This window comes from Salarias fasciatus, chromosome 19, assembly GCF_902148845.1.
Source record: "Salarias fasciatus chromosome 19, fSalaFa1.1, whole genome shotgun sequence".
NCBI lineage: Eukaryota > Metazoa > Chordata > Actinopteri > Blenniiformes > Blenniidae > Salarias > Salarias fasciatus.
Window position 1 is genome coordinate 12,480,147 of NC_043763.1, and position 241,820 is coordinate 12,721,966.

The window sequence follows — 241,820 nt, forward strand, 5'->3', positions numbered from 1 at the left end:
ATGTTCCTTTAAATTGAAAACAACAATAAAATCATCCGTGGTACTTAATTGCCAATGAAGACAACATATGCCATTCTAAAGAGCTAACCACATTAAAGTGACATTAAAGTATGTGCATAACTGCCTTGAAGTTATTGGATGTGTTGTTGAAGACGCAGCGCGTTTCTACTTTACCTTGCTTTTATTTTCAGTGTGCACAGCGCTGTCCCGAGTTCTACTTCTAACTTTCAGCTATTTGAAAATGTTCACATGCATAATGAGTGAACTGAGTAATATAATCCTTTGATTTCAGGTCACCAGAATTAGCCTGAGACGTAAAATTACATAAAGTCAAGTTGTACACTTGATTGCTAATCCTTTGGAATTATGCTTCTTAAACCTGTGACGCACAAACATCTCCCTCTGACAGGCCTGGACCGGAGCCATTTTCACCTTCTGTCTTCGTAAGAGGCTTTTTGCATTTAACTTGCATTGAGCTTCAAACTCAATATCAAAACAAGCTTATTTGGACTGATGTCTGTTGACTGTTCCAACAACGCCCAGTGTTAAAGCCTCTGCGACGTTTGTATGCTGACGCTGACTGCAGCCATTCAGAAACTGATTTATTGGGACCACGGCATAAAGGAAATATAGATTTAACACTTTTATGTGAGGACTTATGATTTATGAGCGAAAACTTTCAAATATTAACAGAAAAATATATTATTCCTTCACACCAAATGCCAGTGTTGCATGCTCCAACAATATTGATCCATCCATTTTATGTGAATACTTTGTCCAAGCAGAGGCATGCCACAGCTAATATTAAGTAAACAGCACTTAAAGGCCATCAGCCCCTCACCTCCAACAAGCTGGCAAAGGAAAGAAATACTAGGGCCCAGTTCACAGCATTTAACTCAGTTCTTCTTGCAGTGATGTTGGTGAGCTATCCACTACACCGCGGTGCCGCCAGTCACAATATTCTCTAGGTGATGTCCAATAATTCTGTTGTAGTTTGCAAACAAACAAGAGGAACTGCCTTTGATTTTTGGAGAAACCACAAAAACATCTAGAAAAAAATTATTGGACATGTCCGTAAAGTTTACTATCAACTAGAAGGTTACGATTTAAATGTATTCTGTAGAGTCACATGCAGAGGGGTGGATGTAGCAAATAACTGGACGGGAGATGACTATTAAGTCTACATGTGTTTTCCAAACTCGGCAGAAGGTTGGAGGTGGACTGTGCAAAGCAGTTGGGATGCAGATCGGCTTCTCCAGGTCTAGGTCCAAAGTTCTCTCATGGATAAGGACAGTACCTTCCCCAGATTAATGAGTTCAAGCACCTTGGGGTCTTATTCACGATAGTGGCTGCAGATCTCTGTGCTGGACCGCTGTGATGAACAGGGAGCTCAGCTGTGAAGCAAACCTCTGTTTCCTGGTCAATCTGCGTCCACCTCTTCACAAAAGAATGAGCTTCTGGGTTCAAGCGGTGGAAATGAGTCTTCTCCATGGGGTGGTGGGCCTGGTTCTTTGTGACAGAGTGAGGAGCCACTAATCCTCGATATTGACAGGAACCAGCTGAGGTGGTTTGGACATCCGATTAGGATGCCCTCCGGTTGCCTCCCATTAGAGGCATATCCCAGTGGTCCCACGGTCTGCCCAGCACCCAGTGGAGAGATTATATAACTCGGCAAGGAGCGAGGGTCCCTCCATAAGTGTTGGATGAATTTACAGAGATGTCTGGGCCTCCTCCTTTTTGAATGGATGGATGGATGGATGGATGGATGGATGGTGTAGGACTACAACAATGCATCTTAAATAGCTTAAATAGAAGACTTTTTTTCTCTGGTTCCGCAGTCCCAAAGCATGTAGACGGTTGGTCATATTTACACATTCAAGAAAACATTCACACAACAACTGCCGCACAAGGAGCTCAGTCACCTTGTTAGATTACATTTATTTAGTCTGTTTACATTTACAGGACATTTTTTTAATTTTTGTAACTGTAAAAAACACATAAATGCAAAACAATATCACAATTGAATAACATAGAAATTGGGATATTCTTGTTTCACAGCATTTAAAAAGCTGATAGTTCTGTGGTTAGCATCCTAACTGCATCACCTGTTGAAGAGAAAAATGCAAGCACTGTAACCTGTACAACTGAATATAAATATTGATTATAGAAAGCAAAGAAGCAATTTTCACCCTCTTTACAAAGGCAAAAAATTATTTGCACTATACATAAAATCAAATATTTTGTGATTTAATTCATTTATACTCAAAGTGGAGTATGTGGTAAACAAGTTCCCTCTAGTGGTATGTGTAGAAAAGCTTTTTTTTCTTTCTTTCTCTCTTTTTTTCTTTTTTTTTACTAATACTCAACAGTATTTTTTTCACTGAAAGGTTAAAGCATCAATTCATATTTGAAAGAAGTGCGATCTATCTCAGCTGTTCTCAGTTCTGGCTTAATGTTTCTATGAGAGATAAAGAGTTACTGCACCTTGTTATGATTTATGATGACTTTAAGCTCCTATGCTTCTCATACGAACCGTGTTAAACTCATATTAGGAACAGACCATGGCTCATAATAAGCGTTATGATGGTTAGTGGATAGCTGAACATTTTCTGGTGGAATAGTTTAATAGTTTAGTCTAATTATTATTTATTTTTATTTTTTATTTATTATTTTTTTTGTTGATTTTGAATGCCCTATAAACACATCCAAGTATATCTCCTGATACCCCCAGTGTACCCCTGCACTAAAAAGTGTCTGCATCCGCCAGTGTCTCTGAAATGGTTAAATTTGAGCGCCCATAAAAATTAAGACAACAATTAATTCTCTCAACACGTTGTTTCTAATAATGGAAACAGTAACAGAATAATCGATGATAGATTGAAAATGCGTCACGAATGAAATTAATTTTTTCTTATCCTCTCAAATGACGGAGCTGATCGAGATGTCTCAGCAGACGCTGCCGGAGTCGTCCCGCCCTGGAAATACCTGTGAGGAAACACGCGCAGCCGTTCGCCGCCGTCTCCTCGCGGAGCTCACGGAGCGCTACGTCACCGAGCCGCTGAGCGATCTGATTGGCTGAGAACGCTGATCCGCTGCACAACGAGGTCCGCAGGCGCACGAGCTGTGGCGATTCACTACCGGCACTTTTATAACTACAAGACCGCTCAATTTGGCCTCCTTCAAGAAGAATCAACTTCAACCCGACAAAGGACTATCGTCTTAGAGGCCAATTCACGAAAATAAAGCACATTTCCGCATCTATTAGGAAAAGGTTGGTGGATTTCCGTGTACGCTTTTAATCATTCATTCCTTCTTCTGCGTATCTCGTGGCCATTAATACCCCAAGACGCTTTGTCACTGAACTAATCTGCACAGTTTAATTCATTTGGGTGGCTCAAAAGACCTGATTTGACTTCTTCTTTCAGCAAGAGATGGCTTGAGTGAAACGTGACGTGTAGAGGAAATACCTCCACAGTGTCATTTTCCACGCTGGCATGAGTCGAGTTAAACATTTTGCTTCTCATCCCCAGACATGTCTGTGAATATCCGCATCAACAGCCCTAATGTGAAATACACAGATGCGCACATTGAGGCTAAATACTCCTACCAGACCACATCCGTGCACAGGGATGGGAATCAAGTCACGGTAGGTTGGTTTTGCCTGTGTTGCCTTCATCTGTGCGCACAGGAAGTAGATCTTTTAAACTAACCCTGCACTGTGCCGGATACAGGTGACCCCCTGCACCACTGAGATGACCTTTCGCACTGTGAGGCATGTGCCCAGGCTGGGTGTGATGCTGGTGGGCTGGGGGGGCAACAATGGGACCACGGTCACAGCTGCTGTCCTGGCCAACCAGCAGGGTCTGACCTGGAAGACAAAGACTGGAGAGAAGGTAAGTGATCTGGACAAGCATGTTTGTATTTATGTCATCAGAAAGCAAACAACCTTTTAAAAGATCTGTGAAATGTGTGCAAGAATGCTGATGGAAGCCAACATAAATTGGAATAAGCCAATATGTTTCGTGGGAAAGCTTATTTTTAAAATGTTGTATTAAAAAAAAGTCCAGATCTGGATTAGCTAATTAAACACAGACTACCTTAGGGTACCACATCAAAGTTAATATAGCTTCTTGTCCTGGATTTTATATATATAACCTGGACTACTGTATGTCCCTGGACACAGAGGCACACAGGATCTTTATAAGCTGGTTATGCTGACATGTTCAGTGGAGTGTTATGAGCACAGCCTGCTCATTTCTTGGCGATTTCTCCCTTTTATGGGCATACATTTTTTCCAGTTCCTTTGGTTTCCATTTCGGTGAGTTCACTTTGGCTGATGTAACTTAAAAAAGTTGTAATAAGCCCTAAAAAAACAGTCAAATAAATTCTTCACAAAAGGGTGTATTCACACATTTATTTTCTGTCTCCTTTGTTGATCTCATTCTTTAGAAAGCAAACTACTACGGCTCCTTCCTGCAGGCATCTACCGTTTGTCTGGGACCAGGACTCGAGGGAGACGTCAACGTGCCCTTTCGTGACCTTCTGCCCATGGTGCACCCTAACGATATTATCTTTGACGGTACGAACAGTTCCAGACAGTCAGCCCAAGGTTTCCGAGACAGAAGCTTATGTTCTGGCTTCTGATCTTGTTCATTTATACTTCTGGGGACGTGAACTTTGCGGCACAGTGTCCCACTGAGACTCATGGAGTCCAAATCGAAGGTCCTTAGAAGGAATGCATGTTGACTTTAGCTTCCAGTATGTGTCGATGAAGTTAACTATGAATAAGACGGAAGAACAAGCAAACTCCACACCTAAAAGAATCCTGAGTACAACTTGGAGACATGTTTGCTCTGATGTGCTGCACGTAAAGAGAAGTAAAAATGATGAACGGATTTCACACTTTTTCACCACTGTAACCCTATTAATGGCATTCACCCATCAGTGGAGGCAGCTGCCATTCAAGGCACTCGGGAGTTCAGTCAGAAAATTCCTCAGTATTTTAGGTGAATACATGTTTTTTAGTTAGATTATGGTTTGTGCAGAGTCAGTCTGCAGCGAATGAATGTAAGTCGATGAACTTCCCCCACAAGGTATGGAAACATTGCGTGAGTGATGTGCACACTGAAGCCTTACGTAAGAGGAAGATGGCCAGAGCTGTGTTTTAGTGCTGTTTCTGTTAAGCTCTGCTGTCTGCTCCTTCATAAGGGGAGAGATTAACCAGGTGGTCTATTTATAGCACTGCTATTATCCATATAGCCTAAGGGGAAGCTTTGTGCACCAAATTTCAGCCCACTTTGCCCTGAAAAACGAGACATTGTTCGAATCAGCCACGTTTTGTCCAACCCGGGAGTGTTTTTGTGTTTTCAGGTTGGGACATTTCTTCAATGGATCTGGGCAGTGCGATGGAGCGAGCTCAGGTGCTGGACTGGTCTTTACAAGAGCAGCTGCGACCGTTCATGAGCCGCCTGAAGCCCAGGCCGTCCATTTATATCCCAGACTTCATTGCCGCAAACCAAGAGAGTCGGGCTGACAATGTCATAGCCGGTACCATGGCGGAGAAGGTCTCCTCTCTTTCCCTTTTCATTTATAATACTTTACTTTCTCCCGTTGGAATTTTAACCAAGTGAATGGTCTCTCATCTAGGTGGAGCAGATCAGATCTGACATCAAAGACTTCAAACAGTCCAGCGGTGTGGATAAAGTCATTGTTTTGTGGACAGCCAACACTGAGCGCTTCTGTGATATTATACCAGGAGTCAATGACACAGCCAAAAACCTGCTCGCTGCAATCCAGGTGAGAGTGCCAACTTTAAAGATGAATAAGCTCTGTGAAAAATTACGGCCTCAGAAGTTAGTTTTACTAGAAGTCTCGAGAGTGGAAAAGAGTTGCCGGCTTTGTCTGCCCTTGAACCACCCTAAACTGTGTCATGAATTACCCATTCCTCTTTAATTTCCTCCCAGTGCTGAGGACCAAACAGTAATCCTTCATTACATTTAGTGATTAATAAAGCTTAGAGGATGAAAAGATTAGCTCCTCTCACACACACTGTGGATTTGTAAATGAAATGCCTTAATGAGTCTGAAACAGTCAGCAATTCCTTTTATATCAGATCGGGAGAAGAAAATTATGATTTGTCCCTCTTGGGTAGGTTTTTATTTTATCTCCTGTCTTGAGCATGCTTGTACTGCTGTCAGCAATGATAATAGACCATTTCACAGTCCTGTGAATCTCGGCAAATAGCTCAATTTGGGGCAAGCATGAAGCCGACAATAGAGTTGTGTGCTGCCAAGCTGATGTAAAGAGAGTCTCGGTGGAGGGGCGGGGGGGGGGGGATGTAGCCTTGTGAGTCGAGCTTAATCTTCAGCACAATGCGACGATACACTCGGTGACAGCCGTGATCTCTCTGTTTATCCTTCCTCCCTCAGACTGGAGCGGAGGTTTCTCCCTCCACGCTGTTCGCGGTGGCCAGCATACTGGAGGGCTGCGCCTACATCAACGGCTCCCCGCAGAACAGCTTCGTACCGGGCGCCGTGGAGCTGGCCACGCAGAGGGGCGTCTTCATCGGCGGGGATGACTTCAAGTCCGGTCAGACGAAGATCAAGTCGGTGCTGGTCGACTTTCTCGTCAGCGCAGGTATCAAGGTACGAGAAAAGGTCCACATGCACAGCACTGAATTTTATTAACGATACCTGAGCGCTGAGTGAAAATGTGGTGTTTTAATGAAGTTAATTTACAATCGCCACACACACTACCGAGCATCACTGTCCTGTACATCAATAGGCTGCACTCACTGGGAGTAAAAGACGTTAATCTGAGGTGCAGAACAAAGTATGTTTTCGGACAGTTGTAAAGGAGAAGTGGTGTGCTTCCTCATGATCCCCGCAAATCATGGAAATCTCACAAGAAGCACTTAATTGTAAATGGCAACAATTCAATTATTTATTGTTTGACTGATGTGCGCTTTGCTAGTTTGAAAGAAATACGGACGTTAACAAATATAACCTCCTGCCTCACAAAGGGTTAAGTATTGGAATTTATTTTGCTTTTTACTTCTTTGATATAAAAACTGCACAATTGTTTGCAGTTATAACAGAAATTGAGAAATTATTGTTAGAATTGGTGGAAAAAGTACAATTTTGAAAATTGCTTCTTAACAGTGAGTTAATTAGTCACTTATTTTGGAGACAGGCATCATGTTTATTACAAAAACAGCCAATGATGGTTCGGGTCTTCTCTTCAGACTTATCTTCAGTCGTCATGATGCATTTAATGCAGAAAACCGTGGTGATTTTCACAATTAAAAGGGAAGCCCATTTCAAAATTGTATAGTTTAATTGAATATGTTGATTAATGCAAACATTAGATTGTGATTTTTTGGGACAGACTGAGAGTCAATATTACTTCTTACCCAGAATTGGTACTTTACTATACTTTTTGCCAATACGAATTAACAGACACCCCTCGCCAACACTGTCTTACAGTAAAGGTCAATGGCTAAAGGACTTTGCTTATATTGCACATTTTCTTGAATCTGCTAGTTACTTACAGCCTTTTACACACACACACACACTTCAAAGGCGGCAGCCGCCGTGGAAGAAGTTTGATCTCCATCATGATCAAATAGTGATTCTGTGTATCAGTGGATTTAAAGTTCTATAACCTTGCCGCGGTCGCCCGTTTGTGTGACACTAATAAGTTTCCATCCCCCCTGCTCAGCCGACCTCCATCGTGAGCTACAATCACCTGGGGAACAACGACGGGAAGAACCTGTCGGCGCCGCAGCAGTTCCGCTCCAAAGAGATCTCCAAGAGCAACGTGGTGGACGACATGGTCCAGTCCAACCCGGTCCTGTATCGGCCCGGAGAGAAGCCTGACCACTGTGTGAGTCTGGCGCTCCCACGTCCTCCACCAGAGTCTTCACAGTGAATGTAGAATTTATTGTATTTCCTGTTATTCCAGGTGGTGATTAAGTACGTGCCCTACGTGGGAGACAGCAAGCGAGCCATGGATGAGTACACTTCTGAAATCATGATGGGCGGGACCAACACCGTCGCGCTGCACAACACCTGCGAGGTCGGCCGTCACGCCGTCCCTTAAACTCCATCCGAGCCGCTAATTGTTTGAACGATGTCAAGGCCAGACACTCAGAGCGTTTTCCCCTCATCCCTCCATGTAGAGGGGAGAGAAGCCGAGGCGTGTCGGCCTGCTGTTAATCCTTCTTAGCGAGACTTAATTTAAAGAGACACATGCGGGTCACTGATATGCTGCAGTTTACTTTTTATTGTCGGGTTGTCGGCTCTCGCTTCACATTATCCACATTTAGTTTATGTTTACACACCAGCTGATTCACTGATAAATGAATGGATTCATTCACAGAAGAAATTATGGTAATATCCTTATTAAGAGTGATTATATTTAATTGACCTGAAGCCACTTTGTTATTCGAGTGTGTCTAATGGTTTTGTCACAAGTCAGTTTAAAACAGGGAATAAAACTAAACTTCACTGTTACTTCTACAAGGAAACCTTCAGTCATTAAAAATTCTTTATCAGTCCCACAAAAACATTAGAAAATATTTTTATGTAGAAATAAAGTTTTTTCAGGGTTATTTTTGCAAAGGTTTGACATGCTGGGAAATCTGTTGTATGATTGGACAGCTGTACGATGTGGGCATTAACTTTATTTTTCTCCTTTTTGTCTCGATATTATAAACTGTTTGGAAGTTTTGGTTATGAGCAGTTTGTGTGCCAAATGCATGCAAGCCCACGCACGCATGGAGAGAACATGCAAACTCCAGAAAGGCTGGGCCGATACTTGAACCCAGGACTCATGAACATTTGACCATAGTTGCATGGCTGGCATTAAAATAACATTCACCCAAAAAAACCCCAAATTGAAACGTCAGTCCTTGTGGTCGTATTAAAAAGAAGCCACTCTAAATTAAGACGTTCCTGCATGATGAAGGATAATACCATAATGCCCTGCCAGAATCTGTCTCTTGGGTTATTTTCCTTTTTTACGCTCACGCTCTCTTCCTGCCGTTGCTACAGGACTCGCTTCTCGCCAGCCCCATCATCCTGGACCTGGTAATCCTCACAGAGCTCTGTCAGCGTGTGACCGTCCAGCCTCAGGGGGAGGACGACTTCCAGTCCTTCCACAGTGTCTTAGCGCTGCTCTCCTTCCTCTGCAAAGCCCCGCTGGTCCCATCAGGGACTCCAGTCGTCAATGCCTTTTTCCGCCAGAGGGCCTGCATAGAAAACATCATGAGGTGTGAATCAGGACTTGGATTTCTTTCCTTACCGATTCCCAGAGGGTTGTGTCTTTCTGTCTGTAGAGAAATACTACTTTTTTGGAAGCTGGTGTATACATGCATGTGGGAAAGTCTCCGGTTTGGTGCAGTCTTCATCTTTGTCTTTTCTTTTTTTTCTTTCAGAGCCTGCCTTGGTCTCCCTCCTCAGAACCACATGCTTCTGGAGCACAAGCTGCAGAGAAACTTCCTGCCTACACACACACTGCACAAACAACGCGAGGAAGTCGGCCACACCAAATGGAATTGTGTCCCTCTGACTAACGGCGTGCACGCACACGCGGATGATGCAGCATATGCTTTATGACAGCATAGAAATCATCAGAAAATGTAAACCTAATAACTTGTATGAAAGAAACTTCAGTCCTCATTGTTCATCCTTAAAAAAACACTCAGCTTGATGTTTCGGTGGGGTTATGTAGAAATATTGTTATTCAACAAATAATACTTCTTTGTTAATTTTGATCTGGACCTGTGTGGGGTCAACTTATTACAAAGACTTCATTTTCAATATTCTTTGTAACTATTAATAACATTTGATGTAGTTGTATATTTACTAAAGGACACTCTTTGTGTCATGTCTGTTGTGTTCAAATTGTCAATGCAAATGTACTTCGTAGTATACTCCACTATGCTATATAGATCTGTATGCTAAGAGATCCGTGCACTGGATGACAGAGTTTGACGCAGGCTGCATTTTTTTATTTAAATGGACATCAGATCTGTGAAACAGAGATATCTTGCGATGTTTTGAAGTGTCTGATTTTTTTTTAATTAATAAAATCAGATGTTTTTCTGTGACTGGAACTATTTATGAATCGTGCTGTTTGATTTTAATTCTCATTGTGGGAGTAATGGTTTATTTCTGCACAGAGGCGGTTCTTTTCATCCACTCCTGCACACGTGGAGCTGCAGCGTCCGGTCCAGACCAGCAGAGGGAGGTGTTGAGTCCAAAAGGACAGCTTAGTCAGCATCCCAGTGTGTAAGTGTTAATTTATAGGGGAGATGCAGTGTTTCACCTGCTCCCATCCCGCATATTTGAAGAGAATTTGTGTTTTAATCTGTGTTCATGCTCAATGAGCCTGATGATCTGATCCAGAGTCTGCAGCGAGAAATCAGGTCTTTATTGTGAGGACTACCGCAGCAGGTCCTTTTCTTTTCCTCTTCCCCAGCCGGTTCCTCCATCACTTCCGCTCTCCGTTGCTGCGACACGGGACGTCAACAGCGATGGCGGACAAGGAGAAGCGCCGGTCCGGTGTGATCGCTCCGGGGATGCAGGTGGACAAAGCCGCCAGATCGGACCTGGACCGGGAGTTCCTGACGCAGGCGGGCGTGGGAGAGCTGCTCCGCGGCGCCGTCCTGAAGATGGTCGAGGCCAGATCGGACGACCCGATCGGGTTCCTGGCCGATCACTTCTGCAACCTCGCCTCCGTGGCTGACTCCAGCAGCGCCGGCGGATGCGGGGACGAGGAGCCGCCGAGTAGCGGCGGCCAGCTGAGCGCAGGCGCGCAGGAGCAGCAGCATCTGAACCGGGCGCTGTGGCACCTGCGGCTGGCGCACCACTCCCAGAGGTCAGGGCAGGGCGGACGCGGGGCAGATTTCAACCATCAACCATTTTATTTTATAAACACTTGCTGTTGTAATAATGAAGAGGTTTATAAAACTACATTTTTTTTTAACAGACCATGTTTGTTTAAAAGCATATTCACTGCTGGATGTATCCATCCATCCTCTTGATAGATATCTTTATTTATCTACCATGCAGAAAAACCACTCAAACCTCTCTAAAATCCATTATAAACGCTATGAAATTCACTAAAAGGACTATAAAATCCACTAAAGGCACTAAGCAAAAGTAGGAAAACACAAGCAGACACCCATCACTGATAGTCGAATATGAATTCACTCATCCCATAAATATATTGCACTTCAAATGTGTCTTCCTGTGTTGCCATTGGATAAAAACTGTTACTGAATTCCCTTGAACTCCTGTGGAGCTGTTGTACCATGCACCACTATTCTGCTGCAGAGTCATTAGATGGATCGATCACTATAGTTCACATGCACGTTTTGTAATGTAGGAGGAAACCCACGCGTGCATAAGGAGAACATGCAAACTCCACGCAGAAGACGAAGCCGGTGTTTGAACCTGGACCTTCTCGCTTTTCATTTCATTCATTGTTTTATTCAGTTAAAGAGCTTCATCTGAGAATAACACTTTGTGCGGAATGTGATTCACCGAATCCGAATGACAACAAGCAAAGGCAGAGTACTTCAAGATGATGTGAACTATTGAAATGTTTTTTAACTGCATTCTGTTCACACTAATGTTCATATCAGTGCCTGGTGTACAGTGAAAGAAAATAATTTCCGTTCATATAGCAAGTAACTGTTGACTTCTTTTTTTTTTTTATGTTTAGATCTGCATTCAGCAACAATGTCCGTGTGGCCTACGACCTCCTGAACCTCACCGAGCCTTGCAAAAGTACAAGTGAAGCCTCTGAAGTTCCTGACAGCTCCTGCGCTGACAGCCCCACCGGAGGAGGAGGAGCAGGAGGAGGAGTGAGAGGAGGCCTCTACACCCAGACTCTGCAGTGCCTGTGCAGTGAAGGCGGGGTCCCGGCCTCCACCTCCGCCCCCCTGCTCAGACGTCTCCACTGCCAGGACCACGAGGCCGTCCCGTATGACGTCTTCCGCCACGGCGTGCTGACTTGCGCCGTTTTCTCGGACTACATCCGGCAGGCCCAGAGGCTCTACGCCGAGGTGTGCTGCCCAGACGAGGGGCCCGCCTCCCGGGGGCTGTGCCTGGCCGCGCTGGGGACCCTGAAGGACGCTCTGGAGACCTCCAAGGGCTGTGACACGAACTGCTCTGTCAACGCTAATACTAAAGCTAATTCCTGCCTGGAGAGTAACGTGAAGGCCATCCGCTACCTGGAGGCCAGTGCCAAAATCTCCCCCTACAGGCTCGCTCAGGCCATGTCCGGGGCCCGCACGCGAGGCCCCGGTGGCAACATGGATGCCAAGGAGTTTGAAAATGCTGCAGCAGAGCTGTTCATCACTCGAGTGAAAGTTTTGTCCTAAGTTTTAGAATACTAATCAATGAATGTACAGCAATATAGAATATATCCTAGAATGAATTATGAGCTGTTCTTCACCTTCCATACATTTTAACATTCTGCTTCCTGACCTCTAACACGACATGTAATCATCCACTGTAAGTTTTTCCTTTGAGGATTGTTCCTGATCTGATTTACATGCTCTCAATGAATACTTTTACTGACTGTAACTGAGCAAGCACCACCATGTTTTTTTGTTTTGTGTGTATTCCCCGAATGTTAAACCCAAATATGGACATTGTTTTACACTTTTATTACCTTGGCATTTTTATGTTTTATTGAGACTTTCTGAAGAATGTTGAGTGTCTTTAAGGACATTTGCCAAAAAAAAAAAATAGCGGAATAAAGATGCCATATGTACGAATTGTTGTACCTGTGTTTACCTTTCAGTTGTGACGTACAAGAGATCTCCACACACTTGACAACCACAAAAGCTAATGAGAGTCACAATGAGTCAAACTAGGAAAGATCATAAGTGCCTTTTATCATTGTGTTTATTTGATTGATATTCAAGAAACATTGATTAGAATGGTTAGACTACAGAGTTTGAATTTTTAACAGTTTCGGTTGTGGTGTGCCTTGGATTTTTTTAATGAAAAAAAAAAGTTCCCTGGCTTAAAAAAAAGACGGAAAAACATTACAACAGGGGTCTCCAACTCTATCCAGCATGTTTTATTTCTCTCCCTGCTTCAACATATCTGAGTCTAATGATTCTGTCCTCACCAAGCACAGAGCAAAGTAATGAGCCGGTTGATGCCAGCAGGTGTGTTGAAGCAGGGAGAGAACAAAAACATGCTGGACAGGGGCTCCACAGGAACAGGGTTGGAGACCCCTGCATTACATTATTGCGTGTGTTTATCATATCTGCCAAGCAGTGAATTTTTCTTCTTAAAAGCACTGGCACCTTTACCACTAGATGACGGTGTTCAACTCTTTACTCAGCTCTCTTCTTTCTGCCATCCCTACCAAGGGTGGCTTCCAACAGAGAAGAAACGGACAAGTTACACCAAGTGGAGCTTTGAACTAAAATAATGACTATTAATAATATGTGTTACATTCTTGTTATCATTATTCAAAGTTACATTAGTTGAAAAAAGCACAAGCACGGTGTGAATCAAGAAATCAAGAAACGAAACAGTAAGGTTGCCTGTAAAGACCAGTACAGCGTTATAATAAATTCAGTTGTAGAAACAAAAAAACTGCAGATCACATTGATACCCAAGTGGAAACAATGAAGGTAGAAAGTATATTTGTCCCTAGAGAAGCAGTGTGTAAATTACAATACAGATTTCTCCATTCTATACGTGAAGCATGTGTATGTATAAAGCAGGTGTGTATGTTAAAGATTTGCAAGTAGCAGGTGTGTCTGATAAAGGTGTGTTTAAGCAGGTGTGTAAGTTAAAGGTGTGTATAAAGCATGTGTGCTTTTAAAGGTGTGTATGAAGCAGATGTGTCTGTTAAAGGTGTGTATAAAGCATGTGTGTCTTTTGAAGGTGCATATAAAGCAGTTGTGTCTATCGAAGTACGATGTACGCTGTACATATAGAAGGAGTGTCTGTGAAAGATGTGCATGTAACAGCTGTGTGCTAAAGGTGTGTATACAGCAGGTGTGTCTGATAAAGGTGAGTGTAAAGCAAATCTGTCTGTTAAAGGTGTACAGTTAGCAGGGTTGTCTGTGAAAGGTGTGCATATAGCAGATGTGTGTATTAAAGGCTTGCAGATGGCAAGTGTGTCTGTTAAAGGTGTGTTTAAAGCAGGTGTGTCTATTAACGGTGAACATGTAACAGGTGTGTCTGTTTAAGGTGTGTATGCAGCAGGTGGGTCAGTTAAAGGTGTGTATAAAGCAGATGTGTCTGTTAAAGGTGAACATGTAGCAGGTGTGTCTGATAAAGGTGTTTGAAGCAAATCTGTCTGTTGAAGGTGTACATGTATCAGGTGTGTCTGTTAAAGGTGTACTTACAGCAGGTCTTTGTTATAAAGCTCTGTGTAAAGCAGGTGTGTCTGTGAAAGGTGTGTTTAAGTCAGGTGTGTCTGTTAAAGGTGTGTGTTAGGAAAATCTGTCGATTAAACGTGTACAGTTAGCAGGGTTGTCTGTGAAATGTGTGCAGGTAGCAGATGTGTGTGTTAAAGGCTTGTAGACGGCAGGTGTGTCTGTTAAAGGTGTGTATGAAGTAGGTGTGTCTGATAAAGGTGTGTATAAAGCATGTGTGTCCTTTAAAGGTCTGTATAAAGCAGCTCTGTCTGTTAAAGGTGTGTATACAACAGGTGTGTCTGTTAAAAGTGTACATATAGCAGGTCTGTGTGATAAAGGTGTGTGTAAAGCAGGTCTGTGTGTTAAAGATTTACAAGTACCAGGTGTGTCTAATAAAGGTGTGTTTAAAGCAGGTGTGTTTGTTAAAGGCGTGTAAAAAGCATGTGTGTCTTTTAAAGGTGTATACAAAGCAGATGTGTCTGTTAAAGGTGTGCATGAAGTAGGTGTGTATATTAAAGCTTTACAAGTAACAGGTGTGTCTGATAAAGGTGTGCATGTATCAGATGTGTGTGTTAAAGGTGTGAAGACGGCAGGTGTGTCTGTTAAAGGTGTACTTATAGCAGGTATTTGTTATAAAGCTGTGTGTAAAGCAGGTGTGTCTGTGAAACGTGTGTATGCAGCAGGTGTGTCTGATAAAGGTGTGTTTAAATCAGGTGTGTCTATCGACGGTGTACATATAGAAGGGGTGTCTGTGAAAGATATGCATGTAGCAGCTGTGTTAAAGGTGTGTATAAAGCAGATGTGTCAGTTAAAACTGTACATATAGCAGGTCTGTGTGCTAAAGGTGTGTGTAAAGCAGGTGTGTATGTCTGATAAAGGTGTGAATAAAGCAGGTGTGTGTGTTAAAGGTTTACAAGTAGCAGGTGTGTCTGATAAAGGTGTGTACAAAGCAGATGTGTCTAACATGTGTATACAACAGGTGTGTCTGATAAAGGTGTACTTATAGCAGGTCTTTGTTATAAAGCTGTGTGTAAAGCAGGTGTGCCTGTGAAAGGTGTGTGTAAAGCAGGTGTGTCTGGTAAAGGTGTGTGTAAAGAAAATCTGTTTCTTAAAGGTGTACAGTTAGCAGGGTTGTCTGTGAAATGTGTGCTTGTAGCAGATGTGTGTGTTAAAGGCGTGGAGACGGCAGGTGTGTCTGTTAAAGGTGTGTATAAAGCAGGTGTGTCTGTTTAAGGTGTGTATAATGCAGGTGTGTTTGTTAAATGAATGTATAAAGCCGTTGTGTCTATTGATGGTGTACATATAGAAGGGGTGTCTGTGAAAGATATGCATGTAGAAGCTGTGTTAAAGGTGTGTATAAAGCAGATGTGTCAGTTAAAAGTGTACATATAGCAGGTCTGTGTGCTAAAGGTGTGTGTAAAGCAGGTGTGTCTGTTAAAGATATATATAAAGCAGGTGTGTTTGTCTGATAAAGGTGTGTATAAAGCATGTGTGTCCTTTAACGGTCTGTATAAAAGCAGGTGTGTCTTTTGAAGGTCTGTATAAAGCAGCTCTGTCTGATAAAGGTGTGTACACAACAGGTGTGTCTGTTAAAGGTGTACATATAGCAGGTCTGTGTGTTAAAGGTGTGTGTAAAGCAGGTGTGTCTGTTAACGATATGTGTACAGCAGGTGTGTATGTCTGATAAAGGTGTGTTTAAAGCAGGTGTGTTTGTTAAAGGCGTGTAAAAAGCATGTGTGTCTTTTAAAGGTGTATACAAAGCAGATGTGTCTGTTAAAGGTGTGAAGATGGCAGGTGTGTCTGTTAAAAGGTGTGTGAAGCATGTGGGTGTTTTAAAGGTGTATATACAACAGGTGTGCCTGTTAAAGGTGAACATGTAGCAGGTGTGTCTGATAAAGGTATGTATAAACCAGGTGTGTCTCTTAACGATATGTATAAAGCATGAGTGTATGTCTGATAAAGGTGTGTTTAAAGCAGGTGTGTCAGTTAAAGGTGAACATGTAACAGGTGTCTGATAAATGTGTCTATAAAGCAGGTGTGTCTTTTTAAGGTGTATATGCAGCAGGTGTGTCAGTTAAAAGTGTGTATAAAGAATTTGTGTCTTTTAAAGGTGTGTACAAAGTTCATGTGTCTGTTAAAGATGTGTATACAATAGGTGTCTCTGTTAAAGGTGAACATGTAGCAGGTGTGTCTGATAAAGGTGTGTGTACAGCAGGTGTATCTGAAAAAGGTGTGCATGTATCAGATGTGTGTGTTAAAAGTGTGAAGACGGCTTGTGTGTCCTTTAAAGGTCTGTATAAAAGCAGGTGTGTCTTTTGAAGGTCTGTATAAAGCAGCTCTGTCTGATAAAGGTGTGTATACAACAAGTGTGTCTGTTAAAGGTGTACATATAGCAGGTCTGTGTGATAAAGGTGTGTGTAAAGCAGGTGTGTCTGTGAACGATATGTGTAAAGCAGGTGTGTATGTCTGATAAAGGTGTGTATAAAGCAGGTGTGTGTGTGTGTTAAAGGTTTACAAGTAGCAGGTGTGTCTGATAAAGGTGTGTTTAAAGCAGGTGTGTTTGTTAAAGGCGTGTAAAAAGCATGTGTGTCTTTTAAAGGTGTGTATACAACGGGTGTGTCTGTTGAAGGTGTGTATGAAGCAGGTGTGTATGTTCAAGCTTTACAAGTAGCAGGTGTGTCAGTCAAAAGTGTGTATAAAGCATTTGTGTCTTTAAAGGTGTGTACAAAGTAGATGTGTCTGTTAAAGATGTGTATACAACAGGTGTGTCTGATAAAGGTGTGCATGTATCAGATGTGTGTGTTAAAGGTGTGAAGACGGCAGGTGTGTCTGTTAGAGGTGTACTTATAGCAGGTCTTTGTTATAAAGCTGTGTGTAAAGCAGGTGTGTCTGTTAAAGGTCTGTATGAAACAGGTGTGTTTGTTAAATGAATGTATAAAGCAGTTGTGTCTATCGACGGTGTACATATAGAAGGGGTGTCTGTGAAAGATATGCATGTAGCAGCTGTCTTACAGGTGTGTGTAAAGCAGGTGTGTCTGTTAAAGATATATATAAAGGAGGTGCGTGTGTCTGATAAAGGTGTGTATAAAGCATGTGTGTCCTTTAACGTTCTGTATAAAAGCAGGTGTGTCTTTTGAAGGTCTGTATAAATCAGCTCTTTCTGTTAAAAGTGTGTATTAAACAGGTGTGTCAGTTAAAGGTGTGTAAAGCATATGGGTCTTTTAAAGGTATGTATAAAGCAGGTGTGTCTGTCTGATGAAGGTGTCTTTAAAGCAGGTGCGTCTGTTTAAGGTGTGTATAAAGCATTTGTGTCTTTAAAGGTGTGTACAAAGCAGATGTGTCTAACATGTGTATACCACAGGTGTGTCTGATAAAGGTGTACTTATAGCAGGTCTTTGTTATAAAGCTGTGTGTAAAGCAGGTGTGCCTGTGAAAGGTGTGTATGCAGCAGGTGTGTCTGATAAAGGTGTGTGTAAAGCAGGTGTGTCTGTTAAAGGTGTGTATAAAGCAGGTGTGTTTGTTAAATGTGTGTATAAAGCAGTTGTGTTTATCGACGGTGTACATATAGAGGGGGTGTGTGTGAAAGATATGCATGTAGCAGCTGTGTTTAAGGTGTGTATAAAGCAGATGTGTCAGTTAAAAGTGTACTTATAGCAGGTCTGTGTGCTCAAGGTGTGTGTAAAGCAGGTGTGTCTGTTAACGATATGTGTAAAGCAGGTGTGTATGTCTAATAAAGGTGTGTATAAAGCAGGTGTGTGCGTTAAAGATTTACAAGTAGCAGGTGTGTCTGATAAAGGTGTCTTTAAAGCAGGTGCGTCTGTTGAAGATATGTGTACAGCAGGTGTGTATGTCCAATAAAGGTGTGTATAAAGCAGGTGTGTATGTTAAAGCTTTACAAGTGGCAGGTGTGTCAGTTAAAAGTGTGCATAAAGCATTTGTGTCTTTAAAGGTGTGTACAAAGTAGATCTGTCTGTTAAAGATGTGTATACAACAGGTGTGTCTGATAAAGGTGTGCATGTATCAGATGTGTGTGTTAAAGGTGTGAAGATGGCAGGTGTGTCTGTTAAAGGTGTACTTACAGCAGGTCTTTATTATAAAGCTATGTGTAAAGCAGGTGTGTCTGTTAAAGGTGTGTATGAAACAGGTGTGTATGTTAAAGATTTACAAGTAGCAGGTGTGTCAGTTAAAGGTGAACATGTAACAGGTGTGTCTGATAAAGGTGCCTTTAAAGCAGATGTGTCTGTTTAAGGTGTGTATAAAGCAGGTGTGTTTGTTAAATGAATGTATAAAGCAGTTGTGTCTATCGACGGTGTACATATAGAAGGGGTGTCTGTGAAAGATATGCATGTAGCAGCTGTGTTAAAGGTGTGTATAAAGCAGATGTGTCAGTTAAAAGTGTACATATAGCAGGTCTGTGTGCTAAAGGTGTGTGTAAAGCAGGTGTGTCTGTTAAAGCTATATGTAAAGCAGGTGTGTATGTCTGATAAAGGTGTGTGTATAAAGCATGTGTGTTCTTTAAAGGTCTGTATAAAAGCAGGCGTGTCTTTTGAAGGTCTGTATAAAGCAGCTCTGTCTGATAAAGGTGTGTAAAGCAGGTGTGTCTGTGAACGATATGTGTAAAGCAGGTGTGTATGTCTGATAAAGGTGTGTATAAAGCAGGTGTGTGTGTTAAAGATTTACAAGTAGCAGGTGTGTCTGATAAAGGTGTGTTTAAAGCAGGTGTGTTTGTTAAAGGCGTGTATAAAGCATGTGTGTCTTTTCAAGGTGTGTATACAACGGGTGTGTCTGTTGAAGGTGTGTATGAAGCAGGTGTGTATGTTAAAGCTTTACAAGTAGCAGGTGTGTTACTTAAAAGTGTGTATAAAGCATTTGTGTCTTTAAAGGTGTGTACAATGTAGATGTGTCTGTTAAAGATGTGTATACAACAGGTGTGTCTGATAAAGGTGTGCATGTATCAGATGTGTGTGTTAAAGGTGTGAAGACAGCAGGTGTGTCTGTTAAAGGTGTACTTATAGCAGGTCTTTGTTATAAAGGTGTGTGTAAAGCAGGTGAGTCTGTGAAAGGTGTGTATGCAGCAGGTGTGTCTGATAAAGGTGTGTATAAAGCAGGTGTGTTTGTTAAATGAATGTATAAAGCCGTTGTGTCTATCGACGGTGTACATATAGAAGGGGTGTCTGTGAAAGATATGCATGTAGAAGCTGTGTTAAAGGTGTGTATAAAGCAGATGTGGCAGTTAAAAGTGTATATTTCGCAGGTCTGTGTGATAAAGGTGTGTATAAAGCATATGTGTCCTTTAAAGGTCTGTATAAAAGCAGGTGTGTCTTTTGAAGGTCTGTATAAAGCAGCTCTGTCTGATAAAGGTGTGTATACAACAGGTGTGTCTGTTAAAGGTGTACATATAGCAGGTCTGTGTGATAAAGGTGTGTGTAAAGCAGGTGTGTCTGTGAACGATATGTGTAAAGCAGGTGTGTATGTCTGATAAAGGTGTGTATAAAGCAGGTGTGTGTGTTAAGGATTTACAAGTAGCAGGTGTGTCTGATAAAGGTGTGTATAAAGCACGTGTGTTTGTTAAAGGCGTGTAAAAAGCATGTGTGTCTTTTAAAGGTGTGTATACAACGGGTGTGTCTGTTGAAGGTGTGTATGAAGCAGGTGTGTATGTTAAAGCTTTACAAGTAGCAGGTGTGTCAGTTAAAAGTGTGTATAAAGCATTTGTGTCTTTAAAGGTGTGTACAAAGTAGATGTGTCTGTTAAAGATGTGTATACAACAGGTGTGTCTGATAAAGGTGTGCATGTATCAGATGTGTGTGTTGAAGGTGTGAAGACGGCAGGTGTGTCTGTTAAAGGTGTACTTATAGCAGGTCTTTGTTTTAAAGGTGTGTGTAAAGCAGGTGAGTCTGTGAAAGGTGTGTATGAAACAGGTGTGTATGATACAGATTTACAAATAGTAGGTGTGTCTGCGAAAGGTGTGTATAAAGCAGGTGTGTCAGTTAAAGGTGTGTGAAGCATGTGGGTGTTTTAAAGGTGTATATACAACAGGTGTGCCTTGTAAAGGTGAACATGTAGCAGGTGTGTCTGATAAAGGTGTGTATGAAGCAGGTGTGTATGTTAAAGATTTACAAGTAGCAGGTGTATCTGAAAAAGGTGTGCATGTATCAGATGTGTGTGTTAAAGGTGTGAAGACGGCAGGTTTGTCTGTTAAATGTGTACTTATAGCAGGTCTTTGTTTTAAAGGTGTGTGTAAAGCAGGTGAGTCTGTGAAAGGTGTGTATAAAGCAGGTGTGTTTGTTAAATGAATGTATAAAGCAGTTGTGTCTGTCGACGGTGTACATATAGAAGGGGTGTCTGTGAAAGATATGTGTCAGTTAAAGGTGTACATATAGCAGGTCTGTGTGCTAAAGGTGTGTGTAAAGCAGGTGTGTCTGTTCCACGATATGTGTAAAGCAGGTGTGTATGTCTGATAAAGGTGTGTATAAAGCATGTGTGTCCTTTAACGGTCTGTATAAAAGCAGGTGTGTCTTTTGAAGGTCTGTATAAAGCAGCTCTGTCTGATAAAGGTGTGTATACAACAGGTGTGTCTGTTAAAGTTGTACATATAGCAGGTCTGTGTCATGAAGGTGTGTGTAAAGCAGGTGTGTCTGTTAACGATATGTGTAAAGCAGGTGTGTATATCTAATAAAGGTGTGTATAAGCAGGTGTGTGTGTTAAAGATTTACAAGTAGCAGGTGTGTCTGATAAAGGTGTGTTTATAGCAGGTCATTGTTATGAAGCTGTGTGTAAAGCAGGTGTGTCTGTGAACGGTGTGTATGCAGCAGGTGTGTCTGATAAAGGTGTGTGTAAAGAAAATCTGCTTCTTAAACGTGTACAGTTAGCAGGGTTGTCTGTGAAATGTGTGCTTGTGGCAGATGTGTGTGTTAAAGGCGGTAGACGGCAGGTGTGTCTGTTAAAGGTGTGTATGAAGCAGGTGTGTCTGATAAAGGTGTGTGTAAAGCAGGTGTGTTTGTTAAATGTGTGTATAAAGCAGTTGTGTCTGTCAACGGTGTACATATAGAAGGGGTCTCTGTGAAAGATATGCATGTAGAAGCTGTGTTAAAAGTGTGTATAAAGCAGATGTGCCAGTTAAAAGTGTACATTTCGTAGGTCTGTGTGATAAAGGTGTGTGTAAAGCAGGTGTGTCTGTTAAAGCTATATATAAAGCAGGTGTGTATGTCTGATAAAGGTGTGTATAAAGCATGTGCGTCCTTTAAAGGTCTGTATAAAAGCAGGCGTGTCTTTTGAAGGTCTGTATAAAGCAGGTCTGTGTGATAAAGGTGTGTAAAGCAGGTGTGTCTGTGAACGATATGTGTAAAGCAGGTGTGTATGTCTGATAAAGGTGTGTATAAAGCAGGTGTGTGTGTTAAAGATTTACAAGTAGCAGGTGTGTCTGATAAAGGTGTGTTTAAAGCAGGTGTGTTTGTTAAAGGTGTGTATAAAGCATGTGTGTCTTTTAAAGGTGTGTATACAACGGGTGTGTCTGTTGAAGGTGTGTATGAAGCAGGTGTGTATGTTAAAGCTTTACAAGTAGCAGGTGTGTTACTTAAAAGTGTGTATAAAGCATTTGTGTCTTTAAAGGTGTGTACAATGTAGATGTGTCTGTTAAAGATGTGTATACAACAGGTGTGTCTGATAAAGGTGTGCATGTATCAGATGTGTGTGTTAAAGGTGTGAAGATGGCAGGTGTGTTTGTTAAAGGTGTACTTATCGCAGGTCTTTGTTATAAAGCTGTGTATAAAGCAGGTGTGTCAGTTAAAAGTCTGTGAAGCATGTGGGTGTTTTAAAGGTGTATATACAACAGGTGCGTATTTTAAAGGTGTGTATGAAGCAGGTGAGTCTGATAAAGGTGTGTGTAAAGCAGGTGTGTCATTTACATGTGTGTATAAAGCAGGTGTGTCTTATAAAGGGGTATGTATAGCAGGTTTGTCTGTGAAAGGTGAGCATATAGCAGATGTGTGTGTTAAAGGTGTGTATAAAGCAGGTGTGTCTCTAAAAGGTGTCCATGTAGCAAGTATGCCTGTTAAAGGTATTTGTTTTAAGCAGGTGTGTCTATTAAAGATATGTACAGAGCAGCTATGTCTGTTCAAGGTGTAGTTTCAGCATGTGTGTTTGTTAAAGTTGTCTGTAAAGCTGGTGTGACTGTTAAATGTGTGCATAAAGCAAGTTTGTCTGTCAAAGGTGTAAATGTAGAAGGAGTGTCTGTGAAAGGTGTAGATTTAGCATGTGTGTCTGTTAAAGGTGTACATGTAGCAGGTGTGTTTGTGTTGTAAAGCTCACCTTACTTTTCTATCCTACTATTTAGCCGGCGTGCATTGATGTTCAGTGATACAGGAAGATCTCTGCTCTGCACGAAGCTGTTCACCTGGCTGCTGCTGTCTGAATGAGGCTGCATTCAAACTGGCTGCTGTCTGGGTTGCTTTGATTCAATCGGGATCCTGGTGATGTCATCAACCACTGTTGTCATGACAACATCCTCAGCTGTTTCGGTGTGCTTGTGTGTGAAATTACTCTATTGTGGAAAAAATGGACACCACAAGTGGCTCCAAAACATGAAGCCTTCCTAGAAGTGTCAAAAACTTGCAATATCACAGTGTCCACCAGGGGCTGGCTCCAAGAAGGCTGTGAGTCCATAGACTTCAATTCAAAATGAAACATCAATTAAACTGGATCAGCTGAGTTTCTACAGTTCAAAGTTTGTTTGTTTTTTTTCATTGCATTTCTTCGTCTGGAAGAGAGATCAGGTGGTCCATTTGAAAATATATTAATATTGAATTTTATATAGAGCATTGAAGTTGTCATATAATGAGGGAGCGTGGTACACTTGATTGACAGGTCTGCTCTGGAATGATTGACAGATTCTTCCAGCAGCTTTCAGAAGGTTTACATTAAGGAGCTGACATTAAGATTAAGTTCTCTTATCACTGTTATTTTCCACAGTTACTCAGTTAGTTGACTTGTTTTAATTAGTTGTTGATTCATTTGTAACCATAACTAGTTCCTGGATTAACTACCCAAAAAGACACTCATTTTTTTCTGACATTTCTGCATTTATATACAATATTATCAGTAAATATGATGTTTTGTGTTCCTCCAAAATAAATATTTTTTTTCTTTAAGCTATCACCGGGTTTTGTTTTCCTGGCTCTCGTCGGGTGCTGCTTCGTTTTGGATCCAGGTTACTTTGTCCCTCTTTATACAGCCTCAGGTTCAGGGTTTCGCTCGCTAACCACAGCCGAGCCGCAGTGTCACGGCTCGGTTCGGAAATCCACAGGCTTGGGGGGTCGCGGAGAGAAACCCAGATGGAAGGAAGCTCCGCCGCTGACCGTGCCTGGCGGCTGGGAGGATGGGAGCGCTGCCGGCGACCGGGGGGAAACACCACGAACGGCCGGGTAGAAAGCGCCACTCCTGGGGATAAAACAGCGCGAGCGGCCGGGGGAAGCACCATAAGCGCTGGCTGGCCGCAACATTATCTGTCTGCAGGCTGCAAGAGAGAGGTGTGTCGCAAAGTGGGCGTGTCGGGAAACTTTGTGACACGCCTACTTTGAACTGCCTGGTCTAGCTATACAAACGACGCCAACAAAAACAGAGAAATAATAACATCAAACATCTTAACCACAACTTAGCTAGCACACAAAACCAACATACAACACCAAATAACGTATAAACCCATTCACTCCAACTCTGCTTACCTGCAAAGGTAAAATATACAATATAAATTTAGCGTTCACTACAGCAACAAGCAACAGCTGACTTCGTGATCCCATCACTTTACTGTGTAGCGAACGTGCACTCTGCTGGTCAGAGTTAGCCACTGAAGCTAGATAATACAATAATACACACACAATCTCTAAATTTAATATAAAATATCCATAAAAATCCAATCATACCCAATACAAAAGTATCCTAAATGAAGTGTAAATTAAACATGTAAATTATGTACCATGTAATGCCACACTTAATATATATGTGCAATGATTTCCACATGGACATCTAGAAAAATGTTACTGCCCTAAAGAAAGCTTCATTAATAATGTCTGTATTACTCCCCAGTCAGACATCAGTGAACTAGCATCTCTTGAATAAAAAATAATCCCAAATATAGATCTCTTTCTTCAAAGTACAAAGTGTTGAGATATGAGTGTGTGTGGAATGAAAAATCTGAAGTCCCTGGAGGAATGCCTCAGAGAGGTCAGCTTCTGTATCTTGGGTTCTATTTCAGTTATTACTACATTGTCTTGATGGGGTCATTTTTCTGTAAATGTAAATAAAAAAATTTATATCACAAAGTCTAACATTTTGTGTCAGACTTTATTTGGTTGGATGATGTGGACAGTCAACAACATACGCAAGACTGCTTTTGAATGTCATAGTCAGGTAGCTGCATTCATTTGATAGCCAGAGCTTTAAAAGCATGACAATTAAAGTGAATTATATTTATCACCTTTTTAATGTGTTGCTCTGCTGAGAAACAAAGTTGGTTAGGAGCTCATTGCATCCACTGGCACATGCTCCTGTCAATACTCTGATTTGAAAAATGAAATCCAGTAGTGATGTACAAAAAAGACAAAAGAAAAAACTCTATCACAAATTAACATAAGCCTTTAATTTTCACTGGAAGACTAACAAAAGGAAAATATATGTAATATTCTATTAACTTCAATCTGAAAAAAAAAATCTAAAAATTTCTCTTAAAATTTCCAAGTTTAAGATGCAGTGTTTCCCCTATAGTTCAATTGGATTAAACACATAAATGTGTTTAATACACACATGTCATTCACTTTCATTCAAGAGCTTGTTTAAAATAAAACATATGTATTCACTAAATCTCATTTTAACAACACAAACCCTTCAACTCTTGAACATTAATTTGCTGTTTACGCTTCAACGGTTACATAATGCCTCTTCTCTTCTGTATTAGCATATCAACTTATAACAAAATAATAGCTTTCTTTTCAAGTCTTACTTTACAAATATGTCAATACTTAATATGAAATAATGTGAAAAACATTTATAAAACACCGAAACATACGGACTGAGCACAGCAAAGAATTTACACAAATTTAATGAAACACCCTTGGGCGCTTCAGACAGTTAAAAGAGGACATTTGGTCACCCTATTACAACACACATTGTGACGTTTTCATTCATTCTTTCTGTGACGTTTACAAAGCAACAGGCTGGTGTACGTCTGTTTCTTCAATGAAATAATATTACATACTATAATATCGCCATAGCTATGAAACAACAACATGCAGCAAGTCGTTTGCATTTATTACATGAAATCTGCTAAAACTTACAGTGTGGACACGACCCACCGTGGTTGAAAATTCAAATCTCAGATCTCGCGTGTTTCTCCGTGACTGCTGGTGAGAGGCATATCACAAAGTAGGGGTGTGGTGAAGCTTTGCGACACGCCTGTTGTTGTTTCCAACCCAAGGCCACCTCTGCGGTGTTGGACCTGCCCTACTATGTCCCGGTGCCTGAGGGCAGCCTTTGCTGCTGCAGATGGCTTCCATTTCCTCCCCGTAGCTGGGGTTGGAGCAGCTCCTCAAACGAATGAATCCTGGGACTTGGCGAGAGTCATCTCCAGCATTGCTTTGGCACATTTGTACTTTTCAACCAGGCTTGAGATTGGTAGTGTTATGGCAATTTTATTTAATAAAGGGCATCAGCCGGTGAGTTCGTTTTGGTATCTTTTATTATGCTGTACAGCAGGAGAAGTCACGCAGTCAACAGAGTAACAGAGTGAGTTCTGCCCTTGCAGGGGCGTGCAAGCTTCTAATAACTATCTGCTACGTTCACTCCCAGGGGCCTTGACTGCCCCAGCCTGTGGCTGGATACAGGAAGACTCCCAGGAGTGCCCGCAGCTGCTACGCTAAGATTATCAGGAAAAGTAAATTCTAGACAAAGCATTCGCGGTTCCCCACACATCTGAGTGTGTGAGCTATGGTTGTTTACAAAAATACCTCTGCGAGCACTACAAGTGAGGAAAAGCATGCATACATGAGAAATTTCCATTACAGTAGGGAGAGGGCTCCGTTGCCATACAAGCCTACACTGCTAAGGCATCTCGGCAGCCCCAGCCACTTCCTCACTTGTGCGTTCACCAGCCTCTCAAGCCGATTGGCATGGGATATAGTGACCTCATAGGCGGAGATTGGCCACATGAGGCGGGGCAGCAGCCCAAACTGAAAACACCACAGTTTCAGCTTTCCAGGCAGTGCTGTACTGTTGATCCGCTTGAGGCCATTGACGGTATCTTGCTGGAGTTGCTCTAACTGCTTTGAGTCTTTTAGCTCAGCGCTTTACCAGCGACCAAGGCTTTTGACAGGCTTCTCCAGGATGGTTGGTATTGTCTCGTTGTTGGCATGGAACCTCTCATTGGTGATCTGGCCTTTGACAATGGAGATACTGTGGGATTTGCTGGGTTTTATCTCCATTCGTGCCCATTCGATGTTGCTCTGGAGTTTATCCAGCAGGCACCGGTCCTTCTTCTCCTTCTTAGCTGTCTGCACCTGATGCCAGATGACATTTGTGTGTTCAAGACATCCTGAAAATCCACCAATCCCTGCCTTCTGAACTGAGGTGTCGACAAAGTTGTTTCTTTGCAAGAATGTTGAAAGCCTCTGGGCCATAACCCTGAAGAATATCTTTCCTTCCACATTCAGAAGACAGATTTGTCGGGTTGAGGAATTCTTCTCTTTGGTAATCAGGATCCCTCCCGCCCGTCGCCATGCCTTTGGTATAAATCCTTTTTCCCATGCCACTTTCATCAACCTCCAAAGGTATATAAGGACGCCCGGCGTGTTCTTATAGAACCCATATGGAATGCCGTTGGGCCCAGGGGGTGAGGCAGTTCTTGCCCGCTTTACTGTTTACTGAGAGAGTCAATGAGTGTTAAAAAGTCCTTAACCAGAGGTTTATCAGGGCAGCATACATGGATGTTGAAGTCCCCAAGAATAAGGACACGATCATATCTGGGCATGATCCCCACCAGAAAGTCAGTGAATTCACTGATGAAGTCCTTATTGTATTTGGGCCATCAGCGACCAGCACCAGGTTGGAGCAACCCACCTCAAATTAAGTCAGCTCGAAGGTGGAGAAGCAGGACGAAGGAGCGCACTGTTTATGGTTAAAGGTGCTGTAGGCAGGATTTTGCTAGTCAATGCTAATTTTTCTGTGTTTTCTTTGGATTAAATGTTAGACTATCCATTGATAATCCTTTAGGAGTGTAGCATAATTGCTCTACCGCGAGGGCGCAGCGTTTCCATCTGTCTCTGTTCTGAGCTGAAAAGGAAACTCGACAGCTCCAGGTATCTTTGACCAATCAGAAAAGCCCATGAGGCTCTAACCGTGATTGGTCGAGGGATGTTCGTCGCACGTTCTTGTGGGAGGGCCTTAACTTGCGTAAGGGCGTGATGTCAGAGAAAACAGGACAAGATTGGCTGTGCTGGGTTTCAAATCGCCATCTTAGATGGGTCAAATCGCCATCTTGCTTAGGTAACCCTAAGCAAGATGGCGGAGATGCGGAATCCTGCCTACAGCACCTTTAACGTCGTTCTTAAAAACAGTCGCCGTCCCACCTCCACGGCCCAATGTCCTGGGGGAGCTGAAGAAGGCGCAGCCACCTCGTTAAACGCACCGCACTCACCCACACCGATCCAGGTCTCCGTACGGCAGAGGAAATCCAGAGCATGGGCGCTAAAGAAATCCCTTAGGATGAAGGTTAAGTTGTTCAGGGATCTGGCGTTCACCAGGCCAATCCTGGCAGGAGCCGGTGCCTGTGGTCCGGCGGGAGCCCGGTGCAGCGTCCTCAGGTGTCGGAGATTCACTCCGCGCCAGTGGAGCCAGGGAGAGGAGGGGCGGCGGGGCCGCTGTCCGTCATCCAGGCCGGCAACGGGGACCAAGCAGGCATCGATGGGGTCCAGGAAGCGCCGGGGCACGACGAAGGAGCGGGGTAATCCATGTCCTGTCCGAGAGATGGAAAAACGCCGTGCCAGACAGACCTTCTGCTTCACCAGCCGACCGCCACGTTTACCGCGACAGCAGGGACGCTTTCGCTGGGGAGGAATAGTCGAGGCCTGGTACAGGTGAGCCGGGATTCCCGACAGGTACGGAGGTAAACTTTTATGCCCACCGTAGTAGCATGCAGCGAGATCTCCCACTTTATACTGGGGATCTAGGAGAAACTGGCGATCATACACCAGCAGAGACTCGCTCTGTAAAGTGCCAAGCAATAATAACACTAAAAACAAAAAACAAAATTGAGAGCGGCAGACGGCAAGCCACATACATCGGCGCCATCTTGGTTGCCAGATCCAGCATCCAGCATTACACACACATTGTAATTCCTCCAGGTACGCAGGACATAAGTGGCTTCCAAAACTGATGAGTTTATTGAGTCCATCTTGTTACAGACTGTAAACACACCATGAAAACTAAAAGGGCAAAGAAAATAATTAACTTCAACAACTACATAAACAATGGACAAATATAACTGCTTTTATGAAATAAATAGACAAAACAATACCTCATTGGCTGAGTACAGAGAAGAATTAGCTTGTGGTTTCTTCTGTTCTTCTTAAATGATCCTTTTTTGTCTTAAACATTCAATTCTTTCCCCTCTAATCATGCTTCTTCTCATCTGAGACGGCTTAGGCTTCTTCTGTGCCCAAGATAATGTGCTCTACAAAGCCTAATTATTCACCACAGTGCCCCCTGGTGAAACCTTCTTGCAACAGCAACAAACAGAGTAATCGTGAATTAATATATTTCTGTTGAATTTAATTGACTGATGGGCTGTGTCAAGACAGAAGGGATCGAATTTGGAGATAGTCATGAGATAAGGTCATATTCTGGATTATAAATCTGCAAGAAAGTATCAAAATCCATAATATGATTCCGATATATAGGTGACCATATGTGGCAGGGAAGGTATGCACTTTTTGTCTTTCTTTTTTGTAAAGTGTGGTTTAACAAACCTCAGTTCCATAAAACCATACCTCATGTTTAATGAAAAATACATTGTCGTGATTTTTTTTTGACTGAAAAGTTATATTTTCTGGAAATATGTCAGGAATTCAAAGTTAAGACATTTTATCCTTTGAAATATACCTGAAGACGACAGGAAATTTAGAGAGAAAGGTATTCATAAAAAATATAATCATTGTAAACTATAGTAATATGAGAACATGTCAGTAACGCTGGTGCATATAAAGCGTGTTGAACCGTTACTGGGCTGCAGCCGCTAGATGGCAGCACCACCAGGGACAGAGCGGAAGTGGAACAGTTTGCTCTGGATGCGCGAGGAAGCGCTCAGCAGGTCGCAGTGTCTCTCTGCTGGCTCTAACTTCACGCCCAGCCTCTGGTGTTCGCCTTGCAGCTGAATCTGTCGGGATGGAGGAGGGCGAGCAGCTGCGATCCCTGATGCTCCTGGTGACCTACCTGCTGCTGAAGCGCAGGAGAGACGTGAACGACGCGAGCGCGCAGAGACGCGCTGAGATCCAGAGACGCGTCCGACACCGACAGTACTTCTTCCAGAGGCAGAGGAGGATGCTCATGGTGGGTTTCTGCTTCTGTGTCAGTCAGCTGCTGTGCCAGATGTTCTTATATCCACCCTTTTTTGCACAATATTGTGATTTTCCTTTCATCCCTCCCCCAACAAACAATCCTGAACAGCAGTAACATCATCCCTTCCCAAGTTTGGATGTATATGTAAAGTCAAAGCGCTAAAGATCCGTCGATCGCGCTGCGCATTTTGTCACTACATAGCATGCAATGATCGCACTGTGTTGATTGCACAAGTTTATGCTTGCAGAATGTATTGATCGAAAAAAAAATCCAAAATAAATTTAGGACCTTTTTCCAAAAATGTAGGACTATATCACATTCTCATAAGATATTCTCTACTTTGCACATTTATCCAGGGTGTCAGTAGATATATGATGGTATTTACCAGAAGTTATGTGCATTTTCATCAACATTTGTATTGTTGTAGTTCTATTAATCGTTCTGCTGCTGCATCCCTCTAGAACTGATCAAAACCTGCCACCATTAAAGAAAAAAACATGACAAATAATACATATTCCAAAGTGTCATTCAGCCTCTTTCAACATATCTTTACTGGTTTTTTTCCCCCAGATGATGATCGCAAGTGGTATCCACTCCAACGTCCGCATCCGCACGCGACCTTGGACCACCACTCGGAGCACTGACTGGTGGGAGCGGGTGGTGATGACAGAATTCCAGCCCTCCGACTGGCTGGATAAGTTCCGTATGAGCCGGGACACGTTCTTCTACCTCTGTGACAAGCTGAGGCCCCGCCTGGCCCGTCAGGACACCAGCTTCCGCCTGGCGCTGCCGGTGGAGAAGCGCGTGGCCGTGGCCCTGTGGCGGCTGGCCTCCAACGTGGAGTACCGCACCATCAGCAGCCTGTTCGGCGTCGGGAAGTCCACGGTGTGCCGGTGCGTTCGGGACATGTGCCACGCCATTGTGGCTCTGCTCAGCTCCATCTACCTGCGGCTTCCCGGCGAGCAGGAGCTGGAGGACTCGGCCCAGCTCTTCCTGTCTCACTGGGGCTTCCCTCACTGTGTGGCTGCGATAGGGAGTCTGCACACGGCCATCATCACCCCGTCCAACAACGCGTCCGACTACGCCAACCCCGCCGGCTGGCTCTCTGTGATTTCCCAGGTAGAGCACGATCATTCACGCTGCAGAACTCGCTCTGTTGCAGACTCGCTCTCTTGCTCTGTCAGTTTTTGACTGCCCGTCCCTTTCTGTCTTTGCTCTTTGAGGTGGCCGTCAGCGGCCGGGGACACTTCTGGGACGTGTGTGCCAGCTTCCCGGGTGGGACAGATCCAGCAGACATACTACAGAACTCGTCACTTTGGGCCACAGCAGCAGAGGGGGGACTGTCTCCTTCTCCTCCACCCACCTTCATGGGAAAATCCCTCAGGTAGCATAAACACATCAGTTACATCAACAGTATTAGTTACTTTTCAATCAATTATTCACTATTTAGAAATACAACATGGAAAATATACAGGTGAATTTCATAAAATTAGATGATAATACAAAAACTCTTTATTCCAGTAATGTAATGCTTTCTTATATTTGACATTTCTTCCATATAGACTAAATTATTTCAGGCTTTCAGATTTCATCCTCACGGATTTTAAACTAAAAATCTCAAAATATTTGAGTATTTCTTAAGAGCATATTTTATTCAACCAAAAGAATAATTATATCAATCAACAATAATACTTAATCTTTTTACTCGTCAAGAAGAAAACAAAATAACTTCAAGTGATTTTGTAATTTTCAACTAAATAAGTAGAACTGACATTAGCAATAAGCAGCCTGTGAGCCACATCCGGTCACCGTCAGGCTTCTTTACAAGATAATCTCCAGAAATGATGATTACTTACTTACTTAGTGCTCCAGCGAGGGTCAGGGTATCCCGTCCCGGTGCGTTGAGCCGACCAGGTGAACCAGGTCTTTCCAGTGCTGGCGGTCTTGTGCCAGCTGCTCTGCATCCTCCACAGCAACTCCGTGTTGTTGGAGGTCGCCCGCGACGACGTCGAGCCATCGGGTCCGGGGCTTCACTCGTGGTCGTCTCCAGCCTGCGGCCTTTGGGTCAAACTGGAGAATGGCTCGTGCCGGATGTTCTGGGGGTAGACGAAGGACATGGCCGAGTCAGCGGGTGCGGCGCTGCGCGACCAAGGAAGATGCTCGGGGCTGGCCTGTGCGGGCTCTGAGCACTTCATTGGAAACTCGCTGGGGCCACCTGATGTTCTCGATGGTTTGATGAGCCCTGGTATCGAAGCCATCGATTCTTGCCACCAGAGTGTCATTCAGGGGCCACGTCTCTGAGCCGTAAAGCAGGATGGAGAGTACGGCTAAGTTGTAAATGCGGAGCTTTGTCTTGCGTGAGATGATCGGGTGCCGCCAGAGTGGTTTCCAGAGGGACTGCAGAGCAGATGCTGCCAGGGCTCGTCTGCGATCAATCTCTGGTTTTAGGTCCCCGTTGTCTGTCACCATGGACCCCACTCAGTTACACAAAGTTCTTGACAGGCTCTACAAAGGTGGTGCAAGGAGGAATTATATTGACTCCATGTCAAGACAATATCAAGTTTATTTATTCCTGAAATATTGTGGAATTAAATGCACTTTAAGGGGAATGTTATCCAATACTTTAATTTTGACACAAGATTTAAGTTACAGCATTACTGTTAGATCCAGTTCCAAAACATTGTTAAATAATCATTCCAGTTTGGTAGAGACAATGAAAATGTTTCTCACATCTTTTTAATTATCAACAGAAAATTACCTCTTTTTCCAGAGTTCACAGCTTGTAATTATGTGAGTATTTTCAGTGTTACTTTGTAAACATGCCTTCAAGCAATAACTGAAATATTTATTATTTTCAGGTATGTGTTGCTGGGGGAGGCCTGCTACCCGCTCCAGAGCTGGCTGATGAAGGCCTATCCCGAGGAGAAGGGCCGCAGGGCCAGTCACGCCACACTGACGGAGCCGCAGCGGACGTTCAACCGACAGCTCGGCCGGGCGCTGCGCGTGTCCGAGGAGGCGCTGCTGAGGCTGAGGGCGCGCTGGCAGTGTCTGAGCAAGAGGAACGACTGCGGGCTGGACGTGGTGCCCACCATGATCCTGGCCTGCTGCATTTTGCACAACGTGTGCGAGTCCCACGGGGACACCTTCAGACCGGAGTGGAAGGAGGAGGTGTCGGAGGCCGAGAGCCCCCAGCCCAGCCACAAGCAGCTCCTCTCCACCGGCATGGACCAGAGCAATGCAGAGGAGATCAGACACCTCTTCTGTGACTATTTCCAGCACAACAGCTGATCAAGTTCGAAATTCACTCTATTTCGTGCCTTTTATTCTCCACCACATACATGGAAGACGTCTAGAACGGACTTAAAATGTTCATTTTTATTGGTTATAATGTGTCTGAATAAAGCATAGGAGTCCTTCAATTATCAACACAAATTCCAAAGATCCAACATGAGCAGCAGCTTTTTTTCAAGTGTTTTCAGAAGAAGAAATTGGGGAAATTAGACACCGAATAGGGTAACTTCATTCAATTAGGACAATGTTAAGCACTATGGAGTTACATTGAAATGATTTTTTTGGTTTGTTTTTTTTTTGTTTTTTGTTTTTTTTTTTTTTGTTTCCTGTGAATACTTTTTGTAAAGTAAGTTTTGGGGTTTTTTTTAATAAAATAAAATCACCCTGTTGGGTCTCCTCTCAATGAGATTGAATCTGTCCTGGAAGGTGGATTGTCTGGAACAATGAGAAAACACATTATACATGTGACCTTGTTCCTTCTGTCATGACCCAAAGTTTGATGTGTTGAAGTTTCTTATTTGTCATTCATTGAAAAAAGGTGCAACTTGAGTCTTTTTTTTTTTTTTACATACACTGTTAAGCAATTAGGAATATATTTAAATGCATTTTAATATTTCACAGGCACTCAAAGTCCAACAGTAATATTGCACAAAGCTAAACAGTCTTTGGGATTAAACCATGAAAACCGGCTTGAAGTAATTCATCATTTGCCTGTAAAGGTTTTTCCAATAACAGAAAAAAATATCAATATAATTTGTGAAAATGGAAGAGAGCAGCTCAAAAAATGGATTCCTACTTGTAATTTCGTTTATTTGCCATTGACAGGTAACATTAAATTCTTCATCAAAAGAAAGGCGTCGGAGTGAGCGAAGAACATTTTCTGTCAAAGTCCCTGAGCAGGTAATTGGTGGCCCACACAATGGAATACAATAGATAAAGGAGAATGTCTAAAGGCAGCTCTAACTGGTGGTGCAAACTGAGGTGAAAGCAATGTTTCAATGATTATTACAAAACAGAATTAAGAGATTTTTGGGTTCCTGCATATCAAGTCTAAACAAAATGACCCAGAGGAGATTTAAAGCTGCACATAAATAAAAATGTAAACGTTGGATAATCAGGTCTCTTTCTCTGAGGCGGATCTGGTAGAAAAGCGCACACGAGACAAGACTAAGACCCAAAAACCAAATAAGCATGAGCTTAAGCCTTCATGGTGCAGTAGTGGTTTGCACATGACTGTTACAGCAGGAACTGTCTCTGGTTTGAGTCCAGGTGCATTTTTTCTGTTTGCATGTACTATTTTTTCTCCAACAGTCCAAAAATTTTTGAAGATCATTGTTGACTGTAAAATTGTCCATCAATGTCAATGCATGTGGATGTGTACATCTCTGCGATTGTCTAACATGTTTTCATACTGTGGTTGTAGTTAGGGTTTATGGAGTCCATACTCGCTTTGGACCATTTTGCAAAGCAGTATGTGATCATGAGAGAAGATTAGTACATGCACAGAATAACTGGTTGCTTCCGATGGTAGGGATAACGTCATGTATCAGGGGACCTTCTCTTCAAATACCTTTTGAAAGATGTGAATCTAGTCAGCTCATCAAAGTATTATATAAGCGAGGTATGCAACCATTCGTGAGAGATCAGGGTGGTGGTGGTGGTGCTTTAACAGTTTCTGCTCAGGCCACACACGCAAAATATTTATGAATGCAAGGCCTCCTCATTTGCAACATGGATTTACTGAATGAAACTGTGCACAGATGTTACGTGCAATTCTCCTAAGCTGCCGCAAGGTGTCACTGCAACCCCAGCAGAGTGCCTCCAACCACAGAGGCGGCGAGTCTTGCGTTGCCCGCTTGCATTAAACGGCAGGACATTGATAAAATGACGGGAGGGGAGGGGGGTGTATGCCTACTGAAATGCCTTTTGTCTTTCTTTATGATTCATTAATCCTGGACTGTCATTTAACGAGAGATTGTGCAGCATGCATGCATGCAGCAGGTGCTGCACTTGCACAAACTGCGCCTCCATATACACATATATATATATATATATATATATATATATATATATATATATATATATATATATATATATATATATATATATATATATATATATATATATATATATATATATGAAACATATTGTACCAGTTCGTACACATTTCGTTATGCGTCTCATCGACCTAACTTGGAGTCAGAGCCCACCCAGAGACCCGCCTCGGCCATTCAATTGGTCTGTCAGGAGCCTGTTTCATGCAATCCGCCGTCTGTCAGTCAGCACCACGGCATCCTCCTCCTCCTCCTCCTCTTCCCCGCTTCCTCCTCCTCCTCCTTCCTTGGCATCATCCCGGTGTGTGCCCACCTTGTTCCAGCGACGAGCGACCCGAAAAAGCCGTCTCTGTTTGAAGCGATCTCGCAGCCACGGGCGCCGGTCCGGCTCGCATCTTCCTCCTCCGTGCCCAGGCTGCCGTTAGAAGCCTCAAATCTCACCGTCCAAATGAGTCAGGATGTGATGGGCTGTTGTGCTACTATCGCTAGCTAGGCGGACAAATTCCTTCAACCAGCCTGCCGTTTCAATCACTGCGGGTCGACACAACATTAGCCGAGGCGCTGTTCGGGGGGCTAGCGGGCTAGCGGGGCAGCTTTCGAGGCTGTTAGGTCGTATTTAGCCGACGTTAGCCAATGTAGTTACCCAGCGGAGGCGCGCATAGCTGCGGCGTGAATATTCCAATATTATATATAACGGGGAATCTCTCTTAAATCGTCTTCAGTCGGCAGCGGGTGTTACTTTTTTCCTAGCCTGTACTAGCTAGCTAATGTAAGAGGGGCTGCACAGATATCAGCTGTTACGGGTTTGGATGTCGCGACACAGCAGTTTTGAGCCACTTCTGTCGGACTGAGAAGCTCGAATTGGACCGCAGTGTCGGACGGGAAAGGAGAATTGGAGCGTTCGATTGGCACAAAAGGTTAATAGCCTGACAGGCTCCGTGCGGCTAATCCGTGGTAATAATTTTAAGACTGAAGGCGTGCATCACGGGGAGGCCGTCTCCTTGCTCCCGCCCTCGTCTGAATCTCCCGTGATCTGCCTGAGAACGCCCGGGCGGAGTGGCAGTTGTTCTCGGCTGGGGGGACAACTTGACAGCGAGGCCCCTGGCTAGTCTCTCCCCTCCCCCCTCCTCCTCCGCCACCACCACCACCACCACCCCAGTCCAGTCCATCCATCCATCCATCCATCTCTCCGCCCGTCCAGCCCGACGGCAGAGCTCCTCCTCGCCCGAGATCGACAACGAGGAGCCGGGGATCCGGGATAAAGCTGAAACCGTGGGCAAGTGTTTGTCGGGTCCCGTTTAAACCGGGCTGCCAAAACCAGAGGGGATGACTCTGGAGTCCATGATGGCTTGCTGCCTGAGCGAAGAGGCGAAGGAGTCGAAACGAATCAATGCAGAAATTGACAAACAACTCCGCCGAGACAAACGAGACTCCAGGAGAGAGCTGAAATTACTACTTCTCGGTATGTAGCATGCTATTCCATACACACACACACCCAATCTCGTGTTTTCTGCCGCTAAATGAACAAGCAGCCTTCTTGGGCCTTCTTGGGAGTGCTAGCAAATATGCTACTAGTTAAGGCAGCTAGCTGAACGTTATGACATGTTTTCTGCGAAATGCGTGGCTTGTCTCGCGTCCAGCTGTGTTAAAATACACGATCCGGAGATTCCGGGCGCGTACGTGCATGTACAATATAAGCTGATATCCTGTCCTTTTATTATTCCGTGTATTGGCATTAGTGTGCAGGCGGCAGCTCACTGGCATCGAAGTTAAGATGTCACCGTTTACAGGCGACCACATGCTAGTTAGTGGGGACGATTTTGACTAGCCGTCAAGCTAGTCAGTAGTCAGCCCTTCAGAACCGGCTACCGCGGTTGGTTAGCCGATCCTGGTCAAGGGGCAAATACGTGCTAATAGCAGCAGAGGCAGCGTTGCATTGCTGTACAGTGTAGCTTTTCAGCAGGTTGCATAACATTTGCTCAACTGGAAGATCCTCCAGGTGCTCCAGCCACATCCTGCTTGCTCGCGTCCATTCATTCATTATGGCTTTTTTTCTCCCATGTTTTGCACCCATTTTCACAAATCAGCCCCCCTGCGGGGCAAAAGATACTGAGGGATTTACCCCCTCATCCTGGAGTCTAGCTGAGTAGGTTAGCTATTTTTACAGCTGGTGTGTGGGCAGGTGGGAGCTGCTGTTGAATAAGTTGCTCTGCACTGCATTGATTCATAGTTCTGTGGACACACAAAAGGAACAGTAGGCCATGCTTTATCTCAAATGTACTCACACTCCTTTCAGTCAAATGTACGTTTGAGTTGTGAATATTTCGAACTGCTTGGGCTCAACGTTACACTAGCAGCTACTCGAAACATGGGAAAGATTTTTTTTCTTTCGCAGATATGACAGCAAGTGTCCTTTTTATTTGGACAATCAGAATTATCTAGGTTGCATCCTCAGTTTCAAAACGTTTGCTCCCATTTCTCATCCACTAAATAGCAGCCCTGGTTATTTGACATGTGTGTCTCCTTTTATTTCCCCGCTGAATACCTCAGCCCGGTAAAGTAGGCCACACCAGAGCCATACCATTGATGGGACATTTTCTATTCTATGCCATGCGATTTAATCGCAGTCACACTCTCTGGCACATCATTGTCAAGGTGATTAGTTTTAAAACAGTGTTTTGTTTTGTGCCACGATTTCCAAATGGTTTGCTGTTTTGCAGCAATCATATTTCTGATGCCGGATGATGCTGGGTTGACTGAGTGGCTGCAAGATATTTCGAGATTCAGATGATCATTTGCACTCCCTCTCAGCACTAGCTGCTTCATTTCATTTGGGCTCTCCGTGTTCCTCAGTCACCTTTAGTGCAATCCTTTTTTTCTTTTCCTTTTTTTTTTTTTTTTTACAGTGGACATTAAAAACATGTATCAAACTGTCGGTGCGAAAGACAGAGAGCGTGCAAGAACTGCAATCAGTCATGCTATAAGTGGACTTTCCTGTGTGAGTTAAGACTGTCAGTGGATGCCGGGATAAGGACGTGTAAGGCAGGATTAGTCCAGGTCTTAATAGGCTTGGTTAAACACATCTGCTGCTCAGACTCTGAGATGTCACTGACTCCTATTATCCTCTGTGGCCCAGAGCACTCGGTGAGCTCTGTGCCTCTCCACACCTCAGAGCAGGAAGAAGACCATTTCTGCCTCTGATAATTCACCCTCTTGTCTCAAAAGCAGCAGAATTTGTACATGTTGCTCAACAAGTTGCCCATCATAACCCCATGACGGGAGCAGCCTACCATGCAAAGGTATTTTCCTCACCATGGGGAAACGCTTTGAGGTTTGGTGTCATGATTGAGGACATGAGGAAGACCTCTGACTGCTCCGGTTAGCAGAATCAACGCTCCACTGAGCCACAGCCACCCCTCAACATCCTGTCAAGTGGATTTTACTGTCTTAGTAAATGATAATAAGCTTCATCTCATTTGAATGTAGTGTGAGTTTTCTGTCAATACCAGCCCGGCGGTTCTGTGCGTGTTCGAGATGATGCATGGTACGGCTTGGCTTTCTTGGCAGCTATGCAGTCTGACCACATACACTTTTTGTTTTAACACATAGTGTTTATGCAGACTATTGTTGCACTGACACAGATGTGTATTGCATATTAGAAAATACATTTATTTGGCAACAACTCAGATGGAAATGGCAACAGAAGTATTAGTCAGTTTTTTATCTGCCACTAGTCGGGCCGACTGAGCATTACACCTGTATAAACTGTGCAGTGTCATCCCGCCTAACCAGCGTGGTTTGTCAGAATGTTAATTTCGAGAGTGAAAACAACACGGCATGCGTGGTGCGGCGTGTTGAAATCCACAATGGCATTCGGCTGAAGCGTTTGCAATAAAACCTGCAGCGAGTGAATGCAGCTGCTGTTAGCAGTGCCAGATAACCGCGCTCAGGGTAGCTTGACATCACTGTGGCTTCGTCCCGCATGATCTGAGATGATAGTGCAGGTCAGTGACCTTGCAAAATCTGCTTCCACATAACTCAGTAGCAGTTTCAGGAAGTTGAGACGTAAAATGAAAACCTCTAAAGTACTGCATTTAAAGTGTAATATTCCTGTTTAACACCATGGCTAAAGGCTTCAAATGGTTCCCAAAACACAATCTATATTCTTGGAACAATGCTTAAAGCACTCAATTCTAAATTGTGCAAAATTTTGACTGTTTTCTTGGAATTTCCCATTTTATTTTTTGTACAAGTCATCTAGTCTCAGTCAAAATGAATGTTTAGTCAGCAGGAACATGTGTAATTTATATACATCGAGCTGCAGGACCACTCGGAGTCACAAAGGCAGTGTTGAAATCGGAAGCAAAAAACAAAAATGGCAGAAGTTCTTGGTGGAACGGCCGTGTGACGGGCCTCAAGGTGTTTAACCACCTTCAGACTGCAGCTTGCTGCGATGTCTCTGACTGCGCCTCTTGCTCAACTCTGGTGCAGTTTAGGTCTGAATACAGCAGGTATCAAAGAGCTCCCAACACAACATATAGGTTATCATGGGCTTCAGAAGCTCCGCAGATGCACGATGCATTTTAGAAACTGAGTTATTAGCTGGAAGAAATACTACATGATGTTGACAATGCCAGACCAGACTGAAGAATCGTCTTTTGGATCTGGGCACTGCTTGACTGCTTAAAGGCTGTCTGTGTTTTGCCTCTCAGATTGTCATGGAATAAGGCCACCTTTATATCTGGCCCAGTGTTTACAAAACGGATATTTCCCTCTCTTTTAGAAAAAAAAAAAGATAATTTACACAAACTCGCATAAAGACCTTGTTAAGAACTACTATGAGCATGCCAAACCTATAGGCGGCAGTGTAACGAAACGCATAAAGCCATGCTAGTTGAAATGCTGGAAAATAATCATTTTCAGTTTCTTGTAGCTTCATTTATGTGTAAACAAAAGGCATTGAATTATCAGTTTTCACTCGTTTTTGTTGTCCTGTGAACCTGGCCTTGGAGAGACAATTGAAATGGTCATGTGACCACAGACCGCTTGAAATCATTTTCTGACAGTATCAGAAATTTCACAATTGTCATTCATGATCCTGAAGCAACATTTAATAGCCTTAGACTTCTGCTACATTGACCAGCAGCCTTAGAAAATGTAGTAGGAAGTGAAATGATGATCAAATGACTTTTTGCAGATTCTCAAGAAGGTAAAGTGCTGGATCACATCCACACATGACAAAAACTAGCTGTTTCCATACTTTTATCAACTAATAAGCAGATGATCAACACATTGAAACAATGTGGAAATTTAGACCAATTGTAATTTGTCCAGCTGGTTAGTTATTTCAGTTTCGTGTCAGTGTAACACACAGCTGCTTTATACATTCTGTCACCAGCCATTCTGTCTCTGCCTGACTCGGGTCCACCCTCCTTCCTGTCTCTCCCCCTTTCCATCAGAATTTACTAAATGACCGGCGAGAGTTGGCAAAACAACCAAGTTTTAACACAACAGTTAATACGTTTAGCTCCAACATTTTTTACCAGGCACAGGTAAAATAGTTCCAGACTAAGAATACCTTGAAAGAGTGATACTAGGGTCGGTTGTGTCGGTAAATGTTGTAACTACGGTAAGCTTCCGCTACCGCCTCAGAAAATAACAGTGCTGCCAGGGCTGCAGCAGTGCCCACAGTCTGGCTGCCTGTCACTGAGCGCCATATCAGGCCATACCTCCAGCCTCCTGCTCCACAGCCCAGTGGTTTGCCTCTACTTGGTCAAAACACAGCGGGCCAGGAGCTCTGGCCTTTGCTGCATCGGGTAACTGAACTGCTGGAGCGAGCGAATGGTCAGTAAAGTGAGATGGTCAGACGATGCTGAAGGGATCCTGCAAGTGCTGACCAAGGTGGACTTTAAGCTCCTTGTCAAGTGGCCATTCACTTTATTTAAAGATGTTATTGTCTGATGAAACATTAGAACGTCTTCTTCAGTATATCGGCATGGACAACGTGAACGTGATCATCAGAAGATTTAAGAGCTCTGCGTTGACTGCATGCTATCCTTGACATCGGTTTAATGTTCAGGTGCTTGCTTGGTTGTCACTGAATTATTCTTCCTGATCCTGCCTGTGTGAGCAGCACTCCTTGTTACCAGGTTAAAACATCCTTTAGAGGAACAGTCTGGTTGAACCAGGAAGAGGATCAAAGGTTAGGCTCAGATGTTTATTGCTGACCTTACTTCTCTTGCCAAGCCGTCTTATTTTGATCATATATGGCAATAGGGATGTTCTAGCTCTACTCCTCGGTGGTGGTTGTGTGTGTGTGTGTGTCTGTGTGCGAGAGTGCAGTGCTTATAATGCCAGTGAATGAGGAGCTATGCCGATGGTCAGTTATTCCTGAAATCCTCTTTATCGTTGTCACGTCTATTGCTTTTAAATATGGAAATCATTATGAAACATTTCCTCCTTCTCTGCTCGACAGGATGTAAAATGAATGAACAAGTGTAAAAGAAAAGGCTTGTCCATCTTCCTGGATGTCAGAGAAGTAATCTATCCCTTTTTTGCAAAACCACGTCATTTCACATGTGCACTCAAATGGTTTCACTTTTACTGAAAACTAAAATGAAAATGGATTGTCTGTTCTCTTGAAACATCTTTATGAGTAACTACACTTATGAGACCTCCAGGGAGTTTCAGTACGCCACTCTCTTTTTATCTTTTTTTTTTTTTTTTTTTTTTTTAGCTACGGATTTTTTTGAGAGCGTCAATGTCTTTCAGTTCAATACTTAAGAAGTATACGAATGCAAAGACAAGACGGTAAAGGTCCCAAGCCAGACTTTAGCCATCAAGCGCTGCTTTGAGTTTGCCATTTTTCATTTTGGGGGAAAGTAAAAAAAAAAAAAAAGAGTGTAATTAATGCCGATTTGTGGATTACCAAGGGTCAAAGAAACGGTTCTCTTTGGGTTGCATGCTGAAGAGTAGCTTGAGGTTCATTAGACAGAAGGCGGTGAGACCTTGGATGAAGTGCAGTGAGTTTGCCGACATTTTCAGTTTGTTTAGCGATGTTTGTTGACATTTAAACTAGGGGTGGGCGGTATAAACGGTATAAACCGTATGCGATATAAATTTGGCCACGATAGGGATTTTGGTCATACCGCCCAACCGCGATAGCACATTACGTCCTCTAGGTGGCAGTAATGCAGCTTTATAGATGCCCATTCCCTGAAGAAGCACACAACAGCAGCGATGGCAGTGAGCAGTGAACAGATAGAGGAAGCGCTTGTGAAAAAAAGATTGGTGCAACATCTATAACAGTGATCTGTAACTGGCGGCCCGCTGGCCGAACAATAATATGTGGCCCACCAGATGATTTTTGTGAATCTGAAGCAGCTGCTTCACGGAGACAGTAACACCGTCCATTAACCTGTGAGTATCCAGCTCCTCCTAAACCGCCTTCATTACCTGTGAAACACCTGGAAATCCTCTGCGTTAGTGAACAACCTGAGCTGTGTAGCTCCTGCTGCCTTCAGGGACGCTTTGTAAAAGTAGCTGCTGATAGACGCTACCGGTGCCTCAGTCAGCTGTTAGCTTAGCTGTTAGCCACCGACGAATGGGATCAGTCAAAAAATAAATAAATTGGCTCAACGCCAAATCAAGTTGCCGACCCCTTATCTGTAATCTGGACATGATTTGGATTCAAAGTAACTTGACTTCTGTTATTTAATAGTTTAAAAACTATTTCTTGCTTCCATGCTTTCACCATGTGCTATGGTAACCATTAAAAGACTGTTATGCTGAAATTTGTATATCAAATAAAATTATACCGTGATATAAATTTTAGGCCACATCGCCCACCCCTAATTTAAACTTATACCGAGGTGTGATGAGGTATTGCATCCCGGGTTATATTTTGGTGTCGGACATGGTGTGTGTGTGTGTGTGTGTGTGTGTGTGTGTGTGTGTGTGTGTGTGTGTGTGTGTGTGTGTGTGTGTGTGTGTGTGTGTGTGTGTGTGTGTGTGTGTGTGTGTGTGTGTGTGTGTGTGTGTGTGTGTGTGTGTGTGTGTGTGTGTGTGTGTGGACTAACATGTGGCTTCTCGGGACATCTAGGTAATTAGTCTTGATTTATTTTTACATCCGTTCGTCAAAGAATGCCACCATTATAGTGGAAGCCACAGTGAAGTACCCTCACACAGTTTGTTCTCCCTCACAGAACACAGTGTCTCCATCCAAACTGCTCTTTCATCTCGGCCTGTTTGCAGTAAAGATCAGGCAGTCACCCTGCTGTCAGCGTCTTCCACACACACTTTTTGTCTCTGTCTACAACACAGTGTCTTTAAACAGTTGTTCATTTTTGCCACTGGTACGTACACACACACACACACACACACACACACGCTCGCAGAGGCTCTTAAAAGGGGTCATTGCAGGTTCTCTGGAGATATGAGGGTGATCGAGGCTGGATGGTGACTGTCCCACATACTGCCACTACCCCAGGTCCCCAGACAGGACGAGGACGTAACGCAGCCAGTATCTCCAGCCCCCTCTGTGCTGACAGGATAGCATGTTCATCCCTGTTTACTCCCACCAGCTGCTGTGCACTGTAAAGCCCACACTTCTCACTCATCTCACCGTTTTCACTTCTGCTGCTTCATTTTTCTTTTTTCAATTGATGCAGATTTTTCCTTGAAAAAAAAAAACAAAGTTTACTGAAGTTAAATGTAGCAGTGTGGCTAGGTTCCATCTCATGCATTTTCTGCCCATGTGTGGACACATTGATGCTATCTCTCTGAATCTCCATGATGAGCTTTCCTAAAATAAGTATAAGAAATAATGTCAACATCAAGGCTTTGACTGTGTTTGGTTTGAACAGATGAGCCCAGTATGTGTATTGTAGACAAAAATACTGCTGCTCTCTCTGATTCTTTTGTAAATCAAGTTTTTTTGTGTGTGTGTTTGTGTTTTTCTTCTCTCATATATTTTGCTCACCCACTCCCACTCAACCAGATCGACACTCATCACATCACATACTCGCTGGTAAACAGAGAAGGCCGTCCTGAGCAGGTCCAGCGAAGTTGTGTGAGTTTGCGGGTGTGGTGTATGTGCTGTGAATGTTGGAGCATGTACGTTCGATTTATGGCTCAGACGCCCACGCTTGCTGAACACTCTGCAGATGCAGAGACGGCAGCACAAAGGAAGAAACACAATAGACACCCGACAACAAGCCGCAATAGAACTTAATCAGAAAATAATTTCCATTAATTTTCAGTGCATACTTGTGAGTATGCTTTGCTGTTTTCTCAGTCTGCATACTCCAGATCAGGGCAGAATGTGAAGAAATAGGCTATTGCGGCAGAGGTAATATCCGTGCCTTGAGGTTTACCACAGGATGTGTGTGTCCGCATTTGGTTAGGCAGGTGGTGTGTGTCTTGTGCAGCTCCGGGCTGCGTTGGCTCAGCTCATTTTCTTTGTGTGCCTGAAAGAGACCAGTTTCTCAGATGACGCTAGTAAATGATGGTGACCCGTGTTTGTCTTATCCGTACACAAGTCTTACTGGGTGATAGCAAAAAGGTAAACACCTGTACAAGGCCTCATTTGGGGTTTTTAATAATTGTTTATAGTATGCAGTGTCCATGCAAATGTTTTGTCACCGCTGAGACTGGATTGTACTGGTGATCTGTCCAGGGTTTACCCTGTCTTCAATCAAAGTCCACCGAGATTGGCTACAGTACCCTGTGATCCTAGGTTGGGTGAAGCAGTGTAGAAGATGGGTGGAGATCAGATTGTTCTACACTGCCTGGGAAACAACACTGAAAACACCCATGAATCACTGCATTTTCTTGTTTTTGCATGACACATTTTTACCATGATGCTTTTAATCCCCTGTGCATCCAAAGCAGTGACGGGTGTCGAGTGGAGATGGTTGTGAGCGAGGCCTTCAGGAGCACGGTTTAAGACTCGTAGGACAAGACAGTGTGAACTTAAAGAGGCATGTCCAGTCAGTGTGGTGGTGGTGGTGACCAGCACTCCACCGAAACTCCCGCAACAAGATGACAATCTGTCAAGTCTCTCAGGTGTTGTGTCACAAGCTGACATCAGGCACGTTATGTAAAGGCTTATGAAAGCTAGCCTGGCAACAGAGGATACAGGTGAAGTGTTTAGCGCCTTTATGTGATGGGTTGTTTCCATATGTTCGTCGTTTTGCTTGGTTCTCTTTGATTTTGGGCGGTCAGAGCAAGTTTGGTTTGCGTGCTTCTTGTCATCGGGTGACTCTTGACAGAGACTTGTAGTTCTGCTCCAGGAAGCACATCAGCTTCGCTAAAGACGAGTGTCGGTGTGTGTGGGTTGAGTAGTGTACCTTGCACTGTTGCAATGGGACATAATCTCAGCTCCCTTCTTCTTCTTTTTTTTTTTTTTTTGCTGCTCTCTAACACATGTAGCTACTTAGAACAGAAAGCGTTATCAAACTGAAGTCGTGTGTGTGAGCTATTAAAAGGTGACCTCCTTTTTCTAGGTCATTACCAAAAAAGAATGGATGGATTCTAGTTATGAATATCCAAAATTCTTGACAGAGAGGGATGAGAATGGAGAGGCATATTTCCAGCCTAAGGGAAGTTAGGAGGGGTTGTGATGAAAGGGAGGACAGGGGAGGGGAAGGGAGAACATTTGTGGGGGGAGAGTCGGTCAGGGCATGGAAACGGTTGTGGCTGGCGCTCGTACAATCAAGGCAGGAAAAAAGGGAAGACAGAGACTTGTAGTGTGTCTGGTGAAAGAGGGACATGATAGTTAAGAGAACACAGTGGAGGGAAATCTTGTGACGGGGGTCACGAGAAATAAATCAGACATAAGTTGAAGAGTGATCTTCTTGCTCCTTTGCTGCAGCAGTGTGAGTCCCGAGCACCGCAACCCCTTTCAAAGAGTACACGCTCTGGATTTGACTCCTTTTGTCAGCTTGGCCATCTGTGTTTATTAGGCAGCCACCTTTAAGGCACCAGTGAGTAGCATTCGCTGCAGTACATGGGTTCATACTGGAGATAATACCTTTTGTACTGAACAGTGGAGTCGGTCTCATCTCCTTTGTCCAAAATTGGACATTTTGTCAGAAGAGGGGCTGGAGGAGGGTTATTTCCCCTGTATGGACAGAGATGGAAACCCCAATTTTGCATTTGAGATTTGGTGTTATTTTCTGCATCAAAAGAAGCCCCGGTCCGGCCCAACCTTTTCACAGATCTTAGGCGCTAAAGCCCCCTGCCTCTGACCCCTGACCAGCTTTCTGCCCCTCTCAAACTCTCAGTGGAGCCGAGGCCCTTCTTCTCTGTGGTATACCAAAAAGATGAAGAGCACAGAGCGAGCCTGAGGGGCTCGCAGTTATATTTACTGTCTGCTACGAAAGAGAGCAGAGAGAAGGGGCGGATGGGAGGGGTTAAAAAAAAAAAAAGAAGGGAAAAAAAACACACAGGAACGAAAAAGGGAGAGAGAGAGAGGGAGACAGAGGAGGGGTTGCTATGGTAACGGAAATATGGCTGCTCTTCAAAAACCTTGAATGTAGGTGGTGGTGAGATGAGTGTATGTGTGTTTTTTTCCACCTCGTCTTTCCCTTTCAGTTTTGCAGATATTATGGATGTGCTGGATCCTTTTCGATGCCACAGAGCTCTGAAATGCCATCAGCTTACAAAAAAAAAAAAAGAAACGTTGCCCTGGGGGTTGTGTTTCTAGGCAGTATGTAGAGCATAGAGGGCTTGTGTGAAATGTGGGTTAGGCCCACCAAAAGATCCCCCCAGCTAGATGTGGTATATTTTCCAATTACTGTAGATCTTGAGAAGCTTAAAATCAGTTGTTTTCCTGAATGCAGGAATCATATTTACTCTGCATTTAAAAGGTGCTGAATTATGTTATATAGAAGTCTTTTCTTGGTGTTTAACATCAGCTAAATCTAGAAAGTTGACACCTCTTGAGATATATTGCAGAGATCTTACATCCTGATATGGACTCAGGAGGGCAGAGGAGGAGCGTTGAAGGAAACAGCCCTTTGCAAACGACCCCTGCTGTCACGTTTTGGCAGTTCACTGTCAGAATCTGAATATGGGGCAAGTAGTCTTAATCATCTTTTATAAGTTACATCACACACTCCCACTCGCATCTCCCCTTATTCCTAGAAATATTTCTCATGTGCTGACTGACAAATTATGGAACATTTTTGCGACATTAAGGGAATTTGATTTGCCTGATAATGAAGTGAAATTATTGTGTAATAACTGAATCAATAACAAATAGGACTTGCTTGGTTCACCTGAACTGGCATCAATGTTTTCATTTATTTTTTTATTTTTTTTTAGTTCTAGTTTTTAAAACTAGTTACAATTAAGATTTGGTGAAATTTGACAAGCATAAATACATGAACAACCTTTTCATCCCTACAGATACATGATTAAAACGAAAAAACATTTCATTCAATGTCAACATTGAATCAGAATTTTTTATTCTTCCATATACAAAGAAGACACTTTTACGCTGCATCTCTCTGGGGTCTTTTTGTCTGAGCGAACCGTAATCAAACATCCACTCCTCTGAATGGCAGTTATTGACTTCCACTTCATGTACACCTTGCTAGTATCAAGTTGAACCCTCCTCTGCCCCCAGAAACTCCTTCATTCCTGTGCTTGTAGGAATTCCTTCAGATATTCCCAGACATTTTTGCTCACGGTAGCTTGATAGCATCATGTAGCTGCTGCAGTTTGTCTCTCATTTCACACCACATTGCGACGATCATCGATTGGATTGAGATCTGGTGACTTCAGAGGCTGTTTTTGGATGTGATGATTGACCACACAATTGGCTGTGTTTGGTTGCCACACAATTGCCCCAGAGGTTATAATATCGCCATCAACATTACACCAGCAGCAGCAGCCTAAACCATTGATTCAGGTTTCTGGTTGATTTCTGGGAGGTTTCTGCTCCTATGCCTGATGTTTGATTATTTTAGCTGTTTGAGGAGAATGTCAATGAGAAATTCAGATCTCACATCTGATCGTTTAAATAAGCACATGGCGGTATTGTCCTTAGAGATGCTTTTATATAAGACTTCATTAATGCTGCTTATGTACTTTAGGTTGCAGTAGTGAGTCACTGTTGTTGAGTTTGTTGAATTTTGTGTTAGCTCTCAGAACCTTGTGGACTGAACGCAAGTGAAAAGTTGTAGTGACTCACTGCATCATCTTGTGGTATGAACCAATACTACAAGATGGCTTAGGCTACCTCGTAAGGTTATTAACCTAGGTATATTTATTATTTTTAGGTTTTGACTAAAACTATGACCTTGAAATGATTGGTTTTCTAAAATCGATCGCCATCGGTTGTAAACTATATCAATTTACGGTTTTGACATGTTCATATTTATTTTGCAGTTCGGTTCATGCTTTCCTCCTGTTAACGCCAAATTCTGACCCTACCATTGGAACGTTGCAGTCGAAATTGTGACTCATCCCATCATGCAACAGTTTCCTGCTTTCCTGTTGTACACTTTTAATGAGCCTGTGTGAATTGTAGCGTCGGTGTCTCATTATTAGCTGATAAGATCTTCAGCCGATGTGATCTTGTGCTTCTGTAGCCCATCTGAGGTGTGAGGAGTTGTGTGTTGGTTGTAATGAGCGGCTATTTGAATCGCTGCTGGGTGTCTGTCATCTTGAGCCAGCCTGTCCACTCTCCTCCGTGTTTTAGCATCAACAAGGCTTCCTCGCCCAAAAAAGTGACACTCACTGGATAGTTTTTCTTTTAAATTTTGGAGAAAGTGTTGTGAAAAACTCAAGCCCACCCACAGATATCCTTACCGGCTTGCTTTATCATTTTGATGTTCAGTTTGAAATCAAGCTGATTTTGTTGCTAGCTCTTCAATGTTGTTTTTGGTCACTTGAGTTGAAGGTTAATATAGTTTATGGCTGTGTCTGTGCAGCTGCTTCTTTATACAGGTCTACCACAGCAGGTGATTTGCAACGTGCACTGCAGACCTTTCTAGTTTTCACACTGACTGCAACCTGGATTCAAACCCAGGTTTCCCAGATTTTGAGTGAACATGCATTTTTTTCACCTGGTGCAAAGGAAGCTGATAATAGACGCATAGTCCAGTGTCACAGCTGTGATCTCAGCTTTTTAATCTTTTTTTTTTTTTTTTGTGTGTTCAGTTTGTGACCTCTTTATAACAGACTCACTCCTGGCCACAGTGTAACTTTGCTTACGTCTCTGTCTTTTTTCTCAGGTACGGGAGAAAGTGGCAAAAGCACGTTTATCAAGCAGATGAGGATCATCCATGGGGCCGGCTACTCCGACGAAGACAAGAGAGGCTTCATTCGGCTCGTTTACCAGAACATCTTCACCTCCATGCAGTCCATGATCCGTGCCACCGAGACCCTTAAGATCCCCTACAAATTTGAACAGAACCGGGTAAGAGACGACACATGTAAAAAGAAAAGAAAAAAAAAAAGAGCCAATCAAATTTGATTTACCTGATTTACCTCAGAAGTCTGATAATTTACAGAAGTCTGTATTCATGTATGTTTTATTGAATTTCTTTTAAAAGTCTTGGCTATGTGGGGGCCGTCTTAAAGTATGAGCGATGGTACTGTGTCTGGTCAAAGCCTTTACTGTAATCCATACATTCAAGAATTGCATGTCAGAAACAATTCTGGAATGAAACAGACTTCTGCATTCTTTGGAATGAGCAGTCGGTTTTGATTGGCTATTCTTGCGAAACACGCAGCACACGAGCTCTATTTACAGATAAAGCCATGTTTGCTCGACAGAAATGAGTAACATAATCCCGTAACTCTTTTATCTTCCTGCTGCTTCGTCTCATTCTCTCCCTCACATGTGTCTTTGCAGTCTAATGCCATGCTCGTGAAGGAGGTGGACATTGAGAAGATCAGCGCGTTTGACCAACCGTACATCGTAGCTATTAAAAGCTTGTGGGCCGACCCGGGGATCCAGGAGGCCTACGATCGCCGCCGAGAGTATCAGCTCTCTGACTCCACTAAATAGTACGTCTGTCCGTCTCTCCACGTGTCTGCGTCTTTCCACGGTCTCTATCTAAGGTTTAAAAATGGTATTTACACCTACGGCAGTATGTGGGGTTGTTTAACTTGTTTTCTTTAAGGATTTTACATCATGTTGAAAATCTTAGTGGATATTTCATCATTAGTATCAGCTGCTTGTGATCAGTTGAGAAATGTTATTTTATGCATTTCGGGGGACTGAACCTTTAATATTGTGCGCAGCAGAGGCACGGAGTTGCCTCCAGGGATCAATATTGTGTTTGGGTGTGTGATTGCTGTCAGGCTGTGTGCATACTCTTTGTATTGTGTACTGGGCAGGGCATCGCGTCAGGGTTTTGTCCACATGCGGCGCACAGTTCAACAAACACGGACAGAAAATCAGCAGCACACACAACACACAAGCAGTGTTTGAAATTATCTTCAGTTTTGCATTAGTTAGTTTGCCCATTTTGAGTTATTTAAAGTTTAAGGTGTTTGTTTTTGTTACAGAAAAGATAATGATTTTTAAAGTCTCTTATTACAATGAACATCATATATAGTTTACACAAGATCCATTCTAATAATATAGGCAAGATTTAGAGGTCTAGACTTCACAATGTTTTTTCAAAAATAAATCATTTATTTTTTAGCTTTAGTACTTTGAGTGTTTAATATTCATATTTAAATCCCAGTGAACAGGCGGGCTCTTATTGTGTTCATACTATTGTTAGCAGTTTGTCAGCATCCTGTTCTTCCTGTTAGACAAATTTCGCCTCCTGACAATATGTAACTCCAGGCTACAGAGCCAAAGGCAAGTGACTCACTGTATAGTGCCCCCTGGTTGTGCCTTTGCTGTACTGCAAGCCCATTTCCTCTGGAAGCCTGCATACGTGCACTGCGGCCTTGAAATATGTGAGGTTTTGCATTTATCACTGAGTGTGCATGAAAAGATGATACATAATTGAATATGCTTTAATTTCAGTGTAATCCACACTGTTCATGTATATCTCCAGTTACCTTAGCGATATAGACCGTGTGACTGCAGAGGGATATGTTCCCACCCAGCAGGATGTGCTGAGGGTCCGTGTTCCCACCACGGGTATAATAGAGTACCCATTTGACCTGGAGAACGTCATCTTCAGGTACCTCCAAGGCTCCAGGACTGCAGCGTCACCGTCGCTAGAGGTCATAAACCATTGATGACTGTCAGTGCAGAGGTACACTATACCTCAGAGAAGCGGCAGAGTTATTGTAGTCATTTAAAAAAAAAAAGGCCTTTTCAGAGGGAGCAATCAGACATATAATATGGGGGGGATATACAAGTTAATTTTTTTTCTTTAAAAAAGTTTGAACTTGATCAGGCATCAGTGGTTTGTGTTTTAGATCATGTTGAAGTTCTGACCCCTGGACAAACCCAATGGCCAGACGTGCTGCACTGAAGTGTTGTGAGGAACAGCTACGAAGTACCAGATGAAGAAGGATCAGGCAGCGACATCAAAGATTTTTGGGAAAATTGTCAAAAATGATGCAATTTCCATCAGTTACTTTTCAGCATATGCAAAATTTCAACTTAACAGAATGAAGAATGAAGTGGCGTTTTATTCATTCATGTCTCGATAATGAAAGCAGGGAGTTTCCTGTAGTCTCTGATGTCGAGTGTGTTCGCTCCAGCTTCGTCTGATGCGATTGCCGCTGTTCCTGCTGCTGAAGTCACTGCTGTTTTCACTGATGCCACCTCACTGTCTGCATTGTCGACCACCAACTATTTGAACTGCACATGGTCTCCGGCCGATTATTGAATCAAACAAAGCTTAAAGTCGGGAGCTGTTGTCAAATTTCACCACAGAAAGAGTGTTGGTGACACAAACTAACACCCTTTTGTTTCTGTAATGTGGTCTTTTCTGTGAATTTCCCTCAACAGGACTGCTCCACACTTTCTGGAATGACAGGGGGGTTGCGGTAATTGTCTGTCACCCTTTATATAACTGTGTCCCTGTCTCTTTCCCCCCCTTTCTTTATGTCTCTCTCTCTCTTTCTCCCACCCCTCCGACCTGTCTGCTTTTAGTTATCTTACGGATTTGGATCGTATTGCAGATTCCAACTATCTTCCCACTCAGCAGGATGTACTCAGGGTGCGCATCCCCACCACAGGAATCATAGAGTACCCCTTCGACTTGCAGAGCATCATTTTCAGGTAGAAAAATACCTGGCTCCGTCCCTCCATGTTCTCTCATGCCTCCATTAACTCATTCGATGTGCTTTTAACCCCCCCAACATAATCAAGTCATCTTTTTGTCCTCATCAATGAAAACAACTTATTCAAACTTTTCTTGGGCTTCTTGTCTGCAGCCCGTTCCTGCTTTTCTCTAAACTTGCTCGAGATCATAAAAAAAAAAAAAAAAAAAAAGTCATCAACATGCTCGGGTCACATCAGTGTCATACACTTTACCTGCTGCCACCGAGAACGCTGGTACCACACATAACAGCCCCCCAGTGAACACAAAGTCCTACATTCCGGTGCCCGGTCCCTGTAAATGGGTCACCTCCTCTTTTCCTCCGCCTCTCCTCCCTTCCTCTCCGGCTGGCAGAAGAAACGAGGTCGTCCTCTCCGCGGTGGAGGAATGTTATTTTGGGCAGCAGGTCCTGCAGGGCCCATATTGGCCCCGGGTCTCTGTGGATCGCAGTGGACTGGGCCACCACCAGAGGGCGACGTTGCTCCTGGATTTCGGCTGATTCGTGCAGCTTTCATGTGGACTTTGCTGCACCGGTGTGAAGGCGAGCACCTGTCCGTCCGCAGGTCTCAAACTACACGAGAAGTGAGGAGTCGGATTTTTCCATAGCTTTGCTTTGATACGGATAAAATCTAAAAGATTTTCTGGAGTCAGTTTTCTGAAACTGAAGGCCTAATGAAACTGGGACCCGTAGTCCCTAAAGAATGAAGGATGACCTTGTCAAGGAGAAACTTGGAATCCTTAGAAACCTTAAATCTGATGAGGATTTCTGTCATCACTCGCTATTTAATTAAAGAGTGGTAGCCATTAAAGGCTTAAGCAATTTGTTGGCATTTTACCAGCATATGATGAAATTCATGTTTCTTTTTCTGTCAATTTTAACACCTTAACTGCCTCCTGTCCTCTTTAAGTTCTCCATCCTGTGTTCATAACCCCCTCAACTGCTCTCCTGTTGTCCTTCATTTTGAGTTTCTTCCATTTGTTTTCCTATTTTTGTTACGAGGGGAAAAAACTGTTATGACATTGTGACTGTCCGTTAGCAGAAGAAGCCGATCCCACATCAGATACGATGGTAACTCATGATAACACCGTGAAGCAGTTAAAGATGAATGCCTCTCAGGCCGACTCTTCTGTTTTGAAGTTTCTGTCAGCTCTGTATACAGCTACAAAGTGGTCTGTAGTGCTTGTAGCTGTAAACCAAAGAAATCTAAAGAATGAGGACTGTTTCAATGCAAATAAATTTTGATCAGAGATGTAAGACTCAGAGAAAAAAAAGTAATTTAAAATTGTAGATTGGTTTATTCTGTTTATTTGAAGGAAGTTAATTATTTGTTTGGAAACGTTGATTTCCTAAATCCGGGTGGCATTCCTTTTGAGACTGCTCCTTAGAAAGCTTTGATGGTTGCATGCATGACTCACTCATTCACAAGGACTTTAGCATCTTCACTCTTGCCGAGTAGAGCAGTCCGCGCACATTTGAAATAAGGTGCTGAATCCATCAACTCCTGCTTACCAGAAAGTTATAAAAGAATGGAGCAGCAAAAAAAGTTGGACCCCAAAATAAGTAATTATTTTAAGTGTCCTCTGACATGTAATTTTATTTGTAATGTAGGAAACATAAAAATCACAATTGGCTTGATGCGTCTTGATCAATTTGATGGATTTGAAACCTGTCAAAATTTGTGGAAATGCCGTTGTCTTTAATTCTACGGTGCGCAGCAGAACCACACAGGCGGCCGACATCTGCCACTTTCTCACTTTCTCCTCTTCACCTTCATGTGGCTGTCAGGATGGTTGATGTAGGAGGTCAGAGGTCAGAGAGGAGGAAGTGGATCCACTGCTTTGAGAACGTCACCTCCATTATGTTCCTGGTGGCGCTGAGTGAGTATGACCAGGTCCTGGTGGAGTCCGACAATGAGGTGAGTGGACTTAAAGGAGCACTGCTCGTTTTTACTGCGCCCACATTCAAATGAATTCTTTTAAGTTGGAAGTTGGATTCATGAATGTTTTTTTTTTTTGTTATTAACGCCCTCTGTCCTCCCTGTGACGCCCCTCAGAACCGCATGGAGGAGAGCAAGGCGCTGTTCAGGACTATCATTACCTACCCGTGGTTTCAAAACTCCTCCGTCATCCTTTTCCTCAACAAGAAGGACCTGCTGGAGGAGAAGATTTCCTACTCGCATTTGGTGGACTACTTTCCTGAGTTTGACGGTGAGGCCGATGTTCAGATCTGCGTTTGCGCTCGGTATTAAAGTCATCACTTGTGATTCCACTGAGGCTCTCTCTCGCTTCCAGGTCCCCAGAGAGATGCACAGGCGGCGCGGGAATTCATCCTCAAGATGTTTGTGGACTTAAACCCAGACAGCGACAAGATCATCTACTCTCACTTCACTTGTGCCACGGACACTGAGAACATCCGCTTCGTGTTTGCAGCTGTCAAAGACACCATCCTCCAGCTCAATCTCAAAGAGTACAACCTGGTGTGAGGGCTCAGTGCACGACGCACACCACCTCCTCCTCCTCCTCCCCATTGCACAAAATGCACACCTCTCTGGGAGTGTGCCGTCAACTCCACACGCATCACACAGCACACCGCCGCTCCAGCTCTCTCTCACACACACATAAACACACACACGCACACGCACCGACACCAACAGAGCCGTTGCTTTTTTTCTTTGTAGTGCCGTTTTCACAGATCCTCCCACCTGAAAACATGCCCTTCCTCCTTCACCAAAGCCTCTTCCTCCTCCTCTCGGCAGCTTGCTGTGTCAGAGTCTTCGGTCCTCCCAAAAGCTGCTCTGTGTGTCAGATTTGGCTCCGGCCGCCGGCTCTGGCACGTTTCATCTGGCACACAAACCTTTCACTCGGGCTGTACAGTGACTGGAGGGGATTTTTGGTATTTGTGCGTGCGGGTGTGTGCGCGTGTGTGTGTGTGTGTATTTGGGGCAGCGTTGATTAGCGAGGAGCTGTGTTTTGGTGAATAGCGACATCCAATCCCTCGGCCGTGTGAGATCAGGTCCTCCCTCATCTCCCCTCCGTGCAGAAGGAAGCGGGCGCCGACCTCCTGACCCCCTCCAGAACCCTTCAGGGTGGCGGGAGATGGGGCCGAGGATTCTGTCTCCACCTCACGCCTTTGAATGTACCCCACCAGTGTGAGCGTCGCAAAAAAAACCGACTCGTGAACAATGAAGGAACTGCATCTGTAAACACTAAAGACAAACGAAGCATGAGGGGAGTTACACATAGCTAATCAAATATGCTCAATGCAGAGAATTTTTAAAACGTTTTTAATGACAGCAGTTTGTGGCTACGTGGAACTCACAAAAACTTTTTTGCGAAACGTAAAAATCTTGAATAGAAGAAACCAGAAATTTTACTTGACGAAAGTATCCTAAAAAGACTTTTTCTTCTTCTTCTTCGTCAATTTTTTTTTTTTTTTTTGTTAAGTTTCGTTGTTAATCACACGCTTCCCTCTTCCCGATGCTTTCTGTACGGATTCACAGGGACAATCTTTAGCGCGACCGTCGAGCTCCGCCGACACACACCGACACCCTCGCCACCGACCGCCGGTTCGCGGGTGCGAGGCGACGAGGCTCCGCCCCCTCCGATCGGTAGATGCGGTGCCTTGTCGGCCCCGGCATCCAAATCGCACCACGTCCGCGCAGTAACGCCTCAGAAAACGTCACGCCTGCATCGCTCAGCCGTCCAATCAGATTTTTTTTTTTTTTTTTTTTTTTAACTGTATAGTCACTTTGTTTATATATACATATATATAAAAAGTTGCTTGCTGTTGAGTGATGAGAGGAGGAAGGGGGAGGGCAGGGAGGGGGGGGGGCTTCGATCCTTTCACAGCAAACCGCACTCTTGAAGTCCGCAAATCTTTGTGTATATCTGTTTGTAAATACATATACACAAAAACACTCCTGTACAAAAACGCTCTGTGGTACACCATCTTTGGCAAAAAACAAAACGACGACAAAAAAAAAAGAATCGACCTCTTTCATTAGCATACAGTTTTTTTTTCTTATGAATTTATGGTAGTATTAATACTGTGATTCAGATTTTTTGCCTTTTTTTTTTTTTTATAATTATTTCCACTTGATGAATAGGACTATGCGGAGCTGGGTGGTGTTGAGGAAACAATCAGAAAAGGGGCGATAGTGTCAGAAAACGAGGCTCCTGCCAACCGGCCTCAGAGCGCCACGCCGCCCCAGCAGCTCTGTCTGCAGACTAACACTAACTAGGGCTGGTAATCTTCACAGTATGACGACAAGATGATTTTAAGAGTAATTAAAGATTTTTTTTTTTTTTTATTTATATAATTTATGGACCAGGTTTGAAGGTGTTGATAATTTGACTGCTTTTTTTGATTCTGTCATGTTGAAGTGCTCCTTTTCTCATGGCGGAGCCTACTTGAGTCTGAACTGCTGTAAAAAAAAAAAAAAGAAGAAAAAAAAAGGAAAAAAAAAACAAAAACAAAAAAACCCCCACACAAAACAAAAAAAAAATGAATGTCTGGTATAGTAAGGACTTTTATCTCTGCTTTCTCTTTCTTATTGAAACATTTCCACTTGTATTTGCCATCACATCTTCATCCATGCTAATCCTGTTTGGTTTCTTTAGGAGCCCTCACGTTATTTTATAAAGAAAGTCGTATTTCCTCTTGGTTTATAGATGCAGCGCTGTAATGCATACATAGAAAAATGTACAGTACAAAAAATAGATGGACTTTTTTTTTTTTTTTAACCAGTGATTGAAGACCTATTGGTCCATGCTCGGTCTTTGTAATTTAACATTTTCTTTTTTTTTTTTTGTTCTTTTTTTTTTTTGTTTCAGTTCCTTTTTTGTTTTTTGCATCTTTTTTTTTTTCCCAGTTTTTTGAGGCTTGCTTTGAATAGTGCCAGTGAAGTGCAGATATACTTTTTCGGTCTTTGACCTTTTCTACAGGTGACTTACCCTTCATCCTCATTAAGGGCTATCACAGTGCATCAGACAGCGGGGAGTGGAGTACAGGACCACAGTGAACCAAGTCACCCACTACTAATACTCGTTTGTAAATGGAGATTACTTGCAGTATGTGCTATAAGGAGTTATAGGGCGTTAATGCAAACGTAAGGTGTGTGTGTATGTGTCCGTGAGCGTGTGTAAAGAGTTTACCAACACTAAACCGTTTTCTTGATATACTCTTTCGGTAACTGACCTTGTGGCTCCTCTCTGATCTTCACTACTTTTTTTTTTTTTTCTTTTTCTTTTTTTTTTTGAGTGGCATGAGTATCACAGTGTTTGCTGTAATACTTAGTGCTAGTATAGAAACCCTTATCAGTAAAGACACTTCTGCCATGGCGAGTATTGCATGCCCCCCCCCCCAAGTATTTAAGTTGAGAACTGGTTAAAGACCATGCTGGTGTGTTGGCATATTTAAGCCTATGCATATGTATCGTAGAAATTCATGAGATTTTTTTATTCTATTGTGATCTAAAAATTAATTTGGTGGAAGAGATTGAGCAGGTTTTATTAGGTTCTGCGTTAAGATTCAACAAACCTCTCTTTTTTTTTTTTTTTTTTGTTTTGTTTTTTTTTTTTACATTGAGTCATAATGGGACCCTCAGATTTAATCAAATTTTTATCAACTGCTGATTTTTTTTTTTTTTTTTTTTTTGTAGACATGATTTTTAATGTTTTTTCTTAAACCTTAAATGTGTAAATTTTCAAACACCAGTCTGGTCCTTAACTTCCATTTAGTCTGCTGTAAGTGACACTAACCTCGCGGTGAGGAAGCAGCCAAGTGTTGGAGAGCGCTGTCAGGAAGTGGATGAGGAGGAAGCCCAGTATTAAAGCAGAGCGGCAAACCAGTACGCATACCCAAGTATTTATCAGTAGTTGTGTTACTATTTACTGTGTGTCGAGTGCAGCTCACTTTATAATGGTGTACGAACCATGTATTTTATTTTGAAAAACTTGACTCTGGCGCATGGTGGAGGGCCGAGCAGCTGTCCGTGTGGGTTTGGCGGCGTGTTTTTTGTCGCGCGGTGTGTTTTCGGCACATCTTATCGAGCTGGAAAGAAGGAAGGCAGTCTGTATCAAACTCTAATCTCCTTTCATCGTGGTCCGGGATGGTCGGTCACTACAAGTATTTATTGCCTTTCATTGCCTTGAAGATGGTGTCGCTGGGCCTTGGCGGTTTGGCGTGGGAGGCCGCGGCTGTGTCACGTCCCTTCATGCGGGCTGGAGGTTGAGCGAAGTGGAATCAGACTTATCTTTTTGGACATCAGTATGGAGTTGGTGCATATTCAACTTGAAGCTTGTTCCCTTTTTTTTTTTTTTTTTCGTGATTTTATTTCCCCCCCTCTGTATGATAAGAAAACATTACCAGAACACTAATATTTAGGACCACTTGATTTTTATTTTATTTTTTTCTGTCACTCCAATGAAACCTGAAGGTCAATTGTGTAGTGGTGTGTATAAAATGTTTTTTTTTTCTTCTTTATTTTGTATGTAAACCAAATGTAAATTATGTATTATACTGAGTGTGCCAACCCCACTCTCTCTAGAGCCAGGCTCTCTCCAAGTGCCAACGCTGTGGTCATCATCAGAAGGACCACCTGAGATGGTCCCCCTTTTTAAATAAAATGCACCAGAGACTAAAAGGATAGATGATTAAGTTCACACAAAGACTTTATTCTGTATTTAAGATTGAAGATTTAAAAGATAATCTGCTGTTTTTTAAGAAACTGTAATTATAACTGCATGTGCTGTTTATTTTGTGTTGGAAGTGAGGGCTTGGATGTTTTCACTGAAGCAGAGCCCTCGATGAAGGGGTTCAATCAGTTGGTTATTATCGATTATTGATTTACATAACTCTTGCCATATTTTTTTATGTGTTTCATGTATTTGTTTCAACCACTGTTGCCTGATCCTCATTCAAACATGACTTATGATCATTGCCGCCTTCTAAGAGAGAAACATAATGACAAGGTATCTGTTTTAAATTGAAATAAATTTGTTCCTATACTTGCTGATTGTGTGTGTTGAGTTGGTTTCATGGTTTTCTGGGAAGGTCTGTGGTCACTTAAATCTACCGGTTCTCATCCTGGAGTCCAAGTGATCGGTGGAGGGAGGAACACCGGAGAATTTTTCATTTCTGAAGTTGTGAAAATTAGATTTCTCCATAGAAGAGATTTGAAATGCATATTCAACAAAAAAAAAAGAACAAAAGCCCTGAGATACATTTCAACATCAGACCTTGGAAAGTGCACAGTGCTTCTATCTACAATGCTCTTGATTTTAGTTATGAGATTTAATTTTGTGTAATGGTTGCAGAATGATAATGGCTAATGTGAAGTTGCTTTCTATCCCCGGACAAGAAAACCCTTTTTAGATCTTCTGGATATTATATAGCAGTAAGCTACAGCAATGCACATGTGCTCTGATGGAAACATATTTCTGTAGAACACAGTTGTGAGTCAAAAAGTGTAACATGTTGGTCCAGAAATCAATATGTCCTGGGACGTGAGAGGAAGGAGAGTGTTCAGGTTTTGTTGGTAAGTCTCCAAAGTCTCTCACTCATACTCTTGTTTCAAGTTAGTATGATTCAAAGAGCATATTAACCTTCTAATTCATAGACATAAAAAAAAAAAACCTTAGTAAAAGACTGTTTGCCCATCTGGTCTTCACCTAATAAGTTACTTTTTTAAACCAATAAAGGGACAGTACTGCTTGAAAAAGTAGGTGGACCTTAATATGCCAACGAATCAGAGATAATGGAGGCATAAAAGGCACAAAATGACTATCGGAATACAGAAACGGGCTGAAATATTTTATTCTCAAATGCATTTTTATTTCAAACTAAAACTCCTCATGCTTCTGTACAAATATTAAATAAAATTGATCTCTGTTGTGATATGCTTTTGCTCCTCCGTTGTCCTCAATGAAGAAAATACATAACATTTTCTACTTTGGGGCCTTTTTCTACAACATGGAATTTCAATTGTCAACTCCCATTGCAATGCATTGTCGCCATCTAGTGTTGAGGAGTGTGAGCTGTGAATAGACGCCACTGCAATTAATCTTTCTGGGGCTTTTTTGTTTATTTTTTCATATTTCTTTGGGCCTTGGCAACTGAAAGAAACAGGCACACAAACTGAGAGTTGTATGGCTCAAAGTGTTTAAATATCCAGAGGTGGTAAAACTCTCTGCTAATGGAGGCTGGAATACAGATTATTATTTTTTTACCTGCAAAAAGCTTCATGTCAGAAAAAAACAGTGACATTGTGTTTTATGTGTTGACAAGCTTGTCCGTCTCTTTTCTGCATTCTGATCGTGGCAATAAAGTCACTGCTAGATGTTGTGAAGTGGGAAATGAGGCTTCTCCAACTGGTAACTATCCCACCTGCATGAATACAAATTATTTTAAAACAGTTTTTTTTTTTCCAAACGTGATTATGTGCTTTTGTACTAGTCAGTGCATCTGATGCGCCTTTGAGGCGTCCTCATTTAGGAAAAAGAATAATGCAGATAGACAAAAATATCTTTGCAGACATATGTAATTCATGATTTTTGGATTTTATTTTAAGTTAACCTCAGACAAGGTGATGGTTATGTCGGGCCCTGGCTCGGTGGAGGTGGTGCGGTGGTGGGGTCTTCCCGGCGGCCCCCGCCCCGCTCTGTCCGGCCCTGGCTCGGTCAGTTCAGCGGTGTGTCACACGGGGCGCCCGCTCCTCCGCGGCTCGGTTTGTTTTCCGGGTGATGCTGCTCTTCTCTTCAAAGCAGAGGAAAGTCAGGGGCTCATGTGTCAACATCCAGGGTTTCCCCGGGGAGGCGCAGCGTTAACGATATCCCAAAAAAGCCCCGTGCTCCTTTGAAGAGGCTTTTTAAACCCTCGCCTCGCGCGTCCATCCTCGGAGGCGGCTGTTTTTCGGACCGCACGCGCCACAACACGATCTCGAGCTCCCGCAGCTTTGACGTTAGCTAACGTTATTTTAAAGGATGACAGAGTACAAAGTGCGAACAGCGTCTCCGATCATTTAATAATATCTGGGGACCTGTTAGCTTAGCCTGCTAGCGCGGCAGCTCGAGCAGACCGAGGGAACACGGCGGAGCACACTGCTGACATGATGTTTCCTCAATCCAGGCACTCGGTAAGTTGTCTGGGTGAACTTGTCCCGGGTGGAAGCCGAGCTAACGGCTAGCTTTAGCACCGCCAGCAGCTGATACACGGCGCCGCTGCTGGGCTGCAGGTAGCTGTCAGCTCGGCTCAGGAGCACCGCACCACTCCAGCATCTGCTCGCCGTGTTTGTGCCGTTATGCACCGAAAACCACATCGCCTCGGAACTTTTAAACGGCGTTAAATGCAAGCTAACGCCTGCATCTGCCCTCAAACTCAATGTGTTGCTAGCTAGCGTCACCAGAAAACAGCGAATTTAAGTTGATAGCAGCGAGCGCAAGTTTAGCTGTTTAGCTTCATGTGGCCCCCCCCTTCCACCTGCCTACAGACAAATCTGTACAAATACTAATATACGTGGAGGGTTGAGGGAATGATTTGGGTGAGATCAACGGTAAAGTTACTGCTAAAAATGTTAGTGTGAGCCTCGTGTCCTCATTGTTATCACGTGTTTCTGTTAAATCAAGCTGTTGACTTTATAAAGGGCTAATATTATAATCCACGTTATGCATGATTGTTTCTAATGGTCAATAATCTGTTTTTTCGCAGTTAAGTTAGCTCAGACAGAAATTGATTTTTTTTTTAACCAAAATGGAACAATTGATTCTTTTCAAATCATTTACATTGGATATTGTTTCGAACAAAAGCCTGCTCATTGTGACATAAAGAAGACAAATACTTTATTTTTTACTGGTATTTCACAACCTTTTAAATCCATTTTTGATTATACTGTCATTGTCATATCTATTCTTTTGTTTAGCTAATTACAAAGTCATCATTTTACTGCATTGAAATACACACACGCTATTGCATCTACTGACACATACAGATGTAAATTACAGTAAGACACAAGGTTTTTTTTTTCTTTTAGCGTTAGGTGTTATGTCTCACCATTTTCATGCAAGAGTGAAATGCACACCATAATGTGAATTTCTGTAGACTTTTTCAAAAGGCAATTATTCTCCAAACCATGCTGATGTCAGTGTTTTATAAGTTTCTGTGTTTTTGTGACTCACCTCGCCACTCCACAGATCAGAGGTGGTCCTGAATAGTTTCTACATGTGTCTGCTTCAAAACCTTTGATTGTTTGGAGTCACCCCTCATCAGGTGTTTTTACATAGCTTCAGGATGACACATCCACACGACACGCAGGAGTGCGATATAATATCTATAATGTTTAGTGACACATCTGCCCACTGAAGATGATACATTTAACCTTTTTTCTAAAGTGTTTGCAGGATATGATTTTAAGTGGGGTGCTTCCACAAACACTTCTCCAAATGTGGCTGATTCATTTCAATATCAGACTCGGTGAAGGACATGCTTGAACCATTTGTATGCCTGTAAATCCAAGCCTTTGAGATTAATTGGTTAGTTAAAGTAAGTTGTGATTTGTTTATTCTCTGTAAAGTGATTGGAAGCAGAAGTCCAGATTACAAGATAATCTACTCCAAATTATAATGATTTCCAATCCTGATACCGAATCCAGACATTATTCTGTTTTCTTAGTCTTCAAAGGCATTGTGTCCGAAGAATGCCAGAGTCGGTGATGAATTATCTTTGCTGCAACCAACTAAATATGACATAAGATATTATTCTTCCCAGATTAAATGTCTACAAAGTAAAGAAAAAATGTAAAACCTTTGCATCTTGGTTTGTTGGCCTTCAGTCGAGGATTGATTCCCGCTTTCAGATTTTAAAATGAGTGTTTTCACCTCTACATTTTCTCCCTGAATGCATTTCTTTCTCTTTTTTTTTTTTAAATGCTGATTCTCACCCTTCTGTGTGACCGGGTGACTGCATCTTCTGCTGAATCCCATAATCCAACTGGAAACCTCTCGCCCTTGTGCCACTTACTTAGAGAGTAATGAGGTTTAGGGAACCAGATAAACCCTGGATTACAGCTTTGGACTGATGGTTTAAGTATAGTCTAGCTATACATAACCCAACTTCTAATGCAGTCTCTAAATACCTCTCACATATGGTCAACATGGGCACACTTAACCTTCTGTAAACACATTTCCTCAATCGGCACACTTTGAGGCCTGGAGAGACTCTGAGCATGTGGTTCTGTGCCGGCAGATGTTTCATATCCGTTTAAGGACAGCTGTGGATGTCTGTTGAGCTCCGGCTGATAACGGGTCGGTATTAATCACCTCGCCGCCGCCGTCGTGATGTCACTTTTTGCCGTCCGCTCTCACTCAGACGTGAGGCCCAGTTTAGGCTGACCTTCATTTGGGCTATCCTCTCAAAGGGTTAATCTCAGGGGTCAAACCGCTGTTTCAAAACAAACCCAAACACACTTTCATTAAAAGCCCGGCAGAATGAGCTGCAATCTCTTTCTTACCCTGATGAATTGGATGTGAATGAGGACAGTGATCAATCCAGGCTGGCATTTCAAACTTTCCAGTTTGGACCTAGACCAGCGCAGGATGGGAGAATTACGTGTTTTTTTTTTTGTTTTGTTTTTTTAAGAGAACAACTCTTCTCATGAAGAAAATAATACGTTCTGTTTCTCAGGCATCCTCTCAATCCAGTCAGCCTCTCAAGTTCACCACTTCTGATTCCTGTGATCGCATCAAGGATGAGTTCCAGTTCCTCCAAGCACAGTACCACAGGTATGCATCGACACACACATTTATGAGCTTTCCCCAGGCACAAGGAGCCATCAGAGGAGCGGTGGGTATTTCAGCCACTTGTCTCAAGGTTTCAGTCCTGGAGTTGTTGTGTTTTACCAACAAAAAATTCCCTGTTTGGGAACTTCGTACTTCTAAAAGGTGCAGAAACTTTTTGTATGGAGGCTGCAGCGCTGAACGTATTTGATTGGATGTTTTTGACCCGCTGCATTTATGTTTAGAAATTACGCTTTTGATCGAATGGAAGACTGAAGCAGTTCTGCCGTTAGACACTGCCATGCGATTAGGTGTCGTCTTAATAAACTGGTTGAAGCATCAAAGCCCCATTGAAAACTGGCACAAGTCGATCGTTCTCTGTGTTCACAGTCCATCAACCACAGTTATTGTTGCAACAACATCATTAGATCTTTTATCGATCGCCTCGTCTGGATTGGAGGTGTGGTGCATTTATATTCCATGACTTCAGGCAGTGATGGACACATTTGGTGCAGGAACCTTTTTAGTTCCTTGAAAAGAGTTACCTGGAACAAAAAGTCAAAAAATTAAAAGGTCAAAGTGCCTTTTTACATTTATAATCACAAAAACACAGAAGTGTGGATAAAAAGACTTAGAATAAATACAAATAATATCGTCAGGTAAGATCAAGGATAAAATATGTCAAAGAAATCATCATTAAAAGTGAACAAAACAAAAGTTTGAGGTGTGTATATTTGCGTGACTGCAGAAGTCATAAACCCGAGGTGTATCGATACAGAGCTGGCTAATAGTTCAGACTATAGCTTAAAGATTTATGATTGCATTAAAGTTCAAGACCTGGACACAGAACATTTGAATGAAGTCCCATATTAAAAGTTGACTTAATCTTGGTGATAGAAGTAGGTGGTAGTCGTGTAATAAAAATAAATCTAATCAGTCTACTTGTAAAACAATAAAACAGCAGCATGTTAATCATTTATTTCCCACAAGTTTGACAAATTATTAAGAATTTAGTCATAAACATTTGATAAACATTTATGAAAAGGAGTTGAAAAAAGTATAAAAATCCATACTCCTCTGATAATCCTTAATAATCAGTATCTCCTTCATGAGTGAACTGTAACGCCTTAAATGATCGACATTTCTACCAGGTTTCTGTTCAAAGTGATAACTGGTCTATTGTTCTGTTTCCCCCCAGTTTGAAGCTGGAGTGCGATAAACTGGCTTCTGAAAAGTCAGAGATGCAGCGTCACTATATCATGGTGAGTGTGATCGTTCCTTTATCTCTTGATTTTAATTTCACTCTGAGAAAAGCTTTTGGCGTCGCGATATCTGCTTGGAAAGCAAACATCAGGGACATGTAGATCATCTCCCTTTCTGTGCTTCAGTTGTGTTTGATCACATATTGATCATTCACCTGCTGATGTAGATAAAGATAAAGCCTCTTTAATCTAGATTTCTCAATGCTTTGTGGACGTCGAGGTTGGATCCTTGTGCACAAAGACTGTTTCAAATTTGTGAATGTTCTGTTTGTTTTTTTGCAGTATTACGAAATGTCCTATGGTTTGAACATAGAAATGCACAAACAGGTAATCACTCTCTCCTGTTATGGATCATCATGTAATGGAATTTATTATCATTTTTTTTAATGCTTATTTCTTTTCTTTCACAGGCTGAAATAGTGAAGAGACTTAATGGGATCTGTGCTCAGGTGCTGCCTTACCTGTCACAGGAGGTAGTAACAGTCACACTTTCGCTGCAGTGTTCTTGTGTCTGGTTGAATTGTTGTTCTTTTTAGTCTTAGAACATTGTATTATTGGGTAACTATGTTCTGATGCTGAATGTGATTGTTGTGTAATGTTTCAGCATCAACAGCAAGTCATGGGCGCCATCGAGAGAGCCAAGCAGGTCACACCTCCTGAGATGAACTCCATCATACGGGTAAGCCATGGGAATTCCTCAGTTTGGCATTGGGGACGATTTCAGCTCATATTCGAGGAAAAGAAATACAAACTCCTGTAACCCCTGTCCTTTTGAGCGTATTCGTGTAGCATAGTTTGTTGAAGAAAAGCTGATCTTTGTTCACGTCTTAAACCGTTAAACCCTTAAACAGCAGATGTAAATGCGGTGAGTCATCTCTGCAAGTTTGGCAAGGTGCTTTTATTTGGATAGCACCTTTCACATACAAGACAAATCAAGGTGCTTGAGAAAGGCACGGAACAAGGTCCAAGAACGCCGTGATAAGTAAACCAGACACTCCGAAGCCTTTAGGGCACTGCCGTCATCCGTGTGTTCACTGCCGTTCGTGCTGCAGTGCTGTTGCGTTTGTTTCTTTGGAGGAGAAGTCCAGTCTGAGCTCACTCTGCATTGTTTTTTTTTTGCAGCAACAGCTCCAGGTGCAACACCTGTCCCAGCTGCAGGGCCTGGCCCTGCCCGTGACCCCGCTCCCCCTCGGCCTCACCCCTCCCACACTGCCCGCCGTGTCCTCCAGCTCCGGCCTGCTCTCCCTCTCCTCCATCCTGGCCAACTACTCCCACGGCCAGCCCAGGTGGTGAAGGAGGACAAGGCCAGGGACGCCGCCGAGAGGGCGCCGAGGGCGGAGGACGGGGACAAGTCCGACTAGTGCCGGCGAGGCGTGGAGGTCAGAGGGTGGGGGTGGGACGGGGTGGGCTGGGTGGGGGCTATGGAGTCGTTAGTGTCAAGAAACAGAAAGCTTAAACTGTAACTGTAGATGGAGATTGATGTAAGTCTGGCTGCCTGTCTGCTGTGTGTCGGTGTCGGAGAGTAACTGCAGGGATGATGATGAAGAGGAAAGAGCTGAAACTTTGGGATGTTCAGAAGATGAAACGTCCTGAACGGCTGAGCGTTATTTGTTCTTATTATTTAGTGGTAATAGACTCGGTTCAGGCTTCTAGACTTAAATAGATGCTTTTTGTTTGGTTTGGTTTTTGTGTGAGCCGTTCTGAGGCTTAACCAAGATAAATGATTTCCGCTGAGGACAAACCCTAACAGCCTTCTCCCGGATCTGCCTGTATTTTTTTTTCTTTTTTTTTTTTTTTTTTTTTTTTTTTCAGCAGGCCTGTCTGCTGCGTCTGTATCCATGTCCTCTCCAAACCCCTTGATTGTTTCTGCTGCTGTCTGCGAGCCACAATAAGCCGTTTTATCAACATCTCCTGTAAATTTTCTGCTCAAGTAATCACGTGCGAAACCACCGCCGCCTTTTTCTTTTTCTCTCTCTTTTTTTTTTTTTAATTGAAAAATTGTAGACTGAAGCTGTTAGGTTAGCAACACCATTGAACAATGCTCTCGAGCCAAACTTAAAGCTTGATCTGATGTTAAGTGTGATGTTTTTAAAGGGAAGTTTCACTTAACGGGTGCGTTCAAGGCTTTCAAACATCAACCACCTTATCTATCACTGTTTTTCGTGTTTTTTTTTTTTGTTTTTTTTTTTTTGTAAGACCAACCAATGGATGCGTTACCCAAGCTGCGTACCTCAGTCCCACAAACATGGGAGTTTATTCCATTAAAAAAAAAAAAAAAATCTAGTATGTACAGACGCTAAGATGCCCAGTTTAGAGGTCGTTAGTGTTTCGTAGGCCTAGCTCCTGCTGCTGTGCGCGCTGCATGGGACGGACCATGACAAGAAGTAAAGCTCTGAAAAAAAAAAAAAGAAAAAAAAAAGTATTTTATTTTTGACATGTTGTTTTTGTGAAGTGAAACAGGCTATAATTAGACTTTTAAAAAGGTGTCTGTGTGTTTGAGTGAATGTGACTGGAAAGAAGAAAATACTTGTTTTAATTTAACTTTTGTTTTTTTCCTTAAAGCACCTTTTTTGAATCCTCCTCATCCACCAGCTCCTGTTCCCCCCACCCCCCCCACCCCCCCACCGGGCCCGCTCTTTAGCATGACTTGAACAGGATCTCATTTTCAGAACCGGAGGGGGTCGTGACAGGTTCGCAGAGATCTCCAGTTCATTATGAGACAGTTTCGGGCGCCCGCCATTTCCTGTCCTGTTAGATTTGTGTGACTTACAACGGAGAAAATGGACCCTGCTCAGTTTTTTTTTTTCTTCTTTTCTTTTTTTTTTTTTTTTTTTTTTTTTTTTTTTTTTTTGTTCGTTTTGTTTTCCCCTCTCCTCACTGGTTCAGTGTGGTTGAATGGATTTGCTGAAGCTCTGAAAGCATCAGGAAAACTTCACAAAGCAGCATCTTTTTGAAAAAAGTTATAATTAATCCTAAAGTCTTATCAACTAAATGGATTTTGAGGTGGACACTTATTAAATTCATGTATTTTGATTCAAAAAAGATAGTTCAGACGCTCAGTTGGTTGTTCTAAATCATTAGCAGTAACTTGTAAAACAATTTCTCCATTACAACCTCGCCCTCTGGAAGACAGGATTCAGTTTCTTTGGCCCAATAGTGTTAAAAAAAATAGTTTGGACCACAAAAACCTGTAAAAGCCCACATTTTTAAAAACATAAAAAGTGTATTCGGTTCCTCCTTTTTACAGTCGCTCCTTGCCAGATGATTTTCCTTCTGCAATACGGATTCACATCTGGGACGGCGATTACAGCCCTGATTGAGCATTGTCTAATTTTTGACACATTTGAGCGTCACAATAGCTGCACGTGTCACTGAATAAAATCACGGAGAAGCTACGATTGCGATGCATATTGATCATCTGCCTTAACTGTCAACATGAAAGAAAAAAAAGAAACCTATTGATCAGAATAGAGAAGGTACATATCAAATCAGCGATGTATGCCTGGATTTGAAAGTCAGTGTTTGATTTAACAGCATTTGCATGAGTTGATTTTTTCCTCTGGTGCACAGTTAATGTGGGATCACAGCACAGCTGAGGTTCAGCCAGCAGAGGGCAGCAGTGCGTTTTTCCTCATCAGTAGCACAAAGTTAATGTGGACATACACGAAGCATTTGACCCTTTACAGCACGTGAGCCCATGTTTGAAACTAAATACTTGCTGTAGTTTTCAGTCTACGGTGCAGATGTTCAGTCAGCTCTAACAAATCCTCCCAATAATTAGCAAAACTATTTTCCCCTATTTTGTAACATTTCCTTCAGTTTCCAGTTGATCTTGGTTTTTAACTGACCTGTGCTTCCAGAGCTTTGACAACCCACCTTTTCAAGCACATTACAAACCGGAGCTTAAAAATGAAAATTAAACAAAAAAAAAATCCCTCCCTCTTCAGTTTAACTTGAAAAGCACTTAAGTTGTGGTTCAGTGCTCTTTTTGTTTTTCTTCTTCTTGTCTGTGCTGGTGCTGGGGAGCTGACGGGTTCTCCTCCCCGGAGACCTGACTCTCTGATCTGGAGCGCGAGGGGCGATCGGTTCGCTCCCTCCGTACTGACGTCAGCCTCCTCCGGCAGAGCTCAGACCCGTGAATGGTATGTGTGTTTGTTTTGCTGTGAAGGGCCAATTTGTATACATATGAATATATCAATATACATATTTTTTAAAGCATTTTTGTATGTTTCAAAGCTGCTTTTTAACGTGTGTGTATCATGGAAGACTTTGGTGTTGTATGTGTGCATTACCAGCCTACAGTACGAGAGGCACAATGTTGTATACCATGTCGTTTTTCCTGTTTTTTCTCTCCCCCTCATTCATTCTCTCAGTAGGCTGAAACACTTAACTTTGTTTTCTAGGTTTGTAAATGTTTTCTTCTTCTTCTTTTTTTTTTTTTTTTGTGCAAACAGAAAAAAAAAACAGTTAAACATGTTTATGAACAGTCTCATTTTAAATTACCTGGGGCAAAAATAAAACAACAAAATGTAAAAAAAAATAAAAATAACGAACACACACAAGAAAATGTAAACAAGCAACTGTGTAATCAAATGAGAATGAATCAAACTTTTAGCAGTAAGGAAGCTTCTCTGGTGCCTTACAAATAAAAGATGTGATTGAGAGTGTCCGTCTGTGTTGTTTTTGTTGACGGGTCGTCACTTGTCTTTTTCCACCGCCATCTTTGAAAAACACTGAGTACCAGTGAGTGAAAACCACCTGAGAAGAGACGCATCAGGACCAAGAATCCAATCAGGAACCGGCCGGTTCTCAAGTCAACACTGCCAGTTGGGAAAAAAAGATGCGCCCACTGACATTTGTCTTCCGAGGTGGTCGAGTGTGTCAAAATCTCTTCCAGCTCAGGGTCAGAGTATGTAACAAATCCTGAGAGCCAACATCTGCTCCGACAGTCCGCTCCTCTGCATCTTGATGGGATGAGGTCTGTTATTTCAGATCCTGGAGGAGTGACAGGCTCCACTTCCCTCCAGCTCTGTCATCTCTCATCAGATGAAAGCTGCTCTGATTACAGCAGGGGTGGCCACTCCTGGCTGAGAGCATAAATTCTTCGATTTATTAAGTGAATTCTGGAAACGTCTGCATCTGCTGATATTTTACTTGTGAGCTCTGCCAGCGAACGCCGTGAAGATGCATGAAGGTGCGCTTCCAAGCAGCTCAGTCTTCTGTATTATAACCAATCTGTCTGGATTAGATGAGGCTGGTATTTATCTTGACCTTGCAAAAGGTCCCAGGTAATGAATACACTGGAATCGAGGGGATGCTTTTCTGTTTCATTCTTAACTAGTTACGCATCAGATTCCTTCACCATTAGTGGGATCATGAGATTTAAATGATCTGCAAAAGTTACTCAGGTAGGACGACCAGTCCAAGGTGAATCACGTGTGGTCAAGAGCATGAAGGAGATGCCAGATGTGAAGGGAGCAACAGCAGTCCATCACAACACAAGTACAACACACTGGTGCTCACATTCGCTAAAACCAATAGAAACTCACAAATCAACATTCTTAGCTCAGTTTTTTGACCCACTCGGGTTCAAGAACATGAACTAAACAGAAGAGCGAACCCTCCATAAAACATTTTCTGAATCTTGCAGGAAGTGAACTGGTTCTTGCTTCAAATACAAATTGTGCAGTTTTAAATTTAACCAGATCCCAGGATTTCAATGCGCGTGCCTTAAAAACCAGTGTGTTGGTGTGTACCCTATATCCCACAGTGTGCATGACCCTGATTGCTCTTTTTTGCAGTCTGAATAATGGTTTTAAGTTACTTTTGTATGTGTTGCCCCAAACTTCCACACAATAATCCAGCTGCGGTAATACTAATGATGAATACAGATTGTACCGTTATTTATATATTTCCCCAGTATTGCGACACGTTTTGCTCTCGTATGATTTATTTGGGGTTTCCAGCAGATTTTGCGGTCCAGCATCACACCCAGAAATGTATTTTCGTTTACTCTTTCAATATGTACATTATCGATCATTACTTGCACTTGTGTATCCGCAGGAATTGTAACATGACTTTACTTTCGTATAGGTTTAATGATGATTCGTTTACGTCAAACCACTGTTCTAATGTTTTTAGTTCTGTTGGCACCACCTTTAAAGGCTGCTGCAGATTTTCACCAGAACAAAAGACATCAGTGTGACTTATTTGACGAGTGAAATATTGATTCCACTCCAGTCAGCAGATGTTTTGTTTTCGCAACTATTAACTACATCAATGATTTCATTTGTTTCTACCATTTTCAGATAGATTTAACCTGGATTTATTGAAATGTGACTTTTCACAACCTCCCCTCCTCTGGATGCGAGCCAGTTGTTTTTCTTTTTGCCACATGGAGCAGAAGTACCAGACAGATTATGGGACAAAAAGAAAGAAAAGATCATTAAAATATGAATTGTAGCTTTTGTTTTTAAGTTTAACCTATTTTGATCATATTTATTATGATCATATTAAAAATTCCAAACAGCTAAAGACGGCTTGCAGGGACACATGCTGCCTTTTCCTAAACATCAATTTATTGGTTTCATGGGTTAAAAATGGTCATTTTGAGTAAGTATCAATCAACATTATTCCAAATAGTTCTATCACTGAGCTTATTTTAAAATTATGGGCATAACAAACCATTTTCATTCTAACTGTCATAAATCCTGATTGTAGAGGTTCTTGATCACAGCTTGGCCCCCTGGGAGTTTTGATCGATTTTGTCTACACTCAAAGCCTATTAAGTAAAATGTTCCACACATCTTTTGAACTGTTTTCAGATACTGTTTTGAACTTTTTGATTCCATAAGAGATATTTGAAAGTTTCCCATCTAAAAATGAAAGCACTGTGGGTAAAGGAACTTTTTGAAAGTGAAAGAAGAGATTTGCTGGTTATCCTCCGGTGATAACGCTCGTAAACCAGTCGTGACGCGGCTCCACAGCCCCATTCCTCTGGCAGTGAGGAATCCCACAACCGTCAGCTGGCAGGCTCAGACACGAACCCTGCGTCAGTGTGTTGTTCACTGTCTTCAGGAGGAACACACACACACATACACACACACACTTTGGGAGCACTCCCTCCTCGCTGGACGTCACTATTAATAACTCCTGTTGTTGCTATAAAGAATCCTTACAGTGTGTTTCAGTAGGATATACAAACACACACACACAGCAAGAACTGTGAAGACTAATGTTTATGAAGAAACTACGGAAAACAGACAAGCTGAGGGAAAGAAGTGATTACATTATGTACAGTTTCACAATCGGGGACACACATTGTTATGGGGGGGGGGAAGGAAGAGGTTCACGAAGGTGAGTTTATTCTTTTTCAGGCTTGAAATGTTGGTTCCCCCTCAAAAAAAAAAAAAAGAAAAGAAAAAACATGAACTGATGGGATACATGTCTCCAAAACTATCATTGTGGGGTTTTTTTAAATCAAAGAAATATCAGATCAAAATCCCTGGAAAGTCACAGCAAATTAATACATTCAAAGCTATACACTTTATTAGGTAAAAGTAGTTATAAACGGATGATAAAAAAAAAATGTTAGCTTTATACATTGTCCTGTACATATACTATACGGCAGTGAGAGCAGTCCATCATTACACTCGCACGTCTTCTGCAGATGGTAAAACTACGAAAGACGCCTGCAGAGGCCCAAAGCGGCGGATCAGATCCAGCTCCAGTGTAGATAACACAGCAACAGTCCTATCTGGCTGTAACAAAGTGGAAAACATTCAGCCTCCAGGAGGATTGTCACTCCTCTCAAGGACAGAAAAAAAAAAAAAAGGAATTAAAAAGATACAGTCAGTCACTTCTCACTTGAGCTCACAGCATGAATCATCTCCCACAAATCTGAAACATTTCACTTGTCAGATGACTTCAAAAAAACAATATTTAAAATAATATATAACTATATAAAATCATTGCACAGTGTTGCACAACCCCCCCCCATACACATACATATACACACACACACACACACACACACACACACACACACACACACACACACACACACACACACACACACACACCTCCCACCCCAACCCCCACTCTCTTACACACTTACACACTCAGACGGTGAAGCTTTTGTCACAACAGGTTTCAACGATTTCAGAGCTGTAAAAGTGTTTTGTTTTTTTGCTTTCTGTACATGTCCTCTGGTAACAAAGCCGTGGTGAGGAGGGGGAGGGGGTGATGGGTGGGGGTGGGTGGGGTGGGTGGGTCCTGGTTAGTAAGAGCAGCTGTGGGCGGGCGCGGCCGTGCAGTTCCTCATACGGGCCCGGAGCAGTTGTGGTGGTTCCCGTGCCGCGGCTCCGACGGCTGCGGGTTCGGCTTGTGCTCCAGCTGCTCGGTCTCGGCGGCGTCTGGCCGCCTGCAGAGAGGCGGGGACCGCCGCTTGAAGAAGTCGGACACGTATCGCACCTGGAGGGAGGAGCGGCGATGAGACAAATCGTCAAATTTATCTCAACAGGACGATTTAAAGATACATTTTCTTCCCCCCTCCACTCACGTTGAGCACGGCGATGAGCGCCCCCTGCAGCAGGCCCACCAGCACGTCGGTGGGGTGGTGCTTGTGGTCAGAGATGCGCGTGTAGCCCACGTAGACGGCGAACGCCACCAGGAAGAACTGGATGGTGGGTCGGACCAGCCTGGTCCACTTCCCCTGCATCCTGGCCTGGACGTAGAGCTGCGACGCACCAACGCAAGAATCAGCTTTCAGACGAGTCGAAACACTTGATTTCGGACAGATTTCTGTGATAGCTGCATCAGCAGCTTGTAAAATCCCAAACAGGGATTAAGAACCGTCAAACGCGTCGCCTTCCGGCCATTGTAGCGTGTGTCGTGTTTCAACAATGGTGTTTTCAGAGCGGAGCTCTGCATCCGCGTCGACCACCGTCTTCTGTTTTGGCTCGCTTGTGTATGTTTTTGGTAAACAGTCATTTCATGGTCAAAGCAAGTCCCACGTAATGGCGCGCACACACGCTCACACACGCACGCACACTCACCGAGAGAAAGAGCATGCAGTACATCCCGAAGGACGAGTGGCCGGAGTAAAACGATAACCTGAGGAACAAGAAGAGATATTTTTAGATGTTCACATTTGAAATAGAAAGATCTGTGTACGTCAAAATCACTCTTTAATATCTCATCGAATTGTGAATTCTAGTAAAGATGGAGCTGAGCGCTAACCTGAGTTACTGCCATGTAACGTGCGCTCACCTGGATTCCGTCACGTTGCGCAGGCTCCCGGTGCAGTTGATCTGCTGCATGTACCCGTTGCAGGCGACCGGCGCGCACACCGACAGGAAGTTGGGGCGCGGGCGGCCGATGGTGAACTTGGCCAGGTCGGTGAGCGACTGGCTGACGGCCCCGCCGAACAGGAAGGTGCCCACCACCTTGTAGAGGGCGGCGAGGTACTGGTTGAAGTCGGAGTTGGAGTGCAGGCGGTTGGTGTGCACCAGGTACGCCTCCCCGGTGGTGATCTGCGAAAGGGAAGGAAGCGTTCAGTTTTGACGCCTTCGTGGGGCGGGGTTTTCCGGAAAACAGCGGCGCTCTAAAGGGATCGGACAGACAAGACACTTCGGGGACTCACGATGACGATGGAGCACGTGATGGTGACGGCGGCCATGCTGCCGTGGGAGATGGTGTCCCTGCGGTAGGGGAAGCTGATGCTCTTGTCATCGCAGTCGATCCCCCTCTGGTAAGGAGTGAACATCAGCGTGAGGATGGCCGACGGCAGAGCCGCTGCGCAGAGAGAGAGAGAGACGCGACATTGAGTTCCCAGTATCTGAGAAACAGAATAATCTGATTACTTTAAGTGTCCTGCATCAATTAAAAATCATCCTGCGGTCACAGGGAATGAATTTGCGCGCAGCAGCAGCAGCTTAACCTCGCCGGGTCAGGGCTTGCTCTCTATAGAGGAACCGCCTGTCGCAGTGGAAATGCATCAGACGCCACAGCCGTGACCTCTGACCTCGGGAGGGTCAGGGTTCATGCAGCCAGGGGCCTGGGAGCCGAGGACTGGACAGGGACACACACACAGCCACACCCACGCACACACCTGTCGGATATAAACAGCTTTTTAAACGCGCGGCCCAGAAAACGTTTTACGGGACTATAACGTGAAGCGGTTTGCGTCGGGAAGGTTTTGGTCCTGAGCAAACAAAAGCAGGAGCGAGCCGCCGGCAGCCGGAGGACATAAACCTGTCTCCTAAATCTGAGCCGGACAATGGTCCGACCGACGACTCGCAACGTCAGAAACTTTCTACTCCGTGACCTTTCTGAATTGTTTTCCTGTTTTCAAGAACTTCCTGCTGAACCACCGAAGCTACGAGCAGGGAGGGATGGACGCGGTTTGTTTTTTCAAGCAGGAGCCGCATATTTATTAGCACTCGCCACAAGAGCTGCTCTTCACTCGCAGATTGCTTCCTTCCTGCTGCGAGGGTGACAACAGGATGAAATCAAACCTCATGAAGACACACGAGCGCCGACGGACACACACATATAGTACACATGTGTGTAAATGACAGCGCCATGCCCGTGTACGCTCCAGCAGCTTATCAGGTGGAAACTTGTACGGCCAGTGTTTCCTGTCCTCTGGTTTTCTCCATGTGTGCAGCAGGAACCGGCGAGGGAGAAACAGACCTACATATTTGAACGGTTTTTGTTGATACTGGCCTGTTCAGGCAAAATGATCTCTCCCCTGTTGTGGAGTGGACTTTATTTGTAGACCGTTGATGTAATGGCCATTCACAGCTTATCTACCGGCAAAAACATGAGGTGGAACAAAACCGGTGCAAAAAAAAAAAAAAAAAAGCTATGAGAAGTTGAGCTCAAGTTTCAGAAAAGTTGTAAATTACAAGTTTATTATGTACTGTAATAACACTGTAATAACACTGTAATAACACTAATATTTGTATATTATCAACTACCTATATTTTAAACATGAGTTAGGTTTTTTTTTCCACAGGTGAAACTAAAATTATGATATTAAAAAAAGAATGTTTTGTCAATTTTTTCGGCACTCATACAATATAAAACATTCCCCATCTAAACTGCTTCCTCTCAATAAATCTTACGCCACTGAAATAAACTGGTCATTTCCCTTTTATGCTTCTGTGAGGAACAAGCATTTGTGGGATGAGCAGCAGGGCTCAGTACATGGGGGGGGGGGACTGCTAAATCTTCTCCGCTGAAACCAAACAGCGTTTCTTTGACTCTTGTTTTGAGCTGCGTGAAGGAGACCGATGCAGAAATAGCCGAGATTGAATCCCACTACCGACAGGGGTGCCTAAGAGAGACCTTTGACCCCTTAGCTACGAATAGGATGGGTTCAATTCAGAAAAGGAACTTCCACAAGGGGATCAATGGCAGATAGAACGCTTCACTTCGTCTACTCATCAAACGGAAAAGCAAACAGAAAATTACAAGAATGTTCCTCTGGGAAAATCACGCATGACACACAGGGCTGACATCCAAAATAAACACACCAGATTTATGACTTCAAGAGTGTGATTCCAGTTGTTATTCGCTTCAGTGATCACACGCAACACTGAAGGTTTTCCACCAAGGTCAGAAATGATACATCAGCTGAACAGATGCTGATGATTTTTGCTACTTGGGACAAATGTGGCCGAGATCAACGTTTCAAAACAGCCTCAGACAATTTTTACTGTAACAACGGAGCTGTCATTACTCACTTGTCAGGCATGTACAAGAACACACACCCTAAAATATGCTAATCAAAAGCACATACAACAGTTTGTTTTGTTTTTTTTTTTTTTTAACAGTATTGCGCAACACACACGATCTACTTCCTGCAGATTGATGGGAGCTTTTTATAACTTCAATATTTAAAGGTGTTGACTTTTACACTATATTACAAAGCTGCACTTTCATTTTCTATCAACCGTCTTTTTAAAAAGCTATCGGGAGGCAACGCCCTGCACTTTGTCGCCATGCAGCAGGAAGACCTGTGTGATATTCATCTCCACGTCTGATCGAGTGCCACTAATGATCCTTGATGACAAACAGTTTCCTCATTAGGGGAGGGATGTATTCCCATGAAGAGGAAGCCCTCCCTCCGCTCTGCTCATCTCCGCCTTCATTATTCCGGCAGGTCAAGCGTGCCCTCAGCTCCGCTTTGAAGTGGAGCCCGGCCAGTGTTTGTTCTGCAGGGTGCAAGGATAACATTTAGATAAGAGACTTGCTTGTTTGACACAATTCTCCAGTGACTACGCACTGCCAGAGCTGGCCGACGGCTTCCAAAAACACAACACGCCAAGTTTATTTAGCCGCAAAAAAAAAAAAAAAAAAAAATCAGCGAGGAAGTCGAACCCCCCACCTTCACATCGTGCTGGCCCGAAACATTTCTGGGAGCCGAGCCTGTGGAGAGTTCCTATTATCTGAGCAGTTTTTATCTCCTCTATTATTCCAGAGGGCCTGGTATGTTTTCATAGGCCGGTGCTGGAGGGGCAGCGCTCTGCTATCAGCGGCTGAAAAGAAAAAAAGAGGGTGTTGGATTTACAAGAGTATTTCACATCTTAGATCCTTCCTGCTTTCCTCTTCTCACTTCTCTACGATCGGATCGTCTCCTCGCGCTCGGCCTGATGATTACGACGTGACGAATGTGTTTGCGTGATGCATTCACTACAAAAAAAAAACCTGAAACTCAAAAGTGAAGAGTGAAGCTTCCAGAAAGATCTCCAGGATCTCTTCCATGTGTCATTCAGTGAACTCTCCTCTGCTGTGAAGTAGATAAAGAACCACAGTTAGTGATTTACGACACTGGAAAAAAAATGAACTTTGGAGTGTAGTAAAATATGATTACATTTGATTACTACGTTTACACCAGAACGAGGTTTTATCAAGTAGATTTTCATGTTTGAGAAAAGTTTGTATTTAGATCAGTTCATATGTGTTTGGTCATTTACGTTAAATAATTAATACGCATGGCTGAACGCCTGTGCTGCAATGCATCATGGGAGTTGGGGATTGAAATGTCATTCTTGTGGTTTATGTTGGTGTTAAGATGGTATTGGTGTTATTAGTGGTTTAGTTTTACTAGTTTGGTTGAACACTGTCCGGACCGAGAGTGATTAGTGTCGTGTGTTTGACTTTCTTCCGTCACTGCTCTTATTCTGAGTGCGTCAAAATAAAAGCATCTGCCTGATCCAGTCTGCTATAAAAGTAAAAGTTTCCTGTTCTAGCGTTAATTCCTAAACTCAGAAATACATGATGTTCTTCAACAGATGGCTCAACATTAAACTACTGATGCCCATTTTCACTGACATTTTTATTTCGGCGTCTTCTATTTTATCAAGAAGTCTGCAGGAAGTAGGTTAATCTGCATCTTTTATGTAAGTCTCAATGTTCTCTATGCTGTTAAGTCACAGTCACCTTTCACACACCTGCGATTCCACCTGCCACACAAGGTGCACGACCCAATTTCAGAACAATGCGATTAATCTGCGCTTCGCCACTCCCAGGGTTTTCACTAAATGACAGTATTCTGTTACATTGAAGCAATGTGGAATCCACTGTGAAGCACACTGTTAGTTTAGATTCATTATGAAGATTTGTATTACCGACTGCAGGGCTGGAAAAGCGAGAGCGAGTTGACACAGCCAGAAGATAGTTCTCAGAATAATTTATGAAAGTTATGACTGCAGCTTATGTACATCATCACGTTGAATGATTCAACACTTATCGGGGGGAAGATAAGGATCTTTATCAGCCTGCACCGTCCCATTGTGGTATTTTAAACAAAGCTGCGGAGTGAATAAACTCTTAGCACGGCAAACAATGCGATAATAACTGTCGGAGGAAGAGACACATAAACCTTCTTGTCTTCACTCACAGGAGAGATTTAAAAAAGGAAGAAGGGGAAAGGATTGTTTTACGCTTTCATAATCTCCTGTTAGAACGCAGCCCCGACTTCACTTTGAGAAAATAAACATGATGGAATTTGGGATCAGACACAAGTATAACTTCCCCTTAACCTCTGACCCTGCGGGAAGGGGGAAATGTTCCTGTTATGCAGAGGTCAAGACGAGTGGACAACACACACACACACATACACACACACACTGCCAGCTGCTCATCCTGTAGAAATATGCGAACATGATGTATGTGAGCGTCTGTCGGAAGGCTGTGAGATCTGACCGACCTCACACACTGTGAGCTGACAGGGATCCGCCACCGCCGCCTCACATCACACCAATAAAACGATATACTGATAAATTCAAATCAGAGAAATTCCTCTCCTGGGTTTATTCTGGAAACGTTGCGTTTCTTATCTGCATTCCCAGAAATGACCTCAGAAAGAAGAACGGCTCCAAGTTTCAGATGTTTTTATCTCATTTGTGTGTAACAGTCATCATTGTTCATGACCTCTCCTTTTCTTCTTTTTTTTTTTTTTGTTGGGACAGTTACTCTTTGACTTCCAAACAGTGTGCATCATTTCCTGTGAGGCCGGGGATTTTTCCTGGGAAAGTCCTCCACAGCACTGAGAACGAGCTTTGTTGGAAAGCTCCACGGGGGGCACAGGCCATGTATCGATAGCTTCACATGTGGGTTGGATTCGTTCGATTCTGTAAACTGTGTCTTGTCCTGCTGTTACCAGCTGCACGACAGAAACTGTTGGGGAAGCAGTCGTCGTCGTCGTCGTCGTCCTTTCGATGCAGCTGAAATGTTGCGATCGCACCGATTTCACGTGCCGACGGCGTCGAAGCGTTGTCGAAAAGTTCTGCCTTTGGATCAGTCCTGCGTTTTCACTGGAACGCGGCGTGTAAAGCGGGCCTGAGATGCCACATTTCATTTTTTAAGATGTGTGTGACGTGTTAACATAAACGGTGTTTTTAACAACAAATACATTATTTTCATTATACCTGAAAAGAACGAGCAAAACAAGAGTTTTATTGGAGATTATGTGAAATGTTAACGGTAAACTGGAAGTTTGAGGTTATTCTCAGTTCCGGCTGTGGTTTACAGCGAGGAACAGAGAAACGCGTCTCCTGTCCCTGAAGTGAGAGGAAAGAATGACATCTTTCTTTTCTTGCGTTCAGAATCCTCACAGCGTCATCTGAGCAGCACTGTTTTCTCCTGCGATGTCCGAATCTGAAGGGGCCAGTAAAAACTGACTTACCACCTACGTTTTCTTTCCTCTCCCATCTCCTCCAAGGAGTTCAGCGCTTGAGTTTCTTGAGACAAATGAAAAATCAAGGCTGTCTTTGTTTTTGCCACCTTGAAAAAGGAAACAAATGTCTCTATTTTTGTGCAGACAAAGATGCACCGATCATTATTTCTCCTTTCTTCCTGATGATATTAGTCTTTGACACATTCCTCCAGACGTCCTTTATGCAGGCTCAGTCACTGTTGTGTGTGAATTTTACTTTTATAACACACAAACAAAGAAACCGATGTGGTCCTCAGTCACACGAAACCACTGAAACTCCTGAAACCACTAAAGGACAATGAAGTTTCACTGCACATGCAGAGTTTATGTGAACACACACACACACACACACACACACAAACTCACACATCCCTTTTCCATTTTCACACAGGAATGCCAGGCAGCACAAGTCAACACTTCCCACTTGACTTTGACACATATTTGCAGAAGAAGATACTCCGTGTGTGTGTGTGTGTGTGTGTGTGTGTTCAATTAAACTGTCAAACAATCATTCGCTATACATATATATATTTCTCTAGACACTTTTTTCCCCAAGTTGGAAAACCTAAAAGATAAAATCTATTTTATTGCACTGATTGTACTGTGTAGAAGTTTAAAAAAAGAGTCTCTGAAGTATCTGAAATGTTATTTCTAAAGACTTCATCCTAGTTTATTTTCTGCGAATGAGACGAGATAAGAGAAAGGAGTCGGATGAAGTAACTGCAGCAGCTGGACTCCATCGTGTTGATGGACCGCAGCTCTTCAAAGTCTCTCAAAAAAAAAAAAAAAAAAAAACTGAGACAAACATTTAATCACGGCGGAAAGCATGGAGTTGTTGAGCTTTGTGAGATAAACATGTGGAAACAACACTTCCTCAACAAAGACTGATGGTTAAAAGGAGTTTGACCTGTTGGAAAATGGGTTCGTTCACTTTCTTGCTGACGTTTCGAAGAGGAAATGCTTCAATTCTCCTGTTTGTTCAGCAAATAAGAGACCGTTGTCTTGGGCGAGCATGAGTCCTAAATATCTTATTGTCTGTTGAAGCAGTGGCATGCAACAACAGGGATGTGAAACCTATGGTTTGTGGGCCAAACCCAGCCCATCAAAAGATCCGTTACAGCCCATAAGATGACTCTGATCCAAAGAAAATGCTTTAGGAAAAGCTATTATGTTGAATTTGCAAAGGCTTTTCATAAATGAGACAAACTGACTGATCATGGAGACACAGAGCAGCGACGGCTGCTTATCGTGACGGAAGGAGTTTAGCGTCAATACAGCGAAGGTGGATCAAGTAGCATCAATAATAAAGGCATAAAGTTGAATTTAGTGTTAAGTTAGGCAAGTGTCCACGGCCGAGCTCAGAGTAAACCTGCAGGATGTAAATCAAAGCAATGTTCCTGAAAAGGCAGCGAGTGGCTTTCTGGCGCACTTGTATATATAAAAGGTTATATTTGTGCACAGTGCGTGCAGCAACAGATAATGGCAGGATGAAGGTTGGATTGCAGAGAGGAAGAGGGAGGAATAAAACACTGAGCAGATCGGTTACAATCTGGACGTTCAGCACATTCCTGCAGTATCTCACACACAATCACACAATCACCCGCAAACACACAATCACAGAGTCTGGTAAGTAGCAGAGATCGAACCTGATTCTGCTTCACACACACACACACACACACACACACACACGCTCAGTCTTGTATTTCTATCCTTGTGGGGACCGTCCATTGACTCCCATTCATGTCTAGCCCCTAACCCTGACCCTTACCCTAACCCACACCACAACAAAGCCTAACCCTAAAGAAATGTTTTTGCACTTTTACTTTTTTCAGTAACAACAACATGGTCAAGAAAACACTGTTTCTCCTACTTAGGACCGGAAAAAGGTCCCCACAAGGCACGTCGTTCCACGTTTTGCTATCCTTGTGGGGACATTTGGCCCCAACAAGGATAGAAATACGAGAACACACACACACACACACACACACACACACACACACACCACACACACACACACACACACACACACACACACACACACACACACACACACACACACACACACACACACACACACACACACACACACACACACACCCCCCCGACGGCCTGATTCTAAGAAAAAAAAAATAAGTGGAACTTTAAAGTAGTTTGTATGTGCATTAATGTTTAATCAAGAAGGACAAATGTATGGCGGAAGTCACACAAATCAGTCAAAGTGTTGCAACTTCACTTATTTTCTCACATCCAAAGTTTCTACTTTAAAAAAAAAAAAGAGGTTACATGACTGATTTGCACAAGCCTCACTTTCATAACTGAAATGATTAGTCAGACAGCTTTTGGAGATTTGTCATCACATCCCGTTCTTTAAAATGAGGTGTCATCTTTAATTTCACCAGTGTGGTCAAATTCATTCACAGGAGCTTTTTCTAAATACACACACACACACACACATTTCCTTTACTACTAATTAGAATTCATCCTGATCACCTAAGATTTTTCCCCCATCTTATCCTGAGCACAGTGAGGATGCGGCGTTCTGGCGGTGGACTTCAGAGGAGTGTGAAGAGCTGTCATTATCATTCCTCTCAGTCAGTCACCACATGCATCAGCCACTGGAGTACACACACGGACACAGATGCCTTCGCTCTGCAGCCAGGCATCGGGCTTAACTCCGCGTCTCGCCCCTGCAGAAATGGACCTGAGGCGATGTGAATGTGGAGAGAGACGCTCTGCTCCGTAAGACCTCCGGCTGCATCAGGACGTCACCGAAAAGCCAGAAGATGCGACACAAACAGAAGGAAAATCCTCAAGAGTGCCGGACAAGCCACAACAAGCCCTGTTGATCTATGCACAGGACTTAAGATACACACACACACACACACACACAGTCAGCAGCCCACCCTCAGCAGATGAGCACCCACACCCCAAGTTTCCAAAACAGGAATGTAAAGGTTGCACACAGATCTGATTATTCAGATCCACTGACCTTTGCTCTTCCTCTGAGCCTAACTTTGAAAACACAAAGGGAGAAGGGTGGGGTGGTGTGTGTGTGTGTGTGTGTGTGTGTGTGTGTGTGTGTGTGTGTGTGTGGGTGGGGGGGTGGGGGGGGGGGGTATACACAGAGAAAGCATGTGTCCTCCTGAGGGCTGGACATTTCAATAAAATGAGCTTAAGACGCGCACATGCAGCCAAACTGCTCCTGTGAGGGATCAGTTCAAACCCGGGAGGTCAGAGGACACCTGGTTTCATATCTGCTGGAGTTATGTCAGAGAAGAAATCGTCACAGTGAATCCCAGAGATCAATCAAAGTCCCAGCAGGATTCTCACTCAGAGCTGGGAAAGAAGATCCACTTCGGCTTGTTTGAACAAGACAGAAACCATGGATGGCTTGTGAAGTTTAGTCTGTGCTGCATAGTTTAAAAATAAAGACAACCTCGGAGCTGCTTCTCTTTTTTTCTATTGCAGAAGTTCAAACACATGGGGGCATGTTCTATCTCAGCTGGCAGGTTACTTGGAATCCTGATTCTTGTGAAGTCACAAGTCAGAGGCTTGTTTTGCGTCACTGCGCGCAAACCACTATATCTATCTTAAAATATCTTTTTAAAAGAAAAGTAAGCCAGGTACAACTCTGCTCACATTTCCAGCCATGTTGCCAGAAGGAAGGAGAGAAGGAAGGGGAAACAAAAGCAGCAAACTCACCTACAAAGACGCAGAGAACATCCACCACGATCAGAACCAGCTTCTTTCTTTGCTCCGTCATGTTTCCTCCGGCACCGCGTTTCTCTCATAAATACACAGAGTTCTGAAAATACTAATTAAAAAGAGGCGTCCGTATTGCTGGGAAACACCTGGAGCGACTTTTGGACCAAAGTGCTGTCAGGACAAAACGACGTGCTCGCTCTTCCGGCTCCTCGGTGTACCTGCCCGCCTCCTCCCGGCTGTCTCTCTGTCCGCGCGCTGCTTGGCTGTGAGCAGGTGAGCGCTCAGTGGCTCTCCCCTTCCTCCTCCCCCTCTCCCCTCTCTCCTCCTCCCCCTCTCCCCTCTCTCCTCCTCCTCCTCCTCCTCCTCCCTCCCCCCATTCCTCTCCTCCCTCCTCCTCCTTCTCCTCCCCTCTTCCCTCTCCCCCTATCCCTCCCTCAGTGCGCCCTTTCCTTTTACGCACGGAGGGGGGCGCGGCGCGGCGCGTCCGCACGGTTTGTATGTTTGGATTTGACTCACTGGACAGCAGGGAAAACTTTCTCTTTCTCCGTTTTGCACGTTAATGGACACATATCCAACCGTAAAAAAAAAAAAAAAAGAAAGAAAAAAGAAAAAAGAAAAAAGAAACAGTTTGCCTTTTGAGGTGAGGTGAGAAGCTGCGCGTAATTCTGGCACCAGATTGTTTCCAAATATGGCATGAGCGTTTTTCGGGCGTCTGTCAGATCGCGGAGTGAGAAAGTGGAAGATCGGAATGTGGAGAGGAAGCAATGTCAGCAAGTTTGCGTTGGTTTAGATACCGGGAGAAAAAGGTCAAAGATCAAAAGGTGAAAAGAGGAGAAAAACTTCTGCAGTTAGATTATGAAATATCGGAAACGTTTGCTTTCTTTCTTCCTTTTTTTTTTCCTTCTTCCTGTTAACCTCTTTCAAGGCGCTTGGATTTATTGAAAAATAAAATCAAAATCTGACTATGACTCAGTGGATGCACTCACACAGAGAGTCACAACACACACACATTTACACCTACAGGCTATTACTCAGTCTCACGCGTTCTCACATGCAGTTTTTTTCACCTTTTGGACTGTGGGAGAAACCTGTGCATACACAGGAAGAACATGCAAACTCCTCACAGAAAGGGCTCCAGTTTTTTGTCTTGTTTATATCAAATTTTAAATGTAGAATTTACTTTATTATTGTTTGTACTTCAGTTCAGCTTGAAGACACTTTAATGCAACTGTGAAAATCCGTGATTCATCTAATGGCAGATACCTGTATTTCTGCTGAGGGTTTTCATCGTGTGGGGGGAAGGGACCCCCCCACAGAGCCTGGATCACTCTGACCCCCTCTCGGCCCTCCCAGCTGTCACATCGCACATGCTTTGTCTCAACTTCAAGGAGCATTTTTGGATGAAAACCAAACATCCAAAGGTTTTCCAAATGAAACGCTTCTTGTTAAAAGCTGCTGGGGAGGCGCGGCTCCCTCCCTACCGACGCTGTTGATGACAAATATTTGGTTATTATCATTTTAATTTGTCTCGTTTCTTATAATAATGATTTAAATCTTGTTTTCTGCTCCAAACTGAAAGAAGCCCCACAGCTCACTGAGGCTCTCTGGCGCCCCCCAGAGGACACCCGCGCCACAACATGAAGAAAAGATTATTTTTATTTTACTTTCTGAAGCTTTACTGGCATGTTAATTTTTAATGAAGAACTGCAAAAACAAACAAAAAAAAAAACGATTTAAACTTTACTCGTTTTTGTTTTCTCAAATGTTTTGACCTTCTCATTCATAGCGTTACTCATGGAAATCACACATTTGACCTTAAGAACTTTAAAGATTAAGATAAATGTGACTTAATCCAGTTGGTTCACATTCATATATTTAAAAAATGCAAGTCAACAAAAAGGCACCAACTTGTAATAAAGCTATAACAGTCACTTAATATTAAAGGATTTGCACCATTGACTATTTTACTACTTTTTTTGCTTGTGCGAAAAAAAAAAAAAACATTTATATATTTTATCCGATTTAAAACATAAAACTAAAAATGATCTCTTTGTGAGTTTTATGAACGAAAGAAATTTAGTCCAGAAGTTCAGTCATCATAACACATGTCCACATTTATTGATAAAACAGCACTGAAGCAATGCGCTGAAGGCTGCGAGATGCAAATAGAGCGATGACCTTGAAGTTAGGAACACTGTAACAAACAAACAAACAAACCAAAAAAACACCCTGAGCTGCCAAAGTCTTCAGAGCCAGAGGCCTGAGTCCCTGTTCTGTGCAATTCTGGAACAAAAACAAAGCAAAATGGCAAGGAGAGGAGTTCAAACTAACAACCAACAGAACACTGGCATCCTCTTTTCATGCATCTTGTCACTGAAAAACAACACACACTCACACACACACACACCACTGAACATAATCCACGGGTAAGGCTGGCAGGAACATCTTGTGCTGGTTTCAGCTGTATGACAGCAACTCTCACTCACAGGCCACTTTATTAGCTACACCTCCAAATGCAATGCCCTCCATTAACTGCTAATATTCGTATTTCATGCCGTATACTGCAGCGTCAATATATCCAATATATCCAATTGTGTGCCTGATCTACAGCCGGGTTCAGGTGCAGACCTCTGAAAATGATGCAGCTGCACGGCGCACACTGGGAAAATGAGCATTGATCTCAAATGGATACATCTATGTCCCACTGGGTTGCATTAGACAGTACGAATGTACGTAATAAATCAGCCGTTAAGTGTGGATGAAACAGACGAATAAAGCAGATGCAGGAGTAATTCACTGAGCGGCGCTGCAGCATGTGTGCTGAGAGTAGATCAAAAACGTCAACATATGGCTCAAACATAGAGAAAGACAACAGATCAGACATGTAATACAATATAAATCCCACAATATATTATCTTGTTAATTTACTGCAGCAACACGCTGCAATTGAAAATGTCGTCACTGTACACCTGAAGAGTTTTGAACCAAAGTCATTCGTCAGTCATTCGTTTGCCTGTATCTGTCGGTTTTAATCGTCGTCGTGATGGCAGCAGAGATTCTTCTGGCCTTTACGGGACACGCCAGCGTTTACGTGTCCACTAGATTAACTGTTCAGGCTTGTGGCCGCTCCAGGTCGGCTTCACGGCAGCTTCTGGAATTCAATTCAAACCGGAGGTAGCAGGCTGAGCTTCATAAGGTAAGGCAACATCTCGTACACATTCCAGTGGTTAAAATAGAAATAAAAAAAATCTGACTTTAGTGCATTTAGGTGCCAAGTATCCTTTTTTTTTTTTTTCAGAATTTGGGTGGTTTTATAATTTCTTGTTGTTGCTTGAGTATATCTTTTATAACTCTTCCTATCAGAATTTGGCCGCCATTAGTTCACATTACCTATGAAACATTCACAGCTTTAACTTCACAAGTTGAAGAGCAAATATTGGTGTGAAAATAAGAATTGTTTTAAAATGGGCATTGTTAAAAAGAAATGTACCAATAGGACTTCTTTAATGTACTTTAATCTAACTTTATTATGCACCACACCTTTTCGAAGGCATCTCGGTAGCAATGTGTGGGGTCACGTTCAAATACATGCGAACGCGCGCACGCACGCACGCACACGCACACGCACACACACACACACACACACACATTCCCACACTTACTGTAAACACAGCAGCTTTATCATTAAGCATGACAGAGATCACGACTCAACTTGTATCCCAGATTCAAAGCTAAATCATCAAAATATAAAAACAGCCAATGACCTGTTCAGACATGATAAACCAGGAAGTCTCGGCATTCAGTTATTATTGATGTAATTTGATCATCTTAAACTTGATGCGTTAAAATCCGTCAATTTCTGAAGCATCAGTGTGGATGACTGTGACCACAAAACTGCTTTAATTCTTCAGCTAACTCTCAATCATCTTGAAAGAGGCCGAGACAACAAAATATAAAGTCCAGTACAGATATCTATACGGGAATACAAACACCTCTGCAGGGAAGAAGTAGTAAACATTGTTTTTCTGGCGTTTGATGAGACAAAATAAGGAATTAACTGAGCGAGTGTCGGTTCATAAAGTCTATTCACAAAGACGTTGATGGAGAAGCACGTCGGAAGCATCAAAGCGCGCAGAATGAACAAACTGGCTCAGATTGATTACAACAGACACAATAAAACAAAAACGGGTTTTATCATAACTCTGATGCTGATGCAGACACAGTGTTTAAGCATCAGAGGGGATGTAAGGGTCACACTGTAACGGACAGTAGGAAGGATCCACAAACATAGACTGAGAGAAAGGTGGAAGCGCCGCAGTGAAAGGGTTAGGAGCCGTGAAGGCGCACTGGAGCGACGGGAATGAGTTAAAGGCGCTTTGAGAAACGGGTTGTTTGGCCTCCGCTTGCTGGGAGGAGGAGGAATGAGACGTACCGCTGAGGTCAGATAAGGAGCAGAGACTCTGGTGCTGTTTGAGCGGAGGACAGAAGACGTCTGCTGGAGGGAGGTCGGACGACTCGGCGCCGCCTGGCGGCTGCTTCGCATCTCCAACGCTGTGAGCGCTGCGCTGCCAGTCGCCGGACCCAGGACCGAAGGCGGGCATGAAAGGCAGAGTTTTAGGAGGGTGAGAAAAAAGGATGTCGGGTAAGACGAAGGGACGAGCGGAGAGGTTTGGGATGGAGGACGTCTTGGCTTCGCTCAAGTTCCTGAGTAACAGCACGCTCTCGGGCGTGTCAACGTGCAGCGGCGAGGGCTGCTTTTGCAAAGGCGTCCGGACGCTGCTGATGCTCCGATAGCTTTGGTCCTGGTCCCGATCCGAGGCCTCCAGCTCACCGAGCAGCAGGACCTCAGGAAAGCTGACCTCGGGTTTGTCTGGTAATGCAACCTGCTTCGGCCTCTGGAGCGGGAACATAACAACAGAATGTTTCATATCGGGCGTGTTTCTGAGGGGAGAGTCTGTCTCTGCACACAGAGGGAAAACAGTAATCCAGCAATCTGTACAATAAAGTAAAATACATGAATAAAGGACAATAAAAAGACAATGAATAACACAAAAGGTTTATTTGGTAAATAAAACACACTGGGTTGGAGCCTCATCGTTGTTTGAACGAGTATGTTAAATCAGGCTGAGTGAAGGAACATTTTGCAAGGACATAACATGAAATAGAAGGCAGATAAAGGGTCAGACGAGGGTGAATCATGTTACCTCCAAGTCAGTTTTAGGGATCCAGTGGGACACAGAGCTGTTTGATGGATCGGGGATGGCTTTAGACAGCTTGTCGTTCATGCTAAACATCAGAAATGAGAGAGAGGGAAAGAAATTAACTGAGAATAACCAGGACCACAGATCAGCGCACAGCTCACCCACTGTCTGAAAGATATGAATTACCTGAACTTATCATGTAATAATTCTGTAAATAAACCCCACTCTCATTCATACCAACACAAACCTGTCTTACATCTTAATGCGTGCCAGGACGACCATCAACACCAGCAGCACCGAAGTCAGAATGACTGAAAGCAGGACGTACTCCACCAGCGGGGCCTCAGCGGCTTCACACACACCAAAAAGCAGAGTTAAATATAATACAGCATGTAGGTATTTGAAGAGTGTGTGCTGTGCTCCCTCTTCACCTATGCTGAAACTACAAACGTCCCCTGCACGTCCAAAGCGGCCGCCAGTGTTCGCCCCTAAAGAAAACTGGTAGTTTCCAGGTGGCAGCTTCTCCCGAGTGTAGTGGTCAGAACCGCGGTCCAGAGTGAGATCTACAGGAATAATTCACAAAATGTGATGATATCAAACAGCCAAAGGAGAAAAGGTGCATTAGAAAATCCAATCTTCTAAAACTCTGGGTGTGTGTGTGTGCGTGTGTGAATGTGTGTGTCACTCACTCCTCCACGGTTCACCAGATTCTGTGATGTACAGGGTGTAGTTTTGAAGAAAGCCACAAAGCCGATGCACAGGAAGAGGCTGCCAGCGGAGTTCCACCGTGTGGTCGGAGGGCGAGCTGCATGTCAGCTTGGGGCCAGCAGAGGGCGCTGCGGGAACACAGAGAGCCAAACAGGCCGACGGCGATGAAGAACCATCAAATCACTTCTCTTCTCTTTATAACACACCTGAAGTCAGTAAAAACTGTTGTGTGAAACTCTGTTTTAGTTCCAGTTCTCTTTTTAACCTCACCCATATTGTTGAAAATTACGTTTTGAGTCCAGCCTGCCCCAATGTCAGGGTGGACAGAACGCTCCCTGGTTTCAGTCTGGATTTTGAGGGTTTGACAAATTTCTTTTTTAAACTTTACTCATTTGACATGAAGTTCCCATCCTGCTATATTTCTTCTCTCCTGTTTGTACTAAAGTCTGAAACCAATTTTCTGGTGCCTCCTGGCAGGTCGTCTCATGTGCGTCCTCAGAGTCGAAGAAAATTGGAATTTTTTAAACGAAATGATGTAAACTGACGCTTTTTTATTGCAACACAGGCCTCATTTCAAGATCATTAGAAAATACAATCATTCTTTCAAGTTAGTATCTTCAATTGTGCCATTAAATTTTTTTTTTCTGGTTTTATTTTCCTCATTCCAACACAACCTCATTATTTATTTATTTTTTGGTTAAATATGTTGCATTAGTGATGAAGTTTCTTTCAAAGTTTGAGCAAATGAGCATCAGTCTAAAACCGTTTGATAAAATATGGATAGAACATTGAAAGATAGACAGATTCTTTGCGGTATTTTTCGACACTCTTCATTCCAATGCAAGGTGTTCCTCAGCATGAAAACTCCTCAGAATAAGCAGTGGATCTCACGTACCTCCTTCTCGCGTGTAAAAAAACTGAGTCCTGTTTTCCCCTGCGATCTGTTTTTCTTCATACAGCACTCGGACCGAAACGGCGTAACACACCTCTGGCGTTAATCCCTCTGGAACAAAACAATATCGTCAGTATTGGTTTTCTGCGTCTCTCCTGGGCTGAAACGAGGTCAGATGTGGCGTCTTGTCCATACAATGCCACGTAGTCTGGAGATGATGGTCAGCAAGGGCAGCTTGTAACCAATAAAGTCATAATGATACCTGCCAATGGTGTAATAACCCCCCAGCAGAGTTATTTGACCAATTATTGTGATGTAAACTGATAAGTGGTTGTACCCATTCTCTAAATCTTCCTATGATATTCAAGAGAGCTTTACTCGGCTGAGCAGATGCAGGTAGAAATGGATTACCTGTGATGACCAGACTTCTGCTGGACTGACCGACTTTTTCCCAGTGCACGACGCCGCTGCCGTTTTCTCCGACGGCGAACCACTCCACCACGAAGCCGCTCACCGACGGGCCGACCGGAGGCGTCCAGCCAACTTCCACGCTGCTGTCGCTCAGCTGACTCACGCCGACGCTGCTCGGCGCTGAGGAGGGGAGCCACGAAATGGCAACTAAGAGTCGAAATACACGAGGACATGAGAGGATTCACCAAATCCATCCACCCACACCTTTAAATATCTTTTACTGTTCAAAAAAGTAAGAATGAAAACTTGCAGCTTTTTTTTTCTTCATATCGTCCTTCTAGCTGTCTGCTGATTTATTGTTATCTTCAAAACAACAGCGTTTTTTTTTTCCCCACACACAATAAGAAGCCACGTCACACTGCTTTACACTACCTTCCCTTGATGTCACTCATACCTTTGGACAGAGGAGTGCAAAAGATGAGAGACAAAGGAGACATTGAAGGAGTGAGTCAGGAAGGTGTGTAGGTGCGCCAGATGACGCCTCTTTTCAACTTGGAACTTATATAAACAGAAACTGAAAGAGAAGAGAAGAGCTTTACAAAGAAGTTGCTCCGGTTGCTCCTTCTGTGTTTGTTTTGAACTTCCGTCAATGCGTCAGGACAGAGTGACAAAATGCTGATTTACCCTAAAAGGTGTGTACCAATCAAAAAAAAAAATCATCCCTCGGGCTGTTTGCTGTCAGACTTTCGTCATGTCCGTGAGTAAGAAATCTCTGTTCAGTGCAGCAGTCATGAAAAAGTCAAGGGTTTGATTTACTAAGATCACACCTCCACAGACAGTGCTTTCACTTTGTGTGATTACTAATAATCTTCCGAGTAACATCACGTGTAAGCACGAGAACGGTCTTCTGGGGCCAGTGGTTCCAAACACTTCATCTGGATCATCCGGATTTTGAAATCCCATTTTTGCCTTTCCAAGATCAAGCAGTTCATCTTACTTTTACTTGGGTTCTTCAAAGCAGCACTGGATTGGATCCTCCTGATCCAGATACAGTTTTAAAGATGACCAGATCCGGATTATCAGTGATCTAAATGGAACATATCACAATGAACCAACTTGGGCTCACTGTAAGTGTTTCTATTTTGAGATTTTGTGACTGGAGGTTCTACCACAGGATCCGGGTTGTTCTTCGGTAACAGGGCCGAGATCCAGAACCAGTGTTTCCTCTGCATCGGGAGCAACTGGATCACTTTCCTCTAAAATCAGAGGCTCTCCGTCCCCAACAACACCTTAAATCCCTGAGAGCTTTAGCGTTCTCACCTCCAGTAATGTCCAGAACCACATCTGTGGAATCATTTTTCTTCAAGGGTTTGTTCCCTTTTTGGAGCTTTATTTCATGGGGACACAATCACTTTTTTTTTTCTTTGAACAACTGGCCCCTGGACGCTGCATCCTTTCCTCACTTATCTGCTGGCAGCTATCAAGGAGTTTTTGAATGGAGCGCAAAAATGGGGAGTAGGACTTGTGGTCCGGCCCCAGGGCCCGATACCAGGTCTGGGTTTCTTTGTATCTGTGTTTCTCGCAGTGTGTGAAAGCTGCTGGTTGCCCTGGTAATCCCAGTTGATGGAGAACTGAAGAGAGTGTCTCGCATCCTCTATTAATCCCAGACCGTCAGTTTCAGCTCCGTCTCCTCCTGGCAGCGCGTCGTCCGTCTTGATTACTTCACAGTTTGAATAACTTTAAGCCTCGGCTTCAGAAGCATTTTTAGGATTCTTATCTTTAGATTTATGTCTTGTCATTTATAAAGTTCACTGTATTTGCCTCCACGTTAGTTTATGTGGGTAAAAAAAGTTTTCTTTGTCTCTGACACCACATCTTGTTTCCTCATTTGTTTTTGTGTGAGAGGCGGGGGGTTTTACCAACCATGTTAAAAGTGTGTTTTAGTTGTTATTGATACATTTTTCTTTGGGTGTAGGACTTTTTTTTTTGTTTACAATGTAGTGCGTAAGCTCGTGAAAGGTGACAAAGATAAGAGTTCATTTCCTTTGTTAAGTGTTAAAGTGTGTGGGTGTGTTTTCTGTGCCACTTTTACAACTATGCCTATATTTTTGAGTGTGATGATGGGTTCTAGTGACGATTCATACAAAAGTCCCATGTGAGGTTTTACCTTGTTTGGAGGATTCGGGGATCCACAGTCGGGCTTCTGGTGAAGCCCCCCCGAAGGTGGAGGCCGTCAGGCTGCAGGAGCAGCGATCGGCGGGGAGATGTACGCTGCAGGATGTTTTTGTCGCGTCCAAATGTTTGCATCCGTTAAGGTTGTTCAGGACTCCATCTTTTTCTGTCTGACAAGTCACGTTGTAGAAGAGAACTCTGCCGCTGGCCGGTGGCAGAGGCTGAGGGAGAAAGGAGAGGATAACTGAGGATTGCTGCAATAATGTGAAAGCTTTAATGGGACAGTCGCCTCATCAGTCAGATTGCAATTCAATAAATGTGTAATTACAGAAAAACTGTTTTGCGTCAACACATTCGGAAGATGATTGAACACTGAGGCACAGAGCGATAATCACCGGTGCCCGATGACTCAGTCAAGTCAGATTTAATACACACATACATGCACACACACCTTCCAAAGCAGGGAGACGCGTCTCAGCCCACTGTGAGGACTTTCTCTCAGTCGCCTCCAGACCACCGGAGCAGCGGATGGAGCTTTAAGCAGAAAGAAGATTGAGCAATGCTAATGAAAAGATGTAATCACATTTGAAGGAAGACATCTTCACTCTCTAAATGACGATGGATCGACTTCTCAGGGTATGACAGGAGCTCGTCTCTCTGGTCTACATGTGGTGGATTGGACTGGTTTATGGTTTTTTTGAATTGCGCAGGGCTTATTGCTGAGCTCCCGTGTGCTGTGCAGTGTTCGGGGTGTTTATGTCTTCTGAAATCAGAGTGGGAGCAGTGTGCGCACTCCCTGCAGGAAGTCATTACAGGAGATGACGGCAGCAGAGCTGACATACCTTCCTTTGATCCTGATGTGAGAAGCAGATCTGTTAGTTGGTCTTACCAGCCTCTCCTGTCCGTCCGTCAAGAGGCTTGCTCCACTCGCTCCATGGGCTCGCTTCACTCTTGAAGCGATGTCGAAGTCTGATGCTGTAAGAGGTATTCGGTCTGAAACCGCAGACCTTAAACCAGAAACCGGTCACGCTCACGTTTGTCACTTTATCATGGTGCTGCCCAGGACAGAAGAACAGAACAAGATGCAGGGGCAATGATGGGAGCGTGGCTTGGAATATTCAAATAACAAAAGAAAAATAGGATAATAAAAACTATTTTGCGCAATGACTTACTTCCCCTTTGGCTCCGAACTCAATCTGGGAATTCAGTAACCCAGATTGGATGTCACTCGCTGCCAGTGGAAATTCATCTTCCTCAGGTTTGACCCACTCCAAGCCGAGACACTGAGACGACCCAGGGACAGGCTTGATGCACTTCAAAACCGGAGAGGGCAGTTTCACTGAGAAACACAGGGAAAACAAAGTCAGGAAAAGGCAGGAGACAAAACAAGAAAGCGTGAGTCAGAGACGCGCAACATCGTCACCTTCTTCCCTCCCAGGCCGACATCGGGGCTCAGATGAAATATTGTGACCGTCCATGTGGGCTGTGACCATAATGCAGTACTCGTGTCTGGAGGTTCTGTATTCCATCTTCATAGTGCACTCAGTGATGTTCGCAGTACAGTTCGATATGATGATGTCAGGTCGTTTCTTCCCCCTACACACACACACACACACACACACACACAAACATTTAAATCTCACCCTAATTTTATTAAAACTTTTAAATATGGTGATCATCCTGATGGAAACCTCACTTTTTTCCCCACAGTTTATTGTACCTACCTACCTGACATGTTGATATTGCAACATTTTACTGTGTTACGCTGCACGTACACGTGCAGTGTGTGACTGGCAGAAGCGTCATACCTAAAGTATGAAGATTCATTACTAGAAAACACCAAAAATTATCTCATCTGATCAATTTTTAATCCTCAGAATGACAAAGTCACCATAACTTCTTGTGTAAAAACAGACTTCGGTTCCGACAGCACCCACACGAAGGAGCACAAGCCAGAGACAGACAGGGAAATATCAGTCTCGGATGCATGTCATGCAACTCGGTGCTTATTCTTCACACGCTTGCCCAGTGCACGCGTGCACACACACACACACACAAACCACATATATCACACTATCATCTTTGTAACCACATGCTGTTGAAAGGAACTTCGAAGGGGGCCTGTCAAAGTTTCACAGTCAGATAGCATCAAAAACTCACACGAATGAACGATTCAGATGTAGATTGGGCCGACAAGCAGCACATGAAGTGAGAACTTGTTCGTCTATCACTCTTTAAACAAAAAAAAAACCCAAAAAAAACAGGAAATTGTTTTTAACTGAGCGCAGAGACGCAGAAAAGCTACACATAAAGGAAAGGTCTGACACATGAAGTCAGTGAGTCACATCAGATAACATCTCTGGAAAATATCCACAGTCTACAAGTAACAGTATTGAAAACTCTTTGAAAATGTAAATGTTAAAGTCACTTTATCTTAATGAGGCAGTGAGCCGGCACATTTTTATGACTGCACGAGGACCTTCAGCTTTTCGTTTTGTCGTCCTTGCACTGACCTTCATTTAAACTTTTAAAGTACTGTCGTTTCAGTGCGCATGCCGTTGCATCTTACCATGCCGCATCCCAGATCTCCAGCGTGTAATTTTTTGTCTTTGAGTCGGCTTCATGCTTCCAGCGGCAGGTGACATTTGTGCGCTCAAAAAACACGCAGTCGACTAACTTCGGGAGCTGCATGGAGGCCTTGGATGACGGAGACGAGAAAACTGGAAGAGGGACGGAGAATAGGGAAGAACCTGGAGTTTTAGTTTGGCACGGCCTCATATAACCCTTCTGGGGAGAGAAACTGCTGCACAGTGTCCAGATTTTGTTAATATTACAAAATCCATCAACTTATCAAACACTGCAGATTCAACATTAATTCCCAAACATGCTTTTTTTTAGCTGGTAAATAGATTGAATCATATTCAATTCATCATTAAAGATGAAGAGATAAGAGCTGTCATTTTCCTTGCGGTAATCGCAGTAGAGTGGTAGGCTCAAGCAAGAAGGGGCATGACAGTTGCTATTACAACATTCTTAACATAGCAGAAAACAACTTCTGATTACCTCTTTGTACACACCCACACGTAGGAAATCATAACAACACTGAAGTACTGCTTATCAAATTGAGACCTTTGCATTGTGCGGTGATTTGACGGGCAGTACCTGATGAGAATCCCACCCCCATCATGAAGGTCAGCACCACGGCCGGACTCGCCTCCATCAGCGCCGCCCGCTGTCTCACCCTCTTTTTCCAGAGCCGTTTACAGCTTGAAGCTCCTGTAACAAAAGAGTGAAATTGGGTGTCAGGCGTGCGGCGGGCTCAGGACACACGGAGGCTGGTCTGTCAGCATCTTCAAAGATTACTGAAGAATTCTGTTACTCTCTTATACCTGAAATCGACCAAATAAATCCAAGTTAAATGAAGAGAAGCTGCAGGGCCTGATTTGAAAGGAGTGGCTTGACAGGGACTTTCTCACAATGGATCATCTATATATCTCCAACATGCTTTAACTGTTTCACAATATCTTTTGCCTTTAGCTATACAACTCATGTCAAAAGACTGTCAGAGTTAATCTATGTCTCTAATTGACGATCCTGAAGCTTCTCAGAATTACAGGATGTTAAACACAAACAGTACTAAACACACAAGGATTTCTATAAATATAATAAATTCAGTTTTTCCACAGAGAGAATACTGGGTGATGTTAGTGCCGTGCAGCAGTGTTATTGACGAAGCGCCATAATTGGCTGCCTGGGCGTCTTTAAAACCCAAGTAATTTCGTTGCAACTTGGGTAACTTGTTGCAATGACAATAAAGGCTATTCTGATTCTATTGCAACAAAGCAGGAGTATTCAAATCGTATAATAAATAAACACCGAAAGTTCAACAATCGATCTCATGCATGCAAGATAAGACAGTTCAGATCTGAATGGCCATTTTTCATTGATCTCACATTTGGTATATCGATTTAACAAAATGTACACAAACGCTTTGGTAATCATTAACAGTCAGAAAAAGTCAACATTTGTTTTCTGTACTGAGCTCGTCGCTTCTCTTTAAGTCGCCATACATTTAAATGCTGCAAATGCTCACCAGTGATTTTGTTGGGTGCTCTTTCCTCCAGGTTCTCTCATAATGTGGAGCCAAACTTTTCTGATAGTCTTCCTCCAGTCAGTCTGTTTCCGCTGTTGGTCTGCTTTTTCACTGACGACTATGTGTTCCTCATTTTCTCTATATGTGGAATGCCTTGAAGGGCAGTGTAGCAGTTGGTGCTACAATATTCAGGTCAAACTGAAATTGAAATGTATGGCTCTTGTCTGTGAGCTATGATTTATAGATCAGGTTCGGACTCACTTAAATAGGTTGATTTGATCAGAATCAAAATACAGCTATCTGTAATGAGGGGGAATTTTTTTTAAATCACTATTTAATTGAATTCAGATTTCAATTCAGTTGTATTTACAAAACAACAATTATAACAGGGTCATTTCTGGGAAAACCAAACAGTTCCACATGAGCAAGCAAGTTCAGAATTGGTGAAATATCTCGGGACTGAAACTGCTATAAAAACAAAGAAACCGAAAAAAGAAAAAGAACTCAGGTGTTGGAAGCATTCCCCTCCCCCCCCCACCCTATTTCACTGGCCCACATCTGTGAGAAATATGCATTTGTGGGATGAGCACGTCTGCAGATCTAATGCCAAACGGTCAGTTCTGCTGCTGAGCTGCATATTCCGCTCTCCTGGCACAAGACAAACGCATGTTCCAGACAAATGTAGACGAATAAATAAGTTTTGCAAAGACTCATTAAATCAAAAACCTAAACAGGCAATACATTATACTCGTTTTCTCCGAATTAATAAACCAGTCAAACAACAGTCTCCTGCTGTACGTCAGCCAACCAGTTGTGAATAATAATTCACAAATGACTCATTTTTTATTTTTTTTTACATTTAAGTAGAAAAGAGGCGGGACGCCGTCCAGACTGAAGAGTTGCGCTGAAAGTTTCAGAGTTTGAGGAGTTTCTGTAAAGACGCGGATAAATCTCCACTTACTCACGCTGCCGCGGCTCGCTTGTTCAAATCCAGGCGCACGTCTGTCAGGAAGCTCCCGAGCTTTGCCTCATCCTCGCTGTTGCGAAAGTAAAAAGTCTCATTAGGCGCCGCCTCCGCGTGGCACCCGCTGCGGCTCGAGGCCCCACACGGGGACATGGGAAGCCGACATTCGAGGTCCTGAACTTTACCGCTATCTGGGGACATTTTCTCTTTTATCAACACCAAAATCTGTGCTCAGCTGCCATCCTGTCCTCGCCTCTGTTGTTTTAACGTCGGTTTCCTTCCTCGTGGGTTATTCTCATGACTACTGGATTTCTCTCACGTGACTCACTGCCGCTCGGTCTTGTGTCACCAGATGTCTCTCAGCTCAGGTGCAGTTAGGAACCATTTCCCCTGCTGTTTTCCATATTCAAAATAAATCCGATCCTGTGATGTCTCTTCTCCCGCCACTGGCACACATAATCACATTGTATGTATAAACTCATCAGTCCAGAGTTCTGCATGTCTGACCCCAGAAGTGACAGCTGCTCGGTCAGGTGATAGATTTATGCAAAACACTCTCAAAAAAATTAATCCTTTTCAAGGTGTCAGGTGGGAATTATGGACATTTCAAGCATATTGTTGTTACAATCGTTTTAATAACACACATCCATCTGGAAGAGTAGATAACATGGAATTATTATCTTTGTCAATACAGAAAAAAAAAAAAAAAGATTTCACTTTTAAGTGAGAACAATAGCATTCCAGGGTTCCATCCTACTGTGAGATACATTTACGGGGCAGAGGTAAACACAGCTGCTGGATCCGTGGAGAGGGCTGGGCGGACCGGGCGGCCCGGCTGACGGCGTATGGGTCGTACCCCTCAAACAGAGCCTTCCGCTCTCTGGGGGCGGCCAGATCGTGAAGCCTCTGGCTGGCTGCATGGTGTCGTGCCGTTCTGGAGACGGGCCAACACGCCGAGCGCTCCCCTTTGAACATGGGATGGTCATGCTTCGGGGCTGAACGCAAAAGACCAAAAAAAAAAACCATGTTGGGGGAGGCCAAATAGGTCACACATGTTCTGGAACAGTACATGACTGATTAACTCACTCGCCAGCAGCTCTATGTGAGCGTTTGCTTTGCTGGGGAGGTGGGTCAAAAGGCCAGCTTTACATTTTTGGCCGGATCCATCCTGAACCCGTCTTATTTTTGGTTGTGCGAGCCGGAAAATCCGTGGAGTTGCAACTACAGTCTGAGTACCGCTGCTCAGCTGACAGAAAAAACCACAAACAAGACAGTGCCAACCACAAAAATGCAATCACTGTCATTTCAGCAGAATAAATGTCACATCTGAATTATTTGATCCTGTCTAGACTATTTAATTGGTCTCAAATATCAAATATTCTAATATTATTTATAGCTCACATCTTCGGATCAAAAGCCATTTCATACCAATATATTTCTTGTGCGATGATTTAGTTTAACAAATTACAGTGATTATGATGTTAGTCTCAATGCTGCACTCTGAAGAATGCGTGTAGAACTCAAGATTATCCATTTATTAAACTTAAGTCCAGGTCAAAACACATATTACATATTCCCATACTGACAAGTGAAGGGCTTCAGAGAGTTCTCTATTGGTCAAGAGAGAGACAAAATCAAACACAAAACAAATCTGCAGGCGAGAAAACTCAAAACTAGAGAAACCACAAGTCATTTAAATGAGTCATATTATAAAACTTTTTAAATAATAACCTGAGTTTGATTGAAAATGCTTTTGTTATGCCAAAGACTCTGGGAAAAAGCCTTGCAGTGTCAACTTTTTGCCAGGAAATGTGGGGAGTGTTACTCACCGGAACTGGCAGCTGGCGGGCGAGCTGCCAGCCAGTCACAGGCCGCCGCGGCTCAGCCAGACGACACAGCCTCTGTGAGGCAACTGCCTTCAGAGCGCACTTACTCACCGCCCAGATCGGTGAGATCCTGAGAAACCAGAACCCAGACAAAAGAAATAAGGCTGAAGAAAAGCCAAGTGGACGTGTGAAAATGGCTCTAAGAAGAAAGAGGAAGGGTTAAAGCCACTCGAAGAGAGTTTTGGAAGGGTGGACACTGAATGTGCAGACAAAAAAAGGCTACTAAAGGAAGTATATTTACGTGTCTTGAGAGTCGAATCTTTTGCTTTTGCATAAATCCAACAATCGAGGGGTTAACTCTGAAGAAAAAAAACAAAGCAGAGCAAAAATAATTGTGCGTGGGCTTCTCAGATTGTGCGTCATTGGAGCCATCTTCGCTCCACATATGAAATAAAACATGCCTGTCTCTGCAGCACATACTGTCACCAGTGTTCAAAGCTTAATAAACTCAGGTAAACACAGCTAAGAGCTGCAGCATTTTATGTCTGATTAGCAATTAGTGGATGAATGCAAAGCTTTTATCAAGGGAAAAAAAAAAGAACAAAGATTCAGGCAACAGAGGCTGAAGGGCCGTACGCTGCTCTACAGCCACACATCACTTGGAAGAAAAAAGCAACAAGCATTAAACAAATTGGTAAGAGGGAGTTAAAGAGGAAAAACAAATGGGTTTACTGTTGGTGGTGGATCCCGTCCTTTCTGGTGGTAATTTATCCAGCCAGTAAACGGAGCGACTGTAAAATAAACAGGAGAGTAACTCAGGAGAAAGGCTGATTTGACAGGATTGCTCTCAGGAAGATCAAAGGGCATCAAGCAGGCCTACCGGTCAGGAGATCTGAGCTGGTCTGCTCTTGGTTGAGCGAGCTGATGTATCCGAGCAGCCATGAAAACACTCAAAAGTAAAAAACAGCTTGTTAAAGAAATATCTACGTACGAGACGTTCCTCTGCTATTACAGAGGATTTTGTGGTGGAGCTCAGCCGGAGAGACGACGTAATGCAGCTGATGCTTTAAAAGCCTCACTGAGAATGAAAGCAAGCTGAAATGATAGGAGAAAGACACTAAGGATGCACAAATGTTTAACTTTTGAGGATTTAGGATGTCACTGAAATAGACCACACTCTAAACTGACCCAAAGAACAAAATTGTGCAATCAAATTGAATTTTAAGATCACAAAATCTGGCTTGGAACTTGGCTCAATGACTTCTTTTTCTACATTTTTTGCAACTCTGGCCTCCCTTCACTCCCGTGTCCATATCAGTCCCTCTGTTTGTTTGGTTGTCCCCCTGTGCGCCTCTCTGCGCCTCTCTTCCCGGATTCTCTCCAACGCCAGTTCAGCCCTGTTCCCGGTGTCGTCTGTTCCTGCTCAGCTTCTCTCGTTATCCTCGGTTCAGTGAAGTGCTGAATCTCACCTGGATGCCTGAGCTTGAGTCCTTACACCTGCGCCGTGACAGTATACCGTTTCTCTTAAAGAGGACAGACTAGAAAATGGAAACAGTGTTTAAAGTGGGACTTCAAGACAAAGCTCAGAGCAAATTTTAATCATTTTCTTAGCTGCATCACATCTGCTTTGGAAATTGGTGGAAATGAAGTGAGCAGAAATGTGGCTAAATGAATTCTCCGGTTCACCTGCTCCCCTTTATCAATATAAACAACATGAAAAAACAAGAGACATTCTGTATTAATAATTAAGGGCATTATTGCATGTAACCGCCAAGTGCATAAGGCCTGGAAAACTTCACCGGAATAAGAGAGGTTTACCACACACTCAGTGCTGCGTCATACTGCTGACATGAATAATTTAACATAACAGATACATGCTTTGCAGGAAGTTTATTTTACCTGATGTTTTCATGCAGTGGCTCCTTCCCTCGGTGACACAAACACCTGCCGGTTGCTATAGTGACAGGTAACAGTACACCAAACAGCCTCAACGTGCAGACGTGAGATGAACGGGCGTCCATTCGGTCTTATCAACAGCTTTAATAGTTGATATGAGATGACATGAATCTGCAGTACTCTCTGTGGTGTAGTGGTTAGCAGCACTCTCCCCTCACAGCGGGACAGCCCTTGGTTTGAGTCCAGGCTATGGAGCCTTCCTGGTGACTAGTCATTTTCTCACCAAGCCTCTTCATTGGGAAGAATAAAAACAAAACCACACGAACTGAAAACAAAACAACACCTTTATTTTAAACATTTAAAATCTTATAAAACAGTACACAGTAAATAAACTACCAAAGCATCTTTAGTGTTCATGATCACAAAGCCACAAGCTTTTCGATATAATACTGGAAATATTATTCTCTAAACTAGTATTGCAGGAGTGTGCGGTTGTGCGACGTTAACACGCTATGTCTGCCTGACATAATACTGTCACTTTGCGTCGTTCACACAACAGCACGATGAACCGAGAACACTGCGGGGCTACAGCATCGCAAAACATTCACAGGCGGGAGAGGAACCCCAGAGCTGATACATGGCCTGGGCTGATTATGTAGCGTTTGGTTTGTCTAGTAAATAACATTTCAAAAGGATAATAACAGTAATGTGTATAAATCTATCACGCTGCCAAGAGCGTCTTTAATATCTATGTCTAGATGAAATCATACACTGTGACAGCCACCTTCACCTGCCAGTTTTAAATTCACATGAAAATAGCTGCTTCTGGAAAAACACCACCTTGATTATGGGGCAAAAGCTGAAGCCCAAAAGTCCCGTTACTATTATTCTTGAAGTGACCTGGCAGTACAGGCGAACTCACAGACTCTGCATAACTAATAGGGACAAATCTCCATGCAAGATTATAGAAAATTCTACCGTCTCAAGGCAGCTTGAGACTCGTCTTTGTCTTTTTCTCCTCAGCCTAAAAGCACTTGGCTAGAAATCTTACAACCAGCAACCGAGGATTTTTAATGATTCATGAAATGAAAAAAAAAAAAAAAACAACAACAACAACAGGGATTTCAGTGATGATACCATTTCACAGGCATAGGCTCATGAGGCACTGAACTCTCTCGTTAAGCTGCCAGTGTAGATACTGGGATTATTATTAAAAAAATAAAGGGAAAATGGCACCAAACAGTCTAATCTCTTGAAAGCAGTGCAGGTAGGATGGCAGTGAATACGCAATGTAGGAAAAGAGTCAGAAATTGGTCACTGTTGAGTATATATTGTTTTCAGTAGCACCAGGAGAGACAGTTTGTGTGTGTGTGTGAGTGTGTGTGTGTGTGTGTGTCAGAGAGTCTGCACTATGACAGGGTACAGTAGTGACATGTGCTCGGCTCCTCTGATGGGCAGCTTGTGCGTGGTGTAGTAGTGGATGACCTCGGGGATGGTGGAGAAGGGGGGGCTGTTTTCTCCCAGGACGTACCGGCCGTCAGCCAACTGAGTGAACTTCATGTGCATGAAGCCTTTGCAGCTCCTGTCAGAGAGGGAGGGGCAACATCCGGCCAGATCAGAGATGGGAGCGTTTGGACATGACGATTAAAAAAAAAAAAGAAAAGTAGTTTTCAAAACACCTTTTTTTAAGATGAAGCTTGAAATATTTTTTTGATTTAACAAAAACCAACGGTCAAACAATCCTGTCATTCAGTGGATGTCTACGTGTTAGCAGGACTATCAGCTGGCTCCAGTCTGTCCAGCGTCTCATCCGTCTTCAGCATATTTCCAAATAGAAAAGCAGGAAAACGGCAGCAAAAAATAGAACAGCTGGGCGGGGGCAGAGACAATATAAAAGACAATGCACAATTAAAAGCCACCTTAAGGCTCAGATCAGAGGAGGCTCTCGCGTCGCCCACAGGACACAGCAAGACCCAAATGACGGGAAAACTGGATCAGTTAATTTTGGAAACAGCGCAGTGTGGAGAATCAGGAAACGATTCTCCTCCGAGAAATATAAAAAAATGACGTTTCAAATGAAAACATCATGAAGAAGGTGAGATCTTTGGTTCTCTCCTGAGATGTGCAGCAACAGGAAGAATAATACTTGTCACCATGATGGACCAAGCCAAGGTTACACAACACAGTCACAGTAATTCAAGCTTGATTGACACAAACTTGGGTGATATGTAGTACAGCTGGAGTGACGGTATAAGCAGCAGTGTTGTGATCGATCACAAAGCATCCTGAAAAAACATACTGATTATACAAAAGGGAGGATTTCAAAGTCACTGGCAATCCTGTACAAATCAAGAGATGTGTTGAATTACAGGGCTCCATCCTTATTCGTCTATACGTTTTATTGTAAAGAGCTGTGGGGATCAACCTTCACATCAATCATAAAAACAATAAATAAACGAGCAATACGACTCAAACTAAATAAATTATTATGCTCAAACAAATCCACTGTTTGCCAAATCATGTGTTTTGAACCTAATGACTTGTTTTATTACAAAATAATGACAAATCATTATCTGCACAAACTGTCAATTCCAGGTTCCGTTCAGAAGTTGTTGTTTTTTTTATAAGAGAAAGTCAGTATGACCGGTGTGGTGTTTCTCGGTTTGTTCTGCCCAAAGCTAACACAGCTGTTTGAAGGGAGATGTGTTTCTTTCACTGGAGTTAAACTATGGATTAATGTGACCATTGATTTCAAACTGTGCAATTCATTTTTGTTTTTCAAAAAGCTGCTTGTAAATCTAGTTTTGTGAGTGACGATCATGAACAATTTATTTATTCTTCTTTCTTTCTGTGTGGTAGCCTGTATGTTTAGATAGAAGGAATGGTTAGGGATTAATAGAAGCTTTCTGCTTCGATTAATTAATTATTCAATCAGTCTGACATATTCAAACAAATGACTTTGTAAATATTGACGATGTTTTGTTTCACATTTATGTAATTCACAGAAAAAAAATTAATTAATTCGGTCTCTACCTGAGGGAGAGTGAGAAGTCGTTTCGGCTGGTCTGGCTGTTCCTCACCAAGTAGGAGCTCTCTTTGCACAGAGTCAGGAGAGTCTCTGCCTCCGAGCGGCTCAGCGCTCCGTGGTACCACCTGGAGGTCGGCGGGAAGAAACAGAGCAACATGAGACTCTGTACAGAACACTCACACAGTTAAAAATTCCTCATTATGAACATCTGACTACTCCTTTGTCCAATCTCTCTGTATGGGTTTTTGTGACTGAAAAAAGTTTCAATTTCAGGCGAAACAAAGAATCATGAGAAAAAGACTGGCGCTTCAATTCTGCCCTACAAACATCTACTTACACTTGATTCTCCAGAGGCAGAAATGGATCCACTCTCTCGCCCAGCAGCGGAGGAGTGTCGCCAGCCAGCCGCAGCGTGGTTGGCTCCGATGGTGCAGGCATCGCACCGGTCTTGGTTAGTCTGGTCTGTTCGGTCTGAACACGGGAGCGTTCTCTTTCCGCCCCTTCAAACTGAACTGTGGCCACACAGGGAGGAAAACAGGTTTGCTTTACCAAACACCAAAAGAAATTGCTCCAAAAAAAAAAAAAAAAAAAAAAAAAAAAAAAAAAAAGTCTCTTTACCTGCAAGAGCTTTGGAGATATCGTCTTTCTTCCACTCCCAGGGCTGGTCGTACTCATCAGCCGGCCTCTCGTCGTCCTGAGGCAGCCGGCTCTCCCTGCTGTCTATCAGGCCCAGTCCAGCGTCAGCCTTCGGGGTTTGGTGTTGTGCAGGTGCAGCGGCCCGATGGTGGTGACGACTCCTCTCCTCGTACGGGTTGTCATACAGCTGGCCGCCATCTCCACCCACAGACTTGTTTGACATCATGCTGTTTTGCAGTTCTGCACAGGAGACATTCGGAGTAAAATCAATTCTGGCACAGAAAGAATAAATGTCTTGGATAAAGGAGAAACTTGTTCCAGTCCAACAGATCTGATTAGTGTAAAACATATTGTGTGAAATCTGCTCAGGCACAAAATCTGAACCATCTGTCATCAGGACCTGGGTAGATCTGTAAGAGTCTATTTATTATTTATGAACCTGAAATAATCCGCTGAGCCTCGAAAGGCTCCATATAACTGCAGCAGTCAGTCGGTGCAGATTTAGGCTCCCAGTTTGGCCTGCTTCTTGGGTCTGGACGAGCATCAAACGGATCAGAATAGTCGGTGTCGGTGTCTGACGCTGCTGGAGCAGAAGGAACCACCTGGGAAGAAAAGACAGAGACAAAACACATTTTACAAAATATATCAAAAAGAGAAAATGGAGACAGTTAAAAACAAAAATTAAAGGTCATTTAAAAAAAAAAAAAAGTGCAGAGGGATACCCACACAAAAAACTGAAGAGAAAACAATACTTACCGGCTCTTCTTGAACTGTCACGGGACTCAGAGGGACTTTACAGCGACCAAACTCCTGAGAGTCCACTTTGATTAGTCTGTGTTTTGGAGACACGACTTTCACCTGATGACAACACAAGTGAGCAAACTACGGTCAGTTTTGACTGAAACACGACAAAGATTTCCAGTTTCCAGATCCCAGCAATATTAAGTTGGAAAAAGAGATATGGATGATGACAGGCGTACAAAAACATGCACGTCGTACCTCGACACCATTTGGCAGTACGGAACCAAACGCAGGGAAAGAAGGAAGGCTCACTGTGGCACTGCAGGAGCTGAATCCTCCATTCTGGTGCTCCTTATCAGAGTGCTGGTAAGGGTCCTCAAAGTCCAGCTCCTTCTGCGCTCTGTAGGCCCTCAAAATCTCACTCTCAGTATAATCTGGCCTCGGGGGCTGAGGAGGATCACGCCTGCTGCCAAAGTTTAAGTAGTCCTTCAGCCACTTTGCCATGGATCTGAGGAGGGAGCAGTAAACAGATTGAGCAGTCCTTTTAGTGAAGTGCTCAAAGTCTATTAAATCTGTTTTCAACTGTTCTGTAAAGCAAATATCTGGCTGGCCAATCAAATTACAGGAATTGATGGCTTTCACGCAGACACATTGTCAGGATGACCAAATAAAGGAATGGTGGGAATATCACTGTAAAAACATATGCTACAGCTTACGGTGGTCCTGTTCGAGGCCAAGCTGCATTCAGATGATGGCTGACTGCTGACACTGCCAAGTTTAGAGCTCGGTTGTTCTTTTAATAGCTACAGCCTGAAAGAAAATATCTTTACCTTGTGTTTCTTACCACATAAGCTTGGGATTATCCTCACACAACAGATTTTTACAAAAATGATATACAATAACAGCTATAATTTTACTTGCTGACAGACGAGAAAGTAAGAAAAAGTGGTCACTCAGACTGGAAAGTGCTGCGCAATCTGATGAATCAGGATTTCTGCTGCAATACTTGAATGATGAGAGTCAGAAATTTGTATAAACAGCATGGGAGCATGGCTACATCTTCAAAAATTTGGGCTACCATTTTAAAATTCTCATTTTTAAGCATTTCTTCATAACCTTGTTTGAATGTATTATCCTTTTTCCTTCTAAAGCATTTGAATTGTTTTGAGTCCGAGTGGTGTTGGTTAGGTGCAAACTTGGGTCTGTATTCCATATTTTTATTGTTACCAATACTATTAGCAAATTACCATGTTTTGCATTATAACTAGGAAATCACTTCAGTTGTGCTGAACCTGTCTCCATTGTTCTCTGGTCATTGTCTCTTTAAGTGATGTAAGATGAACCTGAGAGGTTTAAAATACACGCATGGGGAAAATAATATCATGGGATCTGTAAAATCTTATCTCCAAATGCGGGAAACAAACATTTAGGTCACAAATACGAAGTTTTACCTCCTTTATTCGCCTCTGGGAGAAAAAAAGAGTTTAATATTCAACAGGTCCTGAAGATTACCTAATATTTCCCCCCTCATTGGTATAATCCTGCAACCTCCTCCTTCAACAGAAAGCCTGGATTTGGCTGCCACAAAAGCTTATTTTAATTATCCTGATGAGAAACTCAGGAGCAAATTAACAATAGCCAGTTAGCATCTGGGGTTAAGATAAAGGCTTCCCAACATTAAATTGTTAATAACAGCAGCAGTAAGGTTTCTTAATTGTATAGTAGCACCAAATTAGAGATTTAACACATCGTTATGTATTTTAATTTCTAAAAACTCAGCAGTCACTTGTTCTGCATGTATGTGTGCGTGGGCTAACTAAGTTAGCTGGAAACAAGCTAACCTCGAAGAGCTCTAACGTTACTCCTTCCAGCTCACCCTCGTTTCTTTGCATAGCCCGCTCCAGCTACGTCTTTCTGGTTACCATCCGCCGCTTCCTATTAACGCCGTCCAGCTCGGGAGAAAACATAAACAATCACATCGGCATTGGGGAAATGTTGACTGTGAGCCAAGCGGGTCAGTCTGCTAATGTTAGCCGGAGCGGAGCACGGCGCCTTAAAGGGGAGGTGCTCCCGGAGCGGAGCGGAGCAGACAGTCTGCCCTCCGTACGGTGCCTTAAAGGGGAGGTTCATCCGGAGCCGCGCTGCGCTGTCTCCCGGAGCGGTTTCCAAGTATGCCGACAGTAAAGCTGCAGACGGAGAGTGAGTGAGCGTGTGGTAAATCCTTTTGTCTCTCATGCAGCTCTGCAGTCTGGGCAACAAGGTCATCCAGCTTCTGTGCGCAGCTCGCCACTCGATGAAAAAACAGAAAAACAATACATTTTGAGGTGATTTCAATACGAGTCAACATAAAGTAGTGATTGATTTTCAAAAAAGAGAACACTACCTCATAATTTTCATATTTGTGAGGCTTCTCCGATCATTGTTCTGATACATTAAACTGAATAATAGAGATTTGAAATTGCCATGATCTTTTCTCTGCTCTGATGCAAAGTAAAATCATAGTCGGGATCAGTGGCATTAGCGTTACCACTCATACATGGAAGACACTGACAATAGACAAAATGCTTCCAACACAAATTGCAAATTCATTTACTGTACAACATGTGATTTGAGGTCAATTTCAAAAGCTTACATTACTCAATTCAGGGTTCTACAATGTGGTGCCAACTTGACCGAACTCAAAAAACACAGCCTGGACCGGCACCACTTCACATTTTTAAAGCTTGTCATCTCAATGACAACAGCACCAAAACACACCCTATGCTGGTATAATGGGCTTACATTGTGCTGTTTTGGGTTAGTTTTAAGTTTGCTACCCTCAGTTTGACTTCTAGATCCAAGGTTGTTACGTATGGAAATAATGCAAAAAAAAAATGACATGAAATCTCTCCTGCAAATATAGACAATAACTCCACCAAATATCCACATTAGTTTGGAACAAACATGCTAATATTGTCATTGTTCTGATCTAAATTTATTCTCATCTTTCAGGGGATACTAAAATGTATTTGCCATCACAAAAAGCCAACCAAATAGAGTTGAATTCTTTATTAAACACTTAAAATTTGTAAGTTATATTTCCACACAAGATCACATTTTTAATAAAAATCCTCAATAAAAGCTGTTTTTCACTGGTTCAGTGTCTTTATTGGATTTGGAGAGATGACAGTAAAATCTTTGTAATAACTGTCCACCAACACACACACAGCCCACAAAGTGGTTTATACAACACTAAGTCTCGTACTGCATCAGTTTTCCTTTCTGCATCACTGTTTTCCATTGTCTGTGTGTCAGTCAGTCAAATCGTCTTCTTATTCACTGTCATTGCTGTCACTGTCTGAATACGCCCCCAGCAGGCTGAGAGACGATGACCCATTTTGAGTGGCGGCGGGTTTAGAAGTATTCACGGCCGTCGATGCCGTCGAGCCTGTAAAACAAAATGCAGAAATGAAAGACGAACATTAAAGAGCAGGAATACAAAAGCATGGATGTACGCTCAGGAATAAAATCATTCACCTGATGAACAGACTACAATCACCTCATTTTCAGACTCTGTGAGATGATAGATGTATTTGATGTGTGTGTGTATTTGGTGTGTTACCTGTCGGTGAGGTCCTGGCAGCAGGTGCCACCGCTGCAGTGGGTTTGCTGACCGGCACGGCTGGTTTCTTACGCACGACCAGCGAACCGAGCGACCCCCTGCCGCCCAGCGTCCCAACACTCCTCTCCCAGCTCTCCACCTTCGCCCTCTTCACACCCCCAGCTGAGGCCACCTGGTGGAAACACAACATGTGCCAATGCACGTTAAGGCCTGGAACATCAGTGTTAATGGAACAGACCCCAGCATGTTCATCATAAAGCTTACAGGTTGAATATAAAGCAGACATTAGCTGCAGATTTCAAAGCAGGTGAGGACATTCACATGCTCTGACTCAACAGCATTTATAGAAGTATTTGAAAGTAATTTGGCACCGTTATGATCTGGCTCTGAATACCTGTGCCTCCAGTGGTTTTTCATCCGTGAGAATATCTGTTGGCTTGTCCGTGCTCGACTTCTTTAGCTGCGCGCTGCTGCTTTCCTCTTCATGCTCCGAATCAGAGTCGGAGTCCCGTAGTCTTTTTATAAGGACGCGTTCTAACATCTCCCTGTAGAGAGAGCCATGGCTGTGAGCATTTCTTCTTTTCCCCAGCAATTCATGCACAGAGAACGCACAACAAATGCAAGCAGATACAGGCTGAGAGCCAACAATTACATACTTGTTTTTACAGTCAGTGAGTACATTTCCACTGGATTCAAGTATCTCAATTATGAAGATGTTCACACTGAGCTACGGGCTCTAAGGAAGTCCACAGACCGATGTGACTAGAACAATATAGAAGTTGCAAGGTTTGATGAAGTTGGTGATTTTAAAAGTAATCTTTACTTTGAGTAAAGCTAATTTATTTCACACAATGAGCAAGTCAGTTGAACTGGAAGATCTGTAACTGGTGAAAGTGTTCTAAGTGTTGTAAAAACTGAATAGTTGCAACGTATCGATTTGTCTGATAACAAAAAAAGAAAAAAAATTGTTCCTTTACTGCTACAGAACTGAGCGCATTCGTGGCCGATTTTGTTGGCATTTCTGTGCCATGACTTCTTTGAGGTTGTGTCTGCGCTGTGAGTTGCCTGTTAGCATCAACTAGAACAAGATGAAGTCATGCCCATAAAGAAGACTCCAGTCTGTTTCAAAGCCCTCAGGGTTGATTCCAGTGAAGCAGGCAAGATTTGTTTTAATCTTCATTCGAAGAGAATCTTCCCGACTCACTTTGTTTCACGCTCATCCTCTTCTTTTTCTCTTTCCCTCTCTCTCTTCTCCAGCTCTCTGTACTGGTCAATCATTCCTTCAAAGTCCACCTGAGCCTGTCTCTGGTTCAGCTCCTTCAGCTCTTGAAGGTTCTCCAGCACCTCCATCTCCAACTTAGAATCCTTTGTGCGGTTCTCAAGCACCTGATTGAAGATTGTAAAACCTTAAGTCAGTAATTCAAATGAATAATAGATAAAAAAAAAAAAAAAAGAAGAAGAAGAAGAAGAAGAAGAAGACTGAAAGACAGACCTTCATGGGGTTGTTCAGTTCCTCATCATCCCTTTCCTGTTGGATTCTCTTCTCCTCCTCTTCAATAAGTTTCTCTGCCTGGAAGTTTCGTGTTGCGCCGTGCTCCATAGCATAATCGGTGTTCTCTGGGTCAGTCTATAATCCCAATGGAACATACACATTCACATGAAAAATGACACTCGCAGAAAATCTGGTGGATAAAATCTTGCAATAATTACAGCAAACCACCTCACCTTGAATGTAATCTCGGCAAGACACCGAGTACATTTGATGTAGAACCGGAATATTGGCAGTCCCATGTACAGCTCATTCTGAACCGTCTCTTTGCGTGCATTAAACTTCTTTCCCTTGTAGATGTACTCACCACATGTTTTACACCTGCAAAGATGGTAAAAAGAAAAGCTCATGATAGTGCGGCAGTAGGATTCACTCAAACAACACATAGGCCTAATTTTAAAATAAGTATAGTTAATATGCAGGACAACTTCTAATATAATTAATCTAAAATTAACAATGTACAGTTCAAGATTATCTTTGGGCAATGTTGAAAATTGATCTTCTGATTTAAAGTGATGCCTCTGATTTGAACAGCAAATCATGTGACTGACAAAGCTCAGAGCCTAAGCAAAATGTCAAAACTAGCCTCAGCAATTTAAACAACTTGAAAAATATCACAATTCTGTTTCAAATTTAGGTTGAGAAAACCTTTACATAAAAGCCCCTCATCCATATGAGATATAGGGATGATATCCATCTTTAAGCGCGTGTGTCACAGGGTTACCAGACAACGGACTGATTTCAGAGACAAAGGTTTGACAGTGACCAATGATCTGGTATGGAGGTCATAATGCAAACCAATCACACTGAATAAAAATTCCTGAAACTGGAGCACATAGCACAGATGTCCTTGATCCCAAGACAGGCTTCTGATCACGTTTTAATTAAAGCAATAAGTTGCCCTGCCCCTTTTCTAAATCGACACATCAGCCATATCTGAATGGGCCATTTTCACAGCTCCACTACTTCCTGAAGTTAACTGTGCACATTCATTTCCTGTCTTGCATTATTGGCCAAAATGATTAATCCAGGTGTGTCTTGTTGCAACAGTCTAAACCAGACACACCTGGATTAATCAGTTTGGCCAATAATGCAAGACAGGAAATGAATGTGCACAGTTATTTTCAGGAAGTAGTGAAGCTGTGAAAATACCCCATTAAACTAAATGCTGTCACGACTGCTCCACATACAGGTCCGTCCTTCTGTACTGATTGAGTCTAAACGCTTTATGACACCAAAAGTATGTCAATAATAGAAGAGCAGACGCATCAACATAAAAACTGTAGTTACACATTTGTTGACAGACATACTTACCTCATGTTGAATGGAGCCATCAATCGGACCACATACTGTCGATCTTTGGGGAGTTTGAGTTTGGGGATTTTCGACGGATCGAAGTCTGGAGGGTAGTATTTCTGTACAGAGCACAAACATTTACGTTAGTCACGGGACGAAAAGGTTTCATTTTTACCAGTAAAGCTGACAGAGCCACATGAAACGCCGTCATCCCATCGACACAAACGTAAATAAACGTAGTAACAATCCACAGAGCTATCGGCTAACACTAGCCTCCTTCCTCACTTTAGCAGCTCCGCTGCTGAAAATGACACCAAACTGAAATTCATACTTGGAGTTCATATACTTACGTTCAGTACTTTTCTTTCAGACATTGTTGTGTTTGCTGAAAACCTGACAAAAACACGGAATGTCAGAAGAGCCTAGCTGCAAACTAACTCACAACACTGTTGCAGCCGAGCGGCTTAACTTCCTCCTTTTGAGCCAAGTTACGTCCTTGGATTCGAGGTGCTGCCCCCTGGTGGAGGGAGTCTATAACTACACGCCTAATGAAATGAGGATTCATTAAAATAAGTCACCAAAATCACTAAAATAAGTCATAATCAGTCAGATTAGGTTCTTGCAAATAATGTCAGGTAAAAAATACACTATTTGAAAATGGAACCATACCACAAAAGAAAATCAATTACCCCTAGAGGTTTCAAACGTTCATTGGAGATACTTGTTTCCCCAGAAAGACACAAAAATCAAATACACAAACAATAGCAAAAGAAAAATATAAATGGAAATGGCTAAAAACTATATAACTATCAAATATAATGCTCTGAAATATACTCAATTTGGCAAGAAAGAGGCACGCAGAACCCCATAAGACACAATAAGTCATACAATCACCACAAACAGCCAGAAATCAATTCTGGTGCACAAAACATATATATAAAATGAGGAAAAAAGAAGCATAGCAAACTAAAATAGATACATATTTATTAAAAGTCCATATAATTATTAAAAAAAAGAAAAATATTTGTCAATAAAAGGCAAAGTGAACACAGAGAAAAAGAAAAAACAACAACAACAACAACAACAACAAAAATTGGGAATGAAGAGACACAGAAAGACCAAAGACCTGAAAAACAACAGAGATGAGTCATAAAATGGCCCTAATTTAAAACAGGACCCAGAAACAAAACAAGACACGACAGGCATGAAGTCACTGCAAATAAATTCAAAATGACATGATCAAACAACCAAGTAACAAATAACATAAATGACTACAAAGAAGCCAATGATGACAAACAGATTAGAGAAGGAAAGAAAGACACCACATAGTAATACGAAAATGCCACAAGAGACAAAAAAAACCACTTAAAAGAAATTACAAAGTCGACCACTCAGTGCAGTGGCTCCAGAGCTATGTACTACAGTATGCACTTTAAAATTCAGAATATTTTTGCATCTGTGTGTGTGACTGATGCAATATTGTGTCTTAGGAACAAATACACCAAAACAGATGAAACACGTTTTCATCAGATCAACTCCAATCTACATGAGTCTGAATTGTAATCAACCATTGTCCTCATCCTGCTGTCCGTTTTCCAGCATGCTGGATGAATTGGCCTCTCATGGGTAATGGGATCTGTCATTGACGTGGGGCTAGGAGTGTAAACGAAGGCCCGTCTGCCTCACACATGTGCACACAATGGCTTTGAGGGGATAAAAGAGGTGGAATGGGTTGAGGTTATTTCTACAAAAGGAAATTGGATCTTGATTACAGATTGGTGTCAGTGTGGGTTAACCTGAGGTCTGATTTACGCTTTATTAAACAGTGAAGGAATCGAGAGATTAACACACACACAAAAAAAGCTTTAGTGGGAAAAGATGTGTTTGTTCTTACTAATCAAATGTTGATTGAAATTGAAGTTAAGTTGCACTGATTTTTTTTCAATATATGCAACACTGTAATCAGGTTGATAAGACAGGAACAGATTTTCAGTGTTGTGGTCACAGTTTGATTCTGACACATCAACATGACTCACCCATGACTCACATATAAGTTGAACAAGTTGAGGAGGGCACTGTGCACACAGAAAGCCCCAATAGAAACCCATGTGGTGTCTATTTAATCAATACATCTGAAACCCACTGGAATTAAAAGTGTGTGAGAAGTTGGATTTAGAGCCGGCTTTCAAGACACTGGAAAAACACATTAAATGAAAAGTAAATCCACCCTTAACCACCTGTTTAAGTGTCTTCCTGTTAAAGATACAAAGGTGATGAGCAGTGCCACTCATGTCAAGGCCTCCATGAATATTTCAGCGGCGGCTGATGTCATGGCACCTGCAAAGCACCTATATAAGAGAGCATCTTTGGATGAAATTATTCCAGTCCTCTGTGCACCTTTAAGCTCTCATCTGTTTCCTCTCCCGCTGAAGAGAAGGATCCCTCCTGCTTGTGTTTCAGCACCATGGTCAGTGCGAAGACGCTCCTCCTAGCAGTCACTTGCTGCTGTGCCTACCTGAGGCTGGCTCTGGCAGAGGACTCCTCTCTGGAGACGCGCTCGCTGGATTTCCCCATTAAAACCCAACAAGAAAAAGACCTGGTAAGAAATCTTATTAGAAATGGTCATTTTCATAATGTTTCTTGCTTTAGGCCACATTCCCATTCAGCCAGAATTTTATGAGTTGTTCCAGTGGCCTGACATGTTTATTAGGAAACTTTAATCTAATTGATTTGTTGATTCATTACATTGCTTCAATCCTACTCATTTACAAATACTAGCATGACTGTTAAAAAATAACCCAATGAAAGTACAAAAGACTTTGTATTAGCTATTTTTTGACTGCACTCAGTTGCCTTTTCTGATTGATTCATATAAAATATCTCTTCTAATAACCTCTTCCTGTCTTGTCCTTGCTCGAGAGTTAAACAGGCATAAAGAAATGCTGATCGATTGATCAAGTGATTGTTTCAATCTATATTAATAGCTCCCATCTTATCTTTTTAGATTGATGCTCTGCAAGAGGTTTTGGAAAAGCTGAGAAGCAAAGAGATGCCTTTAGAGAAGAAGCTCGGCTGGTTACCTTCAGTAAGTAACATACATCTCTTGATTTGATTTGATTTGATCTTTAAAACACCATAAAAAATGTGGTTGAATTTCAAAACCAGCAAGAGGACTTATAGAAGCACAAGTGAGATTTCAGAAGTTTTCCAATAATTCTGCTTTGGACTGATGTTCAGGCATGTATATGACTTTCCAGTGATGTCTCCCTGTATTTCATTTCAGTGTGACGCAGGGGAGCCGTGCGCCGTGCGTAAAGGAGCGCGCATTGGAACGCTGTGTAGCTGTCCACGAGGGACGGCCTGTAACTTCTATGTTCTGAAATGTTTGTGAAGGACGAATTAAGACAAATAAAGACGTGAGAAACGGCAGAGATGTCTGTTGATTAGTGGTGGAAACATGGTGAATGTGAGATATGCCAGGGAGGCCTGCCACTGTTTATTCATTCAATTCATCTGTGATTCTGTAATGTATAAAATGTCATTATGTTTTTTTAAATAAACTTTGACTGTTCTTAATGTCCTAAAAAGGACAAATGAGTATGAGATTGTTTTTTTGTCATCATATCTCAATATATTGTGCCTGTTTTCTGGAAAATCCAGAGTAGAATTTGTTTTAATATATTTGTAAGACTAAATAAGGTCAATAAATCACCTTTTGAAAATCAAGGTATGTCTACAACAGTGTTTTTTCTCTCCCTAAAATAATTGGATATGCAGTATTATGAAATATACAGTCTTTTGACTCGTGAGGATTTTTTTTTCCATTAGTGGCACTTGTTGGTAAGCAGCTCTTTCGTCCACAGTAAATTTAGAAGATGGACAATAATAATAATAATAAAATAAATAAAGGTGCTGATGTTTTTGCCACGTGTCATCAATAATTCATCCTCCCTCTTCACATCCTCTGGAGCCGGGCTGCGCTCGCGCTCCGGCGCTCCGGCTGTCATCTCTCGCTGATAAAACCCGCCGTCAGGGTTTTTCCTCTCAATGACATCACTTCCAAGTTTCTAACATGGCGTCCAGCCGGGTGCTGGAGAGGGAGGTCCGGGAGGAGCCGAGGCGCGCCGCGGCCGCAAACCTCGACTTCTGCCTCCACAAATACTCCCTGCTCATCATCATCGGACGGACGGACCGCTCCAGACAGACGGCGCACATCCGCGCGGAGATTGAACGAGGTAGGCTCGGTCCGCTTCTCACTGTATGCCATTTTGCCTTTTCTTTCTCTCTTTATCTCCCTCTCTTTCCATCTCGAATTTAAAATTCGGAAACCTGTAAGTTCTAAATCACCCGCGGGGTTTGCTTCGCTGCACGCGCCACATTGCAGTGTTTATGTAATTTTATCCACCCCGCTGAGGCGGAATGCGTCATCTGGCGACCGTCCACCATCAGCATCCCCTCATCCCTCCGAGCGCCTGGGAATTAAAAGCAGTCTGGAGCGGATGGTTTGTGCAACGCTTTATCTTATATTTCCAGTTATGCGGGGCAGGGGCGTGGGGTGCGGCGCTCAGTCAACAGTGTGCTTCTAACCTTTGTGCATTGATGGTGTGCAGCAGCAGCAACAGCAGCAGCAGCAGCAGACAGCATGACCATCATGTACCATCACTGCCTGTTTCACATCCAGATGTGCACAAGGAAGGTGCTTAACATAAATACATAGAGAAATGAAAGCAAAAAAAAAAAAAAAAAAAAAAAAAAATACACCAAAGCAAACTGGAGCAATTAACATTTCATTACAGTCTAGCTATGAAAGGCATGCTCCGCAAAAATGTCATTAAGTTTTCATGATGTGAGAAAAGCAGGTCTGTTTTCTCCAAATGGGATGACTTTAATGTAATCTGCAAAAGTCGCTAGTACAGATTATTGTCATTATCATTCAATGATTTCTTATGGATTATTTAATTTGTGAGCGAAGATATAATTTCCAAAGGTGTGTTCAACAGTCCAAAATACGAAAGAATACACTTTGATATCACATCAGATCCCTTTAAAAAGCAAAATTATACTCATTTTGCTTAAGTAACAGATTTCGCCATCAACCGATGATCATATTGAATTGGAGATTGCATGCCTCCCTGTGAGTGAGGGTTTTCTCCAGGAGCCTAGGTTTTCTCTCATTGTCCCGAAGTGTGTCTTGTCCCTAGGTGTGAAAGTGTGGAGATGTGTGTGACCATCTATATATTCGTCCTGTGAGAGAAGTGTCCAGGGTTCATGCTGCCTTTACTTACAGTCACCACAGCTCACCTCCTGCAGTCTGCAGCCTGAGTTGGATAAATTTGAATAGATGATGTCAAACCTTTCATGCAATTTAAAACGACGAAATGCACTTGATAACCTTAACATCTTTGCTATCGAGACTGCAATCAGGCGAGAGTTGTTTTTGATTTTCCCTCATGTGACAACATTTATCTTTTGTGCCGTCAGGTATTCGATCATGGGACGTGGACTTGAAGTCATGCAACCTGAACCTCTTTCTACAGGAGTTCCTCTCTCATCACACGGCCTCTTTTAAGGGCGTGGGTAAGATACTTTGTGCTAATTTAAGCTTTTACTCTTGCCAGAACTCTTTGACACCTAAGGAAAGTCCCTGTCTGGAAACATGCTTACGCAGCCGGTTTGGGGTCGTTGAGGAAGGAAGGAAGGAAGGAAAGTGGACAAGCAGTCATATAATTGTTAACTGGGGCGGGTCCTATATACAGAAAACAATGGGAACCTGCATGCAAGCTGTGCAACCTCACACTCAGTCGGTCTGTGTTACCGCTTGTTCGTGTGCAAAGCGAAAGTCAGCAGGACACAGTGAAAATGGAGGAAGAAAAAAAAAAAGGCAGACAAACACCAGTGTCAGACAGTCGTGCTACATCTGAGCTGTGAAGTGATAACCACAGTCAATAACAAGCTCCCCATGCAGGACAAAATGGCATCCAGAGAGGTTGCCTGTGCTAATAGTGAATATATAATACTGTTAGAATGCTGTTATAATCAAAGCATGAGCATTGTTTTGGGTGTCGAGCTTCTATAATATAAATTAATCTGATCTTTTTATAAGGTGCATGATGCATTGGCTGCATGCTGGAAAATCAATTCAGTCTTGCCAAAAATTAGATGAGAAGATCGATAACACTCTGCTCTTTATGGCTATGAACGAACCTGAAACCAATAGCAAGTCAGCTTAGCTTAGCACAAACACTGAAGACTGGTGTCTGTGCTGAAAGGTGATAAAACTCTGGAAAGTGAAATTTCACATGTTGCAAAACTGGTCATATTTATAAGAAAGGTAAAAAAGCAAAATTATTAAGTCATTTTAAAGTGCATAGTTCAGAAAGCAAATAAAAAGTCTCTAATACAACTTTAGCTTTCATCTTTGTCCCACTTTTCTTCTCTAAGCACAGATCTTGTCTTGATATTTAGATCATTATCTTCTACTCCTCTTTCTCCACTGGATTTGTCTTTGGATCTTCAGACGTTCATTCAGCTCAGACTGGAGTCCGATTGCGGATTAAGTAAACTTGGCATCTCATCCTCGGACAGTCCATCTGACTCAGCTGTTCCAGTCTTCTTCCTTCCTCTTTTTTCACCCGGCCAGTCAATCGGCGGCCCGCTTGTCCCAGTTTACTCTCTCTTTGACTTCTTTCCCTTTCCATTAGCTTCTCGCACGCCGCTTGGACCTGTCGGCTTGTTTCCCTCAGCCCTGACTCCTCTCATCTCTCTCATTGGCTTCATCTTCACTGTCTATCCGCCCTGCTTTTTCCATCTCTCTGTTTTTTTCTCTCTGCCTCTTCAGGGCAGAAGAGTCTGCGCCACTGTACCCGAGTGTTGGACACTCAGGTGCTCATCAGTCCGTCTCAGGAACAGGTTCATTCAGAGGTGAGGGGAAGAAACCTTGGGACTCAGCTAACTAAACTAAAAGAAAAACACTGATGGATGCGATTATTAATGACATAAAATAATAAAAAAAAACCCAACCTATTATCTTGGATTGAATCGGATTTTTCTCACCTGCTGCAACACTTTGCTCATTTGAATAATGGTATTTTACAACACTGGATTTTTCCATCTGTGTGCCTTGGCCAGGTGTTCGCTCTGCTGTCGAGGGAGTCGGCTCATAAGCTGTTAATCCTGTCTGGCCTGAGCGTGGAGGAGAGCGGAGAGCTGCTGTTTCACAGAGGACTGTTTTCACCACACCAGCTCAAACAAATATTAGTAGAGCAGGTACGCCAACTTTCAATTCTGAGAGTGAACTAGTGAGTGAGCGAGACAGATAAAAAGACTTCTCATAGTGAAACATCACTGTAGTGGAATTCTACTTTTAGAAAATGTTGGAACGGCCAGTAAGCCAGAACCCTGAGGACAAAATGTTCTGCCGAGGTAACATGGGAGTAACAGCTCTTTAAGATATGATGGAGCCTGGTCGTTAAGAGCTTTATTCTAGATTTAATATGCTGTTCCTGACCTCAAAGGTCAGGTGAAAGAAAGCAGTCCTACAGTTGTGTTTAATGTGAGAGTTCTTTATGTTGAACGTAAAGTATATTTTGATTGTTTCAGTTCCAGTATAGTACGTGATTTTTTTTTGCCTGACTTTGAATATATTTTGAAAAGCACCATTGTTTTCAGTTTTCAGATCAGGAGACCTCTGCCTCCTCTCTTTCCATCAACAAAATCAATTTGACCATCAGCTGCCCCAACACTGGCGAGTGGAGGAAGACTCTGTTGGGAAACCAGCCCCTGAAGGGTCCCTTCAGCCTCCACATCAATCCCCCAGAGGTTCTGCCGGCCATGGAGGCTCTGGGGGAGTTCACCTCCCTTGTTTTGGGTACCATCTGCCCGACGTCCTCTTTCGACCTCCTTCCTCCTCCGACCACTGTGGGTTTCCTGAAGCTGTCTCGTCCCTGCTGCTATGTGTTCCCCGCCGGCCGCGGTGATTGTGCCTTCTTTGCCGTCAATGGGTTTACGGTGCTGGTGGACGGAGGCTCAGACTCTCAGGCCTGTTTCTGGAAGCTGGTCCGCCACCTCGACCGGGTCGATGCAATTCTGCTGACGCACATCGGAACGGAGAACCTGCCGGGTGCCGTCTCCTTCCTAGAGAGAAAGGTGGCTGAGCTGGAGCTGAACTCTGATATCAAAGGTTAGATAATAATGCTGTTTCACCTAAGAATATGTAGACGTTGCTCTGACGCCATTTTAAGCTCTTGCTGTTCGTTTGTCTGCACAGATGACTTGTCCAAGAGACTAATTTCTCCGGAGCTTGGAGTCGTGTTCTTTAATGCACCCAGCAGGTTGCAGGTGGAGCAAAAGCCTGGTGAGTGACGCTTTGAAATTCACAACAAAATATGAAAGTAAAAGAAAGTTTAATCTGGCAGAGAACATCATGATATCTGCAAGAATACAACACGATAGTGTGAGTTTGGACTAATGTGTTTTCTTCATTCATTCAGGCTCAGAGAATGTATTGAAGAGCACTCACCAGGCGGCCATAACCCTGCAACTGCTGAAGAAGTTGGACATCAAGCCACAGCCAATGTTTCGGCCACAAGGGGTCCCCATTGAGTCGCTAACCTTGTTTCAGAAGATGGGAGTTGGACAGTTGGATTTATACATCCTTAGTCCAGGCAAAAACAGCCAGGAGTATCAGACATTCATGCAAAACTGGCCCGATGGAGTGTCGTCGGCATCCAAATCCCAGACCCTCCCTCTCACCGCCTTGGCCTCAGTGTGCGCCCTGCTTGTGTGGCATCCAGCCAACCCTCAAGAGAAGGTGGTCAGGGTTCTGTTTCCCGGTGTCACCCCACAAGCGAAGTTGCTGCAGGGGCTCGAGAAACTGAAGGGGTTGGCCTTCTTGCAGAAGCCCACCGTGACAACTGGGGACTTGGAGAAGCTCCACGACGATAGAACTGCCAAAAGGACGGAGAGCCAGGACAGCAGCAAGTCACAGGGGAAGGAGGGTACACTCAAACACGGGAAAGAGCGAGTTGGTAAAGAAGAGAGTAAGGATTTATCTTCAAAGGAAAAGGGAAAAGCATTAAATGGAGCTGGAACAAGAGATGCAGACAAAACGAGGATCAAAGAGACGAACACAAAGCATAAAGGACCACTGTCAGAGAAGAATACCTCCAAAAAAGGTATCGGGAAGGATGGGAAAAAGGAGGACAAGACCAGCAACAAAGAAGAGAATGGTGCGACAAAAAATGAAAAAGTGAAAAAGAATGGCGTCCCATCCAAACCAAAAACTGAAAACAAGACAAAGCTCAAGAAGGAAGCGAAAAATGACTCAAAAACTGGAGAAAAGAAAACACGAAAGGCATCAGGAAAGGAAGCAAATGATGGCAAGAAGGTACATGCGACCTGTGAGCTGCCAAATAACAACTCAGACAAACACAACAATACAGCTTTGTCAAAAATCGCAGAGCCAGAGTGTTCTGTAACCGAGCAGCAGAATCAAAAGACTGAGAAAGAGCCAGAGGAGAATCCCTGCAGCTCCAAAATGTCTACCCCTGAGGATATGACAGCAGACTTTCTCAGGTTAAGAGAGGAAACTGAAGTTGCGGAGGGAATGGTGGAATCAGCAGGTGGCGGAAAGCAGAGAAGCGGCGTGTCAGGAAACGAGAGGAGCAAAGAGACCTCCATTAACAGCACTGAGAGATCAGTGGAGCAATCAGCGAGTAGTTCAGGGATAATGGGTGGAGAGAGTGGGGATAGAATACAACATAAGCCTGGGACTGGAGAGCAAGCGGATGCAGACATCCGAAAAAGCCCCGTGGACCAGAGTAAAAATACTACAAAACCTGCAAAGGTTGTTGGTTTTCCATCTCCCTTGAACACAACGCCAAAGAATGAACGTTCAGTCCAGCTGGACTTGACCCCGACTGAATACACGCTTCTGGACGGTGCTTTGAGGCACAGCCCCCCCTCGAAGTCCTCTCCAGGGAACCAGGCCCCTGACGAGGAGACCATGGAGCAGGCTTCCCCTGACTCGAGGCCCAACAGTGCGGGCCACACTCCTTACTGCCTGTCCCCAGATGACGTGTGGTGCAACAGGGCTACTCTGAGCAGGCTGCAGGCTGAGATGAGTCAGTCTGACTCAGCCGACGCTAACCAGCCAAATGAGTCACACAAATTAACCGAGGATCAACTATGTCAACCAAGAAGTGCCCCAGAGAGCCACGCAAATCCCAGAGAAAAACACCTAAGCTTCCTTTCGCTGGGTTCATTCAAAGAAGGGTCTTCGGACCCTTCCCCATCACTGACCACCACAACCACACACTCCATGCCTGCTGAGGTGAGCTCGCCTCAGTCTACAGAAGTGGATGAATCTCTGTCCATGTCCTTTGAGCAGGGACCGACGTCTCTGACCCAGAGAGAAGGAGAGGACAGTGTTCATCACGCTCACTCCAATGGGAGTCACTTTGTGGGAATGTCTTTACCAATGAAGAAGCCCCCCAGATCTCTGGGCCAGGGTTCGGAGATGGGTCGGCCTCTGGGCCCCAATGCTCTTCATTTTGATACACCTTCTCATGATGTGGACTTATGCCTGGTCTCTCCTTGTGAGTTCAAGCATTTCAAGCCACCTGACTCCAGCTCAGGGGCCAGCGAGGCCTCCAGAGGAGCGTCGACTCCACACCACCACGGCTACAACAACAACAACCACCGGGACACGACTCCCAGTGAATCCAACGCCCCTGTTTGCACCGAGGACTGCCCATCCACCACAGCAGACGGAGCTCTGGATTCGGATGACGACGAGTCGTGCAGCGAGCCGTCGAACTCGCCTCATGACCTCCACACCAGCCAGGCTCTGCCCCCTGACCCCCCTCCAGCTTCTCTCAGGGACAGTCCACCACTGCCTCCTCAGCCTGACACCTCCATGCCAGTCCCTCAGTCTGAGTCCGATGCTCATGGGAAGAGAGCAAAAGCCACTGGCATGCGAGGGAAAAAAGCATCTGCGGTGAGTTTATGAAGAAAATCCAATCAATATTGGAGCCGTGCTTTGTAGATAAGGTCAGGTGAGCCGCTGCTTCACTTCGTTAAGACCTTTGTTTTAGCTGCGGTTTGATGGAGGATAACACTCATGTGGCAAAGGCCATTTTGGTGAAAATATAGGTTTGTTCTCTTACATGTTTTGCTGAATGTTCACAAAATGCCCATTAAGCCGAATTTCACTAAAACTCTGTATGATTGATGGTAGATGAGTATTTTTAAAAGTCATTTCACACTTAAAGCTGGTCAAAATCTGGCCTGCCTTTTTGTTTGGAGTTAAATTACAGCCAGTCTTTAACAATCGGTTACAGTTTTTTTTTCTGTCTTGCCTGTAAAGGGGAATATTCTCCCCTTTTCAATAGTTAAACTTAATTGAAACCAAATCACGAGAAAACATTCACATTAACACACCTAAAAATACAAATTTTAGTGCCATTTTATTTCACATATAACTTTTAACCAACATGTGATCCATTAAGTCAGAAAATATCCATGTTTTGTCACGACTGTTGAATTTACATCTTGAAATCTAATCGGTTCTAATGTCTTAACAGAGCTGAGAACTCAGAATATTGCAAAATTTCTTCATTCTTGTTGGGAACATTTGCAAGCTGCAAAGAAATATAACAGAATTGCCTCCAATTAAATTCTGGAGATACAAGACAAACAACTTTGCCATCTCATTTTCAAGTAAAGCAGTACTATTGATATACTTCCCTTCTGTAATTATGGAAATACTGCTGCTTTCATTGCTGGAAAAATACTATGTTAGACTGTTAAAGCCCATCGACTTTCATTTTTAACAGTCATGTGAGGTCCATTTATTTATTATTTTTTTATTAGAGCACGAGGTATTAACTTCCAAGTTTGACTGAGGTTAGGTGTGTTTTTCCCACTCAGAAATGTGAACTTTTCTACTTCCTTGTTGATTTGATTTGGCAAACCTTGTCAGTCAATTCTAACAAGGTTATATCTCCTTATCGTAAAACATCCCTCTGACAAACTACAATGTATCTTTATTGAAAATCTGTCAAACATTTTGCTTTTGTCACACCAGGTTATTGAGAGCCCTCAGAAAACAGGCTCAGGGAAAACCAGGGCTGGGGGGCAAAGTGGAGTCATGAAGGGGACCGTTTCCTTGACTCGCACACCCTCCTCCAGCAACCGCTCAGCACCAGCAAAACCCTCAAGCGATGCAGGTGTGAACCGTGAACGTCCATCATGCAGAACAGATTCCTCCCTCAACTTTTTTCTACTTTTGTGTCTTGAGTTGGAAAACTCAAGTCTCATCCCACGCTTCTCTTCCAGGCTTGAAGTCTACCTCCGTTGGCGACGTCAGTGTGTACGTGGACCTGGCGTACATTCCCTCTGGGGCGTCCTGTCACACAGTCAGCGTCGACTTCTTCAGGTGCGTTCGCTCCTCGTGCTACATCGTCAGCGGCGACAGCCCGGAGCGGGAGGAGTTGATGAGGCAGACGCTGGACGCCCTGCTGGATGGAAAGACACTGTGGTGCGATGCTATGCAGGTATTATTTTAAATTCTATGTGGCTGTAATGTGAGAACAGTCTCCAGATGGATTTGTACAGTCTGCACTGGGGCAAACCGTAATCCACAACTACGCAGCGATACCGGTTCGACCGTGCAACCTTTGTTAATATATCCTGAAGCGTGAAGACGGTGTTTTAGAGATGATTCCATGATAAGGAAGAGAAACAGGACTAGCAGGACAAAAAGAAAAATAAGTGAAGGTGGAAAATGATGCTGAGGAACAAACACAGACTCACAGATATTGGCAGACTTCCAACCAACATGGATAAAGATATAAAAAAACATGTCAGGTATTATATTTACACAAAGTTAATTATTCCCTTGATTGTCTCCTGTCAATCAAAAATTCAGAAAAAAAAAACACTGTTTATTGTACTACAAGAAATACAAGAAAAAAATTGCATTTCCTTCAGTTTAGCATTGTTTATTTCGAAGAAACTATTAACAGATTCACTGTCACTCGCCCAAACATTTGAAGAAACTGTAATCAGACAAAATGTCGCAGCTCCATTTCTAGTCAGTGGCTGTTTTTCCACCCATGTTACTTGTCTCACTAAGACTATGACAGAAGAATGGTGCACTCATCAAAATGCATACATAACAACAGTTATTATGAAACATTTAACCTTGTTCATTTGTAGGCATAGCTTCACCTTCTTCTCGAGTGTTCTCGGTGGGCTTGTTTGGTGTGCATTCATCGTCACACTTCCAGAAGTTTACTTCTAACCAAAGAATCTAACAGGATTCATGAGACACGTCTAACTCATCAGTGATTAAATGAAGGCTTGAATAGAACTGAATTGAATTGCAGAGGGAATGAAAGGTTTGTTGTGACGTTTTTGTCCAGAAGATGATTCAGTTCAGAATGTAATACTGTGATAAATTAAAACTCAAGGTGTTTTCATCACTGTGTTTCATGACAAAGGACCTGTCAACATAATTTACTGACAACACGGTAAACGCTGTGACCTTGTTCTCTTTGGCGTTATTGCGGAAAAAAAAACCCCACATTATTCTTTGTCACAACAAACTGCAGCTCCAGTCATGTGGTTTTAACAATGTTTCCTCCCAATCAAGTGACGACTATTCATCTGCATACAAAGGTGGTCTGCAGCTGAGTGGCAAACTGTGTTCTTAAATGTCACTTTTTGTGCCCGCAGGTGACGCTGATCCCGACCTTTGAGTCGGTGTCGATGCAGGAGTGGTACCAGCAGACCCTGGACAGACAGAGGGAGTTGGGCATCACCGTCCTGGGATCCAACAGCACTGTTGCCATGCAGGATGAGACATTTCCTGCATGCAAGATTGAATTTTGAGGCAGCCTGGCAGACACAGCACAGGGGTGATGTGATGACGGATGTCAGCGAGAACTGAATGAGTAACAGTAAAAAGGAGTCAAAGAAGAATTAAGGGAAATGTGCAGCTTCTTTCTGCACGCCGTAATGCATTTTTTGTTGCACCCAAAGGCAGTTATTTCTCCTCTCCCAAGGAGAACACTCGTCCCTTTGGGGCGCTGCATGATTTCTTTTAACCTATGACCCTGTGGAAAACAGGAGAGGAGCTCACGCTGGCTGCAAAAGCATGTCATCTGCACACATCAGTTAAAAAGAAGGCAAGCGTACAGAAAATAGGCTTAAAGGCTGAGATAGACTTTGCTACTCACATCCATTTCCCTGCTTTTATTGCAACGTTTTTAAAAAAAATATATCAAATTTTGCTCTCTGCATAAGTCTTATCTGGTGAATTTGGGACATTTCCTGTAATGAGATTTCAACATTGTGTCTTTAGTGAAGACATCTTCAGGGTTGTGGTCAGGTGTTTGTTGTTGGCTTGGCTTTAACGGACACCGGGTGGGCTGTGCTGTGCTGTGTGTCACACCTGCTGTAAAAAGTACCTTTGAGGCTTAAACCACTTGAAGAGCAGTGCTCAGCAAAGCAACTCTGAAAAAAAGTGCTTTTCAACTGTCCGTCTGCAGCTAGCGGATGATAATCGCTGAGTCTGAGATTACTGGAAATGCAAATCCGTCAGCAGGGATTAGAGTACGACATCAAATTTAATAGCATTACAGCAATCACGCTAAATGTGGTCCTGTAATTGTAATCCATTAGAAGAGCTCATAATTGCGCCTATCAGGAACTACACCCCAAATGCTTTTGTAGAAATCAATGTTCACTCACTGTCTTACTCAAAAAAAAAAAAAAAAGTAAACTGGTGGTTGTGGAAGTAATCATAAAGTATGTTGTAGAAAGCAATTTTGTACAGCGTAAAGTCACAGTATGGTGAGAGTAGGTAGAGATGGGAGCTGTAAATAGAATTACATAAAGATCAGATTGTATTTATGTTGGGAATTAATCCAGGAAGGGGAAGTGAAAGTCATTAAATATGAAATCATACAGCTACCGGAAGTAAACACATGACACAATATATTCTCCTTTCCCATATTATGTTTTGTTTATTTTACAAATCACTTTTTTTAATTCGTAGATTATTAAAAAATATGACATACGCAGCTGATTAGCAAAACTAACTCCTCGGTAGTTTTCTTACTTTGTACCAAGTTTCACATCAGTTTTAAGAAAACAGATTTGCATGCAGATCAGATGTAATTTCCTAAATCTTTGCTATATTTTTATCTTCTCCCTTCAAAACAAATCCATGAATGAACCGTCAGTTGAACGCTGATTACCTCTGCTGTTATTTTGCCTTGCGGTCACACAAACGTGCATGTGGCATAATGTGCATCTGTACCAAAGCATGAGATCACAAAGACACCGTTTTCTGCAGCGCTTGAATGCTCCATCCAAATACTTAAAAAAACACAATTCCATTCTTAATCCGAAGGGTATTTTGTAATAATATACTTTAAAAGCACTCATAGATAGATTTTTAGTTTTTATTTTTTTAGCAATTATCATTCATTTGAATGTGCAAAGTTATCACTCCCCCAAATACCAATGCTTCACTTTTCAATTTTCTCTACAAAAAAACTTGCCAGTACGAATAATTTACTGGAAATGGAGGGTTGAATGATGGAGTTGTAACCAGGGGGGTAAAGCATACTTGACGCCCACAGTAGCCGAGTGAATTGTAATAATGTGTATGTGTGCCCTGCATGTATTCAGCTATGTACTGTACGTTGTTTCATTCATGATATTCATGAAGAAAGTGAGCAAAGCACTGTGGGAGAGTGAACTCTGCTGAAAGCAAAACAAAACAAAGCAAAAAAAAAAAAAAAAAAACTCAATCAAAGCGGTTTTGCTGGTGGGACGATTGTTTACCTCCTCAACCAGCATCAACCGGCTGATCCACCAGCATGCATGAAAACACAACCAGGACATGCATGGGGTTTAAAGAAAATTGAAACTAAAAGGGACAAAGACTGCCACGGATTATTTAAACCACCATTTAAACTTTTAAATTGTTCAGTTTGTGTATTTATGTCTTCATCTAACTGTTAGTTACTGGCTATGTATTCCTTTATTTCTGTTTGTGAAATGTGTCTATATATGTCTTATATGTCTGCATCTCCCTCTGTCAGTTTTCTTAGGTTAGATATTTCTTTTTGATTGCAGTGTTTTATGTTGGTGGCTTAGTTTTCTATATTTGAGACCAGTCTTACACTTCCTTATTACACCCTGGCAGCTTCACCATGTTTGTTTTCAGCAGGGGAGGCAGTGGGATGTCTGATGAAACGTTTTCACTTTGTGATCGTCTGTAAGAACATTTAAAAATGATGTCAACAAGTATGGATTGTAGAATGGTCTTGTACGAATAAAGACTTTTAATCATTACTGTGACTCGACGCTTCCTGTCGGGGGATTGGCTGTAAAGAAAAAAAAAAAGCGGGTTGGGCTTGGCATTATAAAAGAATTGTTTCACTTTTGCTTCATCTTTCTCAGATTATCAGGTGTGGATCGTCATTCTCTCCTGCTGGTAAGTCTGGAAGAACTTCACCGCACCCATCTGCCTTTTTTCTTCAGGTTTCAGTGCAACTTAAATGGTTTTATCAGTAAAGAATTTTCTGTGATTTTTAACAGTGATCTTTTGATTCGTCTCTTTCGTTCATACATTAAAAAAAAAAAAATCTTGTATCCTGTTTGTCTTCTATGTTACAGATGCATATGTTTAGGCATCAAACCAAATCCTACCAGTGTAAATGCGTGTGTATAAAATGTAAAGAATAAAGTAAAATGCAAGAAAAAAAAACAGGGCATGTGGTAAAAGTGAAACTGATGTTTTTCTTCTTGCACTATCAGTTTCAAAAGGCCATAAAATTTTATTGTGTTCCATATTTGAGGCCTCCTATTTTCTAATTCTGCATGTGACATTTTGAATGATCTTATGTGGTTTAAATGAATCCAATGTTTTATTTCTATGTTCTTCATCTTGAATGGTGTTTAATCGAATTGAACTCTTGAGCAGGTTTGTGAAAGGTGAATTTTATGACTGCAGAATCTTTATAAGGACTAAAGTCTTTTTTTTTTAAGTAATGCCTAATAAAATCAAACTGATGCAGTTAAGCACATACCATTCATTATTGATAGCTTGGAACACTGTCTCAATGATATATATTGTTGAGTAGGTTTATGCAAGAAGATAAAACATCTTGTTGACCCATTTCATTCATTACTAGTCATACAATGTAATGTACTGTTTTTAGTTTCTGAAAGGGGCCTTTTGTCACTTCTTTTGGAACTGTGTCATTAGAAGAAAATCAGCTTTTCAGAATAGAATCATCGCTTTAGTGACCTTGTGAACTAAGTGGCATCAAGATGTGGAAGCAGGAAACTGTGTTAATGCTGATATAAGAGAAAATTAAAGAATGGATATCATGCTTTCTAAATATTATACAATGTATGTTTTTTTAATCTCTTCTGACTGTCATGAACTGCCAAAATGTGGCCCCTGAACTTGACAGTCTGACATGTAAATATGAATTCATAAGCCATAAATTTAATATGCAACAAAATTCTGTTTTTTTGAGTGAAGAAGACAGAATCAAATATTGAATACGTGTGCAGCAAGGATCAATAAATACTGTGTAATAGTGATTAAGTAGGCTTTAACATCCAGTCATGTTCACATCTTCGGTTGTTTACAGGAAAACAGGCTACCTGGAAAGTTAGAACTCTAAAGCTAGACTTTGGAGGTGCAGTGGTTTCGCACCTCACAGGGATAAATGTCCCAGGTTTGAGTCTGGACAGTTTACAAGTTCTACCAGTATCAATTCAAAGTCTCAAAAACTTAGATTTGAGATCCGTGTAAAATTGCCTAAAGTCGCTTGTTTTCTGAATATCCAGTTCAAGGGTTTATATGTTGATGACTTTTCTTTAATAAATCTGATATTGATCACATTTTCTTTTCCCAATTTAGAAAAGGCGTATCTTGTCCTAGGATTCATCATTAAGTGAGTGTAGACGCCCCCCCTGCATCATGTCGTCGGTCACGTCTCGCCTGTCTGAAGATCAGCAGAGGAAGCTGCTTTCTCTCTTCGATCATGTCCGACTGCACCTGCTCTACAAAGCCAGCGTCCACGGCTACACCGCCGCCGACTTCCACGCACGCTGCGACAAGCAGGGCCCCACCGTCACCGTGGCCTACAACACCTCCGACTTCGTCTTCGGGGCTTACGCCTCGAAAGACTTCACCCGGAGCGGCGGGGATGTCCTGGATGACAAGGCGTTCCTCTACAGCATCACCGCCCAGAGAAACAAACCGCTGAAGGTGGCGGGCATCAGCGGACGCTGCGGCTTCAAAGACGGAGCGGATGCTGCTCCGGATTTTGGAGGCCTTCAGTTTCTGAGTGATGACAAACCTGAAGTAAAGTCCCAGCCCAACACAGGCTTCAAGTTTGAGGAAAGAGAGATGCACGGGGGCGATTTGAAGCTGACAGAGCTGGAGGTGTATCGAGTGGAGAGTGTGTATCACTGTCTCTACAGACTGAACAGTTGAGACTGTAAATCTCAATTATGTTAATATTTTGATGTATTGTAATGCAGGCTTGGGAGATCTCCTGGCGAAACCCTGGAGGAACATCAAGTGGACTGCTGAGTATGTAAACAGTTCTGACCTCTGGTGGCCGGATGTGTTATTCCAACGCAACTGAATTGTACAACTGCATGGTTGACTTCTCCTGCAGGAGAAGGGAGGAGCTGATGAAGTCCATCCTGAACTACAAGCCCGACATGAGTTCAGTGCAGCAAGCTCGAGTGCTGCTGGTCGGCCCCGTCGGCACCGGCAAGTCCAGCTTCTTCAACTCCATCAACTCCATATTTCGAGGCAGCATGATGGTCCAGGCCATAGCCGGCACAATGGGGAAGAGTGTGACCACTCAGGTACTGACGGAAGCTTTTATTGGAAATACGCTGATTTGTGAGCAAAAGAGGGAGGAATATTTACATTTTGCATTTTGTCCCACTGCTGGTCATCAGACAGTAAACCTGATCCAACATGCATTCAGTCCCATTGAATGTAATTTCATGTCTCTTTGCAGTTTCGCAGCTACTCCATAAAGTCAGGGAAGGGTGGGGGAGTGATTCCTGTGGTCCTGTGCGACACGATGGGGCTGGAGGGAGAAGCAGACGGAGGTCTGGACATTGAAGACTTAGTCAACATCTACAAGGGACACGTCAAAGATCGCTATCAGGTTTTCAGTTTCATCCTACTGAAGTGCGGCTGTATCAAACTGATTTAACTGCAGTTTGAGGGACAGTGGATATGTTTTGTGTTTGTTTTTGCTTTCAGTTCAGCACCTCTGCGCCGCTCTCGCCGGATGCTCCCGCTTACCAGAAACACTCGACTCTGAGTGACAAGATCCACTGCGCGGTGTACTTCATCGACACTTCCAGCATCTCTCTCCTTTCCCAGAAGATGCTGGACAAGTTTGCAGCCATCCGGAAAAAGACAAACCAGCTGGGTTAGCAGGAATACATGTTACTATCAGAAAGGTTCCAACATGGTGGCCCTCGATACAAAAATACACAAAGTATATCATCCTGCGGTCCGTTGATCCCTCCTCATGCTAAAGTTATCTGACTCTCCAACTGAGTGAAGCAACTTAACTTTGGAAATGAAAGTCTTTGTTTTAGAGTTGTGTGAAAACTCTGACTTTTCATCATCTCATTCTCACTTGTTTTGATTTTGATAGGAATTCCTCAGATCGTGCTGATGACTAAAGTAGATGAGGCCTGTAAACTGGTGGCCGAGGACCTGAAGAATGTTTACCGCAGTGTTTACATCCACAAGAAGGTAAGGTTCAAACCAAGTTTGTGTTGTAAGCAGCAAATGCAGTGCTTATTTTTTTTTATATTTTTGATTTGATTGGAGATCAATGAGGTTCCTAATATATGAAAACTGAAAAAAACATGAACGTGTCTCAGTCATAATGATCACTGTTTTCCTTCAAAGGCTCAGGAGCTGAGTGAACTGCTGGGCGTCCCTCTGTCCTGCGTGCTGCCCGTGAAGAACTACAGCGACGAGGTGGACCTGGACCCGGACATCGACGTGCTGCTGCTGTCAGCGGTGCAGCACATGCTCAACTTTGCAGACAGCTTTTTTGAGAACCAGGATCAGGAAGACAGTGGCCAGGACCTCTACAGATGCAACAAAAATTTCCAACCTGTTTCCTAGGAATGTGGGGAGTATTGTGTTGTGCAAAATAAAGGTGAAGGGTTTTTAGTTTTTGGGACACCTATTGTACCAACATAGAAATGTTATTTCAACGCTCCTCGATTGCAGTTTGCCTAATGCTTCATAAATTGAACAAAACATTTCATCAGTGGCGGACCGTGCATTTCACATTAAGGCCTTCAGAACAGATCCGCCTGAACCAATCCACCTCTCAATAACTATTTTGTCTACAAAAAAAAAATCGTATTATGCAGATATGCATATAAAGAGTTGTTACAGCAGATAGATACTTGTGCTTTGCTGATACTTTGCTGAAGTGCACAATTCTCCTACTACATCTGTGCACATACAATGAGCATCAACAACTTAATAAAACAGCAATATTATTTAGGAAAAGAGGAACATTTTACTCACCAAAATCCCGATTATTTGTAAACAAAATACATCCACCTTTCCTTCCTCAAAAAGAGTTCAACTGCTCTGTCATATAGATTATCCGTGCGTTTCAGTTCCATAAAGCCAGGGCTGAAAATCCAGCTTGCCCTGTGGTATTTCTGGCGTAAGTTTTTTTTCTCTTCAGTTCTTCTTCTTCTTCTTCTTCTTCTTCTTCTTCTTCTTCTTCTTCTTCTTCTTCTTCTTCTTCTTCTTCTTCTTCTTCTTCTTCTTCTTCTTCTTCTTCTTCTTCTTCTTCTTCTTCTTCTTCTTCTTCTTCTTCTTCTTCTTCTTCTTCTTCTTCTTCTTCTTCTTCTTCTTCTTCTTCTTCTTCTTCTTCTTCTTTTTTGGAATAATTGAGGTAGGCGACCAACAACTTAGGTGCATACCGCCCCCTACTGTATCTCTTGGTGAATGTAAATCGGAGGGCCTGGATATGCTGTTGTTAGAAGCTAGAAGGCGCTGAGTCGCCAACTCGAAATCTGATTGGTTGAAGCAACTGTCTGTTTGACGCTTCACTTTACTTCACTGCGCCATCAGGAACGGATAACGAAGGCCTCGGGCAGATTTCTTTGACCCTAGCAACAGATGATGCCTGAAATCTGATTGGTTAAATGATTTAATATGAAAAAACATGTCTGGAAGCAGCGCAACCACGGGAGAACTATGAAAGGAACTGGAACATACCGTTTGGAATCATTTATTAATTATTTATGGACAAAATATAATTTACATCAGTCTGTAATTCAGATAATTTTTAGGCCAGCAGAGAAGGCTTTGCAGGCCCTGACGGCCCACCGCTGCATTTCATGATAGAGATATACGTATGCTTTATACATGCACAAATATGCATAGATATGCATATTTGTGAAGTTTTGCTGGGAACCACAAAGTCATTTATTTTACATGCAGTTTCAATGAAAAGCTTAAAATAGGAAATCATCTTTGTGAATGATACAAATTCTTCCTTTTTTGTGAAAGCTGTTCACAGTCTGTAAAAGGAAATGTTGGGTGAAATTTTGATTTTCAGCTCAAGAGTAACTCAAGATCAAACCAAAGATTAACAACAATGTCCTTAGGGGACCTCTTGTGAGGTCGTAGTTAAAGGATAGTTACATAGCTGACTTACAGATGTAATTACAAAAACATGCAACGCCTCGTCTGCTATTTTTTCAATCGTCCCAGTAATTAAGACTGGCTGAAGATGCTGCTTTTTTCACTAAGATCATTAATGATGCACTTGTATGCAGTCTGGAAGGACTGTGCTCGTCCTCATGGGACCTTTTTGTGCGTTTGCCCTGGAACTCATGACAGTTTTACAACATGAGGTTATGTATACTTATTGTTGTTGTTCCCGCAATCGACCGCTAGAGGGCAACCATCACTCAACCATCAATGCACAGTTATGGAAACTCAATGTTATGAAAATATGTTGGTATCTGATGTTGCACAAGCTTACATCTTGTGGTGATTATATGACTTTTCCAGACTATTTTGTTATTATAATTACATGTTTTATTTTGTTTGTTTGTTTTAATTTAATATTTGCATCATGCAGCAGAGGGACGCTGCAGATTCATCTCCGTGCTGTGGAAATTCATCCCTTAAAGCAAACAAATAAAACCCCAGGAGCCCGCATGACAAAGGAAGACGTGGGTTGTGTGTGAAGCCAATGGCAGAGCTGTGTTAGTTTCGGTGCCTCCCTCCAGTCAGGCGCGGTATAAATGCAGTTTCGCAACCCGCTTCACAACAAACGCCGCAGACGCGCCTGGAGAGAAACCGCTGGACTGCCGAAGCCCCACAACGACCTCACGCACTGGAATTACATTTTTAATCATAACAACAGTCATGATTCCCGAGGAAAGTTTTGCATCTATCGAAAACAGGTATGCACGTTTTCTTATATTTTCTTCCTTACCTGAATAAAGCTCCGGTGAGACGTCTGTCCCGGACATGTGCCTGCATCGCTGAGACTTCTCCTTCCTGCAAGAAGAGTATTTTTTCACGCATATGATATCACACAACACCTTATATTATTTTCATCATACGCGTGTAAAAGCGTGCACAGCAGCGCTCGTGCACGCTGCACATTCCGCCTCGAGGCTCATTTGCAATGTATAAAATTAGCGTTTCCCTACGTCATCACTCTTCCACGTGCCTCACCGCTGCTGAGAGCAGCCAAGCGCGTGTTTCTCTGACCTGAAGCTGACAACACTTCTGTGACTTTTTTTTTTTTTTTTCACAATAACAAACATTTGGTGGGAAAGTCAGGAGAGAGTGTAACAGTTTGACTTTGGTTCGGTTCCTGCACGCAGCAGCTGACCGTTGTGTTCCTCTCCCCTCAGGATGCAGTCTGCAGGCCTGGCCCTGGTGGAGCTGCTGGTCACGGCCCAGAAGCAAGACTGCCTGACTGTTGGCATTTATGAGTCAGCCAAGCTTCTCAATTCGTGAGTTGAAAAACTATGCGCTTGAGTTCTGCAAAGCCTAAAATGTCTATATACTCTTCACAAATGCTACTGCAATATTATTATTATTTTTAATTCAGTGTTTGTGTTTCCTCCTCAGGGATCCAGACAGTGTGGTCCTGTGTGTTCTGGCAGCGGACGACGAAGACGACGTAGCCCTGCAGATCCACTTCACGCTCCTGCAGTCCTTCTGCTGTGACAACGGCATCACCATCCTGCGAGTTTCGGGGGTTCAGCGGCTCCAGCAGCTGCTGGGAGCCGTGGATGCAAACAGGAATCAGGAGGAGCGCGGAGACCTCCACTGCCTGCTGGTCACGGTGTGTTGACTCAGCTACAAGCTGCCCCTTATGTAACTACAAGGCCGCAGTAGAAATGCTTATTGGGAGCTTATTTCCAACGGCCCAGCTAAATTGCTGCACTTACTGAAACTTACTTGTGAAATGCTGGTGTTTTCTGCAGCTAAATTCAACTCAGTGTCTGAACATGTTTATTTTTTTGTGCCGTGCAGAACCCTCAAGCAGATCACTGCAGACTACAAGAGGTGGGAACCTACTGCCAAGAAAGCCGCCGCCTTGACCAGTGGGTCCCTGAACTGGTCCTTCAGGAACGCTGAAGGGCCCCGATACCCCCCCAAAAAAAACAAACAGGAACTGTCTGAGTCCAGATACCGAAGTATCACGATGCTCAAGCAGGAATGTCCTCAGATGGGTTCGTCCCGGTCCGCCGTCCTGACTGAAGACAGCAGGGAGCTCAGGACTCCCTCTCAATGACTGGTGGAACAGTTGGACTGGAGACCTCTAATCTGTGTTGTGCAATGGACAGAGAAACGGATTCACATTCGAGCAACATTGTTCTTTACAATGTCAGTAAAACCCAACCTGCGTATCTGTCTCGTGCTTGTGTGTGGCGACTCACAATGTCCACGGGGTGTGACGTTAATTATTTGGAGGAGTAGTGGCTTTGAAATGTGTCCACACCCCAGTGAGTACCTGGAAAGCTTGTTGTTGACTGGACAGGAATGTTGTAACGGTGAAACTATGCCCGACATTCCTGCGTTCTGACATGGGAGAGTCCTCGACTGAACGGGTGTGTGTGTGTGTGTGTGTGTGTGTGAATGTTATGACTGTATGGTATGCATTTGCAATACTTGTATCTTTCTTTAGAAAAGACTGGGTGTGCTGTATGTGCATACTTGGAATGAGACGCTAAACCTGCAGAGGAATCATCACCATGGAAATGTTTCAGTTAAAAATACACAGGACTTATTGGCTTTGCAGGTTGAGAAAAAAAAATGCAAAGAAAAGGGCTCAGAACACAATGTATTTTCGTTAAGACTGCTTTGTTGGATCGGAGCGGGTCGGCTTTAACTTATTAAAGAAACCACAGTCTGTTGTGCCTTCAACAGTTTTATGACCTTCGAGACCTTTTATGATGATTAATATTCAGTGGTCACACTGTTAATTTATTAAATGTATTGTATCTATTTGCTATTTTATGCTGTTAAGTCAAATAAATTATTGTATTCATAAAAGACGGGCCTGCTTCTGTGGAGGAGTCTCTGCTCGCATTTCAAAACAGCCTGCATGCGTCACGGAAACCGCTGAATCACGCAGCCACGGTTTGCATTTGGTTTGTAGTAATGGAAAAAAAAATACATGAGGCAGAGTCATTGTGAATGCGTTTCCCCGGCTCCTGGGTGGAGATAGAAACTGCTTGCACTGGGAGAAACTGGCAAAACAAGCTAATGCAGACGTACTGTCCCTGCAAGTCTGGGAGCGAGGGAACAAGTCAGGGGAACGATCCAAGTCACCTGTTGGTCAAGTCAGATTCCATTTGTGTGCATGTTTTGTTATATAACGCCGCTGAACTCCTGCATGCGTGCGCGCGTTGGTAACTCCACCCAGGCCTGCTGTATCTGTGTTTCACGGCTGTTGCTCCGGCCCGCTGGGCGCTCCGCTCCTCCCTCCGGACTCACATGTCTGCTCACAGCTCAGGCTGCAGAGCAGGGGAAAGGGGAACATTCAGGCACATGGACCTCCCATTTGTTTACAATCAGCTGGGCAGAGGAGTGACTAGTGAGCCGACCGCTCTGCCATTGGCAGTGGTTTTGCCACCCTAAATCTGATTGGCTTTCGCCTGTAGACAGATTGTGAGGAGGGGGGGGTTTGTGAGAGTGTTGAAGCGGGGCATCAAAAGAACACAGATTCTTAGGAACTACAATAACGGCATTCTTGTGAAATGACCCAAAGCAGGGGTTATACCTGGCGGTGTTATTTGTTGACTTTCTCGGTGCGTGGAGTTTTCATGTTTGCACTGCACGCTATGTACTCATTAGGCCACGGAGCATGTGCGTGCTTGAGCACTTTATAATTGCAGTGACAGTGCGTTCTGTTCACACAGGAAAAAAACAAAACAAAACAAAAGAAATAGATTAAAAAGTGCAACAAAGTGTTACCAGAAGGAATGAGCTGCACCTTTAAGGGCTTTGTGTGAACAAGGCTCTGCCCAGGATTGCATGCACTGAAGTTTACAACTCTAATATTTACGCAGCATTTTAGTTAAGAGAAGCTGAAAGCTGAAGTTGACCGAATATGGTACGGTCCATGCTGCTTTGCAGGTTTCTTGGATTATGCAGATTCTGCAAATATTTGTTTGTTTGTTTTTTTTTCATGAATTAACAAGAGGCCACTCTTTGCATGTGTCCTGCACGGTGCAGATTAAGGGCTAATACTTTCCAAGTGAACAGAACATTTAAAAATAGATCAAAATCAAAGTCTGAAATGCCAAAAGGAGAAGTGTAGAAACGATTGCCTGTGCAACTAATGAAGTCGTGACACAATGAATGCATCAAAAACATCCTGCACTGCAAAACCAGGAGGGACGTTTTCAAACCCCAGCTTTAACGATGACATAAACATATGGAAAGAATTAGTGGATATGTTCTCCAAATGACTTTATAGGCTATTTCAAAGCGTAGGAGAACGCATGAGCCCTCGCCCTCACAGAGCTGGAAACACATCGCCCCACATCGCCCCACCGCACCCACTCACACAATGCAACACTTTGTCTCATGCAAAGTAAAGCATTTTGGTGGAACGCTTGCCTTTCTGACGTTTTCCTGACGCTCACTCTGAGGCAAGAGTACAAACCACCTCACCACAGTGCATCCCAACATCCATCCCACGGCTTCAGCGTTTAATAGCACGTGTGTTGGAATATCACACCCCGGAGGTTTATTCAATACTTGAAAGTCGTCGTTAAAAAACAGTTTGTTCCATTTACACATGAGGAAATATGTAGGAAAGCATTATGAATTAAATCACACACAATCATGTTCACTGTTTTCATAGTTTCAATATTTTTTAAATAAAAGATGAATTTCAAGTAGCAGTAGCATCTGATTTGGATGATAAGTTATTCATGTATGTCACCAATGTTTCAAAGAAAAATGAAGAAATGCAGAAGTTATTTATTATGGTTGATGGTTGTTTCGTAACAAAACAAACAAACAAAACACGCAAAACATGAGTTATTATATCATCTTTTTATTAATGTTATCTACTTCTCAATATCATCTTTTTTCAACAGCAATATCCACAAAATATTAACAGTGTGCAAGAAAACATGAGTTATGGCACATCAGAGAACAGTTACAAAAAATAGATATATTTTCTTCATAATTAATCAAGGCAAAAAGATACACATACTGTATGCATACACAGGAGATCAGAACACAAAAGATGAGTCTCAGGAAGGGCTCAGAGCCAACTGGAGGATGTTTGATATGAAAGTTCACCAGCGAGGAGCCTCGGCTCTCCTCAGCGAACCATGATTTCATTTCGCCAGGCTCATTTTGAGTCACAACAACGATGGATGTCCATCTTGAGCCATGTGTTCCTCTTTAAGACTGTTCGTTCTGTCGATCCGATAACCCAAAGACCAGCATTAACGCAATATACGCCACTATAAGGCAAACTAACACCCGATCGGTCGGCCGGCCCCTCGGCCCGGCCGTCTCTGATCGCAGCCCAACCAGGGATGGAATGATTGACAAAGGAAATCATGAGGGCAACTTCCGTTGTGTGCATGTGTGTGTGCTGAAATGCTATGCGTGCTTGTTTTATCTTTGTTCATCTGATCTTTGCAAGCGCTAACTTCTTCCGCTTTCTTGCAAAGAGATTACAAGAAAATGCATTTTCTATTTTTTTTTTTTTCTATTTTCAAATAAAATGAATAAGGAATCACATTTTCTTCAGTTTTTCAATTATTAAAATTAACCCTATCATTGGGGTTCATGTTGAAATCTCTGTTAGTAAAGTCTTTTTTTTTTTCTTCATACATTTTAAAAACACTTCAGTCTGAATCGGATATGTCGTCACTTCTTATTCATAATCATACAGTAAAGGGACGCTTGCTCTGTTCAAAGCATGAGCTAACTTAATAGTTTAGGAGAGGGGTTCTCATCGTGTTGGAATATGAGCCCCCCCCGCCTCACAGGGTTTCAACTTCACTGCACCCCCCTGAACTCTCATGCATACTCTCGTCATCTGTGGTCGAATGCCAGGTTTCCTCATTATTTTCATATTTTAAGACATAATGGTTCATGGCTGTAGAGATCCATAGGCAATAAAAAGGATAAGTCTTCTCGTGCTCGCCACAGGCCTTCAAATTTGAAATGCTGGTTTTTACGTACAGACTGTCAATGCTGTTAAACCAATGGTTTTGCATAAATGCTTATTTCAAATTCTACTTCACTGGCGATGAATCTGTTTTACCCTACGCTCACGTCTGCAGATTCCGCCTGTCTCTTCCTGTGCACTTAAAGAACCGGTGGTTTACGTTAACATACCAGACCAGAAACGGGGTGAAAAGCAAGCAACCATTTACCAGCTAAACCTCTCTACTTACAAAAATACCACATTTAGTATTTTATTAAAAGCAGTCGGTGAGTTTTTTTTTTTTGTTTCTTTCTTTGTTTGATTGGAAAGGTGCCGGTTTGATTCCCAGTCAGAAACCAAACGCGTATATTTGAATCAATGTCATTGTGTTGCTTCAGATCTCTGGGGTTTAGATAAAGGGCTGAATTAACATGTAGCCTGTGCAAGCAGAGAGTTGAGAAGGCGGGGAGCGAAAAAAAAAAGAAGAAAGTCCTTCAATAAGTGAATCTAGCAGCCTCGTGACTATTGTTAGGGTTGTTGTTCATCACATCAATCTTCCCACACTGCACTCCAACAATTCTATCTTCTGACAGAATGCTTTTGTCTTCCTCTTCTGGCACATGAGTTCCTGACTGCCTCATAAAAAAGCAGAGAGCGTGCACGCCGCTCTGGCCTGCAGCATCGTGTGACCTCCACGCTGGTCAGCCTGACCCTGACCCAGAAATCGCAGGAGTCCGGCACTGTAACTTTACTATGTGACGCCGTGCAGCGGCGGCGGCGGCAGCGGAGGCACGGCGCGCTCTCACACAGCGCGTCCCTCCCACTGACACACACACACACATACCACGCAAGTGTGTGCGCCTCTATTTTTTCCCCTCCGCCTACTCTGCCAAATCATCCTTTTTCAGCTAACAGCACCCACACAAACACACACACACACACAAATGCACAAAACTCACACACCACCATCCCTCTCGGAGGCCTTCCTCCAGCTCCTGTTTGGGAAAAGGTCGGCTGTCCTGCTGTGTCTTGTTCCACAAGCCATGGATTACCGTGAAAATCGATTTCAATCTGCATTAAACAAAAGAAAGCTGTACTTTGAGTATCTAGACATTAATGCAAGAACGCTCCCACACCTACAGCTTCGTCTGAAGACTGGAAACAAGAGCAACAAAATCAGCCTGCCGCTATCTCTGGACCTCAACTTCTTCTCACTCCCAAAAGTTTACACAGCAGCCGGGTCACGTCGACCCCGTGACATGACAGCAGCGAAGCGGGGGAATGAACCCCAGTGACACACAGTCAGAGTGACCCCCACCGTGCTCTGACTCCTCTCTAAAGTCCCAAATAGGTGCTAAATATGATGACACCAATCTCCATTTCCACTAGTATTCAACAATAACGGAGCTCAATTCAACTTTGACCTCATACAATCATCCCTCGCCTGCCAGAGCGAGCATCGGGGTGTGTTCTGTGTAGATGTGCATGTTGTCCGAATTGCTTGTTGCCCATAAACCAACAGAAATAATGAGAACAACATGGGGATGGCTCAGGTCAAGACAGATCAGGGGGTTGGTTTTGTACCACTGGAATGAGGTCCGATGTTGATTCATCCTCTAGCAGGACACGATCCGATTCTGTTTCTGTTACGTTAAGTTGTCCTCATCAGCCGTGTTTGTTTCTGTGGTCAAAACCAACCTCCGCTATCACAAGCCTCGATGGTCCGATTGAAAAAAAAACAAAAGAAAAGAAGAAGAAGACAGACATGATCCTGAATGACGGAATAATGACAGAAAAAGTAGTAGAAAGAAAAATAAAATCCAACATCCACAGAGGGTTGTTCTGTGTTTTAGATTTTGTATCTTACAAACACTGTACAGGGTAATACTCAACTGACCAGGTTCCATGGACTCCATAGAAAGAAGAAAACTAAAAAAAAAAAAATTAAAAATAAAACCCAAAACAGCTACTCTTCAACTTATCACTTCTGCACATGTCTGAAAGAAAGTTTATACACGTAGTTTGTTTCTCTTAACGTCGTTTGTTTCTTCTTCATCTTCAGTTTTTACAATCAAGTTTGGTTTTGTCAGAGAGGAGGAGAGAGGACACAGGAAGGGGACCCTGACCCGGCCGAGCTCACATCGAAGGCAGCCGTTACGCCGCAGACGCTCCCACTTGTAAAGATGGGTAATGCTTGTGGTTTACAGCTCCAGTAACTACGCATGAAGGAAGGAGACTATTCGAACAATCAAATAATGAGTTCTTTCCATTTTAGGTTTTGGGGGGGTATCTCCTCCAGCGGGCGAGGTCACTCTGCGACCCCGCCCTCTCTCAGGGTAAAGCACAGCTAGGGTCCATGTAGTAGAAACCTTTGTTTAACATCCGGTTGGGTATCACCCCTGGCTTTCAACCAGATCTCCTCTTATTTCACGAATACAAACAGGAAACTAAACCTGATCGGCCAGGGGCGACACCCAGGCGCAGTAAGACTGGAAAAGGTACAGTATTATCTTCTATCTGTCAATGCTTCAACAAAAATATTCAAACATACATTAAAGTTCACAAACAAGTATTTCTTAAGAAAAAAATGCAGTAAACGTCCGCGTTTTTTTTTTTTAATAGCTTCTGTGTAGAGCCGCTCACCGTGTTCCTCTCAGAGGTGCAGGTCACCGCCTGGAGGGGGCTTTTTGTACAGGTTGGCACAGCTGGAGGCTTTGGCCCGAAGGCTGAGGACAGCCGCAGAGGCCACAGGCAGAGAAGGTCTGTTACAGGTTTTTGGGTGGGAACATGCTAGAGTCCAATGAAAAGGCAAAAGGGGCTTCGGCCGCTTGCTCCAATAGCGAAGACCCGCCGTGATTTACACTGACGGGCTCCAGGACAAAGCTCTGAGACATTTTTTTTTTTTTCCCATTCCCACTAGAAAAACAAAAAGAAAAAGAAAAGAAGAGCATTTATCGAGCTGTTAATGGGAGACCAGTTCGTGTTTGGCACAGTTGGCCTCGCGCCTACCACCCTTCTCCGTTGCCCACATGCATCCTCCCACTCCCTGCCCATGGCACGGCTGCCCATGCTTCACCCAGCAAGGCATTTCATAACAAAACAAGGTAAAAATAAAACCGGTTTCCTACTGATGATGAATGTCCAAATCCCTTTGCGAGTTAAGATGACACTTGTAGTTAATTCACCAGCATATACGAATATTACCAAAGCACCTTGGGTCATACTCAGTGATATACTGATCTCAGCCACTGTGAGCACAGGATACCTGCCCCCTAGCTGCTGCTCGGGGGTATGGCGCTTTTCCAGAGTGGCTATTTTGGGAGTGTATGTATTTTTGCATGTGTGAATATAGACGCAGCCATTTAAGACCAGATAGGGCTACTTGTGTGTGTGTGTGTGTGTGTGTGTGTGTGTGTGTGTGTGTGTGTGTGTGTGTGTGTGTGTGTGTGTGTGTGTGTGTGTGTGTGTGTGAGAGAGATCTGGGCATTGATATGGATCGTGAATGTGAACAGTAATATGTGTATGTGTGTGTTTGAGTTTGTGTTTGTGTTGTGTGTGTGTGTGTGTGTGGGGTGGGGGGGGGGGGGGGTTAGGAGAGGAAAAGCAGGGTGCAGCTATAGGATGATGCAGGGTTTCTTGTCCTTGAAGGGGTTTTCGGATGTGGGGACCCCCACCAGCAGGGGGTCGCTACGAGCGTGCTGCTCACAGTAACTCATCAGGTCCGCCGCCGCTTTGGACACCTGATGGGACGAAGAGGGAGACAGATTTTTTTTTTTTTTTTTAAATATGAAAGGATGATGCAAGAAGCAGAGAGGGGGCAAAGAAATTAAAATGTATAAAGATTCAGGAGCAGAACAGGTAACTGTGGATGCTCTGACTGGAGCAGGGAGGAGAGTGTCTTACCTTAATGCGTTCAATCCCTGCCTCGATCCTCAGCTGTTCCACCAGTTTTCTGGCCTGGGCGATATTATTAGTGGTAGACATACTGATCCATCAGAATACACCAACACAGGAGAAAACTGGACGAGAAAAAAGGGAAAAGACATATTCAAATACAAGCAAAATAAACCAGTCCACTAACAGTACTGTTCTCAAAAAATCACTTAGTTAACCTTTCATTTGTTTAGCTTTGCTCTGATGCACTGCTAAATCTGTTTCACTCTTTCCTCAGGTTTGGAGCCTTGTAGAGTTTCAGCTGTGATGGAGCTACAGCACCACTGTCAGGAGATTACATGTTGGTGCAAAACATTTCTGAAATGTTGCAGCTTTGTTTTTTGTTTTTTTACAGTTCTTTTCTGAATAAATTGAGAAACTGGCTTAGAACACAAGTTGATGCACTTTTTAAATCTAATTTAAACTGTAACTGAACATGTGATTCTTGGCAATCATCCTCTGCATGTTAAACATCAACAGCACTGATAATGTCATGGCAGTATGTGGTCATAGAGATGTATCACGACCACTGAAAAGACCAACAACTCCCAAATTTACCAACAGTTCCTAACAGCTCCTGTTGTTTGCTTTTAATTCCCTGCGTTCTTCAGGTCAGCTCCAGTTGGAAGCAGCACACTATCCAGCTGTTTTTGCATACAACTGGTTCAAGCACACAAGAGAAGTTGGACTTACTTTTGCGATGCAAGGCTGAATGGAAAGAGAAGCTGGAACATGAGTCAGTGGGAACAACAAACAGAGCCTTACCTGACTGGTGGCGTGCAGACAGGACTCCCTCTGAACACTAATACGAACGGATGGAGAAGACGACCTCAGCGGAGCGGGGACAACAGGGAAACAGTTGCCAAGTCAGACTGACGGAGCCGGGCGGCGGCCGAGCTTACATCGGCTTGTCTCTGTGCAGGAGAGAAGAACAGGTGAGGTCAGACTGAAGGAACACTTTTCACATGAGAGAGACTTACTGTGTTGTTATTAGTCTAATAATGGGGTCTTTGAGCTGTAGGGTGGGACCAAGCTGCTGGAGTAACCTGACATGTTACTCTACTGTGACAAATCAAAGAGATAAAACTGGCTTCAGTTCAAATCTTAAAAAAAATTAAACAGTTTTGGCAGTGGCAGATTTTATACAAAAACCCATCAGTTATTTTAAATTAGAGCACCTAACTAGTAGTCGGAGAGTAGTGGTTTTATTGTCTATGGATCCCAAGTTATTTTAGGAAGTCCAGAATTCAACCAAAACATATTCCCTAAGAGAGTCTTAGTAGTTTAATGAGATGAGGAGTTGCTAGGAGAAAAGCACAATATTTTTTTGAAATAGCACTCAAATTAGAAAACTATTTTCAGAATAGTCCTCTGCTCTTAGAAAGAGGGGGTGTAATACAATTCCAGTTGTCTTACTTCTCAGATAAAAATTGGAATTTCCTTCATTGCTAAACTGTTACATTATTAACAATCCATTATCTATCATCATAAACTCCTTTTAGACCACAAAACTCCTGTAGAAACACTTGTTTTGATCTGCTTTAAGAAAATTCATTCATTAATTATGGGGCACAGTTTATTTTTCATCTCTGTGCTCTTTAGCACAACACAGAAGTCAGCACATACAACCAAAACACACCTGGCGTACTTCACTGTGAGTGTTTCACCACCATGTCTCTCTGCCTGTCACCCTCTCTCTCCAGAGGAGAGTCCTGCTTTAATTACTCCTACTGAGGAGCAGCAGAGATTCAGGTCTGTAATTAGGGCTTTTGTCCGTGTGTGTGTGTGTGTGTGTGTGTGTGTGCAAGAGAGAGAGAGAGAGAGAGAGAGAGGATTACAAATGCCTGATAAAAACTTTGTGGCTGCCCACTCAGTGGCCTTCACTTGATTATTTCCCAACCAAATCCTCATTCAGGATCCCCTTCCTAATCTTAGTCCTGAACTCAAACTTCAACCCCAAATTTGAAAACATATGGCTCCAATTTTGAGGTAGTTTGTCAAAACTCCCCCCAGTTAATCTAAACCTTTTCCTGTTTGACTGTACCAGAGATTTCGATCCTGCTCTTTCAGATGTATTCTTTGTTACCATTTTTATATTGCATTGGCTGCTCTGATGTGCAGCAGGCACGATGTAGCATGCTCCACGAAACTGAAGCACTTTCTGCGACTTTTGTCAACAAAGTGCTCTCATACACTCAGAGATGAATGTTTCATAAGCTGATCCGGTGGAGTCACTTGGCGGTGGTGATGCACAGCTAAACCACTTAGTTCTCAAGTCACAAGTGCTTTGATTCATTCAGCCTGTTGATTTTTCAAACTTTCTGCAATCCAGAGAGGAGAAAGCATATAGCATCTCTCTAAAAGAAAAGAAGACAGCAGAGGCACAAATTTCTGCCTCGGATCGCCGCTCTCCTCTCCCAACAGGAAAGCAATTCTTGGAAAGCAAGGCGCACAAAAACCAAACATCACAGTGAGGCAGTGGCTTCTATCTGCCTGGACCAGGAAACGTCAACCAGAGCCGGACAGGCCTGAGGGGGAAACTAGCGAAGCCGACCGAGCAGCGAGCGCAGCGAGCCTCTCAAGACGCGCAGAAACGCATCAATCCTTATTGATCCCAGCAGCTCGCGAGCGCCGATCGGGCCTCCAGCGCGCGGCCACGTCCGCTGCTACAGGCCCCGCTCGCCGCTCCGCCGCGTGAAAACACAATGCGGGCATTTTGATGGATAGAACAGCGTGTCCTCTCTCTCCCATGGCTATCCACGCACCGCACACACACGCGTACACACACACACGGCAGCATACACACGCATACGCACGGGCGCGCAGGCACAGGCAGACCTTGTGCACATATCAAAGATATTCTCCCGAGCAGGGAGCAGACTAGACTGCTCCAGCTCTGCAAATAGGCCCCGATTGTTAGCCGTGGGAGCTGGGTGGTGACATGTTTGGAGGGAGGCAGGCTCCAGCAGCCAGTATAAACCCATCCAGCGGCGATGGGCACGAGACCGGAGCGCATGCCATTATGTTCCGCTATTATGCAAAAAAAAAAAAAAAAAAAAAATGAAGGGGGGAAAACGGCCTACACGGACATCCAGCAAGGTCCAGCAACTGTGTGGCTTCTTGCGTCCTCAGAGTCCAGCCGGGCTGTAGGAAATCTTCCACTGACCCCGTCCCCGGTCCTCCCCACCCTCTCTGCCGGCGAAGGGCTGGGGAAATCCGGATTCGTGACACTGATGAAGCCCCTCTCCGCTGCAGCCGCCCTCGGTGACGAGAAGCCGGGGTTGCAGAGGCGCACAGATGCGTTTACGATTATCACACACAGGGAGAAGAGGGGGGGAGAAAAAAATAGCCGAATATCTCCAAACTCACCTCCGATTGCGCTGTATTGGTGATTTAAAGGGCCAGATCCGCTGGTTTCTCACCCTCTCCGCTCGCTCACTCCCCGTCTTCACCGAGCCAAACGCCTCCCCCTCCGCTGCCAGTGTCTGTCCACTCCTCTACCCCCTCCTCCCTCCTTCCTCTCTCCGTCTCCCTCCCTCCATCCGATCCGGTGACAGCTTCAACCCAGGGGCTCCTAAACAAACATTTCCAAACATTCACACACTCCTGCAGCCATGTGGACCAAAAACACAGTTTGAACACCACATGAATGCGTTTCCAGTTTGAACCTCAAAGCAAATTGGCTCCAAGTAAATAATCAATACTGGTAATTTCAACGCTTTGATGGAAAGTGTTTGGAGCCTTTTTTCCTATTAAGGAACCCCTCAAGAAAAAGCATTTAGCAGATCCAAGCCTTGATTTTACTTATTGTATTTTAATTTCTTGCAAGCAAGTCCATGCAGATAATGTGCAACAGGAGAGCAGCACGGTGGAGCAGCGGTTTGCACTCACACCTGACTTGACTTCATTGACATCTCTCTCTCTCTCTCTGCAGACACAAATGCATCCAACTTGATTTGCATTCTGTGTTGTGAAGAAACATTTGCAGCCAGTTTCACCAGTTTCACTGCAGGTGCGCTCAAACTGCACAAACAGTCCAAAAACAACAGGTCTGCACATCTGGATTTGTGTATTTTACAGTAAAACGGGACCTTTTTTTTCCCACAACTCTGGTACTGTGCGTCATGCGGCCACGCGGTGGCGCCGTAGCTCCACCTGCAGCTCCCCGCTCCTCCGGGGAGGAGTGGGCCTCTCCTTCTATTCCTGGCAGGCTCCGTTTCCACAGAGCTGGACTCCACTCCTCCACACAGAAGCTTAAAGCGCCGCATCTGCTGCGCGATTATTGGCTGGATGCGGACCGGCTGCGCCGTGCGGGACATTCCCCTGTCTTTGAGGGGGGGAAAAGAAGAGAAACTGGTGGGATTTCAGGCGCACTTGACCATGAAACAGTGTCGCTTTACGCATAGCCTGTACATCTGTATGCATGTTTTTTTTCTGGGCTGTATGGAAACCTTTCCTGTTTGCTTATTATAACCACTGAGAGCTATTTATAACAGGTAGAGTACTGCATTGGCCTCATTTCCAATGATGTGTGAAATTATGCTGATGCATGTACATTTCTCTTTAATTTCCTCACCTTTTAGCTCCATCTCTCCCCTGTCTCCCTTCCCCCTCCTGTCTGTGCTGTTGAGGAGGCAGTAGGTTACAGCTCTTCATTCTCTGAGAATTCAGCAGTGGAAGCCCATGAGTCACCGTTTATTAAAGATGCTCCCAGGCTCAGAGAGGTGGCACCCTCCCAACACACACACCCACACACTTCTTTCTTTTTTTAGCCTGTGCTCACAGGTCCATCCCTGACTGACAGACCCCCAGATGTTCCCACATGCCCACGTGTGTGTGTGTGAGAGAGAGAGAGTGTGCTGGTCTCATTAGGATCCAGCTGAAAGGTTGCCACGCCGGCCCGGGGGGGTGAAAGTTTTCGGCGCTGCGCGGCCCCGGCAGCAGTCTGGGAGACCTCTGCCTGTCGTAACGCATCTCTGTCCCCACCAGGGTCACACCACACTGATGCGACAACAGTCGTCAACGTCACAGTCTCCATGGCAACCACGCCGGGCACAGCATCCCTGAGCAGATGTTAGAGGGTTCAGAGAGAGGAGGAGGAGGAGGAGGAGGAGGAGGAGGAGGAGGAGGAGGAGAGTGCCAAGCCGGCATCTCGGTGTGATTTCAGCGTGTGAATTCAGCTACTGTAAAATGGTCTGTACAGTCACCGCTGCCTTCCAAAGAAACACTTTCCCCTTCAGAAATACTGGGATGATGACGATAAGCAGGTACGATGTTGAGCCTCGTCTTACTGTAGGTCCTCATTTATAACATCAGTAATAATGCTTTCTTCAAAACCATGATGCAAGTGTTTTACAGTAGAAACATTTATTATTGGTTGTCTGAGAAATTAGAAGTATTGATTTCGCTATGTGGTTTTGTTGCAAGTATTTTTAAGTGTTCTTTCTTTTTCCCCACAGCAGTACTTTTTTCTGTAATCAATTTTTTCACTCTACATAATCCCCAGTTTGATGTTTATTTGGTCAAAACAGTTAGAATGTTTAATCTACCAACAGCTTCAACATAACACAAAGGTATGATATCAGTGCTGCTCATTATAGGCTGTTATTTTTTTTAAAGAAATGTTTCGAATGAAAACCTAAAACCCCTACACGTTACCTTTGAAGAACTACAAACAGCACCGTCGGGACAAAGCAGCCAAGTATTACTAAAGTTTAGATTCATCTCATTCCTGCTTGAATCTGAAAGGGAAAAACACTCTGCCAGCTGAGAAACGTTTTCCTTTTGTATTTGTACAGTTGGTCTGAGGAAGATGCACATTTTTCAGAAAAGCAGAGGGTTTAAGCAAAGCTTAACAGTAATGCAATGTTTTTGTCATTGCAGAACAGGAATAATATGGAAGAAGAACTATGTTTATGCACGCCTCGGCAGTGTGCAGCTAAAGGCACCAGTATCGATGTGCTGAGGTGACTCTGAATGCAGATGGACAGTTTCAAGGACAGAAAACACGCCTCAGTTCACACTTTTATTAGGAAAATCATTTTGCAGATCTGATTATTATCATCATCTATATATATATTTATATATATTTATATATGTTAGTTTCAGTTATTCAGAGGATGCATCAGCACAGTATATTTTAATAGGAAGACTATTGCTAGAATAAATATCTATACATCATAATTAGTGTTTTTTTAAAAAAAAAAAAAAGTCCCAAGAGAGAAAAAAAAGAAAACAAGAAAATCATATACAAAACAAATAAGTGCGTAAAAGAAACAAACCATTTGCAAAACTGAAGCCGTAAATGCTGCTGAGGAATTTATTTAGAAAATACAAATATGATTCACAGTTTGTGTCCTTGTTCTCATGCTGGCTGGAATACCAATAGGGACCATGCAGGGATGAAGGGCCAGAGCGACAGGATTGTACCAAGCTGTTTTACCCTCGGAGTCTTGGCTAGATGCCCCACTTCACACCCCCCCCCCCCCCCCCCCCCCCCCCCCCCCCCCCCCCCGTCTGCAGAAAGCAGCTCGTGAGGATAAGAGGCGATCAGATGTAAAGGGGTGAGCTGGAGAGTTTAGTTGTGGGGGGGGGGTTTCCTCCGTTTCCGTCCTCCAGCACTGATTTGCTTCGGGTCCTCGGACATGAGGCTCAACTGGATGTGAGTGTGACCTGCTTGACCCACGGCTTTCCCTCCACCCGCCGGTGACTGGCTGCTCTGTGTCTCAGTTTTCCATCCTGCTATGGAAGAACACCTGTGAACCACACCCGCTCTGCTCTTTAGCAACATGGCCGGCAAGTAAACAAACTGAGGCGAGCTTTTCCCAGGTTTGATATGAAACCTTCTGTGTGCCTGCGTGAATGTCTACGGAGGCTCGTCGGCTGGATTTAACGGGTGGGTGTTAAATTAAGAATTGAATAACATGCAGATTTAAAGCTACACACATGATTTACCCATGAACAATCCAACTTCAGATCAGTGTTATTGACTCATCTAATTAATAACTCCTGCTACAGTTTTGGGATCCATATCAACATTCCCATTGTTATTCATTTCATAGCAGATTTCTTCTTTCTAGGTGTTTCTTTCTTGAAGGGAAAAGTCGCAGCACACTTTTGAAAAGCCCAAACATAAAAGTCGGAGTAGCTTTCACGTGACAAAAACTGTTACTTTTGCTGTCATTGCCTCTGATTGAACATATTGTCTTAACAATAAGAAGAAGAAAATGCGGGCGCCGCCGCCGCCGTAGCGTCCTCTGCGCCTCATGCTCTCCTCTCACGTCTCTAAAATTTGTAAGTCCTTTGAACATTATTTACAACTATCTACAGTCGGATGTGAGCAAGGTCGCTTTTCAGTCTGTTCAAGTGCAACCAGCTCACGAATGCACACGTACAAGAAAATGTGAGAAGAAATAAAAAAAAAACAACAACATATTAAGATGGATGTGGAACAAACTTGAGATTTGAGGGGGTGGACAGGAGTGATGCTGACAGAGGGGACTGTACAACAGCATGGAGCAGAAAAAAAAAAACAGCCAGTGAGAGAATGAGGCTCCACTGACAAGGCCTGTGTGAATGTCGGATGTGTTTCAGTCGGCGTTTCTGTGTTGAGTGTGCGGCCGAGGCCGCCTCGCTCTGCCAGTTTTATCCGCTGTTGTGTTTCTGCGCGTCTATAAGCGGCGTCTTGTGCAGGATGACTCATGCGTAATGTGTAGGCATTCTCCACAGGAAAGCTTCAAACATCTGACGGACACGTCATTGGATGGCACAACAAGAACACACAGGCATGCACACACACACACACACACACACACACACATGCATGCAGGCCAGAGTGAAGGAATACAAAAAAAAAAGTGTTGGAGACACACACGTGCACACAGGCAGCAGCAGTGAATCTGCCCTGGTGATGAACGGGATGAGACAAGCCACGGGAGGACGGGGACAGAGGTGTCCGTCCCGATTCCTGCCAGCGTTTCACTCACTCAGACCAGAAACTATCAGCTCACACTCCCCACACGCACGAGCACAGCTCAGACCGTACGCAGGCCACGGCTACGGCCGTTGAACTTCATATTTTTTCGCATGCTGTCTATAAATAGCAGGGCTCCCCTCCCTCACTCCGGCCTGACGTCCACACCGCTCTCGCACGCCGCCGCCAACCGCCTCATTGTTTTTCTCTCCCCTGCTGTATCATATTCCACGCAGGGACATGAAGGATGACAGCCTCCCGTTCACGTCAGCACAACAACGCATTGCATAAACACGCGCACGCAGTCTGGCGTTTGCGTGGAGCGAACCAGACATGTGGAGCTGATATGAATGCAGAGTGCGCACCTCCACCGGCAGCTACACATCACCTCAGAACCACGTCAGAAACCTGTTACAAAACCCTTTTTTAAGCATTTTTCTAGTTTAGCTTCAGCGCTTCATATGGCCACATCACAAAGGCTATCACTCCATCTATCTGGCATCAGAAGAAAACAAAAAACCCCAAACAAAACAAAAAAAATGAAGAGAAACTTTTACAAGTGTAACTTAAACCTTTGTTGTTTTTTTTTTTTACATATTTGTTTTTAAAGTTAACATATTAAAAAAGAAGAGTACAAGTGAGCATCCCTGCCATCTAACAGGTAAAGGGTATGTTTACAATGCAGATTTTTGAGTTTAACAGGACCTCACGTTAGTGCAAAGTACAACACAGCAATAACAATTCAGCTTCGAGAGCAGAAATAAATCAAAAGTAACAGCCATGAAGAGGAACCTTTAGTTACATATTCACATTTTGCTAGTATTATCTTATCGATAGATCCGAAGAGTGGATGTGTCAAATACAGTATACCATTAAGCTGTATATTACAGTACATAGCAACACCGAACCTTCTACTGTAACAACATTTCCTGGTTACAAAGGGCTTATTCCCAGAAAGACAGCGGGTACAGTATTTCTTTACATGGGTAACATCTTACTTGAAGCTCTGATTACTATTTTATTGATCTACATTATGCTTATTTACAATACCTACACGTCGGAAATAGTATCGTGACGGTCTACGGGCGTGTTTACTGCAAGTGGGACATTTTACATGGCGCTTAGAAATGAGGCGTAGCTGATTAACAAGCAAGTCTTCAAGTAAAATGTCACCCTAAAGTGCCCAGTTGTTGATCCTGCTGCACACATGAACACAGACCGGGGGGGGGGGGGGGGGGGGGGGGAGACAGACGGGAACATTTGCTGTGCTTTATCTTTTCCAGAGAGAGATGGACACACAGTTAAAAGGGGTTGTCGTCTGTGTCTTTGGGTTTAACAATACAGGAGCAGATTACTCTCCACACGAATTGTTGTTAAAACCGCCTGAGTGATGGAGAAAAAGTAGACAAATAATCTGGCCTCCCCTCTGCCGTCCTGCGATCCTGCCGGTGGGGGCGGGGAGGGGAGTGGGGGGGGGGGGGGGGGGGGGGGGTTACGTCACATTTACGCTTTTTGCGCGACCACAGCTAACCGGTCACGTCACGATACCCTGTTGTTCAGCAGAACCACAACCTCATTGTGCCTATGTACCAGAGGAAAGAAACAAACGGAAACACGGACAGCTACCGAGATATCGTGACGCGGTTTTTCCTCCACGTTCAGCAGCAGAGAATAACCAGTAAAGATGGCATTGCACAAAAAAAAAATAAAATAATAATATACATATAAAAAAGACACACACCAAAAAAAAAAAAAAAAAAAAGTACAAGTAGATATGTAGGTAAAAAGTATTGTGCTTTTGGATGTCCTGTGTACACTCTGTACAATATTAAGAGCTCCTGTGTTGGGAAAGATGGTGTGTTTATGCACTTTGGACGTACAGTGGAGAGAAACAGCAGCTCCACATTCTCCAAGCGTGAACATAGAGTTGGCAGAAATATGGCAAATTAAAGTTTGTCTGTCTGTGTGTGCGTGCACGTGTGTGTGCATGCATGCATGTTGATGCCGTAAAGTGCAATGTGAGTATTGTGTGTGTGTGTGTGTGTGTGTGTGTGTGCATGTGTGAGTTAGTTGCATGGATGGATGAATCTGAATGCATGCTGAGTGTGTAAACACGTGTGTGCCTGAATAGACCTATGAGAGGTAACGTAACAAAACCAACACAGTAAAAAAAAGGAAACAGATTTACAAAATGTGGTGAATAATGGAGCAAGTTTACATCGACTAACCCCCCCAACCTGACTTTTTTATTCCCCCTGTGTGCTTTTTGTTTGAGGAGGTTTTTTCTTTAATATATTTAACTTCACATGACATTAAAAAGCATCATCAAGAAAAACCGAAAAGAGAAAAAAAAAGGCAAAAAAACAAACCTTCATATGAAAAGTGCCAAAGCAAACTGACATTCCTGACCTCAGAGCCCAAAACCATCCCCTCACATCTGACCAGCTTGGTAGTGATTATCCAAGTGTAGCGTCCTTACAGGCAATATAGACACGCACATCTGTTTTCATGAGAGTCCAGTTTCCTTCCGTCCGGAGTCTTTTTCTGCACTTCATGAGTCTTAAAAGGATTGTTGCGTCACTCCAGTGGCACGTGTGTGTGTGTGTGTGTGTGTGTGAGTGTGTGCGCCTCACACACAGAGATGATGACGTACGCAGGTGAGTTCATCGTATCGATGGTGTGTGATCAATGCAACGAAGCATATTCTTTATCTTCAGAGAGGGACGGTGACGCGGCGCAGACGGGTGAGGCTCTCCAACGAGCCGCCGTGTTTGAGCTTCAGATCTGAGTCGGCTTCACTCGGTTTCTGATTTGTTAGTCGAGACGGGGAAACGTGGGGACGAGACGGAGCATCGTTGAATGTTCCATGTTTATTTACATCAGAGTCCCAGTGAGGATGTGGCTGTATTTATTTACTCATATTTTTTTCTTTGACTGCTGTGGTTGGTGTTGTTCATGCCAGCAGTCTCAAACCTTTGAGTCCTGTGTGTACAAGCATGGCAGACACCTCAGTCTCTTGAAACTGCTTCTACCAGATGAGTGAGCTTAGCTAACGTTGTCGACTCTGTTACATGTACATTACGTTTCTCTATAGTTGTTATAATAGGGAGTTGGAGGGAGGGGGGCGTATATGCAAAGGATGAGGGTGCTGGGATGCTGAGCGGGGCGCTTAGGCGTGAGCTGAGCAGGAAACGGGGGGAGGGGAGGGTGTCGAAGCGAGAGAGGATATCAAATGGGCGGTGCGGATCAGAAACCTTGGGTCTTTTCTCGAGGACTGCGGCAGCCTGTGGTCTTCGCTCTCGTCCAAGTTCTCCGTGAGCTTCCCCCGGCCAGGGTTTTTGGCACTCGGGTGACGCGCGAGTCCGCAGCCTCGCTGTTTCTGAATCCATCTGCCTCGTGCGCTTCTCGTTTTTTTTTTTTTTGCTTCGCTCCTCCATATTCTAGCCGCTCTCTCGTCTCCATCCCACTCAGCCGTCTCTCCTTCCTAAACAGATGGATGTATGCTGCGAGCGGAGATGGTGCCTGTATGTGAGCTGTGTTTGCCAACGGAGGAGGACATGGATGATGATTCCCAACCTTTCAAACATTTTTTTTGTTCTTATTGATTCACCTCAGAAGTCTTTCCTCTCCCTCATCCTCCATCTTCACCTCTCTCTCTCTCTCTCTCTCTCTCTCTCTCTCTCTCTCTCCCTCTCACCTCCACCTCCCCCGCTCCTCCTCCGCTCGGTTTACATCACGCTGCATTTGCCCTTCAGTCTCTCGGCGCGGGACTGCTTCCCGGAGCGCTTGCCGTCAATGTTGAGGCTCATGTTCCTCTTCTTGTCCAGGTTGAGCAGCTCCTGGAAGAGCTCGGTGACGTTGTGGTTGGTCTTGGCCGACGTCTCCATGAAGGCGCACTTCCACTGGTTGGCCTGGGCTTCCCCGTCCTTGGTCTCCACCTCTCGCTGGGTCTCGTCGCTCTTGTTTCCGACGAGCATGATGGGGATGGCCTCAACGTTGCCTTTAATGGCCAAAACCTGGAGAGGAGAGGAAAGCTTATGAAGCTTATAAAGATTTCCTCATAATTTCACCTTCAATACAGCACACGGACAGAATAAATCAGGTATCGCATAAGCTGCAGCTGCAAAGTAACTCAACATAAATAGACCTATAAATACACACACTCAACTGTTTCCTCTCTCTGCACTGCACACAATCGCTCACGATCACACAAACACTTCCCCACCTGTTGGTAAATGGGTTTGAGCTCCTCCAGGGACTGTTTGCTGGTGATGGAGTAGACCAGGATGAAGGCGTGGCCCTTGGAGATGGAGAGGCGCTGCATGGCGGGGAACTGGTGGCTACCTGTTGTGTCTGTGATCTGGAGCGTGCACACGCTCTTGTCGCAGCTGATCACCTGGCGGTAGGTGTCCTCCACCGTGGGGATGTAGGTGTCCCTGAAGGTGCCCTTCACGAAGCGCAGCACCAGGGAGCTCTTCCCGACTCCCCCGGCGCCGAACACCACCACGCGATAGTCGTTGCTCTGCTCCGGCATTCTGCCCCGTCAGGCTCAAGACAGTGTTCCACCTGCGGCGTCGAGATCGGGAAGCACATCGTCAGAAGCAGGGAGAGGATAGCAGGATGATTTCTAGGAAATGAGGAACCTGTTTTTTTTTAATAACATCCAGACAAGATGCAGCAGATACAGTTGAGGTGTCGGGACTCAGCCGCGCTCCGCTGGGTTTCAAAACACTCAATATATCCGGACCGACTCGGAGCCAGGGCGCAAATTAGAGAGGATGAGTTTGGAGTCGCTGCGAGCGTTTCACCTGACGCAGACATTTCCCTAATCAATAGGCCTCGCGGTTTTTCAGTTCCAACCCCCCCCCCACCCAAAAAAAAAAAACCAAACAATTCCATCATTTCCTCATTTATCATCTAACTGCAGCAAACTCTGCAAGTGACAACCGCAGAGAACACCGCTCAGAAGAAAAGCCTCCAGAGGGGAGACACAGCAACGCGCAGAACACAAAGGAATCCAATACATCACAGACTGAGATGACAGCTTTAAAACATTTACTACAAACCTCTCCAACAAAAAGAAACACAACATTACAGCACCTCTGAAAAACACACAGTGAACCGTTTAAGAAATGAACTACGAGCGGACTGAAATGCATGTTTCCATGATATTACGCCCGGACGAGGCAAGATATCTTCACTGCAGCGCTCTGATGTGGTCCTGACCTTTGATGGATTAAACTGCACATATAAAGGATAACAAAAGACTTGTAGTTTGCTAAATAATCTAAATAATTAAGACAACTTTACCAGATGGATAAAAACATAAGGAAAGAAAGATCATTTCGATTGATATTTGCTGTATCTTTTATAAAGCTAAAGATGTGGCAGGAATCCCAATCTTTCCCTTTTAAATTCAGAAAATACAGGTTAATGTATAAAAGGGCTCAAGTTTATTAATTGTTTTGCAAAACTGCTTACATTGCATACTTTTTTTCTATCAAATGTTGAAGAATTAAACAAACTACCGCAGAGTCTGTCTTCTTTCTTTTACTTCCTGTGACCAAAACATGCTCATTATTGCATTCATCATATTGGTCAAGTGGAAACAATCCAATAGATTGACAGAACTGAAGAAGAAGTCCAACTGAAGCTTAAAACTATGCAGAATCTCATCTGTTAACGTCAAACACACACATAGAGGAGTTACATCAGCGGCGGTTCGGAGAGATTTCTGCTGACACTTTGAATGGAAGTGTCACTGGGAGCCCGGATCGATCCCGTCTCGTAATAGCAGTTTGTGCCGCCGATGGTGCACGGACGTGCAGATATTTTCTTGGCATCCTTCGAGCCTCCTTAGTGCCATCTGAGTGTCATTTAAACAACACATTGCTCACTGCGTCCACTGTGTCAACAACAGGTACCAACAGCAGACGGAGCTGTGCAGTGCAGAGCGTCAATACAGGGACTGGGAAAAACACAAAAACACATCAGGACTCTCTTTGTATAACTGGTGGTCTTAGAATATATACATATGAGCACAAAGAGGCTCAAATCTATAGTAAACCAGATGTAAAACAACTCTATAAATCTGTCATCGCTGCTTCCTGCAGCTCATGCAGAACAATGTTCTCACAGTCTCTTGCAATCTTTGTAAGTGTCTGCGCATGATTATGCATTGTGTCTGTTGCATTATTTATCCACTGTCGGTCTAGACTGTAGCTTTAAGGTACCATAATAAGATACTCCTTCAGCTGCGATCACGCCGCTCTCTGAGCTCCAGTCATAATGAAACAGTAAATTGACATCAATACCATATGGAATAAGTGGATTTCTGTCACGCTTGCGCTGCAGAAAGCCGCTATTGATGGCGGGGCACCTGTAATTGCATCGCTGGGTTCTAGATAATATCAGTCAAGGAGTCGAAAATAAATGGGTGTTCACCGAGTGTCTCTTGAGCTTTATAGTCAGACCTTAAGCGTGGGAGACATGCAAGAGTATTTCCACGGTGAACTCACATCTGTACTTTCATTTTCAGGTGAGCCTGTGCTTCTTCTTTTTTTTTTTTTTTTTTTCCACAAGCCAGCAGATTGAAACTCCAGTCTGGTGTTACAGTCCTGTGATGCCTTGAAATGATCGCAAAACCTGAAATAGTGGGTGTCGTCAAATCTCTCAGAGTCTTTCCTGGTCTGACTGGAAGTTTCAAAATCTCAGAGGTGCAAATAAAATGTGTCTCTTCAGGGAACACAGCAATGAGGCTGCAGTAATGAGAGGCTGTGCCACGAGTTTAACATAAATAATACAAGTGAAAACATCACGACAGGGCAAAACTGCTTAAAAAAAAAGCCCTGACTGCTCCACACAGCGGTCATCTGCATTGCCTCAAGCTCTTGGCTTTAATGATGCCTCCAGTTGTGCTGAAGAATTGTGGTCGGAGCTGCCAGAGCTGCTGCACAGTGATTTCTGCTTAGGCCTGCTTAATGTGAGACAGAAACACACACACACACACACACACACACACACAAAAGCACAATCAAGCTTTTTCCTTTCAGACATGAGTGTTTTCAGATAATTGAAACTGTATAGCAACATTAACTGTTTATTGTAATCTAAGTCCCCATTGTGAAAGTTTGGCTCATGACGCATCCTTATGATCAATGCTCTCATCCTGACAATGGATGGAGTGACTCAGTGTATGTGGAAGGTGTTGTTTGGAGCGACAGATCCGCAGAAAGTGATCACGCAGCTCCGCAGTCCAGCTCAGACAAATCTTTTAGCTCATTGTTGAGGCTTTTAGAAGGCTCTGGTTTCCCTCTCTGCCCACTCTAATCCGCATCTTTTCTGGCGGCGGCTGATACCTAATGGAGTTCAGACAGTGTTTGCACAAAGCTGGTAAACACCACAGTGAAGCATATAGTGCGTTAAAGTGTCTGATATTTCCCCCTGGAGCCGGCGGAGACCAAAACAAAAGGACGGCAAATATTAGACTTGGATTTGTTGTGTCACCAGAAACTCGACTCCAAATCAACCTCGCTTCCGATCTGCTATTATTGATAATTATGCAAATGTTTGCTCAAGCATCATCCCTTTTTAATTTTCTTTCTTCTATTTTTGTGAAAACTTGTCGCTGCATTTGAGACTGAAACATCAGACAGTAAACAAGTTAAGCTGGTTATCCCAAACACTTTTTATACAGGGTGACATTAGAGGTTGGAGCATTAAAAATGTTTGCTTCAAAGAAAAAAACGGTCTTTAAACGTTGCTGTGACGATTATAACAAGCAGCTTGATTTTCGCAATTAGTCTTAATTTTGGCCGAGAGCTTGCAGTGACGCAGCTGTCAGACATTCATTAAACATAAAAAGTTATATGAAAGTACACATATTTCTGCATATTTGAGTTTGACTCATTAAATGTTACTTGATTTGAGAAATGCTGCTTTAGTACATTAAGAAGTGAGCCTGTTCTAATCAGACTATATGCATTGAATATGTGTTGAAGTTTCAACATTTTGTCTTTTAATCAGGAACACTGAAGACTGTTTTGTCATATTTTTCAAAATTCAACCAACCATTCAGATTTATTGGTGATCCTTTCAACAGTAATGTAAGAAATGTGTTTCATGTGGAGGAGACATAGGCATGGGTTATTATGGGTAATAATGAATTTCATATCCTAAATCTGTGTTTCCACATCTCTTCTAGTTCATATCCTCTTGATTAAATTCAGGGGAAAATGGCTGCACGACACAAAAAAAGTCCAAAGAAATGTTCTGGTTATAATCTATAATGAATAAAATGACAAAAAAACTGCTAGTCCTGAATGCTTAAATTGCACAATCAGTGATTTATCTACAAGAAAAGTGTGGAGACTGGTAGAATTACTCGGTTTCAGGCTGATGAATCTGTATCAGGTATTGATACTGACACCCTGTCAAATCTTCTTTTTAGCTGTCTGTCTCTGACCCGCTCGCTGCGCCGCCTCTTGCTGTTCCTGCACTGCCTCCTGCTCCCTCGCTCTGCAGGTCTACACGCCGTTTGATCGATAAACTAAGGCCGCTGTGGTTTTAATCGATGGGGCTCGTCTCCCCGGGCCCCGTCAGTCAGCCAGTCTGTCATCCTGCCTCGCTCCGCGCCTGTTTGGGGTTTTTGTTTTTCTTTTTTAACCGTGGATTTTTTTTTTTTTAACTCTGCGATTCTTCCATCGCTCTTCTTCTCTCCTCCCCGCCTTGTTTCTTTTCACCCGAGCTAAAATTAGCCGCCCCCCCCCCCTCTCTCAGTCAGCAGCTAGATCTGCACACACAGGTGCAACCTCACAGTGACACACATACTGTACTTCCGCTCCTTCGCCGTTCGTCCTTGACACCAGGCATTTTGGGATTAATGGCACTCCTCCCAAACGCAAGCTGTCTCCCTCGTTCCCCCCCCCTCTCCCCCTCTCTTCTTTTATTCCAAACGGGAGGACTGCAGTTCCTTAATGAATTAATGGTATGCTATAAATGCTACTGTGGCAGTGCAGCCAAACTCCATTAGCGGATAGCATTGGCACTGGCCGAACCGGGGGGCCTCCTCTCCCCTCAGTCGGGGAAAAAAATACAAGCGGTGCAGCCTTCTCCACTGGTTTATTTCACAGAGTGAGCAAGGAAATGTCACCTTTAGCGAAAATATGCACATAATTTCCCTCAAGAGAGCCACTTACGCAGCGGCACAAAGGAAGCGCATTAACCAACATCAAACACAATGCCATTCAACAGATCAAGAGCCTGATTAAATAGACACCCACAAAGCGGTCCCATGGTATCTTGTAGAGAAAGGGTTTTAATCAGGCTGCGCACACTGGAATTCGGCGGATACGCGGCTATTTGGCGATGAGTGTTTGACAGGATCAACAGATTACCGCTTTGAGCTTTTTATGAAATGTTCCGTCGTCCTCCTCCTCCGCCGGCCGCGACTGTCGACGGACGGACGCACGCCGGCCGGGACGCCCGAAGCCCTTCGCGGAGTTCGCGTGAGCGCTTCACGCGTGTCTTCTGATGTGCAGTCGAGCAGAAAATTCCCTGTTCGGCGCACAATGCATGTGTGTGTGTGTGTGAGTGTGTGTGTGTGTGTTTTTTTTACCACAGGTATTAATCTGCAAAGTTATCGAGGCAATTTTTAGACGCGGGCCTTTTCATTAGCAGACTGTGGAGGCTCGATTTATAAATTTTGTCTCAGTCTCACACATTCGGTCACGCTGCTGCTTCACTGTGCTCACACCTGCAAAACACACACACACACACACGGAGAGCCGACAGAATGGGTTTATCAGGAAAGCTTTGTTGGATCTGATTCTGAATGTGACGCCGCTCCTTGGTGTTCACACTGATGAAAGGTGGAACAAGCAGCACATTTCTTCCCTCTGCGTCAGTGTGTGTCACTTGATGCAAAGAAATGAAATGTTGCATTCATATCAACAGAACACACGTAACCAACATTTATTATTTGACAATATTAAAGTATTGCAGAGGTCTATAGCCTTTATGACCAAAACAGAAATTTTCTGCCAAATTTTCAGCAAAAAGAAACAGTTTGAAGCCATAAAACCTCATAGATTCAAATATAAAGAGAATATGTTTCATAACAATCCAAAACTGATTATTTACATTGCAATATATTACAATTACAGTCCTCTGCATGTATTTCTATTCATAATTGTTGCTATTTTTAGTCTTCCAAGGCCATTTCCAGCTGATTTCAACCATTTGAGTTGTTTAAGCAAGTATCTTTGGACCAGTCCTTACCTTTCTTTCCCAATATTTTAACAATTACAAACTCTTTAAATGGTTTCAAGTATTTTTCTGTAATTTCAGTGCTTATTAGTTGTTTTGCATTAAGTTTAATTTAATGTCCTTTTCTGCCTCTGCATTAAATCCATCCTTTTCACAGTTAATCTGCCACTGTGGGTTTCTGGGGGGCAGGTGGAGGTCAAGAGTCAGCTGTGGGACCGCCACCACCAATCAAGTTCTCTCCATATACAGTAAAAAACATACCAAAACAGTGAAAACAAATATCTGTCCATATTACCGGGGCGTTTCAGATATGAATCCCTGTCTGATGTGCTTTAATTTTAAACAGAAAAAAAAACTTTATTTACATGTGATTACATTCGATACAGACCCTTGGTTTAATAGTATCAACTCATGATATCAGTGTCTCTACATTCAGTTCTGTTGCATTTGTATCTTCTTACTCTGTAAACTGGAGCTGGGAAATTCCCCATTTGGCTCTCAGGATTAGAGAGTATCAGTGAATGAGTGAGGAACAACAACTAGCAAGATGTTTAGCAAACTTTATGAATAACAGAACATCACTATTAAAAAAACATAACTGGATATTATTCATGTAAAATGTTGTGTTTTTACTGAATTTGTAGCAAATTCTGTGGGATTTAAAATCTTTTACAATCTCCGTCTGTGTCCAGTCTCAGTGAAGCTAAATGGCCGCAGCCTTTAGGTATAACTGATAAACTGTGACACTGGGCTTTTACTTTAAACTCCTCTTTAGGAAACATAATTCCAAATGTAAAGTAAAGCTTATATAGTCTATAGTCCGTCCAAAAAAAATAAATATTTAGTGATTTTCAGTCACCACAGTGTTCTAACAACAGCCGTCACGTCCTCCTGGGACCTCAGGGAAAAGGTGTCGTTCAGTTTCTCCGTTTCTGTGATTTCCTTTGGATGAGAGATCCAGTACTCCTTTATAACTCACGGCATATTACAGGAAAGCCGAGGTTGCCTTATTCAGAGGACGACGGGATTAGATGGCATAATTACACGTGGAAAAGAGAGCTGGCTGTTGACACTGCACAAGCTGATGGGTGAAATCACATGGAACCGAAAATATAACGTACAGGTAGCGATACCTGTGGGTGTGCTTGAGGCTTTGTGTGAACCTGCGGGCGTGAGCGCTCCTCATCACCATCAATCCATACCGTGATTGACCAAACGCCACTGTACGTGCGAGGAAGCATCTGTGCCTCACTGTACAAGAGATTGGAAATACTGTGGTCTTGGCTTAGCAGCTAATCATCAGGCTTAACCCTCCTCTGTGCTCGTGGCCCGCACTGCATTGACCCAATTCCCAGGACTTAAGTTACCAGAAGTCTCTGTGTGAGACTACATGCGCCCTGAAGCCCTCCGCTACCCCTCGCACGTCTCTTTGACTCGGCGTGCGCAAAAACCCGCCGACGCCGTGGCGTGGGAATATCCGCAGAGCCAGAAAAGATTGCATTCGCTCGCAATAACACGTCTCGCTGGACAAAAGCTTCTGCGGAGGGGGATCCATCGCAGCAGATGCAGCCGACTTGCACTCGTCAACACATTTTTTTATGCTCACCCGTGCGCCGTGCCCAGTTCAGAGTTGTTTGTCCTCGCTGTAGAACAAACCCAAATGCTTTATTAATTCTGCACCGAGAGTTCACTTTTTTTCTTTTTTCTTCCTACCCATTGACTGCAGCAAATGTGGTCACACAAGGTCAGTCACTGGAATGAGAGACTGCTACAGCCTCAACGTTTAATGAAATCACTGCAAACAAACTCACTAAGCAGCAGATTCATCGGTCAGGTTCAGTCAAAACAAGGCACATCTCACATCGACCTGGAAACGCCAACATGTTAGAGTTATTCAGATTGTTTAGCCCTTTTCAAGCAGGTGATATATCTATATATCTACATCTATATATCTATATAAATATATACTGTATATATAGATATATAGTCAAAGCCAAAGTTAATAACAAAAATGACGATTGCAAAAAAGGATGGTGACATCTTAAAAAAAAAAATGAAATGAGAATAGTATCCAATGCTCTATGTTTTAGTGTTAATAAATAAGATATTTAATTGAATGTATCAGTGTTTCTTCATTCTGAGTTGTTGTTAACTGTTACAAAAACCAAAATAAGAAACATGTCTTAAAATAGCCTTTAAAAACAGCCAATGGTGAAAATATTCGATTAAATAACGTTTAGATGTCTTATAATGGTTAAGAAAAGCATACCTTGAATAATTATAGATTGTTGTGAATAGCAGTTACACAAAAACAAAACATCTGGTCATGCTTTGAAGATGAGCGAAATGTATAATCTCGATCTAGATCAAGATGTAGATATAGATAAAAATAGATGCCAAAATGTTATTTCAGTTGGAATTTAAAAGAATTGAAGGATTGATTCCGAAACTGCCATCATCATGCTGGCTCTATGCAACATTTACAGCTTCTGTAATTAGGCTTCTAAAGTGTATTGACGTTCAGTATTAGTGCGACCTGGGGAGCACCGGGTTGCTCCGTCTGGCCGCTCCATAAGGGTCCTGCTAATACCTCAGCCTGGCAAACCAGGACCACATGGGTAACTGTCTAATAACACCAGGCTGGAGACATTTACATTCCAGCACAGGCCACGGAGCAGTTGGGCTTAAAAAAAAAAAAAAAGGCAACATAATGTATTCAGGTATTTCTTTTTTTCATTTTTTTCAAGCAAGCCTATTCTTAGCCGCCATAAAGGCCCTGACCTGACTGAAGCAGTAATTACAGACTGGTGGAGTGTGCTGCCGAAGCCTGCCTGCAGTGACAGATGGTGACAGGGTTGGTAGTTTTGGATTGACTCCATCGGTTTCTACAGGGAAGATCAACCAGCGCGGCTTTATTCCACCTTTCTTTTTATATATATTTATATAATACCACTTGACCCAGGTCTGTTGACAACACAGATGGTTAAAAGCAACAACTACAAGGGAATTCCACTCCAGACTGCACGTGATGCTGCAACCAAACAGCTGGGATTACAGAGGACCGGCCATTAGCTTTCATCCTCTGTCTAAAAATACTCCTAAATATTCTTTAAAAAGGACGTGTGAAGATAGATGAGTTTAATTTAAAAGTAATTTCTTCTATTTGTGCAAAATATTAGAGCGAAACCCTTCATTATGCAAAAGACCAAGAAAATACAGTTTAATTTAGTCAATAATAAAGACTATCGATCTTTCAATGAACTAATACTGTCAGAGGGACTCAAACACTGCAGCGCTGATCTGCTCCAGTACTGAGGTACACCCTCCACAGTTTACAGTTCAGTTTTGGGGGATTTGTGACCCTCCAAATCTGACGCAGGGGTTGTAAAACCCAGCTGAAAACAAAATATGAGCTACGTAGGGGATTCTTGGTTTAATTTAAGACTTTGTTATATATTACAATGAATCTGAAATTAATAGGTGTTATTTTTAACTGACTTTAGGGTCCATAGAAAAATAAAGTATGTTGCTGAGGGACAGTGGTGCAAAGCTTTTATTGTTTTTCCAACATCGTGCTGCTATACTGACCTATGCTACTGTGCTATGGCTAATTTTGTAGTTTGTAATTGCGCTTATGACTTCAGACAATATACTTTATATTAAATGTTTCCTTAATTCTTTTTTTTTTTTTTTTTTTTGCACGAGGATTTATTCTCATAAATATCAAGGTTGATGCCATATGTGGACCTGAGGTTACCTGCATAATCTCCAGAAACACCCGGCTGACAACAATAAACAACCACTTTGAAAAATGCACCGCTGAAAAGCCATGTTCTATTCAGGAAAACAGGTACTTCATTTTTAGACAGCTTGATTCATTGACAAATGGCAGCCATCCAACACTACTATTACACACAGGCTTCAAACCATGGATGAAAAGAAATCCCAAAAAAAGCAAATAGAGTTTGTTGTTTTTTCTTCCAGCCAGCAACCATCCTGTCAGGAGCATTTTTTCAACAGTCTCTGAGAACTGTCATATCTGTGAATATTCATGGTACTGTCAGGCCCCTTTCCCTCCTTCTGAGTAAAATTAGGCACAGATCTGGGCATCGGGCGGTATAGCGGTGAGCATCTCACACCGGCCTCGTGTGGGATGATCTGCTGGGTACATACGTAGATGCACAAATCACCATGAGAATTGCGCGTCAGCATCCAGTTCCAGCCTCTTCAACACCACCTCGAGGACCGCCGCTCGCATCATTACATCTCTCTGGCTCCGCTCGTTACTGAATATTGAGTCATCTCATTGTCTTGCCTCAGCAGAGGGTAGTGTTCTTATGCAACTGTTCTCAAGACCGATAAACGGGGCAGGACGTCCACACTCCCCCACAGGTCTATTTATCCCTCCAACACATGCAGGATTCCACACGATCTGCATCTCAATGCCGCTCTTCAGACCCTCACTCACTGGATTTTCTGCCATACATCTCTCCTTTCTCCTCCCCTGCTCGCTTCTGTCAGACCCTGCAACCCACGCACGCACACACACCCATGACTAGCAGTGTTCCATGCATACAGGAAGTTGAGTCACACACGTATTGCGCGCATAGAGAGGGTCCTAAATGATTCACAGCTGCTTATGCATGTCATGATGGCTCTGCTCTTTTTCCTCCAATCGTGAATCCCACAACAAGCAGCCCATCGGACACGGAGAAGCAGGGATCCAGATGGAGGATTAACCATGGCATTTGCCTCAGAAATCGGACTTTATGCGTCACGCTGGCGTCATTATTGGTATATAGTGTAACGTTGACGCGCATCTCCGCCTCGGCTGTAGTCAGGAAGGGGTGGCGGGGAGAGAGGGCTTGCCGTCGGTCCGCAGATTGGTGCGCAACGCCATTACAGACCACCCTACTCCGCTCGGTTCATTCATAAATACCAGAGGATCGCCATCTCGCAGCGGTGCCATCATTTCACAGTCGCAGAGATCCCCCCGCACACACACACACACACACACACACACACACACACACACACACACACACACACACACACACACACACACACACCCTCCGCCCCGACCCCCCCTCTACCCCCCCCCCCCCCTTTACTCCTCAAAGCAATATGATAATCCTGACACCCTCACATCTCCGCTCCCTCTCTCTCCCTCTCTTTCTCGCCCTCTCTCTATCCTGCTGACTGCCAATATGGCTGTGCGGGCACGGGCTGCATACAATCCACACGACCGCGCGCACAGGAAAAAAAAAAAAAAAATGTGAGTCGTGATATGAGCCGGTGTGGACGAATCTAACACACCAGCAACGAGACGGTTACGATCACCGAGAGACGCCGTCCCGTGTTTGGACGTCGACGGCATACATGGTGTGCGCGCGGCAGCCCATCCAGGCGAGGAAGGAGCGCGGCTATACGCCACCGAACACCAACATCTCATCTCCATGTTTAAGACGCGAGCGCGAGCAGCAGCATCCCCCCCCCCCCCCCCCCCCCCCCCCCCCCCCCCCCCCCCCCCCCCTACCTGGTCGTGAAGTACAGCTCCGCTTCAGGCTCGTCCTCGGTTCAGATGGATGAAAGACAAACGCCGAAAGCGTCTTAAAGCATTTTACGCGGTTCATGTAGAGCTCATGTCGTCCGATTCCCAACACCACCACAGCAGACACTCTCTCTCTCTATCTGTCTCTCTCCCCACCTCTCTCTCTCTCTCCCTCTCTCTCTCTCTCGCTCTTTCTCGCAGATAGGACGTGGGAGGTGCTATGCCCTCTCCCTTTTCTGTCCACACTTGATTTTCCTTCAGTACATACACTTCCGAGTGTATGTCAGGCAAAAATAATATTTTTTACATATCATCTGAGGAAAAAAAACGTGCTATGAAAGATTGAGCTGTGGAGATCAAATATAAAAAAAAAGAAATGGGTTGTCAATAAGTGGATATAGAAATCGGCAATATATTAACTCAAAGTGATGCCCAAAAAATACAGTTTTTTTTAAGTAGGCAGAAACTGATAGTCCATAAGAAAGAAATCTCATAAAAGTAACTTGACAGAAAAAAAAGAAGATTGAGGATCATACTGACAGCCAGGTGTGCTGTGGCCAGCGGATATCCCCAGGGTGATGGCAGATTTGGGTTATCCCTGTCTTCATTTCCCCTGAAGCCAAAGGACCACGATTAACACATATTAGCCTATATAATTAAATGTAAAGCAAAAATTGGATTCCTTTGCAGGTACGTATTTAACTCGTGGTTTATTGTAGTATTGATGAGCTCATATTTTCAGTGTGGAATCTCCACCAGAATTACTGTTAAAATAAATCAGAGCTGCTGTGTGGAATCCAGGATCAGCACCACGGACAGCGACCACGTGTAGTTTCAGCACCGTGGAGAGAGCCACGAACACGTGAATGTTACGTACGCGGCATATGGCCTTCGTGATACACAATAAAGCAAAACAGCATGCAAGCAGATGACAAGATGAATGACGTGATGACAGATAAAGGTCGATAACACGAAAAGCATCGCTTCCGATCATAATGGAATCACGCATGGATTCTGATTTAATTGCCAGAACGGATCAGAAAATGTCATCCACTTTGGTTAATACCACAATCACACGTGAATAAGCCTCTCCCTGGTGCTAATGTAGGCCCCTGGCCAAGTCAGACCAAGCCTTGCTGTGTGAGCTGTGCTGTCTGTACGTGACGGTCTCACTGTATGACTCACCAACTCTCCGCTCGCACAGCCGCAGGTTTGTCCCCCTCTACCGGCGAGCGGCGGAACTGCAGGGGATGTTAAACATGCAAGTGAAGACTCCTTCCATAGATGGGAGATGAGGAGGGGGAGATAATAAAGAGTCGTGCAGGAGGAATACACGCGGATGAAGGACAAATCCACACAAAAGAATAAAACATGTTACAATTTGGAGAACAGTATCAAGGCAAAGAATGAATATTCAACCAATATATAAAAAAGGCAACATTTGATTTTTTTTTCCAATCAATCATATCCTTTCCTTTATTTCATATGCTTATTAGTAGAATTATTATTGATGTTATTTCTTCTGAAGGGTTTTTTTTTTATGAGGATTATCTGGTGTTCAATGCCCTGATATTAAAAAAGGGAGACAAAAGAATCGGCAAAATTGTTCTGCATACTATAATTACAGTACAGACACGAGTCCTGTTGAAGAGGGAGCACTGACTCAACTTAAGTACTCAGTAAATACCAAAGTTCAAGGCAGGCTACAATATTTATAGGCACAGTTCTGTCTAATGCTTCTGTTCTTTGCCCTTTAAAAAAAACTTCTTTAAAGTAAGATAATGGAGGCAGAATGTCTTTGCTGCGTCATCAGTGTTACCTGGTTCACTTTCAGTTATGTCTCCACATATCAGTAGTACTGCAGTCAGTATTCTTCTTATCCCGCTCTGTCAGCTTAAGTATTTTACATTGTGGGGGGGGGGGGGGGGGGGGGGGGGGGTTGTGTCTGTTTTTCACTGAAGTCACCTGAAATATATAAAAGGGAAAGGTCTTTTCTGTATGTTATCAGTCTTGATGATAGGAAAGCACAAAATTATTCAAAGAATATCTTGTAAAAGACTGAATCTTGTCCTTTTTTTTAATTTTTTTTAGAAAAACGTGTCAAAAGTTAAAAGGGTCAATTAAAAACACTGGAAATAATCAAGTAAAAGACAAAATCACATACAGCACATGCTTATCAGCTTACAAAAATAAGAAAAACAAACAAAATAACTAAGAAAAACAACCAAATATGTACATGGAAGCAGTAATTTTGTTTTGTTCTGAGGTCAATTCAATGCTTTTAGAAACCCACTGGATCAGAATTAATCTCTTGGAAATCACAAATGTTTGAAATATGTATATATTTTAGAGTCTGAGTGATCTGTTGGTGCTGCATGAAGACTGGGACTTCACTGTCCCCAGGACTCTTTATTCTTGATTACATAAAGCGAAGGATGGCTGAGTGATATTCCGTATGTAGTGGACACATTTTGTACCTGCTTCAGCTCTGGCCCCACACTCAATTTAAGACTTTGGCTCAAAACCTCGCCGCGCCACACTGCAATAATTGGTTTCTGGGCCCCATTTCTGTTAAATCAATAACCTGTCGGCTGTCAGTGGCCCGGGGCGTACATAACAAACGCCTGGCAGACACATCTTCACAGCAGCAGTCGTTTCCAGATGGGTGCCTTCCTCTCACGGCGGCGATATGTAGCCATCCCGCCGACCCCGTCCACCATTTCCCATGCATTACATCCAGCGCACAGACACAAAAGGCCTCCCATTCAGAGCCCTTCAAGCGTGACGGCAGCGCCAAACACAAATTAATGCGTGGGTGGTTAGGCTGTCTGAATGCTGGTAAATGTACTTGATGGTGACCGGTCAAAAGATCAAGTGGATGGGAGGGATAAAAGAGACACGGTGCGACGACGACGCTCACATTGTCCTGGTAGCAAACCACGACCAAAACACACTGCTTCTCATGCCTGAAAATATGGATATTAATACGTAGATTTAATTAAAAAATAACCCATATATAAAACATAATTGAATTAAATATAAAAGTCACAGCAACACAATCAAGCGTGTTTTAGTTACTGCTGATAATGTGCAACACCATAAAGAAAAAGTTGTGAAATGAACTAGCACCAGAAATCCAGTTTAAACAACTCACCTTTCCAATACCTAAAAATATATTCCCTCAGTCACTGGTGCATGAGCGTTGTAATCTGGACAAAATTAAATCCAACTCAGACTGTGAGAGGTTCTTGGGAAAAGGGCTCAAAAAGAAACCAGAAAGAAATCAGAGTTGGAAGCCAGACACAGAAACAGTAGTTCTCCACTTCAACTGGGTTCAAGAATCACTTTATTTTTCATGAGTATAAGATTATAAATTATTTAAGACATTAAAAGACAAAAAATCTGTCCAGTTATTGTTAAACACAGAGTAAACGGTGACTCAAACAGAGGCTAAAGTCTGGCTGGTCAATGGTAGAATAAGGCTAGTAAGAGAAAAGACACCAATGACGGCTCCAGTTCGATCAGGTCCAGTTTCTGATAATCAATGTGAGAAAATATGATCAATGAATCCATTTTAAGGCAAGCTGTTTTAATGACTCTGTTATTAACCTCAGGAATCTGTCACACAGGCTCAATGGGCAGTTTATTTTGACGTTGATAAGGTCACAGAGAGTAAGGTCACACAAAAAAGTCACAGTTTCACAGATTGTCTTGGCAGTACCGACGGCTGTGAGCTGGCTTCACCTCATTAAATGATGGAGGAGGGGGGGCCAGTCAACACCATTTATCAAGGCAGGGGGCGGGAAAACCAAAGGCAAACAACACACACACACACACACACACACACACACACACACACACACACACACACACACACACACACACACACACACACAGCCTTACTCAGTCACTCATACACGGCAGGATTTCCATGTTTCTCACTGGGCCTTGTCATGGTTGAGAGCTCGGTTAACAGCTGAGGGGAAAAAAAGAGAAGTACCAAATTTTAATTTGACGCAACATAAAGCGAGATAAAGAATATTACTGTATTTTGAAGAAGTAATTAGAGAGTGTTATTCTGTGGTGAGATGAGTGTAACTGCGTGGCCGCCATGCATAAAGTATATGAATATGGCTCTATACTTGCATGTACACAGTGGGTATCTCACCCTCCTTTGTGACGGTGTCAGTTATGTTCTTGGCCTTGGTGCTCAGATCGCTGACCATGCTGTCCATTGTGGCCTGGTGTTTCAGGAAAAACGGCCGGATCGCCTTCTTGTACAAGATCTCAGAGCCGTTCCACGACACCGGAGCCATACACCAAATCAGGAAGACACACTGCGGAGAGAACAACCTTCAGGATCTGGCTTGCTGTGCTGATGTACGACTTAAAATCATGTCTGAACTAAGTGACGGAGATGTATCTGTCCGAGCTTCACCCTGCATCTTAACACTGTACAGTATGTATCCATACTTATGAATCTTTATGGTCTTTGCTGATCATTTTTGGAAACATTCCTGAAAAGGGGAAAAAACTTTCTACAAAGAAAACTATTTATAAACAAAGACATTATTTTAATGACTTCATATGTAAAACAGCTCAGATCCACTTTCGGAACGACTACAGACTTCTACATGGGGTGCATTTTTAGTTTGCTGTTACATTACATGTCCACCAGAGGGCAATGTTTGCAAGATCTACAGAAACCAACCATCAGCACCCTGAACAGCTTCTGGTTGAAGAGTTACACCACCATCAGTCCAGATGTCAGAACAAACACTTGAATAACTAAACCACCTGACAAGCCAAAGAAATCTTCCTACCTTGCTGGCATAGTAAAATGGGAACCAAAAGAGGAAGATGTCAGAGAAGAATTCAACAACACTGAAGAGGCCGTAAACCACCCAGTAGGTGAGCCACTGTGTGTCGTCCTCCTTCACGTTGCTCTCAATGGCCTTGATGCTGCAGAGAGCACCGGACATGTTGAGCACACAATACACACAGCACAGGAAAGACAGAAATTCATCGATTTACAGAAATGGAACAGTGGGCTGAGTTTTTCACCTCTCTTAAAAAAAAAGACTCTTTAAAAAGAAAAGAGAGAGAGAATCAGTTCTACTTTCATAACTTTAATACTGATTTATGCACCAAACTGTGTTCAAACTATAATGAGGGAACAGAACTGAGTACGAGTTGTTGATATGTGGTTGTGGAGGTTAGATGTTTGTGTAGCTTGACTCAGTTGGCATGGCAGTGTGTGGTTGAAACTGTGAGCCCACGTGATCATGGCTTACAGAATAGTTTCTGAGTGATTTAGGTTGACATATTCAGCAACCATGCCCACAAAAGGAGTTCAGTTCTGAAAACTGGAGTGTTTCTCTGGCCATCAATTTCTCAGTGACTCTATGATCTGGATTTTATAATGTAAAGCTGCAGAAGAGACTTCTTTTTTTGGAAAATGAGAAATTGAATTTTGAAGTACTGGATAAAAATTGGAACTCTGTCTCGGCTTCAATATGGTGAGAGAATAAAGTGAAAGGAGGTTTGTGAGCCTGATGTCAAGATACAGAAACAAAATCCTGACATACATGGACAGAACAGAAGAATTTTGATAGGTGAAATACTTGAGAGAAGAGTAGATCGAATGATGAGCGGTGCAAAAGAAAGAAATACTGTGAAGGTTAGATTAGTTAAGGCTTAGAGTCTTGTAAATGGAGACACTGCCTTCAGATAGAACAACCTTTAACTGTGTATAGGAACGATATGCTCAAAGGCAACTGTAATGGCATTACAGAAATACACGTCACTTGCTGAAATGCATGCTTAGAATTAATCTGACATGCCTATTTGTATGTTTGAGGGTAAAAATTATGCTGCAAGATAAGCTGCTGCAGTACAGATTGAAAAACTGACCTTTTCCCCTAAACCCATTATGAGGAATCATAGAAGGAAAAGCTCATAAATGACACTGGGTTAATCATTAACAGTAACTGCATTCCAATAATAGGTGTCTCTTGCAGAGCTCTGATACGATCTGAAATTATGACTTCCAAAAGGCTGTTGGCTGAAATTGATTTTATGAAAGGCCAAAAAATAGGAATGATTAATGAGATATCAACTGTTTGGGTGATATCAACTTTCTAAGCCAGACTTTATACTTACGAGAAATATGCTGGGTAAACAAAACCAATCAGGTTGCAGAGCAGTGAGGCCCCATATCCAAAGAGAAGGTAGAGTCCCAGAAGACAGAGAAAGCCTGCAGAGGGAGAGAGGTGAGAGGTGAGGGTGGGGCGAGGTTATCCAGCTACTTTACAAACACTTCTAATGTCAAGGCAAATGAATTTGTTGTCAGAGTTTGTCTGAAAGCAGGATGTCAGGAAGGCACGGTAGCAGGATTAGGAGGAGCACTACCACAAGTCAAACACGACATTACAAAGCCACTGAGTGAAGAGGGCTGCAGTCTGACACAGCTCAAAGGTCACACAGTCATGACGAACTGTAGTCTAGCTCATGTATGTGAGAGATGGCTCAAATGCCACTGTGTATCTGTAAAAAAAACTGTATGTACTGTGCAGAGCAAGAATCAAGAAAGACATTCGTTTCTCACTATATTAGAAATTCTATACAATTGTGACCTCTGTAATTAACACTTTACTAAAAGTACACCCATCGTGTGAAAAAGCAAAGCTACATCAGCCAAAGGATTAAAATCACACACCCAAAACAATACTTAATAACCAAACTAAAAAAATGTGTCACTGAAACAGTTTCATAAAAAGTTTCTTAAAGTTAAGTTTTTGGAAATTGGTTAATCAACATGTGGGTGGAAGTGTTTTCTGCACACTACAACAGCAACAGAATTTTGGCTGCGCTGCTTAGTGTAATCCCACAGAGCCTTTAACAACCTGCTGCTCGGTTCACAGCAAGATGCTGACGTAACACTCAACTATCGTTGTCATTAGTGAGAAACTTCTCTTGTAAAATTAGAATGTCTTCATCTTCCATGTTCATCCAGATAGAAATAACAATGTTAAAGATTTCCCTATATAGTGTCATATCATTGAAATGTAAGAAAAGCTTGATTCATTCAACTTTCACTGACTTCAGACATGACACATCCACAGAACCAGAAGCAACACATGCCTCGGACTGTCTTGTAGCGACTGCCAGCTTTCTGTATCTCATTTGTTTGTCAAATATCCTCATGCCTCTGTTTACCCAGTCTTCATTGACTAAAGACCCCACCCCAACTAAAGACCTCACCAGACACAGCCGGTGGCTACATAAGAGTGCCTGAGTTTACAGAGCTAAAAGCTTTTGTAGTAGTAAAAAAAAAATCACAAAGTGAAGAGGAACTCCAGAAGGAGAATGCATACACTGACATTTTGACTGTTAAATGGATGTAAGAAAACAGAAGTAGTTATGCAGTCATGTAATTACTCAGTTCTGCTTCACTTGAAAACATCAAAGCAACACATTGTTGTGTAAAGAGAGCGAAGAATTCAATCTGACTTGAAAAACATGAAGCTGACAAACAACTGCAACCACTGTACTAATCAGCTGGCTGCTAACACACACGAGATGAAGCCTTTCTCGTCCAGTCAGCACATCAGTCTTCACATTCAGAGTGCCATAACAGTCGGCATGAACTTGAGAAGCTTCTTAAAGCTTAACTGAAAACACTTGTATCGCTTTGTGTCCATAACTCCAACCCACAAGGAGAGAATCTGCTATAAGTATCTATAAACACACAGATTTGTTACAAGCTTAATATTTTACAAAAGAGTCAGACGAAAGACCTTCCAGGACACTTTCTTCCAGCAGAGCACAACATGTGCCGAGTCTGCCATTACTCTGAGCACAATGCAGGGCAAAGATCAAAAAATAGGATTTGCATAAAATCCGGGGCAGAAATTTTGCTTTGCATACCGTTTTGGTGATGGGTGTGGAAAAAATGGAAGTGCCTGAATGTAGAGAAACATGCATGACTGACACTTTATGACTTTGTAATGTGCTATTGATCCTGAAAGGGAAATTGTGCCTGAATTAATTTTTTTTTTTAATGACTCTGGCAAACCTTTTAATAGTAACTGTAATTTTAATGGTGCAAAAGAACTGAGTATTTGTGTCATGTTGACACCTACTCATGATGATCATCCATAATCCTGATGTATGAGTTGATATGAGCTGAGCTTTACCTCAGATGTCAGATGTAGAGCATTGAGATTCGAACCCTAATTTGAAGATCAAACCTCCAGGCCACCACTGCCACATCAATGTACTGATATATTGATTTTGGTTTGTAATTCCACTAAGTATTGTATCTACCAAAAAAATTATACACTGGATCCATACATCCAGTAATCACATTTCTCAAAATGCCACGTTGGAATGACTGAGGTACGTATAGATTCTGATGAAAAAGTAGTCGAAAAATCGAATTCTATAAAATACATTGTGAGTAGTGTTATTACTATTGATTTCCACAAGTGGATGCTTATAGATGCATTTGAAACTCGAACAATAATCAGTAAACTGTGATTTTTCTGAGTAGTTTCTGAGAAGTATTGTATTAGTTTCTGTTGGGAGTTGTGTGTGAAGCAAAATCCCACAAGTTTATAACATTTACAAAGTGCAACAGCTAAAAGTAGATTAAAATAAACATATTGCTCCAAAAATGTTAACGTACTGTGGTCTTGAAACTGGTGATTTGAAAGCATGGCAGTGTTCGACTGTGAAGACATCTGTTTGGCTCATTTTTGTGTAAAGTCAGTGGTTTTGAATGTAGGTCACAGAGTCTTTCATGTTTCCTGTCGCTGAGTGGCATCAGAGACAATAACACTTGCCTGGAGTGTTTGACCTTAATTGACATCTACTGTGCAAATTGACTGCACAACAGTGTCAAAAACCACCCCCTCAAAAAAAGGAAGCAAAGTGTAGGAGTTGCCAGCCTGCAGCTGAATTATCAGTCACCTTATAGTCTGCCTCCATCTTTGCATTGCACTGGGTATTTCAGGAGGTGATATAAATACCCCTGAGAGCAGCTGGTGGGCTGATGTGGCACATAAAGAAGCAGTTCAACCCAGGGAAACGTTTCAAAATAAGGGCGTGAGAATGATTATGCACCAAATCTAATCTTGCAATGTGCTCTGAACTTTGGTATCAGAGTTAATCTAGCCTAGAGAGGGGCAATAAAGTGATCTAGGATGTGGAACCGGAGTGAAAATGCCCATGCGGCGGTGTGGCTCGTTCCACTTTAATTACGAAACAAGCTAACGTCTGGTTGTCATTAGTGTGTGTGCCAACACTTTATAAAAATGCGCGAAACCGTCAGCGAAGCTCATAAGGGCGCCAGTGTATTACAATACATTTATTAAGAAGTAGTGAAATGTTTTTACATACCCAGGGCGAGGTATTCTCTCTTAACCCCCGTTTTCTCTTCCAACTTTGCCAACTGATCTGTCACAGAGTTCCTCTCATGGAGCACCGCCACGAACCGGTCCTTAAACTGACTCATTTTCGGGTCTCCTCCAGCCTGAAACCCAATCAGAATTAAACCCGCGTTACTTCCATCGACGCATAAAATATTTATCTATAATTCAGCATCTTTCTCTCACAGAGTTTATTTTAATAATTCAATGTAAAACTTACCGCTTGGTGGCCCGCAGCTGCTGCTGAGTCCAACTGGCTGGCACTCAGGGGGCGGAGCCTGGGGGTTCCCCGCTGGCCAATCACAGAGCTCCGCGAGGTGACCGCTGCTTTCCATTGAAACAACGGTTTTTTTCCCCGCTGCGGGCCGATGACGTAGGCACGCAGCTGGGAAGTGCACGAGTTACCAAGTGGGAAAATCCCATTTCCGAGTTTACAGAGCTCAAATGACAACAACGGAGTAGCAAGGCCAGGGAAGTAATAAAGGATTATTACTGCTGTATGAAAGAAAAAAAGGAAAAGGAAAGAATTCTTCACATTAGACAAATAAACATCAGCAATAATGAAATAAATTAAAAGAGTCAAAATGTCAAAGTGCTCTGAAAAGCAACAATGACGTTCAAATTAATTGACAAAGTAACAGTACAAGACGAATTAGGAGACAGAAACAGAATGACAAGTAGCACAGAACAAAAGAACACAACAAATACAACAGGTTGCACAGAGGGGTTCCCTGTTTCTCACATGATTAAATAGATAAGATAATCCTTTATTTGTGAGACTATTTAGACGTTTGAAATGTTGCAGAAGTAAATGAACTGCACTAAAAGAGTGGCAAAAGAATACAAACAGCAATAATAAAAACTAAAAACTAAAATAAATAACATAAAAACAAGATAACCATGGCAAAATTTTACAGTCTTGCATCATATTGTTGGCAGTGATTGGAAATATACCAGAGATTATGTTATTATCATACCAAAAAAAAAGAATAATTTCGTACTCTATCGATTTCTCTGTATTTGTGATGGACTGCCAATTTATTCAATGTGCCCTGCCTTTGCTGATTGTAAACTGATTTTGGCTTTGCAGCCCTGTGAACAAAGCGATTTAGAAGATGGGAGAATAGTTGGATGGAACATAACAACATCACCTGAATGCAGGGTTAACCAGTGTTATTTCAAACCCTGACAAAGGAGTGGTTATCTCAGTCCTTCCACTGCTCACATTAAAAAAGAGTGGGAAAAAGAAATTGGTACCCTTTTATGTGACAATGTCTGGCAACAAGCTTTATGCAAAATAAAGGATTCTTTCATCATTGCACATCATTGCCTGATCCAATATAAAATTGTACATAGACTACACTATTCAAGAGAGGGAAAAATCAGTGAATTTTATCCAGAAAGCTCTCCATTGTGTTTGAAATGCATGTCAAAATGTGATACTTTATTACACAGTTATGCATTATGCTTTAAATTGCAAGGATTTTGGAGAGATATCTTCAGTTACCTGTCAGTTGTTCTGAAAGTGAACATAACTATAATCTAATATTTTTTGGATCAGCATAGAAAACAAGTAGTCTTTGGTATGCTGAAGTTGAACTTTGTTTTATTTCAGATGGATTAATTACAGCAAAGACATTGATTCTCCAACTTTGGAAAGACAAGGACATTCCATCTTTAAAGATGTGGGTCACAGAACAGGTAAGCATGCTTCACTATATGAGAAACAATAAAACATGCTGGATCTGGTAACATGGTTGAATTTCTTAAAAAACTGGCAACCTCTAATTTCTATCCTTGCAGGCCGATAATGTGTGCAGTCACGGGGAGGGTGTGGGTGGGGGTTTCACTTCTATGTATTTTGCGACACTTTTTACAGTTTTCAATTTGATCAATTAGATCTTAAAATCTATTTTACACAGAGACAACAAAGTGAGGTGAAATCAGCCTCTATTACCATTTCCGGGTTAAAGTACAGAAATCAGACAAACGACCATTTCATCCTGCTGATAAACCAAGATGGTGTTTGTTATCTTTCCATCCATCCATGCATCTCTTTGAGCCATGACAGCTGGAGCCTCTAAAGCAACTTCAGGTAAACAGAGCAGATCCTGGATGGATCACCAGGGCAAACACAGGCAGACTCACAATTCACTTCAATTCAATTATCACAAATACCTTCATTCACACAAAGGGGCAATTTAGAGACATCAGTTAATCTCAAATGCATGTCTGTGGAGGAAAAACCTGCATACTTGGAGGGTGAACATGAAAAGGTTCCCATGCCCAAGACCTCTTCTTGCCATGAGGCAGGAGTCCCAACCACCTCATCCTTTTTTTTTTTTGTGTAATCACAATTACAGTTCCTCCATTGGCATTCAATAATTCAATGACAGTCACTGAAATCAGTTTCAAATTGAGACATTTGCCTGCTTTTATCCCCTTTCCACTATTTTCTTAAGTCAGACCCTACAAGTGAAGTTCTTTTTGAAGGGGAAGCTTGAAAAAGTTTGACACCTGCTGGTCATTTTTTGTAACTGTGTCAGTAGCCAACAAGATGCAGTTTCATGTCAGCAAGTTCCAAAATGTGCCAGTGTGACAGAAACATTGAACAGTGCAGAGAAGAGAGTTCAGGCAGGGTGAATCTTGTAGAGACTGGTGCCATGGATTTGGGGACAGCAGCACTCTCTTAAAACCAGGAGGATGAGCTGCGGGTGGCAGCCACGAAGATGCTGAGATTTTCACTGGGATTGCTCGGGATAGGGAGGATTTAGAACGAACAGATCAAAGGGACAGCTGAGGTTGAGCAGGTTAGAGGTAAACCTAGAAAGGCCGGGATGTGTTGGTTTGACATGTGCGGAGAAGAGAAGGGCGACTGAATGAACAGTATTGGCCAAAGATTGCTGGGGAAAGAGTAAAAGACCTCAGAGAGAATCCATGGATATCATAAAGGAGAACATGAGATGGTGCAGCAGTAGAGAACGAAGCAGAGGATATGAGAAAAGATCCTCCATTGTGGAGACATATAAAGAAAGCAGCAGAATAACAAAAAAGAGGAAAAAAAAGAAGGAAGTGCCAAATGCTGTACAGTGCAAACTAAGCATGTGTGAATAATGGTAATGTAGAAGTAAAAGCAGATTTACAGTAGTGAGAGTATAGGCAGGATGGGGTATCTGCAGCTCTGAGGTGTCTAAACTCTTTTTAGTTCAAGTACCACGTGTACAGTTTATCCTAAGTAAAACTATAATAACCTATAAATCCCGCCTCCCAAGTTTTCCACCAGCTTCACTATCACTGGTCACATTGCAAGCACTTTCCACAAAATCTATTGCACAACTTGAAATGTCTTAAGAAAAAAAGAGTAGAGTGAAACCTGCAGAATGCTATTGCACTTTCAGTAATATAACCAGCTTTCTGTTCCGCACTTGGTCTTAGTGTGACATTATAACTGAAACAGTCATCAGAAATATCTGTCACTTCAACTGAAAAAATGTATTTCTTATTTTTTATGTTAGAAGCTGTATTGGGTCGATTCTGCCTGCTGGTTGCATGTTTGACATTGGCCCGGGACACTTCTTTAATCCCATCGTGTGCAGTTCAGGTTCGCGGGGCGCTGGAGCCAATCCCAGGGTTCACGCTGGGCAGGTCAGCCGTCCCACCACAGGGCAAACGCAGAGAAACAGTCAACCACTCACGTTCAAACTCACCCCATATGGAGAACCCAGAGTCACCAATCAACCTCACAATTAGCCAATTGACCTCCATAAAGAGGAGGCTTCGCCTAATCAGCTCAACCTCTGGTGAACTGAGATGTTTGAAAGTCCTATGAGTTCAGCACAGCATCCCTATGCATGTTTTTGGATTGTGGGAAGACACAAGATCTCCATGCAGGGAGAACATGCAAACTCCACAAAAAACAAAACAAAAACAAAAACAAAAGCATGCTGCTATATTTGCCTTGTCACTACAAGAACATTAACCATGCAAGCTGTATCAAAGCCCACAGAAGTGTTTTTGTAGGAAGTACCAGGTTTAAGCTATTTAAGCCAGTTTGGACCACCAGAACGAATTAAGTGGCTCCACACTGCTTTCCAGTGTATAACAGAGGCAAAATTAACGCAGGAACAGGAAACATTATTAAGTACTAAGCACATCTGACACACAAGAGTAGATGTTACGATCCAGCGCTGACTTCCAGCCTGGACGCCACTTATATAGTGGCAGGGACCAAAGCAGCTGAAAATCATCCCGCTGATGAGCTGGTCCCACACAGCCTCTCCAGCTCCGCCCACCTGAAAAACAAAACACAAAACCACACAGCACCCCTACAAGGACGCTGAAGTGAGGGACGTGACGCTTTATGCAGTGTCTCTTTAATGTTTCAAATCAGAAGGTCTAATTTCAGACAGTCCATCTATCAACTCACTGTTGGTCAATAAACACAAAAAAAAGTTAAATAAAAACATAGTGCTCCTGTTAAATATGGACTCTCGCATGATCTAACTGAAGGCTCTTCTTGCTCTCTAATGTGGAAAACCACACAGTGCAGCATTTGATCAGGAGGCTCTTTAAAAGGCTGAGTGAAATGAAAGACCAGGGATGAGTCAGACGAGCTCGATTCAGCCCCACTAGTGAGGACACCCTCTGCTGGACCTTCTGCTGACAGGAGATGTTTGTGGTCCAAGTTAACGTAGCTCAGAAGTGGACACCAACTAATTTGAAACTCCTCAACCTCTCTGCCTTTTGCACTTCATATGATCATACCAGAGTTCTTCACTCTTCTGATGTCTGGTTTACAAAGCCTGGATCCTCAAGGTGTCGATCTCCATGACATTCGCACAATATAGAACTGTATCGTCTTCACCGGTTGATATACATCTGTTACGATTTCAGAAAAAAAATCTAAAAAAATGTCTGTGACTTTGATTTTAAAGTGACTATCATTAAAACATAGAAAACTAAACTAAAACCAAAATAATGTGGGATTAGAAGTTTGACCTTGATTCAAGCGAGAAAAAAAGAGTGACTGGTGAGTGACGTTGCTTAAATTTTCAATTAATAGTTTAAGTAAATATGAAAGCTTATTTAAATATGGGTATTGTTGTGATTTACATTTTTAAGTCGGAGTAAAACCTTACATTTCAAAGAATTTTGAGTCATTCATTGTTCTTGGTGCGTCCGTTGTTCCAGCAGAGGACTTAGTGTTATTGGATTGCCAGCAGGTGACGTCGGCAAACAGTCCAGGAAAGAGTCATCTTCAGACAGTGTCCTGGGTCAGGCGTGTGATGTCGGCAGACGTCAGTAAACACAGAATACGGAATTAACGAAGCATGCAAACAACACGCGGGAGGGTCGACAGCTGAGACAACAACAGCTATTTATGTTAAGAACTGTATTTGATACTGATATCTAACATTTTTTCTCAAATATTTCTTTTTTAAGAACTTTATGTTAAAAAGATGCAGTTTGACTTCAAAATCAAAGTTTAGTATGTTAGTGAGATAGAGATCTGAATTCTCTTCCAAGGCTGATTAAAAACACGTTCTTCACAACAGTCTGCAGAAATCCACTTCCCGCCGTCTCCTACTGGTTAGTTTCAGGCTGATTCTCTGGTCCAGGCAGACAATATTCACCAACTAGAAGGACGCGTCTTGATGTTAAAACCTCGTCCCTGAATGGATGACGCGGCCGGACGTCACGGTGTCCTTCAAGGCCAGCCAAGTGCCAGAGGATGAACTCCTGAACTACAGGGCCTCACGCCGGTGTCTCAAACTTTGCCCTTTGAACCCATAATCTTTCCAGGGAAGTTCAACATGAAGGAAATCAAAATAAGTCCTTCTGAGTAAAAAATTAGCTGCGTTTTAGTAGCAGTCCTAACTTACATTGATCAGATTACGTTTGTGGTGTGGACTATTGAACACATATTAGTAAAGGTCAGCGTTGCTGTGACCCCTAACAGCTGAGCCGAAGCCACAGAGGTCAGCTTGTGTGTAAACGTTTAATGAATGGGCTGACTTGGAGGTGGAAGCTAATAACTCATAATGAGACATGAGTGGAGAAGCTAATCAGCGCTGAGGTCTTGCCTTTTGTCTCTTGAATAAGCCTGTGTAGCTGTGAAGGAGCTTTGATTAACATGGGAAAGAGATAATCCCTTTAGTCGTCTCTTTTCCCAGAATACCTTGGGCAGTACTTCCTCTCTCAGACTGGCTGAGCTCCTCAGTGTCGGACAGGACCCACATTTGAGCAGTTTTCCAAGCCGTCCTCCGTCTCGGCTCTTGTGGGAACACACCGATCCATCCTCATCCATCCAGGGATCCGGATACCTGTGGTCTCTCAGGGGGTCGGGGGGGGCTCTTCTCGGATACGGTCCACGCCAGTCAGGATGGAGACGCTGAAGAAACCGATCAAATCTTTGGTTTCGCTGAAAATCAGGGAGTACGTGAAGGACTACTGCAAGAGGAACGGGCTGCTGACGCTCTCGGTCTTCGCCGTGGTGACTGGCTGCGTGGTTGGATTTTTCCTTCGGTCATTCAACCTCTCCACGCAGGTATGGACGCAAAAAAAAAAACAAACAGACACAAAGCAACTTTCTCTGAACCTGCCAGATTTATCCGACACCGGACAAACACAACATGTCAGGAAACCAATGAAAACAAACTCATTAAGATGTAACAGGTGTCCTGCTGTTTGATCTTGATGTGCACCGCCTGAACTGATGGACTCAGTTATGTAAGGATGAGAGCTCACTGCAGACTTAAGCAGAAAAGTATGTCACAAGTGAAAACCAGCAAAAGTAAAATAAAACATAGATGTTCGTACAACAAGAAATACTCATATCGCAACGATTTACCATGGATTGAATCCACAGAATATTAGCAAACTGCTGATCTTAGTTTTTTGAACTTTGACCTTAGGGGGTCGACATGTTAACAACGTTGTTGTAGTACTTTTTAAAGGATGGACTTCTTTCGATAGTGTTTTTTCTTTTGCAGTTAATGAAAGCAAGAAGTGAAAATATCTGTACAAATGTTTCATGCTGGTGGCTTTAAGCCACTGTGATGTAAGATGCTCTAAATGGACCATGGTGCTTTGCAGCAGGATCATGAATGGATGCAACCTCCCCTGCTGGGCAACAACAACAAGCCAGTGAAATAAAACCAAAGATCAACATGGATTACTTTTGAATTAGTTACAACAATGCAAAATTAGAAGCAGTGACCTCTTTCACTTAGCCTTAATATTTGGTGTCCTATCACAAGAAAAGCAGCCGTGTTTGGTTAACTGTTACATTTATATACTTCAAGGTTCGAGACATTAAAATTAGTGATTTAAAAAGCTTTTTTGAGCTAAAATAAAATGTAAACAAACTGTTAGCTAAACGGATTTCTTCAAAGAAATGTGCATTTTAAGATATGAATGGAAAATCTATTTGCAAAACACATTTCACTTACTCTTCTCTTAGTCAGATGCAGCTGAATTCCAGATTGTCAGTGTTGTCTGTTTTGTGTTCAGGTGCAGGATGTTGAGCGTCAACACTTAACAGCCTCGCAAGTTTATTCATCTGTGATATTTCTCTTCCTTACAGGCCAAGATTTACTTTTCGTTTCCTGGAGAACTCCTGATGAGGATGTTGAAGATGTTGATTCTGCCACTCATCACTTCCAGGCAAGGATCACGGGAGGGGAACAAGCTCAGTTATTTTTGTCTAACACAATATACGGAGGGCGATTTTTCTGCACAACTGAGAGATCTGTGGTTTCTCAGTTCTGCATTTAGCAGATTATTAATGATGCACACAGAGAATAAGCTGAGATTGCCAATTTAAATATATTCCGAGACACGTGTTTGTTTCAGCTAACCTGTACTGAAACATCACAACCTGCTCCTTCAGACTTAATTGTACTTTATACTTCTGTAAACTGAAAAAGAAATGGAATGAAATGAAACTGATGTTACAGTTCAGGATTAACGAAACCCCCCCCCCCCCCCCACTTTCACACCCAGTCTGATGTCTGGCCTGTCGGCCATGGACACCAAGGCCAGCGGTCGGCTGGGAGTCCTGACCATCACCTACTACCTGTGGACGACCTTCATCGCCGTCATCGTCGGCATCGTGCTGGTGCTCATCATTCACCCGGGGACGGGCACGGACAAAGACGGCCACCATGCCAGCTCGGGGCCTGTCATGACCTCCGCCGACGCCCTGCTGGATCTCATCAGGTTAATGTTCACACAGAACGCATCCTCCCTCATAAAGTCAGTTCAGTCACTGACTCATGCACTACGGGGGTGTCCAACGCCGGTCGTCGAGGGCCGCCGTCCTGCATGTTTTACAAGCCTTCCCTGCTCCTCATACCTCAACCTAATGTTTATGTCAGCAACTGAAAACACATTGAGGCAGCAGGAGTGTTTAAAACGAGTAAAATCCTTTTACCTGATAATTGCACAAAATCAGTCTTTTTAAGTATAATTCAACCTGGAAAAAAAACAAATCCCTGAATCTCACTAAATGCCACCAAAGTATAATAAATTGTAGCCAAAATATCAACTTAATGTTGAAGATTCAGAAAACCTCTAAATATGTTGTCAATTATTTTGTTTTATTTTATTTATTTTTTGTTCAAATGCATCAACAAATCCATAAACTGTTTAATTCTTATTGGCACCACATACATCTGTACCGATCAGCATAACAGTTCAGTTGTTTATACAAAGAGCTGTGCTATTATATCCTATTTACTAGTTTCTCTTTTAGATGTTCCGTCTTCTTGGAAATTACGAAAGAATTTTTTTCTTCATATGAATGGCGCAGATTATCTTTTCAAGAAATTACAGACTTCACCCCTTCCATCTTGTTAGTGTTGCACTTTCAAGGATCCAGATCTGGCGCATAACACCCTTTAAAATCTGGGAAAAACCAGCACAGACCAATTAAAGCCAGTACAGATCCAGTTTAGACCTTAGGATTTCCCCGTCCAGAGAACCAGGAAGCTACCTAAGCACAAAATCTCCGAGGATCTCCGAGGATCAGCGTGACCCCGGGGGCTGACGTGAAAGCTCTCACAAGAAAACAATTGCAATGACATGCATAGCTGACACTTCACAAAAGTGTAAATTCAATATTCAGTGTAACTGGAAGCAAAATCTACATTTAAACTATATCATATAGACGTATTCATTTTCAGCTCAAGAAGAAAATTTTAAATTCTACCAATAAACTTGGTGTCAGCAGTGGATTTTTTTCAGTACTGGGAGTAAAATATGGAAGGAAATCCTCCTGGGGTTTGTTGCAGCGTCACTACAACGCAGCAGTTTGGCTAAGAATAGTGAGATTCTTAATTGTGATCTTTTAAGCCTGAACTTTCTCAGAAGGTCGTTGTGCTGCAGCGATACACGGTGTGAGGCCGAGTCCACTCTTTGCTGTGTGTGTGTGTGTGTGTGTGTGTGTGTGTGTGTGTGTGTGCTCAGGCTTACTGCAGGGCCATTCATGTCCGAGATCTGCTAATACCTTCCTCTTAAACCCGAGTTAATTGGAGAGCTGCGTTGAGGTGTGCATTTCAGTCCTCTTACGTGTTTGACAAGCTCCCTGGCTGTGTCACTGACGCATGCTGTATAAATACAGTCTCTGGAGGGGATTCCTGATGTGCCCTTATCTCCTTGACCCCTGCAAAGACGTCAATATGACAAGGAAAAAAAAAAAAGCCATGAGACAACAGCACAGACTTGAGGAGCAGCACATTTATTCCACATTTCAGACATTGTACAAAATCAATAGCAGCACTGAACAACGGTGAAATATATATATATATATATATACATATACATATATATATATATATATATATATATATATATATATATATATATATATATATATATATATATATATATATATATATATATAAACACTGTGTTAAAGCAGAAATTAATGCAAATGCTATAAAAATGCAGTAGGCTATTTGGACTGCGTGTTCTGAATTTGATGAAATCTTTTCCTCATTACAGAAACATGATTCCGTCCAATTTAATTGAGGCAACATTTCAGCAGGTGAGTACACATAATAAATCGGCTAACATTTACAGCATCCTCTGTGAGTCACACAATAACAGAAACGTGTGATGCTTCTGTTCGCTTCCAGTACCGGACAGATTTAGTGCCGATCGTTCAGAACAACGACGGTAAAGAGTCTCAGGCCAACTATGTGTACGTCATGCCCGACTACCACAACCCTCGTCTGGGCCACCCGGTCTTCCTGGAGATCACCCCCGCGCCCGACATCAAGTACAGAATCGTTCCCAGCACGAGTAAAGGCATGAACGTCCTGGGGATTGTCATCTTCTCAGCCACCATGGGTAAGACGATCTTGACAAAACTGAATCCCTCTTCTTTTCAGATTCCAATATTCACTTTTATAACACACAGATCTCTTGATACATCTTTTCCCCACTACTAATCTTTTTTTTTGTTCAGATTTATGTTGAAAATGACTGTATTTCAGGGCCACACAGTGATGCAGTGAGCTTAAGTTTAGGCCTTGTGTGGAGTTTGCATGTTCTTCTCCCTTCATGCATCTGCAGATTTTTGGGTCTGATGTCCAAAAGTGTATTTCAAATGAATTGGTGACTATAAATTGTAGTTTTCCTCTGTGTGATAAACTGCTCTGCACGTGTGATTGGTCCCAGCATCTCACTCAAACTTCTCTGTAAAGATGCTCTACTTAAAGTACAGACACATCATTCAGCAAAAAAAAAAAAAAAAAAAAAATCTAAATATGAAAGCATTTCCAACCCTCTTGCATTTAAATATGCTTTACATTAGAAACTCCTTTTACAATGATATGATTGATTTAAATATTGAGTGTTTCTGTGCTGTTTGTTTTGTTGTTTACCCTCTCTAAAATGCTGCTCTCAGATGAAATCAGTCAAGCAGAATTGTCTATGAATGTTGAATGTTATTGGACATGCATGCAGAAATCCACCCCAAAAAGAGGCTCAAATAAAAAAGCAAGAAAGAAGTGAAACGAATGAGAAAATCAGTGAACTTAGATGTGTGAGGGAGAAGACTGCAAAAACAATAGAATTGCAACTAATTTCCTGATAATTTTCACTACAGAGAGGAAAAAAAACTACTAAATGCACCAATACTAAGGTTTTACTACATATATTTCAATGTTCTGCTCGGCCGTTCATGGGGTGAAAGACGAACAAAGGATCCGGAGACTTAAGTTCAGCTCCGTCTGTTCTCAGGTCTGCTGCTGGGGAAGATGGGAGAACGTGGAGCGCCGCTGGTGAACGTGTGCCAGTGCATCAATGAGTGCGTCATGAAGATCATCAACGCTGCAATGTGGTAAGCCTGTACTCTCTCTCTCTCTCACACACACACACACACACACACACACACACATGCTTTCAAAGAGTACACCCTCATGTCACGAACATGCGTCTAAAAAAAGGCAGACTACGGCAGAGCCAGATTAAAAGTAAAAATAACCCTCGGAGGAGTCACTGGTGTCGTCTGAACTGTCCTTAAGGCTCCCCGCTTGAGCTAATGAGTCTGCTCCTGGATTACATCTGTGTGAATTGAGCCAGATTAGTGTCAGGAGATGATAAAAGCACGTCATTCATTTCTAAGGTAAAGAAGGCTTAAATGGGAAAGGTTCAAAAGAACTGAAACCTGTTCATTACAATCTAAGTGTGATTTCAAAGCCATGGAGAACGAGTCTGCTGCGATAGCCGCCCCTTCAGGAGGAGGGATTTACTCCCATTCAGCCACAAGAGCATTAGAGAGGTCAGCTGCTGGCGCTGGGCCGTGAACTCTGCCGCGCAGTCGGCATCGCCATTAATCCCAAAGGTGTTAGATGGGCTCGAGGTCAGAGCAGACAACTTCTTCAAACACAGAATGTTCGCATTGAGTTAGCGGATCACAGGCTTATACAATCACCATACATCGTAAACTGAGGAAGTCTAAATTCCTTCCGTTTCCTTCCTCCCCCTCATGCAGGTACTTCCCCTTCGGAATTGTGTTCCTGGTGGCGGGAAAGATCCTGGACATGCACGACCCGGCTCACCTGGGGGAGAAGCTGGGCATGTACTTCATCACCGTGCTGTCCGGCCTGTTCGTGCACGGCCTCATCCTGCTGCCCCTCTTCTACTTCATCTTCACCCGCAAAAACCCCTTCTCCTACATCCGAGGGCTGCTGCAGGCGCTCGTCATCGCGCTGGCCACGTCTTCCAGGTACGGGGATCTCACTCACGCACTTTCGCGACACGCAAAAAAAAAAAAAAAAAAAAAAAAAGCAGATTGATGCTGACCTCCCGCCCTGTCCCCCCGCAGCTCGGCCACGCTGCCAATCACCATGAAGTGTCTCCTGGAGAACTGCGGCGTGGACCGGCAGATCGCGCGGTTCGTGCTGCCGGTCGGAGCCACCATCAACATGGACGGGACGGCGCTGTACGAGGCCGTGGCCGCCATCTTCATCGCACAGGTCAACGAGTACGATCTGGACTTTGGGCAGCTGGTCACCATCAGGTGGGAGTGACAGCCGCAGCCTTACGACGCGCCGATCTGCTCTCTGAGATGAGAATCAGCTCGGCTGACCCTCTCCTCCTCCTCTCTCACCAGCATCACGGCCACCGCCGCCAGCATCGGGGCGGCCGGGATTCCTCAGGCCGGCCTGGTCACCATGGTCATCGTCCTGACCTCTGTGGGGTTACCGCCTGCCGACATCTCCCTGATCGTTGCCATCGACTGGGTCCTGTGAGTCCCACGAAAAGACAATCACACAACGAAACACATGGGGGGACTTTTTTTTTTTAATGAAACTGAATTTCTTCCACAGCGATCGGTTCAGGACGATGATCAATGTTCTTGGTGACGCCTTGGCTGCTGGGATCATGGCTCATCTGTGTAAGAAGGACTTCGACCGGGCCGCCGCTGCGGCAGCTGCAGAGGCTACTATTGACCCCGATAACAAAAACATCAACAAACGGGTAAGCAGGAATCTACAACATCGAATATAACACAACTATAAAAGACACGTTTGGGAAAACTGGGAGCCAACAATTAGGCCCATGGACTACCACAAAAAATTGAAAGTTTTTCAATTATGTTATTTATTATGCATTAAAAAAATAAGAGTCAACCTTGGGTTTCTTCTGTAATCTGACTCGTCGGATTTCCCCCCCCCCCCGCAGAGAGACACAGTAATCTCCTACGGCAATCAGAGCGTGGCCATGTCCGACGCCCCACTGATCGCACACCGCTGCGATTACGTTTTCGAGGTGGACGGAGACAACGTGCTGGAGAAACCCGTGCCCTGCTACAACCTCTGCCAAGTCTGAGAGTTTTTTTGTTTTTTTTTTCACGGGATGGACGACTTTGCCTTCTACATCACAGAGATTCACCTCCAAAAGGCACAACCTGAAGCTCCGGAAGTCCAGTGAAAGTCAAGTGTCGTTTCTGGCCTAAGTGAGACCAAAGCACGAGTACTTTGTGGTGTCACGGTTGAGCGGCTTAAGTGTATTTTGCCTGTGCCATGAAGAGAAACCTTTAATACTTGATATTGTGCACCCTGTCTCGACTCACGTTTGACTGGATGTCAGGAGAAAATGCAGAAAGAAAAAAAAAAAAATCACATGTAACCTCAATATTCAACAGACTGTATTCCACATGCAGAAATGTTAGTGTTTTTAAGTCCACAGCGACTGTCAGATTCACCGTAGTCCTGTCCTCATCAGGTTTGGTACCAGGTCTGACTTCAGTCAAGGTTTTAATTTGCCTTAACGTGACCTCAGTCTTTACAATGATGCTGAGAACTTGAAAGACTTGAATTATTAACAGAAACTGACAGCAAACTAGTAAAAACAATCATACATGCTTCCTCTATGTTAGACAAGCTCTGGGTAGATATTAAGTATGTTGACATAAACTTTGCACACAGAAATCACATCAATATTGTTTTTATACATACTTTTAATTTTGCGTTTTGTTTTCTAATAAAGACCTTTGACATTGAAGTCCTGTGAGTCCTTTCTTAAAACAGAACAGGCAGAAGCACTTCTAGCTCTTTGTATATTTTGCTTATATTGTGATTAATATAAAGGTAACTTAATGAAACCAGTGGGAGCTGCTAGTGTGATTTGTCTCCCTCGTGTGGCTTCAGGAGGTATTGACAGATTTAAACATCTGAGGAATGAACCTCCAATCCCTCTTTAACCAAGACCACGAAAGCGCCGACTCCTGGAGTTATGTGTTGGCTGACTGATGAGTAATAAACTAGAAACCCGTCAAAAATGCCGGCCGAACATCCTCGCGAGGATCCTGCATGACGTGAATAAATCAGTTCCAGCACATCCACAAGAGGCTTCTGTAGACACCTTTAATGTTTTCAACTCTGAAATGTCATGTTTTTATTGAAATGATCCAATGTTAGAAGACAAATAGTGGACTTAACTTAGTGCTCAAAACCAAGAAAAACAACTCAAAAAAAAAAAAAAAAACACTTTCAGTGAGAATCAAGTATGACTGCATACACCATCAAATAAATAACCTCGCCTCCTCTGATGAAAAATACACGCAATGTAAAACCTCCCACTTATAAATTAAGGCGGAATGCAGCTTGTCTCGACTGCCCCTAAAATCTAACTTGCATCTTTCATGCAACTTCTACCAGACTGCTGAGAGAAACTAAGCAGTAACGTGTCAGTAGAAAAATCAAATATATCAAAACGGATGACAGCCCCACACTAGAACTGATCTCTATCGCCTGCTTCGAGCGGAGCAGGAAATATTGCACAACGTTACAGACTGTGAAACAAAAACAAAAAAAAAAATAACACATGGAAACACTAAAATGCATCTTTAAGACTGAAGCTCGCGCTGGTGGGAAAGTCTTAAAAGACGGGCTTCACAATTTAAAAGACATGCAAGGTTTAGTATTGGTCAAGGGAAAATTAAATATGACCTCATTTCCGATGGTGTCGAGACAACAGCAGTGCCAACGCTCCGACTTTCATCCTCAGACGTCAAAATCAAGACGCACTGAACCGAATTCCCCCATTAAATGAGAAGTTAGCACGCAACAAGACAAAATGAAGTCAGTAAAAGAGGGGAGGAGGACAGTGGTTCAGGTCAGAGTGAGCAGCGGATACTTATCCTCACTTTAGAAAAAAAATAGCCACCGGTACACAACAAATTTGGCTTCTTAAAAGATTGCATTAAAAAGCTGAAAACAGATAATCAAAAGCAACTGGTTGCACAATTCTGTTGCTCCTCTGTGGTTTTGAAAGTCCTCAACCAGAGAATAACCGTCGACTGGACACAAATTTCCCTTCAAGTGCCAGTACGCTAAAGTAATTCTAACCTCATCTCACATTGGTCCATAAAGAAAACGATCTATTTCAAATGTTTTGTAAAATGTAAAAGCCTCCAGTGACGCCGTTTCTTGTTTAATTTCACGTCTTTCAGTCAGCGCTGCAGATCTCCTAATCAGAAGAATAAAATTAAAAAAAAAAGAGAGAGAACATAAACCTAAAAAAAGAAAGAATTAAAAAAAAGAAACAAACCAAACAAAACTTTCGGCAAAACAAAACAAAATTTAATGGTTTCTTGTTTAAAGTGAAACAACCAAAACAAAATAAAGGAGAAACAAAGCAAAAGAAAATAAAGCAAAACTAAACTTAAATCAATAACAAAGGCCATTAAAGTTCTCTCCAAATCTGAGATAAGCACTCCTTAAAAACAAGTTTGTAACTTATCCTGATACAAATGAAATTTTAAGCCTCTACAAAGAAAAGAAAAACAAAAAAGAAAACGGAAAAAAAAAGAAAAAACAGATGGCAAACTGCCAAAACGATGCCGCTGTCAGTTAGTCTGATATAAACTTAGTACCTCTTCAAAAAGAAAAAGAAAAGTGAATTCAACCTGTGAAAACATGTCCAGAAACTCCTCCTGGGTTACGACTGAAATCTCTCCCTGACTTTGGTCCATCTGAATTCCTTCCTCATTGACAGGGGCTTTTATTTTCTCTCCCAAAATGTCCATTAAAATTAAAAAAAAAAAAAAAAAGACACTTCCAGCAGGGAAAACAAACACCACTTCCCTCCCGTCTGTTCAGCCTTGTTTGAAGCTGAGCAGACGTCATAGATTAACATCAAAAAGACTCGATATTCTTGGCGACCTAAACCAATATATGTTCAAAGTGCTTTGCTCTCAGACCGACTTGAAACAGCGAGTGGTTTTGGAAGCTCTGTCGACCGGATGATCATTTAAGGCCTCTATTACTACTAATGACCAGATCAGACAGAGCACTGCTTTTTCTGAACCAATACAAATAACTGGCGTAGGAAAAATATCCTCCTTTACCACTTTAAATTAGCCAGTGTAATGGCAATGTTTTTTTGTTTTTTTTTTTCACTTCTTTTGTTGGGAATTTCTCAGTGCACCGCAAGAGACTAGTTTTTTTTTTAATCGAGAACCCAGTTAACATGCAAAACATATAGACAGTATTTCATTTGTTACATCATTGTCAAAACGGTTATCCCGGGGGAGATAATTTGAGATTTTACCCTCTTCATTCACTTCCAAAAAAAAAAAAAAAAAAAAATTCCAACTGAATGTTCTCGGGCCCCACGCAGGAGTTTAACAATGAAAGAAGAAGAAGAAGAACAAGAAGAAGAAGAAGAAAAAAAACCTAGACACTCTTTTAGACAAGTACAAAGGTGCAGAAGAAAAAAGTTCTTGCTTAACTCTGAATACATCAAAACCCAAAATGATGTGCCAGACTTGGGAAAACCTAACACTTCAGCTTTCTGCAACAGGAGTCTGGCACAGGCTGCTTCCTGCTCTCGTCTAGCGCGCCGGATTGTCTCTCTCCTGCTCTACTTGTGGCCCTTGCTGGTCTTAAAGGACACTTGCAGGATCTTGTCTCCGAGCCGGTAGCCGTTCAGGCTGGCGATGGCCATGGCCGCCTCCTCGTAGTTGGTCATGGTGACGAAGCCGAAGCCTTTGCACTTGTTGGTGTTGAAGTCTCGGATGACCTTGACGTTGGTGACGGCGCCGAAGGGGCCGAACATCTGCCACAGGATGCTCTCGTCTGCGTCCTGGCCCAGGTTGTAGATGAAGATGCACCAGCCGGACGTGTTGTTCCCCGGGACGCCGACGCCGCCCATCCCGCCCATGTGGTCCACACCCATGGGAGAAAACCTGGGAATGGGAAAACATGTTCTGTATAGTTGCTGCAACAATCAATGAAGGACTAGCTTTTGTTAGATTAGTTAAAAGGTAAAATGTGTTGTTGTTTTTTTTTTTAACGCTCTCACCTGAAGCGCTGTGCCTGGTGGTGTAAGGGCCCGCCGAAGCGCCGGGACTGGTTGTGGTACAGCTGAGAGATGAGCTGCGTGTTCTTCGCCTGGTTTGGATTGGCGGCGAACTTCACCGTGATCGGCTCGGCGGCGCCCGGCGGCTTCTGGCCGTTCAGGTTCTTGACCGCCTCCTCGGCCTCGGCTCGCTTGTCGAACCTGATAAAAGCTACGCCGCGGGATGAACCTGGATTGGAGGGGGCAGCTGCTGAGTGCATGACCAGTTTGGAAAAGAACACAACTGTGTTCTCCTGGCTTTTTTAAATGAAATTATTATTAATTATTTTTGTAGAAAGCAAAAATGTTATTCACCTGTCGTACCTGACGCCTGGTCAACAAGTACGCGAGAATTTATGATGCGTCCGTAACGTGAAAACATGTCCTCCACATCCTTCTGGGTCATGGACTTGGGGAGGCCGCTGATATACAGGTTGGCATCTTTTATTGTATCTGAGCTGGGCCGTGCATATGAAACCTGACAGTGGGAAATAACAAATCCTGATTAAAACTCTGACGTGAATGAAGGAAGAAGAAAAAAAATATATTAATTTAAACACTGTCAGAAGTAAAAGGAATATCTTAAACATAAATAGATAAATTACAGTGGCCAGTAGATCAGATATGTAGCAAATTACATTCAACTAATTCAACTAAAAGATTTTGTGGTCAATTAAAATGAAAATATTTGGACTCAGTAAAACAAAAAATAAAATCTTCTGATAAGCCAACTGTTACACGAGTGATTTTAAACATTACCTTTTTAGCAGAAATGAATAGAATAAAAATGGGGGGGAAAAAATATCACAGCAAGGAAAGAATTAAACTGATTAAAACGGTACTTTTTAAGAATCTGATAGAATGAGAGAAATAAATTTAACTGAAAATCAGACATGTCAGATATGGAAGTAAGGGGGCAGTAAAAGCATTTCCTCGGGCTGACATGTCCTAGCTAGTTAACGGGGAGCACAAGAGCCACACCAGAGTTACATGACATCTTTTCTTTGAGAATTGTAGAACACCTTATTGCACGTTACCTTGATAGTTTTGGACTGTAGCCTTAGTCCATTCAGTGTACTGATAGCTCTGTCTGCATCACTAGGGTTAAGATAGTTAACAAATCCGTACCCTAAACTGTGGCCTAGAGAAAAAAAAAAAAGGAAAACAATAAAATAAAACAAAAAAACGTTTTTATAGTTCAAAAAAATCTGCAAACAAATAAATATCAAAACAAAAGCAAATCTAAACATTGCATGCTAAAGTGAAACAAAGAAACTGTCTGCAGTTAAACAGCGGCCGAATTCGCGGGAATAAAGAAAACAAGTCTATGGTGGACAATTTCAGCACACTGCGACCTAACTCAGGCAGAGATTCGTTTTGGACAGCTTCTCTACAGAAACTGGATTCTCGAATCACTGAGGAGATGAAAAGGGGCCAGAAAATAATTTGGAAAATGTCAGTGAGAGAGAGGTCATCTGAAAATGAGTGAAATTCCAAATAAACAGTCATGAAGCTGAGCCACCACTGACACATTCAGATGTTTTCACAAAACTGTTTTTTTTTTCTTTTCTTTTTTTTAATGTCCATTGTTTAAATGTCGATCTGGACTGTCAGGGGTCTTAGCGTACCTGCGACTTTGTCTCGTATCAGCTTGGCTGACTCCACCTCTCCGATGCTGCTGAAGAGGCTCCGCAGCTCATCCTGCGTCATGCTCTGAGGCAGGTAGTTCACTATCAGGTTGGTCTTGATATCCTTCCCCTCGTCCCCTCCCATGTGGTCTTCGTAACCGTTTGACATGTCATACACCTCCTGTAGCTCAGCCAGGTGGGTGGAAAAGAAGACAAAGAGGGGTAAACATAAAGGGTGCACACAAGCCGTTCAGAGTTTACATTTACATTGATTTGTTTTTTTTATTTTGTAGAGTAAGTCAAAGAAAAAAAATGCAAGAAATGAGGATAATGTACAATTGTTCAGTTAAGTTGGAAAAATCTGTACTTGAGAAGTTTATGTAATTCATATAAGCACCTGTAAAAGTCACTGCAGCCTCAAAATAGACTCTACGCTTAAAAAAAGGCAGTAAGTCTAAAGAACGGAGGTTAATTTATATGCCGTGCTTCTAAATCCAACTTGCTGCAGCCAAATTTCAAATATGAACTTTGTGTCTCATTGACTTCCAATAATTCAAACCGCAGGCTTCACTGACCTTACCTCCTCCCCGTCGCCTCACACAACCCCACTAAATCAACTAAAGGGCACAGGCGTCAACACAGTGTGGAGAGTCGCTATTCGAATTGATTAATACAACACGTCTGGTTGTTGTGCGAAGCTAAATCATGAAAATCACAGAACTATCCTCCAGCAGATCAACTTAACGCTTTGTTTAGTTTGTGTACAAACAAATCTGGGCACTAAGGCCACTATCAAAGAGTGTGACTGGATTTAAACCGCAAACTGGCCTGAAAGGGGCGACTTTCACTAAGCCGACATGAAATTTCAACAATGCAAGATGAAGCTGGTAGCAATGCTTTCATCTCCGATCATCTCTGTCATGTGTCAGTCTGCAGTGCGACAAACAAGGACTTTGATATAAATTCAGGCAGCAACGCAAAGAAAAGTCAAAACCACAAGATTTGATTTCAACTAACTGAAAACGTTGCTTCTGCTGTTTCACAGGGTGCGTTTTACTGGACACACTTTCTGGCATCTGAATTGAGCTCAGGCAACAAGTCCAGCAGTCAAACTGACAGAGGACCATTCATGCCAGAGAAGGATTGGAATTGTGTATTCTGGTGGGTAAGATACACTATCTACAAGGATGAATGAAAGTCTTGTCATTACACCCATAAATATGGGTTAAGCAATTCGACATACATGTTAATGTTTTACTCATGTTCCTAGAATTACTTCAATAGCAACAGTAAATTTATCAGGATTTTACCCATTTTAAAGTATGTAGAGAAGCTTAAAATGGACATCATTAATGCACTAGTTGCCACCATTTAAGACAAACAAGGCATAAAAAAAAACACACACACCCACACTTCATGTATCTGATCACACTGCTAACACATCTAAACACATACTGCAGTATAGCTCCCGACTGTAGCCAAGATCTCCTACTCACTTTCAAGTATTTATTGTGTCCTCGACGAACTGCCATGAAGACACTTCACTGCTCCTGAGGCTGAATGAGGATAAGACATATCAAGTAAGGTCACAGCTACAAGACGAGCACACTTGCACACTGCATGACATCAAGGAGAAGCACACCTGACCACAACCACATAGACGAATTCCACACATTTTTTTTTAAACAAGGTAAAACATGAATGCAGCACAACACTAAATTATTCACAGAGTCCTGCAAAGCAGGAAAATGTGAGGAGGACTAACACCTTATCTTGAAAAAGATGCTGTTGCTTCAATGATCATTGTACAAGTTTTACTGAGAATCGCATAAAATACAAAATGCGAATTGTGCAGTTCAGTTTGCTTTGTGCAACATGACGGTTTACATCAACTCTTGAACACTGGAGCTTGAAGTGCATAGCCAACCAATTAGTCTTCCCCCTCATCCCTAAAATAAATGCTCAAGCAGGGTTTGCCCTAATTTTGCAGTATGAAAATGAAACCATATATGTTGCTGGTATAACTAGATCTTCAAAATATTGTACACAGCAACTTTCACAGGATAACGTGATCATGGTGAAGGTCAGATGAAAGAACTAAAGGTCATCCACGAGGTCCCCTAACCGAGTATGATGTAGATTGTTCAGCATTAATTTGGCACAATATTACTTGGATATGAATAAATTAATATCTAACAAATGAATGGTACAAAAATTTTAGATCATTTTTATATCCAAACGTCAACGACGTCTTGACAATAAATATACACGCAAAAAGGGGGTGGGGACTTTTCAATCATCAAGATGCAGATGGAGTTCCCCCTCAGGGATTTCAAGAATGTATTGGTTAAATGCCAACATTACTGGTGTTAATTCCTATGTTACGCTGCAGCGTAATAACAATATGTATTCAACTGTTGTGATGACAGCATAGACGGGTGCTATCCTGTCATAACTTATCAATTGAAGTGTACAAATGTATTCATGTGAGGAAAAACATGGTTCGTAATGACACATAAAGTGACGGGTTACTACGTCTATATACAATCGAAACCATTTACTCAAAGCGAAGCGCATGTGGAAATATTTCACTATCTCCCGGATACAATAAAGATATAAGTGGCTTGAACGCGCACCATTTGAATGAATGGCTGCAAAGCGAAGGGCACATGTGAGCCGGTGTGCACACTGTGACCTATGATCGTGAAATAATCCACACTGATATAAAATGTTTAGCTCAATCTTTTAAAATCAGTCTGGACAGTGTGTTATCTTTTCGGCAACTGAATAAAATCACAACAAATCAAAGTTGAATTCACTGTGTTGGAAGCGTGCAGAGGCCCGATTAGCATTAGCAAGCTGCATGCTAATAGTCTGATACGCTCAGAAGGACAAATGTGGCCAACATGGCTCCACCAAACAAATATATAATGTTGTCAAAATACGCTTCAAAAGGAGTAATGGCCCATATTGCGTTACTTGAACTGCAAAAGAGGCGGTGCTTTACCAGCTAGCTAACCTTAAGCACCGCGTCCCTATTTTGGAGAGCGTCAAAACAGCGCGTGTCCGTCCCCACGCCGAAACCCGGGCGGCCTGCTAACAGGCCGGAGGCTAACGGCTAAGGCGGGCCGCTACAAGCAGCATGGCAGTCACTCCGCTGACGTTCAAGCGTCTGAATACACACGCACTGACGCCTAAAAGGCTTCAGACGAACACACACCAAACATTTTAAAATCTCACCAGCTTTTTTGGGATGGGTGGGGTTGCGGTTTTCTGCTCGCGCCTCTTGTTTCTTGTCCCTTCCGACGACGCTCGCTTCCCTCCAAGTCGGCCTCGACGCAGCGAAGAAACGGAGAGAAGGAGCTACGTGACGCGCACGGCCACGCCCACCCGTACACAAGGACGGACCTCCACGAAGGCCGCGCGCGGTCCACATGCACGGAAGCGGCGGGGCTCACATTCTCTCTCCACTACACCGCGCTCGGTTTACAGATATTGATCAGCAGAGGCTTTTTCAACTGACAGGAACTGGAGAATCATGACGCACTTTATTGAAAAAAAAAAAAGCTCTCTCGCTCTCTGTTCAGAAATGCCGAATAAACAAATATTGATTAAAAAAACCAGCAAAATATTTTGATGTTTTCTTGCATTATTCAGAGTTGGAGGGGCTCTATTTCCTTGGTTATAGCGTTCCCATGACAGCAAAAAGCAACATGGCTGCCTCCAGCAGTGATGGGATGTGGTATATGGATATGTAGGTAAATTTCATTTTTCATATTTGCATCAGTACAATTGAACTGTGGCTATGGAGTTTTGTAGCTACAAACAGTAAGCCCGTTTTTTCACTGAAGGCGGGAGGAAAACTGTTGCTTATCCAAGCTAAAAATAAGATGAAAGCTGTGCATGGAGCAAGTCAAAATTCACTTTATCCAAAAGTATGGTATCAAAACATTTACACTACATACACTCATACACTACAATGTGTATAAAAGCATAATAAATGACAATACAAACAGTAATATTTCAGCATGATTTCAAACAGACATATTTGATGTGCATTATGTTTTATAAGGGACCAATGCAATGACACAATAACAGAATGAATGCTTGACTTTGAGTGGTAGGTGTCTGTTTGCGTTTTGCCTACTTTTTTAAAGTGCATTTAATGAATTTTATGTATGATAAACAGATTGGATTACACTTTCAATTTTCTTTGCACTTGTTACATTGACAAAAAAAACTGATATTCAGTATTCATATGAAAGACTGTAAATGTCACCAGAGGCAGATACCACAGAGTGAAGTATGGGTGGTCTAGAAAAACAGCTATATATCCCCCTCCCATATAATCTGTTCTATGTATGAGTACAATGTAAAAACCTTAATAGGCGCATTTATAAAAAATAAAAAAAAGCTGGACAGATTAGATAACCAGCAGTTCAGCGGTGGCTCAATCATAAATAGCTCATGAAAAAAAAAAAAAAGATGTGAATTTTCTGTCCATGCCTGCCTCCCCACTTTTTGAAAAATGAGCCGAAGTTTACAGGAGTGCATTAGTGCACGTGATATTGTACAATGGAGTATTCCATTAGTGAAGAGCACTGTACTCTCTCATCTGTGACTGCATTTCTAGTCATTTTCCAGCACTCGATATCCAAACTGTGGTGATGGTTGCTTCATGATCTGCCCCACCAACAGTAACAAAACGACCTGCATGACAAGAGAAAAGGAAACAAGAGCAGGAATGTGGTTCAACAACTCAAATTCTGAAACCTAATAAAACTACTCAACACAGACAATGAAAGTTTACAGGTAAATTCTAATGAAAAACACGGAGTGATGTAACAATTCACACCACCAGCAGCATCCCGTCCCGAGTATTCTTAGCAAAACAACTGGTATATAAAGTACTTACAGGTATATCAATCTTTCATTTGTTACATTTGGGAGCATTTTAAATCAAGTAAATAGTTTAAAATATTGCCGTCTCTCATACCTCTACAAGAAAAACCACTAGGGACCCATAGAAGATGAATTTCAGAAAAAACTGAAATTTCATCTGCAGCTTCTCCTGGCAGCCCTGCAAGAAAAAAAAAAATCGCAAAAGAAATTTTAAAACACCCACATCAGATCAGACAGTCCTGCTGAAACTTTTCTCATCAGATGCACTTCTACCTGTGAGTAGAGCAGCCAGGGCTGGTCCACAGAGCCACTGCAAGACGGAAAAGTGCTGTTGCAACAGCTGCGAGGGAACCAGAGCCCTCCACTTTGATTAAACCAGGGGGTTTCCAGCCAGTCAGTGTAATTGTGCACTCCACAACACTCAAACTGCAGAAATGAAAACAAAAACCCCTCAATTATGAATATCATATTAAAAAAAAAAAAAAACTGGCATGATTTAACACTGATTCCGTGCTGCTGAAGAAAACTTTGGATGATTTAAAGTTGAAACTTTGTAACCAGGTGCAAATATCATTTGTGAACACATGAGCCAGATAAAGAAGACTGGGAAGAGTGCACACACCTCATGTTGTGCAACATCTACAGTTTCAGATGCAGGGTCTTTACTGCTCCCATTGTATTTCTGAAATACGTCGCTGACAGGAGCCAAATCTGAATCCAGCTAAAATTAAAAAGAGAACATTATTCTACATCTCATTATAGCATTAAAGTAGCATGGCTCTTATTATTACTTATTTACCTTTACTGAATGGAAATAAGCCAACGCTAAACCCGTACTTTGAAGACAAAATATCACAACCAGCAGGTAAACAAACTGGAGGAGGAGAAAACACATGATTACAAACAGTGCATTAAATTATTGAGACCTACAGACATAATGGACTGACAAACTCACCAAGCCCTGCTGACAGTAGGTGCTTTGGATGCTTATCCAAGTGCCTAAGAGCCCTGCGATCAATGAGAGCACGGCACTGGCGAGAACGATGGCAGCAGGCAGAATGATGTAACTCTCAGAGAAAAGCAGGCTGGTGTGTCTGTAGTTATTGTACAGGAAGAATCCACTCACTCCCACCACCACCCCCACCACCTGGTAAGTCAGTCAAAGAAAAGGTCACTGGTACAATAGAACAAAACAATTTGATATTTTTTTCTTCCAAAAGTAGGAAAATCCACTCGTGCCACACTCTATGTAAACAAATACATGTATCATACTATAAAACTTGTTTCCAAACAGCATACAGGCACAGAGCGGCGGTTCACTGCTACTTCTCTCTTTGACCTCTAATCTATCAAAAAATGCCAGTAAAGCCAAGTGACAAGCCCATGCACAAATACATATTTTGAGGAAATGCAGTTTTCTCCAATCAAAGGTACAGAAAGTCTTTTAAGTCACTTTATCATAGTTACACACCACAGTACTATTCAAAAGGATTTGCCAATCTTGTTTCAAATGGTAAGGTACAAAGTACAGAGTACAAGGTACAGGTTTATATGTGGAAAAATAGCTAAAACCACAAGCAGTGGGGAAAAAAGGAAGTTAGAGCGGCTTAAAAAACGGGAAATGTCTAGATTTCTAAAAGAAAAAATTAAACATGGTTCAAAAAAAAACATGCAAAACTGTTGAAAAGGAAGTAAAATATCTAAAACAGCTGCAGTTCAAAATTGTCAACAGAAAAGGCTTAAAAAGAGGAGCAACACTGTTAAAATCAGATATGAAAATTGGTTAAATGTATTAAACGGTTCACTATTCTGAACTGTAGTTAAAACTTCATGAATGTATCCTAAGATATATATTTTTTGTATGTGAATCAAAACTATATATGAAACCCCATGAGCTGCATTAACCTCATTTTAAAGGTTGAATGTGTTTTATGGCTCCAAACCAAGTTGACATAGCAGAAAGTCACAAAAATGGCTATTTTGGTCCAAAAGGTCCAAAACCCTGATGTAGCATAAAAGACAGAAACTCCAGACTTAAAAGATTACAAGATTTCAAATCTCAAAGTGATTTATGATGATGGCACATATCAAAAAATCAATTAAATGAAGAAACAATGGGGCAGGGCTATGTGTAGTATTTTTCTTAATATATTTTTGCAAAAATAAATACGGTATATGGTTCAGTCTCCCAAACAGACTTTCTCAACCATCACTGTATGTATTTGCATAGAATATGCATTTAGTATTACCCTCTATATCCAAATATAAAATCTATATAGTTAAGGTTTTTTTTACAAATCTGAATTCAAAAATCTGAAACTGTTAGTAATAATTCAAGGGAAATTCAAGGGAAAACTTTGTATAGATCTGATTTTCTGAGATGCACCGATTCATCCAACCCATAGTGATCCTGTTATCTTTATACTTCCTAATAGAGGCTTCCTTGTGTCATATGACACGTGAGTCACTGCAACATCCATAACACAGTCATAAACAATTTGATTCCATTTCTTAAAATCTTATTTTACCCGCTGCTGTTTTTATGTAACTTTTAACTAAATAATCAACCAAAAAGCGACACACTATGGACAGCATATTTTTACAGTGTGGAAACGTTTAAGTTTTGTTAAACAGGCTTATATACTCACCCACAGGAGCTGAGACGTGAGTTGAAGTGTGGTTTTTAGGGCGTTTGCCCTGAGATGGCACATTTTCAATCCAGCGACGCAACACGCGCGTCTTGTGCGTAAAAACAACACAACAGAGCCGCGTTGATCTTAAGAAAACCGTCTGGCTAAAAGACTTTAAATATCAAAAGAGGACAAATTCGCAGTGTGTTGCTGACAAGCACGGCGCGCCTTCCGCGACGCCAAACTTCCACAAACAACGCGGAAACATCGCAGCTTTATTTTAATGAGGCTGTCAACTTTCTGAAGGAGCAGTTCAGTCACGTGACTGAAGAATAAACCCTGATAAGGACCGCGTCTCCCTGAACAAGCAGAGTCATCATCTGTGCTCGGATCACAAAGTTAGAGAGAGGAACTAAACCTGACTGTCAGCCGGAAGTTGGCGCATGAGTTGGAGGTTTGAAATGAGCAGTGATGAGAATGGATCCACGCAGACCCCCGCTGCGTGTCGACAGACGTGCCTGCGTGGCGGCCATCTTGGAGGGTGGGCCAGAGACGCAGCAGCGCGTGGAAGTGGATGGAGGTGATATGAGGGCTGCTCCTTCATCTGTAAGCAGAATTATTCGCTGAACTTTCCACAGAATTCCAAACGATTTGATTGGTTAAAAATGTCACGTGTAGGTATGACTTGGGATGCTTGGATTTTTTTAAAACAAATTCCAACACTGGAAAAGATGCCAGATTTTTTTTGTCCTTCTTATGGATGTTCTAATTAAACCAGATACTGTAGAATCACTTTTCACTGGCAAAGTGTATGTAAAGAATAACATGGAGAGAGCTGATTGTTAAATAGTGAAATAAACCTGGACGGGACAGTTTGAATCCCTCTGCTCTGCCTCCAGGGTCTTCATATAAAACACAGCTCACTTTACATTATTCATCAAATCATCACATCATTCATTCTGATACATTTTGAGCTTTCAGATATTTTATTTTCTCAGTTTTATTTCATTATTATTATTATTATTATTTTGGTTAAAATTGTGAAAATTGCAGCTTTTATTTTTCCCAAAGGTGGCTGACCTCAGTGGATACTAAACCTGACCAAAAGAAGATGATGCTGCACATGCTGGGAAGAAGACTGGTGGAAGATCAGACTAAATCTGGATGAGAGACACTGATGCTGGACGCCATATCCAAAACAAAGCATCATCAATAAATGAGTATTTTATAGTAGTTTACAGATATGCAGACGGTTTTAATGAGAAAGATGTTACGTCCGAGGATTTCCTGCTTACAGTATTTATCATGTTAAAACTCAATATGAAGCATAAAATAATCTAATATAATAATATAATATAAATATAATATCAGCCTGTAATAAATCTACTTTCAATTCACTCTGGAGCAGTACACGCGGGCCCAAAGACCAACAGCGCCCTCTTGTGTCAAGACATGGTTGATGGTTGTGTAGTGGTTAGGACAGATTGAATCCAGGCTTGAGTTTGCATGTTCTCCTTTTCTGTCTCAGTCAAAATACATGCATTTACAAATAATTGGTAACTCTACGTCGCTGGTACAGATGTGTGTTTGTATGGGGATGGACTTAGTGATGGGTGGATGAAGGATGTGGAGCAACAGATTTCCAAATAAGCAGCATCTTCACACTGAAAGAGACACAAAGCCTCACAATATAGGTTCTGGTTCAAATGATCCGTGATCAGAGAACACACTCACTAGTTCATCAATAACGCGAATGAACCGACACGACTTGTTCGGGTCCAACTTTAATAAGTTACATGCTGCATGGATTTGACTGGATGCCATTTTGGTTTCATGATAAACAAGACATTCTTTTTCACACAGCTCGATGGCAGAACTGGAATGTGTGATCTGATCAAAAGCCACAAAACGATGCACAATTTAAAAAAAAAAAAAATTCAAACTGATTGTCTCAACTGTCTGTAAAATGACGAGGGAAACTAAGTGATTTGATACTCCAAGCAGGTTCAAAAATAAAACTATATCCAAGTACTCCTTAACTCTGAGGGGGTTTCATGATTGCCAACTCAGCAGGTTTGAAGTTTTTAATTGGATGACTCAGGGAACTAATGTTCAACTAATATAGAAAAATGTCTAAAAAAAAAAACCAAAATCAGACTATTCCTTTTTGTTAGTCACAAATATGAAACAACGCTATACATAAAAAAAAATGCTGTTATAAAATACAGGACATTACATAATATACAAAAATGTTCTCCAGTTCAACACATTCAAACCGACAATGTCATACAGTATTTGAGTTGCACTAAAAGCAACACAATGATATTTATCACAAAAAGGCACAGCTAAACACAAACACAGCATACCGGCAGCATCATACTGAGAGAATTGTAGTTTTTTTTTAGGCACATAATGCTAAAAGGCCGACTGGTTTGCATAGCTTGTAGAATAAACTCCAAAGGTCTGGATAGTTTATAAAGTCGAAGCCCTGTGTTTTTAATCCTGGTGATATTTTCAACTGCCACACGAGGGCAGAAGAATCCACTAATACAGGCATTTAAAAAAAAGTTTGTTGTACAAAAAAAATATACTGAAAGAAATTAAAAAAAAAAAAAAAAAAGAAAACACAAAAACCTAATTTCCACCATAAGCTGGAATGGCTTGATTTTCAGTGAATTACAGGGTAAGAAGAGAACACTGGCATGGCTACTGCAGCGCATAAAGACTGCTCTGTCTGCAAACCTGCACGACTGTAGCACACTGCAGCTTTTCATTCCTCATTCCAAATTTCATTGGACCCAGTTAACAACAGCAGCTACAGGAACCAGCTGCAAAGAGTCCAACCGATGAGTCTAGAAGGACGACGACAAGCGTGACAGTTGATGTCAGAAGATGCAAAAGGAAAACATTTATCGCATTTACAAAAAAAAAAAAGGCTTAAAAAGTTGGAAGAAACAGTTAAAAATATAATGTTAATTTGTGCACAATGGCAATTCTTTCCTGTGATCACACACATGGAACTCACAGTCAGCCAGACGGATGCACGTCAACCACTCATTGAGCAGATACGGAGTGAATTCATTACTTCAAAAAAGTTTCCCTTCCTGGACCGTCCCGCACGAATTTGTTCTCCTTTTATTTTTTCCCAATATAAATGTGTTTTTGCAAGAGTTGAGAGACACGTCACGCTGTGGAGCACTTATATGTCGACCTGCTGTGTGCAAAGTGTCATAAATACCGGTAATATTGCATTCCTGATATCCAGAGTCAACAGAGACGACGCTTTAAACAAAACAGAGGACAACATAGGGCAGTGGTTCCCAACCTATGATGGAAATAACACAGGTGAGCAGCGATATGTAATCTTTAAAACAAACAAAAATAAAACCAAAGAGAAGCAAGAGGCTGATAGTCGTCAGAAGGTAGAGCAGTGAAAGCTGCTGGCTGGAGTCGTGGCGGTCCCGAGGGACCGAGGCTCAGCGGTTGCTCCTCATGGCCTCCTTGGCTGCCAGGATGAGCGGGGTGAGGCTGGACAGAGGCTTGGCCAGCTTCAGGAATGGATGCTGCACACAGATGAAGGAGCATGTTTTACAATAGTGATCAGGACAGGCGTTATATGCAGTTCAGGAATTATTTGAAATTAGTCCATCATAGTACTTTCAAAAGTAGATGCATCACATAGTAATAACATAACTTTAGACAATCTTAATGTAATAACATGGCAATCATGTAATAATACAGTGAAACTGTTTTTACAACAATGGCAGACGGGATGTTGAAAAGTATATATCATCAATGAATGAATATCATGGAAAATAGTTATAATGGATGACATGTTCATAAAAAAACTGCACAAATCCTGAAAAACTGCTTTTGTTTCCAACAAATACAAATACAGAGCTATTTCTGCATTTTTACATTAATGGCTGCAGCTGAACAGATTGAAATTATTCTTTAATGCTACTTATCACATTACTGGCAAAATATTCTATTAATAGATCAAATATTTTATTATATTATTGGCTTTATTAGATTTAAAAATGCCAAAATTGTTCCTATATTGACAAGTTGTTATTAGTGCTATTAGGAGTTGCAACAATGCACCAAACTCTTTCACAATGTCAATTTGACTGACAGGGTCTTTAAGCACAATCACACTGTAACATAAAAAAAAAATAAAACATAAGAAAGAAGGTTGCAAACAAACAATCCTTCAACAGAATACTGCAAGAAAATATGATAATAGCTTCTTGTGGGATCCTGAATGTCTGCGTCTTCACTGAAAACAATAAGAGTGTAGGGTTGTTGTACCTGCAGCAGTTCCCTGCCCGAGCCTCGTTTCTCCACGTCCATCTCCAGACAGCGAGACAGGAAGGACCTGAAGATCGGAGACAGCTTCTCCGGGCTCTGCAGCTCAGGAGTCCCATTGGTGGCGATTAAATACAGCGCCTGAAAGCAGGAGAGGAGCACGGTGAGAAAACCATCCTCAGAAGTACTGCACAGCCTCTACGGACTCTCTGCCTTCTATATCTAATCCAGCCATGCGGTGGCGCTAGAGGAAACGTGACGGATTCTGAAAGTCAGGAATCTACTCGGGAGGTATTTTACCAGCTTTACTTGTTGGTGTAGTTAAGCGGCTCAGCGACACTGATACTTGATACTTTTCCTTTGTACTGTAGTCTGAGATACTTATCACTGCTGCCTCCAGCAGCTGAAACATGAGTATTTCCTTCTTTTCTGTGTCTGCCTGGGTTTGAATGAAACTCAACTACTGAGTGTGAGTTCAAGCAAACCTCAACACACAGATGGCAGTTCACACACACACACACTCACTCACCCTGAGAGGGTTCTCATTCAGATACGGAGGTTCTCCTTCCACCATCTCTATCGCCATGATCCCCAGAGACCAGATGTCCACTTTGGGCCCGTAAGCTTTCCTGGTGACCACTTCGGGAGCCATCCAATACGGAGTCCCGACCATCGTGCTGCGTTTGCTCTGCTCAGGAGTGATCTGAGCGCAGAAGCCGAAGTCAGCTGCAGAGAGAGAGAGAGAGAGAGAGAGAGAGAGAAGAGTTTGAAATGAGAGCATTCATTTCCAAAACAGTTTATTCAGTGTGAGTCGGTGCTCCCGTACTAAGTTTGACTGATCCGTCCATCCCCAGCAGCACGTTGTCGCTCTTGATGTCTCTGTGGATGACCTGGTTGGCATGAAGAAACTCCAGAGCCTGAAGCACCTGAACGCAACACGGACGAGAATATAAAAGTTATAAACCTGTATCCATACTGAAAACTTTTGAAATAACCTCGATCTGGTCTGAACTCTGACCTCTCTGCAGACCGCAGCGATCTGCGCCTCGTCCATGCACGTCTCCGTCACCACGTCGGTCAGCGAGCCGCCGGCCAGATACTCCATCACCACGAAGAGCTCGTCCCCGACCAGGAAGCTGAAACAGACACGTGCAAGACAGTCACTCGCATCCGCGCTGTAGATGACTCACAGCTGAAAGAATTTAAACATTTGAGGCCGTCTGCCTCACCTGTCCAGGAAGTTGACAATGTTGGGGTTCTTCATCTCCTTCATGACCAGGATCTCGTTAATGATGAGCTCTTTCTTTGGCTGTTTCTGCAGGTTGATCTGTTTGATGGCCACCTGCAGGACACAGCAGCTTGTGAACGTACCCCTTGTTCTCCTTCACGCTAAAATTAGTCTCTTCATTACTACACAAGGTTTAAACTGGGAACACTTTAAATCTCTTGCAGCTGCAGCTCTGTCACACTGACAGGTTTCAGATATATATTTTTTTTTTTTATTGCCAGAAAAGCAGTAGTGAAACTCATTTGACTCCACAATTACTGAGAGTGATCACCGGAATACATCCTTGTTCTCTGTAAAAGTGCCTTGAGACGACCGTGTCGTATTTGGCACGATGCAAATAAAGTTGAACTGAATCCAGGACGGTGGATTCATCTCATGACGACAATATTAGACGCTCGACTGTGAGAAAGTCTGCAGACGGTTCAGGCGGAACTGACTATAGATTTTTTTTTTTTTCTTTTTTTTTTTAGTGGGAGAGTCAGAAACGTTGCACTCACTTCTTGTCCTGTTGCAACATCTATGGCTGTGTAAACAGTGCCTGAAGCCCTGGAAGTTAAAAAAAAAAATAAATAAGAAATTAAAATGCAGCGATGAGTTAAAATGAGGTTTCTCCTACATCAATACCGAGAGCAGATCTCAGGACAAACACACACACACACACACACACACACACACACACACACACACACACACACACACACACACACACACACACACACACACACACACACACACACACACACACACACACACACACACACACACACACACACACACACACACACACACACACACACACACACACTCACTCCTACAGTAAACAACATTTTTGAGTCATTTAACCTCATTCAGCATGACTTTTTTTTCTATTAAAGAGGGAATCACAGCAGTTATATTATAGTTTTCAGTGTTTTAACTCACCCTTGGCCAATCTTTTCGTAGCGAGTGTACTTCTTCTTGGGATCTCCAATACTGACAATAGTTCCTGTGAATTAATCAAATAAATGTTTCACTCCAGAGTTAAAGCAAGACAAACCTCTGCTCCTGCCTGCATTTCATGGCTTTTTACGTACTTAGCTTCTCCATGATCTCCTCGTCGGTCATCTTGCCTCCTTTCTTCTTTTGTTTGTCGGCTGCCTTCGAGGCTCCGTCCGTCTCCGTAGCCGGGATCGGATCGATCACGGACCTCGTGTACACCTGGCACAAAACGAGAAAGATACATTTTCATGTGTTTCGATGAATTCGAAAATAAACTGATGCGCAGCAGACTGTAAGCTTTTCGTCTGGCTAGTTTAACGAAAAGGTGGCAAAAGTTTGCCTTCACTGACCAGGAAGTAACTGTAAACAACAAAATGTAACAAATTCCTGAAGTCAGACAGTGAACTCAGTCAGTAAAGGCGCATCTCCAAAAAATGTGAAAAATAGTATAAGCTTAGGTTTTGTCATTTCTTTGGTCAGAAAAGACAAAATGCAGTGATGGCCTCCAATGAAAAATAAACTGATTAAAAAAATCTTAATATTTTTAGACTAAAAATTAGCTATTTACTGGTCAATAATGATAACAAAAAAAAAAAATTGAAGGACATAAATCCTCAGCAAATGCACTCACTGATTTTGTATGTTCTGGCCGCGGAGCCACGACTGGAGGCGGTGTATCATCGTCATCATCGTCATCGCCATCCTTTCTTGATGGAGAAGTTGTCGTACCCTGTTTGCCTGGCTGCGACAGCAGACATCCATACATTCAACAACAAGAAGACAGGCGCGTATTGATCCATGTGATAACAGTGATGTTACAAAGAAACTGGACTAGAGTTACTTACCGATTGTGACTCTTTATCTAAACAGGTTCAAAGTAACACCAGAGAAAATGTCAGTACAGTCTGAATAGCTACAAAACTGGAGTTTGATTTATGGGCAGAGAAAAGCGAAACTGACCCGAGGCGGAAAAGCTGAGGTATTTCTGTTTTCCACTGGTGGAGTCGTAGAACTTGAGGATGTCGAGGACGGCTTGAGGATTCTGTTTCTGCTCCGTCTTGCTGATGTTGGAGGTCTGGAGGAGACGGGCCCACTGCTCCGGCATGCCCTGGACAAACAAGCACACAGACACGAGGTTTAGAGAGCACACACTCTGACCAAACGAGACACACACTCCAGCAGCTGGGTGTTAACTTCTCTTCACGATCCTCATCCTCACACTGCAACCTGACCTGCAGTGGTAACCTGGTTAAATAGTCACCATGTAACAGCAGTGACCAAAAATACTCCATAAATGACTCATAAATATCGTACAGGAACAGAAAACAGGAAACCCAGCCATTCAAGCCGAATCAGCAGAACAATTTCCCTGGATATGAACTGCAACGTGACAAGATCCAGGTAAATGTTTTGTGATTCAGTCAGGATTGACTTTCTTCATCTTTTATGATGACTCTTAAGTACCAGTTGTAACAATGAGGCACCAGCGGATAAATCACTTTTTCAACTCAGTGGAGATACCTACAGTGAATTCTCCGGTGACGGCGTCGAAGCCCACGTGAATAGTGTGTTCAAAGTCAGAGGGGGAAGAGATTTCCGGCCTGTTGTCCCGGTCCTTCTTCCGACCTCCTGCAGATCAACGTCGAATGTCAAGACCAGTTTGCTTCATGCAGCCCGTCCCGCACTGTTTAACAGACGCATTCTGACGTCGGCGCTTTCCCCTCGTCTCTCACCTTTCTCAGAGGCAAACATAGAGATGATCTTGTTTCTGGACTTTCTCTCCTCCGGGACCGACGGCAGCGGCCGCGAGCTGTGATTGGCTGACTGGGGGTCCTTGGCTCCTCCTTGGCTGCTCATCCTGACAGGGGGGGCGGGGGGCTTGTCCTCACACAGTCCGCTGTCACACATCTACACACACGTTCACCTGCAGGGCGGGAGCGACGCGCACTCAATCAGGAGCGTCCGGTTTGCAGAAACGCCGCTCTTCCCTTTTTCTCAAGCTTCAGTTCAAAGCACTTTGTGCCAAACATAAAATCAAAAGGGAACCGGCTGAAAGTGGAAAGAGGCGACAAACTAAAAACTTACACGGCGCTAACAAATCCATCCATGCCACGAGTTAAAGATCAGCAACTGAGTGCCGGAGTAAAAGGAACCGGGCGCAAACAGGAAGCAACTCTGAATGGGCAAAGTGACGTGTTGAGTCTCGCTGGCAATTTACAAGTCATGGTTTCAAATGAATGAGGAAGGACGAGAGAGAGAGAGAGCGAGAGAGAGAGACAGAGAGAGAGGTATTTGAACTACTCTTATTCTGTCAGTGAATACACGAGAATTTAATTATTACTTTGACTCTTCAAATATGAGAAGAGAGCTCATTTGACTAATGATATTTACATGTCAGGTTTACAGTTAGAGGGAAGGAAACATGAAAACTGTTCCTTACAAATGAATTAAACGTGAATTAAGAAAGACAGACCTAAATATTTCATTGACACAGTCATTTTATTTAACATAAAATGACTGTGTCAATGAAATACGTACATTTGTTTTGCACATAACACACCGATACACACAGCAGGACTGGAAGGAGTAAAATATAGTGCTTATATAATAGTGCTTATGTACTTTATGTTGTTTATATATTTCCGTTATGTGCTTCACACAGAGAGTCTTTCCACATTGTTTCAATGTTCTGACAGTTCTTCATTCGACCGCTTCTTTCCACAGTATTCAGAAACTCTTGAGTTTAATCCATTACCCTAATATGGTGAAAACTGAGCTTGCAGACAGTAACGCGGAGAGGCAGACACGCACACACACGAAAACCATCAACCTCAAGAAAAAAGAAAAAAAAACCCTCTTCCAGATTTGCAGAGCAAGCAGTTTGATTGGCGGCGAGCTGCAGCCTGCATTCTTGGCGACGTCACACAGGAAACAGGAAGCAAACAAAGGTTCCCTCACTTCCGGTGTCTGACTGCTGATGACACAGCTCCAGTTTGTTTTCTTTTTTTCTTTTTATAGACGAGTCTATCACCTCTGCTTTAGCTGTGAACCTCGTCCTGTGTCTGCGCTGCAGACCGAACAGATGCATACACTCTCCTCAGACGTCACGCCTGATCTCAACTACTAAAGAAGCCACTGCACACACACACACACACACCGCTTTGCCAAAAGTCCCCAACTGCATACACATCCGTACGAGGCTGTAAGTATTTACAGCTTTATCAAAAAGCACACCGTCCTCCAAACTTTCCCATGTGGCAAAAGCCACATTCATTAAAAGAAAACACAACGCATCAGACCAGACGCACTCACCTGTTTGTTGCTTCTTCTGCGTCTCACAGAAGACCAGGCAAACAAAGGAAGAGGTTTGATCCCCGGCGCCTGCGAGCACCTTGAACGTGGCGCTCAGTTATCTACTTAGCTCGCACTGCGTCGTCGTTGCCCCTCTGCCTTCCTATTCGCCCTCTGCGGGGCAGGTCTTAGCAGGCCGCCTCATTCCTCAGCAGCTCTGGATGGGACAAGTGTACTCTTGCCCCGGCGGGATAAAATTAGTTGCAGTCCAGCCTCAATGTGCATTTTCAAAGATTGTGTGTGTGTGAGTGTGTGTGTGTGTGTGTGTCTGTGTGTGTTGGGTACCAGCTGGCCATGCTGAGACAAGTTGTCTCACAGAAGGAATTTCATAGCTGCGAGGCGAGCGCACAGCCTGGGCGTGTTCCCCCTTTCATCACACACACACACACACACACACACACACACACACACACACACACACACTCCCAACGCAGGCCTCAGTCCTCACACACATTCCCTGCCCGCAGCCAACAGAGGCTCAACTGTGCGTACGCGAACGTCTTTTTTCTGTAGCTCGGAGGTAAGCGGCTCACGGGGCGGAGAGCAGGCAGGTGCACACACCAGCGCTACCGGCTCCAGGCTGCACACACACACACACACACACACTGCTGTTACTGCCATGATTCAGAAACTACTCAGCACGCCTATCAACGCTCAAGATTATCGCCACGCTTTAACCATGTAGCAGGACTTTCAAAAAAATATTAATAATCCTGGAGAGAAGAGATCCTCTGGATTTTTTTTTTTTAAATGTACACTCAATTTTTAATATTTCTTAAATGATTTCAAACATTATTTTGGCATAGCCTACCTTTCTTCAAGTTTTCTCTGTACAGGTTTATCCTTTCAGCCTTTGTGTGTTCCTACAACAACAACAAAGAAAAAAAACGTGATCAGTCAGAGCATGGAGGGGTGAGGTGTGAGATCGATAACAATCAATCCCTCAATCCATTTCCTGTAACACCTGATCCAGACTTTAGCAGAGCGGCAGGCTCAGGACACACCTGTCAGCCTGCCGGTTAATTATATAGTCCAAGAAAACAAAGAGGAAGATAAGAAAACCCATCAAGATATTTATTATTAATTAACCACAGGAGTGTGCCATCGTCAGTTGGTCTTTCTTTGTTTGCTCTATGATCAGCGGGTGATAAGCCAATAAAGCCACATGGACTCTGAGTTAGACACATTTAAACCTGTTTCTGCTCATTCATAACAGAGTTACTGCTATCTTCAGATGCGGCAGTTTTTCCGAGGAGAAATTCAACCTTTACCTACAATTTAGAAACAGCTGGTATGCAGACAAAGCTAGAAAGCATCAGCACCCACGTGTCTATTTCCCTGAGGAATCACGGTAGAATGCTTGTATCTTGGGCTGCACGAGTAAACTGATCATTACTGAAATAAAAACTATTCATGAATTTGAAACAAAACATATTTTTATTGCATTTCAATAACTTTCCACTTCACAACTTTTAACTTTTTAGGTCAAACAGCCTCAAAAATCATGTAGTGGTTGACTGTTGAACTGCAAGACTGCCCAAATCTTTATACTGCCAACAATCATGTCAATTTACGTGGCAATCGAAATCATGATATCAATGTATGATTCTGCGTGGGACAATTTCACAAAACAATACTCTGATTGTCAAACAAGGTGTTTGGCAAATTAATAAATCGGGAATGTGTCCTTGAGCAGTGTTTATTCCCTCCCCGTAAAAATAATACATTTGCAAACCACACTATTTCACAGGCAGTCAGCGCTAAACTGAAGTCTCATCTGTTCCTAATTCAAAGAAACTTTCGTCTGATAACGGCGCGTCTGTGCCAGGCCCGTCCCTCTATCGATTCCTCATTTTTCACCCTTGCATTGCATCAGAGCACTTTCTATTCCCTCGGTCGGCCACCGTCAAGAGAAGCCCGCTTCCTCATCCTGGAACTCCCCAAGGCCGCGGAATCACAGGACACACGCCGGCCAACCAGAGTGTGGCAAACACGATGGCCGAGCTGTTTACAGGAAGCGGACAACAAGCCTTTTGTATTCGGCTTCTATAAAAGGAAATTCTGTGGAGGACTTCCTGGAAGGAGTGATGAAGCCGACACACAAACACAGCCCACTTCCACCTCTTTTCATTCAGTCGCACAGAAGCATTAACCTACATGCAGTCAGGTGTGAAAACACACAGGCAGTACAGACGTCCAGAGACACATTTTGTCAATGTTTTACGGTACGCTGCCTGATCAGTCAGGCCGGCTGCAGTCAGTGGAGCACAAACACTGTCCATCTGCACGCCCAGCATGAACACCTTATCCTGTTGTTCAAATAGCAGCCTCGGCCCTGTGTCAACATCTTGACAGATCACAACGATCCGCCTGAAATCCCGGATCAGATACAGAAAACTGATCCAGACTCAGTCTAACTTTAGTCCTTTTTGTCTATTTTTTTTTTATCCCCCACTCAATACACAAATAATGTGTGTGTGGTTGAGGAAATCAGAGACATTGATGCCAAAAGCTGAGAGAAATTAGTTTTTGGTTAACGCAGTCAAAACAGTAATGACGGGTATATACAGAACAAGTCATCTATATGAAAAACTAGTCATACTTCCCTTTCTGTAGTTTTCTTATCGGGGGACAGTGGTGCAGCGTAGTGCTCTGGCCTGACCATGACAATATTTTCATTCATTCATTTTCTGAGCTGCTTATTCTTTTCAAAGTCACTGGAGCCAAATAACCAAGACAGTTTATCGCAGGGCCAACACAGGGAGGAAACCGGGATACCCAGAGGGAATACACACACACACACACACACACACACACACACACACGCTCACACACACACACACACACACACACACACGCTCACACACACACACACACACACACACACACACACACACACACACACACACGGAGAACATGCAAACTCTACACAGAAAGGTCGGCATTTGAACCCAGGACCTTCTTGCTGTGAGGCAGGAGTGCTTGGCTTCAGCCCCACTATGACCCTTCAGGGCAAAGCATCGAAGACGGATGGATGTTTGCTCACAATTTAATAAACGGCCCTTGATTAGAGTGTCCAATAAAATTAGGTTTCATTTGTATTCCGTTCATTATCCGTAGTGTTTCCTGTTTTTCTTTAACAAAAAACAGACAGACAAATGGTTAGATAATTGCATTTTTTATATACTTATTACCAAGTAATAGCTTTTTTTTTCATACAAAATCAATTAAAAAATCATTTTCTGTCAATCAGGACCAACTAAAATATTAACCAATCTAGATTGTAACACAGATACCCTTACTTTTTTGACTAGAGTATATTTTTTTTCCATTCTATAAACAGAAATATACTTTAAGAAGCTCTAAAATAAAAGAATTAACCTGAGTAGTATTGAATGCACAGAGACAGGACTTGTGTGTTGTCAGGGAAGAGGTATTGATCAGAATGAGCGGTGTCTGTGGTGAAGCTGTAGAATTAAAGATAAAAAAGAATTCTGAATAAATCATATTTAAATAAAACAATTGTGATTTACTTCATAGAACATGGAGACCAGATGCCAGGGGCTATTACCACATGTTTAGGACACACATGGTACTAACTGGGCTGGAGGTAACAAATTACTACATTACCAAGTATTTTTGTGTGTGTTTTACATATACATAAGTACAATTTGCATCTTTCATTATCAGCCAAATGGATTGTTTTGTCAGAGGGAATCTACATTTGCTCTACATGGTTTTTTTAAACATTACACCAGATTAAAGAGTAATGTTTGAGCAGTACTTTCACTCTAGTATTTTGTAACAGCAGTACTCTGAGCCATGTGACAGTAGTTCTACTTGTGTAGCCATAACAGTGCCCTCTTCACCACTGGGTAGAGAAGTACAGAGGTGTTGGTGTGCGTCTGGATCACAGTGTTGTGAGTAAAAACAAAGTCAGCCACAGTCTGAACCAACACTGCCAGCCTCAGTCTGCTGGACTTTAGAAGGAGGAAGGGAAAATGTCTCCCAGTGATGAAAAAAGAAGTTACACAGGCATAAAAAAACGAAAAAGAAAGATAATAAAAGCTAACGATAACGGAAGTTCTGTGAAAATAAAGCACATATTTGTGAAGACGGAGGCGCAGTGTGTTGAATGAGCTGATCATAACTCACCGGTTGTTGTGAACCGCAGAAAAAAACAACCGCACTCCGGACCAACTCTCCAAACTCCGCCCCGCGTCTGCTTCCCCCGAGTCTTTCTGGAGCCCAGTTTCCACGCTGAGATTTCACAAACGCCCTCGAGCTTCAAAAAGTGATAGAGAATTTAAACATGCGGGCACTTTCGTCTAATCTCTCTTTCCCCCCAGAGAGCGTCTGGTCCGGCCCGGGGAGGAACCTGCTGGAGAGGAAGCGGAACGTCGTAGCAAGCAGCGCAGCGAGTCGGAACCGCTCGGCTTCCGTAGCGCTCATTGGACGAGTCGAATCCGCGCGTAAAACGAGTGCGCAACTTTGCAAGTGCGCAAGTGTGCCGAGACAAGACAGGAAACGAAAGACGGTGATTTCAGAATAAGACGAGTTTTGTTTTACACTCGGATAAAAAAACCGCTTGCAAAATCATCAGTGTTCATATCGGTTTTGTCAAACATATTTTAGTTCAGAGGCCTCATACAGTCTAATTTTATCTAAAATAGAGCCACAATAACCTTTCAATTCAGACTTTATGATTTTTATTTGCTGTCTATATTTTTCGCAGAAACAAACAGTTCCGAATAAAATTTACTACAATTCCAACACCAAGTGAATTGTAATGGTACGTCCTCTTGCAACGTACAATAAAATTAAAAAAAAAGTTAAAAACTTCCTTTTGTGTAACCCACAGCGAAAAGTGGGTTTTATTTTGAAGGTGCAGGACGGAAGCTTTATACTTTAAACTTGGGTTTTTTTGCAGTTGGAGTATCTCAAACAACAACAGAAGCTGCAAAACTGCGAGAAACCACAGTCCTGTTTGAAAACCCGAAGGTAGAACAAAGCGTATGTCATGTTCAGACACTTTTCCGTGCAAGCATTCGTGAATTAATGTTATACAATCCGAGGCACATTAGCAGTGTTTGCTAACCAGTGTGTATAAATGAAGCGTTGTGTGTGGGCATGTCCAGTGCTGAGCCCAGTTCATCAGATATTTTATGTTATTTTACTACAACGTGTGTTTTCCTGTGCTGTGTCTCTGAAGGCGATGTTTTCTCGCGGGTGGAGGTTTGGCTGGAACCGGTACAGGGAGGTGGACCTCTTTACGGACCGACATGAATCCAGTGCAGAAACCCTGTCGCAGGCCATCAGAGCTGCAGCCTCCGAGGATCCAGAGGCGGATGGCAGCGTGCTGTTTGGCCACCTGCAGGGGACTGTGGTGGGCCTCAGATACTACACAGGAGTGGTGAGTGTGGATGTGGGCCACCGTGGTTTCTTCAGGGCAGTGGGGACCAACCTGGGAGTCTGCCAGAGATCACAGAGGGGCATTAAAGTCACTACCTGCCCTGATGTTGTCTGTTTGACTTCACAAACCCATTGATCAAGGACGAAGTCCACAGCCTTTCTCACAGCAATTTTAGGGAGGGTTTCAAAGAAAAAGATGCCAGAAACCAGAGCTCTGGAGCCCTGATTTCACAAGGCATAAGGAAACAAGATACAAGACATTGTCATATCCCACAATGAACGTGAGGCAACATTGAGTTTTTTTATTCATCCAACAGGTAAACCCAGGGGAGATGGTCGGTTTAGTGCGGCAGCCTCAGAATCCATACGACCGCAACGCTGTGATGGTTGCCAACATTTACGGCAATCAGGTGGGACATATCAAGAAGGAGCTGGCCGCAGCGATGGCGCACGTCATGGACAACAACCTGGCTAAAGTAGAGGGGTGAGATGCTCCTGTTATGCACAGCGATTTACTACAAATATCTTCATGTAACATTTAGTTTCTCATTTTATATTTAGAGCTTTTATAATGTTCCATTCTTTATTTTAGGGTGGTGCATTCAGGTACTAGAAATAGCTTCACTATGCCTGTGATGCTGTCCTTCTGGGGACGAGAAGAGAATAGAAAGTCTGTGACTGAGCTGATGGCCCGTCGGGGATATAAACTCAACACAAGTGGAAGCGCACTATCAGGTACACTTACCTCTCCAAAGGTTTTACACAAAGTCCTCTTTATTTTAGACTGTCAATATTCAGTGACCAACTTATTTTGGATTTCAGGTGTGAATCCAAAATCCTACAGTAGTACAGCTGGACAAGCTCTCTCATTCAAAAAAGGTGTGACTGTCCCACTAACAGCAGAGGAGGTAAAGTAGATAATAGATGTTGATGTAATGTGTCAAACTCTGTTATTGATTTTAGAATTATTACATTTTACAATAATGTTATTTGCTGCAATAGAATAACAAAAGATCGGGGTTTTATTGTTTCACAGATATCATCTCTGTATTTTTAAATAGGGTTAAAGAGACTTTTCTGATTAGAACGTAGTCTCTAACATCGCATCTATTATCCAAGAGTGTGTTTAAATTAGAATGTGAGCTCATGATTAACATTTGCTGCCATGTTTCTTTCAGCTGAAGAATGCGTTCGATAACCTGTTCGAAGATTTGATGGAGAGTAAAGATGGTGAGAAAGGAGCAGCTAAGGCATGTATTGGAGAGTTTTATCACTCTCATGACTTGGTTAATACCGATCTTGACACAACCATATCTTCCACCGCGTTTCCCTGACAGCCTGGATCTGTGTCTTTGCAGGCTGTGTGTACTCCCCTCCTGCCTCACCAGAAGCAGGCGCTGTCCTGGATGTGTGCTCGAGAGAACAAGTCTGCTCTGCCACCGTTCTGGGAGAAGAGAGGCGAGCTGTACTACAACAGTGTCACGGGCTTCTCTGCAAAAGAAATACCAGAGAGGCTTCGAGGAGGGATACTGGCGGACGACATGGGGCTGGTAAAAATCGCTCACATCAAACTCTCATTTGTTTTTCCTCTTCAGTGCCTCAAAAACATGGTGCGATTCAAAGAAGTCGAAAAGCAGGTCCAAGAAATCAGACCAAGCAAAGATCAGCCCGGCCAACAACAACAGACCCAGCAATTATTGCAACAGCAGCAATTCCTAAATAAATACACCGAAAATGTTAGTTCAAACATCCAAACTCACACACTAGTTTCCCCACACTGGTCAGGAGGACCTCATAGTCATGATCTTGTGGTTGGAAAAAGCTGTAGTGAAGTTTAACAAAAAGCTGCAACTGATACTTGGAGCGCAGAGTAGTCGTCCATAATCCCAAAATATACACCTCTTTGTTCAACGCTGTCCGTAGGATTTATAATACGGAGTGTTTGGGTCATACACAGCTTTTCCTCTGTTAACTCTCTACACTCGTCTTAAAAAAAGCAGGAATCAAATTTAATGGCTGCACAAATGCAACTCGGAAGGTAAAATAATTACAGCTAAAGTCTGGTATTTTAAGATTTTAAGAAAATACATTTATTTTGGGCAAACTGTGCTTAAGTTCAGACAAAATTACAGTCGTACTTTAACACTCAAATACCTCTTAGTGAGAGTAATGTGAGTTTTTCTAATCCACTTCTTCCTCCATGAAGGGGAGGTTTTTCTGTGTTGATATTTTACGAAGCACTCTTTCCCCTTTTCAGGGTAAAACCCTGACGACCATCGCTCTGATCCTCACTAACTTTCACGAAGGGAAGCCGCTGCCTGTGGATGAAAGCGTAAGTATTTGATTTCTAAACTGTATGAAAGCAATCTGCTCAGTGATTACAGACTGTGTGTTTCTGTGTTTACTGGAGAAACAGGCTTCACCATTAAAAGGTCAAAACAGATCCCACATGGACTCCGAGCTAGAAGGTAACCTCACTTTATGATCTGTTCTGTGAGGATGAGTGGAAACGTGAAACGAGAAGTCTGAACGCACAGGGGCAGTGATATGGCGGCTTCTTTTCAGGACGCAGCCACGCAGATGCTGGAGGAGGAGTCGATACACAAAGTGGGCCGTCAGACCGGTGAGTAACTTGTGTCATATTGATTGCCATGTTTTTGATATTATTTAGCTTTTAGTTGTCTATTTCAGTGATCTAATGGATCATTTAACTTTTGTCCTAACATAACCTGATCTCTCTCTCTCTTTTTTTTTGCATGGCGCAGTGTGACCAGCGTTGATGTTCCAGATGTGGAGATAGTCGAGGAGTCACAGAAGAGTAAGAGCCGATTATCATATCCATCTCTGGTCTTCAAACCTGCTGCCTTTTATTCTTCAAGTGCTTTGTGACTTATAGAAATATTTATCTCTCCACTTGAAGATACAAGCAAAGAAAAGATGAAACCCACCAAACGGAAGCTCAATAAAGGTAACAAACCAGAGACATAATGGGAGCGGACGCCTGTGAGTGAATTCAGAGCTGCTGATGCAGTGAGATGAACTCAGCCTGTTCTCTGGATGCTCTTCATGCAGAGGCTCCGGTGTTGCTGGACGACATGGACTTTGCCGCAGCGCTGAGCGGTTCAACGACAAACACAACCGCAAAGAAGAAGAAAACTGCTAAGAAAGCTAATCCCACACAGAGTCAGTCTGGACAGCATACATGCATTTGGTGTCTTTTTTTGTTCTTATATTCGGTTCTTATTTTCTAAAAGTAAAGTATATTTTGATGGAGATGTCTCCGTATGTTTTTTTTGTTTGCTCAGATGTTGAATCTTCCGTCAGTGAAAGCACAGAAGAGCTTTCAGCCAGAACGACGCTCATCGTCTGCCCGCTGTCTGTGCTCAGCAACTGGCTGGTGAGAGACGAAATCCAGCTGCTGCACGCATTGTTTGAGAGGCTGCTGCTGCTGCTGTAGGGAACATGCATTTGTGGGATGGGCAGCAGAGAAATGTGCATCTATAATCTTGCCCTATATTTTCTTTTTCTGCCTGCAGGATCAGTTCGAACAGCATGTGCACGCCAACAAGAAGGTGAAAGTCTACCTTTACTACGGCACGGAGCGCAACAGGAGCCAGAAGTTTCTGTCCTCACAGGACGTGGTGATCACCACCTACAATGTCATCTCTGCGGACTTCGGGGTGAGTGGAGAGGGCTCACGTTCAGGAGGCTTGTTTCAGAGAGACCAGATAATTTCATATCTCTCATTTCCTCATGTTTTGATGCAAACAAACAACGCTGAGAAATTTCAAGTGCTGCAATGTTCTTTCAGAATAAGAGTCCTCTTCATGGGATTAACTGGCTGAGGGTCGTGCTGGATGAAGGTCACATCATAAGAAACCCAAACGCACAAATGAGTAAGGCCGTGCTCCAGCTGAAAGCTCACAGGCGCTGGATTCTCTCAGGTACGCAAAACATGAGACTGAAGCCTGTCATGGGTCATGCTGAGGGTTTTGACCGGAGTACACCATGGCCAGTGATGTACAATACGAAAACTGTACTACTTAATGTGTTTTCACACGACTTGAAATTGCTGCATTTTGAATTCGTACAGTTGAGTCAGAACTGCTTCATGACTGTTTTAAAATATATATATATATATGAGTGATGATTAAAAAAACATGGTACTGTTACCATTTATGGTGAATTTACAGACTTTTCTGTGGGATTGTTTCTCGGGTCCTTCAGGCACTCCAATCCAGAACAGTGTGAAGGACCTGTGGATGCTGCTGGCCTTCCTGCGTCTGAAGCCGTTCGACGCGAGAGAGTGGTGGAACCGAGTGATCCAGAGGCCCGTGACTCAAGGAGACCGGGCCGGGCTGAAGTGAGTGCTTCTCTAACCGCTGCATGGAAGAGCTCAGCAGGTTACCGCAGACTCTCCCACCGTGCACGTGTTCCCTGTAGAAACCTTCAAACGCTGGTGAAGTGCATCACCCTGAGGCGCACCAAGAGCAGCAAAGTGAAGGGACGCCCCCTGGTGTCGCTGCCGGAGAAGAGCGTGTACGTGGAGCAGGTGGAACTCAGCCAGGCGGAGAGGGAGGAGTACGAACTGGCGCGCAACGACGGGAAAAATATCATCGGCAGGTGGGAGAGTGTTTGAGGTTCCTGTTAAGTCCACCACATGAGGACGTGTTGCATTAAGCATAATGGTGTAAATCCTCCCAGGTATGTGGCTGAAGGGACGGTGCTGAAGCACTATGCGGATGTCCTGGTCATCCTGATGCGGCTCCGGCAGCACTGCTGCCACCCCGACCTGCTGACCAAGACGTCCTCGGATTTAGGTAAGACCTAAAGCGACAGGGTTTCAGGAAACAAGCGTGAAAAGAGATCCGCTTCACTCGAAATCTTGCATCAGCTTTGGGAAAACAACACACACTCTACCCTGCAGGCGCCGCGGCGACGCCGGCAGAGCTGCGGGAGCGTCTGATCGAGAAGCTGCGGCTGGTTCTGGCGAGCGGCTCCGACGAGGAGTGCTCGGTGTGTCTGGACTCGGTCCATCTGCCCGTCATCACGCACTGCGCCCACGTCTACTGCCGGCCCTGCATCGCACAAGTGATCAGCACGGAGCAGGTACCTGTCCTGCCTGCAGCTTCACTGCAGTTTGATGCGAATCAGGGAAATTACTGACGTCTTCCTCCTTTCCGTTCACGCCACAGAACGCTCGCTGCCCTCTGTGCCGAAGCGAGATAAAGACCAGCGAGCTGGTGGAGTATTCAGAGGAGACGGAAGATGAGAATAGCGGGAACTCGGACAAGTGGAGGACAAGCTCAAAGGTAGTCGAGTCAGGAAAAAATGCTTTTGATTGTAGTCGTAAAAGAAAAAAAATGTAATTTTTACATCATCCTGATGTTTTTTTCCCAATTCTTCACTCAGATTAACAGAAAGTGTTGATTGACAGAGAATGGTACGGATGCTTCCACCCGAAGGCTCTGTTGTTCCTCTTCTGAGGTGTGTGTGTGTGTCTGCAGGTGCAAGCGCTCATGGGAAACCTGCTCCGGCTGCGATCTGAAGACGGCAGCAGGAAGTGCCTGGTCGTCTCCCAGTTCACACGCTTCCTCACCCTCCTGGAGACGCCCCTCAGGTGCCACTGCTCCCTCAAACATTTAGGAAGCTTGTCTTTGGAGTTTTTAGTAAAGAAAGAAAAAATAAATAAAAAATTGACTCGCACGCTTTCCTCCTCCTCCACCAGAGAACATGGTTTCACTTTTGTGCGCTTGGACGGCAGCCTGACCCAGAAGAGAAGGACACAGGTCATTAAGGAGTTTCAGAGCGCCGCTGCGGACAGCCCCACCGTCATGCTGCTGTCACTCAAAGCCGGAGGGGTGGGGCTTAACCTGACCGCCGCCTCTCACGTCTTCCTCATGGACCCCGTAAGAACACGTCCCCAGAATCAGATCAGATTCATCAGGTGTCGTTTGTGTCCGAATGTGCACTAGTTTTGTTTTTATGTGAAGTTCACTCTTTTGTGTGTGCATCTCAGGCATGGAACCCAGCAGCCGAGGAGCAGTGCATCGACCGCTGCCACCGTTTGGGCCAGAAGAGAAACGTTGTCGTCACCAAGGTCAGAAAGCTTCCAGGCATTATGAGTTTGGATTACGGACTGTGGAAAAAGCTTAAGCTCATTGCAAGTTGATGATTGGTCGTGACTTTGGTCTGTCGGGCTGCACAGAGTCTTTCCTCTGGTTCGTTTTGGCTGAAAATACAGAGGAGGCACACAGAAAGGGAGCAAGCACCACAGTGCAGGCGTTTGCTTTATATTTGAGAGAAAAGCACAAGATGGCAACAAGCTTGTTCTTGTGCGTTTTTGCTGCAGTTCATTGTGAAGGACTCGGTGGAGGAGAACATGGTGAAGATCCAGAGGCAGAAGCAGGACTTGCTGGAGAAGGCGTTCGGCTCCTCGGACAGCGACAGGAGCAAATCCCGCATCGACGATATCCGAGCTCTGATGGAGCTTTAAAGTGTTCATCTGCCGACTCTTCAGAGAACAGAAAAGCACCCTGACAAGAATAGTTAAAAGCTTTACTTTTGTTTTAACATCTCAGTCTGAGATCAGATTTTCAGGGTCTTTATTTTTGCGAGGTTTTCAAACTGTTTTTCTAGAAAACACTGTAAATTGTTTAAGCTTAAAGCTTTTGTACATGTTGAAAAACAGTTAAAACTGTTTGGTTTTTCCTTTATCATGCTTAATTTGGATGCAATATCCCAGGATAAACGGCCACCTGTGGTAGATATTCAGTTAAAGAAGTGGCCGCAGTGCAATGCAGATTTCAGAGGTGTTTCATGAGAGTCAATAAAGTTGACCAGACTTGCGCTGATTGTAGTCTTCTCGTCTTTTCCTGTGGAAACAGACCACAGACTCTCCAGATCCAACAACTCAGACAGAAGATATTTTCATGGAAAATACTGCAAGTTGCCAGAAGAGGGACCTCACTGCCTTAATGTACACACTGGAAAAACGCTGGTGTGTGGGGTAGAGGTAAGGCAAGAGCGCCTATCAAAATAAACAAGAGGAAAGAAGTTAGTTCGGTGTGCCCGTCTGCCTCCGAGGCAGCATCAGGTTGAAAGTTTTCTTGAACTTACATATTTCTAAACATGCAGACGTAGTCTTATTCAGATTCTTCAGTCTTGGATGAACAGACTTGATTTTTCCTAAAAACTTTCTACAATTTAAAACCTTTTCAGAGAAATTTACCGGACGTTTTCATCAACGGTTCCCACACTTAAAACTGAAAGCCACATGATCACAATTACAATATTAAATTTAACACCAGACAAAAAGAACAAACGAGGTCCTTTCATGTTTTTATGTTTTATTAGCACTTGCCGGATGTACAATGAACAGCTGGGAAACAAAACACATGAGCATTACGTGATGCCACAACGTTTAAGATGGACTTCCACACTGAAAAAGCTACAAATACGGACTTCTGTCTGGACTTCTCCAGCTGTTTTGTAGGAGTGTTTCATAAGTGGAGGCACACGGCGGGAGTGAAATCAACGGAGGGTTTGGCGAAAGGAAGAGCGCCGCCCGATAGGTCTGTTTGTGCTACTAGCAGCAGTTACAGTAAGAGTGAGGTTTTGTAAACAGTGAGCAGCGATAAGGCAGCTGGTTACACTACGGAGGGGAAGTGATGAAAGCCGGCGCATGGCACAGACACGCCAGTGTGGGCCTGGCGGGGACGCTACAGACATGCAGGAACGCACTAGTGTTTAATCCCACAAAAAAACCACGCAGGGAAGAAATAAAACGACAAACCGATGGTCACTCGGGGACGTAACACTTCTTCACTGACTCACATTTTAACTCTTGTGCCATGCAAACACAACACAGCTAACAACACCGGGCGTTAGGGAGCTGGGGTCGCGGGGAGCTGGTGAGTGTCGGAGGCACGGAGCGTGCGCTCTCATGAGGGGAGGAAAGCAGGATTGTCCAAACAGTTTCAATACAGATGGCGTAGGGTGAAAGAGGGGAGGGGCTGCATAAACGCTCCTATGCTCGACTGAGACTTATTGCGGAGAAGAGATTTCAAAATCCAGAGACGACCACCGAGCAGATCCCCCTCAAACCACGAAGTCCTGGTCTACAGTCCGAGACTTTCCACAGTTCAGGAAGACTACGAGTTCATTTCATTCCATACGCAACGCTCAATAAAAGGAACGGTTTGACATTTTTCACCACTTTCTTAGCAAGAGCTGGGAGCGAGGGATGCTTCACGAAGCAGCTGTGGACAGACGTTTGACTTTATGTAACGGATTGAGGGGAAACAACGAACCACAAACCAAAAAAATGTCCAAAGCACATGAAACTCAAATTACAGCCAATTTGATTTAATCCAGTGTTTAAACCAGAACCAGTGTTTTTTACATAATACCTTCTATTGTTTTTGCCAGAATCAAAATGTCAGATGAAGGGAAAAATATCAGCTTTTATTAGTTGGTCTAGGTTAACCTTCAGATAAAATTCAGGCATGCCGATTCTCCATTTTTTCTTTGTCCTGAGGTTACAGAGTGGCCAAACAGCCCTGAGCAGAAAGACTGAAGGAAGAGCTTTAATCAGCACTCAGTTCAATTTCCAGAGTGTTACACGATTTGACAAACACTTGATGAAAATCTGTTATAAACCACTAATTTACTCCTGGAGGACCAGAAACATCTCTGGAATTTGTGCGATGGGGTGAAATGAGTTCCTCCGTATTAACGGCTCAGCGGGACGCGGTGTGAAGGTCAGACGAGGCCGGCTGCCGCTCGAGTTTAAACTTAGCGAGGCCATTTGGGAAGAAAGTGATACAAACGTCAAACTTTTCCTTTTTAGACTACAGAACGGCGGGGTGTGCGGTAATTTAGCCAAACTGAAACTCTCTGCAGAGAGAGGGAGACTGAACGACGGTCAGAGGCGTTCATCCGGTCACCTCCTCGCCAGGCCCCCCCCCCCCCGATGTCGTCTGAGTTCATTAACCCCCCCACCCGACCGCAAAGAGCTTCCCGCTGCTGTTCGTCACGCTCCCTCGGCCGCCCGCTACTTCAGGAATGAGTTGAGTTTTCGCTCGATGTTGTCGAAGGAGTCTGCGCCCAAGTAGTCGATCTGGCCCTCCTCCCAGCGCTGCTTCCTCTCCGCTGACGTAACCTGAGGTGGGGGCGGCGGGGGCGGGGAGGACGCCGTCTGCGCCGTCACGTCTTCGTGGAGCTTATCCTGCGTGAAACGCGCAGACGGGAGAGCGAGTGAATTAATCACTGAATGAAAGCGGAGCAATGCTTTATAAGGACTGGTTTCCCTCGGCTGCTGCAGGCTCGGCTCAAACTGCCTCGCGGGGGAATTTGCACTTTTTTTTTTTTCATCCTCTTGAGACACGTTCAGGTCATGCAGGCATTTCCTCACAACAGTCAATGTACAAACAAGGTATTTTTGCAACACATAAGAGCTAGATGTGTTTTTTTTAGGAAGACAAAAGTTCATATCATATATCTGTCACCAATGGGCAAACAAATCAATGTCTGTCGTCTAATGGTTCACTGAATCGAGGGGGTTTTCGCTCCTAACAGGGAAACTGTGGGGATACAAGCACTTTCTGAAGCTCTTGCTCACTGATCTTTGCACATCTCAAAACACGCTTTACGTTGCAGCTGATTTGTTGCTGTTGGTTTTCTTCCTCCTCAAAAGATAATATTTGGATTGTCATTGATTTATCGTCTGCATCCTTCAACAACTTAACCTTTCATTTCCAGCCTCGGACACTGCTCAGCAGATGTTATACAAAGCCATGAATTGAAACAAGAGAGACCAACGACAGTCTTGGTAAATATGCCGAGTATTGCCAACAGAGACCAACAGGAAAACATCTGTGTTCTGCATCAGTGCTTTATGTTTTGTCTTGATGCTTGTGAGTCAGACTAATCTTAACTAAATAAAACTGTCCTTCATTAAATTGACGCCAAGCAGCGGCGCGGCATGCACCATGTAGACGCTCCATTCATAATTCCTCATTGCATGAAGGCTCCTGAGCAGACCTGGACTTTATCCAGCCTGCAGGACACACACACACACACACACACACACACACACAGCACAGGCAAACTGACAAACTGCAACTACTGCTTCCTTCATAACACTCGATATCCTTCCTGCACACCCAGATGCAGGCGGATATCGTACACATAAAATACCTTCGCTTTAAAATGTGTCTGCACAGTCAACACATTCATAAATGAACCTGCATCAAGTCTTTTTTTTTTTTTAACCCCAAAATCAAACGAGCTGCTCCTTCTGACAGTTTAACAGACACTGAGAGCCTCGCACGGTTCACTGATGACGCAAAACGATTCACATAGTCACGATACTGCTGAGAAAGATTCCGAGATCAACCGTAACAAACATGTCCTGGCAGCAGGGGAACAACATAATTACTCGCTGCTATGTCAAACAACTACAGCTTTATGATCCGTGATGAAATGGCGTGCGCCGCTTCAGAATGAAGCTCTGGTGGCTCAGCGGCGGGATGAACGAGTGACGAAAAGCAGAGTTTCCTCAGAATCGGAGGTTTCCTCACACTCAGGACAGGAGGGTTATGCAACAGGTAGAAACACAAATTCACTCGTATTTACGGGTTATCGCTGGCACACCTCCAACAGCCACACCTGCCAGTCAGCCATCTCTCACACGCACATAAACACACTCACACACACACACACACACACACACACACACACACACACACGTAACTCACGTCCACGAAGCCGCTGCTGAAGGGCGTGTCTCCGTAGGCCTTCTGCAGCAGCGGCACCACGGCCTTGGCGTACAGCTGCCACCACATGAGCAGGTAGTCGGGGTGCAGCTGGCACGGGTCCGACTGACCTTTGACCTCGCCCTTCTGGGCGTCGTAGGAGTAGTTCCATGGCTTTACCTTGCCCAAGAAGTGCACCACCTTCACGCCATGGCCGTACCTGGGTGGAAAAAGACAGAGGAACAAGAGCGGAAGAGGAACGCTGAGAGTTCTGGAAATCAATCATTGTGATCTCGGTGTTTTTTGGAGGGTCTCGTTGCTCACTTTATTTCTAAAATGAACTATTCCTCTCTGCCTCCGTCATGGAATTTGCAACATGAGACACTTTTGATCAGTTCAGAAACAACAAATGATATAAAGTTCAACTGAACAAAATACCGACGTGTAGCTTCCAAACCTTTGAGGTAGTTTGTTGATGTTTTTTTTTTTTTGTTCGCTCCGTTTCCCCAACAGACTCTTTGTAATACAACACCAGAAGACACAAAGACATGCAACTAACCTTTGAACTGACCTTGCATAAGCTTCATGTGTCCCAAACACTCAGATTTACAAGAAGGTGAACAGACACTGAACTCAAGCGAAAGCAGCAACAATAGACCGATTATATGCGGCAAACGTAACGTCACTGTGAAACCGGACTCAGTCAGAGCACTGTTGTCCAAAGATAATAGAACTGAAAGTTATCTTCAACAGTTACTTTTAACCTGTATCAATGGTACTTTTGACTCAATTTGCTGCATGTCTGAGAAATGTGCTCCAAATGTGTCAGTGCATAAAAAAAAAAGACCGTTTCTGTAAACAGATGTAGACGCAAAGAAGGAATTTTACTTGAAAAAAATAAACTCAGCCAATTGTGAATGAGTACAAATGTATACAAGGAAAAACACTTCAATAAAATTCATAATAATGAACATTAGGTGAAGGTAGTGTCTCCTGACTGGACAAAAACCAGTGTGTTTGTGTGTACTCACTGTTTGAAAGCTGGCAGGTAGGAGTAGATGGCGATACTGCTGAGGTTGTAGATGAACGGAAGGTGTTTGGAGATATCTGCTGTGGCCCAGGTATTGAAGAAACTGTTGAGGACGCCCTGATCTCCACCTGCAGACACACAGACATCCTCCGATTACACCCAGATATGACAGACTTCCACAAAAACACTCGGCCATGAGGAAAGGACGGTCTTTTCCTCCAAGTATCAGTTCAATGAAGCGTGTTCATCAGACTGAAGACATTTCTTTCAGGATTGTTATACTTTAACAGCAGCAAATTTCCTCTTATCTGACCTCTCCTGCCTCACTGGAGTAACCCAGTCTGACCCACGACACTCCGAATGTGGCCAGTCGACACCACACAGACACACAATACCGCAGACGGCGTGCTCTCCAAGGAGTAAAAATAGAAGCTGGAAGGAAGTGGCGACGAGATGCTGCAGGCAGTAGGTGATAAGGCACGGTTAAAAACGGTATGCAACAGAGTGAACGTGAGTCAGAGGAAGAACCAAGGATGGAGTTTTAACTTTTCATCGACTCAGATACAAACCTCATTCTGATCGGACTTCACTGCATATGAGTAGTGGTGGGAAGGGTTTTGTTGCCATGTTGCCTTCAGTTACTTTGATGTCACTGTCCACTCATATAAACAAACACACCTAATGTTTCTTCTGACCCCCAAAAAATGTAGCAGGAACTTATTTTAATCCAGCTTGTTGATGCAGAATAGAGAATAAAACTAAACCAGATTGGATCTAAAGTTCGTTAAAGTTCGTTAAAGCTGCTTCACCCTCTCCTTAGAATAACCTACATCTGTTTGTACTTCCTCTTCGTTTTCAGATCACGTTCTGGTTTCTCTCATGATCATAAAAAACAAAAAAAATTAGAGACTCACCATCGAAGCTGCCATTTTCCCCGCAGAACGTGAGCAGCTTCTCGTGCGTCTCGTTGGACGGCCTGAAGACAAACACCCCCGAGTTGAAGCAGTCCGGCCAGCCCGGATCCGGAGCCGCAGACAGCTCCTCCCTCTCGAACAGCTCGTCTATATTGGACAGAACCTGAGCACGAACACAGGTGTGTGTCCCGGAAACTGGTCATTCCATATGATACGATGCGTTAAACTCAGCCTCGGAGAGCGAAAACCGATTGGAGGATTTCTCACCAGCGTGTCTGCGTCCATGAACACACACTTGCTGTACTGCGTGAGCCTCCAGCAGTGCAGCTTGGTGAACGTCACTCCCAGGTCCGGACGCTTCATCATGGCCAGGTGAGCCGCGTCGCCCGAGTCCATCACGTCCACCACGCACACCTCGTCGAAAATGGAGCGCAGTGCGTCTCTGCGGCACATCGGAGGTTTGATCACGTCGGCGTTTGATACGAAACGATTCACTCTTGGGAAAAGAGGCGAGGACGGACGTTACCTGCACGGCTCGGCAACATGAGGTCCTATGAGTGCCACCAGCTTCCTGGTGGTGTGGTGGTTCCGTAACGACTGGCCGAGGACCATCGCCCCCTTGGCGTAGCTGTCGTTTGTGGCCAGCGTCACGAAAGCTTGGTCTGTTCGGGGAGAGACACTCATTAACAACCTGAGCAAATCATTAAAATTAAGACAGTCCTCGTGCATTGTTCCGTCTGAAACCCTTTCAGTTCCCGTCACCCTATGGCCTCATGGGAAGTTTAAACATCTTTCGCCACCTAGTCAAGGTATTGCATAGCTTTTTATATTGTAGGGATTCTTAAAATATCAAATACATAGAAATATGAACTTGTTAAAACAAAAACAAGTTAAATCAGGTCTTATGTTATGGCACACTGCTGTACTGATGTAGGTGTGTGTGTGTGTGTGTGCATGTACAGATATCACTTAAACTGTAGAAACTGACAGTGGTAATGAAAACAAAAGTTAAACTCTTGCGCAAACTGCTTCTTGGCAGGTGTTTCTCTTATTGTAATGGATGAGCCGCTCTTCACACCGATGTTCCAGATGAGTCAACACACACACACTCTTCTGTCTACTTTACCTTCTAAACTTCAGTAAGGTAATAAGAGTAGAACCATCTATTGTTTCCTTAAATAACTGACCTCATTATCAACCGATCACCAGGTCATATAGTAAATGACTGATTCTCCTCTCTGTCCTTAAGACGACCCCCCCGCCCCCCACCTTCTGCAGGCCCATTGTGTGAAGTCCAGAGTCTGACGGAGTGCATATATAAACCACAGCAGGGGGTGGGGGTGGGGGTGTGTGTGTGCGCCGCGTTGCTGTTTGAGTGAAATTAGGCCCTGAGCCAGAAAACGGGCGTTCATCAAGCTGAATGCATGCGTTGTCATGGAGGGGGGGGGGGGATTCTGGGAAACCAGATCTGTGCTGCACGGTTGCTAAGGTCCCATTGAAGGAACGATAAACTTGGTATAAAAGGAGGTGGGGGGGGGGAGACGGAGCCTTTCTCGCCTGTACAGGAAGCATGTGCTGCGTTCCCACAGCCTTATCTGTGGCAAGACTATGAGTTACACACCTCTGACTGCCATTGCAAAACGGGGACCACGAGCTGAATGATCAGCTGGAAATGCACATAAGGGGTTGGATTTCCTCCTCCAAATAAGACAAAGCCATCAGTTCAGAAGCAATATGTTGTGTTTAATCACATCAGAAAGGCCAGTTTAGCTGAAGGATGCACACGTCGTCAGATCTGGGCTTGCAGTTACTCGCCTCGGTAATGGTAACCACATTTTCAAAGCGGCAGCAGCACAGTACTGAACGTGCAGCACTGCAAGCCTTTCACAGTGTCGGAGAGAAAAAACTTGAGCTACAAAACGTAGCGCACGTACACACTCAGGAAGAGTAGTCAAGTTAATCCATCCATGCACGCAAACACACTGACTCAGGAACTGGATGCTGCCATCTCTAACAATAAAAGCCTGCAAATAAATAAATTAAAAGTTTGATTTCCCTCATCTAAATTCTTGATTCAGTGTGACACACAGCCTGCACTGACTCTGGGGTGGCAATGCTTTTCCCCATCATTTTAAACACCATTATTATGTGTTTAACAGTTACAATAAACACAGGGATGCAGGATAAACCTGAAGGCAGCAGCTTTTTATTGTTAAAGCTACAGCTTGCTGCTTTTCTCTCTTTCAGTTTGTCTACGTTTTTGTTCATATCTCTCTTTAAGTTGTCTTTTTGTAACCTTTGTATATGTATGTCAATAAATACCGAGACAAGGCAATCTTCTTATTGATCCTGATGGAAATTCAATGTGTCAGCTGCTCTTACACGCTCAGGTAAAAACAAAAAAATCTCGACTCCTAAATACACTGTGGGAGGATGAGATAATATATAGCTGAGGGTCAGATTTACTCAATCTTTCAAACATCTTAAGGTGTAATGTTCAGGCCCATTGGGAACAAACATTAACTCTTCTCATGTTACTTAAATGTTTTATAAAAAAAAAAAAAGTCTGTTCACTGTCTGGTCGCTCCTAATTCCTCAAATACACCTAAATCCAGTAATTTGCATTTTATCCAAGCAATTAAATGACTTAATCGGCCGCACTCGCCGCGCTACTCGCATCCGGTGTGAACGCAGCATTACTTTCTACTCTATTCTTGTCAAAATATATTCTCATAAAATAAAAACAAATTAAGCTGGTATGAGCGCTCAAACTGGAGGTCAGATAAATATTCCAGTGCATTTAATTCCAATTTGAATACAATGTTATATATAACATAATCTATAGATGCAAATACTGCCGATAACTCATATCAAACCATCACCTGTCATACATATGCAACATAAACTAGTGAAAGAGTATTAGTGGAATTCTAGTAAAACTTTTGATTCAGTTAACACGTCTTTATTTAGATTTAATTCTAATTTTGAATTTGAAGAGACACACAATTGGAAACAAACACCACTCACTGACATTATTGCTCCAAAACAGTTTTCCTCTTTAAGAAAGAGTTATTTTCTCCAGTTTTTACAGCACTGGTGTACTTTATCCATCTGGAGCAGCTTTTCAGTTCAGTCAACATGGTCAAATCAGCACTGGTAATATAAAGAGGGCAATTTCCACTGTTCCACATTGCTGCGTCCAGAGAATCGGTGTCACAGTCCACCACCACTGAGTGACGATTAACCAGACCTCAAACTCCTCTTTACACTGGCTCTTTGTAGAAAAATGTCACAAATAGGTTTGAGGTGTTTAAGAAACTCATAGCAACGCAACAACTTTATCATTAATCTGTGAGAATATCAAACAACACCCAATTTGTCCAATTGTCCCAGCTGTGTTTGATTAGCACCTGACAACAAATTGAGCAATCAGATGATCAAAAAAATGATTTTTATTTTAGCAAATACTGAAATGAAATTAACTATATAGGAGGTCAAAACGTAGACCACAGATTTCACTATATCCATCTATTATGAGACAAAACTACAGATTAAGACTCCTGACTTCAAACTAAATTAATTCTCTATTTCTGGGTGGGATCAATAATAAAATCAATTTGAAGCCCGGACAAATCTCTCTAGTACTCAGCAATAGGTTAAATTGGGGTTTAATTGATTTCACCTGCTGGCTCATTAACAATTTTTTTTTTTTTTTTTTTACACCCAGGTTTTTAAAATACTGCACTATTAGGAGCTTCAATCACGCAGAAATGTGCCATGTGTTAAGGTTTGAAGATAATTAGACAAGACAAAGTCGGAATTTCCTCGTTCCACAGCTGCTGGGAGCTTCTTCCTTCCTGGGAGAGAAATGTCCCATTTAAACCATTAACCGAGTCAGATCAGAAACACGCGACTGCTTTAAAGTGGAGCCACAAAAGTAGAGCTGAGCGAAATGAGATTAAATAAATTCAAATATAGCATTTAAACAAATTAGAGCGGGTTAGAAGTGTCTGGTTAATATAATTTGCATGCATTTCAGTAGAGTTTGAGTGTGAAGCGCGCGGCCGGACCTGCGGGTTTGAACCACGTCTCTCTTCACTGTGGTCCAAACCGCTGCAGCAACTCATCACGTCCAACATCTCAACCCCGCAGGATCCGCAGCTGCACGCGGAGCACACGCCGTTCCCCCATCTCGACAGGCTTGCAGCAGGTGCCTCGTCCCGCAGGATCGGATGGATTCGGGACGAGTTCGCGCAGGACCGGTCCGCGCGCGCGCCCCCGGTCCGGCAGGGCCGCGCTCCGGTGTTACTGCGCGAGGAGGGCTCGGTGTCTCTTACCCGACATGGTGCGCTTTGGAGGGTCCACCCAGGGGTCGGGGGTCGTGATGGGGAAGAGGAGCGGCTTGCACTGCGAAGGGCAGAGGCTCAGCAGCTGGGAGCAGTCCAACGCAGGAATTAAGTCCCACATTTTCCGGGTCACGTGACCAGAGGCTGCGGACACGCCCCCTGCGCTTCTGCCGTCAGATAACTTTATTAGTGAGGAATTAAATCACAAACTCCAACAGCAGATCACACGCCAGGAATGAGCATCCAAGCTTATCTTTCAGCTCTATCAAGTAAAATACCATTGGCATGAAATCACATCAGTGAATTATTATAAATCAAGCCTGAAAAGGATGAATTAAGATTTATATGTGACTGTGTTGTACTTGGTGCTATATAAATAAAGCTGAATTGAATTGGATTTATGTAATTCCTTGCATTCAGTCCCATGTGATGTATATAGTACTATATATTTTCCCCAAAAGGAAGACAAACGTTGTCTATCATGTCCATCACTCCTATCAGATCATTTTTTTATTGTTTAAATACTGTCATCATGGACAGTTGGTCCTCTGACACTTGTACATGATTAAATCTAGCATTCATTGAAAAAAGTGTGGACTTCCCTGCTGTAGACGATGATGATCTGCTTTGAGCTGTTCCTGTCCACCTTAAAAAGTCCATGGAACAAAGTAAACAACCTAATAAAAGGTAACTTATTCTGTATGTAATCTGCTTACCAACTTGACATGAGTTTTCCACAGGAAGTTCTTCCTGACAGAGGTTTTATTGGCATTCACTTTTCCAGTCACAACCTTGCTGCTTGAAGCTAAAGACCAGAGATGTCAAATGTTTGGCGCACTGATCAAAACAGGCCTTCTATAGTTGGTTGTGACGAGGCAAACAGAGCAGGAGACAACCACATACATTCACATTCACACCAGCAGGCAATCTGGATTCACCAATCAATATCAATTTGAACTGCAGGGGAAAATCAGAGGAAACCCATTCATTAGAGGAAATCTATACAAACTCCACACAGACAGTCCCATTCTGGATTCAAACCCATCGCCTATGAGGCAATAGTGCTAAATATACCGATTCACAAAAATGCTTGACTTTATTGAGAGCAAAATTACATTTCTTTTTTCTTCTTTTTTCTTTTTTTTTTTTTGTGTTTTAGAGACACATGATAGCAGAAAATAATTTAAAAGGGGTAAAATCTTGTTGGTCAAATATTTCCCATTTTTCCTCAATAAAAGTGATAAATACACTCCTCCTGAATTACATTTGATATCTAATTCACAAATTCAAATTGCTGAATATTAAGCACGCCTATTCAGAAAAACTGTGCTATTCAAGGCCTTTTCATGATTCTGCCACTTACTGCAGCACTCAAATACATTTGTTGTATATATTACATGGAGGTATGTTTGTGAGAGTGTCCCAGAGTAAAACGTTATGTTTAAGTGCCCTCACTTTGCTCTCAGCTCTATGTCAAAGCATTTACTTAAGAACATGATCCCTGGAGCTTTACAGGCAAAATCCAAACTTATAACAGTGTTTCAGGGGGACGTAATACAGATAAGGCAGCGATACAGTTCTCTTTTAAAGTGAGGTACTTGAAACTTGAGTATCACACTGTTCTGTCACGGTCAGACATGACCTTCACGACAGTGATCTACTTTTCTAACAAAAACAGGAAGACCCTTTGTGCTCTGTCAGCTGAGCAGCTCAGACTGAAGCAGCGCTGCCTCAGAGTGGTCATGTGTCTGCATTGCAGCTGAGAAACGCTTCAAAAGCCGCACTTCAACTCTCACAGGCTCCAGGGAGCGAATCGCTCAGCAACCACCACACAAGGAGTGTTCATATTCTGAGGCCGGAGTAATTAGAAATCAACAAACCCTCTGTGTCGTAGTTAACATGTTTCCTAGATTTTTTTTCTCACAAACCAAAAATTCTGCCCAAAACACAAGAGAAATGGAAAAAAGAAGGTGTGTGTCTAATATGGAATTTAGCCTTGACCCCCCCCCCCCCACCCCCATATATAAATGAATAAATTAATAAAAACTCAGTAAATAGACTGAATTTGCAGGTTTTGTGTTTTTATGCAAGTTTAGTTCCTCTGGAGTTTTGCCCTCCAGCACGTGTGCAGGTGCAGTAAACTAGTCGAGGCCGATGAGAGCCTCTTCGGTGGGCTGTTGGCACTTTAACACCAGCGACTGATCCTGGTCGAGGCTTCATAAACACAGCAGCAGCTCAGAGCGTTTAGGAGGAGCGAGAAACCTGAGAGCACCTCAGAGTCCCAGAGTGAAAACTGGACCGATCAGGTGTCCAGCAGGGTGGAGAGGGGCTGGAGGGGAAACAGAAAGACGCCCTGTGTGGAGTCAGCTGGATGACTTCTGAATGAGCAGCTCCAAGGCTGGAGTATTTGCCAGAAGGAGACTTTCTGCATTCAGAGCCTTGGTTTTGAGAGAGGATGAAAGACGAAAGGTAAACACGGGGAACAGGAAAGAGAATTGGGCCAAAGACAGGAGGAAAGGGGTTAATTCAAGAAATAGAGGCGAGGAAAGGAGGGACTGGAAAGAGAGGTCATGAAGAAAAACACTGAAAATTAGCAGCAAGCTGATTTTCTCCTGTGGACTGGCTCTGCTGTGGACTCCAAAGCCCTTCAGCCTGCCTCTGAATAAATGTAAGCTCCTTACTGTTGATTCTTCCTCATATGAATGTTTCGTGCTGTTCTCAAAACACATGCAGATCTCTCTATATAATGCTTGTAGAAAGTGTCACTTATACTTTTTCCAACTTGCAAACAGATTAAGAGATCCAGATTCAGGAGGAGCATCATGAGCGGGACTCAAGAAAAGGATATTAGGGCTATCAGCTGATAAAAAGAGATTATATTGCATTATCTAGTTCAGTTTAATAAAGTTCCTGCACTGAAGTGGCATTTTATGGCCAAATGAGGCAGTTTATTCTGAGTGATGCTGTTGTCTTTGTGCCTCGGGTTACAGAGCTTTGTGCAGCGGAGCCTCGTGTTTTAAACATGAGCGTTAGAGTCACTATGGTGCCTTTAAAATAAAACATTAAAACAACAACAGCAAACATCTAAAGTGCAACAAGTGGGCCATGAAATTATTCTACTCATCACAAAAACCTTTCAGAAAGTGTTGAAAGTAGCCCTTCAAAACAGCACCATGTGACCTGCAGGAGAAGAAAAGAGACTTTATTGTTCTTTGTTCAGTTGCTGCACTCTGACCTGACCTGACATTTGCTTAATTCAAAGCTAACTCAGCCTAATGTTGTGTATTTCCACCCATGATAACTGTATAGATCCACGGTGCGAGCACTTAGAAAGATTTCTACTGATGCAACATTTAATTTGTTCTTGAAGTTCGATGCCAAAAAGATTACGTGAAAAGAGAGATTGATCGGCGACCTTCGATCCTTCTTACATCAGAGCTTCATATTCGATGCTTCAGACTCCAGATGGCTCCTTCATTAAAGTTTACTAGTCTGCAGATTACAACTGCTGACAAGCTAAGATTCCAGGAGAAGCAACACATTGCCAAGTCACTTCAGCTCACATGAGTTTTCAGGTGTAGAAGTGTGGAAGTTTTTCTGGCCGTGTCTTTTTTTGTATTTACCCCCTGAACTCAAATATGCATTACTTTTGACCATAGTAACTCTTATAACCGCATGGGGCGGTGGTGGTAAACACTATCATATCAGAGCAATAAAATGACGATTGAAAGGATTGGATTCCCTTTTTAATCACCGTGAATTTCACTGCTCCACGTTTTAAACTCCAAACTCCAGACGCTGTGTCCACAGAGCCCAGTCAGCTGTGTGTCTCCTCTGGTTTCCATGCAGGTTCGTGCTCAGCTGACCCTCTGCAGAGGGGTACGGTGTTCTGCTTTAGCAGGACAGGCCTCGGCCTGGGAGACACCAATCTTCAAAATCAGATCAGAGTTTTGACATTTATTGACTTCTAACAGTTTTACTTCCATCCTGTTCTAATGTTTAGTACATCCTGCCTTCATGCATTGTCAGGTTGGCTCAGTTCCAGTGTCCTGTGACCCTAAATTGGGTTAAGTGGTAAAAATAAGTAAAAATTGAATGTCTAGCCTTTTGCATTCTTCCCTATCTATATTCTCCACTGTCTGTCTCTCATACAGTCTTTATTGTTTACCTTTCTCTGTTGTTTCATGCATTATCTTTCCCGAAACTCCCGTGCCTCTGCCCAGCAGGGGTGAACCAATGAGCCTCTCTCTGCAGGCAATAATGCGATGACACAGCTCAGGTGTTAAATGTTAACTGTCAGGCTACGCCCGTCCCAGGGTCCAGGCGGGCCAAAGGTCCTCTGTGCGTCTGCGCTGGGTGGCTCCTCCTCGGACAGATAGACGTCTCCCAGCCCGTCCGGGTCCCAGCTTCTTCTCAGCTCTGATCTGAACCGGTGCAGA

At 43.2% G+C, this 241,820-nt stretch overlaps 23 protein-coding genes and 2 long non-coding RNA genes across 36 annotated transcripts; 12 read left to right on the forward strand and 13 right to left on the reverse strand.

Moving 5' to 3' along the window:
• The first annotated feature begins 3,117 nt into the window (after positions 1-3,117).
• On the forward strand, positions 3,118-9,796 carry LOC115406530 (inositol-3-phosphate synthase 1-A). The gene is made up of 11 exons (XM_030116632.1): positions 3,118-3,271; positions 3,531-3,646; positions 3,732-3,893; positions 4,450-4,579; positions 5,371-5,564; positions 5,647-5,796; positions 6,429-6,644; positions 7,720-7,884; positions 7,963-8,076; positions 9,054-9,271; positions 9,437-9,796. The coding sequence occupies exons 2-11, from the start codon at positions 3,533-3,535 to the stop codon at positions 9,615-9,617; spliced, it is 1,644 nt and encodes a 547-aa protein (XP_029972492.1). The 5' UTR covers positions 3,118-3,271; positions 3,531-3,532; the 3' UTR covers positions 9,618-9,796.
• Positions 9,628-12,699, forward strand: tpgs1 (tubulin polyglutamylase complex subunit 1). Its single transcript, XM_030116634.1, has 4 exons — positions 9,628-9,640; positions 10,184-10,292; positions 10,483-10,881; positions 11,731-12,699. Exons 3-4 carry the CDS (start codon positions 10,538-10,540, stop codon positions 12,389-12,391), a joined length of 1,005 nt encoding a protein of 334 aa, XP_029972494.1. The 5' UTR covers positions 9,628-9,640; positions 10,184-10,292; positions 10,483-10,537; the 3' UTR covers positions 12,392-12,699.
• Positions 12,700-29,736: 17,037 nt separating this feature from the next.
• LOC115406783 (protein ANTAGONIST OF LIKE HETEROCHROMATIN PROTEIN 1) lies at positions 29,737-33,596 on the forward strand. Its single transcript, XM_030117015.1, has 4 exons — positions 29,737-29,989; positions 30,569-31,117; positions 31,222-31,382; positions 32,857-33,596. Exons 1-4 carry the CDS (start codon positions 29,825-29,827, stop codon positions 33,284-33,286), a joined length of 1,305 nt encoding a protein of 434 aa, XP_029972875.1. The 5' UTR covers positions 29,737-29,824; the 3' UTR covers positions 33,287-33,596.
• Positions 33,597-36,037: 2,441 nt separating this feature from the next.
• On the forward strand, positions 36,038-55,301 carry LOC115406438 (guanine nucleotide-binding protein G(q) subunit alpha-like). 2 transcript variants are annotated; one of them, XM_030116492.1, is made up of 8 exons: positions 36,038-36,805; positions 49,587-49,771; positions 50,210-50,364; positions 51,372-51,500; positions 52,424-52,552; positions 54,379-54,508; positions 54,647-54,800; positions 54,885-55,301. In XM_030116492.1, exons 1-8 carry the CDS (start codon positions 36,670-36,672, stop codon positions 55,073-55,075), a joined length of 1,209 nt encoding a protein of 402 aa, XP_029972352.1. In that variant the 5' UTR covers positions 36,038-36,669; the 3' UTR covers positions 55,076-55,301. The 2 variants fall into 2 exon arrangements, with proteins under 2 accessions (XP_029972352.1, XP_029972351.1); XM_030116491.1 differs by lacking the exon at positions 51,372-51,500 and having other exon boundaries at positions 36,241-36,805.
• LOC115406439 (uncharacterized) lies at positions 49,115-56,856 on the reverse strand. Its single transcript, XR_003933532.1, has 3 exons — positions 56,777-56,856; positions 54,617-54,619; positions 49,115-49,134 (listed from the first exon to the last, which is right to left on the reverse strand). It is a non-coding gene; the product is annotated as an uncharacterized LOC115406439 (long non-coding RNA).
• Positions 56,857-61,307: 4,451 nt separating this feature from the next.
• LOC115406541 (TLE family member 5-like) lies at positions 61,308-70,150 on the forward strand. Its single transcript, XM_030116648.1, has 7 exons — positions 61,308-61,726; positions 64,270-64,367; positions 65,560-65,623; positions 65,906-65,950; positions 66,034-66,096; positions 66,228-66,302; positions 66,746-70,150. Exons 1-7 carry the CDS (start codon positions 61,700-61,702, stop codon positions 66,914-66,916), a joined length of 543 nt encoding a protein of 180 aa, XP_029972508.1. The 5' UTR covers positions 61,308-61,699; the 3' UTR covers positions 66,917-70,150.
• A 2,693-nt stretch (positions 70,151-72,843) lies between these two features.
• LOC115406613 (phospholipid phosphatase 2-like) lies at positions 72,844-84,829 on the reverse strand. The gene is made up of 6 exons (XM_030116747.1): positions 84,552-84,829; positions 75,267-75,418; positions 74,894-75,156; positions 74,680-74,737; positions 74,184-74,360; positions 72,844-74,095 (listed from the first exon to the last, which is right to left on the reverse strand). The coding sequence occupies exons 1-6, from the start codon at positions 84,610-84,612 to the stop codon at positions 73,943-73,945; spliced, it is 864 nt and encodes a 287-aa protein (XP_029972607.1). The 5' UTR covers positions 84,613-84,829; the 3' UTR covers positions 72,844-73,942.
• A 3,076-nt stretch (positions 84,830-87,905) lies between these two features.
• On the reverse strand, positions 87,906-99,053 carry LOC115406611 (interleukin-31 receptor subunit alpha). Of its 2 annotated transcripts, none has more exons than XM_030116743.1 (15): positions 98,993-99,053; positions 97,101-97,214; positions 96,508-96,658; positions 95,362-95,534; positions 95,111-95,277; positions 94,828-94,993; positions 94,390-94,472; positions 93,934-94,159; positions 91,767-91,946; positions 91,359-91,466; positions 90,445-90,591; positions 90,187-90,318; positions 90,012-90,105; positions 89,759-89,840; positions 87,906-89,449 (listed from the first exon to the last, which is right to left on the reverse strand). In XM_030116743.1, exons 2-15 carry the CDS (start codon positions 97,156-97,158, stop codon positions 88,781-88,783), a joined length of 2,436 nt encoding a protein of 811 aa, XP_029972603.1. In that variant the 5' UTR covers positions 97,159-97,214; positions 98,993-99,053; the 3' UTR covers positions 87,906-88,780. The 2 variants fall into 2 exon arrangements, with proteins under 2 accessions (XP_029972603.1, XP_029972602.1); XM_030116742.1 differs by having other exon boundaries at positions 91,767-91,973.
• A 693-nt stretch (positions 99,054-99,746) lies between these two features.
• Positions 99,747-101,885, reverse strand: LOC115407134 (testicular haploid expressed gene protein-like). Its single transcript, XM_030117492.1, has 6 exons — positions 101,702-101,885; positions 101,554-101,612; positions 101,123-101,180; positions 100,825-100,951; positions 100,082-100,265; positions 99,747-99,990 (listed from the first exon to the last, which is right to left on the reverse strand). Exons 1-6 carry the CDS (start codon positions 101,761-101,763, stop codon positions 99,749-99,751), a joined length of 732 nt encoding a protein of 243 aa, XP_029973352.1. The 5' UTR covers positions 101,764-101,885; the 3' UTR covers positions 99,747-99,748.
• Positions 101,886-103,043: 1,158 nt separating this feature from the next.
• LOC115406612 (SH2 domain-containing adapter protein F-like) lies at positions 103,044-109,175 on the reverse strand. Of its 2 annotated transcripts, none has more exons than XM_030116745.1 (8): positions 108,999-109,175; positions 107,435-107,630; positions 107,138-107,239; positions 106,821-106,983; positions 106,364-106,621; positions 106,083-106,257; positions 105,751-105,870; positions 103,044-104,299 (listed from the first exon to the last, which is right to left on the reverse strand). In XM_030116745.1, exons 2-8 carry the CDS (start codon positions 107,624-107,626, stop codon positions 104,113-104,115), a joined length of 1,197 nt encoding a protein of 398 aa, XP_029972605.1. In that variant the 5' UTR covers positions 107,627-107,630; positions 108,999-109,175; the 3' UTR covers positions 103,044-104,112. The 2 variants fall into 2 exon arrangements, with proteins under 2 accessions (XP_029972605.1, XP_029972604.1); XM_030116744.1 differs by having other exon boundaries at positions 107,381-107,630.
• Positions 109,176-110,147: 972 nt separating this feature from the next.
• yju2 (YJU2 splicing factor homolog) lies at positions 110,148-114,041 on the reverse strand. The gene is made up of 8 exons (XM_030116965.1): positions 113,919-114,041; positions 113,587-113,687; positions 112,449-112,593; positions 112,216-112,350; positions 111,928-112,109; positions 111,118-111,268; positions 110,724-110,895; positions 110,148-110,549 (listed from the first exon to the last, which is right to left on the reverse strand). The coding sequence occupies exons 1-8, from the start codon at positions 113,940-113,942 to the stop codon at positions 110,434-110,436; spliced, it is 1,026 nt and encodes a 341-aa protein (XP_029972825.1). The 5' UTR covers positions 113,943-114,041; the 3' UTR covers positions 110,148-110,433.
• Positions 114,042-115,968: 1,927 nt separating this feature from the next.
• On the forward strand, positions 115,969-117,023 carry LOC115406874 (cocaine- and amphetamine-regulated transcript protein). The gene is made up of 3 exons (XM_030117131.1): positions 115,969-116,167; positions 116,573-116,653; positions 116,852-117,023. Exons 1-3 carry the CDS (start codon positions 116,033-116,035, stop codon positions 116,957-116,959), a joined length of 324 nt encoding a protein of 107 aa, XP_029972991.1. The 5' UTR covers positions 115,969-116,032; the 3' UTR covers positions 116,960-117,023.
• Positions 117,024-117,619: 596 nt separating this feature from the next.
• map1sb (microtubule-associated protein 1Sb) lies at positions 117,620-129,936 on the forward strand. Its single transcript, XM_030117145.1, has 10 exons — positions 117,620-117,803; positions 119,050-119,145; positions 120,407-120,489; positions 120,697-120,834; positions 121,237-121,747; positions 121,835-121,921; positions 122,058-124,564; positions 125,654-125,795; positions 125,905-126,122; positions 127,306-129,936. The coding sequence occupies exons 1-10, from the start codon at positions 117,641-117,643 to the stop codon at positions 127,459-127,461; spliced, it is 4,101 nt and encodes a 1,366-aa protein (XP_029973005.1). The 5' UTR covers positions 117,620-117,640; the 3' UTR covers positions 127,462-129,936.
• A 41-nt stretch (positions 129,937-129,977) lies between these two features.
• LOC115406882 (interferon-induced protein 44-like) lies at positions 129,978-133,832 on the forward strand. Its single transcript, XM_030117146.1, has 8 exons — positions 129,978-130,078; positions 131,519-132,062; positions 132,145-132,196; positions 132,285-132,480; positions 132,639-132,791; positions 132,890-133,061; positions 133,293-133,393; positions 133,553-133,832. The coding sequence occupies exons 2-8, from the start codon at positions 131,579-131,581 to the stop codon at positions 133,772-133,774; spliced, it is 1,380 nt and encodes a 459-aa protein (XP_029973006.1). The 5' UTR covers positions 129,978-130,078; positions 131,519-131,578; the 3' UTR covers positions 133,775-133,832.
• Positions 133,833-134,906: 1,074 nt separating this feature from the next.
• On the forward strand, positions 134,907-137,371 carry gadd45bb (growth arrest and DNA-damage-inducible, beta b). The gene is made up of 4 exons (XM_030117151.1): positions 134,907-136,092; positions 136,552-136,653; positions 136,772-136,988; positions 137,180-137,371. Exons 1-4 carry the CDS (start codon positions 136,055-136,057, stop codon positions 137,282-137,284), a joined length of 462 nt encoding a protein of 153 aa, XP_029973011.1. The 5' UTR covers positions 134,907-136,054; the 3' UTR covers positions 137,285-137,371.
• Positions 137,372-138,178: 807 nt separating this feature from the next.
• Positions 138,179-152,855, forward strand: LOC115406887 (uncharacterized). The gene is made up of 3 exons (XR_003933576.1): positions 138,179-138,190; positions 139,102-139,109; positions 152,784-152,855. It is a non-coding gene; the product is annotated as an uncharacterized LOC115406887 (long non-coding RNA).
• Positions 144,841-148,746, reverse strand: gng7 (guanine nucleotide binding protein (G protein), gamma 7). Of its 2 annotated transcripts, none has more exons than XM_030117152.1 (4): positions 148,632-148,746; positions 146,028-146,176; positions 145,233-145,348; positions 144,841-145,069 (listed from the first exon to the last, which is right to left on the reverse strand). In XM_030117152.1, exons 3-4 carry the CDS (start codon positions 145,311-145,313, stop codon positions 144,944-144,946), a joined length of 207 nt encoding a protein of 68 aa, XP_029973012.1. In that variant the 5' UTR covers positions 145,314-145,348; positions 146,028-146,176; positions 148,632-148,746; the 3' UTR covers positions 144,841-144,943. The 2 variants fall into 2 exon arrangements, with proteins under 2 accessions (XP_029973012.1, XP_029973013.1); XM_030117153.1 differs by lacking the exon at positions 148,632-148,746 and adding an exon at positions 148,346-148,365.
• A 4,050-nt stretch (positions 152,856-156,905) lies between the features above and the next one.
• Positions 156,906-169,213, reverse strand: diras1b (DIRAS family, GTP-binding RAS-like 1b). The gene is made up of 3 exons (XM_030117147.1): positions 169,037-169,213; positions 157,460-157,800; positions 156,906-157,250 (listed from the first exon to the last, which is right to left on the reverse strand). Exons 2-3 carry the CDS (start codon positions 157,766-157,768, stop codon positions 156,963-156,965), a joined length of 597 nt encoding a protein of 198 aa, XP_029973007.1. The 5' UTR covers positions 157,769-157,800; positions 169,037-169,213; the 3' UTR covers positions 156,906-156,962.
• Positions 169,214-172,380: 3,167 nt separating this feature from the next.
• On the reverse strand, positions 172,381-178,750 carry LOC115406884 (receptor expression-enhancing protein 6). Of its 2 annotated transcripts, none has more exons than XM_030117148.1 (6): positions 178,703-178,750; positions 178,454-178,586; positions 175,214-175,307; positions 173,875-174,013; positions 173,220-173,388; positions 172,381-173,027 (listed from the first exon to the last, which is right to left on the reverse strand). In XM_030117148.1, exons 2-6 carry the CDS (start codon positions 178,566-178,568, stop codon positions 172,990-172,992), a joined length of 555 nt encoding a protein of 184 aa, XP_029973008.1. In that variant the 5' UTR covers positions 178,569-178,586; positions 178,703-178,750; the 3' UTR covers positions 172,381-172,989. The 2 variants fall into 2 exon arrangements, with proteins under 2 accessions (XP_029973008.1, XP_029973009.1); XM_030117149.1 differs by having other exon boundaries at positions 173,198-173,388.
• A 6,114-nt stretch (positions 178,751-184,864) lies between these two features.
• Positions 184,865-191,861, forward strand: slc1a8b (solute carrier family 1 member 8b). The gene is made up of 11 exons (XM_030116621.1): positions 184,865-185,029; positions 186,068-186,147; positions 186,487-186,702; positions 188,488-188,530; positions 188,622-188,835; positions 189,730-189,829; positions 190,484-190,717; positions 190,817-191,011; positions 191,105-191,239; positions 191,322-191,472; positions 191,677-191,861. The coding sequence occupies exons 1-11, from the start codon at positions 184,865-184,867 to the stop codon at positions 191,821-191,823; spliced, it is 1,680 nt and encodes a 559-aa protein (XP_029972481.1). The 3' UTR covers positions 191,824-191,861.
• A 1,027-nt stretch (positions 191,862-192,888) lies between these two features.
• elavl1a (ELAV like RNA binding protein 1a) lies at positions 192,889-200,887 on the reverse strand. Of its 4 annotated transcripts, none has more exons than XM_030116796.1 (7): positions 200,706-200,887; positions 198,962-199,021; positions 197,466-197,646; positions 196,875-196,978; positions 196,162-196,315; positions 195,802-196,027; positions 192,889-195,685 (listed from the first exon to the last, which is right to left on the reverse strand). In XM_030116796.1, exons 2-7 carry the CDS (start codon positions 198,995-198,997, stop codon positions 195,361-195,363), a joined length of 1,026 nt encoding a protein of 341 aa, XP_029972656.1. In that variant the 5' UTR covers positions 198,998-199,021; positions 200,706-200,887; the 3' UTR covers positions 192,889-195,360. The 4 variants fall into 4 exon arrangements, with proteins under 4 accessions (XP_029972656.1, XP_029972654.1, XP_029972655.1 ...); XM_030116794.1 differs by having other exon boundaries at positions 197,466-197,658; positions 200,706-200,885; XM_030116795.1 differs by having other exon boundaries at positions 196,153-196,315; positions 200,706-200,877.
• Positions 200,888-201,373: 486 nt separating this feature from the next.
• On the reverse strand, positions 201,374-205,548 carry tspan37 (tetraspanin 37). The gene is made up of 7 exons (XM_030116797.1): positions 205,016-205,548; positions 203,323-203,514; positions 203,167-203,241; positions 202,990-203,088; positions 202,641-202,793; positions 202,462-202,545; positions 201,374-202,175 (listed from the first exon to the last, which is right to left on the reverse strand). Exons 1-7 carry the CDS (start codon positions 205,076-205,078, stop codon positions 202,095-202,097), a joined length of 747 nt encoding a protein of 248 aa, XP_029972657.1. The 5' UTR covers positions 205,079-205,548; the 3' UTR covers positions 201,374-202,094.
• Positions 205,549-207,385: 1,837 nt separating this feature from the next.
• Positions 207,386-219,327, reverse strand: LOC115407315 (serine/threonine-protein kinase PAK 2-like). Of its 3 annotated transcripts, XM_030117701.1 has the most exons (16): positions 219,078-219,327; positions 215,734-215,785; positions 213,305-213,495; positions 213,097-213,200; positions 212,532-212,679; positions 212,417-212,433; positions 212,203-212,313; positions 211,667-211,790; positions 211,515-211,578; positions 211,091-211,139; positions 210,535-210,647; positions 210,324-210,441; positions 210,132-210,231; positions 209,835-210,031; positions 209,309-209,446; positions 207,386-208,560 (listed from the first exon to the last, which is right to left on the reverse strand). In XM_030117701.1, the coding sequence occupies exons 3-16, from the start codon at positions 213,477-213,479 to the stop codon at positions 208,474-208,476; spliced, it is 1,545 nt and encodes a 514-aa protein (XP_029973561.1). In that variant the 5' UTR covers positions 213,480-213,495; positions 215,734-215,785; positions 219,078-219,327; the 3' UTR covers positions 207,386-208,473. The 3 variants fall into 3 exon arrangements, with proteins under 3 accessions (XP_029973561.1, XP_029973563.1, XP_029973562.1); XM_030117703.1 differs by lacking the exon at positions 215,734-215,785; XM_030117702.1 differs by lacking the exons at positions 215,734-215,785; positions 219,078-219,327 and adding an exon at positions 214,884-215,136.
• Positions 219,328-219,862: 535 nt separating this feature from the next.
• hltf (helicase-like transcription factor) lies at positions 219,863-227,154 on the forward strand. 2 transcript variants are annotated; one of them, XM_030117698.1, is made up of 25 exons: positions 219,863-219,923; positions 220,135-220,335; positions 220,652-220,818; positions 220,927-221,069; positions 221,157-221,242; positions 221,513-221,584; positions 221,693-221,884; positions 222,592-222,666; positions 222,751-222,802; positions 222,900-222,957; positions 223,100-223,152; positions 223,255-223,302; positions 223,407-223,517; positions 223,640-223,731; positions 223,871-224,014; positions 224,146-224,278; positions 224,562-224,697; positions 224,778-224,957; positions 225,039-225,154; positions 225,262-225,443; positions 225,530-225,646; positions 225,842-225,954; positions 226,063-226,243; positions 226,354-226,434; positions 226,687-227,154. In XM_030117698.1, the coding sequence occupies exons 2-25, from the start codon at positions 220,138-220,140 to the stop codon at positions 226,828-226,830; spliced, it is 2,874 nt and encodes a 957-aa protein (XP_029973558.1). In that variant the 5' UTR covers positions 219,863-219,923; positions 220,135-220,137; the 3' UTR covers positions 226,831-227,154. The 2 variants fall into 2 exon arrangements, with proteins under 2 accessions (XP_029973558.1, XP_029973559.1); XM_030117699.1 differs by having other exon boundaries at positions 219,879-219,935.
• A 524-nt stretch (positions 227,155-227,678) lies between these two features.
• gyg1a (glycogenin 1a) lies at positions 227,679-237,525 on the reverse strand. The gene is made up of 7 exons (XM_030117706.1): positions 237,373-237,525; positions 233,562-233,697; positions 233,303-233,477; positions 233,036-233,198; positions 232,123-232,249; positions 231,095-231,311; positions 227,679-229,563 (listed from the first exon to the last, which is right to left on the reverse strand). Exons 1-7 carry the CDS (start codon positions 237,500-237,502, stop codon positions 229,390-229,392), a joined length of 1,122 nt encoding a protein of 373 aa, XP_029973566.1. The 5' UTR covers positions 237,503-237,525; the 3' UTR covers positions 227,679-229,389.
• Positions 237,526-241,820: the final 4,295 nt, after the last annotated feature.

What these genes read in the sequence shown, in the direction of transcription:
- LOC115406530 (XM_030116632.1), top strand. Translation starts at nt 3,533, where the DNA reads ATGTCTGTGAATATCCGCATCAACAGCCCTAATGTGAAATACACAGAT. An exon ending in AGACAAAGACTGGAGAGAAG is followed by an intron (nt 3,894 to 4,449) that starts GTAAGTGATCTG and finishes CTCATTCTTTAG; the next exon opens with AAAGCAAACTACTACGGCTC. An exon ending in GAGAGAAGCCTGACCACTGT is followed by an intron (nt 7,885 to 7,962) that starts GTGAGTCTGGCG and finishes CTGTTATTCCAG; the next exon opens with GTGGTGATTAAGTACGTGCC.
- tpgs1 (XM_030116634.1), top strand. Translation starts at nt 10,538, where the DNA reads ATGGCGGACAAGGAGAAGCGCCGGTCCGGTGTGATCGCTCCGGGGATG. An exon ending in CTGGCGCACCACTCCCAGAG is followed by an intron (nt 10,882 to 11,730) that starts GTCAGGGCAGGG and finishes TTTTATGTTTAG; the next exon opens with ATCTGCATTCAGCAACAATG.
- LOC115406783 (XM_030117015.1), top strand. Translation starts at nt 29,825, where the DNA reads ATGGAGGAGGGCGAGCAGCTGCGATCCCTGATGCTCCTGGTGACCTAC. An exon ending in GGCAGAGGAGGATGCTCATG is followed by an intron (nt 29,990 to 30,568) that starts GTGGGTTTCTGC and finishes TTTTTCCCCCAG; the next exon opens with ATGATGATCGCAAGTGGTAT. An exon ending in TTCATGGGAAAATCCCTCAG is followed by an intron (nt 31,383 to 32,856) that starts GTAGCATAAACA and finishes TATTATTTTCAG; the next exon opens with GTATGTGTTGCTGGGGGAGG.
- LOC115406438 (XM_030116492.1), top strand. Translation starts at nt 36,670, where the DNA reads ATGACTCTGGAGTCCATGATGGCTTGCTGCCTGAGCGAAGAGGCGAAG. An exon ending in ACAAATTTGAACAGAACCGG is followed by an intron (nt 49,772 to 50,209) that starts GTAAGAGACGAC and finishes GTGTCTTTGCAG; the next exon opens with TCTAATGCCATGCTCGTGAA. An exon ending in TTGCAGAGCATCATTTTCAG is followed by an intron (nt 52,553 to 54,378) that starts GTAGAAAAATAC and finishes TGTGGCTGTCAG; the next exon opens with GATGGTTGATGTAGGAGGTC.
- LOC115406541 (XM_030116648.1), top strand. Translation starts at nt 61,700, where the DNA reads ATGATGTTTCCTCAATCCAGGCACTCG. An exon ending in ACATAGAAATGCACAAACAG is followed by an intron (nt 65,951 to 66,033) that starts GTAATCACTCTC and finishes TTTCTTTCACAG; the next exon opens with GCTGAAATAGTGAAGAGACT. An exon ending in AGATGAACTCCATCATACGG is followed by an intron (nt 66,303 to 66,745) that starts GTAAGCCATGGG and finishes TTTTTTTTGCAG; the next exon opens with CAACAGCTCCAGGTGCAACA.
- LOC115406613 (XM_030116747.1), bottom strand. Translation starts at nt 84,612, where the DNA reads ATGACGGAGCAAAGAAAGAAGCTGGTTCTGATCGTGGTGGATGTTCTC. An exon ending in TGTTCTCTGCGTCTTTGTAG is followed by an intron (nt 75,419 to 84,551) that starts GTGAGTTTGCTG and finishes CTCTCTGCGCAG; the next exon opens with CGGCTCTGCCGTCGGCCATC. An exon ending in CGCAACGTGACGGAATCCAG is followed by an intron (nt 74,738 to 74,893) that starts GTGAGCGCACGT and finishes CTTGTTCCTCAG; the next exon opens with GTTATCGTTTTACTCCGGCC.
- LOC115406611 (XM_030116742.1), bottom strand. Translation starts at nt 97,158, where the DNA reads ATGGAGGCGAGTCCGGCCGTGGTGCTGACCTTCATGATGGGGGTGGGA. An exon ending in GGGGGTGGGATTCTCATCAG is followed by an intron (nt 96,659 to 97,100) that starts GTACTGCCCGTC and finishes TCCCTCTTCCAG; the next exon opens with TTTTCTCGTCTCCGTCATCC. An exon ending in TCCCTAAAACTGACTTGGAG is followed by an intron (nt 89,450 to 89,758) that starts GTAACATGATTC and finishes TTCCCGCTCCAG; the next exon opens with AGGCCGAAGCAGGTTGCATT.
- LOC115407134 (XM_030117492.1), bottom strand. Translation starts at nt 101,763, where the DNA reads ATGGCTGCTCGGATACATCAGCTCGCTCAACCAAGAGCAGACCAGCTC. An exon ending in GACGGGATCCACCACCAACA is followed by an intron (nt 101,181 to 101,553) that starts GTAAACCCATTT and finishes TTTTTTCTTCAG; the next exon opens with AGTTAACCCCTCGATTGTTG. An exon ending in TCACATAGAGCTGCTGGCGA is followed by an intron (nt 99,991 to 100,081) that starts GTGAGTTAATCA and finishes TTTTGCGTTCAG; the next exon opens with CCCCGAAGCATGACCATCCC.
- LOC115406612 (XM_030116744.1), bottom strand. Translation starts at nt 107,626, where the DNA reads ATGGCAAAGTGGCTGAAGGACTACTTAAACTTTGGCAGCAGGCGTGAT. An exon ending in TACTGCCAAATGGTGTCGAG is followed by an intron (nt 107,240 to 107,380) that starts GTACGACGTGCA and finishes TGTTGTCATCAG; the next exon opens with GTGAAAGTCGTGTCTCCAAA. An exon ending in GGCTCAGCGGATTATTTCAG is followed by an intron (nt 106,622 to 106,820) that starts GTTCATAAATAA and finishes TCTCCTGTGCAG; the next exon opens with AACTGCAAAACAGCATGATG.
- yju2 (XM_030116965.1), bottom strand. Translation starts at nt 113,942, where the DNA reads ATGTCTGAAAGAAAAGTACTGAAC. An exon ending in TTGCCGAGATTACATTCAAG is followed by an intron (nt 112,351 to 112,448) that starts GTGAGGTGGTTT and finishes TTGGGATTATAG; the next exon opens with ACTGACCCAGAGAACACCGA. An exon ending in TGCCAGGACCTCACCGACAG is followed by an intron (nt 110,550 to 110,723) that starts GTAACACACCAA and finishes TTTGTTTTACAG; the next exon opens with GCTCGACGGCATCGACGGCC.
- LOC115406874 (XM_030117131.1), top strand. Translation starts at nt 116,033, where the DNA reads ATGGTCAGTGCGAAGACGCTCCTCCTAGCAGTCACTTGCTGCTGTGCC. An exon ending in CCCAACAAGAAAAAGACCTG is followed by an intron (nt 116,168 to 116,572) that starts GTAAGAAATCTT and finishes TTATCTTTTTAG; the next exon opens with ATTGATGCTCTGCAAGAGGT. An exon ending in AGCTCGGCTGGTTACCTTCA is followed by an intron (nt 116,654 to 116,851) that starts GTAAGTAACATA and finishes ATTTCATTTCAG; the next exon opens with TGTGACGCAGGGGAGCCGTG.
- map1sb (XM_030117145.1), top strand. Translation starts at nt 117,641, where the DNA reads ATGGCGTCCAGCCGGGTGCTGGAGAGGGAGGTCCGGGAGGAGCCGAGG. An exon ending in GCAGGTGGAGCAAAAGCCTG is followed by an intron (nt 121,922 to 122,057) that starts GTGAGTGACGCT and finishes TCATTCATTCAG; the next exon opens with GCTCAGAGAATGTATTGAAG. An exon ending in GAGGGAAAAAAGCATCTGCG is followed by an intron (nt 124,565 to 125,653) that starts GTGAGTTTATGA and finishes TTGTCACACCAG; the next exon opens with GTTATTGAGAGCCCTCAGAA.
- LOC115406882 (XM_030117146.1), top strand. Translation starts at nt 131,579, where the DNA reads ATGTCGTCGGTCACGTCTCGCCTGTCTGAAGATCAGCAGAGGAAGCTG. An exon ending in GGAGGTGTATCGAGTGGAGA is followed by an intron (nt 132,063 to 132,144) that starts GTGTGTATCACT and finishes ATTGTAATGCAG; the next exon opens with GCTTGGGAGATCTCCTGGCG. An exon ending in AACATCAAGTGGACTGCTGA is followed by an intron (nt 132,197 to 132,284) that starts GTATGTAAACAG and finishes CTTCTCCTGCAG; the next exon opens with GAGAAGGGAGGAGCTGATGA.
- gadd45bb (XM_030117151.1), top strand. Translation starts at nt 136,055, where the DNA reads ATGATTCCCGAGGAAAGTTTTGCATCTATCGAAAACAG. An exon ending in TTTGCATCTATCGAAAACAG is followed by an intron (nt 136,093 to 136,551) that starts GTATGCACGTTT and finishes CTCTCCCCTCAG; the next exon opens with GATGCAGTCTGCAGGCCTGG. An exon ending in TCCACTGCCTGCTGGTCACG is followed by an intron (nt 136,989 to 137,179) that starts GTGTGTTGACTC and finishes TGTGCCGTGCAG; the next exon opens with AACCCTCAAGCAGATCACTG.
- gng7 (XM_030117152.1), bottom strand. Translation starts at nt 145,313, where the DNA reads ATGTCTACCACTAATAATATCGCCCAGGCCAGAAAACTGGTGGAACAG. An exon ending in CAGGGATTGAACGCATTAAG is followed by an intron (nt 145,070 to 145,232) that starts GTAAGACACTCT and finishes TCGTCCCATCAG; the next exon opens with GTGTCCAAAGCGGCGGCGGA.
- diras1b (XM_030117147.1), bottom strand. Translation starts at nt 157,768, where the DNA reads ATGCCGGAGCAGAGCAACGACTATCGCGTGGTGGTGTTCGGCGCCGGG. An exon ending in TCAAACCCATTTACCAACAG is followed by an intron (nt 157,251 to 157,459) that starts GTGGGGAAGTGT and finishes TCTCCTCTCCAG; the next exon opens with GTTTTGGCCATTAAAGGCAA.
- LOC115406884 (XM_030117148.1), bottom strand. Translation starts at nt 178,568, where the DNA reads ATGAGTCAGTTTAAGGACCGGTTCGTGGCGGTGCTCCATGAGAGGAAC. An exon ending in GAGAGAATACCTCGCCCTGG is followed by an intron (nt 175,308 to 178,453) that starts GTATGTAAAAAC and finishes CTCCCTCTGCAG; the next exon opens with GCTTTCTCTGTCTTCTGGGA. An exon ending in CATTTTACTATGCCAGCAAG is followed by an intron (nt 173,389 to 173,874) that starts GTAGGAAGATTT and finishes TTCTCTCCGCAG; the next exon opens with TGTGTCTTCCTGATTTGGTG.
- slc1a8b (XM_030116621.1), top strand. Translation starts at nt 184,865, where the DNA reads ATGGAGACGCTGAAGAAACCGATCAAATCTTTGGTTTCGCTGAAAATC. An exon ending in CATTCAACCTCTCCACGCAG is followed by an intron (nt 185,030 to 186,067) that starts GTATGGACGCAA and finishes TCTTCCTTACAG; the next exon opens with GCCAAGATTTACTTTTCGTT. An exon ending in TTGAGGCAACATTTCAGCAG is followed by an intron (nt 188,531 to 188,621) that starts GTGAGTACACAT and finishes GTTCGCTTCCAG; the next exon opens with TACCGGACAGATTTAGTGCC.
- elavl1a (XM_030116793.1), bottom strand. Translation starts at nt 198,997, where the DNA reads ATGGCAGTTCGTCGAGGACACAATAAATACTTGAAA. An exon ending in GATACGAGACAAAGTCGCAG is followed by an intron (nt 196,979 to 197,465) that starts GTACGCTAAGAC and finishes TTTTTTCTCTAG; the next exon opens with GCCACAGTTTAGGGTACGGA. An exon ending in TACAGTCCAAAACTATCAAG is followed by an intron (nt 196,316 to 196,874) that starts GTAACGTGCAAT and finishes TCCCACTGTCAG; the next exon opens with GTTTCATATGCACGGCCCAG.
- tspan37 (XM_030116797.1), bottom strand. Translation starts at nt 205,078, where the DNA reads ATGTGCCATCTCAGGGCAAACGCCCTAAAAACCACACTTCAACTCACG. An exon ending in CTTATTTCCATTCAGTAAAG is followed by an intron (nt 203,089 to 203,166) that starts GTAAATAAGTAA and finishes TTTTAATTTTAG; the next exon opens with CTGGATTCAGATTTGGCTCC. An exon ending in CCTGGCTGCTCTACTCACAG is followed by an intron (nt 202,546 to 202,640) that starts GTAGAAGTGCAT and finishes TTTTTCTTGCAG; the next exon opens with GGCTGCCAGGAGAAGCTGCA.
- LOC115407315 (XM_030117703.1), bottom strand. Translation starts at nt 213,479, where the DNA reads ATGTGTGACAGCGGACTGTGTGAGGACAAGCCCCCCGCCCCCCCTGTC. An exon ending in TGAATGAGAACCCTCTCAGG is followed by an intron (nt 209,447 to 209,834) that starts GTGAGTGAGTGT and finishes TCCTGCTTTCAG; the next exon opens with GCGCTGTATTTAATCGCCAC. An exon ending in CGGGCAGGGAACTGCTGCAG is followed by an intron (nt 208,561 to 209,308) that starts GTACAACAACCC and finishes ATCTGTGTGCAG; the next exon opens with CATCCATTCCTGAAGCTGGC.
- hltf (XM_030117698.1), top strand. Translation starts at nt 220,138, where the DNA reads ATGTTTTCTCGCGGGTGGAGGTTTGGCTGGAACCGGTACAGGGAGGTG. An exon ending in GTGAGAAAGGAGCAGCTAAG is followed by an intron (nt 221,585 to 221,692) that starts GCATGTATTGGA and finishes GTGTCTTTGCAG; the next exon opens with GCTGTGTGTACTCCCCTCCT. An exon ending in ACGTCTTCCTCATGGACCCC is followed by an intron (nt 226,244 to 226,353) that starts GTAAGAACACGT and finishes TGTGCATCTCAG; the next exon opens with GCATGGAACCCAGCAGCCGA.
- gyg1a (XM_030117706.1), bottom strand. Translation starts at nt 237,502, where the DNA reads ATGTGGGACTTAATTCCTGCGTTGGACTGCTCCCAGCTGCTGAGCCTC. An exon ending in TCCAAAGCGCACCATGTCGG is followed by an intron (nt 233,698 to 237,372) that starts GTAAGAGACACC and finishes CTCCCCGAACAG; the next exon opens with ACCAAGCTTTCGTGACGCTG. An exon ending in CATGTTGCCGAGCCGTGCAG is followed by an intron (nt 233,478 to 233,561) that starts GTAACGTCCGTC and finishes GATGTGCCGCAG; the next exon opens with AGACGCACTGCGCTCCATTT.